General features: G+C 39.9%; 5 protein-coding genes and 1 long non-coding RNA gene across 14 annotated transcripts; 3 read left to right on the top strand and 3 right to left on the bottom strand.

Moving 5' to 3' along the window:
* Positions 1–760: 760 nt before the first annotated feature.
* Positions 761–31,006, top strand: LOC128142912 (zinc finger CCCH-type antiviral protein 1-like). 2 transcript variants are annotated; one of them, XM_052789600.1, is made up of 14 exons: positions 761–1,146; positions 5,430–5,562; positions 11,739–11,991; positions 12,101–12,217; positions 12,598–12,666; positions 14,472–14,573; positions 16,929–17,052; positions 18,285–18,450; positions 20,877–20,997; positions 21,556–21,652; positions 22,096–22,174; positions 26,771–26,901; positions 28,721–28,872; positions 29,507–31,006. In XM_052789600.1, the coding sequence occupies exons 1-14, from the start codon at positions 848–850 to the stop codon at positions 29,788–29,790; spliced, it is 2,127 nt and encodes a 708-aa protein (XP_052645560.1). In that variant the 5' UTR covers positions 761–847; the 3' UTR covers positions 29,791–31,006. The 2 variants fall into 2 exon arrangements, with proteins under 2 accessions (XP_052645560.1, XP_052645562.1); XM_052789602.1 differs by lacking the exons at positions 761–1,146; positions 5,430–5,562 and adding an exon at positions 10,270–11,142.
* Positions 31,007–35,430: 4,424 nt separating this feature from the next.
* TTC38 (tetratricopeptide repeat domain 38) lies at positions 35,431–57,324 on the bottom strand. 2 transcript variants are annotated; one of them, XM_052790097.1, is made up of 14 exons: positions 57,075–57,324; positions 53,449–53,526; positions 52,894–52,975; positions 52,371–52,542; positions 51,196–51,369; positions 49,166–49,241; positions 47,887–48,006; positions 44,823–44,882; positions 43,659–43,697; positions 42,724–42,805; positions 41,623–41,788; positions 38,656–38,815; positions 38,291–38,364; positions 35,431–37,477 (listed from the first exon to the last, which is right to left on the bottom strand). In XM_052790097.1, the coding sequence occupies exons 4-14, from the start codon at positions 52,538–52,540 to the stop codon at positions 37,384–37,386; spliced, it is 1,215 nt and encodes a 404-aa protein (XP_052646057.1). In that variant the 5' UTR covers positions 52,541–52,542; positions 52,894–52,975; positions 53,449–53,526; positions 57,075–57,324; the 3' UTR covers positions 35,431–37,383. The 2 variants fall into 2 exon arrangements, with proteins under 2 accessions (XP_052646057.1, XP_052646055.1); XM_052790095.1 differs by lacking the exon at positions 57,075–57,324 and adding an exon at positions 56,758–56,852.
* PKDREJ (polycystin family receptor for egg jelly) lies at positions 57,219–65,189 on the top strand. Its single transcript, XM_052790094.1, has one exon. The coding sequence runs from the start codon at positions 57,219–57,221 to the stop codon at positions 65,187–65,189; it is 7,971 nt and encodes a 2,656-aa protein (XP_052646054.1).
* Positions 65,190–66,180: 991 nt separating this feature from the next.
* On the top strand, positions 66,181–90,157 carry CDPF1 (cysteine rich DPF motif domain containing 1). 2 transcript variants are annotated; one of them, XM_052788770.1, is made up of 4 exons: positions 66,181–66,238; positions 77,037–77,156; positions 79,361–79,472; positions 85,422–90,157. In XM_052788770.1, the coding sequence occupies exons 2-4, from the start codon at positions 77,044–77,046 to the stop codon at positions 85,569–85,571; spliced, it is 375 nt and encodes a 124-aa protein (XP_052644730.1). In that variant the 5' UTR covers positions 66,181–66,238; positions 77,037–77,043; the 3' UTR covers positions 85,572–90,157. The 2 variants fall into 2 exon arrangements, with proteins under 2 accessions (XP_052644730.1, XP_052644729.1); XM_052788769.1 differs by lacking the exon at positions 66,181–66,238 and adding an exon at positions 66,600–66,786 and having other exon boundaries at positions 77,033–77,156.
* On the bottom strand, positions 89,305–133,268 carry PPARA (peroxisome proliferator activated receptor alpha). 5 transcript variants are annotated; one of them, XM_052788764.1, is made up of 9 exons: positions 133,201–133,268; positions 132,505–132,705; positions 129,963–130,089; positions 109,383–109,627; positions 106,533–106,693; positions 105,019–105,157; positions 102,245–102,447; positions 98,864–99,311; positions 89,305–97,142 (listed from the first exon to the last, which is right to left on the bottom strand). In XM_052788764.1, the coding sequence occupies exons 4-9, from the start codon at positions 109,588–109,590 to the stop codon at positions 96,895–96,897; spliced, it is 1,407 nt and encodes a 468-aa protein (XP_052644724.1). In that variant the 5' UTR covers positions 109,591–109,627; positions 129,963–130,089; positions 132,505–132,705; positions 133,201–133,268; the 3' UTR covers positions 89,305–96,894. The 5 variants fall into 5 exon arrangements, with proteins under 5 accessions (XP_052644724.1, XP_052644723.1, XP_052644725.1 ...); XM_052788763.1 differs by lacking the exon at positions 133,201–133,268 and adding an exon at positions 132,950–133,121; XM_052788765.1 differs by lacking the exon at positions 133,201–133,268 and adding an exon at positions 132,950–133,121 and having other exon boundaries at positions 129,963–130,085.
* A 31,582-nt stretch (positions 133,269–164,850) lies between these two features.
* LOC128143626 (uncharacterized) lies at positions 164,851–172,186 on the bottom strand. 2 transcript variants are annotated; one of them, XR_008235825.1, is made up of 3 exons: positions 171,395–172,186; positions 170,454–170,635; positions 164,851–165,316 (listed from the first exon to the last, which is right to left on the bottom strand). It is a non-coding gene; the product is annotated as an uncharacterized LOC128143626 (long non-coding RNA). The 2 variants fall into 2 exon arrangements; XR_008235824.1 differs by lacking the exon at positions 164,851–165,316 and having other exon boundaries at positions 166,823–170,635.
* Positions 172,187–243,793: the final 71,607 nt, after the last annotated feature.

Raw genomic sequence — 243,793 nt, 5'->3', positions numbered from 1 at the left:
AATATGGGGAAATATACCCAATGAAAAGATCCTTCCATAACCTTCCCTTCAACAAATAAAGAGCAAAACCACAGACTGCACCACCTTGGTCCCAGTCCTTGAGGCGGTTCTCTCTGTATGACCTGAGCAGTGATCACGACTGTGACCACGCAGTTTCACGTGCCTTTCAAATCAGGCATCAGCGCCAGGCGACGCAGGCTGGCATTCACTTTATTTTCGAGATTAACTTCCTGATCCAGAGGGAGCAGCTGATACTTAACTGTTCCTTAAGCTTGCATCGCCGAAGAGTTTGAGTGCGAAAGCTCATCTCAAATGGATTTAGCGCTCAGCCCTCTCCCCGTCTTCCCGCTCCAGTATTTGCCGTGCTTCCCCCCAGTCCCGCAGCCCCCCCCCAAGCCCTGCTTCACCACGAGCGGGAACGGGTCACTCCTCTGCTTCGCACCCCCTGACAGGGCGCCCGCCGCCGCAGCCAGCGTCGACCAGCGGCCGGCCGCCAACCTGGAAGAAAGACAAGTCGCGGCATTTCGACGCGAGGGCTAGAATCACTGGGGTACGCCGAGTTTTTCTCCTACGTCGTAGGCTTAACGCTCTGTACTACTACCTTTGCGTTCCGTACAGGCAGAGGGAGCAGAAGTCAGCGGCGAGGTGAGGAAACCCTTCGGCAGACGCCGGCGCCGCCGTTTTCCCGCCTCACCCCTCAGCGCTCCCTCAGCCGCAGGCCCCGCCCACCGCCTTCGGTTTCGATTCCTCCCGAGCCCGCCCGGGCGGCGGCCGCCGAGTCCCGCCCCGCTTCCCAGGCTCGGCTCGTCCCGTCCCGCCCGCGTCCGGCTGAGGCGAAGGGAGGACGATGAGCGACCCGGCGGTGTGCTGCTTCCTCACCAAGACCCTGTGCGCCCATGGCGGGCGGCTGGGGCTGCCGGAGCTCCGTGAGCGCATCGGTCTCTCGGCGCAGCAGCTGGAGGAGACGCTGTCGGCGGCGGGGCCCCAGCGGTTCCTGGTGCTGCGGGACGACGACGGCGGCGGGAGGGGCGCGGAGGTCCTGGCCGTGTCGGCCGTGCGGACTTGCGTCCGCAAGGAGTGCGGGGGCTGCGACCGGCTGCACCTCTGCAAGCTCCACCTCATGGGAAGGTGCAACCTGGGGCCCAGGTGAGAGCGCCGGGGGGGGCCGGGGCACCCCCACGCCCGAACCCCGCCGGGCCTCTCCCCGCAACCGGGCGCCGTCGGTTCTCCCGCTCACCGGGAAGCCCCTTCTGCCCCGGCTCCCCGCAGGAGGAGAGAGGCACGGTGTCGGTTCCCCCCCCCCCCCCCCCCCCGCCCCAGGTACAGCCCCGTACCGGCGAAGGACTCGTTCGCTGTTCTCGGTGTGTTTGGTAGGAGCCCCAAGCGAGCGCGGTCGGTTTCGGTTTTCGGAAGCCCGGTTTTCTTTGTGTCCTGGGTTGGGCTGGCATAAAGTTCGTTTTCGCAAGAGGGGACGCAAGCAGGATGGCTGACCCGAGGGGATATTCGATACCATGTGGCGTCATGCTCGGTATAAACTGCGGGGGGGGGGGAAGTGGGGGGGCTCGCAGCTCGGGAACGGGCTGAGCATCGGGTTCCGAGTGGTGAGCAATGGCGTTGTGCATCACTCGCTTCGTCTATTCTTTTATGGGTAGTATCGGTATCGCTTCTTCCCTCTGCGTTGCCCTATCGTACAGTCCTTATCTCAACCCGCAGGTTTTTACCTTTTTCTTCCTGTTCTCCTCCCTGTCCCACTGGGGCGGGGGGGAAGGAGCGAGTGAGCAGCCACATGGTGCTTAGTTGCCGGCTGGGCCTAAACCATGATGCTTTGTCAGTATGATTTTTTTTTTTTTTTTTTGGGTGTTAAAGCCCCTTGCCTACCAATATTTCTCTAGTAAGAAAAAAGCAAAGCGCTGGTGTTGTCCCAAAATGGGGTTCCTCACCCGCTGCGCAAAGAGCCTATTACACACAGAGCTGAGATGTTTATGTCATGTCTGCGCAGAGATGGGTGCCAGGTAGTGACTCCACAGATCTAGCACACCTTGCTGAACACGCAGCAGCGTTTAAACGTTCAGAGCAACAGTTACCAGTACTTTTACAGTTTCGCTTTGTCACCCTTGCTCCTGGTTCTCGAGAGCTTGGTCTCCACTTAAAAGCCACGGCATCCTCCTTTTTTACTGCTCGTGTTCCGTGAGTGTCCTGGTTTCAGCTGGGATAGAGTTAATTGTCTTCCTAGTAGCTGGTACAGTGCTATGTTTTTGAGTTTGGTATGAGAAGAATGTTGATAACACACTGATGTTTTCAGTTGTCGCTAAGTAATGTTTTGTCTGAAGTCAAGGATTTTTCAGCTTCTGATGCCCAGCCAGCAAGAAGGCTGGAGGGGCACAGAAGTTGGGAGGGGACACAGCCAGGACAGCTGACCCAAACTGGCCAAAGGGGTATTCCAGACCATGTGATGTCATGCCCAGTATATAAACTGGGGGGAGTGGGAGTGGGGGGAGTGCCGCTCAGGGACTAACTGGGTGTCAGTTGGCAGGTGGTGAGCAATTGCATTGTGCATTACTTGTATATTCCAATCCTTTTATTATTACTATTGTCATTTTATTAGTGTTACCATTATCATTATTAGTTTCCTTTTTTTCTGTTCTATTAAACTGTTCCTATCTCAACCCACGAGTTTTACTTTTTTTTTTTTTTTTTTCCCCCCCCCCGATTCTCTCCCCCATCCCGCTGGGTGGGGGGGAAGTGAGCGAGCTGCTCTGTGGTGCTTAGCTGCTGGCTCGGGTTAAACCACAACAGTGAGGAAGAAGGGGCTTCTGTTGGTAGGGGGCTTTCCCTACCCAAGGACGGGGGTTTTACTGTTAATTAGGATAGTTCACTCAAAGTTCAAGTAGCTGAACTTGATTTTATCAGTAGTAGAGTACCCCTTGTGCTTATCTGGGTGCTCCTGTATCTCAGGGCTCCTTTAATCCTTATAGAGGTGAGGTAGAATTCTTTTTTTATTTCTTGCATATCTCCAACACCATCATGCTGTCTGGTTTCATTCTAGAAAGTTATGAGCATTTAATTTTGCTGTAAGTCACTGCTCCACGTACAGCTGTTTCTCTGAGAAGCAGTGTTTAATTTCCCATGTACATCAGTCCTGTTCTCTGGACATCTAGAGAACTCGTAGGAAGGGTAGGCCCGGCAGCTCATCTAGGCACGGACTGGCCAAAGGTGGTACCTAGTTTAAAAAAATAACAATAAAGGAGGCAAAAAAACAAATGTAGAAGTGAAAACCAGAAGCTTTTCAGTGGCAATCAACAGCAGCAGTGAGCTCTGTTGGAAGAATTCGCAGTTTAAGCCCCGAAGCCGCAGGTCTTGCGCTGTTGCAGTGTTGGTAAAATGCTGATACCCCACCAGATTCTTCCTCTTCTGCCCCAGCAAAATAGCTCGCTCTGTGCTTGGGTCTGAAAAACATGGAGGGGAAAGGCCACATCTATCTCAGAATGGTCCTAGCAAAGTATTAGGATGCTAAGATTTTCTCACTGTTTCTCTCTTTACTGATGGTACGATAAGCTTCCATGTTATTCACTGTTAGAAATACCTCAAAATGCATGTAGGCACTTATGCTGGATGACTCCATGTGAACTAAAATGTGCAATGAGGTGATTCCCTTTATAATGATAAACCATTCTGTCCTCTCAATAGCACTAAGTATTTAAAATCACCTTTGTATAGGCTAATAATTAATAATTATTTTATAATAATTTTATAATTATATAATTGCTATATATTATATTATTGTTGTATTATAATATATAATATAATTATTATATAATTATTATATACTCAATGAGTATGCCTTTTGTGGGAGGGAGGTTAATTAAAATGAGGGGGCAGAAATACTGCTAGGTGGACCACATGAATCAAGACAATATTTTTTAACTGATAAGATAAAATCTACCCTTGCTTCCAGATCTTGCATCCTTTTTGTTTTAGAATCTCTGGAAAGATAAAGTGTCTGTGCAAGTTACTGGGGTCTTCCTATTTAGTGGAATCAGGATTTTAGTCCAGTTAAACCCGTTTTTAACTTGCGCCTGGCAAGTAACTTTTCACTGCTTTTTTTCTAAATGTGTTATTAAACTCAGCTGATTAGTTATCATTGTATTTGTGGACTCTTTCAACCTTTGACTTAGAAATACATGCTTAAGTGATGTAAATCACTGTGTGCCTGTTGGTGGAATCTGAAGTTAACTGTGGAGGAATGCTGGTGGTGGCTCCCACCTCAAATACTCTGTAGCTCGCCTACCTTCATAGCCATTAATCAAGTGCCTACAGAATCTAATATCCTTAGGATATTGTTTCTCAGGAGCAAAGATGGCACACTTCTGCCCTTCAGACTTTGCATTCTTGTTTATTTGCTTACAAAGCACTGTGTCCAACAGGTAGCAGGGTGTCAGGGCGAAATGACTGCACAAGGGCCCGTACAGAAGGATTGGATCAGACACAGCATGAGGTGAAAAAGCTTTCACAAGGGGAGTTTCAGGAGTTAACTAGAGGTGAAAGGGATAAGGGGAGCAGAGACCTGAGTCTGATAGATTAACAGGTACTTTTATTGGTTGAGTACGTCTAGTCTTAAGGCTGTATCAAATCATGCTTTTGAAGAGCAAGATGTAAGGAAGCTGTATTTTACTGCGTTGATTAATGCACAGGTTGACTATGTTTCTCCTCTTATTATTTATTTGCAGTATCTTTTCAAATAGGTGCAAAAAAAATTGCAATCTCTCTAGTTCATACTTGCTTCGGACATTTTTCTTAGGTTAGTGGCACCAGCATCTTTGCTATTGTCGTTTAATTGCTTCTTTATCCAAAACTCAGAAGTTAATGAACTTGGGTTTTTAGGTCTGGTTTGTTTAAACTTCCCTGCCAGTAAAGATAACAAATTGTGTTGTTTTCAGCTTCATTATCTCTTTGTTTTGTGCTCTCAGATTCTTGCATCTTTCTTTACATTCCATCTCTGGGACAAAAACCTTTTACATTCACAAAATCAAGGGTGTTGCAACTTTCACCGTTACTGATGTATTCCTCTAAAATTAACTTTCCCTCTAGCTGTTCTGGTTGTGTGACTTGACTTGCCTCTTACTGGAGGGGAAGGAAGTGTGGGGTAGTCAGACGTGGCTTCAAATCTGTGCTGCTAGCTTTCTTAAAAGTGGTCTGGCCACATCAATGTTTAAAATGGGGATAATAATGCTACTGTATTTCACAGAGTTATTATGCTGTTTGGTCCATTTTCTAGCTAATTACAGAGAGCATCTAAATGTTCACCGCGACTTTTGCCAAACTACCTTTCTCCCCGTGGCTTTTCTCAAGTTGCGTGTTATCTGAGGTACTTCTTTAAATCAGCTTGACAGAAGAAGTAAACATTGATATTTCTGTGTATTTTCTTGCAGATCTTGTAAGTACTTGCACGACATCATCAATGCTGAGAACAAAAAAGTTCTAAAGACCCATGAGTTGTCTGGCCTTAATGAGGATGAGCTGCGAGTCCTGCTTCTCCAGAATGACCCTTTCCTCCTCCCTGATGTGAGTTGTGCTGATTTCTTAAGAGAAGCTTTTGTTAATTAGGAATGGGAGAGGGCAAGTGAGAATATGGAGTTCTGATCTCAACTTCAAGCTGTTAAGATATGTAACAGTAGTCTGAAGTTTAGTCTGAATGAAGTATGAATGGGAATGGCTGTGTGTGAAAGCACCAGAAGAAACAATATAGAGCCAGAGTTGTGGAAGTGCTGTGTACTTATAACCAAAAAAATAACAGCAATAAAACTGTTAAACACTGAGGATTGAGTTGCTTACATAAATACCAGAAGGCTTGCACCTGGATAAGGCCATGTCATCTCTGACTTGTCAGCAGAAGACCTGCTGTCTGACAGCAGGCAATGGACAGCAAGGTTACAGCCTGTTTTGCATGCCATTCCTGTTATCCCAACAGGATAGCCATAAAGTTAGTCAAAACAAGCAAATAAAAAAAAGTCAGCAACTTCACCAGAGATTTACAGACGTTGAGGTAAGCCAGGCGGAGGTGAAAGACCACAGTAGTTGTACATGCTTACGGGATAAAAGGCCTGACCAAAAACCAGTTTGTTGGCTCTTCTCCAAGAGATGATGGAGACTTGGAAGCAGGGGCCCTTTCCTTTTCCAGCCTATGTAGGTGTCAGGGTTTAACCCCAGCCAGCAACTAAGCACCACGCAGCTGCTTGCTCACTCCTCCCTCCCCCTGGTGGTGTGGGAAAGAGAATCAGAAAAAAAAAAAAGTAAAACTCATAGATTGAGATAAGAACAGTTTAATAATTGAAATATAATAATAATAGTAATGAAAAGGAAGATAACAATAGGAGGGAGAAATAGAACCCAAGAAAGACAAGTGATGCACAATGCAATTGCTCGCCACCCGCTGACCGATGCCCAGCTAGCCCTCGAGCAGTGATGGGATCCCCCCAGCCAACTCCCTCCAGTTTATATGCTGAGCATGATGTTCTGTGGTATGGAATATCCCTTTGGCTAGTTAGAGTCAGCTGTCCAGGCTATGCTCCCTCCCAGCTTCTTGTCCGCCTCCTCCCTGGTTTGTGTCCTTGGCTTAGGATAAGCACTACTTAGCAACAACTAAAACATCAGTGTGTTATCAACATTGTTCTGGTGCTAATGCCAAAACACAGCACTGTACCAGCTACTAGGAAGAAAATTAACTCTATCCCTGCTGAAATCAGGACAGTAGGCCTGCACATTTTGGTTCTTGAGGGTAAGAAAAATCTGTAAGAAAATGACCAAGTGACTGCAGTCAGTTTTGTGTAAAATCTGCCCCTTCCAAAGTGCACTGAGTTTTTGCACACTAATTTTCTACGAGGCAGCCTTTGTCCTGTTTGTATGCAAGTCACTGATTTTGTTAAATTAGGCTGAACAATCCATTCTGGTTCTGCATGTGTGTATAAGGGCAATGATATCTTCAAGATACGGCTGTTTCAAAGCCAAGAATATCCTGTTCTGGCTACAGCTGGTTAAGAAATTACCAGAGTACTGCCTGTTACCCTTGTCTTTTGGAGTTTATAATCGCCACAGATCTGTTGGCATAACAATTCTATTGTTTTCGTATTCCCTGCTGCGACAGTGCTGGGCTTTGACAAAATAGATTTTTTTTTTTTTTTTAAGTGTTTTAAAATATGTTGTGCTGGCAGATTCAAGTAGTATGGTGGTGATGAGCGAGGAGGGTTAATAATATCTTTGTCCCACTCAGCTGTATCTAAAACTTAAGTGTTTCTTGTTTAATTACTCCCAATAATGAGCAGATAGCAACCGTCATTGACTGGTATTACTCTTAAGCTCTTATCTATAGATCTGTTCAGCCCTCACTGCTGGCAGGCATCATTAATTAGCTCTAATCAAGCACCGTAACTCCTATTATGGAGTAACATAGCAGAAACAACAGAAAACAGTGATTTATGCAGGCCATTTATAAACCTGAGCGCTGGGGAGACGGGTGTGAAAGCTGACTTGGCTGTTTCTTGCTTAGAAATGCCGACTGGCTGTGTGCTGACAAATAGCATGTATGAAGTTCTCAAGCAAGAGGAAACTTTGGTCTTTTGTGACCCGAACTGGGGTGCAGGGCAAGAAAAACACAACAGCACTCCCAAATCAGGGGTTTTTACACTTTCCCTCACCTTCTTTCTGCTCTCCTTTTTTTTTGTTTCTTGGCAAATGCAAGGGGCAGTGTGCTTTCTTGATGTAGCTAAACAGTGGATTCCCTATTTAGCTGAGGCAGCACTTTGTTCTGGTTTGGTAGTTTATTCTGATGCTCCCGTGTAAAAATTTCATCATGCATACTAATATTATCTTTTAATGCATCTTCCTCTAGATGCCCTATAAAATTGCTCTCAGCCAGATTCAGTGTCTAAATCTCTGGGAGCTTTACTTTGTAAATTAAGTGGCTGGTATCTCCACTACCCTAAAGTGACATTTTGTGTAATGGGTGTCCCAGACAAAACGTTTGTATTTTTAGTACCCTCTCAGCTTTTACCTGGTTCTGTATTTTAGTTTCTTTTTTTTTTTTTTTTTTTATACTCTCTTGAGCAGGAAAATGGAAGCACAAAAGCAATTCCTGTGCTCTGGCCGCCCAAACCAGTGTCTGACATAAGTCTTATGCTTTTTTTGGTATTTCTTAAACCAGCTTCAGGCTGTGTGACAAACTATGCTCTCTGCTTCTGGTTTTGATTAGCGGTGTTCCTGGAGGAGAAAGTTTCTAGAAAGGAGAGGATATTGAAGTTAAGGGGGAAAGTCTGGGTTGGGAAAGACCTATTAAGGAAGCAGTGATTTTAAGTTTTTCTAGAAACACCCAGAGAACTATATTATTCCTTCGAACCAAGGGACTACTGTACAATTTTGTATCACAGCCCTTAGTTTGTGCTTGATCGTCTGTCTCTGGTGGATGTTGGACTCACTGTTTGTTTCCAGCTCAGTAACTTGAACAGTTATCTCCACTTAGAGGGGTGGAAAAACAAATTGCATGTTTAAAGCCTTAACTCACTTTTTCTTGTTAGGTAGGCACTTAGATGAGCCATGTACATTTTAGATGAAGGTAGCACTTTGAGTGGTATCAGGCCCCCAAGACAGAGCAACATTCTTCAACTGAGGAAGACCCTCCCTTGGCAGTGGTGTAAGATTTGAGTTCTTTAGTGACTGAAGTTGCAAAACATCTCCCACAAGACTGTTTGTTATTACCTAGCACTTGCATATGGTCTTGATACATAGATCTTAGAGGGCTCTGTAGATGATAAGCCTTTCTGCATTCTCCTTGGACAAAGTTGGGACAATGAAGGAAAGAAAAATGAAGTGACTTACCCAAAATTCTGGAGTAGGTGAATAATTGCTTTGTGTTGGCAGGTGCAGGTACTTTTGAATCTCACTAGGAAAGGCACATGATGCTTAAGATAAATAGTTTGTTATTACTAAAGGTTATAATGAGAATAAATATTAGGTGTCCCTTCTGATGTCATGGGAACCCACGACAATACAGCATCAGACAGACCTCTCCGGTAGGACCATGGTTTGCTGTGCAGAATTCCCATCCATGTTGAGGTTCAGCACCCTTGCTGTTCTTCACATCTTTATAATATTTTTGGGGGGGGGGAGGGGGGAACAACCCCCCCCAAAGCTCCCCCCAAAAACTCCAAAGCTATCGGTCTTCTATCTGTATAAAACTGAATGTTCTAGATGGTACACTGAGGTTCACTGAGAGCATTATGCTCTTATGCATCTCTATAGGAACAAGCTCTTACAAACAGTACGTGCAGGTTGTATTGTTAAAGGCAGTTCATGCTAATGGCATGGTATGTGCTCTCATTATGTGGCTGTCACTAATGATAATGTATGGGCCCCTGCAACCAAGGCCTACAGGTAAACTGGAAGTCGCTGTCTTCTCATTATGTTTTTCACAGTGGCCTGCTACATGAGCTGAAAATAGGTCCAAAATCAATTTTCCAAAATTTATTTTCCTAATACAAAAGAGTGATGAAGCTACTGGAAGAGGAGTTCAGCAAAGTGCCAGTCAGATGATGAAGGGACTAGAGCATCTGTCACATGGGGACAGGCTGAGAGAGCTGGCTCTGTTTAGCCTGCAGAAGTGAAGGCTCGGGGATCTCATCAATGTTGACAAACACCTGAAGGGGAATGTGTAAAGAGGACAGAGCCAGGCTCTTCTCAATGATGCCCGGACTAGAGGTGATGGGCACAAACTGAAACACAGGACGTTCCCTCTGAACATCAGGAAATGCTTTTTTACTGTGAGGGTGACTGAGCAGTGGCACAGGTTGCCCAGAGAGGTTGTGGAGTCTCCGTCCCTTGGGAATATTCAAAAGCCGCCTGGACATGGTCCTGGGCAACCAACTGTAGGTGGGCCTGCAGGGGAATCTCTGCTCGGGCACCTGGAGCATCTCTTCCCCTTCCTTCTTGTCACCTTGGTGTCTGCAGGACTGTTTCTCACACTTCCCCCCCCCACACACACTGTGTAGCGTTTTTCCCTTTCCTAAATATGTTTTCCCAGAGGTGCCACCAGCTTGGCCGATGGGCTCAGCCGTGTCCTGCAGTGTGTTTGTTGGAGCCAGCCGTGTCTGGCATGAGGCAGCACCTGGCTTCTTATCACAGAGGCCACTCCTGTCTGCCAGCACCTTCCATGGGTACCCAACAGATTGTAACACCACTGATAGCATTTTGTGATGCAGTTAAGCTTAAATATATAAATAATAGTCATAATTGCAAGGGGTAAATGGAAAGTTGTGATACAGTTGCACAAACAGGGTGCAGGAAAACACGTAGAAGTAAAACCTGCAAGATATCTGATAGAACTAAAATCCTGCAGAGCACGCAGGAAGGCTATGTGATGGAAGCAGAATAATCCAGTAGAACAAGCAAAACTAGAACAAGTCCAGATCCCAAAAATAAGATGTCAAAAGCAAATGAGAGCATTCTTTGGGGTGTTAAGGGCAGAAAAGCAAGAAGCATCCACAATGAGAGAGGGAAGATGGGGAAGAAAGAAGACAACCCCCTTCGGTTTCTGCTTCTCTCAGAGGCTAAGAACCATCAAGGATAGTAGCCATCAGTGCTCACTGAAATTACATCAGTTCCATGGCTTTGTATGCTCCCACCTAATTTAGAGTAAGTTTGTGAAGGCTAATTGTTCTGTACATGATACTGACAGATAGCGACGATGAACTCACCTTTGGTGATGGGTATCGTTAGTGAATATGAATCCAGTAAAGAGTTGTTTTGCAATTGAAACTGGCCTGATGTTTCAGTCTTTTTAACCCTGCCATCCCAGCAATCTTTAATTCCCTAGTTGACACATAAATCTATATATGTTCAATAGCAACACAGCATAAAACCCGTTCCTGTTGCTTGGAACAGGGTTTGGGAGAGGATCTGTGACAGTTCTGGTGCGATGTTGAGGCTGTCTGCCAGGCGGCTGTGTGTCCTCCTCAAAGCAGGTTCCTTGTTACGGGCTGCTGCTCTGTGCTGCAGGAGCAGAAGTGTTGCTATGGTGCTTGGCGGGCAATATGAAGGAGTTTTTGGTGTGTGATTTGTTCCCTGGGTCCAATGCACTGCGTATCTCTTTTTTTGGTGAGTAGAGGAATAAAGAAGTGTGTTGCTTTTTCCGTATGTATTCTAATCTCAAAGCGTTCTTCTTACCATTTTTGGATGCCCAAATCTTCAATGCGGAATAAGCTTTACAAATAGGAAGTGCAAATGCAGTTTCAGCTCCATGAAATAATACCTTATTTGACACAATATATGTGTTTTTATGGAGACACTTGTTCTTTGCTCTTTGTTATGGTTTTGGTTTGGGTTGTTGTTGGGTTTGTTTCTGTTTTTCTCTTTTTTTAATAGAATAACTGTAAAACATTCGGTTGTTATGCAATTGTCTTGCTTAGGAGTGCCAAAAATGAATGCTTGTTAGATTGGCTTTTCTTTTTCTTGGAAAAAAAACTCTGCACAACTTCAAATTTGAAAATGCATGAGTCAGCTGAAAATGCTGGCTCTTTTGTGCAAGAAATTGGAATTAAAGAAGTCCAGATTAAAGAAGTCACAATGAACACCTGCCTTGTAGTCACTGTTTTGCTGCTGTTAAAGCTGCATGCCTATAGAACAAAGAAAAAAATTACTGATTTTAATGTGCTTTTCCATTTCGTGTTGTATCTATCCCTCCCCACTTCTAGGTCTGCCAGTTTTACAACAGAAAGGATAGCACCTGCAGCCAGCAAAACAACTGCAACAGGCTTCATATTTGTCGACACTTTCTCCAAGGGGAATGTAGATTTGTTCCATGCAAGAGGTCCCATAACCTCTTGGATACTCATGCGTTGAGAGTGTTGGAAACTGGAGGTGTCGATAGGAATATAGCTTCAAACATCCAAGCTATATGTGATCACAAGCATGTGGAATTCAACAAGGAACTCAAGAAGGGGAAGAGTAAGTTGTAAGAAACACTGTTTAAATAGGATTCTGAGTTTGGTAAGAGGTAGAGGCTGTTCTTGGCTTACCTCACAGCTAAACCCCATCATCCTTTCTGTGCTTTCAGTACACAACTACAAACCAAGAGAAAATGCATTGAAAAAAACGGCAGTTAGAAGTGTTAAAGATTCGATGATGCATTTGCAGACAGTGGACTCCACACTGCATGTGCCACCTTCAGAAGGTAAATATCTAGATAAGTACCAACTGCTTCCATGTGGAATCAGCTTTCCTATTTCCTCTCTTACAACATGTACATATTTTTTTCCCTTCTGCCATTGATCTGCTTTCAGGAATGGAGTAACTCATGGCTGAGTCATGTGGGAGGGAGAGCTGCATTACTGTTGTCTAAAATGCTGCATGCAGAATTGCTATTGAGTGTCTGCCGGTAACTGTGACTAGCTGGGATTTGTAACTGTTACTGCTGATCTTTTGTATCAGCAGTGGAGTACCAGTGGAAAATTAGATGTGTGATGGACGTAATCCTTAACACGCAAACTGGGATGTTGCCAACTAGCTGAAGTTTTGGTCTAGCAGTGCTGTTCATTCAGTCTTCTCATGCAGGTCCCAGTAGCAATGTACCCGGTCAGAGCCAACACCAGTTGCCAACAGGAGCTGGAAGTAAAGACAAAGGTATGGATTGTTTCTAACCCTCCAGTCTTGAGATCAGTGGTTGTCACTGGGATTTGGTTTCACACAGCCCTACAGCTCCCTGTGGTCGTTGGAGTGCAGCTTATGTGCTTACCCTACCATATGCTGAAAGCCATAGTACCAAACGGCCTGCAGAGGAATGTTGAGATTTCTGCCCAAGCATTGTGCAGCACAATGGGGAGTAGTCTGGGATTGATCTCTGTACTGTTCTGGGCACATTGCTTCCTTCCTGGGAAGGAGACAGAGTTGTATCCATGCATGTAATACCTCTCCTTGCCTTCTGTCCCCGGGGAATGGATATAGCTTTGTCAGTAGAGCAGTTGTCTTGATATAGTTCCAGTGAGTGAATAGCAACTCGTAAATCTCCTGTCCTCCTGGGCAGAAGGGCCTTAGCTTTAAAGCCTGTCAGAGTCCAATACTCTCTGAACAGGTTCTTTTAGATATTCCACGTATGGAGGGTATAATGTTTAATATCAAATTTACTTATTTGAAGATAGTTGATGTTACATGAGTATTGTGGGTTAACCACGGTGGGCAGCTAGGCACCACACAGCCACTTGCTCACTTCCCCTGACCCCCAGTGGGACAGGGGAAGAGGAGGGAAAGAATAAAAGCAAGAAAACTTGAGGGCCAAGATGGGTTGGGGGCGGGGGCGGGAAGCAAAGGGTAAGTGGAAGAAGAAAGAAGAAAACAAAGCAAAACAAGTGATGCAAAGGCAGTCATTCACCACCTCCCACGAACAGGCTGATGCCCAGCCAGTTCCTGAGCAAAAGGTAGCTAACCCTCCTAAACTTTTATCGCTGAGCATAATGTTATGTGGTATGGACTGTATCTTTGGTTAGTTTGGGTCCTCTGCCCGATTGTGTCCCCTCCCAAACTATTGTGCACCCCCAGTCTATTCACCGGAGGGGCAGAGAGAGAAACAGAGAAGGCCTTGAAGCTGTGCAAACACTGTTCAGCAAAAGCTAGGGCATCACTGTGTTATCAGCATTGTTTTGGTCAAAAATGTAAAACACAGCATCATATGAGCAGCTATGAAGAAAATTAACTCTATCCTAGCCAGGCCCAGTACAATGAGATTTCTGATGTAGCAGAGTGATGCAAAATACACTGGAAACAAAATAAAAATGTTAAGTTACTCTTACCAAAATATAGCAATTGCAATACACCGTTCAATCAGAATACCAATGTGATTCCCATTACAGGTCTGTGTAATATGCTCACTGCCACGATGCTGGGTGTCCCCAGTCCCCAGGAAGGAATATGTGTGTTGAAGCCAGCTCAAACCTGTTGCTCTCTTTGAAATTCTTTTGTTAGCTGTTTAGTTCTTACACCCCTGTGTTGAGCTGAGCCCTGTATTCACTGCCCCCATGCTGGTCTGTCTAACTGTGGAGAAATGTTTATACCACAGGTTGATCCACTCAGCTGACATAGCCAGTTATCTACAGCAAAGCCCACCCTCTGGTCCCCTTTGTGTTGAGACCAAGTCAGCTTCTTTGCAACAGCCATGGTCAGTCACACCCCGCATTACTCTCTGAGCTTCACGGGCACGTTGCCCTTGGCCATCTCCACTGAGCCTCCTTCCGTTGTAGGGGTTTATTGGTCAGTCACAAAGCCCTAACTCATGCAGTGGGCTGTACAGGGGATAGTCAGATCCTAAAAGTGCTTGACTTGGCTACTGCGGTCAACTCCTTGTTATTTCTGGGATGAAATACCAAATGCCATGTCTTTCTTTTAAAGTTGTATTTTGGTAGGGCCAATAAGGACTCATGTGTTCCTTCCCATAGATAAGAAAGACGATTCCTCTGCTAAAGCTTCAAAGGATAACAAACAAGATAAGTGTGATGACATATGCGTGTTCTATGTCTGGAAGTACTGCAGACATAAAGGTGAGCTTTACAAAAATTAATGTTATCTTCAGAGAGCAGTGTCTGCAGGGGCACTCCCTGCTCAATGGCTCAGGCTAGTGGTGGCATATGGAGTGGCAGTGGCGATTGTGCCTTTTCGCTCATTTGCTTTGTTTCCAAGTTACTAATAAACACGGTCAGAATTACAAACGTAATCAGAGGAAAGTCAAGTGGATACACTTAAACCCTTTCTCCTCTAGATGATCCATCTATGGCCTATTTCAACCCTGTTGATGGGGGCAAGCTTTGGGTATGTTTCTGTGGCAAAAACCCTTCAAGTGTTAAATGTTACGCTTTCTGTAACTATTAGATCAATTTAAGAGCTGGCCTTATGCTGTCATCATTGACAACTGGTAACAATATGTCATCCTTTGGTCTTGCTGTATCCTATGTACATCAGACAATTGCCATATTCTCCCCCATTTAGTCCTTTAAAAAGTGATCTGAGGTGTTGAAATGTCTTAAGAAAACAAAGCAGTTGTACCAGCTAAGCTAAAGATAAATCTAGTCCATCGTCTGTCTGGCAGTGGCCAATAACAGAGGTCTGGGGAAAAAAATCTAAGTATAAACAATTGTATTCGGGAGCTGTCCTTGAACGGTTGCTTAACCCCCAGGTTAGGCTTTTCCTTGGTTATGAGGAGGTACCATGAGATTTTTCTTTCAGTGAACTTGCCCAGTCACTTTCTAAAGGACTACTCCTTTTCTGACCACCTAGTCTTGGTAAAAGATCCACTTAAATTAGATCAGACAGTGTTTGCTTTTGCTTAGGATGTAGATAGTAAGTTGCCTGATAACGTTTCAGACCAAACAGTTTGTGTGTATTTAGCATTTCTGTAGTGGGTTTGTGTTCTGGTAAAGATGCAGTTCTCCAGTCAGAAGCTCCTTTTCTGAGAGGCAGATGAGTAAGTTACTTTAGGGCTTGATAATACCTCTTCTTAACCATTACTTTGAAGAGAGACAGTACTTTAAAAAAATAAATTATTTCTTTTATGGCTATTTTATGGATCACAGAAATGAAATCTGGCCAAGAAAGACCAAGTGTGGTTTTGTCTACAGCTTTTCACGTTAATTTAAGCACAGTGCTTTCAAGACAGGGTGCACTCCAGCCCTGTTAACAAAAAGAATGAAGAAAGGAGTGAATGATACTGTCTTCATAACTGGGGTTAGTTTCCATATGTTCTGTGGTCAGATACATCAGGGGGCAGGAATGGTGAAACTCCTTTTGGCTCTGTCTGTGCAGCAGCTACTCCAGCCTCGTGTCACATTTCTCAGACTCTCTGCTTCTTTAAGGCCAGGCTTGAGGCTTAAATTTATGAACTTTTGGACCTGCATAATATGAATGTTGTACCCGGCTGCTAACTATGGAGGTCAGGCTCAAAGCAGCTATCCTGTGACCACCAAATAGCCAAACTCAAATAATGGTTGGAGAGTTAGTGTGCTTTGCCATGCCATGTTTGGCTCAAAAGTTGTAAATAAGAGGTTTGGTCCATACTCGGGTGTGGAGTGTACATCAGCTTCCCCCAGCAGGGAGGCCTGGAGGTCAGCTTCTGCCTGTATCCAGCAGGATGCACACATGCAGGGGTGTTAAGCAGGTCTGGACTCAAACATGCAGACCTACATGCATTGAAAACATAGATGATGTAAAAAAAACCCCACGAGTCTTCCTCTTCCTGTGTGAAGCATATATAGCGCTGCTGCAGGTCTTGCACGCAAGGCAGTTAAAAGTTGCTTCTTCCCGTTGTCTGACAAGTGAAGCAACAATTCCAACAGTGCCAAGCAGTCTTGTTAGTAGGGCAGTGTGCTACCTGTTCAGGGGTGAGTGTAGGGTCCCTCTTGGGGGATGTTCTGTGGAGTATTGCAGTCCTTTATGCTGCCTCATTCGTTGGGCTGGACCTAAAAAAACCATTCAGGCCTTGGTAACCACCCCATAAAGACTAAAGGAAAGAGAGAACCAAATCTATCGGAGTGCTTGTGTGATGTGTAGACTAGACTTTTTACAGCTGAGAAACATGGTGGTGTGACACATAGGCACACACTTATCTGTGGCATGGCTCTCCCAGCTGCCAATGTTGTGTATCAGCAAAGGGAAGGTTGTGGTTTCTTTGAAATGTATTTGGCAGTATAAGAGCTTATGCTGCTTTTCTAGGTAAGGCTAGAGAAACACACACCCCTATTGTTCAAACATATTTCTATTTTCAGCACTCTGTCTTTATTGCTTATACCAATGCCCAAGAGATAAAGCCAGAGTGTAAAAAATGCTTGTTCCTTTTTTTTTTCCTTGTCTTGCTCTCTGTGTTATGATTGCAGAGCTCTTGATTATGTCTGATCTCATTACAGATAAATGCAGATTTGTTCATTACCATTTGCCATATCGATGGCAGGTATATAATGGGATCACCTGGAATGACCTTTCCATGACGGAGGAAATTGAAAAGGCCTATTGTGACCCAAAAAATAGCAGGTATGATGATGCTGGATTGCTTGCTTAGAGTACTTTGGTTGAGCCCCTGAGGGAAAAACTCTTGTTTTCTTCCTAAAGATGTTTGACTTCCATAACTTCTGATTACTGAGCTGCTCAGAATCTGGGAGGATGTACAAATGAGAATTTTTCTTTTGAAAAAAACCCCCAAAAGTAAAAGTGATTGCATGGAAATATCACCCCATTCTTGTCTTCTAAGAATAACACAGTATCTTGCATTTAAAACTCTATACAGCATAAAAAGAAATGGGTGGAATTTAGTGCTTAGAATATTAGTATTTCAGATAATGAATCATAACTTATAAATAATAATTAAGTTGGGCCTTTTAACAGCAGTTCAGAGCTGGTCCTTCTCTAGGCTATTCCTCTCCTAATACAGCTAGCATCTATAATAATACTATAATATAATAATATCTATAATGTGCCTAGGTAAATTTTATGAAATGCCCTTTGTGTAAGCAGCCCATCTTTTTTTTTTTCCTTGAGAGTGCATTTTCCCTTTAACTCCGTTCTGAAAGCCCCACTGTAAGTCATTGGATTTGTAGGGGAGCCCAAGTATGGCCTCAATAAAATGGCATAGCTGTTTTGGCCCATGCCTCTTCAGTCAGCAGGTGATTTTGATTTGCAGCTTGACTAGGCTGCTGGATGGTGCAAATCACAAGCAAGATTCCCAAGAGGAGGCTACTTTCAAAGTCTTTCTGCCTGAGAGTTAATTTTCTCAAGCCTCCCAGGAGTAAGAGCCCAGGTGGCTCCAGTGATGAATGCTATTTACAGAAGTCACAGCTGTGATTGCATCCTCTGTAACCACAGAAAAAGAACAAAGTTTATAAGCTGCAGGTGCTTGCTGGCAAACTCAGTCAGGTACTTACCAACTTTTATTTTTGTACTGAGAAAAACTGTAACCATGCTTATTTATTGCAGAAATACCTTTTGCCACATTGTACATGTAGCCCCAGACTGTCTGTAAAGCTGGCAGTGCAACATCTGGCTAGCGACTGAGATGGCATTCAGTGTCTCACAGGCCATAGTTCACTTCTGAAGACTGGAAACAGTTTTCAGAGCTGCCATGCATGCGGTGGGAAATACTCTTATTTTGGGCCTAATTAAGTTCAGACAGTCACATTATATTAAAGAAAATTGCACCATCTTAAACTGGGGATTAGAGGATAAAATATATACTGTTAAATATAATAAACCTGAATTTGTCCTTACAGCATAGCAGATAAGAACATTAATTTCCAGACAATGACATGCCGTTCTTCTTCGCTTCGACGCCTCTCTACACCGTCATCAGTCACAAAACCCACATTGTTATTGACTACACAGTGGATTTGGTATTGGAAGAATGACCAAGGCCAGTGGATTGAATATGGGCAACAGGTGAGTCCACATCCTGTGCTTTGAATCACTTCTGAAGAAATGCTTGGAGCCTCTTCCCCCCACACTCCCCTTTACTCAGCAAGGTTAATTAAGTGCGTGCTTGTGCCTGAGTTTTACAGTGTCAAGTAAGGCAGTGAAGCTACAGATGTTTGTAACAGATGTGATAAAATGTTGACAGGCTGGAGGGGAGGGAACACGCTTTATCTCCTTGCAGTGAGGTTCAGTACGAGTGATTGTCTGTCTTTGTGTCTGGGTGATTTGTTATAACTACTTTCCTGACAAAGATCTTGTTGGCAAATGCAGGAAAGCAAAATTCCTTTTTTTCAGCTTGTGTTGATCAGGCTGTTTTTGATGATGCATGCTGGCTTCTCTAGTCAGATTCCCTTCTGGAGTTGTCCATGGCTTCTACACAGATTTAACATGTATACACTGTCCTTGAGATATACTGCCTTTTAAATTATTCAGGAAGTAGCCTTGCCTCTCTTCTAAGCATTGTCCTGCTTCCTTGAACATGCAAGGATTGCTCTGCTCTCTCAGATCAAATGTTACCTTTCTCCCTGGGTGGCCAAATCCTCTTTGAGAGAGTGATCTATCTGAAAAATGCAGCAAAAGAAATAAATGAGGAATCTCTCCTTCCCCCAAGGCAGATGAGTCTTCCCCATGTGGTTTACAGTGTAGCGGCACAACTGGCAGAACACAAAGGTGATCCAGGGATGTGGAAAAGTACGCAGGGAAAGATGATGGATATAATGGCTCTAGCAATGGTGGGCTTTGATTTCAGTAGGCAGCTTAAATGGAAAGCATCTCCATCAACATACCCTCATATTTTACATTATTTTGTACATTAGAGAATTATACTTGCATCATGGTTTAACCCTGGTGTCGCAGAGCAAATTTAGAATCTGCTGACTATGGCAGTTTGTCACGGGGGAGGCTTTAGACCGTTTAAAGAACCACCACGAAAGGTAGCAGCAAAAGTAGTTTTATTGAAGTAGAATGTTGTAAAAGTGAGACTTAACAAAGTCCGATGGCAAGGTTCATTCTATTACTTATTGCACAGAGGATATAATAATAATTCAAAGTTACCAATACAAAATCTCGGTACACTATAATACAAGGTTATGCGTGATATCGATCACTTACCAAAGATCTGTGGTCAGTAAGGGGTGTCTCAGCCTCAAGGAGTAACGTTGAGAGGTGTCCCAGCTCAAGGGGAGGTCACTGCTGTGCAGCCCACTCCTTAGCAGGGATTGCTAAAAAAAAAGCTCACTCAGGCTGTCAGATTTATGGAATGAAGTGGTTGGCTCATAATCAAATTGCACACGATGAAAAAGGTAAGCATGAGACTCCTTGTACCCACAACTTTCTTTGTTCCTTGACAAATTAATCTTGGAAGAACCACTGGCTATTCATGTGTTAATCACATGACTGGTGTTCCGGTTTCCAAGCTTATGCATCAATGCTCACCGTGTCACCTTGTTCTTGTGGGGGTTTTCAGAGAACAGGTTGGAACTAGAGAAGTTCATGGCCTGGTCGTGGCCTAGGCCTTTACTTCCCTGGGAGCCTGAATCAGACTAACACTAGTTTGGTCAAGGAGTTGAGTGCATCCGTCACACCTGGCCGGCGACTAAGCCCCACGCAGCCACTCGCTCACTCCTCCACAGTGGGATGGGGGAGAGAATTGGAAGAGTAAAAGTAAGAAAACTCATGGGCTGAGATAAAGACAGTTTAATAGGTAAAGCAAAAGCAATGCATGTAAGCAAAGCAAAACAAGGAATCCATTCACGACTTCCCATGGGCAGGCAGGTGTTCAGCCATCTCCAGGACAGCAGGGCTCCGTCACATGTAGCGGTGACTTAGGAAGACAAACGTCATCACTCTGAACGTCCCCCACTTCCTCCTTCTTCCCCCAGTTTTATGTACTGAGCATGACATCATACGGTGTGGAATATCCCTTGGGTCAGTTGGGGTCAGCTGTCGGGGCTGTGTTCCCTCCCAACTCCTTGTGCCCCCCCCAGCCTCCTCACTGGTGGAGTGTGTTGAGAGAAGCAGAAGAGGCCTCGACTCTGTGTAAGCACTGCTTAGCAGTAACAAAAACATCCCTGTGTTATCAACACTGTTTTCAGCACAAATCCAAAACATAACCCCATACTAGCTACTATGAAGAAATTTAACTCTATACCAGCCCAAACCAGTACAACTTGTTACAGAAACTAAGGGGATACGTGTGTCCATCATTACTAATTATGTATGTGTGTGTATGTTATGTGTGTCTGGTAATCGCATTTTAGGCCATGATAGTTCTGGGTAGACTTCTTCTTCATCCTACTCTTTGCCTCTTCTTTCCCTCTACCCAAGCTAGTTATCCAGGGTTTAGTCCTGTTGTGTTTACTCATTACTCTTTTTTTCCTCTTACTCCCCCAAAGGGAGAAGGGAATAGTGTGAACTCGCCATCTTCTGCTATTATTGAGAATTTGTATCTAGCAGATCCAGATGCCACCATATCTTTCCAGGCTGGCTCACATCATTACCAGCTCAATTTTAAAGGTACTCATTTTAAAGGTTCTCATTTACAACTATGCAGTGCTTTACAAAGACTAACCTGCCAGCTATCCCAGCTTTTAGAAGCTATGACTTCTTTTACTAATACTACCAGATTTACTGATTGGAAGGGGAAGTGAGGTAGTGATGGCCCAGAGGAAATTCCTTACAAAAGTAACCTTCCCCCTTATTCCTTGACAATATCCAATACTTTGGACCAGAAGTAAAAAGACTTGTAGTCTTCACATAAAGTCATAGTAAACCTTAAGTAAAGTGAGTTAACCCTATGGATACTAAAAGTGAAAAATCAGGCATCTTCCTGTGCTGCTGGAGCAACATTTAAAGAGCATGAATGACTTAAGGGAGCAAGCAAGATAGGCACAGGATAAATACCAGAGTTACAGGAAGGGCAAGAATCTTACGTAGGCTTTGCTCAACTATTCTTCAGCAGATAGAATTGACAATGAATATGCACTTCTCATTAATGAATGACTCATTAATTAATGACCCCATCTTGTAGACTTATTCATGACTTTTTCTTTTGCATTCTCTTTTCTCCTCAAGAAATGACCCAGACAAACATCTCTTTTAAAACTCGAAGAAAGGTCTGTAGGCGACCGAAGTTTGTGTCTTCTGAAGATGTGCAGAAGATAAGGAAAGGGTAAATGATTCTCTCTAAGTTGTTGTGTTTTTGTATTTCAGAAGTAATTATAAGGCAAAATGGCTGCCAGTGCTGGCAGTAATTGTGCAAAGAATGCAGCTGTTGCTAGAAGAAAACATATCCATTTGACTGAACAGAAGCTATATCACGAACTGCCAGCTTGGTGCATCACCTGGTTTCTGTGGTACATGTTACTCCAGATACCACATCCACAGGACTGGTGATGGACAGTTGTTTCTTAAAAAAGCAAGTGAAAGAGGACCGTGGCAATTGAATGGCAGCATGGAAGGCCCAGCTCACAGGCTGAGGCTGTTTCCCAGTTTTTGTGGTTTATTTTGTTTATTTTTAAATGTAGGAATTAGCCAAAGGGGATGCTGCCAATTTGAATGTTCAGAGCAGTACTAGAATTGCTAACAGTTTGGTTTCTATCTGTTTGCAAACAGCCAGAGGGATTCTTCTATTCCAAATCAAGTCTGTCCTGTCCACTGGGATCAATCTGCACTGCCTGACTTGGGATACAAGGTATCTCCCCCCCCCCCGCCTTGTAATTCTGATGGAAAGGCACGATTCGAAGGAGGAGGATGCTTAACTGAAGCAATTGTAACTGGGTAGATGCTAAAAAGGGACAGGAGTGTTCTCTTGAGTGGCTGTGCTAAAGATCTAGGTGATCTCCCAAGAGCTCCTGAAAAAGGTGCTAAATTCCCATGAACTTCATCTGTATTTTAGGCATCTATTTACATGCAAAACCAAAACTCACCAAATTCAAGACAATTTTTTTTTTTTTTCTGTTAAAAATGAAAAAATGGCTTATTTTGGTGACTTAGTGGACCAGTTAAGCAAGGGGCTTCTATGAAGCGTGTATTTCTTCTGGGCTGAGACCAAACCCTTTCTGTGTAGGCTGTTAAAAAGACATCCAATAATAATACCATCATGGCTGTTGGTGGATAAAGTTTGGGCTGGAGATCTAGGAAAGGGAATCTCTATATGCTCTTTCAAGTCACCCAGTACTGTCACATACATCACAGATCTGAGCACAGACCATGGCCTCAAGGAATGGCAGAAATAAAGAGTTACAGCTAATAATATCAAAAAACATTTGCAGTGATCTCTTCAACAAAACAAAACAAACCCCTGTCAGCCCAAAGTTTATGTTCCTGTTTGGTCTACCAAGACCAAAATTGTGCAGGTGTTTTTTAAATTACTAGGTCTAATGGTATTAAGCAGCAGTCCTTCTGGAAGAGCAAAACAGACTGTGGAACTACTACAGTATGCTAGAAAAAAGGCTTTTGAGTGTTACACTTGTCTTTTTTTATAGTGGCTTTGACCCTGATTAAGGAACAGCACATAACGTGGAGCATAAGAGGTTTTCCTTGTTGACTGTGTCACAGAATCTTGTATGATGCTGACCAACTTGTATTGGCACAGATATCTTGATGGTTAGGGACAGGACAGAAGTAATATCATGTTTCCAGACTGGGAATTCTTTCTGGCTAGTTTCAGTTGAGAGAGAGCTCCATTGCTATTCTCACTCTTTGTATTTTATTTTCCCTGGTGTAATTACATTGGCAGTGGCAGGAGAACCAGAAGTATCATGTCTCTTAGCTTCCATAGGCTGGTTTCTGTTATTCTGCTTTGTGCTGAATGTTTCATTTTACCCTGACTACCCTCTTGTGTTGGATTATGCCTTACTCAGTGTAATGCCAGTATCTGGCCATGCATGTATATAGCAAATTCATCTACAGTTCTGAAGAAAAATCAATGGATAAAATTTAAGTCAACTGCTCTGTACATCAGCTCACTTCAAATAGCTGGTTTTCACAATTAGCAAAAAACCCTAGTTTTTCAAGTCTGTAAAAGTGTCAGGTATCCAGCACCTGCTGAATGACCTAATAACGAGTTTGTGTGGGAATCTGGTGGCCAGACCTTTTGAAGATTTGGGCCTGTGATATTTTGTGCTCTGTCAAAATAATAAAGGATATAGCTCATCAGCTCTTCCCTTGGCTTATCAGCAGCTTGACTGATTAACATAAGACTAGATTTTTCAAAAGAATGCCAGGAAGACAGGTAGCTCATTTCTCTTCAGGCCTTGGAGTTGCATGTACCTTAACTGCTTCCCTTATTTACTCCAAAGACTTCAGTCTGAATTTTAGTTGAGTCTGGTTTTTTGGGTGTTTCTGAAGTCACTGAGGTGATTGTAAGAGGCTTTGGAATGCGATGTGCAGATCCATGGTATCGCTGGTGGTACTTGTGGGGATGTGTGAAATAGAAGGATCATCTTGTTCCCCAGAGCTCAGTTTGCTTGCTGAGTTGGCACCTAAGAAAACCATCTCTTAATTTGTAAACTGACTGCCTTTCATAGGAAAGGAAAAGTTAATTCTGTACCTAAACAGTGACAAAGCCCATAGTACCTGTTGGTGCTAAAAGTGAAAGCCTGGTCTAGATTAAATATTTCTGTGGGGTCCTAAGCTCGGTTTTTTGCAGTAGGTAATATTGGGACTGGCTGGGATTCTGTATGTGTGTGGTGACCATTGTAAAATCTGACAATTACGACTTGATGAGTTCCCTTCTCTTTAGACATTGACAAATAATCATGGCAAAATTTGCTGTGCTGGAAGTGATCCATTTTAAAAAGGAACACCTATACGAGATAGGGAGAAAGTAATCTTTGCTTAAAAAGAGCAGCTCTGGTTTGGTAACATTGCTTGTTTTTTGAGCGTTGCAGTGTCTTAATCTGTAAGTCATTTAGAATCATGGTTCTATAGAAAGTAGAGTGTATGAAATGCACAATGGAAATTGGTAACACCAATTGGAAAGTTGGTGTGAATGTCTTCTGTCTTTATTTAACAGAAAAAGTGGAATTAGTAGTTGGTAAGCTTTTCAAAGGCAAAAAAAAAGAATCGATACTGTCTTGGAACTTCATGCTGGGTTTTAAATTGTATCTTTAATGTACGACAGAGAAATGTGTGCAACAAATGTGTGGTTTTATGTCAGAGGATTAGTCTTTGTGTGGCTGCTATGTTGCTGAATCCTGACACGCATGCCAAAGATTGCTGTTCTGTAACAGGAATGGGCACTGATGCAACGTGAAGAGTCTGTGTGCTTCATTAGTTCTGGCTGGGTCACTGTCACTAATACAAACTATGCTGCTTCCAAAACCTAAGTTAACCAGAGATCACAGTTTGATATCACAGAGCGCTGTTCTTGTACAGTCATGCGCTAACAGAAATTATTGTCAGGGCTGTGATTCTTTCTCTGCCTCAGAAACTCCACTCCTTGCTAGTGGGTTAGCAAATGCTTGTGCTCTCTAGGAATTTTCCTTTTTAGGTCTGAAGATGAAGAGCTAAAGAAGTTATGTTGTTACGAAGTATCAACCTGCAATAGCAATGTGGTGTTACCCTTTATTAGTAGGGGAAGCCTCCTTGGGGAAATAAGGACAATCCCACAAAGTTTTCATGCAAAAGAGAACTGGCTTTGTTGCTTGGGAGGCCATCATATGATAAAATAATTGAAGTACCTTTCTTACAGGATAAGGCCGTGTACCATGCAGCTGACCCTCTGTTTTACCCAGAAAAGTTACGGTTCCTCAGAAAATAGATGCAGCATAGCAAAAGCATAGTTGTAGTCCAAATAAGAATTGTTTATGTATAAATAAAAGATGTGGTACTGAAATACAGCGACATAATTTTAATCTTGTAGGTGATGGTGAGCAACTTGAGCTGTGGTGTCACAGAGTATGCAGATAATAAATACTTGCCCATCCAAATTGTTTTATGTGTTGTTAAGAAGCTTTGGAAAATACTCTTGTATTAACACATGGGAAACTTCATTCAACCTTGTAAAAGCTTTTTAATAAATTCAAAGAAATAATTCTTCCTTGTGCAGCTGACTTTATACTTAATCCCTAGAAGACTTTCCTACGATAGGCCTCTTCATCAGTAAGTACTTAACGCACAAGCCGGACATGGTATCCAGAAAAACACTTCTTTACTTATATGCAGCTGTGAAATATAAGTCCTATTTTATCTCCTTGCTAAACTCAGCCTTCTAAAACGTGGAGCTTTTGCCTGACAGGTTAAGATGTTGGCTTCATATTACCTCCTAGGATGACCGCAGCTTTCCTGCTTAAAACAGGTCTTTGATATGTGGAATGTTGAGTATTTCAATTTAAGTCATTTTGAGTCCCCACTAGGCTTAGGCAGCAGTAAAGTGGAAAGTATTACCAAGTGACCTCAGTCTGCCAGCATTATGCATTTTCAGTCAAGTTTATGGGAGATAAGTGTCTATTCTAGAAGATTAAAGACAGAGATTACTTTGGAGAAAAAAATAGAAAATTTATGCATGACATAAGCAAGTAGAAGAGCTCGAATCATGTTTTAATTATGTTTTGCCTTACCTTTTCTTTGGGGAAAAATGTGCATTTCTTGATGGATTTTTAAACACAATAAGTATGGATAAATAGACGTTGTTTCCTTTAGGAAAGGAGGAGATGTATTTGCTTAAGCAGGTATTTAGTATAACATTCCTATTAGAATCTTAATTGTTCTCTTATGTGTAGAAATGTAGCTTTTTTTTTCCTTAAGTCTGTATTTAAGTGCAACTTTCCAAGTTTTAATTTGGAAAGTTAAGGAGCTACGGTGCTGGGTGGTTGTATGTATTTTGTTTGTTTCATCTTTAATAGCTGAAGCTCCTTTAAATGTCTGGTTACAAATGATACTGTTATCGTAACGTCTTTTGTTCTTGATCAGCTTTATATATAACACTGATATTATCTGCAGTAATCAGTCAAGTTTTCTTTTTGAAATTGCCGTTTCATTGAGATTTAAAGTTACAAGTGTCAACTCTTACTTGGAGATGTAAAACATTTAATTGTTGCTTTCACTTTGAGCATCCTTCCTGAAGAGAGGTGAGGTGTCCTTGCAAAGCAGGAGTGACATACTGATTTACATATTAAGTGTCTGTCCTAATTATTCACATAGTCATGATCCAAAGCATTAAATTAACCTTCGTAAGTATAGTTTGGGGACCCTTCTGAAAGTGTATCTGCTGTAATTAGGCTTCTGCATGTTATGAGCTAACTGAAGGCTCATGTCTTCTTTTCCTTTTGTTTCTATTTTATAGGCAGTGGAGGTCAGTAATACAACCTCTGAATACAACAGAATAAAGCAACTGTTTCATCAGACTATGAAAAGCTACAAGGTCCTTAAAATACAGAGGATTCAGAATCCATCCCTCTGGAAAGTGTTTCAGTGGTTAGTATTTGTTTCCTCATCCTTATGGGGAGGGAGTCTCCAAGAGCTGGTGTCCTGTAGCTACTTCCTAGGAAAGAAAAGACTTTACCACCTCTGCTTTAACAGGACCAGTATTTCCTTCTTAGGAGCAGTTTCAGGAGTGAAATTAAGTGTCTAAGGCCTTGCAGAGAATGCGATGCTCCTGGGGGAGGTTCCCTTTGTATGGCTCCTTGGAAGATGGGGGGAGGGGTATGGACAGAAGGACATGAATGACGCAAAATTGGGATGAGGATACCCGCAGTAATGTGGAATAGTGTATTGGTTGACTCAGGGATTGAACAGTTAACTGCCTGCTGTGCATGTGTTCTGTCTGTTACAAATGTTTATCCATTAGAATATATGAAATACTTGCTAAAAAAGAAGTGGGCAAGGGTAAAGGGTGCTTGGGGGTCTCTCTTTTTTTTTTTTTTTTTTATTTTTTTTCCTTCCCTCAGTCAGATTTATTTAAGGCTTTCTCAAGAGTTTGAGTACCCTTGCTGAATTAAGTCAGTATTCACTGAGAAAGAGTCCTTGTGCTTTAACTTAATGGTCCCTGAGTTCCAGAGCTTCTTTCTGGTTTTCAACATCTGCATCAGTGATACTGAACTCCAGGTACTTACACCAAGCTAGATACCAACAGTTTTGAGCTGCTGCTAGTGACAGTAAATGACCATGTTCAAGTTAATTTGGTAGCAGATTAAGGTGTTGCATAGAACAGTTGTCTAGTTTAAAAAAAAAGCAGATACCTAATAGAAGTATTCAAGGAATGCATGGAATGGTAATGGAGAAAAATACTGCTCAAATAAGTACTTTCACCTGTGAAGTGACTGAACCCAGGAAGTTATCGCTAATAATTTCATAAAACCTCTTCATCTAGCAAAACTTAAGACACTTAAAAACATGTGGTAGTGCATACTCTTTATCCTCCTCCAAAGAGATAATTAAGCTAACCAGGCAGAGTTTAACACTGTCAAGTTTGCAATCAACAAGTTTCAGTCCATTGCTCTTAACTTTTCATTTATGCAGTTTACAAGTTGGAAGGATTCTCCCCTCTCCCTGGCTCTGTTTACTTGGTAGCCGATAACTTCCTGAAGAATATCACTGTCTTATCCACTTTGACAGCTTCTGAAAACCTGCGGGATGTCTGGATGCTGTGAAATAGTGATGGGAGATACTAATTGAGCCTTCCGTTACGATTCCTCTTTTGACACCGGTCGTAGCTCAGTCTGACTCTGGCCTAAATCAGTAAGGTCTTCAGTGGTGAAGGAAGGCTCAGCTTCTCTCCTGACTCTGTCTCCTCGGCTGCACTGATCTCACCGAGGGGCAGGAGCTCAGGGTGTATGGCAGTCTGGGTTCACTAGGGGAAGGAAGAACAAGCTGCCTCTAGTGCTTACCCACTGCTGGAGCGTGGAGGCTCTGCGGTTAGTACAACCTCCACTCCGCAGAGAGTTTGGGGCTGGGAAGGGACAAGAGACGTTAAAGCAGAACTAGTAGGACCCTACAGAAGAGCAAAAGGTTGGTACAGTGGGGGCTGTAATAGTGTCAATGCTTACTTAAATTCACTGAAGAAAGCCAGAATAACCTAGAATTGCTGGGCAGTGGTATCAATATATTGCTCATCGTGTAATTATTCATCATACTGCTAGTCTGTCTTGTCTTCCAAGCTGAGAGAGGAGAAAGGAGACTGGAAATCTCGTCCAGCTGATATTTACATGTACATTATATCAAATTTTTTTTAAAAAAACCCTTTCTCCCTTTTCTTCCATGGCTCACACTCTTCTCCCCTGCATTTTTCTTTTAGGCAAAAGGAGCAGATGAAAAGAGAAAATGGAGGGAAGGAAGTAAGTGAAAGGCTGCTGTTCCACGGAACCAAGATCTCCTTCGTGGAAGCCATCTGCGTTCACAACTTTGACTGGAGAATTTGTGGAAGCAATGGAACTAACTATGGAAAGGGTATGTAGGAAGTGACTCTGTGTGTTAGACGTCTACTTAGACTCCCCTGATACTAGAGCAATCAAAGTTTTGAAGTCTTTAACTATAGAGGGTGGGGAAAAACAAAAAAAGGTAGGAATTGGTATTATGATCTTCCTTCCCTCTGGAGAGGACAAGGATTTGTTTTGTGCAGGGGTAAGTCTTTTCGCAAGGTGTTAAGAGAATTAATGTAGGGATTTGAAAAGCCTCTGTTGCTGTAGGTGCGATCTTCTGAAGGCACAAGGTCATAATTTGAACTTGCCAGAGAAATGGCTGCTAGTCTTCATGGCAGGGAGCAAGAAGGGTGTGCATTCCGTCAGTATGGTCATGGAAGGTCCTCATGTTTTCTTGTCTATACCTCTCTCATCGTAACACACATACCTGTAGTGTTTTTATGTTTGGGTTTTTTAAAAATTATTCCTAAAATAGCAAATTCTGAATGGAAATTATGAGGCAAAATCTGTTCTCTTGTAAAAATTCCTATGGTATTATGTAAACTGAGTAAGAGGAGACCTGAAAGTTGGGTCAAATACCTCCTGAAAAACAAGGGGATGGTCAGTTTCTGCTGTCACTTTCTACATATTCCTTGTAACCATGTTTTCATATCATTTTCTAGGAAGTTACTTTGCTAGAGATGCTTCCTATTCCCATGCATACTGTCAGCCTGCGGTGAAGACAAACATCATGTTCGTGGCTCGTGTATTGGTTGGAGATTATGTTAAAGGCAATGCAGCCTATGTTCGCCCCCCGACAAAGTCTGTTGATGGGCTTCGGTTTTATGACAGCTGTGTGGACAATGAGTTAAATCCATCCATTTTTGTTGTGTTTGAAAAATACCAGATTTACCCAGAGTATACGATAGAGTACAAGGAGGAAGCAGAAAAATGTATTGTATCTTAGAGGGATCAGAGCTGTTTGTATCCCTCATCTTATTTTCCGTATTGCAGGTGTTGTCATACTTGGCGACTTCTTTCTTTTTAATGCAATCCTTTGGAATGTTAATCCAAAGAATTTCTGTATTGTGGAGGGTTGGTAAAACAGATGTTACATCTGTTTAGACTAATTGCCTTGTCTTCTCCTCTTCCTCTCTTAAATGAAGCATAGACATTTGGGTAACCATAGCAGAAAAATCAGAATCATGGGATGGGAAATTGAAAGTTATGACTTCTGTGGGCAAATAATTGTAAATGCATTTTCTTAGAAATAGAGTAGAGAGGATTTCTCTTTGCAAACAGTTCAGTTAAGAGAAAAATTAGCAGTACAGTAGTTTTTAATCAAACTCTCAAGTTTTTAGTAGTCAAAGATTCTTTTCAGTGCAGAATACAGCTGTTCTTGATCCTATCACAATTCTAAACAAGTCAGTGTATGTAAGAATGACTTGACTTAGTTTTCAAAGTTAACACTTTGCTTGTTAATGCTGATACTAGTTTCAAGTTTAAAATGGTAAAACAAAAAAATAAAAAGCTTATTTTAAATCCATGTTGTAAGTGCTCAAGTGGAGAAGTTTCATCTGTACAATGGCAGCTACCGTTTGGATCAGAAAATTGTTGGATCAGAAACTTTTTGCAGATCCACAGTAACTTGCTGTGTGACCTACACAAAAATAGAGCTCAAGTGAAACTGTAAAAGTCACAACGTATGAATAAGCAGGTACTAATATTTGGTGGTTTGGCTGCAACTAATGGCCGTAAGTATATAAAAACTGTGTCACAACGAGCCAGACTTTCAAGTGAATGTGGCCACGTATTTTCTCAATGTGAGCATTTGCTTAGCAAATGCTATAGGACAGGAGAAACATCTTAATCATTGATATTTTCTGTCCTAATTGTATACGTTAATTTTCCAGAAATTTTTCCAGAAATATGTCATGACTGGAAGAGACCAGTTATGTTCTCTCGAGGCCAGTGGTAGAACTGCTGTCCTAAGACACTTCGTATATGTGTTTTGTTGCCCACATTACATTGGGCAACTCTCTGAGAACTCACAAGTGCAGTTCCTCTTCGTGTTTTGACGTCGCTGTGGGTGATCCTGGATACTGCTTCCCTGGGTCTGTTTTTTTGATACACTTGCTTTGTCTTTGTCAGTGATGTACAAACCTACTAACAGTGGTTAAGTTCTTTTTTATTAACTTACATGCTTTTTGTTGTCCCAAAAAGAAAATATAGAAACTCTGTGAGAGTTTCTACCGGATTTTAATACGGAGTTTGTAAGTTAATCGAACTGAAGACCCTCTGTACAAAGATGTCTCATTCAGGCAGCCTAGCTGTTGAGGGAAACTGTTGCTGAGGACAGAGGAGCAGTTAACTTTTGCTTTCAGAAAAGCTTTACAGTAACACAAATAGCCTCCCAGTTATTTGCGTCTTCGATACAAATCTGTCAAACACTTATACTACTCAAAGTTTGCAAGTTACCAAGAAGATGGGGAAATGTATAAAACTAGGAAATCTTATTAAAATTACTGTCATAGAACTAAGTGAAAACATGAGTCAGTAATGCATTAAAAGGGGAAGATTTTACTTTTTAAGATCTCTCTCTTTTGCTTGCCTATAGAGTTCCTGAATCATTGAGTTTTGCCATATTTGCAAATAAAATGTGTTTTCACTCACTTTTTGTTTGTTAGTGTGCATTTTGTCTCCATACGTAAACTTATAGCACAACTAAACAGACCTAGTGAACTAACCACTTAATACATGTGCTGAGTGTCTTCCTGTCACACAGTGCTGCACTTCCCCCCACCCCCGTAAGCTACAAGACAGGCAAGTGTATGGAGAATGCCAGTGAGATGCTGACAACTTAAGATCAGTCCAAATCACAAAATCTAGAGGAAGAACAAGGGAAGAAATGGCAACTCCAGTAATGTGCTTCACACTGTCAAAACTGCACTTCCATAGGTCTGGCTAGGGGTACAACTCTCTCGTGCATGGGATATTGGCTATTTAATCGGTGGCTGGGTTGGACTGTAGATGAGAGCTGCTCTGGGGAAGGAAGACAAGAACTTCAGTCTGGGTGACTAAGCTGAAGAAGGAAGAAAGCTAGAAAAAACATACTGTGAATGCAGGAGGATGGAGCACAAAGGAAAAATGGTTCTCCCACCTACTGGCACCTCAGCCTCTTCCTAAGTGACGCCAAGAAAAACACCTTGCAAGAGAAATGCCACGGTTGCCACAGGCTGACAGTAATCCTTTGCCCTTTGAGCTTGGTAAAAGGCATAGTGTGTGAGAGGAAGGGAATAAATCCTTGTGTGGCAGCTGTGTAGCCACTGGGCTGAATTATGGTTCCAGCTGTTGCTGCAACAAGCCAGCTTCAAGGTAAGACCAAATCAAAGTGTGTTTTCATGATAACCAACAGAATTTTGGAAGTAATTTTTTTTCATTCCTAGTGACTGAGCAGAAACCATATTGGCTTTTTTCTGACAATCCTAGCACTGCATATTGAGACTGCCACTTGTGGGCCATGTTTTTGTCTGAAATAATATAGCCTATGTGTGATAATAGCACTTTGATTTGTCACTGCTGATGCTTTTCTTGGATTTCTGGGTTGGCTAAAAGCAGGCTATTGACTGCCCTGCTGTATCTGCCTCATTCACCAGCCTTATATTATAATCTGATTAATGGCTTTCAGGGAATTCAATAGATGCAGAACAAGCTTGTTCAGAAAAGGCTAAAAATGCATTTGCTAAGGGTACATTCTGTGTTTAATCCAGTAACTTCACCTTCTTCTAGGCATGGCATTATAGGGGCTATTCATGAGCACAGATACTGCTGCTCTTTGACTACTGGATGCCTTCTTTTTGTTCCTGTCTTTAAACTGAGGGAATAACTACTTGTCATGTTGCAAGACACAGAAAGAGTTTAGAGAACAGCACTACAGAAACAGAATGCGTTATGAGCAGCACCACTGTAAATTTTTCATTTAAAAAAAAAAAAATCTTAGCAAGTTTGTTGCATTTTTATCTCCGAATATAATTTTTTTTTCCAGTCTTCCCCTGTGAGCTGGTGTGCCAACCAGCTAGTTTGCTTACAATGAAGCATAGGCCAGATGCAATCCTAGCAGTCAGCTGGTTAGCATCTCTCTTAGTTGTGTCTCCTCCCCCCACCCTGCCCAAAACCCTTCAAGTATTAAGAGGGAGAGTGGTTTGAGGTATCTGTGAAATGGAATGGTGTGAGCAGAGTTTCCTAGCCCCTGCAAGGCTCTGAGGCTTTGTTTTGCTTCCTGGCACATTCAAGCCTCTGCAAAAAAAGATGCCACGTTGGCAACGGGTCTGAAGAAGCGAAAGCTGTGAATGCGCAGCCCTCTGGCACAGCTGCTCTTTGGGTTCTTGCATCTCAAAGACGAGGCAGCTGCGAGTGGGAGTCTGCAAGACAAATGCAACGCCATTTTTCAGGAAAAAGACTTGAGGCCTCAGAACAAGCCTGTTCCCTGCTGCCAAGTGTTGTCGTGGCCTGTGAGACTGCATGGTGGCTGTACACAGGTAAGCACAATATCCTCTTGAAAGGTCTTGGTCAGTAGCTGTGCACACAAAGAAGGTAAAGAAGCTATCACTTGCAGAGGTTCCTGCAGCTGACTGAGGCCTTTATTTTGTATTTATTTGAAAAGATCTGTACATATGCCTTTATCAGGAAAACATGGGTTGAAAACTTGTTGAAAAAAACATGCTTCGCCCCGGGTTAATAAATCTGGTCTTGATTTGCGAACAAAAAAAATTACTCAAAACCAACATACCTGCTATGGTAGCTGGTCATGATACCACTGATGCTGTGGTGTGCCTTCTTCACCAACAAAACTAAGAAGCTGTAGTACTGGAGGGCTTTGGGGTTGAGTGGCAGGAGCCTAGGCAAGGCCTTAGATGATGGGTGACAGCTGTGCTTTCACAGCAGCCTCCTATACCTACCACTAATCACCATGGTCGGTTTTAGTACAGCTTAAGAGCACTAACAGTCTAAACCAGACAGGTCTTTAAAAGAATTGTTAATGGGTCCTAAAAGCTAGACCCACTGTAGCAAAGACTTTCTAAAGAACTTTTTGGTTCAGCTTGCTTAATGTTAACAAACAGAACTGTTACAAATACTGCAGTACTAGGTCTGACAGTAGTGAAGTCCAACAGAACATCACCTGTTCTACTGCACTAAGCTACAAGAAACAGCTAATGCTGAAGAAGCTGTAGAGGTAACTGAGCTGATGGTGTCCATGGTCTCAGCACAGATGACTTACTTAAGAAAGCAGCTCAGAAAAGACTTGTAAAGTGGGGGTATTGCCCTTGCAGCCACGCTGGGGATCATGCTAAAATACCATTTGTCATGGTTTAACCCCAGCCAGCAACTAAACACCATGCAGCCGCTCACTCACTCCCCCCCACCCAGTGGGATGGGGGAGAAAATTGGGAAAAGAAGCAAAACCCGTGGGTTGAGATAAGAACAGTTTAATAGAACAGAAAAGAAGAAACTAATAATGATAACACTAATAAAATGAAAACAGTAATAATGAAAGGATTGGAATGTACAAATGATGTGCAGTGCAATTGCTCACCACCTGCTGACCGACACCCAGCTAGTCCCTGAGCGGCGATTCCCCTACTAAATGGGACGTCCCATGGTATGGAATACCCCGTTGGCCACTTTGGGTCAGGTGCCCTGGCTGTGTCCTGTGCCAACTTCTTGTGCCCCTCCAGCTTTCTTGCTGGCTGGGCATGAGAAGCTGAAAAATCCTTGACTTTAGTCTAAACACTACTTAGCAACAACTGAAAACATCGGTGTGTTATCAACATTCTTCGCATACTGAACTCAAAACATAGCACTGTACCAGCTACCAGGAAGACAGTTAACTCTATCCCAGCTGAAACCAGGACACCATTGAAGTTAAAAGTAGATGTTTTCTGATGTAACGCTGGCAGGGAGTTACTGCCCAGGCTCAAATTCTGATGCACAGCACAAAGGACTATTACCTACCTCTGCCCCTCTTAATCCAGAAAAAGAAGTGCCATAGAGGCTGGGAGGGATGGCCTGCTAACTTTAATGGGTGTGGCAAAGATAGAACAAAAGCAAGGATGGGCTGTGTTTGTATTTGCACAACCTGTGCAAAACCAGTATCTCTCTTGTAAGCAGCAGATGTTTGTACAAAGTTTGTATCAACTGCTTTTCAACTGCTCTGCTTAGATATAAAAAGGTGAGCTTTTAGGAGTCAGCATGATCCTTGGTCAAGTCTTCCTCTGCTTGTTCTTCTTCTATTGTTCTTCCCACTGAGCCACCTGCTTGTTAATTAGTTTCCATAATGGTAACTGAAAACGAGTCAGCATAGCATGGTGAAGCAAGACAGAATGGTTTCAGCATTCTGGATAAAAATAAGGGGAAGATACAGCAGAAAACTAGAAGTTCTCATTTATGGGCAAAATGTGTAGTACTAGTTGAATGAAAAAGCTTCTAGTCAACATTCATGGAAGCAAAGAGAATGTATACTGTTACGGGTTTATGAAATTAAGCTTTTATAAATAATCCATTTAAAAGCTTCATCCATACATGCAAAGAAGTCATACTTGCTCTCAACTGAGTACAGCTTTGAATTTATTGATGTAAAGCAGGCAAAATTCTAAATCACATTATATCAAAAGAAGTACTACCAAATGTCATTCTTAAATTTGTGTAGCAATGGATCACAAACTATGATGTGCTTCATTAACAGCCAGCAGATTTCTCAGGCTTTTCTCAGGTCCTAATAAGACTTGTTTATATTCCTGGAGTAAAAAGGTATCCCTCTAAAGTCATTGCTTGAAATGCACTGATTAAAAATAATAGTAAAAATCTAGTATAACTTTAGCACAGAGTGAGCCAATCAATCACAGTCATGGCTGGACAGATAAAGTAGGGATGAAGCTGAGGAACAGGGAACTCTGTCCGCAGGATTCAAAAGGCTGCAGGCAAGGATGCAATACCCTTATCTGGTTTCACAAATTATCGCTGATTTAAAAGTAAACTATTCTTTCCTCAAGTGGGGGCTAGGGGAAGAAGGGTGGCAGCAAGGCATGTCCATGTCTCATTCCTCTATGCAGGAACTCCAGGGGCAGTGCAGGGCCAGCTATGAAAGTGCTTTTTTAGGTCAAAAGGAAACTGTATGTGGGATGGGGCTGCTGTGGGACATGGGGAAGGGCCTGAGCTGGATGGGAAGGAGAGGCAGGCATGTGTGTGTCTAGGAGAGCTTGCAGATATGATACCAAAGCCAGAGCTTGGGCAGTTGAAGAGTGTGGTATTCCTCTTTGAGAAGAAGAGGAGGCATTAGTTCAGTTTTGGTTTGAAATATCATCTTTCCCTTCACTAGGGATTTCTGGATTACTGTTGCAAGACAATCCATTAGCTCAGCTATGCTGCAGGAATCCAGAGACACCAGAACTTCACAGAGGCACATGGCTCATATTGTGCCTCATTTGCAGCACCAAAGCTCGTCACATCACTTGTGCTGGCACAAAGCTTTGTGTCAGTTCCCCTTAGCTCTCTTTCTATGGTGGAAGCTCCCTTCCAGTCTTCACCTCCTCTGAGATACTTCTATAAAGTGTGTGCTTTAACATTGGTTTCAAACTCTACTTTGTTAGCATGCAGGGACTTGTGCTATTGAGATGGTAGTAAGGCCTGACCTCCCAAAAGCTCAGGTAACCACAAAGACACCAGTCCAAACTACCATTCAGAGATGGTACTGTTTTAGTTGAAATCCAGGCTGCTGCTTTTTTTCTGAAAGATTTATAGGTGCCAAGCAAGTACCTGTGTTAGAATAGTTGCTGTCAGCTATTATCCCTCGTCTGGTTTCATTCACATAGTAATTTCAGAAAGCTCTGAGTCGCTATACTGAAAAGAAAAAGTTTAACAATTTATGAGAGGGAGTTTAGAAACAAGTACCTGGAAAGAGATCCTGAATGCAGACAGATCTGTAATGCCAGAGTCTGTGACCCATGCCCGAATGGACTGGAAGCTTGATATGGAATTCAATTTATGCCTTGTGACCCATGCCTGAATGGACTGGAAGCTTGATATGGAATTCAATTTATGCCTGTATTGGCTCTGGCCCCATACTTTCCTGTTAGCTATGCTTAAAAGGCCCATTTGAATTACCAGAGCAGCTTACTGATTATTTAACATATTAACAAAGTAACAAATTGGGCCAATGAATGATTGAAACCCAGGCACTGTTACTGTACTGTATATAATCAGGGTCAGAGGGAACTTTCAGAAAAATATACCAGAAAAGCAGTGTCCCAGGATGCTTCAGAAAGCTGTGCATTATCAGCAGGTTATCTTCTTCCCTTGTGAAATCATCTAAGATACAACCTCCTGAAACGCAACAGCTGTATATTTTTTTTAAGGAAATTGTCATCAGATCTCTGACTCATAGGGTACTCTTACCTACTCTGAATCTCTAGCACAGTTTACAGCACAGCACCCCTCCACTCCCTGCACCCAGCCTTTGATTGGTAAGCTTATTGCTATTTCAGCTGAAGCACTGAGGAAAGACTTAGGCCACTGAATGAATGGCTGCTGCCTTCCTAATAAGTCGCTCCGTCATTGGTGAATTTGGTCTCATCACATCACGTTCTCTCAGGAGGCACCTGAGAAAGGAGAAGAGGTAGGAGAGAAATGGGAACATCATGAGTACATCATTTTTCCTGTGAGATCACCACCAGTATCCTTGTAAGAGGAGGAAAACAGTACGTAAAGACCTGCTTTTGAGGTGCAGATTTCCCTTATTGGAAACATTTGACCTTGGCAGTAAGTTTAGGCAGAACAGCGCTGTTATCAGTCCTGACAGGGACTGAAAATGAGCACCCAGAGATCAGAGTGCATAGAAGAATCATTTTGATGTTGTATCTAATTTTTATGTTTCAAAGAGGCCTCAGAGGGGAACAGGCAAGGCTTCATGCTGTCCTGAGGATCCATTCTTTTAAGTGCAGAGGCAATACATTTCAACAGAACTCAATATGGGTGAATAAGCAACATTTATCATTTCTACCGAACGAGGCTCATGTGATTTGTACTAAGGCAAGCTCACATATCAGACTCTGCAAATCTTATTTCCCAACAAAGCAGATGTCATCATTAGGACAAATTTGATTTTCAGAAGTTCACAGAAGTTTAGCAGTCCATCAAGTACACTGATCAACAGGCAGGAGGCCACATTTTAAGACAGAACCATTTGAAAATCAACTGCCCTTGAACAAATACAGATCATTCATCCAGACCACAAGAGTGTACTTTTGGAATTGGAAGCTATTGTACTTTTTATCCTAGTTAAATGTTGCTACATTTAACACAACTGCTTGCATATAATTTTAGCCATAACTTACTGGTTTTAGTATACTTGCTACTTCTTACTCTTAGTAACAGTACTACTTCCACAAATATTTATCAGGAAAAATACTCACCTTGCAAGATTTTGTTTGGCTTGTGATTTAGAATTTAAAGCAGCATGAATCAATAACTGGCTGAAAACATCTCTCTGAAAAAAGAAGTCAGCAAAAATACAAAGTAATAAGTAACTTATTAAGTATTGCTGGTTACAATGTCTTGTTTACCAAATTATTAAAACCATTGAGGAAGGAAACATATTGACAAGAAAAATTAAATAGCCAACACTGCTAATAAGTGTTTGCAAACAGGATTCAGTCAAAAGCACAGTTTAACTTTTCACTTTCTAAGAATGAAGGGTTGTTAATACTGTAAGTGCCTAATGGAGGCTACTGAGAGAGGATTAATTTGCATCAAAAAGTCTTTTATTGATCTCCTTTACCTGAGCATTACTGCCTCCTAGTTGGATTAGTTGATAACGGATCGGGTACAGGAGGTCTACAGCTTTGTCACAATTTCCATTTTCAAACTCTACAAAAGCCTGGCACAGTGGCAACCCCAAACTAGGAGCCAGGGAAAGCTCATGGTCTTCACAAGGTGCTCTGTAGAATGAGAAAGTGGTTAACTCCCATAAGTCATCAAATTATAAATACGCATATTTCAGTGCCAGTCTGTCACTGCCTGCAGACAGAATTTTGTTTTTTTTACCGTACAAAGCCTGATGTTTCAGGTACTTTATTTAGATAATATCTTTTGGTGTGGTTATGTTACTTTCACCTTTTTGTTACCCATCAGTCAATCAGTTTTCATTCTTCTGAACATATCCACAAAAGGCACAAGCCCAACCCCTCCTGCCTTTGCAATAAACAGTTTGGGCTAGAAAAGTGAGAAAACTGCACAGTTTCTTTTCTGATGATCTCACCAGAACATCCTACTGCTAGTTCTTTGACTGTCCTTATCTCTGCCAAAAGTGGCAATCAGTCTCTTGCAAACAGCTTCAAACAATAATCTTGCGAAACAGCTCGCCACACAGCACAGTGCCTCAACCATCTTTGTAATATAAACCGCGTTCCCAATGACAGCTCTGAAAGTCTGCTCTTTTATTCTAACTGTGATAGACTGCTTTTAAGCCCACAAACAGCAATGGATTTTAGCTAGCTCTTAAGTTATTTTTCTTTTCTTTTTTAGTGCTTGTATCCTAACCCATCTAAGAGTGGAAGAGGCTTATAGCATGACAATATGCCTGCAGAAGAACATATACATTCTAGCAGGCATCCTTGCCAATATTAAAAAAAAAAAAGTAAAAGTGCAAGTAACCAAACTGTAGCTCTTTGGTCTACAGGAAATACCTGCACAGGACAATGTGGAATTGTGTTTTTCCACTGCTACAGAAGCTGACAGTGATGGGGCCTTTGGGGTAGTGCCATTTCAGTGCCAAAAGGGTGGTTGGCAATAGCAGGAGAGGAAGGCTTTCTATCCCAAGTAATAAAAATTATTCCTGAGAATACAGAGCACAGTTCGATGCTATAAATTCCATCTGTATTTTTCTGTAAATTTTCCAATTAAATCTTTAACATTGAGGAACCTTAGTCACTGACTTCTGAGTGCTTGCAACAACAGCCAAGAGTCACACTCCCACACTAGTACCTTAAATTTACCAAAGACAGACCATATTCTGTGCTCTCCTTCTTGAGTCAGTATTACAAATTTCCCATTTCTTCCACTAGGTCAATGTTGATTTTTCAGTATACAGCGTTGCCCTATGTGTTTGTTTAAGGAATGATAAAATATGGCATCCTGGAGAATTAGAAGCGCACAACAGATGTGCATTTTAAGTAGTTTGAGATAGTTAATGATAAAAACAATGAAACAATTCTTCATTTAAACATTTGTTCCAGCTCTCTGAGATATTGCAGAGGTGGAAGACTGATTTTTTTTTTTCCCCTTTCTCTTGCAACTGATCTGAAGTACTGATTCATGCAGAACAATGTATCTTGTATCTCCTGCATTAACTAACATTTCTGTTCATGAAAATAAGCATGTGATACCAACCACCAGAGAGCGCCACGGAATACTTCACAAAAAAAATTCTTGTCAACTTCACATTGCAAAGGCTAGGGAAAAATATCAATGAAAAGCCAAGAATGACTATTGTTTGTGCCAAAGGTTTATGACTGCTTTTTTAACACATACAAAATGCATCTTGGGTATCATTTAGCTATTACATATTTGTGATACACATAAATGAAGCCATTAATCCAATAATTAATATAATCCCTTCATCTCACACTGTTTTCTCAAATAATAAAATTAAACTTTGTAATACTTCAAACTACAGCTAAAAATGTACAGCTGTATTACTACAAAAGGCTGAACACATAGGCAAAAGGAAGCACTGGGTGAAAGGATAAGTGCCATATGTTCATCAAAGCTTCCCTGAAGTGGTGTGCATGTGCAGTTTTATATACTTTATATATACTTACATATATTTACATACTTATGTAAAAGATATTTGCCTTTTCCTACTTTAGTCAAATCTGACATGCTTAGGCTTGACTTGACAGTTTTTTATTTTCTTAAGTATTCTTAAAAATTACATTTATTTTTCATTATTTTTGATTGATGGGTATTATAGTCAGGAACAGTGACAATTTCAGGTTCTCCTTCCTTCTCTTTTAAGGCAAGGGAAGCAATAGATGCTGGAACAGAGTTAAAACAGGGTGTGGGAGGGGAAGAAATTGCATTTAAAGCATCTATATATCAACGCCTTCAAAAAATCAAGGCAATTTACAGTCATTTAATACATAAGGGAACACCAAAAAACATTATTCAGATAAAATACTTAAATATTCAAATTTGTCAAATAATTTAATTTGAAAGCAAAATATTCTCTATTATTACTTTAGCAGTACTTGAAATTCAATTTCCTGCAGCGGTACTTCACAACACATCAAAGAGTAGCTGTTAGAATATCACTACCAACTAATGCTCTATTATTAAAGAACCTTTTAAAACAGAGCAAAAAAGAACTACCATAGATAGCTGACATATATTGTAGAATGCCCTCACTAATATACAGGTGAAGTACTTTATTCATTGTACGTAACATAGCTTAGCGTGAACCCATTAAAAGGAAATATACAGCAACTGTTCAGTTAGTGTCCATGACCTCAAACATAAGAGATTTCTGCTTAACAAGATCAGAAACCACTCTAGACATTAGCTCAAAAAATAAATAATTATAGAGATCTCCTAACTGGAGATTGGCCTACTTAAACCAGACACGTCCCAGTGACATGCTAAAGCAGAGGAGCGTGTTATAGTGCTTCGGCAAGCCAGAGACATTATCGCCTTGAAGTTCAGAGGACAAAATATTTATTGAATGCAATACTTTAATTCACTTGCTTACTTGGCAACTTCCTGAAGAGTTGTTAAAAGCTCATCAGTAGTTTTGTGGTCTTTGGCTCCAAGTGAAGACATCAAGATGTGTACATCATTGAACAGAAGAATGTGATCTTTGGTGTGCTGCTTTGTAAGCTTGAGAACATTGCTCCACCTGTCTCCAAGCTTTACACCTAAGAGTAAAAAATATTTTTCTCAATAAAAATAGCACATGCAAAAGCATGACTTTGCAATATACTTTCAGTCACCCAGCATAAACAGCATTCCTACTAAACTCAAGAAAACATTCCCTGATATGGCAAAATTTATACAGTAATGCACAGCTGCAGCCTGCCATATTTGGGCAAAGAGTTTATTGACTGTCAGTAATTCATCACCAACATTCTAGATTGCATTATGTGAGGTTCTGGCTTTATTATGAGATTGCTCATGTCTTCTGACATGATGCTCACAATGAGCCATCTGTAGCAATCAAAAAACAGAGTGATAAGATTGATTTCATAAACAAACAAAATGCATCATTAGTGTTTTAGCAGAATACTGTGAAAATAATGTCCATCCATCTTCCCCCCACTTCATGAACTCTAAACACTAGCTTAAAAAAGAGGAAAAATGCCACTGAGTTAGCAGAGTACACAAAAGCCAGAGGCTAATAGACGTGTACTAGCTATTTCAATCAGTATCAAAATAGAAAGTTAAGTATCTAACTTGAAATTTACTTCAAGGAAGCTCTACAGCTTTTTAGAGGCTTATGTACTTGATTGTTCAGCCTCACATCACCAGGGACAATAGAAGTGAATTTGTCAAAAAAGAAATATGTGACCCATGCAAGCTTGAGCTGAATGAAATACCATACTGGCATGGAAAAAAACAAAAGCCCTCGGGAAGAAGAAAGGTTATGGACTTTATTATGAATTGCACATTGAGGCTTTTCTCAAGAGCAGAATTTTCTTCTGTGACAGAAGATTTCTTCTGTAACACTGACCAAGCTTGCTCTGTAAGTATATTTAAATACTTCTCCAACATGCAAGGCAGGGGAAGGGGGGAGGCAAAAAGAAAACTGTTCCCTTTACAGTTTTAAAAAAAGAATGGCAGGTGGATATCCTACCTTCCAGATGAAGTCTGTACAGCATCGAACAGTTGTCTACTACATCCAGCATGCTTCCACTTGACAGACACCGGGGAGCAATCTGTAATCACACATATTCATAAGCTGCCCAACTGATGTGCTACTGGGAACTTATTCAGATAATCAAGCTTATTTTCACAGTACAGAATTAATTTTATCTCTTTTTTTCATTCAAAATACCTGTTTTGCAATAGCCCTAATTACATCTTTCCTCAATACAGCAATTTCCAATGACAAACACTTATATTGCTTCATTTGTGGTGTTTTTCCTGTTTTAAAGTTAAACTCAGTAAGTTATGGAGTCACCAAGGTTGTTTTTTTTTTTTTCCAAAACAGTGCCATAAATATTACTTAATTTTGCCAAGTTTAGTACATAGGAGTCTGCCCAGTAGCATCCTTAATGCTTGCATTATTTTTATAATCCTTACAAAGATATGTTATCCTATCTAATTTGATATTGCTTATTTACAGAGATTGTTTTGAAATCCAGACAGTAAAGAACTATAATAAATTAACTAGGAATGAAAAGACATGCTTCTGTTGATTTAGTACCTAACATGCAAAATCAGTTCTTTGTAAAGGTAACTTGACTTTATCAGAAAATTATTTTACATCCTTTTAAAAAGCTTGAATGAGAAACACAGACAGAATGGAAAACAGGACCAACAGTGCCATTGTAGCTCTTTCAAGCACATGTGTAAGAAACACTTGAACTATATAACACGCAAGTCTTTTGGGCATCTTACCCAAAACTGTTGAGAAACAGTTTCCCTAAAAAACTGTAACAACAGATGTAAACAATATATATACATATATGGCACACTGTGATAGGTTTCGATCTCATACAGAACGAAGAAAGCATGTATCATGGTCTTAAGCACATTCTCAGTAAAGAAAAAAAGGCCCCTACTCACATGATTGTCATAAATTGTCAAAGCAGCCTCATATTCACCCTGTAAAAGCAAACGAGGACTACATAATTAGCATTCAGATACAGTAACCAAAAGTGAATGGTAGTAACCGAAGATATACGTACAATTATTAGACATCATAATACTACTTCGCGATTGCTTCATGACTTAATCAAAACAAACCAAGTCAAAGAAACCTTGAGATATTAAAAGAAAGAATGGAGTCCAAGATAAACCAGGATTTTCTAGGCAAAATAATCAGTATGTTTAGGTTTCATTTAATAATAGGTACCAATACTGGTATAAGTTATGCATGAAGGAGAAAGACAAGGTATTACCTCTCATTCTAATGTTCCTTTCAGGGATTTTTGCAAAAATTAGTGCATCCCACGGTGTATGCAAAGAGGTAGGAAGAAAAATAATTTTAAGCAGGCTACAAAAGAGTTGTATAGATAGAAGGTGGCAAAATAAAGAAGCTGTTAAGACTACTATCGAGAATTACACTCATTCTATGTTAATAATACTGAAGACAAGCAAGTTACTCTGTTTTCTGACCAAAGTACCCTGCCTTCTCAATGATGTCACATTTGTCTCCCTATTGAACTGAACCCCACAAGGGCTAAGCATTATTAAATCCAAGGAGATTCTGCATTGCAACCTGACAGGTTGGGTAAAATTGCAACCATTTTTAAAGGGTTTCAATAATAAGAATTAGTACATTAATAATTAATAACATTGGCGACCAAATTTAGAGCTTACTGCCTTTTTCTTTTAGTCAGCAAATTTTTGGGCCAGCAAATTAGTATTGAATTTGAAGATAATTTTGTCTAATTTTCATCTGAAAATTAGAGATCCAAGTTTATCTTTCTATCAAATAACTGTGCCAAGTGTAATTAGTGAGACTATTTGATCTTCAGACATGCAATAATCTCACAGCAATTTTTCAACATTCTAACAGAGATACTATAACTTTGACCAATGTAATCAAATCTTCTCAAAATAACTGTAATACAGGACTAGCTTGTAAAAATGGCATTGTGCTATTTTATAAAAACATCCCTTTAAATAACTGAAAAAAACCCTACAAGTGTTAGGTCTGCCTTTTAAATAGCATTAGGTGAACGATCTATCTGCACCATAAAACACCTATATGAAAATATCTCATACCTTTTCAATGAAGTATAAAGCCCAGTGCCAGTAATTATGGCAAGCAAGCATATCACTGTTCTGGGGGGGGGGGGAGGGAAAAGAAAAAAAAAAGAAATAGAAAATATTATTTACAAAATAACTTCCCATTTAAACTTACATAGTTAGATTTCTGTTTCCTTTTTCAGCAAAACTGATTATTTCATGAGACAGAAGAGACAAGAACTTTAAATCGGCTGGCCAGGATACCTTCTCATTTGATACATTTGTCCTTGCAGCTATTCAGGGAGACACCTCAAAAACAAGGTTTCCCCCACATCATTTTCCAGAGAAGAATTTAACTTGGATGTCTCAGAATTCACCCTTCTGCAGCACTTCTTTTTTCTTAGGAAAATAACCCCACATCTATAAGAAGAGTAAGATTTGTCTCATCTGAAGTTTAGGCATCCTGCCTAAAGTAACCTGGATAGATCGTGGAGAGAGATACCCACCTTATGAGGGCCATTCATGCCACCCATCTAGACACCTGTCTCAGACAGAGAGGAATCACTTCTTAAACATATGTTTTACTACGGACTACAGAAGCTGCACTAGATACCAAACACACTGGCAGTTCATCAGATGAGATGAGTATTTGCTGGACTGTACCAACTTTGCACTGTCATTTTCAGCAGGCACCGGAACTTCAAATACTCTTCCCTAGCCTGCACTTCAAGACAATGTCATTGCGGTTCATTTCTGTGAGTGCATTGAGAATAGACAAACAGCAATATAATTCCATAATCCTTTGGTGAAAATTAAAATACCAGAAAGGTTCTCCCCTCTCCTCCCGTTCTCTCCCAGTGCTGTAGTTAAACTTAATGTTCTCACAAGTGGAAAAAGCATCTTCATTTTCATGGTGACAACAGTAACACCCACTTTCAGGAAGCACAAAGGTTCCCAGTGAATGTCAAAGCTTTATGGTGCTAAGATAAACATTCTGGTAATCTTTACTTTTTAATATTAAATCACAAACCAAACCTGAGCAACCGAAGTAGTTAAGTGCTTGGCATAAACCTGATAATACCAAGTTTAATATCATACTACCATTCCAAATGTCATACAAACAAGAACATGGGATTACCTCACTAAATAAAACAAAACCTTTTTACTGCTGCCGATTTTGAGATTAAATTGCTAAAGGAGAAGTGGGCTTCTAGGTAACTAAAATAATAAAAGCAGGCTATGGGAACTCACCACAACAGCTCAGGAGAAAAACCATTGCCATTTAATAACAAACAGCACTGCCAGAGAGGTCCCCTCTGGTAAGATAAATTTGCCCCTTTTATTTTGTGCTGAAATATACATAAAAACCAAAGGGCATCTGATTTTTTGGGGGGGTGGAGGAACAAACAAAATAAAGTACTCTGTAAAGAAAACCTGTACAAAATCTTTGCCCCGTCTATTGGGAGGGAGGAAGATGAATTAAAAGCAACAGAAGGAGCCTGAATACTGTGGCAGTACAAATAGAGATCCTGGTCATCAAAGGAAAATAAATAAAAATTTCAAATCACCAGGCCAAATACAAGTAATTTATTAAAGCCCTTAGAGAGACCTGCTTTTTTGGATGTGCTTACAGTTTAATGCTCTGTGTTCATGATGTTTAAGATGAAAAATATTGCACAAAAGAAGTGATTATACACATTATCATTATGACAATGTCAGCTGTTACAAATCTTAACTATACTGGATCAGGCTTGAAGGTACATTAGACAATTCTACTTACTGATCTAGCACTTTATTTGGATAAAGGGTACAAATCACAGAGGCATGCAACTATTTTAAGAAACAGAGTTAAAAAATCGATCCAAAAGTCACTGATGAGGGGTTTTTAAAGTGTCACCCAAACTGTAAGTCCCCTGCATCACTGTTTCATTAAAACTAATATATTAAAGGACAAAACGCTTTCTGGGAAATGACAGATATGAACCTCAAGCAAGGGTTTTCTGCCTGCACTTCCAAGCTTGATATCTAAATGCTTAACTTAGAAAGTGCAAAATAAACAGTCCTTCTAGTCTCATTATCCAGCCCTGGTCTTTGGGTGAGGTGGAATGGTCAGTCTAAAATAGACTCTTGTGGGTTCTAACAAATTCAAACCTCACAGCCTTCTGCTCTGAATATAACATACTTAATCATTGGGAAAACCCATGCTGTCCAACACAAATAAAAATTAAGTTCCACTTACAGCAAAGGACCATATAACAGACTAATTAACCTGTTCAATACTCTGAGAGATACTCGAATATGTTGGATATATGAAGTAACTTCAGTACACTAGAAAAGAGACAAAAGCATAATTTCTCTTTTCCTTACAGTTGACCTTTAAAAATCCTTCCCCAGCCAGAAGCAAACAAATATTTTATAAGTCTTCTAAAACATTTGATTTGACTGTGTCATTTCACACCTCATCTTAGGTTCCCATGAAGAGAATTAGCCAGGTTCATCAACTCTCAGTGCTCATCTCAGTCTAAGCAAAAAGCTTGTGAAACTATCAGCAGTCACTTTACTTTTACAACCACACAATAAATCACAGATATATATAAATCACATATCAATAAATCACAATTTTCGCATTTGACGTTTTGCCTGTCTGCAACGGCCATGTCTTTATGAGATGTAAAATACCTAATCAGCTCCACCAGGAAGAAGAAACTGCATGCACACGTACAAATCACACACTTGTTGAAAAGCAGTATTTATTACAATATTCCCAGCTAAAATAAGGCAGTGGGAGAGGACAGATTTTGTGTGAAGCCTGGCCTACTGACACCTTTGTAATCTCAGCTGTCGTAGTAACGATGACTTATGAGGGACACATACTGTGGACCACTTTCAATATCCAATTTTTTCCTGCCTCATGCTTCAAAAGTAGCATGGATAGTAACAGCACCTCAGGTGATGGTTTCTTCTAGTATGTAAACTCTGCATTGCTTGTAACATATCTGCAGATAGGAAGGAACTGCATGCAGAGGAATCAAGAACTTGGCTGAAGGAGATAAAGAGAACCTAGAAAGAGCTTTTTCAGAGATGCTACAATAATGTTTACCTTCCAGTTGGTTTCCGTTTCCTTCATAAATTCTAACCCTTTCTTCACCTCTGCTTTCATTTCATTTACGTGAGCTATAGTATGAACAGACCATGCATCTGTCTGATTTATAGCCAAAGCCTATGAGTGAAAAAAGGGAAAACGTGATGAAGCTTACAAACTTGCAAATAACAATATTTATCACTGCTGATATAGAAACAAAAGACTACTTTTTACTTGCTTATTGTTAAGTACATCCCTGTACCACTCCAACTAACCACAGCCAGGAAGTTTGATTTGGACAGAAAGGAAGAAAATGTTTATTGGCTGACATCACTTCCCACCTTCTACTGCATAAAGATGAACACCTGCAAAACACTTTAAAATGCAGGCTTTGACGAAGATTATCAATGACATTTTCTTTCACAGACATGCATCAATATCAGCAATGAAAGAATTGCATGCACAGGAACAATATATTCCAGGACATAGTGCCTTGCAGGTAATCATTTCTTCTTCAAGAACATGGTCAGCTCTTGAGTATTCAGTGAATTCCTCTTTCTTGCTCCAACAACTCTCTCTAGCTTTTAGGCATTTTGTGAGATTAGTCATTAACCTAGTAAATGTTAAACGTTAATGTTTAGTCTTTGTTGTCACTTTCAGCAATTTGATGTAACAGAAGTTTGGCAAAAACACCCATTAGAGATTAATTGTATCCAAGACTCCTGGAGGACAGGGATAATCCTAAGGGCTGAAGAAAGTCAAGTATAATTACTATCTTCATAAGAAGGAAACAGGCCAGCTAATATTGATCCCCAGGAACATTGTACAGTTAATTGTTCAATAATCCAGGAACAGGCTTCTGGGAACAAAGGGAGGAGGAAACTAAACAGGATGGATTGTCAAGAGCAGATTACATCACACCAATCCAACATTCTTTCGTAGCAGTAAACAGCCAATTATACATGGGGGAAACAGCAGACGGGATAATATATGGATTTTATAGGGGTGTTCTGAGACCATCTGACAAGGCAGGCTCATAAGCAATTGAAGGAAATACAGTCAAGATGAAACTGCCATGGTATGGCACAGATGTGGAAATCCTTCTAAGGAATAGCTATCAATAGTTTCTTATGAAACTCTGTGAACATTTCCATGCTGAGCTTTATGTCTTTGCTACTACTAACAACTGGGATGATGGAAAGAGTCAGTTCATGGCATTCGTGCAAACCACCCCCTACAGACAGGGACCATGTTTAAGAATTCTAAAACTTTTTAGCACCAGCAGCAGGCAGTTTACCTCACGGGCAAGCTCCTCAGCACGATCGAAAAAGTTTGTTTCCATGAGTCCAAAAGAGTAGTAGCCCTTCACGTAGCTAAGCAAAAGGGGAAAAAACAGCACGTCATCCATTTAGAACTAGATTTAATCTAGGACTGAAAAACATATTAGAAATAGCATTTAACTCAAAACAGTCCTTACAGTGCAAGTTACAATGAGGGTTCAAGCTTGCAGAATACAAGTTCTCAGAGGAAATGAGAGGCCCAGAGATGCCAGCATGGGAAACAGGAACAAGATGCACATCACCAGGGTTTTGAGAACTGACATTTACATCTTTGGGTAAGCTGGAACTAAGAGCTGCACAGAACAATCTGCTGATCTCCATTACAGTTGCAAGATGCAGAATCTGAAGGTTGGAAGCAAGACAGTGCTGTCACCAAAGCTATCTGAGCGTCTTGAAGGCAACACAAGTGTAGCCTTCTGCACTTTCTCCAGTGCCCACAAAACCACAGCAGAGTGCTTTTATATGAAGTGGCCCTTTAAAACTGGTTGTAAAGCATCCCCACTAAGACATAAAGACCCAAAGTAAAGGGAAATTAGGGATGTTATATGCTCTTACGCACATACTTGATGCAGTCATTTTAAGTGGTATTTAACTGCTATTGTACTTGCAGATTCGTAAATTACAAAATACCACAGGATATGTTTCTGCTTCTCAAAATATCTGCTGGGGTTTTGGTTTTAAACTCCTAAGGCAAAGGAACTACTAAAACATGTGGGGTATGTTGCAACTGATTTATTTCATGGATTGAGACGAATAAAAGTTGATTATTTTTTTTTGCCAACATATCAATTCAAGTGTAACTCTACACGCCTGTAAGTTTGAGGACAAGGGGTACTTGCCAGGTTTTTATACTTCAAGAAATGCTTGGCATACAGATGTTTACTGTTGCTTTAGAATTAAGTGGACAACAACCTGCACTTTTGTAGCATTGTGACTAGAAAAATTTATAAAAATCCAGTCAGAACTGCCAAGTTGTCTTACTTCCCCAACAAATGAAACCAGCATATTGTAGTTAAAAAGAACTAAGGGGTTTAGATTTTTCTGAGTTGAGGTAACACAGCTGGAAAAATGAGACTCCTGACACTACCCTCTGTGCCATGAGATTGTGGCGTACCTAAGTTAGCTTCACTATTATGTTAGCATTCAGTCTGTATTCTCTGCACTGTTTGTGGAAGAAAAAAGGAGACAAGGTTGTGCTGGATATGGAGGTACCGTGCACTGGTGTACAGCACCATTCATAAAATATTCAGAAAGTTATGGTTGCCTGCGGATTGTCTATTCACCTATCTCTAAATGTTAAATGTATGTCTTGACTTATAATTTAATGTTAATTTTTACATAAAGTTAAAAGATTTCAAATAATTTAACAGGTCTTATAAATAATTTTTTAAATTATCCCAAGTTAGTTTTTATTAACAATTCACTTGTCAATAGACTCAGACTATCCTGAATTAACTTTGGGAAACTGAAACTTTCAGGACTGAACTAAAGAAATTTTTAAAAATTCTACCTTCCTGTCAGTCTTTGCTGCACCAGCTGTTATGGTATATCCCAAAGTTTTATTTCAGAACTACACTTTGGCATTCCAAGTTACAACTCCTTTCTTCCTTCCACTGATGTGCTCTATCACCCACAATGTGAGCCCCAAGTAAAAAACTGGACCCATAAAAGCCTGAAGGAGTTTTGCCACCGTCCTCAGTGAGGGCATGATTTTATCTTGTGTGTTACATGCCATGTGCTATATTTTACAGCAAAATTTACTAACTGAGCCACAGCTCGCTCAAGAAAAAACCCTCAACAACAGGGTCAACAGGGATACAGGAGAGATGTTCTAGCTGTGGTCAGGTTTGACTCACTGCTAAGCCCTTGATTTTGTCTACATGTCTGTTTCCAACAGATCCTGTTATTCAGATGTGTCTGAACTTAAAAATCACAGAGTATGTGCACACCAGATAAAAAGCAATTTTCAAAATGAAGCATGACCCACCTGCTTAGTGGTATATCAGGTGTCCAGAAAGGATAAACCCGGGCAACAGAATCTCGCATCTGTATATGATATCCGAGGTAGAAATAAGTGTCCTGGGAAAATTTGAGGGCTAGCAAGTCAGTTGGGTAGCTCTGCAGAATCTGTTCCCATAGATCACAAGCTTTTGGAAGCTGGCTAGAAGTAGAAAATTATTTTGATTGCTGACAGAAGGCACACATACCTGCCTCTACTGTTAGTTCTAAACTCGTGCTATTCTGAAAAATAGAAAATTCAACATCAAATGATGTTTTTTCTTTTTCCTTGAAGGAATTTCTTAGTCTTTTTAAAAGTAATAATGGCATTATCTTCACTGAGCACCTTTTGGGAAATCTTTTGAAAGAAATGTCCTTGGGTTACAACAAGTCACTAACACACAAGGAAAATGAAACAAGCTTAAACCATAAATCTAAAGATTTTCCTACAGGGTTGAACAGTTTTTACAGAGACCTACCATAATTAATCTAACTTCACATGCGCAAAGACACCTTCCCTCTCCTCTAGTGGGAATCAAACCCATACTAAAAGGGCTTCAGTAGCTTCCTCTTTACTTTTGCTAAGAAGTATGTGAGGTAAATCCATGCTCACCTGTTTGTTTGACAAACAAATAACGGAAGTGAATCATTAGCCCATACTTTCTGCAGTGCACATAAATTCATCATATTGAATGGAACAGTGAGCCTCTACAGCACTTCTGACACCCTGCTATCTCCCTGTTTTACAGAGGAAATAAATAGGTTTTGACACAGGGAGACAACAGAGAAAAGAAAAGGCTGTTTGTAGCTTTGCTTCTGTGGATCCACGTCTGCATTATATTGGACCTCACTGTAGTCAAATACTTAGTTTCCTAGTTCTAAACCATATATTCCACTGATGGATCTATGACAGGTTTAAAACATGGAGTGCTTAATGATACAAAGCGGTGGCAATAGGGCACTTCCCCATCTATGGTGCTGCTCACTAACTAGTCATGGTGCTTCCAGTTTGGAGAGATAAATTCAAGAACAACCACTGAGATCTCACCCTGATCCTTTGCTAAATGTCAGCTAATGTCAGGCAACACTACCACCAACTATCGCTTCCACCTGTGGTAGCTAAAACTCTTCACAGTCCTTTAGATGGGATGACAGTGGACTCACCCACTGGCAAACATGTCCAACGCTGATACATGAAGCCTCTCCCGCTCAGTTAGTGGCTGTGACTTTGAAAGCATCATCATTGTTCTCATCGCACTGTCCAGCTCTTTGTTGAGCCGCACTGAACTTCCAGTGCCAATCAGCTCCAAACCATTAGCAATGACATGTCCCATTGCTACAGAAAACAGCACATTACAGGTTGAGCTGTACAGCATTACATTCATTACTATATAAACACAAGGGGGAGTTGTTTATTTTAAACAAGACTGACTTGTAGTCACAGGGGTCCAGAAAGTCTCATAAGCCTAAAGTTCTTAGAGGCTTTTCATGACAGCCAGTTAAAAAGACTTGAAAAGAGAAGAAAAAAAACCCCACAAAACCATCCCAGCCTGCTCTAGATTCTGAAAAAGTTTTACAGAATTCTATAAGCCACCACCTTCCCCTTGCATAAACAAAGTAAGTTAAACACCAAGACACCAAGTATTATCCAGCACTTTCCATGCTGAGAATTAAAGGTCATACTCACTGAAATTTGGATCTGCTGCTTTTAACTTGGAGAGACATCCCTCAATACCTCCAAGGCTCTCATCATTGGTCCAGGTTGCATACTGTAAGAGAGACAGAGAGGGAGAGGGTCAGAGGAATCCCCGATAATGTTGGGCTTCTTTTTGTTCTCCCAGGCATTTAAAATTCAAAAGTAAGCAAGGCAAATGACTAAAAGACAAACATTGCATTCAGATAGGATTAGCATAGTAGGAAAACAGAAAAACTGTTTCCTTTAAGATAGTTTAGCCTCCAGCAGAACTAATAACCCTGGGTTTCTATGTGGTTTATGTCAACTGGTTGATTCTCCAGTGTCAAGTAGGAGGAGCATGCTGTCTGAGGTCTTCCCCACAGCTGCAGCATCCGGCATAGCCCTCTGCTGCAGAGGTTTTCTGCTGCCTGCTAACAGCTGAACTCCTGTGGCAGCCTGATTTTGAGGCTCTCCCAGCTGATAAGAAATTTAAGTATCAACTACAGCAAAGACTGTTTCATGCACCAGTCCCTTCAAATCACATTTTCTTACACTTTTCAGTCATACCTGCGTCAGCGCAGCATCAAATAGCTTACAGGCTTCATTGCTAGTCGTAGACAGGACAAGTCCAGCATCCTGCCAGGCCTGCACAACAAACAAATACAAACCTGCTCATTTTACACACTCATTTTCCAGATTATGCCAACAGATTTTCAAATTGATAGTGTTCTGATATTTTTTTGTCAGCTATGCTTTTTTTTTTTTTAAAAAAAGGAAAAGCTGGAAGGACAATGTAAGCAGACACACAAACGTTTTGTTCAGTTGTAGTTACACCTGAAGACTCAATTAGTTGGGGCTAGCAGTGGGAATAAAGCGACAAATTATAAAGTGTAATAGAAGATCTTGATGGCTCACTCACCTCATAATGAGAGACCCATTCTTAATTCATTACAACTCAACTTTTGGCTAGTCCCTCTGCTGCAGACACACCTCATGTGAAGTAGAGACATGGTAAAATAAACCCCTGTCCATTTATAACTGAAATCAATACCTTAAGTAACTTGCAGGCTAAACAGCCTGGCAGAGCAAATCCACCAAGTTGCTGGAGTTAAACCAACAAAGAATTTGGACCACAGATTTGTACACAAGCCTTACAAAAAGGAAGAAAACGGGTATTTGATAAAGCTAAAATGCAAAACTTGATCAGGCTGCCATAGTTTCTTAACAAGCTATGTAACACTGACTGAGGTGCTACATCTCCTGCCTAGCTGCTGGAGAATGAAAAGAGTTCATTTGGCAGATATGCAGTTGACTCAATGGTAGAATTAAGCTGCAGCAGCTACAGCACCCTGGTTCATGGTTGTCTCCACGACTGCTCTCTTAAGTAACTCAGGCAACAAAATGAAAAATCCAATGCCTCTTTCAAAATGCTTAACTTATTCATGTGGGTGTCTACAGCAAACAGGCATGTAATCTCTAGTTGCTTGCACGGGATAGCCACACAACGACAAAGTCTGCCATCTCACAAGCTGAGGTGCTTCCCTTGGCAACCTATTCAGATATTTTTAGTAACGTTTGGGTTTATTTCTACTAATCACTCTCCATTCAGTGTTCCTATACTGCACCCATCATTGCCTCCAATATTGTAAGCTTCTCAAGCACAGACTTATCTTCAGCACAAAATATTCATTCCTGTTTAAGCATAAACACATTTGAGGAGCTGCCCCCATCACTTCAGCATCACTTTTATTCCAGTACACAGAACGTACAGGATAGACATAAAAAAAGACCTGGGGCAAAGCCAATTCAGACTCCTCCTAATGGGGGATTAGTCCTTGCGGATGCTGCAAGAATTCAGCTCGTCTCGTTTTACACTTCAACGTATTTCCTGATTCTAATGACCCAACTGTCAAAAATTTTAAGTAACCAGGCAAAGACATCTTTGTTAATATATCCTAAAGCTTTGCTACTGCGATTGGATTAAAGGCTCACATTCCAACAGCTCAGGCACTTGAATGTTCAAATTACAAGCCTGAAAGACTAGACCTGAATATAAAATTACAAATTTTCTTTACAATTCATACTATACCCAGAAACAGCGTAAAGAGAAAAGTTTAGAGGGTAGCAAGGTTAGGCCTGCTACTTACAGGCTACCTTTCAAGGTGCCCTGCAAAATAGGCCAGGAACCACTTTCATCACCAGTCATCAAAAACAAGCTCTGTTTGAAGCAGCTCTCTTTGCCACTGCCCGTTTTGCACAAAAGCCTGAGGTACTTGCCAAGTAGAAAATGTCATCCCATTTTGAGGACATTTGTTAATGCTATGATTCACAGGAATGAAAACATCTGTGTGTAAGCAGTAGAAAAAACAGCAGAACAAGGGTTAGTAAAAAAGGCCTGCATCCATCACTAAGGACACTGCTGATCTACTTGAAGTACATGCTATTTCTATCCATTCTAGAAAGCCTCTGCTCTGCTAAGGCTACAGCCTGCGTAACTCGCTCCTCACTGGAAGATTCCCACTCTGGCAACAGGAGGATGGCAGCAAGGCTGCATCACATCATGTATGCCACCACTCTTCCTGTTAGCACAGCAGGACAACGGGCTGCAGGGAAGAACCACCCCATAACAGCTGCTGACTCCTAAAAGACATAAAAGATCTGCTCCAAACCTAATCTGTTTCTGTCAAAGGAACCAAAGAGCAACTGGGAGCACAGAAGAGCCAGCACCCTTTGTCCTCTGGGTCGTACACAAGTGGCCCTGCCCAGACTACCTGGGACACTCAGGTCTCGGGGCTTGTCTGTACTTAGGTATCAGACTGTGACTGAGGAAATCCACAAGAGAGGGAGTACGATCAAGTAAAACTCAGGCTGGAGAGTTTGTAAAACAATTATCACCTCCCCTTCCCACAGAGGCTGCCTTTGAGTTCTGCTACACTAATTTCCCACAACCTTCCTCTCTAACTCCAGAAGAGACTCTTCTCTGCGATGCCTCTCAGAGGAGAGCGCCGTGGCCTTGGCTCTTCTTACTGGTTCTTGGCGAGACCAAAGCCTTGCCCTTTCTCCTGCTTTAAGATGAGAGTTTAGTCACGGGATCTGGTGACTGTTCATTTGTAATTTTTTTCCCTGCTAGAATCCCAGCTGGCTCTGAGAAACCTGCTCTTTGCGTGTCGCTGTTAGCACATCCTCTATTAGTCCCGTGGCAGCTCTCCAGAGCTCTGGCACTCATGAACCTACGACACTCACAAAATCTTCAAGAATTCATTTTTACCTCCCCCTGCCTAATTAACCAAAAAATAACAACAAAAGGAGTGACAGAGAGAATGAACTTCATTGGGAAGAAAGCACACAAATGACTAATCAGTAACTAGCTCCTGCAGACAGATTTTGAACCCTTGGACTTGAGGCTGTTTCAGAGTTAAGAGGAGGCCTGACCCACTTTTGAGGCCCACAGAAAGGGCAGGGCAGCGCCCGTGGGCCCAGTCTGCACTATGAACAAGACCCGCAGATATTCAGACACGGGTTTGCCTCCCTCGTGGGAGGGAAGGGTGCAGAGACTCGTCCCCATTTTCAGCCCCCGCCGAGCGTGAGGTTACGGGGGCGTTAAGGGAGGTGAGCCCCCAACAGAGGCCTCACCGCACCTCCCGGCCGCCTCAGCTCCCCTCCCGCCAGCAGCCCCCCTCCCAGCCCGGCTCTCGGCCTCCCCAAAGCCCGCACGGGAGGACACCGCCCGCCCGAAGGACGCACTCCCGCGGGCCCCGGGCGCCCGTCAGGAGCAGGGGCGGCGGGCAGAGCAGCCGCAGCACCCCGCGCTCGGGTCGCTGCGGCGGGGCCGGGCCGGGCGCCTCACGTCCCGCTCCGCCTCAGACCAGCCCTCACCTTGCAGTCCCTCAGCGGCGCCATGACCCCCGCCCGCAGCGGCTCCGCTGCCGCCGTCCTCCGGGTCCGCGCCTCCCGTCCCCGCCGGAGGAGGAGCCGGGGCCGGGCCAGCGGCGGGCGGGGCGGCAGGGAGGGCTGGGCGCGGGTCGGTCCGTTGGCAGCGGCTCCGTCACGAGCCGCGGGGCTATCGAACGTGACCGCGGTGCTGCCGACGGATGTGTTTCGTGTAGATTATCGGCCCCGAAATACTTGTTTCTTGCGGCAGCGGGCGCATCCACGCTCGATCCGCTGCTTCTGAAGTTCAACACCTTTCTGACCAGCTGTGCCGGGGAGGAGGACGGCGAGCAGGCTCCGGTCTCCTCGGAGCCCTTCTCCAGCAGCTGGGAGTCGCCAGCTGTCAGCCTCCGTCTTTGTTGCCCTACAATGGCTGCGCTCCCTCCGCTCCTTCAGCTCCTACGGCCATGACAGCGCTTCACCTCCTCCTCCTCCTCCTCCTCCAGCTGCTCGGCTGCTGCCCCCGAGGCTCGGGGGCCTCCTCTCCCCGTCTCCAGCCACCACCCCTGCTGGTCACCTGCTGGGGCCCTCACGGACAAGTGTCTCAACGGCAGGACAACGAGCGTTGGGTCTCATGCCTGTGGAACAGCACCATGAACCTGCATTACCAGCCCGCCCCAGGAGCAAGACCAGAGGCAGAGGGGAAAGAGGGGCGGCCACCACCCCCACCCCACTGCTTTTGGTACCTGAACTCGGCCTGGGTGAAGAACACCTCGCGCTGGTCAGGCCGGGTCACGCTGCAGACAGGTCTCCCACCAGGAAGCGCTCCTCCACCCATGGCCTCCAGCCTCCTTACAGTGCAATGCTCGTCTGCTTCATGCGCTGCACCTGAGTGCTTTCACCACAACATGAGCATCGAGGTGTCTGGGCAGGATATGCGCCTGTTCGTGCTTTGGCCACAGACGCACCTGATCCATGCACGGCAGTCAGTAGAGCTGGGCTGGTGCGCACGCCTCAAGAGTGCCAGCTGGCAGTACCGCTTCAGCAGCCAGGGAGGCAGCCCCTCTACCCTTCTCCTTCCCAGCAGTCAGCATCAAGACACGCCGCCGCTTGCTATCTACCCAACAGCCGAGCTGCAACAGACCTGTGCTACCTACTACAGCTACCGCGTGACTGTGCGCTACAGGCAACACGGCCTCCATGTCGCTTCGGTCAGCATCGAGCAGATGCCTCAGATAAGCCTCAGCCTCTCTCTCAAGGTAGAGCCTGACTTGCTGCATGTCCTCAGCGTCAGCTCCAAGCTCCTTAGTTTTCCTCAACAGCCCCTCAGCCTCTCCTGGAGGCTTCAGCCCCTTACCCCGAGGACACTGGCTTACAGACTGGTGGACATGCAGGCTATAGGAGGTTGGCTCCGTTCCTACAGTTCCTTTACTCTGCAGAGCAACTTCTGTGCCATTTCCACACCTCAGAGCCTGGGTGAGATGGTGGTGGCCAGCATTTACTTTCATGTTGATGGAAAGAGGTTCGAGGAATTGACAGGAGAACTACATCTACTCAACGGTACCCTGAGCCTAATTACAGGCAGAGAAACTCCCACCCATGTCAACCTTCACCCAGGGAAGACCAACAGTAGCACTTACATTTTCAGGTACAACCACGGAATGTTTTACACAACCAAAGAAAACAACAGCCCTATTTCCACAGATGGCCCTAACACACGCACGGTGTTCTACCAACACAAGGAGCTCTCCTACTTACTCTCCGTAGAGTTTGTGGCCTTCCAGTGGTACAGGTTCAATATGTACCTCTATATGAATCAGAAGAGAGCTTTGTTTAGGTCTCTGGCAGAAAGAGACCTTGAAGTCCACGTTTTCAGCAGCGGCCATCCTTCTTTTCTGCAGAGCTTTGCTTATTTACTGTGGTTTATCCCTGCTCAACATCCGATGCTACAATGTGAGTGGACCTTCCATCTGCAGCTTTTTGGAACACAAAAAGACCACCTTCTCCAGAATAGCACGTACACATACAACGATCACATAAGAAATGCCACACGTTTTGTCCGTCGCTCTGCTTTACCGTTTGATCCAGAGAAATACACAGGGTTTGTGGCAAAAGTGAACTGTACTAGAAGTACACTAACACCGGCTCTTTTAAGAGTCAGAGTCAACAACTATGCTGCAAAAACCATAGAAGCACCAGTGTCTTGCCAGAAAGAAGCCTGTTACATAGACACCGTGCAGATTCAGAAACCTGTTCTTCATACCTCTGTCCTGCGCCAGAAAAGGGGGACATCTTTTTACCTCTTTGTCAGATTACTAGTAGACTGCAACGTTGGTATATCTATCAACCCCTTGTGGCGAATCTACCCTGTTCGGGACACAACAACTATTCCGGACTGGACAAGACCAATAAACTCTTCTTTGATGTATGGCATAGAAATGATACACTTAACTGTTCCCAGTTTTACTTTAGATTATGGGTTGTATCTGTTTTATTTCACTGTTACGATAACCCCAATTAGGACCACAACAGTCCTCAGGGGCTCAGACAAAGTTTATGTTCAGATTGAGAGCACTGACCTAGTGGCAAATATTGCAGGAGGCACATTCCGCACAGTGGGTTTTTCTGATAATTGGACCCTTGACGGCTCTGCTTCCTATGACCCTGATTCACAGGAAGGACTAAAGGGAATCACATTTACTTGGTACTGCACTAAAGAGGTATCAGACTATAAAAACATGAAAGTCAGCCCAGGAAAGAGATGCCATCCGGCCCAGAGGGATTTGAAATGGTTAACATTCTCAGGTCCAGTTCAAGCAATGCCACCAGAATCCCTCCCAGGAAACGCCATATACTACTTTCGTCTAGCAATTCAAAAGGATAGAAGGAGGAGTTATGCTGACCAAACTGTAGATGTGCAGCCCGGCTCCCCACTCCTTCTGGACGTGACATGCCTTGAAAACTGTGGTAGTACTCTAATTCCAACAGAGAGATTTACCTTGTCTGGAAAATGCCTAAACTGTAGAACAAACAGCCAGCCCATCTACTACTGGTCCCTTTTTTCAGAAAACTCTACAGAAATTAGCTTTGACTGGTCTTCCAGAACCTCAACAGGGAGGTCTGGGTCATACCTGTCTATACATGCTCTGACTTTTACAAAGACTGCACATCGATCTTACATACTTCTGTTAAAAGTAACTACCTGGGATGGTAGGTCTTCAATCTACAGACACACATTTAAGGTAAATTCTCCTCCTCGGGCTGGTAAGTGTACCATCAACCCACACCGGGGTACAGCCTTTCTGACAAAATTTGTTGTTCAATGCAGTGGATTTTCTGACAGCAATTTACCTCTGACATATAAAGTGATAGTAGCTTCCAATGTACCCAAAACTACCAAAATAACTTCTGTGGAGGAAAATACATTTGGCACAATTCTGTACTTTGGCTATCAGCCTAAAACTCCTCCATCTTTTCTCCCAGTTGGAGTGCCCTCTCAGAAGTACACCTTGACACTTTACGTTCAAGTCCGTGATTCCCTTGGGGCGTTCACCCAAGTGAGTTTATATGTCCGTGTGTGGAACCCAGTTAACAGTCGACCACTAGCTGTTGTGTTTCATGAACTGCTGGCCTCAGTGAGCGGTTTGAGTGCACCGATGACGTCTTATCTCCAGACTGGAGATTATTTTAGCGCGGGTTATTTGGCTTATCTGGCAGCCTCAGTCTTAAACTATATTAAAGCCCCGCCAACTCTCCAGCTCCCTAAGGCTCAGTTTCGGGAAAGCCTGATTAAAGCAGCCCTGAATATTTCAGTTGAGAGCACAATGGAAATCAACCAGGTAGTTGCTTCTCTTTCTCAAGTCACAGAGGAAGTCGATGAAGTGAATGTTAGGTCACAAGACCTTGCCATTAAGAAACTGACAGAAGTAACTGGAGTGCTGAAGATACAGAGGAATGAGAGCCATTGGTCTGAGCAAGCAGAAATTCAGACCAGTGGAATACTAAGATGCTTGTCCAACATTCTGAGAGCTGCTCTTCTGCATCGCAGGAATGTCAATGTAAGTGGAGTTAAACAAGCCTTCTCCATCATGGAAAATTTAACGGAGATAGTTTTCCAGGGAAAAGTCCCTGGAGAAACAGAAACTCTAATGGAAACAAAACACTGGAATATCACTCTGAAGAAAGATGAAACCCGGAACATTGCAAATGCTTTCTCTACCAGAAACGCCTGCAGGAATTGCTTTTTTCCATCACTGAAAAAGGGAAATTATTCAGGATTGCCCCACGATGCCGTGATTTCCACTGCCCTTTTTGAGTTTGATGAGAACCCCTTCCCTTGGTTAGGTTACACATCAGAAATCGCAACAATGGTCTTGGGGTTTAAAATGGCAGAGACCAAGGCTAATGGGGATCTACTAGGGATCATGCCTGAAGGAGCAGAAATTACCATTGCTAGGAAAGATAAGGAATCTTCAACTTTTCAGTTAGCAATGGGACCCGACAAAACACAAGCTTACACAACTGGAGGATTTAGTTTTGAAGTCAGCAGAAATACCAAGAGCGTATACATCCAGATCCTGACAAAACTAAAAGTTACTTTCAAGTTGCTAGTGTTTACAGGTGCCAACGTCACTCATGCTCATCCCATAGCCTCATTTGCTGCTTTTCACAATATGCCAACAGTTGCAAGCAAAAATGAGACAGCTAGCACTGACTGTAACATTAAGGCTCCCTATATTATCTGTCTCCCAGAGTCACTGCTGACAGCCACAGCTCAGGGAAGCAGTACAGACACTCATAACATCTCCATTGTCTTGCTGACACCCTATGTTGTAAGGTATCAAACCCAGAGACTGGTAAGCATACACATTTTTAGTGATCAGTGCTTATTTCTGGATGGAGTTCAAAGTCTGTGGAGAGAAGACACATGCAGGCTTGGCTCCATGACCAACTGGCAGAGGGTACATTGTGTCTGCAATATGAAGCGGAGTCGCAGAAGCCTGTCAGTCCACACTGCGTCAAATGCATCCACGTTCAACATCAGGTTCCTGGCAGCCAAAGTAATAGTTACCCCCAACACAGTAGATCTAGGAAAAACCCTGATAGCAGACATACCTAAAAACCCAGTGACCCTCTTAACAGTGCTCTTTATTTTTGCCATCTACTTTCTTTTGTCCCTCTGGGCCATAAGGAAAGACAGGGCTGAGAGGTACAGCAAAGACAAGATTATAGTTCTGCCAGACAATGACCCCTTTGATAAAGTGAGCTTTTTGGTCACTTTATACACAGGCAGTCGCTGGGGAGCTGGAACCAAAGCAGATGTCTTTCTTCAGCTCATCGGCCAGAATGGCACGAGTGACGTCCATTGTTTACGGCACCCACATTTTCCATCTTTCCAACAAGGAAGCACTGATTGCTTTCTGTTAACTACTAAGAAAGACTTGGGAGACATTTGTTCCTTCAGGGTCTGGCACAATAACAAGGGCCCATCTCCAAGCTGGTTCTTAAGCAGAGCCAAAGTTGAGAATACGTCCACCAGGAAGACCTGGTTCTTTATGTGCAGGAAATGGCTTTCTCTTGACAAGGGCGATCACTTACTAGAAAGGACATTTGCTGTCACAAACCCGAAGACACCTCTGCCCAGAATCGACTATTTTTTGATTAAACTTGCCAACAGCCTGACAGAGGGCCATCTGTGGTTCTCGATTTTTGCTCACGTTCTAACTGGCACTTTCAGCAGGCTCCAAAGGTTGTCTTCATGTTTAGCAATATTATTATTAAACTTGCTTGTTAACATTATGTTCTTTAATGCTGGCAAGGAAGAAGAATCTCCAATACACTTGAGGTATTTGAGATCAATAACAGTAGGAATTGAATGTGCTTTGGTTACCATACCTGTGGAAATGATTATAATTGCCTTATTTAAGTACTCCCTGGAGGAACCTTCTCCTCATGGTGTGGCTCAGACGGACCAAAAGCTAAGTTCACCCCTCCTGTCTGGAAATCTTAAGAACTGGAAGGAGCCTTTGCAAAAATTGTACCTTTCAGAAACTTCAGCACAATCAAGGAATTTTAGTCCCTCAGAGAACCTTCCCGGTCCCAGCAAATCACAGAGCCCGCTATGTTCCAGAAAGACAAGAAGCAAGGGAGCTCCCCAAAACTGGAGTAATTGCACAGTTTCTGAAAGAGATGCAAATGTAATTGGAACAGAGGAGCAGATGATAACCGCGAATTCCCCTCCAATGGCCAAGGCTTGCCCGAGAAGACAACCATCAAATTTCAATTTTAGTAATAATCACGCAGAAGAAGGGGGCAACTTTCAGAAAGAAAGGAAACCAAGCATTGCCTCCATGTCCTTTCACAAGAGACCGCACGTAGTTTTTTGGTGGTGGTGCGTCTATCTCTCATGGGCACTAGTTATAGCTGTCACTGGGCTATCATCATTTTTCATTGTGTTATACGGTTTGTCTTACGGCTATCAGACTTCACTAGAGTGGCTTTTAGCATCTGCAACCTCCTTTATTGAGAATGTGTTTCTCCTTTCAATTCTAAAAATCAGTTTTTTCTCAGCTATGAGTACAATTCGTCCAAAGTACTGTGAAAACATCACATGGTTAACTCAGAAAAAGTATTCTGAGATTAAGCTGGCTAAAGAAACGATGAGTGCTGATGAGATGAGAGAGTTGCACTTGAAACTCGCTAAAGTCAGAGGCACCAAGCAGTATAAGCCTTTAGAAGCTGATGAAATTGCAAACATGCTGAAAAGGGCAAAAATTAAAGTCAAGGCATTTATTTTCACAAAAGGTTTCATCAGTCACCTTGTCTTTTTAACGCTGCTATTAAATTTTGCCTATTCCACTGAGAATGCCAACAGTTTCCACTACAACCGATTCATCCATAACCAATTCTCTCCACGACTCTCCACTGTAGATAAGCTAGAACATATCTACGTGTGGGTGAAAGACTTATTCTTGCCTTTGATCCACAATGACATTCAGCCAACCTTTTTTCCCGAGAGCTGGTCCAAAATCATTGGTTTGCCTAGAATGAGGCAAGTGCGGGCTAAAGGTACTGAGAAAAAATGCTTCCATCCTCACAGCTATGTAAATAACTTTGTGATCAGTAAAAGCCACTGTCTTCACAAATATGGCAGTGACATCCCAGAGAAAGGTGACTATGCTGGCGCTTGGACAAAGGTTGCCAACCAGTCCGTTTCCAAGGATGCCAGCAGTTATGGTGGGTTCACTTATGAGCAAAACAGGACTCTGTGGACGTACTATTCATATGGAGATTTGCACACATATGGACCAGCAGGATACACGTTTTACTTTTTCCCTGAAGAAGGAAGACGTAATTCAACGACAAGGCTGGATGCTCTACAACAGAGCAACTGGCTTGATGAAAAGACATGGGCTGTGATCATTGAACTAACTACATTCAACTCAGATGCAGCTCTCTTTTGCACCATCTCGGTCATATTTGAAATGTCTCATTTTGGGATCATAAAACCAAGTTTGTCAGTACACTCTTTTGCACTCCCCATTTTTCATCAGCAAACTAAAGCTCAGATGTTTGTGTTTGTAATTACTCTTGCCTTTCTGTTCATTTACATTGCAGATGAGCTTTACATCATAAGCCAAGAAAAAAAAGATTACATTAAAAACATTTCCAATATAATCAACTTTGGCTTAAAATCAGCATTCCTCCTTTTTGTTTTTTTAAAGGTCATAAAGTTTAAGGTGGGGGCAGATATAGTGAAGTTTTACTTACTTCATCCAAATGATTTCATTCATTTTCATGCAGTTTCTCATTTAGATAAGATTTTAAGGATTACTATGGGCTTTTTAGCATTTCTTGTAGTTTTGAAAACTCTAAAATATTCTCAATTCTTTTATGACGTACGCCTGGCACAAAGATCGATCTTGGCAGCCCTTCCTGGAATCTCCTCAATGGCCCTCTTAGTGGTGGTGTACTTCTTTGTATTTATGGCTTTTGGCTACCTTGTGTTTGGGCAACATGAATGGAATTACAATAACATGATCCACTCAGCTCAGACCATATTCTCTTACTGTGTCTCAGCTTTCAGAGATACCGCATTTTCATCCAACAGGTTGCTGGGTGGTCTTTTCCTAGCCTCTTTCATGCTGGTGATGATCTGTGTCTTGATCAATCTCTTCCAAGCTGTTATTATGTCTGCCTATGGAGATATGAAACAACCTGTATATGAAGAACCATCTGATGAAGCACAAGTGGTTACTTTTGTATTGCAAAGGCTCAGAAGTATATTTTATCTTCTGATCTGTAAAACATCCAAAACCAGCGAGCCTGATCTTTTTCACAGTGTACTCTACGGGCAGCCTGACAGAAGACATCAGCGACATTCAGGGCTCAAGAGCAGAAAAATAAATGGAAAAAAAATGGTTTATCTTGTCATATAAGCAAGGAAAGATTTTGTATTCAAGATCACCTTTACTCTATAATACCTGCATTTCAAAGAAGTGCTCATAAATAAATTAAGACTTTTAACGTTCAACCGCCTACTAGTGATTGTGTTCAGATTTCCTCCAGACTATTTTGCCTCAATTTCGGTGGTACTTGGCTGTCATGGTATGGTGGGTTGACCCCTGCTGGCAGGTAAGCCCCCACCTAGCTGCTGGCTCACTCCCCTCCCAGTACCATGAGGAGAGACTCCAAGGGCAAAAGTGAGAAAAAACACCCGAGGGTCGAGATAAGGGCAGTTTAAGAAGCGAAGGGGGGAAAAAAACCCCAAACCCACAAGCGATGCAAAAGCGGTCACTCACCACCTGCAGACGGATGGCTGCCCAGCCAGTCTCCGAGTAAAAGTTACTTTCAAAAAACTTTCCTCGGTCCAGTTTTCTTGCTAAGCACGACCTTCTAGCTGATGCCATTACTAACTCCATGCCAGCCAGAGCTGGTACACACAGGGACTGATGCCCGCTTCAGGGAGGCGATGCATAAGGAGTTACCTCAGGATTCTGAGCAGGACTCTCGCCTCTAGCTGACCGCGTGCTAATATAAGAGCAAAACCGGCCTGAGGTCTGAAAACGCTGGAAAATCCTTCCTACTCGGAGCACAAGGGATAAAAAAAGGGTGTCGCCCATCGGCCCTCAGTCCCTTGCTCCTCGCTGCACTGGGGCGCAGCGGCCAGGCACGACCTGACGTTTCCAAAGCCAAAACTCCATCCCTCCCCTCGAGCACCTTGACCTCCAGGGACTTTCGGGATCGGAGGAGGACGAGGAGGAGGAGGAGGAGGAGGAGGAGGAGGAGGAGGAGGAGGAGGAGGAGGAGGAGGAGGCGGCGGCGGGCGGGACGCCGCCGCGCAGGCGCACAGCGCCACCTGCCGCCAGCGCACGGCCCGGCGCGGCGCGTCCGTCGGCCGCCGGCGTCCCGGGGCGCTGGCCCTTTAAGGAGGGAGGAACGGCGCCGGGCCCTGACGCCGCAGCGGCGGGAAGCGGGAAGCGGCCTGGTGGGCGGGCCGGTGATGGCCGCGGCGGCCCCGGTGGGTGCCGCGCTGTTCGGGTGGGTGGAAAGCCGGGGTTCCGCGCCGTGGCGGCCTGTGGGTGGCTGTGGCTGAAGCTGAAGCGGGCGGCGGCCTTTGCCGCCCTCCCCCACGGGAGAGGAGCAGGCGGGCCCTCAGTGTAGAGGCTGCGCGGGAAACCCGAGCTCCCCGGGAAGGGTGGCCGCTAGTAGTTAATATTATTCAGAATAAAAGGAGTGAATCTTTAAGCTCTCCTCAGCAGACCGCCTGCCCTGGGATGTGAAAAAGGTTTTTCTTTTCTCCTGACCAGCCGGGATCCCTCTCTGGAAGCCGGTGGCCCTCCTGAGGACTGGCTCAACCGAAGGCGACGGGTTGACGAAGCCTGGCTGCAGAGGCGGGAGAGCAGAGTTCAGACCCCCACTTTGCTGGGAGCGGAAAAGGTTTAACACCTGCAAAACCTGTGCTTCCCGCCTCCGTAGTGCCTTTTAAGTTAAACTGAGTGGAGGGACCTTCCCCTTCAAACCGCAGAAGCAAAGGTGAGAAGAGTCCGGGTCACGACGGAGCGTGAGGGTGGCCTGCTGACCATGGGGGCTGCTTAACGGGAGACACTCGTCATTCTGGATCTAGAGCCAAAGCTTGGTTCTGATTTTGGGTTTTTTTTTTTCTGCGCAAGGGTTTTAATAGAAAGTATATTCTTTGTTTAATTGAATGTAGTGGCCACAGATTGCTTTTTCTGAGGAACTTTGTGAGTTGAGGTTGGAGCTACAGGATGCAGCCTCGAAGGGGACTGGGGAGAGGATTCCAGGGAAGCTCAGTGCTGTTTGAGGGAACTGCTTTTGGACGTACACAAAGAAGGAGCTTTAAGGAGCCTAGGGAACTTAAGGGAAACCCTTGTTTCCTGTCATATGTAGGCATTTCCAATATGAGGTTGCACTTGAACAAGGTGGTGTTGGGATCACAGCTTTGGACTCAGAGGACCGTAGAGCCACGGAAACAATCAAGAACTCAACTCCTCTTGAAAAACAAGGGGGAGGTGGGAAGTTTGCAAGATGTATGAGAGATGGGATACCACAGTTTCTCTCTGAATCTGCTCTGAGAACCCAAATAAATATCTCAGTGATGCTAGAAATGGCCTCTCTGCTTAAGGAGAGAGGTTGGTCGTGTGGCTTTTCTTCACACTTAATCCAGGCTTGCTCACTGACCTATTAGTTGTCCCTAAGGCACTTGGGTGGTAGGAGCCTCTATAAACACTGCAAAATGCCATCAAAATAAAGCCAGTTGTGCCTTGTGCATGATAAACTAAATAATCTCTTGAGCTGTCTTCCATGTCTAGGCATCTGTGACTCAAAGAATTGGATTTATGTACTAGCAGTTAGTTATACCAGTACTCATGTGTTTGTGCATTGGTTATGGTTTTTTCCAGTTAGGGTTGTTCCCCTGCTGTAATGTTATCAATATACCACCTTGAAGGGACCACTAGAAGTATATCAGTGCAAAGATACCATATGCTGATTAATTTCTCTTAATTGGTATGGTTTACAAGTTGTATTGGTATGAACCCCTTTTTGTCAGCATAACTAATTATAACTTGAAAATGGTACACTAATTGTATCCTTACAATTGAAATGGTATGTTTTATATAAACAAAATTTAAGAACTCATGCTTCTGGATCCCCTGCCAAAAAATGTTTTCCTCATGCCTTAATTTCCCACGTAAAGGGAGAAGCTTGCCAGGCAAAGTAGCAGTTATAATGAGAACATTACTTTATATCTTGTCTCACTTTTTGTCTTGCCTCAAATAGAGTCAAGATGTACATCTGTCATCTCTACAAATATGACAACGTTATATCAAGAACAGGGGAGGATCCCCTGAAAGGTTTATTCTGCACAGATGCAGCATTCTGGGATTCCCTGGAGGCGTACTGACCAAAGAAGGTTTTTATTTGATGGTAATGGTAGGAAAAGATTTGGATCCCTCTGTTAACCTGACTTGATATAGAGATTTACTCCCCGGGCTTGTTGAGATGATAAACTTTCTAGCCTGTACATTACCTTTGCACTGGCCTGTTTGCTAAAGCAGTGCTTTTACTGGCACAAAAATCAATAAACCAAAAAAGCTGTAAAGAGCCCCAAAACTCCCAACAGATAAGCACAAACCTGAGAGTTGGAGTAAGAAAGAAATTAGTTATCTGTGTGACTGCAACAGTTTGGGGTTCTTTGGTTTTTTTTCTCTAGGCCAGGATAAAGCAAGAGAGGGTCAGTGAGTGTTTTGTTATGTTCCTTTTCTCAATGCCTGGGGAAAGCATTTTTCACCTGCTCTTTCTGTTTTCTTTTTTACTGGCCAGCAAACACATGAGCAATGCTGCCTCCTATAAAGTCTCCTTCTGCCTACATGCATTTAAATCTGTAACAAACATCACAGCGTTCTTAAGCCTTGTCTATCTCTCTATAGCTATAGACAGTACTTTTAAAAAGTCTTAACATAAACATACAGCATATAAAATTTGTATCAAGACCCCATCAACTCTACTGCTTAATTAGCTCCACTCTGCAGTCCACAGTTTCCTGTTGGACGTCAGTGAAATCTTAGTCAGACCCATCTATGCTTGCTGAACAGACAGAGATCTGAAGCCAAAGGAAAGTTACTTAAATATCTGTGATGCATTGAGGATGCTGCTAATTCTCACTGGATTTTGAGCTTCTTGGGCAAAAAGGCAGAACTGCAAAGATTTTGCATGTCTGCCCTCCTAGCATATGACCCAGTAGGAGCAGTCCACACTGGTTATAGTGAATTCTAGGATCCACACATCTCCAGTCATGATTAAATTTGTCACATGTGAAAAACCCACCTTCCTCCTGTTTTACCCATGATAAACAGAGCAGTAAATTTGTCCAAAAGAACTTCTGGAAGGAAACAGCATAAGCACACATGCTCTGGAGAACAGGCTGTGCAGAGCATGAACAAAAGAAGTGGCCTGTCTGTCTATGGTAAAACATGTCTCCAACTGTCTAAGAACAAGTATCATTTCTCTGTGTCCTACAGAAAATTATGGAAGTGGTTCTTGTATATGTGCCTTGATACCTATTTGATGAGAGTATAAGGCGTTGAAAGAAGTAAAAGTGCAGCCTTAGTACCTGCATATTTTTTAGGCAAAGTAATCCAAGTACTGGTTGGGAAGCAAAGTCTTTCTGAGAGGAGCAAACAGACTAACCTGAAAATGTGCTAAGAATTCACAGCGTTTGTGCCTGGCTGAATTCACATTATTTCATATTGCTACATGGCTAGAAAACAGGAATTTACCATACGGGTAAGTCAGGAAGTCTTGAAGCTGCTAGCACCTGACTGAAAACTAATTTGCACTGTAAACTGTAATCAGAAGGGCAAAACTGAAATGACCTCTGTGTGAAAGTGTGAAACAAGGCACCTATTTGTAAATTCTTGTGATGGAACTCCCAGCAAGTGCCCTGGAAAAGAAAACATTCTAAGGGTTGAGTGACAGTGGACTTCTTTGCTTTATCAGCCATGCTGGAAATAACCTCTTTTTGGTGTTTTCTCGTGCTCGCTGTTCACAATAGCTGGGATAACTTGAGGAACATGTCTTTCAGAGGAAATGGGCATGCCTGTAAGAAGGTGTGTGGGGCTATGTGCATGAGAAAGTTATATCTATAGTTGGTACAGGTCTTTCTTTATTCTCAGGCTTTCTTGAAGGTGATGCTCTTTACCCCATACCCTCCACCCCTCCAGTAGTTTTGTGTTTTCTTTTCTTTTTTGAAGGTTTTGCTTTACTTATTATGCAGTCTTCAACTTGAGCTCATTCCTAACAAACTGAGAGCCTCAGTCACGCTTTACTGGAAAGAATTCTCTTCCCCAAGTATATTAATACTGAACATCTTGCTGGTCACAGGGGAAAGTAGGCACTGGCTGTCACAGCAAGGACATCGTAACATGCAAGCCCACGTAGTGGGGGCTGAGTATTTCCTTACAGTACCAACTTTGCTTTCTGTAAGGAGATAAATCACTGGAGCTGTATTTATTTCTTTAAGGATTATGTCAAGTTGCAGTGTCTTATTTCCCGAAACGCTGTTAGCCTCTCCTCGTATATTTCCACAAAATCTTGGTGTTCCTATTTTTAGACTCTGTTGGAAAGTGTTGGGCTAAGTTTAGATTGTGCTTAGCCAAGCTGATACTTTCAATGGTAGATGTGTGGCTCCCCATAACTTTTCTTAAAGGACAACTTAAAAGGAATCATCATCACTTATATATTAATAGAGCCTTACTGACTTATTCTTCCCCCCTATGGATATTAGTCTAACAAAGCTATTAATAGGGAGCTACAAATTGGAAGGAAGACAAAATCAGTTCAGAGCAGGGGGTAACCTATGGCCATACCATGCTTATTTATTGCAGCTATACCAGAACAGAGATTTAGTGAAATCAGACTTCAGGTCTGGTTTTCCCCGTTTTGGCAAAGAATAACTGTAATCCAGAACTGATGTTCACTTCAGCAAACACTTCAGCGTTACCTCCTCTCCAGTAAGTCCCTGTAACTGTGCTGTGAGAAGAGCAACAAGCTTGCATTGCCTTCCTTTAATTTCTAGGTCATTTTACGTATAGAATGTTAGAATGGCATCGTGGATGATGATGTGATAAGCTTTGTACTCTGCTTGGGAAAGCCTGTTGGAAGAGAAGGAGAAGAAAGAGCAATGAGGGGGATTGAGCAGAAAACCAGATATGAACATAGATACATTTGGGGGGGAAGGAAAGGAAGAACTAATGACACTGTAGTTCTCCCTCCTCTGTCAGGTTGTTTGTTCTGTTACACAGCAAAGACATCCACCATCGGCTGTGCCTCTGCAACCAGACATGGAGATGGCCTCTACTATGCATGCTTGGGCAGCTTGCTTTTACTTTCTTCTGTCATTCAGTCTTACTGTGTGATCCACTTAGCTGGGCTTTTACAACTGAGTCACTCTGAACAGCTGAGGTGCTGAAACAAGAATTCCCTGCAGCTAGTAAGCGATACTGCCAGTCACCGGGGCTGTACAGGTCCGATGTGTCCACTAGAGGACAGTGGTACACACCGGTTAATGCCTTCTTGCAGCATTCCTGTGTGAAGCTGTTAAATTTTCAACTAATTTGAGATTCTTCATTATGAAATGCTGTCATATCCAGAGCTGGCTGCCTGCCATATTCAAGTAAGGATTACTTGGGTTAGATTTTATTTTTAAGTGTTGGTTTCTCAGCTTTGTTAAATCATGCCTCTTATCAATAGATGCCTTTTAGAGGTTCATCTTGTGTTCATAAAGCCTTTTACCTAAGGAAGGATTTTGATTTGCTTGTCTGTATTACTCTTCTCTTTCTTCTGACACACCCTGTTCAAACATTCCCTACAACTGTTCAGAAAACACGCTTGCTCACATCTATGACCACCTAGGCTGTTTATCCTACTGCGGCAGGGAATCCACATAAGCTGTCGTTAAAAAGCAGGGCTTGGGGCCTGCTATATGACCCATAGCTAGAGGGAAGCCTGTGTGCTGCAGTGATCTCAGTTCCTTCAGAGCAGAGAGAGCATAGCAATACCAGCACAATCCCCCCAGCCTGAAGGGAGGAGCTGCTGCAACAAGTCAAGGTTTAATTCAATCAAGTGATCTTTGGGAGAGGTGAAGCAGGTAAAAGTTCCAAATGACCACGCTTGGTGAAATTGCGTTCCTGGGCTAATTTGTTATGCTGAACCCAAGGTAACCCACCTCAAAGGAAGAGCAGGGAGGCAGCCAACAGGTGACCTAAACATGCCTTCAGGGCAATAACATGAAGGAACTGGAGGGAGAGAGTTGTTCAGCTGGGGATTAACTAGCAAGTAAGAAGGTTCTGCTGTTTCATCTATTACCTGAGCAATTAAGCAACAGATAATTTTTCTGAAGGAGCTGAGTATATTCCTGGTGCTGTAATGTATTTAAATTTATATCACACTAAACCCTGCAAAATAACTTGGCATTTACCAGGCTATGAACTCAGTGGCTCCCACCCGTCTATTAGAGAGCACTCCTTCCCATAGAGGATCAAGCTGTGAATATTTTAATAGGTCATCGTCATCAACAGTGGATACTGCAGGAAAATCTTGGCAGGTAAAAGAAACAAGGGTTTAATTGGAGAGGATTAAAGGCGTGTCAATGTTGGTTTTATCTGACACCCTTTCAAATCAAAGTCTATGTCTGTTCTAGGCAGTTTGTTTCTTACATAGTTTCTCTAGTTTATCAGTGACTCAGAAATACATGAGTCTCCTGTGGAGTATTAAGAGGGGCTTAACCTATGCATTGTAAAGACTTGTGCTAATGAGGTTTGAAGCAAAGAAAATCAGATTACTTATCTGTGCCACTACTTTGCCACTGACCCTGACAATTTAATGGTGATTTATTATTTCTGGCATGCCTTCCAGGCCTGTTAGCAGAATGCTCCGAGCAGAACTGCCCTGGAGTTTTTAGGAGTCCCCAGAGAACTGCACTGAGAGCCATTTCCCCACATCCATATCATGTATCAGTCACAGGCAGCATGGAGAAACACTCTTAGAGCACTATCTAACCCGCGCCTTTCTTTTACTGCAATTATTTCCTTAGTATGGGATTCAAATCTGTGTGCTATACCTTTCGCCGTGACACGTGGGCCAACCTCACACACGTCCTGCAGCATTCTGGGCTTGACTTGGCAGGTTTCTGCTGAGCGTGCTAGTTCAGTGTTTGCTTCGTAATCAAGCATGTGTGGGTACCCGTGTTCTTTTCAGAAGGGTTATGCATGTGCTTAAAGTAAGTATGTGTTTTAAGTACCTTGCGGCTTCCAGCCAAAATGGCAAACACTTGGGCAGAATTCAGTTCTAAACAAGCTGTTCTAAAAGACTTCTTCAGTACATACCAGCCAGCCAGATATTTGACATGTTACTGGGACATGGTGCTGCTTCAAAGCTTTTCAAGGAAAAGAGAAAAAGCCAGTGGTAGCACTGGGGATGATTTGAGTCACTTGAGGTCACAAATTTGCCTGTCATTATTATGAAGGGATTAGTGCCCTAGACTTTTATATCCTCAAGAGATTCTTCATCCTGTTGTTGGTATGCTAGAAAGAAATGAGTTCTCACTCATGCTTCATATGTCTGCTTGGAGGCGAGGCAGACACCTTGTCATAGTTGTCATATCAGGCATCTTGCTAAGATGGTGTACAGGGCCAAACCAATGAGCTTACTTTGTGATAAAACCACAGTCGAGACAGACGTTGGTTTATCCCAGAATTGCTTCTGTGCATTTGCTATCTGACATAAAGATACAGTTCTTTTAATTGCCTACGAGCTTTCTGGAAGTACTAGAAGCTTTGTGAGAGGGTGCATCTTAGGACTTGTCTGCTTGGTGGTTTAGACTAAAGGTGTGAAGCACATGCATAAACTAAAAGCTTATAACATTTACCATTAACTTTCTTCAGAAGGAAAATGGCTTTACTTTGTTATATAGCAAACTTTAGTTCTCAGTGGGAGCATTCACTCTGAAATCTGTACGTTCATTAACTTCACACCTTGAGTTAGTGACCTTAACTTTCCCAAGTGCTGCTATGTAGACAAGCTCTCAGCACAAATGATGTTCCCAGTGAAATAAAACTTGGTACAGCTGATATCAGTGACTTGTAAGCTGGGAGTAAAATGGAAGGCATCATAAATTCATCCGTGCCTTGCAGGCGATATCATATGCTTTTCAACTGGCATAGCCAAAAACCTGTTTGTACATAGATATCATTCCTTCCCAGTGGTAGTCACTGAACAGATTCTGCTCTACATGCCAATGGTCTATAAGACAGCAGGTGTTTCTATATCTAACGTACTTCAGCTCTGAACCCAGGGCTGTTATTTTGACTTGGAATCAGGACACATTCATTCCAAAGTGTATGATCCTCACTGCCATAAATACTCTTTTTTTGTTGTTGTTGTTCTTAGTGTTTTGCATTATTTTAAAGAAAAGATCACCGTGATGGTCTTCTCTATTTGATTCAAGTGACTTTCCATACTCTACCTCTGTGGGGTTAATTATTTCCCCTTTTTAAAAAGGATTGATTACAAAAAATTGCATATAACGTTCTGGACTGAATCTCATTCAGACAGGTGGGTGTCTTGGTATTGCTACTGACTATCTACAGAAAAGATAAATTTAGGTATGTTTGGGGGACGTATCTGGTAATCCTAAAATGCAGGGTTCAAAAAGCAGACTTCTTAGTTGAGTTTGTATATAGTTTGAAGAATCCCAGTTGTAATAAACAGGGAGAAATAGGTAGCTTGTATATGCCTTATATCTAACTGAAAAATCTGAAAGCACTTTAGTTAATTAAATTCTCTCAAGCATCCCTGTGAGGTAGGGAAAATACGTGATATCTAAGGGTTACATCACTTTTGAAAAAATGTAGTTGCCTAAGGTATTCACGAGTTGGATTTATTTATTAAACCAGTATCCAGCCCCATTTGTGTTACATCTGAAGAACTCCCTGTACTACTGAAATGCCAGGAATGGCAGTGGAAAGGCTGATGGTGAAGGAATGATGGGGTAAGGGAGATTATTCCCAAAATTAAGTTTCAGGATTTAACAGGTTAGGGCTTTCTGAACTGGGTGTCTGTTATGAAGCCTCTGTAACCTCTGAGGATCTTGGGGCTCCCTGTTCTTCTGGAACATTAGATGACAAGTCATCACAACTCTGCTTCACCTTGCCCCTAATTCACCTTAGCAGCATATGTCTCTAAGGATTCAGTTTCACCACATAGGGTGAGCAGAAATAGCAGCTTACTGTCATTGAAAGAGGGAAATACAGGTCCCTCATCTCAGCCCTCCCTTTCTCCTGGCTGTGCAGTTTTGCCTCTTACCTTTTACTACTGTTAGCAGCTGTTGGATTCCTCTGCAAGCCAATTTAGTTCCCTAAAACAAGAGAAAAAAAGACATTGGAAGGAAAAAAAAAAAAAGGTAGTTATTTTATTTGTCACTACATTAGTAACTAGTGTGATGCAGTAAGAGTGAGACCACAGACCAAGGTGTTTGATGTTGGATACCAGCTGCCCACTCTCTGTTTTGGGATGTTTCAGCTTACCTCTGGTCCTAACCTGTAGACTGCGTGGCCATTAGTTGGGCGTTCAGGTTGGAGTGTATTAGGTGTGCTTCTGGAGCACACCTTTCAGTTTAGTTTCATCTGAAACTGTTGGGTTTGTGTGCTTTAAGACCGCTCCATGATGCAAACCAAGTGCGGTAAGCGGGGCCAGTCAGGCAATTTGTTCCCAAAGAAAACCCCTGAGCTGAGCTAAAACATAAATAGAGACATGGCCTTAGTGAACTGAATCAGCTCTGCCAGGGAAGGGTATGGCTGCAAAGCTAGAAGAGTGGGAATTACCTGCTGTCCTTTGGCAGGCTGTATATCTGTTCAGCTGTGAGCACACACAACCTAACAGCTGAGATATTGCCCAAATCCAAGTTCTTAGTGCTCACCTCCCTAACAGCTTGATGCCAGCTCTACTTCACTTAAAAAAGCTGACAGGTTTGCAGCAGAAAACTGCATGCCATGAAAAGTGTGAGGGCTTTTAGCTAAAAGCTTGAGTTTTCTTGCTAACTGCACAAGAAAATGCTGCAAGTGAGCAAAGATACTGAACTTGCAAACAAGCCATCACATTTCATTCATGGATGGGTGCAATTTTGAGGCATGTGTACGGTTAGCCGTGTTTGATCTGATCGTGCGTACATACCAAAATCAGTCCTAAAAGCATACTTGCCACACCATGCTTTTTGAAAAACTCAGGGTGTGACTCTCAACTAAAGTGGTATTATGAAGGGTAAGCTCCCAAATGTAAATCAATAGCCAAGATTTTAAACAAGTCATCTTGTAAGCACCAAAGCTGATGAATCATGGCTTCCTATGTTTTGTATCTCGTGACTGATGGCTACACCTTTGTAACGCGTGTCTGAAGTCTTTCAGACAGATGGACAGTAGCTTTCCTATGTGCAGATTCTCTGATTTATAGAAATATATGGGTATCTTCCATGAGGATAAAGCAGAGTCTCCCTGTTCAGCCTATTTTCATAAAAGTTATAGGACCTAAACTTTTTTAAAGGTACCTCTTCCTCTGTCCTGTGTGGCTCAAATGGGCCAACACTCTATCTAGGCACAGGGTGATTATGTCAGCCTCATTTCCATAGGAAGCCAGATAAGAACAGGGAGCCAGGGTTAAGCTTTCAAAACTCTATTCGAAGGTGAACCAGAAGCAAAGAAAAGGACGTAGTAAATCATTGCGACACATACCTTTCTGGTGCCTGCCTCCTGAGCGGGGTCCCAGACCCTTTCACGGCTCTGTAGTTTGCGGGAGGAGACGGGCATTGCAGAGCTGGATTGGGATTCTGCACAGCAGATAGGGAGTTGTTTCCTGGGAAGCGCTTGGGGAGCATAGGCCTCAATTGAGGACAGAGTTTGCTGTATCACAGCCATGTACTTCATTACCTAAATTATTTTAAGGATCAAGTTCCAAATTAATAGGTGAACTTTATAGTTAGGCTACCAGGCTGCAATTTCTAAATGTATCTAAGGAATTTGGAAATGTAACTGGGACATGGGAAACCAACTTGATTTGGGAGAAAAGATTTACTAATCAAGGTCTGCAGTAGTCAATTTTCCATTGGATTTTAGTTTGCATAGCCAGATATCCCACATCAGTTTAATCTTCTTGCAGGCATGTTCCCAGTATTGCATTTTGGAGCTGAAAGATTTTGTGTTTCTTGTAGGTAGCTTAAAGATGGATGCTGCCAAAGAAGTTCAGCCCACAGGAGAGTTCACATGTCAGCTATGTGGCTTAACAGCTCCATACACGTACTATGGGCAGAAGCCACCAAACACACACTCTATTGTGTAAGTACAGTCTTTCATATTACAGACTTCATTTATGCTATGAGCATTAGAAGCCTTGTATTGTGGAACGACATGCACTGCATGCACCCAGTAACATGCCATATTGCCTCTGAATATGAGGCTTGGTACTTAAAGTGACCTTCTTTTTCCAAAGGGGAGAAATGTTAAAAATTGTCAGCATTGATAGGAAAGAAAAAATCAACTTTCCCATCCCGCTTCAATACCATGCAAAGATTTCTACTTAACCTATTTCCTAATCCCACTATTTACCTATACCATTATTTTCTTACTAGAATACTGTTGACTGTCAGCCTAGCATTTCTGGGAATAGCCCTTTCCTCACAGCTGTGTCAGCTGGGCAGCATGTAAACACTGCATGAATTAAATACGTATGGTAAAACCAGTTTTTAAGAGCTGTTTGACATGACATGGAGTTTTGAACAGCAATGCTTTTTTGTATGAATTAGACAATTCTTTGGCAGATTGTATGCCATTGAAGTATGTGGAAATTTAGTACGTATTTACATTTTGGTAGACCGAAGCCTTTTTCATGTCTGTTAAGTAGGGATGGTTTGACCAGAAACTATGCAGTTACAACTTTGTCTGCAGACATTAAACTCCCCATAAAAGAAAGCACTTTTAGCTTTAAATCTGTAGCTCTGTTGAGGCCATCCTGGTCAATGAACCCATCAGGCAAACATGGTCAGGAACTCACTGAAACTGGAAGTCAGGCATGTACTCAGCATTTCACCCCACTAGGACTGCTCGGTTTCTTATAAAATGGAAACAGCTGTTGACCACCACACCTGCCTGGGCTGTTTTCCTTGGGCAGCTGTATTTTTATCATTCCAAATCCAATGGTGCTACTGGTTTTCCCTCTTCTACTCAGCAGAGCAATGGCCCACTTTTGATCAGGTCTATTCCTAAAGAGCCTGAATCAAAGCTGAACACGAACCTTAACTTTAGGTTATCCAAGCTCAGTGTTAACATCTCAGCTTTATTTGGATTGCTGGCACTCAAAAAGCAAAACAATAATGCTGAAGCACAACACTTCTGTACATGCATTTAAGAAATAGCTTTACACACTATCTTTATTGGCTTGCTTTCTGGCCTACTCACATGTCCTAAATGCAATGCTGCAGGAAACATATGCCAGACATGAAGGCTTGTACGGTGGCCCCGTCTCTACTCTGATGATGACTACATTAAGACTGTGAATCTTGCAAGGGAAACTTTGCAAAGGTAATCCAGTCTTTGTACACTAGCAGACTTGTTGACAAGGTGATCTGCCATGTTAAGATGCCTGATCTTTCCTAACAGTGGAAGCCTTGAGCCATATCGTTTTTTGGTTTGAGTGGAGAGGGAAAGGAAAAAGGAATACACTCACAGACGCACACATACGTGTGTGTGTGTGTGTATGTAGACAAGGAGAAGGCAGTATGAGTTAAGAGAGTACCTTTTAAATACATATTGTACTCCATATTACTACAGAATCCAAGTTTAAGTCCAAGAATAAGCCAGCCTTGCAGGGTGCCCTGTGCAGACACCCAGCTGACTTCTGTAATACTTTGCCTGGAGCTCCTTAGTCTTTCCCAAGCAGGTTGCCAAATTATTAATAAATGCACTCCCTTAATACCCTGGAGCAAACAGTACAGTCTGTGACATAAAGTAAGCATATTTCAGGTCATGGCAATGCTGTGCCAGTAGCTCCTGCTTTCAAGAGGTGGGAACCTTAGCTTTACAGCAGTGACATAACTAAGAGCAATAAAAACTTTTTATTTTATACTCACATGCACACAGCTTTGGAAAAGAACTTCTAATTAAAAGCTGTGCGACTGAAAAGATAACTTGACAAGGTACTGAAGCTGGCCATGCTAAGGAGTGCCTGTCATAAAAATGGAAGATAAAAAAAATACTTTAAGGTAGAGCACTCAGAAAAACCTAGTAAGATAACGTTGAGAGGATCACCCATTGCCGTAATTTTGGAAGATAGAAAGTGCAGTATAGGACTGAAGGCAGCCACAGTGTTGGTTTTGAAGAGGAAGGGAGCTGCATAGCTGCTACATTGCTTCCTGTACAACACCAGGCCAAGCAAATCAAGTAGAAAGGGCTGATGATACCTTTTCAGCCTCTACAATTTCCCCACTTCGACTCCCCCCTACTGTGAAATCTACCCTTAAAAGCCTGAAATTATTCTCTTATAGGCTTTTGGAAGAAAGCTATGTCATGAAGGATCCTTTCACCCCTGACAAGGACAAATTCCTCATCCTTGGGTCTCATTGCAGTTTGTGTAGAAGATCAGTATGCGTTGGTACAGTAAGTAACGAGCAAAACAAGCTTCTTGAATCATTTCTTTTTGTTCCAGTCCTGGTGACATGTTAGAGAAAGACCAAACAGCAAAACCCCAAACAGCCTATTTTTAAGGCAAGCTAATTGTATGTTCTCGTGGATTCCCCCAGATAAAGCTCTTTCTTTGTATTAAATGAAAATGATCAGCAACTTTAAGTGTTCTATTTACAGATAAGCACAGCCCAGCCTCACAAACACAATGGGTGCTCTTTTCCGCTTCCCTAGCACAAGGAAATGCAAGGGAGATCACATACCACTTCAAGACCTTTAAGGTTCAATAGATCATACTATACCAGCAGTAGGGTTTTTTTTTTTTCTGTAAAGGAAATATAAATGTCCATGGATTGTTAGGTTTGCATCCACAGCACAGGGCTGCCATCCTATTTGCAAAAGATAATGTAGAAAGTGAGCAGGGAAGAGAGTTGTCCAATGCCATGATAGCTCTCTGAAAAAGAATGAATTTGAGTAGCAGCTGGTGGGCAACCTTAAAACTGAAATCTGAGTGCAGTCTAGAAAGGTGGCATAAAATTACAGTTGTCTTAATTCCTTCTCCTCAGTGCAGAACTGGCCCCTTTGTTTGCTGTGAGTTCAAAGCAAAAATGAAGACAAGTTATTACACAATTATCAGTGTCCGGAGGCTGTACTGTGCTGCTTTGAGGCAGTACAATGAATTGAGGAAACTTAGGTTCCACTCCTTTCCCTCAGCAAGCCAGTTCTGTGGTTGAGAGAGACTCAGGACTCATGCAGCAGTCAGGACTCATGCATGACTCAACCCATGGGGAGATATCACCTGATTGATTGTTTACATGGACAATAGCATGTATTTGTTACACCAGACACCATTGCCCTAATATCAGCCAGATCCTGGCCTTCTCTTTCAAAGTGGTTGTTTGCTATCCTAGAGTAAAGTGCTTAAATCTAGAGTGCAGCTATTAGCAAGAGCACACCTTGGTCTTAAGTGTCAGCTTTAGCAGTTTTCAAATTCAACCTTTTCAGCCCGTTCTGTAATCACAGTGGTTCGGGGCCAGCTCCAGTGACATGATCCTTACTGCAAGTAGCTAGTAGAGGGAGTTTTAAAACAAACAGACCTGCTAAAGACTTGGTGAAGATGCAGAATTTTTTTTCATGTTTGGTGACCAGTTATAGTTCTGGTGGGACAAAGTAACACCTCTGACCTCCTCAGAGTATGAGGTGTGATAATCTGAGCAACTGAGACAGCTCATATGCCAATGCCAGACAGTTTCTGTGTGGGGACTTGAGGAAATTCTCTTGAGCAAAACAAAGGGTCAAATTACACTGACAAAATTTAGAGCGTTGGACAGACACAGCCAAAAGGAAAGTGGCACACTTGGACAAGTTTAGCTGCTATTCTGACTTGCAGGGAGTTAGGACCAAGGATGGATTTGGTCCAATGTCCTAAGAGGAGCGTGCAATAGCACCTTTCTCCTGATTAGGTTTGTTTCCTATTTCTGAAGTCTCTTCTGTCATTTAAATGAATGAAAATCACAAAAAGGTCAGACTAGGGCTTGCAACTGAGATTTTTTTTTTTCCTTTCTGGAACTACCTGAGGACTATGTGGGAGTCAGATGAAGTGCCAGTGCTCTCTGGTTACATCTTTGATAGCTGGGCTCAAGTTTCCAGAGCAAAGTAGCTCAAGGCAGTTGTGTGGAGACAAAGCTCATATGTGAGCAAGATCTTCCTAGTGACAATGGCCCTGCCTTGGCTGGTAGTTGACTAACTCCCACGCATAGCCAGAGGAAGAGGCAAGTGCAGCTAGTCAGATAGTTTGGACTTATGAGCTTGATTCCTGCCGTGACATGTCAGGTTTATCCCTCCTTTTTAACAGCAGAGGATTAGCAACTCAGACACCTTTTGGGCAAACTTGAGGACATTTAGCTATTTTCATTCCCAAATGAAGTGTCTTGAATTTATGAAGGATTCAACAGATATTTCCAAGTCTGGCAGTTACATCTGTCGGAAATACAGCATTTCAGCCTCTCAGTATCTTTCCACACAGTGTGCATTTCTGAATGAAGGTGGGGCTTTTTCTTCTAAAAGATTTATTAATTGTTTCAGTTTATCTAGGGCATGGCAATGTAAAGAGGATATTAGCAGTGAGCTAATAGAAGTCTCTTCTAATCTTTTTGACATTCCTGCCTATTGTGGAAATATGTCAATCATTTACTTCTTGTTATCTGAGTCTTCAAGATTCCCCTGATGGTATCACTCAAAGCAAAACCTTGATTGTAAATAATTAGAATAAATTTCTTACCAAACTGGCCAGGCCAGATAGTGAATCACACATATGACTATGGTTTCAAAATGTATTTAGCAATACTGCTTAGGTAACATTGAAAGAGATCTGCAGAAATGATAATTAGTACTTTAAACACCCACACCAGAAAGTAGGTAAACACATACTATTCCTCTTTCATGTAGGGAAAATTAAAAATCCAGAGGAGTAAAAACTTATCCAAGGCAGCAGAGAGCCGAAGTTAGGATAATATCTCTGTGGATTGGTTTTGGTTCGGGCTTGTGCTTGACCGAAGTAGATCAACTCAGCCCTGCACTGACTGTTTCCATAATGTTACAATATAAGAATTGAAGCTGAAGAAAATCATGCTTTCTCGGGCCTCTTTGGCAGTGAAGCTGGACCAATTTGCCGTGAAGTTTTCAGTGACTTCAGTGCTTTCATTTTTATGTTAATTGAAAATAGTACTAGACTAACCTGTGGCAAAATTAAGACTTTTCTGACCTTCGATTTGGCAAAGGGATTGGATTTAATTTGCTAGCTTTTGTATCTAAGGAGACTTAGATACAGATCAGATTTTAAGCTTTCATGAGACAACCCATGCTAGCTGAAGTGTCGTTCTTTTCAGTTGCTGTGCCAATAAGAGTCAGGACTTAGAAACTGTTTTGTATAATGCTCGTAAACTCACTTCTTCAAATATGCTCTTAAGTCGCACTCAGTTAATTTACTCCAGTCAGCTTGCAGCGTACATCACCCTACTGAACCAACCTTTAGTACAGTGTATTGGTAAGTGCCATTATTTCTGTTCCAGCTGGAAATAATTCTAATTATTGTCTGTAATATCTTAAAACATATCAAAACCTCACAAAAAGGAAGATAATAAAAATACTTTTTAGGAAGGTCAAGTGCCCTTCTTCCTGTTTCCCTTTCAGAAAAGGCGAAAGGAAATTATATAATCTGACCATATTAGTCATTTAAAACTGTTATTTCTTTTTTATTGCAACACTTGCTAAACATAGGAAAAGAAAAGAGGTGGGTTTTGGAGAAGAAAGGAGGAAAGGAAGCAAGTTTCATCCCTTACCGCTCACCTCAGTAGAAGGTGACTAAACACTGGCCTTGGACGTGATTGTGGGTATTAAGTGATAAACGTAGTACTACTTTCCACTCAACTTCCAGTCACGCGCGGCCAATCCTGGACATGGTTAGGCAGAACCTTTCCTTTACATAGTTTCCTTTACAAGTGTGATAAAGATACTATCCCTGTATATATTACTTTCAGACATGATCCGTGTCAAAACAAAAATAAATTCTGGCAGCATACTTTGGCCGCTCAGTTTTGCCTGAATTGGACTATTAAGTTTGAAATTGAAATGGCCCCCTCCTGCCTTGGTCACAGAAGGGGTGAAACATATTAAAGAATTATCCGATTAAACACAGAACCCTATCAGGATAATGGTCAAAGAAGGGCTTGACTGTATGTAATAAGTGTAATTTGTAGAGCTTTAAAACAACAACTAGGCTGAATAATCCCATGACAGGGAGGAGGACTAAGGGTACATGGAAACAGTGCCCAGGTGTGCAATGGTTCATATCCATGATTTGCCTAAGTCCCACTGGCCAAAATCAGCAAAAGCTGGCAACTCATTTCAGCTAAAAGAATGCAAGTTGAGCACCTGTGTATATCTGTGAGGAGCTGCATCTTAACGTCGGAGTTCCCCATCTGCAGAACAGGGGGAAAAGCCTCTCCCCTCCTTTGCCATTGCCCAGTGGTGCAGTGTCCATCACTGTGGAGGCGTGAACTTAACCTGGAGGCGGGGAGAGCTGTGTGCCGTTTTGCAATACAAACAAGAATAGCAGGGCCAACTTAAACTCTAATCTTCCCTTTTTAATTGGCAGCTTAAAGTATTAAGGATACCAAGAGACAAAAAACAATAGGCTCTGGAGGTTGTGCAACTGAAATCCAGTTTCAGGGCTTTTCAGATACCGAGGCCTCACACTAGCTCTGACTATGAAGGTGCCTAGCAGTTAGTGCAGAGAAGGACAATAGATGAAGAGAAGCTGTTCCTCAGGCTTGAAAGTCGCACAGAAGTAGGCTGATTATATCAAAATCACAATCATCTGCTGAATCTACTGCTGAAGTCCAGATAGGGACGTGGGAAACAAAAGCAAGAACAGAAACACACAAATATCCAAGCCAACCCCCAGAGAAAGGCCAGCCACAAATGACAATGGCAAGAGGAAAACTTTGCTATTTTTAGTTAAAATGCATGGAATCCATTACTCCCCAAAAGATGTCCTGATCCATCTAAACTAATGTCTTTATTCATGCTTAAATCCCCAAGAATAATCCATCAGCAATACCAGCTCCAGCTTACCCATTAAATCCTATTTGGAATTTAGTGATCAGCATGCCAGGATAACCATGGACTTCAGTCTCACTGCAGGGCAAAGGAATAATGCATTAATAAGCTTCTCTTCCAGTTGTCCAAACTCTACTGCAAATAGATTAAAGCATTCCATCAGTTTTGCTTCTTTCTATTCAATAATTAGTATCTGGTTAGAGCTAACTGGTTGAAAAATAAATATTGGGTCTGCTAACCAAACCAACTGTGAACGAAACATGTCAGATCGTGTCATTCCATTTCAAGGGCAGGGAAAATACCTTCTTTGTGCACACAGCTTTTGTATTTTGCCATCATGAATTCAGAGAAGAGACATCAGCTCAAACTTTAGTACCATGTGTGTTTTTAGGTTTTAATCAGCAAGTACATTTATTCAAGGTAAAGGTGGGTAATGGATGAAATCTCAGTTGAATTGTCTCAGCTGAATAAAATTCATTTAGCTATTCTGGTTATTGGACACCTCTCTGATATTGATAGTATATTTATACTTTTCAGTATTCTCCTAGGGCAATAGAAGCACACAGAATAATAGAAAAAAGAGTAGGTTTGGGGGGAGTTAGAGAAGAAAATGCAGCTAAAGTCTGTGACAGCCCCTTGCCTACATTCTTTGTACTTGTGTTGGCCTTTAGGCCATTTTTGTGGAGGTTGGCGAGGAAAAGCGTTCTGACACTTCAAGTCTCACATACCAGTGCAGGAACTTGGAAGATCCTCCCAGGAGGGAGAAATCTTTGTAAGCTAAGACTTAGCTTTAGAGGAAAACTTCACTATTTAGGTAAAACCCATGGAATCCATTACTCCCAGAAGGATGTCCTGATCCATCTGTACTGATGCCTTTCTTCATGTTTAACTCTCCAAGAATAATCCATCAGCAACACCAGCTCCAGCTTACCCATTAAATCCTGTTTGGAGTTTAGTGATCACGCCAGAAGAACCATGAATGGTGCTCGAAGGAGAAGCCAGTTGTAAGGAAATGTGTTCCTGTTCTCTGTAGCAGTGAGCTGATGAAGGTCAATTCTTTAAAAGGAGCAACATGACTGTTGATCTGGTTAGTGATTGTTACAGACCCAGTTTTTATTTTTCACCCAGTTAGTTCTAACCAGATGTTAGAATTACTGAACAGGAAGAAGCAAAATTCCTGAAATATTTCAACCTAGAAGAAGAATTTAATTGAGAAGAATTCTAAATATAAATGTGGTGTAATGAGACTAGAACTTAAACAGTTCCATTTTGTGTATCCCACTAATAATGTTATTTTCTTTACAGGAATGTAGTCTGTTCTACTCCAAAAGGTTCTGCCTCCCCTGTGTGAATGAAAACCTAAAGGCCTTTCCTTTGGAAATACAAGAAGATATGGATAAAAGGAAGCCCCAACAAAAATCCTTCCCCTGTAAAAAAAAGGATTCAAGAACATAAATACTTGAAGGACCAAGAGAGACAGTTCTTTGGCTGGGGTTTCTCCTCTCTCCTTTTGGAGACTATCATGTTGCTCCTTTTAAAGACGTGACCTTCATCAGCTCACTACTACAGAACACAGTAGCACATTTCCTTACAATTGGCTTGGCTTCAAACATCATCATGCAGTGATTGCAGGGCCAGCAGTATGGCCTTAAGGTGTTGAAGAGCCAGAAAGGCAGGCAGACAAATCTCTTGTCACCATGTAAAACACATGTAGTAAAAAACTAAACAGCGTATAGCATAGGAACCATGTCCAAATTTTCACATTTGTTATTTTAATGTTTTGTGTTGTTCTTGACACTCCTACAGTGTTATGAAAATCCAAGACAGATTTATCTGGCTTAATTTAGTATACATCCAAGAAAGCCAGTATACACCAATTGTTAACCTGACAGTGCTGTCCTGATAAAGATTACAGTAGGCAAGGAATTCAAAGCTTTATTTTTAAGTCTAAAATAAGAATGTTATGAGAAAATGTCACAGATAGCCATAGAAATATCTAGATTCTTCAAGGTGATAATCTCAATACTATCACAGCATTAAGACTTCTGAAGGTAGGTGTTCTTATAGTAAAATACCAATATAATAAAAAACAAAACAAAATGCTTACCAGTCACTCGCACTTGCAGTCACTTTCCACTCAATCTTCCAGCCCATGTCAATACAGCAACAGGAGAGGACCCTTAATATATATAGTTTATGCTTTAAGAGTAAAGATTATTTCCGTTTCACTTTCACATCAGTTAATCTGGAAATAGAAAAGTTCAGTTAATAAGCTCAATTCTTTGCAGAACTGGGCAGTTAAACTGTAGCTAGAATAGGGATTTCAGAAACATAGTTTCAGTCAAAAAAGGGTAAAAAATTGTTAGAGAAAGAGCAGTTTGTTTAGCTCAAAAATTAGCTTCACAATTATCTGTGTTGACTTTGTCTTAATTACAAGGAAGATTTAGGTGGCATTTGTGTAAAACCACTTAGTCACACACCTTAAGGATATGTCTAGAATGATCCCTAATCACCAAATCATGTTATTTACTCAAGCTTTTGTTGGTCGTTGGTTCAGAACCTGTTAATGCCTTGATTAACATCTCCTCTTTTCTCAACTCTTCCATCCATATAATTTGTCATATGTCAACATCTAAACTTGATCATTTTAATAGAATGAACCATGTGTCTGTTAAAAGAAATCAACATTATTTCAATGAGTTATATTTATTTCTTTAAGACATTTGAGTGTCCTAAAATTGATCTTTTTTTTTTTTTTTTCCTGAACATAGTATACTGGTGTCCTCTGTTGAGGACTGGAATTTCTTGCAGTTACTAGAGGAGCAATAATGGACCCATTAGTATCCTTTTCAAGCTCTAGGTGCTTTACAACATAAAATACATATACATCTTTAATTGTGGGGAAAAAAGATATGTGTTAGAAGTCAACATTTCAGATTCCTTTTTGCAGTAAGGAGACTATGCTTTGAAAGAATGTGATATTAAACTTATTTAAAATGGGTGGTATTAAATTTCAGTTTCATGTTAGACACACCAACTTTAAAAGCTCTAGTGTATCTATCTATCTGCTCTGTACAAACAACAGAGGCATATCCTGTGCTAAAACCACAACTGTAAAGAAAATGAGAGATGCTAGAAAGAGAATCACAGCACTTTTCCATCTTAAAATTGTAGTCTTATAATCAAGCTGAGAAAAAGCAACATAGTTATGTGAGATCACATATTATGTTTATACCAGTAAATGTCTTTCTAAAAACATTTTATTTCCTGTATTTCACAATGTTTGCAACAGATTTTAAAAGCCTGGCTAGCGCAGTGCCCATCTAAATGAGAATGTGCTTTTCAGTTTTATGATAGGCAAGTCTGTCTTGGGACTGGGAGATGCACCCACTAACATGCTGGGAAGGATGTAGTGTCTCTGAGCTGTTTTCCCTCCTGTTCGACCTCCTCTGTGCCCTTTAAGAAAAATGCAGTTAACTAACTCATTTATTCATAATCATTATCTTTGCCAACATGCCATGATAGAAGAATCATTTAAAGCCCTCAGAAATGACCCTACTTTTAAGTACTTCTTAAGCTGAGCCAGAGGGGGAGTAGACTCAGTATTAAAAGGGAGCAGGATTTGTAACTACAGAATTTTTAATCTGGCCCAGTACAGCTCATTTATTTATCTTGAGTACAACAGAAAAAGCCAAGTTAAGAATACTCTGCTTCACAGTTACCTGGTTGTGCACACCTTGCAGGTGAAGAAAAGCATACTTCCAGCAAGTACCACAAAGTGGTTTAGTAGCCCAGGGCCATTGGATGTGTTCCGTCATCTCTGGTCCACGCTTTAGAGAAAGGAGGCTGACCTCTGTGCGATTTGGTATTTCCTGGAATGACGAAGGATTATTACCTGTGCCCAGCTGTTAAAACTTACGTATTCCATATTCTCATATTCCCACTGAACATAAGCATTATGGTCTCTGTACCACAATGTTTTGGTATATATATGTTTCACAGACCAAATGCCATCATGCCCAAACCTACCAGCCATCAGGCCTACCCTTCAAGATATGCACAGGCTTTACAGCTTGGCTTCATCAGGTGCTCCGATTGCTTTCTGCTGCTCAAAAACAGGCCTTTGGTGCTCCCGAGCACAGCTGATGCAAAAATGCGATTCTTTATCCTCTGCTGTAATTTTCACTTCAGCACTCTTTTACCAGCTTAATAAATCCCCGGATTCTTGAAACAAAACAATTATCGGTGACATACCCTCCCAACCAATTTAATTGCAGCCACGCTCATTGAATGAGTTAGTATGCTACACTTCACGTAGAAGTGCATTCAATGTTTGTTGAATTCAACACATGTCTCAAGCTGGTCGTACAGTCAGTGAGAATGGAAGGACACAGCAGGATGGTGGGTCAGCAGACAAACTGATGAAATATATATATAAAAATAGATATTATATATGCAATGTATATATGTACGTTACACATTCCTAATTTAGACGGTGCGTCTAACAGTAAATCTATAAGCATCATCACTTTAAAGATGCTTCATATATCATTCCACCTTCAAAATGTCCTTGCAAGACACACATCCTATTATGCAGTAAATGTAATACAATTTGTTAACAGATTATTTGATGCTAACCCCCAGAAAATCTGGGCACCAATCCCACCAAAGGTTGCTTGTCCACTCTTGTTCACTACTAAAAATCAGCATGAGTACTCCCTGGTATAAAGTTAAGCAGCTAAGTGTTTTCTGGAGCAGGGCTTTGTATACCAAATTAAGGCAAATCAGGTTAAGGCAAAATCATTCAAGTTCTTAATTACAGTAGAGCAGCACAAAACACACATTCATGGCACCGGTACTATCGCGGAAGGAGCAATGGGTGTCCCCATTCCCAGGTGCGCCACCACCCTGCACCCCCCAGGTCCTGGTTCTGCAAACATTTATACAAGCTATCAGTTGAGATCATTAAGTGGTTGTACAAGAGCGCAGAACAGAACTACTTTCATGTACATAAAAGTTACTCGTGCGTGCGTGGTCATTGAATGAGGGACTCGGTTAAGACTTGGCAGCTGCTTTGGATAACGTACAAGAGGCAGCCAGCAGAGGGTAACAAGTATGTTTGTCTCAAAACCGTGACATTACAGTGAATTACCTTCCTGGAAATAAAAGATCAGCAGAAGTCATTAAATTCACTTTTAAAAATACTTTATTTTTTTAAAACCATTAAGGCAAACCCATATTTCAAATTAACTGTGTTTACATTCAGTCTTAAAGGATTACTTTTTTTTTTTTAAAGCACATAGGTTCCTACCAGTCTCTATACAAACACTATGAATTCAACCTCTGATTTTTAAAGGAGACGGAAAAAAAATCAGAATGTAAAAAAGAAGAAAAATGTTTAGTTCAAGTTTTTTCATCCTAGATCAGTAGGCTGGTAATGTGAGAACGCATCGTTATGTTTGGCTATATGTAATTTTTACATTCACAAGTGCAAGAGACTTTGTCTTTCCTATAAATCCCTGTGAGACCAGGGCTTCCGTTCTTCCTTGAAAATGTCATTTGCATTGTTCTGACAGAAAGAAACTTGGGAACTTGGCTTGAATTAGTGGTATTTTGCTGGGAAACAAGCATTCCATGAGAATTAGGTTTGACTACTCTCTGCAAGAAATGTTTGCTCTTTGTAAGTTCTGTATTTACTGTAATAAAACATACCCAAAACCTCCTAAAAACATAGGTGACTGGAAATAATGATCTGGGTTTTTTTTTCCTCCTTAATATTGCTATCTTGATTTAATTAAACACTTGTTAGCTCTAGTGATTAGGGTTTGGCAATGTTAACAAAAATGTGCTTTTTTGTTTCATATCAGATAACAGTTTAAGATGTGACAAAGGGTTTTAACATCATGATGTAATTAAACTGTTGTGTTACATTCCTAAAGAAAATTCAGCGCAATTGTTTGTAAAAGCTGTGAAATAGCAGGAACAATATGAAATGCAGCTCATCCGAGAAGCTGATAAAACAGACTTTGTCAAACAGTTAAGATGGGTGTTCTTGTTAAAAATCCATAATATTAAAACGTTGATTAGATTTGTTATCACTAAAGAAATAACTAAAACTATAAATGTTCTTCTACTTCTGAAACCAGAGGAAAGTATTTGTGGCTACTGAGATGGAGCCATGCTTTCGCGTATCCCCCTATCCCACAGGATTCATTTCCCGTGGGAGAGGGATGAACGATTCGATTCGAAGCAGCTCCCTCCCACTACCTGCACAAAGGCCACCGGCAGAAGAGCCACAGCAGTCTGCTCAGGAACCATCTGCCGAACGGCGCTGCGGGCGAGTGCCCGAAGATGCCCGTCTGAATACGCAGGCGGCTCGGCGAACAGCGCTCTTCCTAACAGGAGGGCAAAGGCACCGTGTCTCCACGAAGGCTACCCGACCCTACCGTGTGGCAAAATAGACCTAGAGTATCTGAATGGGCGAGAGGTAACCAAGTGTGGATTTGAGTAGCATTCTATGTGCTTATTTGTATACGAGTCATCCACCAGAAGTTTTCCTAACCTTCCTACAGTTCCTGTTGCACATCACAAACAGATTTTGAATGATTTTATACTGTGCTCCTACACAGTAGGAGTAGAATGCAGTACTTGTCAATATTTCAGTTGGTTAGTATTTTCCCATACCACCAATTTTTTTTTTTTTTCTTTCAAGTGTAAAGAATGCCTTGAAACTTCCTGCATTGATCATAAGGCTGGTGTCTTTTCCACAATAGGGATTACTGTACCTGCATATCCAACCTGAGAAAATGCACCAAAATACTTAAAAACAACTTTAAGTACCTTATGCTTGATCTTGCAGTCCTTATTTAAGGCCCAACCTGTAATCAGATTAATCTCGTTTGTGCATGCAGCCTATTCCCTGGGCAGACACAACTCATCTGAAATTGAGGGCCTTGCAATAGGAATTCTGTTTTGAAACATCCTTGCAATGGAATCTGACAAGATCGACTAACACAATAAAGGAGTTCGAGAACAAAAAAACCCCAAACCAGCTTCAGAAGCCAAAAAAGATTTAAAAAAACCTGTCAGCACGTTAGAGGAAACAAAAGAAGAAACACCCTTGCCCTAGGATGGGTTTAGTTAACAATGAATTTGTATCACGTATTTACAGTGTAAAGCAACGTACCTGTTAGTACCTTTTACAGGGTTTTTTCATTGCCGCCTATGAAACTGAGAAAAGAAGTAGCTGTAGGTTATCACAAGAAAGTCCAGTAGAGCTTTTACAAATAGGACACAAACGTCTTAGCAGACAATAACACCTGTGTGGTGATACTGATCAAGTGAAAATTTCAAGTTGCAGCGATTTGGGGAAATAAAATTTTAGCTATTACAAATAAAATGCAGTAAGTATAAATCATTGCTGGAACATTTGTAATATACTGTGCTTGTACTAGATGCTGTGTTTTGACTACAGCAAAATAAAAGGTACACCTTTAAAAGGTAACTTTGTTCCTGTATCAGGATTAGTTAGCAGGAATGCTGTAAGCACAGATTTTCACACCTTAATCGCAGGACACAGAATCCCTATGAACAGATTCTGAATTCATCTCTACTTAAAATCATAAAGGGAACACTCCTATAGAAAAGCCAATAATGGCATTTCAACATTTTGTTTTGCACTGCCAAATTATGTATTTTAAAATACATCTAAAAACTGCAGATCGACCTCAGTGCAGGTAGCAGGGAATAATCCTGAATACACATTGTTATTTCTAGTAAGCCACAAGTCAGTTCCTCAGCAAATATGAGTAATGGAGTACTAACAGAATGTAGCTCTTTTTAGCTCTCTTTTCAGACTTTTAAGGAAAATGAACTACCATGCTGTAAAGCAAGGATGAACTTAGTTCTATAAACTATCTTTCAAATTGATGAACTTGAGTTAAAACGTTACAAATACTAACTCAATTTTGGGATTACGGCTCTTCCTCACCTAGACTTACTTTTATTAAAATTAAATAAAAGGAAGTCTATGTTCTGTGTGAAAATATATTTTAAAATTTTGTTACAGTTGTCAATACAAAACAGTGAGAAGTTGCAGAATTTGTGATACTTCTTCACAAATGATACAGTAATAAAGACCAGACTGGAATAAATAGCAGTTTGTCTTTGACTTCAGGCCCATCATCCTTACCCCATAAAAGTAAATCTTTCCTCACTGTACAAAAGGGTTCACAAGATAAAGTATGAAACAAATAATTAAATTAAATAATTTACATATTTTTCGTAAAGCACCTCTGTAATATAATTTAGTGAAAGTTTATACCTTGCAATCATAGTCTTGTATTTTACAAATTGAAACATGAAGAAATGGCATTACATTAAGTTAAAAAAATCCCACAATACATTACAACATCAATAATCTTAGATCAAACCCACATATAATTTAAATCTCTAGTAAAAGAAGGATAACAAAGCTGATTAAACCTAGATAAAAAAAATAATTATATGCAACTGATTATCAAGAAAGCACTTGAGATATAAGCAAGCAGCAGATACCACATTACCCCTTACATTTCAACACTTACTAAAGGATTGGGGTTTTCAGGGAAGGACCATTACTTGTAAGAACTTATGCTTAAGCAATATCACAACAGCTGCAAATGCATTTGTTAAATGTAGTTGCAGATTTTCAACTAAATAACAGGGATGCTTTTAAGGAGAGACAGAGCTGAAATTGTTCCTCTTCAGACACAGTATGGGCAGCTACGGTGTAATCTTCTCCAACTGCTTTGTCTGAGATGGTGCATGTTGTCCCAGCTTTCCATTAGAAATAAGGAGGAAATTCAAATTTAATAGTATGTGATCCAGCTCTCGTGATGAAAAAATCTCCCCAAGTTTTAGCAGTTTGAATAAACAAACAAATGTTTAGATGCTTATTATAAGCTCTTTGATTTGCAAACTTGTGCTAGCTCTCTCATGAGAACGGACTTAGTGCAACTGCTGGTATTTCCTAAATCTGTGCGGGCCAGAAATAATGCAAAAAATATGCTCTTTGGCAACACTTCAGCTTTCTAGCAGCTGGCTAGAACCAAAGCACAAAGGCACATGGAAATGGCAATTAAATAAAAAAGAAGATTTCTTTAAATGTGGAGAAAGATTCAATTTCTGTAAGTGGAAATATTCCTATCTATTGTCTGTCAATTTGTTTTTAAAAGTGGCATTCTGAAATTTAAAAAGGTACAAAGTAACTGATTTTTTTTTTTAAATGGCAGTTCTGTGCTGTTACACTGAAGACATTTTCTTTAAAGAAAATATTTAAGAAGGAGATAAAAATCAACATCAGATTTCCCTAACACTTGGCACAAAACCTTCCTTTTTTTTTCTTCCCCTTTGTCAAAGTACCTAGGGCATCCCGATAAATAAATAAAAAACCCCAAACAACCCTCAAAAAAAATGAGTAAGCTGTAGGTTTGTTGAAAACTTAAGTCATACCATTGTTTCCTAGGATTCTTCTCTATCCATCTGTTGTCTCTTGTCTTAACCTGTTTGTGGGTACCTCGTAGCTAACCAGAGTTGTTCAGTGCTATGACAATAAAATAAGTTATGTTGATAGAATCAGATCAAAATTATACCTAACAAGCCAGTAAATCTTTAATAAATTTTTAAACCTAAAATCTGATCACTTTATTTCCCTCCATAGAATGGGTATTGTAAAATATTAGGTGATCTGTACAAGGTGGAGATGCTGAAGGCTCCTCAGTAATAGATCTCAAACTAGTTCAGATTCCAAACTTCTAAAAAAATGAACACAAATTGAGTCATTTTGAAATCTTAGTTGGCAAAAGCCTGCTGCAGTCACCTACCGAAGTAGCGAATATACTTCATTAAAAGTGTGATGTAGAAATTAAGAACTTCTTTTGCCCATTAACACTCGGGAAGTGAATTGTCTGCCCTGTGTCGTTCTTTGAAGAGACTGTGGGTATGTGCACAGTGCAGCAGTGTGGGCAGTGGAATCTATCCAGAATTTTAGGCTATGTTAACATCTTGTTCATGTTTCTGTAATTCAGAGATGTATTCTTTCCATTTTTTTTTTTTCATTAAAGGTCTGCAATTTAATTTAAAACAGAAATCAAACTTCAGTGTCCAAGGAGCTAGTAAAAAAAATGCTTGCTGGTGTTCAAATAACAAAACAAAATGGATCTGGAACAGGAAAAATGCAAATTATGCACTTTCCTAATGCCGATAATAGGAACATGTTACAAGCAGCTGTTAATATAGCTAAACATTATGCCTTCTACTGAATGATGCTGGTTTCAATTCTTTATAGTTTTGCTGAGAATTTAAGTATTTATTATTAAATTTTCCGTGTTTTTTAAAAGTTTCAGTAAAGTCTTTTACCCACTTTTGAGAGCAAGAGCAGGAAAAATAGTTCTTGTCCGCACCAACTGTCTGATTTTCCTGAGAAACTTCAGTACACCCAAACCTTGAAATTTACCCTTTGCATAAATCTGAGCTTTGGGGGAAAAAAATTTCAGCTTATACTTTCTTTAGAAGATAAACTTAAAACAGTTGGCTATTAGAGTTTCAGTATGCCATCAGAGAATGGCCGATACTCTGACAATTTTTTTGAGTAAGCAGTATATTGCGTATCAATTATTTCAATGCTCAGTGTCTTATGCCTAAACCCCACAGTTCCTTAGTGAGACATGGCTGACCTCAAGAATAAAGCAGTATCATTGCTAAAATCCTCTTGTTATTTCTGAGGGCATACTACGTACTGCTGTAAGACACAAAAGACAACCTCATCGCATCTGCTGTTTCCTGCTAAGACCAACGATCTTCTCTTAATGAAGCGTTAGAAGTAGCTGTAACGTAAGGCTTATTCTTCCTGTTGCCGACTGGCGACAGGGATGGGGAGAGTTTTGTGCACATGCATTTATTGTTTCTATCCTGCCCCAGCTGGTCACCAAATTTGAGGCCCATGCTTCAATAGTTTACACTAAATATATCTGACACTAAAACCTCTGCTAATGACCATTGCCTGGATAAATACCGAATTGCTTTTAAACCTGTAATTTATCCAGTGTCTAGCCGTGCCAGCGGGCCTGTAAAGAAACAAGCGTTGTGACTAAAGTAAGAATCATAGTGCGATGCTCTCACTTTATCAGTCTTACTTAATTCTTGCAGTGAAGGTTTAAGATTCTGAAGTCTTCAAACATGCTACAATAAAACAAGTACAAAGTGTCCTCCTGTGCCACTGAAGCTTAACTATTGTGAAAATGCTAAGACTGGCTCCCGAGATCTTTGTGTTATGAAACAAATAGTGAAATAAAGAAATAATAATGTAAAGTTACCATATTAAAAAAACTAAAGGAACACAAAATAGCACAGTGTCTTGCATGCAACTGACACTTTTGTGTAGTACTCTCTGATAAAAGATCCTGTAAAATGGCAAAGTCAAGCAGTTTCCTTATGGCTTATTTTGCATCAGGAATAAGTACTGTTGTAAAATCAGAGTTTGCTCTCAGGAACGTGATAAACTTACTGTCAACTGTGCTCTCTTTCACAGTATTACACAACTGACATCTACAAACCCTGTTCTTGGTAATACTGTCACCTTATCCACTATGGCTGTATGGACAAGGACAAAATTTGGTGAAATAATCTAGCTAATACTTCTATTGACAAGGCTGAAGAAGGAATAGAAATAAATATATCCAAGTGGATAATTGGAAAAAATGAAACAGTGTATTAATCAGAAAAGTAACAGGTCCAAACAACTCCATACCACCAAGATACTTGTCAAGAAAGAAGGTGCCTTTCCTATACAATCATTTCTTCAGAGTAAGCTATCACTGCACTAGAATGCTGTGCAGTTGAAATTCTTTTTTCTGGGCTAGGGTCAGATTTTTCAGTCTCTCCAAAACTCTCGCTAATTCAAAACAGTATTTTTAAGTCTAAGCTGCATCTTGAGCTATTACAAATTCTCCAAAATACACATGGTATGATATATTTTTCCTCAGGGACATTTTCGTATTTCCTTAAAACACTTTTGAAAAAAGGGTTCCATTGCTTTATCACATTTACTCTTCAACAAACACCTGAATAGCGCATCTCTGCTGTATTTTAGATAACTCTTCGGATTTTACTTTGTTTCATAAAAGAACCATCTTTTAAATGTGCTAATCCCAAGGTATACCAATGTAATACTGTATGAAGCTGTACTGCATTTCATGGAATTAAAGCAGCAGTGGATCAGAGGTCTTTCAAATCTTTTAGAAGTGTATGTACAGTAATATCCAACCATTTGATACACCTAGACTGAAAAGGTGTTAGCTGGTTCTCAGCAACTACCATTAGCCAAAAGTGCATAATCTTTATGATTGTGCATAGACCTGGAAAGAATTTGCTGAATTTGTTATATTAATTCTATAATGACTAAGCCAAGAGGAAATACAATTTTGTTCATTTCTGTTACTTAACATTCTGATTTATTACACAAATATGTATTCCTTACCAATCTTCAAATTTCCAAATAAAAGAACCATTATAAGACACTTCATGAGCACTATGATCAGTATTTTTCTGTAGAACTCTTTCAAAAGAAGACAAAAGATCCCAAACCAAAAGAAGTGTAACACTCCAGTTACCCAGCTTTTAGATTTTTCATGCTCTGGGCTGAGTGAACAGCAGATAACTGTGCAAGTAGTTTTGCTCCCATCTGTTATTAGTATTGCTCTTGTCTTTAAATATTGTGGAAAAAAAACCCTAAAAGTCCTTAATACATATCCCTGTAGATTTCCTGTAGTAAAGGGTGTAAATGTGCATCAGATTCAGTCTTCTTAATTATCTGAACAAGCTGAGCATGCTCTGTGACAAGTTGTCGGAGGTCAGCCATTTTTTGGAGAAGTTTGGGGAAGAGGAAGATGTCATCAGGATGGTTGGTTTGCAAGTGAAGTTTCAGTACATGCACAATGCTCTCCTGCATTTTTTCAATGTGTCCTACATTTACAAGACCAGGACGATCTGTTCTCAAAACAAACAAAAGAATACATGTCATAATTTTATAATTATTCTTTAAAGTAGGCTACTTTATAGATTCTATATTGTAGGCTACAGTGTATATTTACATTATACACTGAGGGAAATGAGGCTCAAAATGAATCTTAAAAAGAGAAAAGAAGAAAAAAAAAAAAGTAGTCTTCCTTATCCCTTGGCCAAAGTTTTGTCAATGCCCACAGTTATCTGAGGAGAGATTTCATACTGCTAAATACAACCCGTGCTACAAAAGAAAAAAACCCACACCACCCTCTCACCCCCAAAACCAGCAGAAGTATCCAGCCTAGGAATCCAGTTCTATATTCTGTATGTCCTGATAATAGAATCCAAACAGTAAGGACAGAAGAAAAAGCCTGTGGCTATTTCTAGAGTTCCTGAAGTTTGGTAGCAATACAGCAAGACATGAATAACAGGCTTTCACTCTTGGTTCCCATATGTATATTTCCATAACACAAGTTCTTGACAGGACATAGAGAAGCACCTATTAAGGATGTTTCACTCTTTCTAGTATATGATCTCATTTTCATGTAATACCTTCAAAGACTCTCCAGACCAAACTTCTCTGTAAGAAGTCTGGGACAACAGACTAAATATGTTTCTTGAAAACTTAAGCTAGTTCCATGGAAAAGGATGGGGGGGCAGGGACGGGACCAAACCCCGAAACATTTTGCCTGCAAAGAACTCTCTTGACTTTTGGAAACATCAAAATACCAACTTACTGTGCAAAAGTAATTCAAGCTTTGATGGGAACTTACTGTCTAAACTAGCACATGAAGCTTTTGACAGTCTACAGATTGTATCTCTCTTCTTGTAATTGCTGAGGATGCAGCCAGAGCAGTGAAACATCCTATAAGTTTGGCAGAATGCAAAAAGGCAAGCGGGAGCAGTTGTTGGAACTTTCTTGATCTTTTATTTCCCTTTCTCAAAATGCTTATGGATAGTTTTGAATTTAACCTTAAATATGAATGTCCTTACTTTCTGGGTGAAAGAAAGGATTATAAATTTTTATTATATTTGTGTTCCTTTACTCAAAGAGTTCAAACAACGGGCATTTAAAAAAACCAAACAAAAATCCCCATATCCTTAGGTACTATGAAATATTTTTTAAAAATACCATCAGCTGATATTTTTTTAATTAGCTAAGTAAGCTGTTTTTTTAAAACAGCCTGTGATATTAAAATCAGAACACATCAACAGAGCTGTGCATTTGTGCAGAACTCATTACATGATGCAATCAGCAAGTGTCAAAGATAAGCAAAGCTATAATCTGCACCTGCCTCCAGTCTCATTACATACTATTTTTCTGCCCATTTGGCAGATACAAGTACTGTTTCCAACCCAGCGTTAAACATAAAAAAAAAAAAAAAAAGAATCCTCCAAACCCCAAACAAAAAAACCACCAACACTCTTCACATCCCACTTTTAAAAACAGAGTAACTCGCCCTCTCTCTAAGGGAGGCTAAACAGTGATTCCAAGCAAGTCTACAATTCTGCAAAGCAAAATACAGGATTAAGACTGTTAACAGTTACACAGTATCTTCCATGAAACATGCTAAAAGGGCAAATGACATTGTTAGTGGTAGAACTGAATCTTCAAGAAATATATAAGCTTCTCCATTAAAATTATTAATTCACATGAAGAAAATTTTAAAATTTACTACCTTAAAGAACAAATATGTAATGCTTACCTCCACAGCAAATGATGGCAGCAACAAAAAGGGATATATCGCTATCATCCAATTCTAGTGCATTGAATTTCATTGCAAAATCAAATTTCGGCTCCATTATATCACAGAATGGCTTTCTCAGGCTTTTTAGGAACTCCCGGGTTATAAAACCGTTTCCATAGGCTACCAGCATCCCGTCCTTGTTCATCACAGATGCTAACATGGCAAATATGGCTTCATAAACTCCGTATTTTAAAAGTGTCACTTGATCATTCAAGTCAAGATTGGAGAAGCCAGGAATAGATTTGGCAAATTCGGTAAGTTCTGTGACGGTCTCTACAGATGTACACTGGCAGCAGTGGAAGATTCGAACTTCTGCTTCTTTGTTCTGAATTCCATTGGCTACCAATTTTGCCACCAGGGTCTTCTCTGCCATACACAAGGTATCCATATCATGTATAACAAATGGCTACAGAGAAAACAAATACTAATTCAGTTACAAAATAATGGTTATTAATCATTGGTTTCCTAAAGAATAGGAATTTTGATAAAACTTTAACTTTGACGCTAATCAGTCTTCAACTATCAATAAACCTTGAGTTCTTTCACATTTCTGCATAAAGAGAAGCCACGTATTACAGAACTACAAACTGCAATATCTAAGAACAAGTCCGCTCTGCAAACAACAATGCAAATAGTAAAATGTAAATATGTATGACATATCTTTAATCTAGTTTTATGTAGTAGTTATAGTGAAGATCCAGAAGTACTGTGCTTAGTATGCATATATCCATCTCAGAGCAAGTCCCAGAAGGTTCACAAAAGACTTGTATTACCTTCTCCAGAAGTCCAGGTTATTCTGCCTACACTCCTATCGATTCCTAAACTAACTACACTTGATGCACATCATGATGCTTTCCTGAAGTATCCTAGGGGGAATACAGACAGTCATTTAATTATAGGACAGCATATTTGCACAAGAATGTGAACCCTGTACTACTCTTGCGTTTTATTATAATATTATTCATAGACTATGTCCCAGCCGATCTACCGCAGAAATTCAGCTCTTCTTTCTAGCTACAGTTAGTTCTAAGTCATCTCTAAACCCAGAATCCCACTAGAATGTCAGACAATACAAAATTTCAGTCTTGATCATGGTCTTTTCCATAACCCCCTTAGTTTAAAAAGGTATGTGCATTACAAACTGAGGAGTCGATCTCTTAAAACATCATATAAAAAAAAAGCATTCAGACCTTCTTAAGAACAATCAGAACTCAAAAATATTTTGATACATATCTGAAGAGCAGTAAACAAAAGAGAGGACAATCCACTAAAGAAAAACAACAAAACCCAATGCTTCCCAGCCTACCAAAGTCATGGCAATTGACCTTGAACATAAATCTAGTTCCATAAATGCTAAGCAAAGCACCTTCCCTGTGCTGTTTTGCTCATCTCAGATTAAATATCATGAGGAACACTTGGTGTTCTGTTAGAAACTCAGAGAATTCACGCATTTCACATAGAAAACATGCTGTTTTCCCACAGTTGTCCACTTTTTAAATGCTTATGGCAACTACATATTCCATCTCACTTCAGTACTCAGAGTTATACAGAACAGAACTTTCTATGTGCATATGGATACGGGCAGAAAGTGGCAAAGCAATAAACCCACCACATTTCTAAACCCTTTAAAAGATGTAGACTATCTTGTAAAACTTTTTGAAATTTATCATCATTTCACTATGCAGAAAATAGGTATGGCCAAGGACATAGGAGCTAAATTTAAAAATGATACCTTGTCATCATGAAAAATGCTAGTTCATTCTGAAGTGAATTATAATCGTGACAAGAATTAGGATTCGCTGAAATCAGCTATTAACACGGTGTTCAGAAACAGATGGATTACTAATTACCACCAACAAACCCCTCTTTTTTTTTATTTTCTGTTAAAAAGTCAAAAGAAAATTCAAATGTTTGTTTTCCCAAGAGATGATGAAATATCTTGAAAAACTTCTCCTCTCCCCTGCATATTGAAGAATGAGGAAGCAGCCTGTTTATAATGTACTAGGTCTGATTCCTCATTAATTTTTACTCGTAAATTCACCAAGATACGTGCAAGCCACTATTAGTTAGTCAATTGGATGACTATAATCTGAGAGCTTTGATCGCATAAAGGCAAACACGAAAATTAGGATGCAGTGATCTAGAATCCCTGCATGTATGATACATATTGTAACTTATGATTCTGACATGTGGTAACAAGCTTGAAAAGGACGTTATGCAGATACCTACTTGGTGAGGTGTTAAAGCATGGTATTTACTGTAGGCTTATGTCAGCTTGGACCCCAGAAAAAGTTTAAGCCTGTGCTTAATTTTAAGCATCTCTTTAATCCAGTGAAAAAGACTGGGATTATTCATATGTCTCTCTTTTAATGTAGAAGTCTCCATGCTTGGCTAGACTAGACTATAATATGCCAAATTCCATAATTTAGAAGACAGCTTGGTTACAATTTTTATAACACTCATCCCCACACTCACATGGTTTTTATTATGGCACATGTAAAACCTCTTCCCTGCAAATTTTTACAAATTAAAATTGTTGGTAAAATAAGATACTTATCTTCTACATATAATTAACATAAATCACAACAGAATTTTAAAAAATGTGCATAAAGTGAAACAAGTCAGTCCTTACAATGGTTATACAATCTCATGTGCTATAAAACAAAAAGCAGTTGATAGCATTAGGTAGACCTTGGCTAAATTATCCTGAAAGAAAAATAACCTCTACAGCATACGTGTCTTCACAACCTTGCTTGCTTCTCCCTTTCAAAGTAACCATACAGTAAAGACCAGGAAGGCTGGGTGAGGAAATGGCCAGAACTGTAAACAAAGAATTACAAATTCAAGTTTTCTTTCCCCTCCTGCCATTAATATTGTTGTGATTAAAACAAAAGTCATACAAAGCTCCTGTACACCCTAAAAGACAACAGTATTTATCCTGGCATTTGTGGCAGAAAAACATTATAATTTTTTTTTCACTGTCATAATAGGAAATTAATTTTGAACCATTTTCCCCACCCATACCAAGAGGTATTCACATTCAGATGTCACTTTTTTTTTTTTTTTAAGAACTAATTTTCTTTCCCTTGTGTGTCTACTATAATTTAAGGTTATGAGCTACCATTTACAAGTTAATCACCTGGTTTTCCTAAAACTTCCTATTATTCTGATAGTGGCTAAAAGCAACCATATTTACTACAGGTATTCTTCTTACGTATTTCATGTCTGTATTAGCATGATATTTATTTTCTAAAATATTTGCTTAAGAGTTTAACAAATTATTATAATCCCCTTATGTACTTGCCAGCTTTACCTTAAAGTTACAGCAAAAGTACTTACTGGGTTGTTATTAGTTTTCCCTGCAAGGATGATTCTGGCTTTAACCTTGTTCATATTGAAGTTTTTCAGGTAAGCATCATGAATTCTTTTGGCAAGTGATTTAAGATCTGCCATTTCTGAATCTTCTACATAATTTTCACCTGTTAGAATTTCTGCTTTCAACTTGGCCTTCTCAGACCTTGGCATTCGTCCAAAACGTATTGCTGATGGGAAGACATAATTGTAAAACAAAAGTAAGTTATACAAAAACCTATGCCTTTTACCGTTGCTGATTAGGGCAGTAAGACTTCCTGTCTAGAAGAACTGAGGTACAGGTAGCATCTTTATTATGATAAATGCATGAGTGAAAAAGTCTCATCCTTTCCAACATAGTGACTAATTATCAAGACAATATGCTAAACTGAAGGTAATCGGATGTTGCAAAACACAAACTGGTATTTGCAATGAGCTAGAACACATGCCTTTTTCCTTCTACATTACCTAAGTAGTTGTATTTTGTTTTCTCCTTATTGTGCTTTGCAACTCCCAATGTGAAACTCAAAGTCCACCTTGGGAATTCTAAAAAACTGAGTAAACTCATGTCAGGAGCTTGGCAGAGAGCACACGCACCAGCTGGAGAGCTGCCTGGGGAGTTCTTCCACAGGGAACGCTGCAACGGAGTTGCGCCTGAATCCCATTGCTGATTCTGAACCTGCTGGGGCATTCACTTGTTTATGTGCTGAATGTTCAGTTCAACACATCTGTACTGTCTAGTGAGAACAAAACAGACCAGAGACCTGGATTTATGCTCAAAGGCTATAGTCAACAAAACCTCCTCCTAGGCCCAGCATTTTTTGCTTCTTTTTTCATTAGATTAGCCCTTCAAGACTGGAAAGGATGAGAATAGATTTTGAGTATCCAATCTAGGCATAGGATATTCTTTTGAGAGGCAGGAGATGCGAGTTCGAAACACCACTGGGTATGGAGGTCTCCCAGTTCTTGGGCAAGTGATCTTGCCATTTAGCAATAAAATAGGCATGTCCACATCCTTCTCCAGTTTCAGTTTAAAACTAAACCAGCTCCATTTTAAAAGCAGCCTTACCCTCTGATGGTGTGCAAGGTTTTGAGATGGCTGATACAGCTGGTTACTTTTACTGCATTTCAGCATCTAACCAGTGAGAGGACAGAACCTCACTGCTTAGACTAAGCAATTCAGAGCATGTGCAGAATTAGCCCTTCAACATGCCCAAGGAATTTTCTCATGACATAAGGATGTGTCTCATGACATAATGAGGGGACTCTAGGTTTGATCTGAAATACAGTTTTGGACTTCAATGGAAGTCCAACATGGAAGGCCTGTTTGGAATCTGGTCATGGGTCTACTGGAAAAGTGGAAGAATATCTGCTCTAAACTGAAACTTACAGTTTTAAGGTCATGGCTCTAAATCTTCTAGTTCTAGCTCTTTTCCTGAGAAGTATCACCTGCAAGTTAGCAGTCATCTCCTTCTCCCACTGCCTTCCAAGTTTTTGCTGCAGTAAAACTGCTACTAATCCCTTCAGCTGGAGCACAGGTGTACACAGCATTTTAGTAGGATGAAACAGCTTCAAGTGAATGTTAATTCCTGACAACCAGCACAGCTCCCTGCTCAACGTCCTGCCCCCGAGATGTTACTTTGTTGGCTGGCACACTCTTCCAAAGTCTGCCGCTTCAGGAAGGTTATCACCAGTCTTGCAGAGACTATCAACCTTCTCCCAATGGACCTTAATCTCAGTCAAGGCTCACCACAAGGGAGCCAGACTTCCCCAGAATCAGAAAGTCAACTCTCCCATAGTCTCTTGCTAGGACTCTAGACAACAATGTCATAAGCAGCTTCCCCAACCACGTCCCCAAGCCAGCTATCTTGACTGCATAGTTTCCTTAGGAAGTTCTTCTCCTAACCCACTGCTTTTCACCTAGCCCAGCATTTTCGCCTACTTTTCACCTAATCGCAAATTGCACCTGCTCCCAAGTTTAGCCTTGACACTATCAGACCTACACAGGGAAAGCAAACTACTGTCACCTGACCAACCAAAATGTGCTTTCTCGTGGCTTGGCCTCTCCCTCTTTACCGAAGTTGCTTAGCAAGCTACATACTGTGCATAAAACTGCCTTGTGGGTTGAAATTGGCCTGTAAGCCACAGGCCTACCAGCCTTATCTTAAATCTTTAACACAAACAATAACATAATTTTTAAACTGGATATCTAAACGCTCTGAGTTTTTACCATTCCATTTAACGAGCAACCTACCAGATTCCTGTTCCACAGTCAGCACGGATCTTTGCCCTCCCCTCACACTCCCTGAACCATCTGCCCAAGAGCTGTTGCACTGTAATCTGAAAAATAATGAAGTCTGGTTTCCTACCAATTTCTGTCCTACATCATTCCCTTCCACAATGAGCTAGTTGTTCTCCTCCTACTCCTCTACAATCCCCTTGATCAGAATTCATCCAGTACTGAAACTTGTTTCAATGGGAGTAATGGTGCCAAAGTTCTGGGTGAAGAAAGCAACTTAAATGAACATTCATATGGACAGACATCCAGCACAATTGTGTAGAGCTCATAACAGTACATTTGGCAGCTGTGTATCAACTACATTAACTACTCATTAGGGAAACTGGTGTCCCCTGCCACAATCTATACTGTAAAAATCTGAGGTTCAACCCGTATGTATAAGCAAAAACGCTATCCAAGTGCCTGCTTCCAGAAGCAGGCTCTGGGTAGGAACAAACATATTATTAAGGGCACTCTTACCTACCATTATGTGACATTCCAACTGAAAGGCACTTTTGAAAACGACAGTATTGGCACTTATTACGATTTTTTTTCTGAATTTTGCAGTTGCGATCACATTTATCATAGATGAGTTTTAACCGAATTGTTCTTCTAAAAAAACCCTATAAAAAGTTTGAGAAAACAATATATAATGTTAAAGAATATTGACTACAAAACTTCAATCATATAGGTAATTTTTTTTCTTTTATTGTTTATTGATGTCGCTAGCAAAACAATACATGAAATATAACCTGTCCAAAGGTAAGAATCTATGCAGTGAAGTGGTGTGTATGAAGGCATGTATAGAATGGAAAACATGAAAGGAGAGAGTAGCTCTCAGCACCTCTTTCTTGGGAGAGGACCAAGAGCCCAGAGTACCTGAGCAGATTTGCTCTTAAGGATTAAGCCAAACAGTCACATATTGCTTTTGTACGCATTCTCTCAGTGTCCTCTGTCAGAAATAACCTTCATCTTTCATATATGTAAGTCACACAAACACACAGATTTAACACACCTTTTCTTCAGCAAATATGAGGGGTATGACAACACAGCACAGTGTATAGAAAAAGCCAAGGGCACAAAAATGAGCATTACAGAAAAGCCTGTAACTCAACAGATCTTACCATGATGTTTCAATAATGCAATATAAGGTTAGTCTCATACTACGAAATCATAGGATTAGCAAATTTAGAGACATGGCAACATTTTGCTTGACATGACATAACAACAGGTCGTTTAAGACTGTGGGACACAACTGACTATGAACTGGCTCCCCATCTCTAATAGATATTCTAGCATTATTCCATAAGATTTATATTGGAATTATCATATTCTGACATTGTGCATGAAAGAAAAATGTATACGTATACAATTATTTCTCTCACCTTACATTATAATGTAGAAAAAAATGGAAAACTAAAACATTAGAAGGAAAAAGAAAAGAATCTTATAATTCATGGGCCATATCATCCCAAAAATTATACATTAATGATAACATTAATTTGCTCCAGAGACGTGCACTGGCCCCAAAACTACAAGAGGTACAATAATAAGTGATTCAGGCAAAATGTGGTGGAGATGAGAAATTCAGGATTTGTTAGTGTTATAATGGAAATATAGCAAACTCTCATGCTTCTCACAGCCATACTCCCAACACAAATAAAACACTAGTGGAGCAAGTAGGCTTGGCTTTTAGTCACAGTTTAGTGTTTTAAGTTGTTTTAGTGTTTAAGTAACTATATCCAGAAAAGCAGCATTAAAATTATCATTGTGAATTGCCCCTGCTTGATGAAGGTCTGGTATTGAGTTATGGTATCCAGTTATGGTACCTGAATGATTTATTTCGGAAAAAAGATCACAGATATGTTTATTATTTAAATAATTGTAACAGCTAGAATTATATTAATTAAACATTTATATAACAAATGTTTATCTTCATATAACCCTGTAAATAAAGCAACATGATTTAGGTTCTTAAAAAGAAAATTACAACTGTACCTTACAACCTTCACAAGCATGTACTCCGTAATGGTAGCCTGAGGCTTTATCCCCACAAATTCTACATTCAATGTTTAATGCTCCACTGGGTGATTCATCTATGCTACCTGGAGCTGTGGCAAAATTAATGGATGAAGGACTGGATGCTGGTGAAAGGGTGTCTAAAAGAAAAAGGAACACTTCATAAATACTATACTATCAAGATTGATACCATTTCTATACTAAATCCACAGAAAAATGAACTTATTCTAAAAAATAATCATGAGTTAATAGTCATTAAATGAACTAATAATTTGGCCATACGAGTTTGAAAAATAAGTAATATTTACATTAACAGTGCAAACACACACAACATACAGGGTGTACCCTGCTAATTTTGATGAGACATATAATGTCAACAAACAAAAAGCCTTACCAAAGTAACTCTGATAACAAGAACTAGAAGGGTGATAATGGTTCTTGAGGATTCAATAAATATGCCACACAAAATAAGAGAAAACCAAGCTTTTGGGGATTTTCCTGTGTTCCATTTTTCACTTTGATTTTTTGCAAATCTTTCTCAATTTGATGTGAACATGAAATTATTTTATCCCACAACTTAAAATAAGTAACTAAGAAGTACTGAATTAGTATTTCTTTTAAATCAAGGAAATTTTCTTAACCATAAAAATGCACATACACCATCTTCACAAAGGACATAAATTTTAAACTCAAAAGCAGTATTCAACATATATCTACTGCTCAAGACAAATAGTACAAAATATAAAAAGAAAAAAAAACCACCACAATGACATGGAACCCCCCCATGACTTCAGTTGTGTATCACAACATCCGTTCAACCTGTCACTCACTCTTTCCAGAAAGGTTACTAACAGCTCATCTTGCTGTTATATCTTCCATCTCTTGTGCTGTAGTGTCGAGCATCATAGCATCTATTGCTATGATATGACAAGAGACGTATTCCTAGCTCATGCTGAGTTACAGTTAAGATACACTTCAAGTCCCCTTGACTTTTGAAAAGCTACTCATAGTTTTAAATGATGATCTAAACTGAGGCCTAAAAAGCAGTTAAACAACTTCTGTCTCTAAAGAATTTTCTCAAAGTGAAAGCATGCTCCTGCACACCGGTAGAAAGGTAAAACAGGTATTAAAAGGAAGGTAACACAAATGCCTGCTTCTAAGATAATCCAGCAATAGAAGCCTTGCTTGGATATTTTACCTTTTCATTATAATGGGAAAAGCATTTCTGAATTGTTGTACAATGAAATAAACTCTCCAGACATTTTACTACTAGATGAACACATTACAAAATTAACACATTCCAACTGTAATTATTTCAATTAATATTTCCACCTTATTTGAGGAAAATATTTTCTGAGGCCAGAATTTCTTTTATCTTCCATCTTGCAACTTGCACCACAAGACTTCAGCAAATTGATGGGTGTGTTATTTTAACAGAAAGATTAAGAAACACTCATGAATGTAGGTCAGCAAGTATTATGTTGGAAAAAGCCTTGGCATAGAACTCAGTCTGCATTGCCAGCACTGCCAAGCCCACAGGCATCAGAGTCATCAAGAACAGCCTAACACCCAGGATTTTTTTGAAGTGTGATTCTCATTTCTTTTTACTTGCCTTATGGAATTTGAGCCTTAAAAGTTTACAGTTTCCATCTTCTCTAACAGTAAAACTAGAATGTTTTGCAATGAACACTCAGTACTCAAATTAGAATTTGATGGTAGAAGCTGATCTAGATTACTGTAGGACTTGTACACACACACACACACACGCACACAATTAAAAAACCTCATGTCTTAGAAGGACTACGTTATAAACCCAGCACATAATAACTTTTCCTGTAGAAGGCCTCTCTCTAATGTGAAGGTCTGCAACCAAAAGTGACCCAAATCGTATTTCTACAAACATTCCTTTGGGCAATAGTACCAAGAGGCAGGTCTCCCTTCTCCCTTCAAAACTCACACTATTGATTTCAACCACTTCAGCACAGAGGCACACCTCAGTTGTATTACTGCAGTTTTTGTAAGGTAAAATAGTGATCACAGCCTGTGAATCAATTTAAAGTAAGAAACCCCCAAAACAAAACATAATGTAAAACAACCAGAAAGTTAATCATAAACTGCTTAAAATGTCTCTACTGCTATAAGATTTGTAAACCCGTGGTTTCAAAAGGAATACCTTACTGACATTATTGCAGCGTCCCATACTACTGCAGTTATTTCCATTTTGATCTCTGAAACAAAGCCTCTTAGAAAGATCTTTTGACTAAAGACTGTGTAATGTATTAGCACTCTGAGACTGTTACTTTAACCAGGGTAGGAGTCATTACCTGAACAATGCTAGTCTTGAGAAGGGGGAGAAAACAGCATGTTCAAAACATCAGTACAATAAAATATACTGGAATTCTAGGTGAGTTTTTAAGGGTTGGATTATAAACTTTTGGCAAACATTTCACAGTACTTTTCAAATATACGTGATTTGAAGAAACTTTAAAAAATGGGGAATACCTTTAGTGCAATATTGTGACTTCCTATATGACTACAATACACAGTAACTTCTTTGCTAGTAATAGCAATTTTTAAAAGTTATTTTGAAAAAGGTGTTGATACTAATGATAATTTAAAACAGCAACTTTACATTACAGTAATTTTTCAGTGACATTTTTCTACTAAATTAACTTTGGCCTTAAATATTTTAAGACCATGCTATGATCAGCTTATATATTTCTAGTGTCACTTAGTCATAAACAACAATTATCACATTTTAAAAGTTTTTAATTTCTATCACTATGTATTTATAAACAAAAGTTTTATGGTAAACTAAAACTCTCTTACCTGTTATAACTGATCCATCAGATGCTGGACCATTTCCCAGTGACTGGAACTCTGTTAAACTTAAAGCTCCAGAGCTATCATCACCTAGAGACCGAGAGAGGTCTTGAATGTTCTCCATATCTTGGAGGAACTCTCCAGATAAAGGGCTGCCTATATCATCCTCTTCCAAAGGAGTAAGGGGATAGAGCTGGTTTTCAGTGTCCACCATTTTGATCAAGTAGAGCAGTCACTTAAACTTCTTTACACTGGTGAAAGAATAATTAAAAAAACCCCTGTATTTACAGTATCAGAATATTACTTTTTTTAAAAATACTTCAATCAGTTACAGCACACTGAATACATGAATTATAATCCAATAGTGAAATTATACAACATTCTGTTCCTCCGGAAGCTTTAGGCAACATGAATCATCAACAGGACATGGAAAAAAAAAAAAATCCCCAAAATACTTCAATATGAATTAAAGTTATGACAAGATCAATCTGTAGATTGTTGTTTTCTCTCCTTTGCTGATAAAAGTTACATATTGTGTTTCTACAGCAGGCATTATGCACTTCCCACCAAAATTTATAGAAAAATAACAAATATCAATATGCACACATACTATGTTTGAGCAGTCTTTGCTCACCTTATCTAACAAACAGCTTTAGATATGCTGATTTGGTCCTCTGTTCTCATCTCTTTTAAATTTGTTCGATAGGTCTTATGACACTGCAGAGAACAAAATACTGTCTTATACTGAAATCTTTGTAGAAGTGGGCCAAACTAATACTTTTTGACCTACTTCAGTCAAAGAACACCTTCAGCAAACGTACTCCAGCATATATAATCCAAAATATCTGTAATTCTTAGAGTTTGTTTTATTTCCTATAGTGAAATAAGTTTTTAAAGTTGCCTTCAAAACGAGTCACTAGAGTCATCAACTTTGAGTAACAGCACAGATTCCTAAGAAAACGTCGCAAATTTTAATTCTTCTTTTATTGACTTGTCAGGTAAGGAATTAGTAAATGTACTGCAGAATGTTACTACTGCTGCACAGATATACTTCTGCTAAAAGAAACTCATCTTCTACACTGAGTAACTAATACTTGTGTTGCGCTCAGTATGCGTACAAACACATACTGCTGCAGTCTTGTCCATGCAATGAATATGCACGGGCAGTTAGAGAAGCTCTGACTGTTACTGTGGTTACCGCTCAACACTGGCCTTTGCAAAGAACATGTGTTCACTGCAGTTTATTGTGAAGCTTGAAACTGCCAATAATTGGCTATTTGGGGATATACAATTGCTGATTTTACAATAGAATTGCTATGTTATGATTAAAAAAAAAACCAACTTCCTTGATGTTATTTAAAGTTTCAAATACCAACTACTTTGATTCCTATAACACTAAACATTTTATATTAAGAAATCAATCCTTTTCTTTGATTATCTGTGACAGATTCATCCTATGAAAATCAGGCATTTATTCTAGAGAAAAAAAAAATATTTTTTTTACTATGTAATTGACCAAAAGGGTACAGTTAAAAGTAATACAAAGTGCTGACTACTGCTTTACATACTAATGGCAAAAGACAGCCATCACTTGTATTCAGTTATATAAAAAAAAAAAAAAAAAAAAAAAAATCAAAATGTTTTGAAGCAAGGTATCTACAATCAAGCCTTTTATTCCCAGGCTGATGGCAAAAGTCTGCCTTCAATTACATTTGCATAACTTTACAAGGTATTACACAGATGTAACTGAGGGCAGAATGAACTGCTCTAAAGACTAAAAGTTATGCTTATAACAACCTGCAATGCACACACAGTTTTAAAATTATTTATTTTTCAGGTGCACTTATCAGGGCACACTCCTTTCTGTTATTTCATGGAAACCAATGATGCATATATATCACTCCTATAGTGTTTTCCAATGTGTTCATTACATGACTGTAAGGCAAAACAAACAATTTTAAAAATAAAAAATCTGTATTGCATAAGGCTTGCTATTCCACAATTTGCATCCTTCCAGCCAATCAATGTTATTTAATGTATATACATTAGACTTGGCAAAACTTTCCTTTGATTTTCAGAGTATCCGCATTTTTTAATTGTGATACCAAATGGCTGTAGTGGTACATCCTATGTACCCATTATTCAGTTTTAGCCAAGTGAATAGACATAAAAATGTTAAACCCTCAGGTACAAGGAGAGATTGAAATTGTGTAATCATAAACTCTGATGATTAGAACAAAACAGTATGTTTTATATATCCTTGGGCAATTCATTACAGCTCTGTGCATCATTGTACCTGTTTTTGAAAGAAACTATTTTGAGGCTAAAAAAAGAGGTTACTTAAACAGTGTCTAGTTAGATTCTTTTTCCTGCAATTCGTGAAAAGAATAGTTACAGTATTTAGCTTGTGACACATTTTTTCCAACTCAAATACCATTGTAGAGCAAAGATACAGATTCCCCCCCCCCCCCCAGTGCTATACTTTACCAGATACCTGGAAGGATAGAACTAAAGGAGTAGCAGACACAAACACACAGCAAAATCCAGAGCTTCTACTCATTTTACTCAGTTCACACACTAAAATGGAGTTCTTTATGAAGGTAAACACTGAAGATTTCAGGATCTGTCCAGCATAACTGAGATGGTAAAGTTTTCAGAAGGTTCATTGTATTTCGACTATTAAAACCAAGCCAAATACAATAGTCAGTTCTGAAGGCTGAAGACTGAAAGGAATCACAAATTATAAGAATCATCTCTCTAAATTTCTGATGTTATAAACCAAATGAGATAGAATTCTACTCTCCCTTCCCGAGCAGGAAAAAAAACAGACAAGGACATTCGTAATGATCCATTTGCCCAATTTCTTCAAAACAGGATAGTTTTAACTAGAAAAGGAAAATATGTTCTATATCACAAATAAGAATATCCAGGAGACTAAGAATGGGAATTTATCCACAATTTCTAACACCAGTTACAAGACAACAGGTATGTTACTGTTGATTTTACTTGGACGTGTCACATTGCTACTCTATCACTATGCACAGCTTGGCTGTATTTAAAAATAACTGTCAAATTAAGTTATCCAATTTGATACATTAAATACTCATTAGGACATTGCACCAGATTGCCAGCACTGTAATAGAATATTTATAAGCAATACAAGAGTTTTCATCCACATCTCAACTTCTTTCTGAAGGGATCAGTTGAAGGGCTGGCACAGCTTTTATTTTAAGAGCATCCAAGCAATCTGATTGTGATCCCTAATTATGTTACAATGTAACAGAACATTATATTGGAAAACTGAAACAAAATAACTCCTTTGCCATAGAGGACTGAAGTGTAATTGCTATCAGTTATAGTCCCTGCCAAATTTCCATAATCTGAAACTCTTTAGTAAAACAAATTCCAATTGTCACTTTCTTTTAAAGCTCAACAGTTGTCCTGTCTCCAAGAACCACCTTTGTTTCTCTTATAAATGCTACCGGCTTGTAACCTGACCAAATATTAAGAAATGTGATACTCATAAGCCTGTCAGAAGACATAAAATAGAGATTAAAATGATTGTGACATACATGACCATAGTCACTGAAGAAAAAAAAAATCAGAAATTATATGAATGAGGACTCTAAATAAAAGACTACTTAAAAAAAAATATTAAAAAATTACCCTAATGCTTTAGGAATCTATGGTCACCTACTACAGGAAAACAGCACAGATCATTGTAGATTATCTGACAAAGATTTTATTGCTAAACCACCTGGATGTATTCAGAACAACACTTCCAGCCTCATGAAGACTCAAGATGCAGAGTAATTTTGCAGATGCAGTGCCTTACAAAACATTACTTTCACAAAATATGAAAGACAAAGAATCAACTGAAAACATTTTTGGTTAACATCATGGGTTATTCTCTGCCAATACCTTCAATCTTGAATATCTTTGCACAGTTTCTCTGTTGAGGCAGCATGAACCAGCTCAGTAACACCTGGAGCTAGTTATCCAACAGAGTCCAAAACATTACACTATGCACCTGATATCCCTGATATAACTGGAAGATAATATACTCCAGTTGAGAAATGAGAAATCGCTTTATTTTATTTCTGAAAACAATGTTAAATTGCTATCCCTGTGACATGGCTATTTTGTGGTGAGGCAAAAGAGTAAAGAAACCTTGATGTACATTGTGTTTGTAATGATAGCCAAGAATAATAACAACTGTTCTCCGGCAATCCAAAGGCAGCTACCAAATTTGTCTCCATAAGGAACCATCAACAAAAAAGGAAGAAAGGAATGGCAGAGCATATGATCAGCACTGCTCCTCCAGTGTGCTCTTCATGAAGTTCTCCCAGGCTAAAACAGTTTTCACGGCACAGAAACATTATATTCCTCTGCAGATAGGTAGCACAAGTACCCTGCCCCAGGATAGCTGGGGAAGTTCCAGGAGGCACTAGGCTCCATATACCCAGCATTACTTCAAGTTCACTACTGAATCACGTACATCTCTCCAAGCATCACTTCTTTGTCCAGCACAAGTATTTTTAAAAGATTAAGTGAACACTGAAGTCTACCTTGAAACAAAATAGGCGTTGTTTCACAGGAAAGCAAAGGAAAGGCTTGATAGCTGAACTCTGAACATGGCAACAGCTCTTTCAGCAGCATGCCTGCTATTGCCCAAGTTGCACCATACTTTTCCACTTTTACAGTAAGTATTTAAAAATCAGCAGCCTTTTTAGCTGAATTTATATAAGAACAGCCTAACAGCTAGTGAAACATAAATGAAGCGCTTATTGTTTTAACTATTAAATTACATACCCTTTTGTACTTTCAAACACTACTAGTAAATTATAGCTGCTTAATAATTACGGCTCTTGTCAGTGATTAACTAGCTACCTTAGCAAGCATAGCCATTACATAACCATTTCTGAACACTGTCAAAATATACTAATATTTTCATTACTGGAAAAGTTATCTTTAATTTTTTTTTTCATAAGCACAGAAAACCTTGAAGTAAAATGTCTAAGTATTCATGCAATAAACCATTTGCCTTCTGTCTTCTCTGTATTTTGTGCGTGTATACACATGCATATGCTTTCACTGGCAGGTTTCACTTAATATGCATTGATCCTTGCTTCTATGAATATAAAGCTTCTAAAATAGAAAGGGTAATAAGTATGAAGTTCCTTTAAGTAATATTCACAGAGAGTATTTTGCTTTACAAAAAAGCTGTACATGTTACAACAGTAGATGTGGTAGCTGCAGCATGATGATTCCACTCAAGCATCTGCATAAGCCAACATTTCTTCTTACTTTTAAGGCTTTAGAAAAATTCTGTGCCACAAAGACATTGGCAGAGGATTTTCTCAGTTTCCCATACAATATTTTAGTCTCCATGCCCCCTTTCCTACACCTACATGCAAACACACGCAAAGTAAACTGAAAACAAGAGAGTATGACATAGAAAAATAAGAACACAATTTCATGTAATTATGGTTTTAGGGATAAACAGGTTTTACTGGTGCTCTCTCACAGCCTGTTATCTCTAAAATATGCCTATTTTCAGAAGTCCTCTTTTCCCTCCACCACACTGCAAATGCCCAATGAGTAACTTACCTATAAACTTGAACAGGTCTTAAAGAAATCGCAGTCAGATTATCAAAGAAAAATACCTAAGCACGCCACAATTGGTTATTTGCCTCATTTTTGGAATGGGATGGTGGGAGACTAAACCCCTGGCCCTTCCACATTTCATACTGGCCACACTAGGGATAATCCCTGTAAGGAAACAGGTCTCAGATGCAAAGGTCTCTGAGAAGCAGTACCAAAGTCTGGATTTACTGCATAAACAAATTGATCGTGTAAAGGGCTTGCTTGCAAATATCAAGGTTAAAGTTGAAACAATCATTACCTCTAGGTCACTTTGAGAACATTGTGGCTGAACACAGCACATTTAAAACTACCAGGTGCAGTAGATTCTTTTAGAAAACTTGGGTGTATAGGAAGAACCTGAAATATGTAAGCTACAGGATATCTCCAATACCCTGACTCAACACATAAACAACTGAAAATACAACTAACTGAAAATAAAATTTGGCACCTAAAATATGAAGTCCAGTCTCCTATCTCGGAAAGGATGCATGTTGTCTCCTCTATCCTGTGACATTTGATTCAGTTTTCATACTTTTTAACCTTACATACTAGTAATATTTTGTATTTTACAAAGTATTAAGAACCTAAGACAAAGAGAATTTACTACGCATGAGTTGAAAAATTTTCATGAGCCACCTCTTCAACAAGACTGCCAGTTGCACCCCCCCAAAAAAAAACCAAAACAGAAAAACTCTATTTTTTCCCTCTACACAGTTGTACTCCAAGATATCATATGCAACTTATAAGCATACTTGCCTTTTAAACAAATCAAAATTCACATACCCTAATTTTGAAGAATGATACTAAAATTGCAAAGTTAAACTCTTAAAAGTTATGTAATGAAAAATTCTATGCAACCTTGATTATGCTACCTTATTTTTTTATGCACTGTGGTGGAATGTACCTATATACTGCTCGATGTTCTTCTTTCCCCAAATCACTCCCATTATAATTAGGCAGTGCATTAAACAGAAGTGGAATTACACAGCTTGTAAGGCAACTTTGCTTGTATTAGTCTGCAGCAGGAAAAAAGCTGTTAATTTATTGGTTCGTCAAAAAGGAAGAACATTCTTTGTCTAAGCAAAAAGGGAGAAAAGACAATCCTGTTTCTCTGATCTGTAAGTACTTGCAGCACTGGAGGAACACTAGAGAATTTCCTGAAGGAAGAATAAAGGCCACAGAGGCAAGTCCACTGGCTTCAGAAAGTGGGGACCATGATGAGTTTTACATTCCTTCCCTGAACACAGTTCTCTAATTGCATCAGAAGATGCAGAGATAACACACTTCTGATCTCACACGGGAAGAGTTGATAAAGCTTTGAAACACTGCAAATATTTTGCTGGTTGCTATTAAAAGTGGTGAAAACAATATGGGAATATTTTTTTGGTTTTGCATTACTCAGCCAAACCCAAGCAGAACTTACTGAGCCAGGCAACAGCATTTCTTTGGTCCCAGGACTTTCTCTCCTGTTGGATTTTAAAATACATGATCCAAAAAGAGAGAGGAAAGGCAAGATTTTCATATTGAAAATTAACAATTTTTATCAACTTTTCCATACAAGTAATTAGCCAACACCATAAGCAAGTACTTTCAAAGACAGGACTAAACCAGATGAATTAACATGCTGTCAGCAGTAAGAAGATGCACACAAGAGCAGTGCTGATTAATGACAGGTCAGGCAGGAACAGTACCACACAAGCAATGGACTATATGTACATTAACACTAAGCAGAACTATTCTTCAACTAGATGTACTCTGTCAGACTGTCAGGAGCATATACGATTCTTCTATGTTGCAGCACCAACTCCTATTAGCCCACCACGAGTCTAAGAAAATGTAATGATAATGCCAATGTGGCTTATTTAGGCAAAGTGTCGAGATTTTAAAATTAAGTTTATTTTGTGGCATATGCAGAACAGATATTTTCCAGATGCATAGAAAGGTATGGTGATGTTGCCAGAAACTCTTGTATCCTGCAATATACATGATATTTGGCATGCAGGTTCCCACTAGTTTAACAAAAATCGCAGTTCTTAGAATGTCACTGTTTTGTTAGTTGTTCAGTTATTTTTACTTCGAAAAAATAAGGAAATGACTTAATAAAATTTAAAAAAATGTAATTTACAAGTCAGTGTTACAAATCCACACTTTTCCTGGTGCAAATCACTTTTAAAAGTAAAAACATATGTAAGGAGATACAAACATAAGCAACACCTGTAATGTGGCAAGAAGAGTATTACCAACAGAAAAGCATAAAATCAGGATACAAATTCTGTAGAGAAAACAAACAAGGGTTGTCAAAGAGGAGGTAGCCATACTAAACATGAAAGGTTCCTTACATATTATTCAAGTGCCAAGCAGCCATAATGCAGAATCTGCATTAATAGAAATTTAAGGCTCTATGAACATCTGTTTAACATTTATGTCCCTCCCAAGCAAAAATCTAAAACCTCAATCTGTATGATTATAAAAACACTCAGTTAAAGGCAAGACTTACAAAGTCATCTTGGATTGCTAGACAAAATGCTACCATATCTCCTTATGAAAGAGAACTTTGAATTGCTTATAATTGCAGTATATACAAAGACACAGTTAAAAATTGAGCATTTCCACCAATATCACAACCTACAAAGACCAAAAAGCCCAAAATATTTATTGAAGTGATTGCTTAACACTGCTCAGCTATGAAAATTTGGGCAGACCCTACAGAGAAACAAAGACAGCAAAAAAGCAACTTATCACCCAAGGAAGTGGGGGAAAGCAGAGACTGAAAAAATACAGAGAACAATGACATAATCGCTAACAGTCATTATTCAACTACTTTGCAGTTACTGAGCCAGCTTCAATCCCTGTTGGCATCTCCCTCTAGCTTCTTTCCAAGATTTAATGGCACAGGGTAGAAGCTACTTCATGGGTCCTGACTCGCTGAAGTGGAGTCTCATTGCCTAGAATATATTAAAGAAAGATAAATGTCTCTGAATGGGGCCCCTCATCCCCCTTTTAAATGCAACATTTCTGCTTTAAAGCTATGCAGCTGCTTTCTATACCTTCATGATTATATATTCACGATTTCCTCCAATGTTTTCTTTCAATTACGTAACACATTCATTATACTCTAAATAGTTCTAAAAATTGTTTTGCCAAGATTACTGTTTAAGAAGTAACTAATAACAGGACAGCAACAAAACTATTCAAGAGGTAATTAAACTATTCATCCCAAATACCATACCCTCTCACTTTCACACAACAGATGCAATTACTAATGGAGAAAAAAATTACAAAGCAGAAATTAATTTTCACCAAACAGACATAAGAGGGGTATTCATCTAACCTAATGTCAAGCACCTCACTTACGTGTTTGGGTTGAGCAGAAATCAATGGGACTTTCCAGAGCCATGACTCATCTTTGAGGCCACGATTACAAATTAAAAAGCGGTACTTTTCGATCAGATCATTTCCCTGATCCAGTTCACTGCAAAGCCTTACAAATATTTGTGCTTGCTCAATGGAGGGAGCAGAAATAAGTGGTTGGGGAGAGGGATACACATGCTGCCCAGCCAACAAATACATGTGTTATGTGCAGCCTGAATTCCCTCTGAAGAATCCAGTGATTATATCAACAGGCTGGGCCTTTAAACCAGGCACTTGCATTGCCTGAAGTAAAGCAGCCATGGCTCGTAAGTCTCTGATGAGAGCTGAAAACTGCTCTGCAGATCAGACAGCATCTCTATTAGATTAAGCAGTATCATCTTTTGACAGGGCCATGGAACTGTCATATAGGCTGGGGAGATCATGCAGATCCCACAGTTATTCATCATCCTTCCAGCAGTAAAACTCCCACAGAAATCCAGTAAATGGAAGATACAGGCATTTACTCTGAGTTGAAACAACATGCTCCAATAAATAAATTAAATAAATAAAATCATAATTCCAAAGTTGGAAACTCAAGCTGAGAGTAGAATCTAACTCAAAGAAAGACTTCGGCTGCTTGTGAAGAATAAAACAACATTCTAGCATCAAAAGGCTTTCTAATGGGAAATTTTAAATTCAACAAGCTCCTCAAGAACTTGGTAACTAGGAACTCAGTTGAGAATACTTTACATTTACATACATGACTTTTACACTGACTTTATATTAGACCAGAAAATATATTTCATCATATTTGATCCACAACATTAGACTACTCAACCTTTAGCAGACAGAGCTCAACTTAAGATGTAACCACAGTTCTAGGTTATCAGTACAATGAGATCTGAAGCCTGTCTTTAAATTAGCCAGTGCTAACCCCTTTAACAACAGGAGCCAGATTTGACTTCATCAGCAATGGGACATAAAGGTTTTGCAACCTTTGCCTTCAGGCTCTAGAGACAAGACTTACAGGCCTATCACCTCAAGTTTACATCTATCTGAAGTCATGCTTGCTTTCTTCCACACAAATGGACATCAGATGCATCAAATGTGACATTACTCAAATTTGCAGCAAGGTCCTGGTAATAAAAGAAAAATCTATTTTTCCTACCTCATTTCAGTAAAAAGAGTGCAGATTGGGTTGTTGGCTTGAACTGATGTCAAGCTCAAATAGATTCAAGTCTGCATAGAATACCAATATGACATTGAGATTTTTTGGTTTGTTTTTTTCTCCTCTAAATGTGAGTTTTCATATCCAAAAAGTGGATACTTTGGTGGTTTCTGTAATTGGGAATAGGAAGACCGGCATTTCTTTCTAATGAAAGCTGAACTGAAGCAAAAGTCAGAAGTACCTATATGTCAAAGTAAAGCTTTCAAATCCCTCTTTTAAATCTATGTCTGCTGAATCCTTTAAATTCTTGTAAGAGTTGACCAGTCAGAACTTCAGTATCAGTCAACAGTAATATTAGTTAACAAACTATATAATATTATATTAGGTTTATTGGTAACCTACAATGTTCTCCTTCACTTTACTATTTTCTTCAAGTGTTTTCGGTGGGGTCTTTTCTTTGTTGGGTTTGGGGGGTTTTTTTGTTTGTTTTTTTTTGTGGTTCTGGGTTTGTTTGTGTTTTTTTTTTTTTTTTAACTACATTATAATCCAGTCTGATGTCTAGATGACTCCTGACTCTAAACCAAGCAAGCACTGTCAAAGACTTACGTGGAAAACTTTGTGTTAAAGTCTTCAGTCTTGCTTCAACTTTTATTGTCAAGATGCCTAGAAATCCTGAAAAACTGGCAATTTGTAATTTTTTTTTTCTTTCTCTATGTATCCTGCCTCTGTTTCCACTTTTGTAGTAAATAATGAGCTCTGACACATGGTTGAGAATAGACTACAAGCTTAACCTATAGAATAAGCATACTATTATTAACATGACATTTAAAAAAAAAAAATCAGCCTGGACAACAGTATGAGAGAGGTTTATTCAATTTATTACATTAGTTATTAATGCATGCAAAGCAAATATTCAGACTGGAGTTAATAATATCCAGTATTTTTGAGCCATGATCAATAAAGCAAGTATATTTTATTAACAAGAGATTCAAAAGAACAATAGGATTTTTTTTTCTGCAAGAAACTAAGCCGTGGCAACATCTTAGCAACCACTATGTTATAGAGTACTCTGGGTTCTCTGATACGTGCCCTCTTTCAAGTTCAAATACAGTTCCACAAGTACTACTTACAGTTCACCACAGCTTCTAATAAAAACCCCACTTCACTGTTATATATACCTTTATGCTTGCGACACGCTCTCCCTTTTTCTTTTCCTCTCTCCAAAGCATCTCCACATTTTGCTCTTTATCCAGTGTGTTTCAATGTCAATATCTCTTCAAGTCACTGTCATATTCCACTGAAATTATTCCATACTTGAGCAACATTCAAATGATTACACATGTTAATCATAGCAGCCATAGCAATTTGTGCTTCAAACTTTTAGAGATTCTAAATCATTCATGACAGTATCTTGTAGGCAATGAAGCTAAAACAATATAGTGTATAGCACACAGATGCTCTGTGTGTTTGCTGAACACTTAGATGTGAAGACCACAACTACTGAGAAAGAAAGATTTGATGCATCATTTAAGAGGATGTTTTCTTTATATGTAAATTAAAAGCTAGGATTTGATTTATAATTGATATTTGAACCAATGCAAGGTCACATTCGGACAAACATGACAGTATTTGCTATTTGATCCAAGGTCACGTTCACACAAATGTGTCATCTGAGTATTTGCTATATTTTTATTACTGTGTAATGAACTCAAAGCTCTCTTACTTTCCCCATGTGTCCCAAAACTCCTTACCCATTTATTTGGAAGTCACCTGTTTTTTCTAAGTTTTGCAATACTCTACAAATGTCTGACAAGCTAATTACATAAGCCAAGATTTTGAAGTGATTAACAGTTAGGGATACCTTGACTTCAGAAATCAGTGACCAGTTTGAGGCTAAATCTAGTTGCACAGTATGCCCAGAATGAAGAGAATTTTTAAAAAAGGAACAAACCAAAAACCCCACAAAACCTATGTCTTATGAACTGCATGCACATATTTCAGATGTCTTAAACCATTATCCATTTCTTTTCTAAAAATAACATGTAAAAATAAGTTTGAGTGGTGAAGTCAAAGTTGATTCTGATGTGTACAGCATTTACAAACAGCCTACACATCTGTCCTAACATGCTGCTCACTGGAAACCAGATCCTCAAGACCAAATTGGAATGTTGTGATTGTTTCCTTACACATGTGATCACGGCGTCTCAGATTATGCAAAGTGGCTTCTCAACAATTTTCCAACTATACCCTGATAGTCTACAGAGACTTCATTTGTTGAAGAATAAAAATATCTGAGGGTAAAAGGCAAATACAAATTGCATTTTAGTGTGGTGACTAAATGATTATCTCCAATATAATCAATTTTTGAAGTAAATAAAATGTAAGCCCCTTGCTAAGTCTCCTGCAGAGTACATTTTCACTACATATGGTAAAAATAAACTTCAGAGGGTAACAAATTAAAGACATCTGTGCAACTAAAATTGTCAATTAAAATTATAATCTAATACATACAGAGGCAGTGCCAGGCAAAATTTTTGGCCATTTTCCATTAAACATATTGACTGTGCTATTACATAAACCTCTCTAACCCAGAAGTTTTACTTGCTCACATGCTTGTTAAAAAAAAAACAAAAAACAAACAAAAAACCCTCCTAAAACAAAAGCAAAAAAACCCCACACCACAACATATATGTTCTATTCTATCCAGAAAGACATAAATTTACAAGCAAAGCTGTCCAGTAACTCTTACTAACAAATGTGAAATTTTAGACACACTATATTTATGAAAAGGAAGGAAAACGAATTGTCACTAACTTATAGAGTCAAGCAAAGACTTTGATGCGCTTTCTAAAACCCTGATAATATTTCAACAATCTTTAGGGTTCATGTATATCTATGGATACCTTAAAATGTGTTCTTATAAACCAGGATATAAGAATCTCTTTTGTTTTATAGCCACAGATCTTTATGTGTGATAGCAATTGGTATTTATTGTCGATAATTCCTTATTGGCAGGACTGGTAGTAACATAATACTCTTTAGAACTTAGACTCCTTGCTGTGTTATAAATAAAAATACCTGCCTTAAGTTTATATTTATAGTAAAATGAAGGATAAAAACCAATTAACTAATCTTTTGTTCTGTGAGCATATTTATTATTCCCGTATGATTTCAATCTTGCTTACTCTTCGACAGAAGAGCAAAGAAATGTTCCTGTGACAAATACTTCAACAGAATACAGCCTAAGTCAAGGCCACATATTATATATAATAATAATATATTATTATTCTGCCAGATAATCTAGTATTTTACAGATACCAAGTAGTTTTGAGTTTGTTGACTGGTAATGAAATTTTTGAAGTTGTATATAATTTTGTGAGTTTAAATAACATAAAAGTTTGACAGCATTAAGTTGTGACAGTACTCAGATTTGAAAGATAGAATTCATATCGGTTTTTACTATTACCAGCATTAAAACACTGGGAAAAGGGCAACTTTGGGGAAAAGAAATAAAAAAAGCTTTGACTTCTATTGATTTGCTCCCAAAGACATAAATTTTTCATACCATTGTCACCCCACATTGTCCTATCATGTCACCCTGCTCTTTCCTCTTGTCACTACACTTACAGCTCCCCCTCCCCACACAGCGTCCCTGAACTACTGACTATGCAAACAGCAAACACGCTGTAGCTGGTTCAGAGCTACATGTTGCAACTGGCTCACTAGTGCTCCTATGCTGATTGGGAATTGACAGGCCAAACAGAACAGATAATTGTTGAATTCGTATTGCATCATTTCCTCAGTAGGGTCAATAATGTGTTTTCTTCTTTCTTGTTACCAATTTTCATAAAAATTACAGAACTTTAATGCCTTTGCAACCACTACTCCTCTGTCAAATTTGACAAGACTTGCAGTTTCAAAGTTAATGGGTAGAGGAAGAGGACAGCATACCATACTGCATATACCTGACTTTCTCAGGTAACTAGACTAAAAGAGATGAGAATACAATCCTGAAAATGGTTTTCAGTATAGCAATTTTGGAGCATAACTCTCTTCCGAGATAGATCTGGACTTTTGCCCCCCCCTTTTGGGGGGGGTGGGGGATGTTCGCTTTCAATATTTGCTTTATATTTACTAAGGTGTGTAGAACACAAAAACAGTACAATGGGTGCCTGAAGTTATGTCAGTACTTGGAGTATTCTACAGTTTTCCAGAGTCCCTCACTTTGACTCCTAATCACATACTTTATTAAGAAAAAGATAATTGGCTGTCCTTGAAATAGTGGTTAAATATTCACTTTGGCTGAGGATTTCTGAGCTGTGGGCAAAAATACTAGCTCTTACAAACATCTTAATGGCAACATTCTTCCTGAATAAAGAGCTATTGTTTTGGAACAATACTTTTAATCTAAAAAGAGAGAGAAAAAAGAAAAAGATATCTTAAATTAAAATTACTTAATGCAAAAAGTTGAAAGATGGTTTGGACTTTTTAGCATATTGATTTAAGATCATTAAAATCTTCACTTGAATCTTACCTGCCCTTCAACCGTAACCTAGGCCTTGCAATCCCCCTTTTTTAGAACACCTAGTCAGACACAGCTTCTCTACCTGGCCAACCCCTAAATTTTGCCACCCCGGTTCCATTACACAGGTCCTGCTCAGAACAATTGAAATAAAATCCCCACAACTTTGCATCTGTATCTGTTACTACAATAGCTCTCCTACTTATGACCAGCATTCCTTTAAAAGGAACATGAAGCCTTTTAGTTTTCTCTTTTCATTTACAGCTTAAACTTCCACGTGTAAGCTTGGTGTCCTTCTTGTTTTGGCTTGGGACAAAAGTCCAGTTACTTTGGTATCTGATGCTGCAACTTTTGCTTCAAAGATCAACAACAAGCAAAAAAATCTTTCTGCCTCAAGTATACCTCCTTTTCAGTCTCTATCGTTCTCCCCATCCCCAAATCTCCCGTTTCAGTTTTGGCTTTACCCTGGCACACTCAGCTTCCATACTCTTTCAGCTGTCCTACCCTTCTCTTTCATAAGCCATGTCAACCCATCCTCAAATCACCTCCTTCATCCCCTCGGGTCCTCTAGTCTTCTATCTCCGCCCCTCTAGTATCTGCACAGCTGCACTCTTCTCACCATCTGCAACCCCTTGCATGATTCATCACCAAACATAACAGACCATGATTATTCACTATTTGAAAAGCTACAGTGGAATTTACATCTGTTTCTGGAAGAGATTCAAGAAGCCTGAATTCGCCTTCTTAGCAGAGAACACCACCACTGTGTATTTTTGGTGGGTTTATTTCACTGATAAACTTTATCCCCTTGCCTAGACATAATAACAAGACATATTTGATAACCTAAATTCAGCTTAACAGAAGGGTTTATATCCTATAAAAGAAAATGACCCTCAAACAAGATACTACAGATTTAGGCCCCTTCTGCTTGTAAGTATTTTTTTTGAAAATTAATTGAGTAATACCAATGGGCTAGCTTTCATACTCTTCTACCAGTAGACAAAATCTAATGTCTTCTATAAACAGCACCTGGATTTGTGTAGTTTACTTATTCTTCAGTGTATTTTTTTTTTTAACAGGCTCTTGTTGCTCAGCCATTACATTTAAATAAATAAAAACTGCTAAAAATAAACTAACTTTGATTTAATGGCATGCCACAACTCAGAGTACCCAGAGTGGAATGTGAAACAGAATTCTTTCACTTTTTGTTGTTGGTTTGTTTGTTTGTTTTTTTAAGAAAAAGGCCTTCAGTTCTGTTCTGGTAATTTAGAAATTCCTACCTTAAAAAGTTTTTCTTTGTGATAAATGTATCACAAAAACAAAGTTTACACTGAATTAGCATTGCTGACGGGAGTCTTGGCAACAGGTATGAATGCAATGAATCCACATTTTTTGGCAAATGGACATCAAGTACTTGTACTTCCAAGCTACTGACATGTCAGATAGAGGATATACTCGGGACACATGACTTCACAGTTCTAAATCAAGTCACTTGCTACAGTATAGAGATCACAAGCCTCATACTCCTGCATGATCAAAAAATGTCAAAATATAACCAATTATTTTCCTGACATCTAAGCTCTCTGCTCATCCTTCATATGACATGAAGGGTGTCTACTTACCTGTTTAACAGCCCCATATTAACAATAGTATTACCATTGCTGCCTGCTTGGCACCCCACTTCTCCTCCCCACTTCTTTTAACTAAGGAAGCACCTGAATTACAGAAAGGTGGAAGAAAAACAACAGCCCAATGAAACAGCCAGGATAAGAAAACCTGTTTAAAAAGTCACATAGGTACTTTCATATGCCAGTTTTAATTCACTTTGTAAGGCATTTTAGCTGACTGAATCAGACTTTTGAGAAAGCAATTATAGGGGGACAGCACTCGCAGCCCTCTGCTGAGCCAAACTGAAGTTGTTGGTTGCAAAATAACATAACTTGTTAAGGGTACAGTTAGGCAAGCCAGCTTAAGTAATGTAATAGCTCCCTGACATCAAAAGGATATCCCTTCCGTAGCTCCCTGACATTGTCAGCCCTGCACCTTCCCTCTCCCTTCTTCATTTCCAGCCACACAGCTCCATCCCGCCTGTGCTGGCTCTCGCACTTGTCTGACCTCTCTGGCCACATCTGTAATAGTAAATAAAACAGGGCCAGAGCACAGGCTTGAGCCATGCTGTTAGCGTCCTCTCTGACACCATTTTGGCCCATACCAACTTGGCACTCTCCCAGACAAATGCACAGGCACAGTTAAGGGCACAGCACACGCAGAGCAGCAAATTGCTCTCCACTGGCAGTCTGGATGCGACCATGCTGTTTCAGGGGGAAGACTGTTAGGTGTGTGCAATCTTGCCACTTTGTTCCGGGTCCAGAGAACAGTCCCCGGTGTATTTTATTCCCTAGTGTAGACATAGCCTCAGTGAAACAATTCAGCTTATTAAGCCAGTAGAAATGTAATGCAGGAAAAACATAGCTAGAGATAGCTGAACAGACTCACTAAAGGGGCAGCAAAAAGTAAGGGTAGAAACACATGGATGATAGCAAAGGAAAGAAGCATGAAGAGGGAGCCTGACCGATCTTTTAACAACAGTTGCTAGATCAGGTCAGGCCATGCTGAGTAACCACACCTCTCGCTGTAAGCCTTATATTTGCAGGGCTATCACGAACAACACGGAGAGGGGACACCCTATTCTATTTTTTTTTTTTTTTTCATATTTGTGTGTTCACTCATATATATATCTCTATACACGCACACGCATGCCACGTAGAAGAGAAATAAAACACAATAGCTGCAAACTGAACAATTCTATATGCTTAAAGGATAATCACTATTACATTTCCATGGGATTTATTACAGGATTTATCATCTTGAGAAAACGCAACTCCTTGTAAATTTAGTTAGAATTATGGCAGCTCAGTATGCTGAAGATCAGGTGCCCAAAACACACATTTAAGTTGAACGTTTGACAGCTGTTTGAAAATATTAGCCTATTTATGTACAGTTACTTCTCTATGGAAGCACAGTACACAAAATGTACAGCTGCTGCTTTTTTCAAAAGCAGTATCCTGTGCTGTTTGTCTCTTAGTTACATATATACTGAAGCTGCCACCTGATTTGATTCTAATCAGACTAGACTGCTTAACTGCATACAGCACTCTTTTGTCCTGAGGTGGATAAGGATAAATAAATTTTATATAAAAGAATTAATTTCAGAGGTAAAAAACCAGTCCAGATTTCTTATGTGCTCTTCTCTGTGGGCAGCTATGTGGAATATGAATAAACACATTACACCATTTTTAAATTTCACATATATACAGCATAACAACCTAAGTCTACCTTATGCTCACAGAGCAAATTTTCCAACAACCAACTGGTCAGAAACGACCACAGACAGAACATTCTCCTGTTTACATAGCTCTCTCATAGTGAAACTACATCCATACAGCATCTTACACTGACAAAAAACCCACTCAAAACTCCCTCACAATGCAGCACACTTACTCCAAACTGAACATTTACCTACAGACTAAGAAAAAAGATTTGAAAACCCACACTTAACCATTTTCAACTTTGCTGAATAAACTTCAGTGTCCAATATTCTGTGCATACTTGCATTGGCTACTTTTTAAAATTATTCTTAGGACTCCTAACCTTCATCAAGAATCTAATTCCAGCCTCTATTAGAAACATAATTTTTATGCTAGCAATGCATAGTTCTTGTAATCTTCCCCTGCAAATTGCCAATAAGCCAACAATATTCACTATAACCTGCTGGCTGCAATTAATTTTATTTTATTTTAACATCAGAGTGGGTGAATTTATCGACCAGTGTAATAGAGTATTCATCAGCCCTACTGTAAAGAATGCCATCAAGCACTGCCTGCTAATAAATCCAGGAGTCTCCAAAGCAGCCTGTTGACGCAACACCCACCTTCTCCCTATTCCTCGCCTTCAAATCCAAATGGTTCTGTATTATATTCTTCAGCCTTACTACTCCAGGGAACATTTTCCATACATGTTGAATAAAGATGCAAGAAGGTTTGGTTTTGTTTAATATGAACCTGCACTATGACTCCAATGCCATGTACTTTATAACTTCCTTGCTGAAGCAGTAACACTAACAGGAGGCTAGGAAATGTCAACAGTAATTCAAGTCTTCATTTTCAAATAAACAAAAGTTTTTCTTACCATCTGAACATTCATATTCTGGTTTAAATGCAGTGCTTTCTTCTGTGAATTGTTGTATTGAGCATTTCCAGTAAATAATTATTTAAAACAAAACAGGCATGTAGCACTCTTATTTGTGTAACAAAAAATGAATGGTAATACAAGTCTATATGCAGATAACAGAACTTACTCAGACAGCATACCTGTGCTGGATGCATGGATACATACAATAAGACAGTAAGCCCTGCCTCCAAAACTTAATCATAGGCTGTATAATAGTTTCAAATGATCCATGTTTTTGTTAAATCTAAGTAAGATTAGGATGGATTGTGGTACCATTTTTCCATGCAAAACACATCAAACTCTGAATTATTCACAACAATAAATGCTCTCAGCTCCAGGATATTATACACTCATAGATGAGTAAGAAGTTACTCAACCAGCAGTTAATTTGCACACCGAACAGCAGCTCTGGTTTCCTTTTACATACTTATCAACAAACTGAATATAGACTAATGAGATACGAAAATATGAAACACAAAAATATTGGACTAACTCACTTTCACATGTATTTCAGCTGCCTGGAAACAAATGCCAAAGAACCTTACAACTGCAGTAGCTGCTAACTACTCTGAGTTCCTCAAGGCAGACACATCTTTGAACAAGTTTCTTTTACTATTTGGAAAGATTAAATGAATAATTTCTTAGTTTATACATTTTTTAAAAGCCATGATAGTATATCAGCATTTCTAGAAAGGGATAGGTAATTTGCCAAATGCTTGCGAATCTATCTCGTACTGTTAGTGTTTCCACAGGCATGAGACAACTTAACTTAAAACAATAAATTTAGATTAATATAGTACCACAGAACAAACTATGCCTGTTTGGTAGTTCTCATCTTTCAATCTGCAAAGTAAAAAAAATTTCTACAGTGTATGCTTACAGCATTTTAAAACACAGCAAACAACCACATAAACCAGTCATATAACAACTCAAGCCTCAGTCAGGATTAGAATACCAATGAATTGTATTTTATAATTTGTATTAATCTGTACACAAGAAGCCCTTCACTGGACACAGAAATTATACTTCCTAGATACTTAAAAGACACATGCAATGCACTTATAAATAAATATTGTTTCATAAGCAGAAACTATGAGAACTGGTATGAGGAAGTGGAATCAGATTTGGCAACATCTCAATTCCACATGCAATCTGGTCACACAACAATCTCCTCATATCAGTTTAATGTTTTTAAAACATGCCACATATCACACTCTTTAAGATTGAGAGATTTTAGTTTTACGCTGAGGATAGGGATGATTTAGAGCCTAACCTTACTGGATAAGTACTTTTTCATTCGGTGAATATTCAGCATTCTACTTCGTAAGAAGTCATTCAATATTTAATGTGAAATGCTGAGCACTCCTAAAATATTAAGAATTCAGAATTCTGCTGAATAACATCTTTATACAACTTTTACGCAAAAGTCTAACGCAGCAGTAGATATCAGAACATGAGGAAATTTTACTTACTCTGTTCTCCTGACTGTGCTAGTATTTTCAATTTATCAACTATTTGTTGGCACTACTTGCTCAGATTTCTTTCCTTGCCAGATATACATTCCTATACATTAATCACTCTTTACAGAAATTCTGCTTCAAATGTTTTTTTCTTATCTAGTTGTTCAAAAATGATGCCAAGATAGCTCCCAGTCCATGCATATACTCACCACTTCGTGCTGCATCTTGCAATGTTGAAACAGAAGTTGTTTTCTGGAATCTGTTTCCTTTCCATTTCATGTGCACATTGGCCATAACAAGTAGTGCTTCATTAATAAAAAGCTGCTGACATTCTTTCTTTAAAAAAAAAAAAAAAAAAAAATCAACAAATTTCCCAAAGCTTACTATTCTAATTTTATATTGATATCATGTAATACAATGCTTTTTCATATTTCTTTAAGCTTCTTCAGAAAAAAACACTGTCATTTCACTTGGGCTATAATTATTTTTTTAATGACTGAGGCTTTTAATACAACACCCAGTTTTACAGCAGGACTACACTGACATCTAGCTAACTAGGGTATGTAACTGGTACACCCCAGTATCATTCTGATCTTTTTTCTTCATACTAGAAAAATTCAAGAGCACTCAACTAAGACCACTACAGTGAAAGCCTTGTGCTATTTTAATTATCTCTTATAAAGCAAAATATTTTTACTCATAAAGAGCATTCTCCCAAATGTCCGAGTCTTTATGTGGACAAACTGTTAGAGTAGTTACAGTTTGCAAGGTGCATACACACATGCGCCACAAGATGTCTTTGCAATTGGCCTTTTAAGTACCATTTATACCCCAAAGGTAGAGATTTTACTTTTATATACTTTATAAGGCTTGTTAAAAAAAAAAAAAAGCATACATAGCTAATGGTTTGATTAAATTGACTCCCCTGTCCACTCAACTAAAAACCAAACAAGTTAAAGATTCAGAGAGATTTTGCAAAAGCTGTCAGATTAAATTAAAAATGTTAAAATTCAAAAATGCTGTAAGAAAATATGTTTGTATTTATAATAAATATGAATTCAACTTCATTTATTTTCCAAGACAAGTATGGTGTTCTCTTTTTTCCGCCTTGCAATAAATATGCCACGTGCAAAAGAAACAGAACTCAGAACTCAAATCTTAGAAGGTAAGCTAATGCAAAGTAAAGAGAAAAATAGTGCTATTTGCAATTTTGAAGTAAGAGCTGCTTCTAAAAAAAAAACTAAGAAAATTTACATTGCCCTCCTTGACCACTTTGGGTCAACAGTGAGCACTATAATCTATTTTCTAGAACAAGATTAATATCCTAGGCCATGTAACCTACTCTCCTGTAGGTCATTATCTTCTCTAATATTTTTATAACACTCAACACATATTAAAAGCATAACAGCACAAAATCACAACTGAAATGCAACCCTTTCTCCACGGTTTAAAATTCATAATGCCCTTTAAGAAGACTACAGTATTGCGGGGTATGAATAGAAAATGAAGACATTAAAGAATGACTGAAAAGCAAGTAAGAAAACCACAAGGTTTTCAGGACGTACAGGTTTGTAATAGGTAGCCAAAACTCCCTATGCCACCTGATTGTAGAGGATGACAGTCAATATAAGGCATCAGCAGATTGATAAGAACTTTTTTTTGGACTATGCCAAATGTTCCTTCCAAACATGGGAAAAGAAAGGGAGCGTGCTGGCTACGCAGTTCTACAAACCTCTGATAAGGTCTGCGCACACTCTCATCCTTCTGAAACACTACATTGCCCTACTTAAAATCCCAAAAAGTTGCCACTACAAGTAACTAAGAGCCAATGGCTGCTTGATAGCTCACGCCAAATAACAAAGGTTATGATACTGGTTTAGCTTTGAGTAGACTTGTGACCACATCACATGCACCACAACTGCCGTCAGTTTCAGCATGAGACCAGGTAGCCTCAATATTGAGCCAGTGATTCTGAATTTATGAAGGAAACACTTTTTACAGCGTATCAGTTTTGCTATCTGCAAAGACCACGCGGATTTCAACCCAGTAATCAGTGCTAGATGCCAACAAGAAAGTCTGTGCATGTTCTATAATACACGTACAGTTTGATTAAAACTTTCCTTCCCAACAAAACTTATGCAACGTCTTTATTTGTGCAGTACTACTAAGGCTTCCAATGCCACCAAAGTGCCAAACACCATTATTGCAGATAATCCTGTCTGACGAATCCTGTACTCACGCTTCTTCCACCAGAGAGCTTAGGAACAGCTACTTGTGTCAGTGAGGCTACGCTGATCTTAAGAGGAATACAAGGCAGTACCTTTTAGCACTCCTTCCCATTACTTTTTGAATGCTCTCTTTTTCACTTGCTTTTGGACAGCCCAGTAGGGACAATCAAGAACATGTTTTTCTCATCAAACCACAAAAGCAAACACAGGGGGAGCTCCCACTGACCCACTCCTCACTCCAAGGATACAGGACTCTCCTCTGACCAACCGACTGGTAAAAGCACAACCTGCCTGACCAAGCCAAGCCAATAAAGATAACCTCCAAGCACGTACTTTCTGCCTAGCGCCCAGGTTCCTTTCTCAAACCAGGTTAAGGACAATTCACATGTGCTGTGTTTAAGAGACACGACAGCTGCAAAACAGCACCTTACCTCACAGGACATCGTCTTCTCCTCTGTTCCCCCCCCCCCCCCCCCCCAGCACCCTGAGGTCTCCCCACAAGGTTTCCAAGATCGCTTTTTACCTACAAACGCCAGCCTCTGCCAGGGCCGGCTCTCGCTCGTCCTTTAGCCCCTCTGACCCCGGGCTGCCGCACACCGCGGTCCCCGGACGGCGGGGCAGCTGGCGCGAAGCCCGAGGGCAGCAGCAGGAACAGCTACAGCATCTCCCCAGGCCAGCTAACTCCTTCTCCTCGCCTTTGCCACCGCCGGAGTTTCGCAGAGGGCTTCAAAACGCGGCGACGAGATAAATAGATAAATAAATAATAAAAATAAATAGAAAGAGAGGGGGAGGAGAGGAAGAAAGAGGACAGGTCGTTAGGAAAACCGCCACCGCGTTAGCGAGGCGGGGGCGTCACCCGGCCGCGCTCCCACCGCCTCCCCCCCCCCATCGGTCCCCGGAGCCCCAGCCGGGACACAGGCAGCCTCCGCACCGCAGGGGACGGGGTCGGGTCGCCCCTGAGGCAATACCGTGCATTACTGCCGGCCCGCGGGCAGGCGAAGAGGCCGCTCGGCGCCCGTGGGCGCAGCGGGTCCGGGTCCGGGTCCGGGTCGGGCAAGCACCGCCGCGTCCCCGGCTGCGCTCCGCCGTCGGCCCCGCGGGGCGCCGAGCTCTACTCGCCGCCAGCCTCGGCCACGGGGGGCAACAGCCGCCCGGCGCTGTCAGGCCGGCGGGGCGGGGGCCGGTGAGGGGCGGGCAGGGGAGGGGAGGGGAGAAGTACCCCGGTCCTGCGCCTGACTGACTCCGGGCGGCAGGGTGACAGGTACCGGAAGTGAGCTCGTGGCACACACCTCCCGCCACGGCCGCGCGCCATTGGCTGGGGAAGGGGAGAGACCGGCGCGGGCCGGGCGCAAGCGCGGGGGCGCGCGCTCCCTCTCCACACACCACACCCCCCCCCCCCTCCCTGCCGTTACCGGCGGCGCGCGCGGAGGCAGCCCGGTGCCGGCCGTTGGACTGAGGCGGCGAGGCTTTCCGTTTCAAGGGTGAATAAAGCCCCGCCGGGCGTGAGGGGACGGGACGGGGGAGCAAAGCCCCGGGTCCTGAGGGGATGGTGCGGAGGAGCCGTGGCGGACCCTGTGAGCGGGGGTTTCTCCTGGAGTGCGGCCGGCTGAGAAAAGCTGTTCGGGATGTTACTGCGGGTCACGTCTACAGAGCAAAGCCCGAAATCCTGAATAAAACCCAGCAAAACCCCTGAAGAAGGCTTTGTAACGGACCTTTGGCTTCCCGAGGCTTTTAAATCTTGGAAAGGTAACCAGAAGCATAAATACAGTAGTTTTAAAAGGGGGTCAGCTTCTCCCCTACCTCCATTTCTGCTCTTTGGCTGCTTCGTGTATATTACATTTCTTGATGATCCCCGTGGTTCGTGTATATTACATTTCTTGATGATCCCCATGGTTGTGGTCATCGCTGTACAAAAAAATATCACCAGCCTCTTTTAATCGTATAATTGCATTTCCACTTTCACGCTCCCACTCCATTTGGGGGGGGGAAACCCTACAAACAAACACTTTATTACTGACCCGAGTAGTCAATAACACGGGTGACAGGAAGAGAAACCACCACGACCTATTTCAGATGTTATTTTATATGTACCAAGCACAAACACATGTGCAGCTTCTGCTTATTTTTACTCAATGGAAACCTAGTTTGTGGCAGTTCAGAAAGACAGGCCCGGAAGGGAAGGAAGGAGAAGGCTGTCCTGGAGGGTCAGCCCCTACTGCTGTGAGCACCATATTTAACGCCATACGTTTCTCAACCTTTGGGTTAAGCATGTGGACCTGGACACCACAGCACTCCATACAGGAACAACAGCAACAGTAGAGGCTGAAAAACCACCAGAAAGCGTGCCTCAATGTGAACCAATAAAAAGCAGTATTAACGGCAGAAAACAGAAGCTAGTGAAAGCCCTCACGTTCACAGTAATTTAAGGCTTTTTCAGACTATTTCAAGCCAGTTCCGGTCACAGCCCGACTTTTCAATAGGTAGTGCTGCTTCAAGGTCTGACCCGAGCCAGGCCAACACCCAGTGCTGCAAGAATCGGCTGATTTAGAAAGTTAATTCCCAATTTTAATACCTACCTATTTCCTCACAGCCTGTGTATAACAGAGCTCAGCTGACAACAAAGATCAGGGACTATTTCCATAAAAGATGTTATCTGAGCAGATGAGCTTTTCATTCAGTTTGGTTTTCTTTCTTTCTTTCTCCCCCCACCCCAAACATACCCAAACAGAATAAGCTTCTGTGCAGTGACAAATACATATTGGTTTTCTCTGGGGATGTGATCAGCAATTAAACCTGTTTTGCCTCTTGTTTGTCAAGGAAGCTGTGGAGAGTGAGGACACTTGTGTTTGAGTTTCCATATTGAACTTTCAGACTGGATTTAGGAAGTCTCTTTGCACATGTGCTTGTATTGCTTGTCCCGGAGGTCACATTATACAAGCGCTGCAGTACAATTCTCAAAAGTAAGATATTGGTACGCTTGCAGGCTTTTGCCTTGGGAATTCACACATTTTGAGGGATTCACCACATCAGGGCTTCGTTGTTGCCAGTGACAGGCATGCCAGGCTGTCTAGGCTTTATCCTAGCAGTCGAGCTCGGCTAGCTTTTCTGAGGGGCAAATAGATGTTTCATACATCTTGTCCTGGCTCGCACACTAACACTGTCCCAAAGGCAGTAAAAACACAAAATATTTATTGGAATTTAAAATGAGTTGTGGGCTGTTTCCTGTTTATGAGCTGTGGGCTCCCCATCCCACACTTCCTGATAACCAAACTCCTAGCAACCTCCGTCTACAGTGTGGTCAGTGAAGACGACTGTGTTATCCCAGACATGGAGAAGAGCTGCGTACATTTTGTCCATAAAAATGGCTGGTGTTGCAGAAGACATCTGTAGTGAAGGAGGAGAATGTACCCCGCATTTATAATATTTACCCAGGAGACCGTACTGATTTCTTTTGTACCGAAAGTGCTTTTTAAGTGTAGATTACTGACTGGATTGCGTAAATTTGTATCGCAGTTCAAATCTTAATAACATACTAAATATCATAAACATCCATTAGCTATTTAAATGTGCAAGCTTTTAGAATCAGAAATTAGATTATTTACTAGGCTTTTAGCTGGAATAAGCTTTAATTAGTGTTATATTCTATTAATATGCAATAACCATATTACTATTGCCTAACAGCTCGACGGTTGTGAAACAAGCAGCCAGACTTGTGCAGTCGTTGATTTTCCATCTTTCCAGTAGCCAGCTGGCTTTGTCAGAGGTCTCCACAGTCATGCGCAGCATTTCTGTCACAAAATGTTTTCATTTGCAAAACAAAATTGCCTTTCTGTTTATTTAAAGGCCAGATATAGAGTCTCTCGTAACACTTCCGTGGAAGCAGATGAGCCAATCCAAGCCAGCACAGACTCATTCAGAAGTCTGGGAAATGGACTATACCAGCAAAAATTGGCAGTGCCTTCGCCACCTCCTACAACTATGGGTAAAATGCAGGAAGTGGGCTGACCCCGTGCTCAAATATTTGCTGTGGTTTCTCTTGCTGATCTGATGATAGAAATTTTAACAGACAATGTGCCTCATTTTTGCTGGGTCATCATGAAAGACTTCCCTAACAAAGTCGATATAATAAGTAAAATACAGCCTTCCCATTTAGCTATTTATTTGAACAGGAACTGCAGAGACCAAGCACCGTAGCCAGCATTTTATAAGCTGAAATAGTATACATATGGTTCTGTTTCTCTTTGTGTGACTACTGAAGTTCTACTGAACTAACATATACTAAATGAAAATTATTTTAATATTATCGATTTACTCTTCTTAAAAGAATAGAAGTGGCCAGACTGTCAAAAGACAACAAGTTTTATGAACAGAGGTCACTAACAGAAGTATAGAAAATTATTCGAGAGTAATTTAAGACTTTTGCTTATAATTTTGTGCATGCTGAATCCTGCCCTTTTGTGCCTGGTCAAAATAAGTCAAAGCCAACAGTCCCATGTGATAATGAACAGGAGATGATTACATCTGATTTATTTAAGTTAATACGTGGGTTACGTGCATACACTATGCAAGCTATTGTTAAAAGAGCAGTTCTCTCACCAAATCAACTCCCTTAAAAAAAAAAAAAAACAAAACGAAGCAAACTGGTGAAACAGAGGAGACCGGTGAGATTTATCTGTCCTGACCTTTCATTATGAAGCTCTATCCCAGCATAGCAGTCTTGGTGCAGAAACATCCATGCTACTTTGCTTTGTTGTTGGTTTTAGGGCAGGTTCATTTTGAGGGTTGGTTGTTTTTAGATGCACGTCTCTCTCCTGGATTAGAATGAAGCTGTAAGACTAAAGGTGATAAATGAAAACATTTTAAGATAAATCACATGAGGCTCATCTGCCTCATTTTAATATGACAGGTTTTGGATGGAACCAGGATGCAAGTTACAGGTTTACACAAGTCTAATGTTCCACAAAACTATTTAGACATCACTGGATATATTTTTTTTTTTTAAATCTAAGCTGATATTATATTGCCCAACAAAACAAGCAATTAAAGTTGTTATTTATATTTAATTTTTGTTAGAGATCTTTACCATGCCACCCCATCAATGTAAGGTATGGACTCAGTTATTCAGATAATTTCTATCCATATTTGAAAGTTACTTTGCTCATTACTCTTTACTTACTAGTGAAATAATTCATTATTTGTCAGAGTGTCAAGATCAAACATTCCAGATGTCCGTATATTTCTTCCTGTGTCAAAAAGACTAAGAACAGTTGTATGTAAGATGATGGTGCTTTAAACTTATCAATTAACCCTTAACCCAGAATATTTAGAATTTCTCTAATAACTGATACTCTTTTTATGCTGGTGTTGTCATCATCGCTATGGGTAGCTATAGGATTGGCAGCAATGTTGAGAATTGTTGAATTAACATTTTGTTAATGTGACAGTTGTCCCCCCCCCCCCATTATTACTGTCAGTCTGCTTCATTTCTCCATTTTAGTACAAAAGTTCTTTAAAGGAAGACTATTAGCAGTGAGCAAGCACCTTTCTTACAGTAATGCAGGATGCATGCATTAAGGGTGAACTGAAAGAGAGGGGGAAAACAGTACTCCCCCCAAGCTTTTTCTGAGGGGAAGCCCACACTTGAGCCTTCTGCAGGATGTGAAGGAACCATAGGGGAAACTAACAACTTGAAAACAGTTTATGGGAATAAAACTCAACTGTGCTGTTCTTTTCCAACACGCCCCCCCCCCCCCCCTTATCTGAATCGTTTCTTCCTCCAGTGTAAAATTCCCTTTCCATACATTTCTTTTTTGTACTGGACACTGTATTACCAGATTCAGCAGGATTTAGCAGATTTATTTATGGTTTTATTGTCCCTGAGAACTGCTAAAAAATCAGTTAGACTTAGTGTAATAAAGTTACACAATTTCAGAAAACAAATCACTGCTCGGGATCTTGAATTAGGGAGAAGATTTGTTATTCTGTTACTTGGTTTTTTTGCTCCTCCCTTTGATGCTCATGGTACTTGCTATGATGTGTCACTGAAGGGATAACAGTTTCCTCCCATGTGGAAATTTTTTTCCTATTATTCTTGGAAATAGAGGTACTCCTAATTTAATTAATTCTTCATTTAATTGCTTAATGTATTTTAATTTATCAATCCCTGTATTTCTATTGAAATACTATTTCTACTGAAATACTATTTCTACTGAGTGCTCTCTGAATGTTTCCTATTTCAAAGAAAGAGTTCCTTTTCTTATCCAGGCTTCTCAGTTCTTCCTACTTTTGCTCTGTTGGCTCAATGAAGTCTTTGTTGCCCCTTTTTCCCCAATCTCAGTTTCACATTAGGTGTTTTATCTGTCTCACTGAGATTCTCTTCCTGGGCGACATCTTTAAAATCTCTCCCTGTCATCACCACCGTAACTGTGATTCATATCTTATTCATTAGCTGACTATTGCAACACCTTTTCTGGCCTCCATTCTTCCCCCTCTCCAGCAAATCTATCTTTTACAGTTCCTCTCAAGTCTCTTTACTATTTACGTCAACTCTGTAACTCTCTCTGACGTCTGCTTCCAATTCCCAAACCTTCTTTCCTGTAATCCCCTGTGCTTTCCCTACTGTCCTTTAACAATCATACAGAAAATCTGCCCTTTCCCTGAAGAGCTTGTATATTACCAAGACATACTAGAACAAAAAAAGCAAGAAAGAATGTATGGTGGTACCTGTTTCTTAACACAATTATTAGCAACTTCTGCTTGGTTTTCTTTAAAATGTGTCCTTCTATACACTTCTGCAGCATGTATGTGCTCCCTTGCATGCCTAGATTAGCTTACGCTGTAACTGGTAAATTCTCCCTGCATACTTCGATCAATACTTATTTATTCTTGTCTGGCTTCAGTTGTAGCCTTAATCTAAGCGTCAGTAGTTTCTGTGACTTTGCTCATGTTTTATGCAGATTTCAAGAAGGAATTACCATGTAAATGTCAGCTTGCCGTGATCTCATCTCTTTGTAAATAATTCAGTCCAAGTGCAGAAATTAAAACTGAAGCTGGAACTTATGTTTGCCTCCATACTAGGTATGTACACTTCAGACCAAGTTCTTCATGCACCAAAGGCGTATGCATGCTTATTTAGCGAGCAGATGCAGTGATTTTAAAAGTTGTGTTATTGCCAGAGCACCCAAGGAGAGTCAGTGTGATTCACGTGTATGTATATTTGTTTTGGTGCAAAGTCCAGTGGCTTTTGAAGGTGAGTTAAAAGCTAAGCTGTTTTGTTTTTTTTTTACTGAGGCAATTAAAGGGAAAGTACAGGTTGCATGCTGCTTTCAGAGTGGTAGCACGTGGTGAGCAGGTAGGATACCCATGGGGCAGCAATGGTACTTTGTATCCATGCCAATACATTTCCCAGAGCTCATCTAATCACAATTTTGCAGTCCTCCAAGATCGTTAATGCAAGCAGTTTCTTTTCCTGTTGGCTTGTACTACTGCAAATGCAGATTTATAAAGCCCCTAAGATTTTTTTTTTCCCCCCTTGGAGAAAGGACAAGTATTTGTCTCATACTATCAAGTAAAAATTTTGAGTTTGGGTTCTAGGGTGTGTAAATCTGAGACTTACTCAAAGCAATTAGCTGAGTAACTATTCAGCTTAAATTGTTTTCCTACCCTGTTTCCAGGCCATGACTAACACTCACCATGCTACACCCAGTCTTTTTCAGCCTTCACTGCCGATATACTGAGTGTATGCTAGAACTGCCTTGTATGAAGAACAGTCATATATTTCATTTCTGGGCTCTTTGATCAATCATTGCATATCTACAAGTCAGATTTTTAAACAAAAGCAACACACATATAGCTGGCTGATGCTTTGCAGGTACCAATTTTTCCTTCACACTTCAGCTGTCCATGTTCTTGTCCAAGTATTTCTCGCTATTCCTTACACCGGTTGGCTTTGCTGTGTGAACAGGAACAGCTCATAACTAAGTCCTACACAGATTTTTTTTAAAGCAAGACTGTACTTCTGAAATTGTTTAAAGTGTTTGATAAAATAATTTGCAAACAAGACGTTAAATAACACAGAAGAGGGAGGTCAGATGGGATTTGAAAACTCATGCGGATTTACTGTGCTGTGATATGTTAACAAGCCTGTTACTTGCCAGAAATTGGGGGAAGACTCATCTCAGGCCGGTAGCAGAAAGGCCACAGTTTTCTGATCCTGTGGCCTCAGAAACATCACAACAACCAGTTCCACCTTTTTTGTCCTCATGCAATACTGCACCACTCCTCAATTCTCTCAACTCCACCTCTTCACAGGGCCATGCTGTGAACCAGATCAGGGGACCTGTTCCACTGAAAATAAATAAAATAATAAAAGTAATAAAAAAGAGCAGCAGGAAATAAAAATTATTTCCTCATCTAATTCACAGCACACCCCCCATGTCCTGGAGAGGTGGCGTGCTGTGACGAAGGAGCGTTGGCTGAATTCCTTCCATCTGCATTACCTCTGATATCAGCCTGGCATCAAACCACAGTCAAGCCTGACCAAAGAAACAGAGATGACTGTAGCGGGTGATCTGAGGGATAAGGAAAGAGAGTAAAGGGCTTATTTTAGTTAGAAGGTGGCTATAGGAATATAGGGAATCCTGGAAAAGGGGGTGATTTTCAACTGGATCATGAGAAGCAAAGCCAGAAGATGTCTGTAGGACTGGAGCATGGGCAAGTCCCGGTTGTTTGGACATGAGGAATGTAAGCAACAGCAGGAGCTGTAACATTGAAAGCCTTCTGAGCTTGGAGAAATGAGGAAGGACGTAATTTCAGCAACATGAAAGCATCAACTACTAACACTGTATTTATCCAAACCGTAAAGAACAATTTTAAATAAGAAGAGGTTTCGGAGCTGTGTTTAGCTGGAAGATCTGTGTGGGAGAGGGGTGGATACCTTTGGACTTTGTTAATAATTAAGTGGAGGAGTGTGTTAAAGCCTATGGAATGGATAGCATGGTAGTAAAAATACCGTGACTCACTGAAGTTGGAGGTTAGCAAACAGGCAGAAGTAAACAAAATTGCACATGACAGATCCTTGTGCAGCTAGACCTGTCTCTCTTTAGGGAAACTGTGCCTGAAATGCTTCATTCACTTCTTGAAACCTCATGGAAATAATTTGATACCGAACCTGCAAGAAATAAAAAATTGTTGCGTTCAGAGCTGGATGCAAATCCAGCATGTTTTCCAAAGCTTTCCTATAATACTTGCAATATTCAGTGTATTTTCCAAACAGTTTTTTTTTCTCATAATAATCCCTGAGCTAATGTCTTGCCAGTTAAAAAAAAAAAATACACAAAGAAACCTTCTTTTCTCAGATCATTTCACTCACTCCAAATGCAGCGAGAGCCAGAATAAAAATCTGGATATATGTTTTAAAAATGGCAACAGCAAGGACTTCTGAGCAGCAGGCCTTTGAAGTCTGCTTTTCTGTATAATAGTGTCACCAGATGTTTAGTTTTTAACTGAGTTATTTTAACGGGCTTCTCCCATTTTTTAAAAATTATTATTAATTTTGCATGTATTAATTCCCTTCCTTCTTCCCTTTTTACCTCCTGTTTATGGCTTGAGGTAACATTCAGCCTGCTGCTACATTTGGCTCTAGAAACTGGCAGACAAAATTCATAATGTTTGGAAGTAAAGCAGCAAATACTCCAAAGCTGGTCTCCTGCCAGCTGCCTACCTCTCAGGATTTGCATACTCTTGTTGTCTGCGTTCCCTGCTTCGACAGCCATAGCTGGAGACCCCAAAGGTTCCCAAACAGGACCAAGTGGATCACTAATGCAGGTCCTCAAGAAGCATCACACAAGAGTGTTTAATTAGAGCTATATCATAGAGTTTTTGCATCCATTTTGAGTCATGCTACCTGATTCCAGTTTCTTTGATTACCTAAATCATCTGTGTGTAAACTCTGCAAATATTTGACAAAGAACACAAAATATTTGCTGTTTATCCTGGAGTTCAGCATACAAATGGTTGTTTAATGTCCAGACTGGGATTTTCAAATGTATCCAATAGCTCAGCATGCCTCTAATTTATTTCTATTTAATCTAGAAAGGAAAAAATTTTGACTGTATACCTACCCTGTATGTCTCATCTTGAAATGTTTACATTCTGGGAGTTTACTTGTTGAAGCTATGTAAAAGATAAAGCGCCCTGCACTCTCCCACATGTCAGCAGGTTTGTACACACGCACACAGATGCACGCATATGTGCGCACACACACACAGCAACTTTAATGCAACATACATCGAGCAAGCTACCTGCGCCACTGAAAAAATGGGGTGAAGGCAAGGCACTGTTATGTTATTATGGGGTAAATGAGGCTAGATTAACCAAGGGTGTGAGTCTGCTGACATCACCTAATTATTTGGTAGTAGAATTACAAGTGCTGTCTCTCCACTTCAGATTTTACAGTTAGATTAACTATTACATATTATTGTGCTCTAAGACAAGTGCTTTGGTGTAAGTAAAAACGAACCCAAGCCTTTTTATTTTGACACAGTAAAGCTCTGATAACAACACAAAGTAAAAATGCATCTTTTTTTCTTATAAAGGGTAATGCCATAGCCTACTTTTAAGACTGTAAACTGAGTCAGGAAGAAATCCTCAAACCAAGGTGTTGCAGGCTACAGAACTGTATCCTGTAGGATAACGTCAATGTAGCTGCTCAGCATTGCTGAAAACAGAAAATTCCATTCTCTCCTCCTACGTCTTCCTTCAGGCCGTGCTCTACCATTTACCTTCTTTGGGCTTTGGTATTTTTCAGACCCCTTAGTGAGACTCACTAACCTGCCAGAAAAGACTGGATAGTTTTCTGTAGGTTAGTGAGTTGAGTTGACTCAGCCGGGAGCGACCAAACATCAGAGCAGGCACAAGGGTGAGGAGAGGACCTCAGAAGAGGGCAGGAGGAAGTGAGATCTCCCCCCTTGCAGCTGTAAGGTGTTACATCAGTTTGTTAAACTACACCTTGGAAGAAGGTGGTAAAGGCCATTCACTTTGGATATTTAAAGGTAGATCAAGGAGTGGTTGAAATCACCATTGGGTTGTTTGGTTTCCCATAGTACCAATATTAGTTTTATTCCTCTTTTCTTCCCCCCTATCTTCAAACCCCTTGACTGGGGCAATGTCCCTCTTCATAAGCACCCACTGTCCTTTCCTGCCATCTTTATATCAGTCCTTAAACCCCTATTTGTTTCGCAAACTTTTTTTTTTTTTAATTTGTCAACTCTTCATTGACTGCTATCAACATAATTATACTAGAATTCTTGCTCCCGTTTACCTGAGTATTCAGTTCTTTGGGGCAAAATCTTATCATTTCACTTAATTTTGTAGAGTGCTCTTTGCCTATATGTAGCTAAAGATCCTAAGACAATTTAACAACTTTCATTTGCTCTTAGAGAAAAGACAAAGACTTGAATCAGTCATTATCCCACTATCAATCCCATGAACTATATACAGGGAAATATGTATTATTAAGAAAACTGTGAAGGTGAACTACACATTTTAAGAAATCAGACTGGAATACGGGAATAAAAATGTACTTAATCCAAACACAATTAATCTCTGATTAAAAACAAAAAATTAATACGATGCTGATATTTTTTTTAAACTCTCTAATTCCTAGAAGAGTCCGGTTGGAACAACTAACCTTTTTCATTATTTTTTCTCTTTCTAGCTCTTACATTGGCTTTTTCACTCCAGAAACAGAAACTTTACAGATGGTATGTATATATATTACACTACTGATGCTTTGATTTAGAAATATACCTAGAGATGTTAAATTAATATAGTCAGATTTTAGTTACCTTTGAGACCTAGCTACAGTGTTTTCTTCTGGAAGGTATTCACATTTTATTTGTCCCCATGCTTCATGAAAGTCAGGCTGTCTTTGGATAAATTATGGCTGATTTCTTGTTTTTCTCAGATATCCACTCATGTCCATAAATTTGAAATATGTGTGTTTTACTACCAGACAATGTACTTTGAAATCAGTTTTAGATTTGGTTGCTAATCTGGTGGCCCTGCTTTTCTTTTCTGTAAACAATGTTCAATAGTGTCCAATGGGCCTGAGTCCAGCAAGGCTGTTCACTAAATAGCCTCCAGGTAGAGTTACTCCATAGTGAAGGGACAAACCCTGCATTAAAAGAGAAGTTTGATAATACAAACGTATGAAAATCTACACTGAATGCTTCTTGCAATATACATCTGTTTGCAGCTTTCTGAATTTGGGTAGCTGAACTGGGTATCGTTCCAGTGAGAAACAGGCTGTACCCAGAGCAGCCTGTAGCTGATATGAGGTTTCTGATAAGCTCCTGGATACCAAAAATATTATTGAGCAAATATGTTTGATACAGTAGTCTACTATTTTATATTGGTTTTCCATTCCCGATCAGAACTCATCATAGGGCTCATAAAAATTAGGTAATTCAACTCTAAGGCTTTGTTGCTCCAGCAGAATTAAAACTTACTTTTAAAAATTATTCATGGGCCTTAGGAAAAAAACACCATCTTTATTCGCTGGATTAATCACTTGGAGCAATGTGCTAAATACACTGAGCCGTTCTTTTTGTGGAACGCGAGGATCAAGCCTTCATTCTTGGCAGCCACGTCTTTCATGCCGTGCATACTGTAACCCACCGTTGTTAGTTATTTTTTATTCATCACAGGAGAGCAGAGTGCTTTACAGCAAATAAAGGGATAGCTCCTCCTGGAGGAGCTTATGCTACAGCAGGAGATAATGTCCAGCAAGAGTGGGGGAACACAGGGGTCCACAATAAAGGTCACGATAAAAGCTTGATGTGGCACATATGTTTTGTTAACAGTACTTTGGACTTAGCATGCTTCATCAATTTTTATGGGTGGTATTCAGATTGAGGCTCAGGAGTGGGAAGCTGGTATAAGAAAAAGGAAAAATAATGTACCAGATGCAGAGATATCATGGAGGAAGGAAACGGAGACCTTCAAATTGTACTTTGCTGACAGTGAAGAACTTTCAGGCAGGATGGCTATCGACACTTCTACCCTTTAGTCTGTATTAGTGTCATGCAACCTGTCCATCCCATACCCTGTGAGCACTTGAGCAAAATGACTAGGTTTTATCTCTTTCTTCAGGCGTTCTGTGAGATAAAAGCGTTGTGTTTATTTTTGCCTTGCCAGATGCACCAGTGTAGAAGAGAGACAAACCCAGAAAGTTATTTTAAAAAAACCTAACAAACAGCAAAGTTACGTTCTCGTCTTCCTCTCATGTCATTACTAAAAAGTATCAGTGGTCAACACAGCAAAACTACAGCCTATAAGACAGCTGATGGGAGGTCAGTTCTCATGCAGACTGCATAACAAAGACAGTTATAATTCCTCTCTCAGGGGTAACATATATGGATGCGTATATTTCTTATATATATTCACCTTTTAATGACATGCCTCCAAAAAACTGTGCCAGAACTTATAGAGAGATGAAGGCAGAAGCATAGAACACATTGCTTTATACTAACCTTTCTAGTATTAAATGGATTAAAAAAGCATTGCTTTTCACAATAAAAACAAAAAAAAGCAACCCAAAACCACTATCTGCAGTGGCTCAGCTTTACAAAGTGCAGTCATCTAGTGTTAGCAAATTTATTCTTCCTGTTTGCCAGTATGCACTGAAACCTTGCACTGCTCATACTCAGAAGTGTATCATCAGGGTATAGTCATCATCATAAAATCACTTTTAAGAATTCAGTCCTGCAGAAAACAGCAAAGCTTGCCAAGAACACTGACAGGTCGTACTCAAGAGTTTTTCAAGCCATACCTCTAAATATTAGTCAAAGTGAATTTAGCTACTGCAGGTTTTACAACTACTGCATGTATGGAATAATTAAAAAAAAATGAAAAAACTTTTGTGTTTACCTCAGGCAAAACACATCCTCAGACCCCACATGAGACAGTGCACAGTGAAGCCCGGATGGATCCATAAGCACATCTTTTTCAGCCCTACAACATGGATGGAAATTACATCCATGGAGCACCAAAAGAAACTGTATTGTAACATACTGCTATAAGGACATTGCCATACTATCCACAGCACCTAGCAGCTGCACAATACAGGAGCTATGAATGCTCTAATAATTAGGATATATAGCTTCTCTTTACCTGATATTCCCTAGGCTTTACCTTCTGCTGCTTTTCAGAAACTCACAACTTTGCCTCTTTCCAGTTGAATTTGTCGTGCTTATCTATCGCATGCACTGGGTTTAACTGCGGTGTAACAACTGCAGTTCTTTCATAATGTTCTCTGTATTGTTACTATTTTCCTTGTCCTGGCACCATAAATGAGGTGGCTTTTTGCCATTTTCTCTTTCTTAACTGCTCTTCTGCTTGGATACAGAGAAGATGTTGGTACTGTTAAGAAGCAAACGGAAAAGTTGTCCACGAGGATAAGCATTTCTTGCTATAACAGTTCAGGGCATACCAAGGTGCTTCAGAAGCTAGGAAAATTTGCTATTTAAAAAAAATAATTAAAAACCATGCACAATATATATTGAAGAGATTTCAGGCCTGATGACAAATTAATGGGAGTATGATGTAACAGGTGTTATTTTAGAATGACTTTTTAACATTCAGCATATTTACATGACTTTTCCACAAGCACCATCTGCACAAAATGAAGATGAGTGCCTACCTACTGAAATTATATTCAGACTTGCTGGAAAGCACACAATGACTTTCAGATTTAATAGAACCAGTTTTCTCTCATTTAAAAATATTTCTCCTTGCATTTGTCTTACAGCATTACAAGAACACAAATAGGTGATTTCCTGTAAACTAATTTTTTTTTTTTTAATCCTAATAAAATTTTTGCTGTACAAATAACAAAGAATACCCCCCTGGAAATTATTTAAACCTAAATATGAAATATTTTCTGTTTAAATTATTCTCTGGTTGCAACAAAATGTTGCAGTCCCTCTTCCGAGGATGTTCTCAGAAGCAGACAAAGCTTTATGGCACAGACAGCAGAATCCGAGCAACTTAGTCATCAAAACCAGTTTTAGCAAACCATAAAGTAGTATTCTACAGTACTCTGTGAATAGTTTCATATTACCAGCAGCTGGTTTAAAATAGTAACATGACAATTGTGCCATCCTCTGAAATAATTATTCCATCATAACAAAAATATTTGCATGAAGTAAACGGACATTGAGTAACTGTGGACTTTTGTACCAGTGATTACGTTGCACCAAGCCATGTTGAAAACAAGGTGGAGAGACTAGAAAAAACTGGACATAAACCAACTTGCACCCTTTTTCTATTCTGCTGCTTATAGGAATATCCATTTGTCCTTTGAACAAGGATGAAAAGACTTCTACCAAAAAAACACCCCAAACCGAACCCCTCAAAACCCCAATTAAACACAGTTCTTCCCCACTCCTAATCCATCTGACTGATACTCCAAGCTTTGTGATTTTTTTTCTTTCTTCCAAAATCATCAAAGAGACTTTTGTAGCAGAAAAAGCAACAATCCATCTCTGATATTGTTTGCAGTTTGTCATATTGGGCGAGATCCTGAAAGATGTTCTGAGCCTACAGTGTACTTACTTTCCTGAATCATAACCCCTAGAAGAAAAATTGAGCATATCTGTCTCTTGAAGAGAGGGGAGACTAACATGCCCCAACACAAAGACATTTAGGATACAGTCTCCCCGTGTTCAGACTCTGCATTTGGAGCCATGTGGATTTGATGTCTTGATTCAGTTTCTGCAATTTAAAAATCACTCTTACATTCCTTTCTGGGACTGTAACTCCAGGAAATGACCATCTCCAGGTGGGGTTTTTTTGGGGGGTGGTGGTGGTTTTTTTGTTTGTTTGTTTGTTTTTTTTAATGAAAAAGGCTTAAAATCTCTAACAAAATTCACAATTCACCTGTGAATATGGTTGATTTTAGCGCTGTCTCTAAAGCTCACTGATTGCAGAGATTTGGTGAATATAAAGGCTGTCTGAATATTCACTGTATTGTTCCTTTTAAGAGTGCAGTTCCATGTAAAGTTAAAAAAGAAAAGCCAGACTTTCAGACAGATGCACTATTGAATCAAATAGTCACGGTGGGCCTTATCTTATGGCAGAGCCATGCTCTTATAACACTTTTTTCCTCTCTGTAAAACACTAGTGCAGTTACAGGAATCCTTTTACCAAGTGAAAAGAAAATTTAAAATATAATCAGGTAACTTAGAAGGATCTTGAGCCATCAAGGGAAATGGACTTCTGCTTCTGTATGTTCCCTTGTGTCACAGCGGCTAACAGCAGGATTACGGGTTTACCTTTTAACTACTGGTAATCTGCATGATGTATCACAGAGCTCCCCTAAGCTCTAGAGCAGCCCTGAGGTTAGTCAGGTGCTGTGATGAATGTTTTTAAATATATATATATATATATATATAATGGGTTTGCAAATAGATTCTGAAGTGGCCTACATTTCTGAGGGGAAAAGTGCAATTTTTGGAATTATCGTCTTGAAAATGATAAAGGTTTGTTTTAATTTCTGGTCTGTGGCTTTCCATGGTAATTTCAATATGTCTTCCATTGTTCTGGAGCTTGATTATTAATCAAAATGAACACAAATCAGGAGAAAGTCTAGGAAGGAGAAGAGGGTAACTGCCTTGAGAAGAGAGTAAGGCCCTTTAAAAGCTGGCTGTTTAATCAATTATTGTGTTTGTTTAATTGATAATAAAGTTGCATCTCTCCAAAATTCGGAGTCAACACTGAGTTTTTCAGTGATGAAATTTATACCACCCCTCAACCCATCTGGGTTCTAACACATTGCACTGAAGGTCCCCTGCAATTTTGCATGGAGGTAGAGATTAAATCACAAATTCAAATTAGGTATTTCAAACACACCTGGAAATATTTTTAAAACATAATGATGACAATGAATAAAAGACTGTGCTCTGGGACATATATAATGATTGCTGTTCCCATCACAGAAATCTTTGTAAGAGAATTTACTGCATTCTGAAAGAGGTAGTGAAGGAAAAAGTAAGCTTTGAAGATGATATCTGTGCAGTTTACACAAGATATTCTGCATATCAGGTGGAATACATTTTAAAGAGAAGCTGGATTCCCTCCAGATTTTCCTGGGGAAAAATGTCTCCAGTGAAAAGCTAGCAAAACCAGAAGTTTAAAGTGCTGGACTGGCAGTGATGCTTGGCTGATTAGCACACATCCAAAGGGCTGCATCCAGATAGCCTAGAGCTCTTTTTTTACTACTGAATGGTTTCTGACAAAATATTGAATCCAACTGTTTTATTTAACAAAGGAAGGATAGCAAAGGTGATTTTTTTACCTCTTCCATAAAAAGCAAAAAACCCTGCTCTTGCTTAGATCTGTGGAACAGGGGCATGTCATGAGAATAGTTTCATGAAAGAGAAGGCTACGTGGGGAGTTTCTTTCCTTTTCCTGAGCTGTTTTGGTCCTTTAAGAAACACCATTAATCAGTTGGATGTAGTCTGCGTGTGTTTCCAAGAGACTGTAAAGCTGCTTACTAAATACCTGTTGCACAGGCTATCGCATGCCATTGGCCTATAGATGGCATCACCATAAGATCTTTTAATGAGTATCGCTATGGAGACCTGGTGTTGGGAATGCAATAGCATAGGTGGAGTTCTGCAGAGCTAGATACAACTGCAGTGATGTCACTGCCTTGTGCTGTTCTAGTTAATTGATTTAAAGAGCATCTTATTTTAACAAATTAAATTCTTGATTTTTCTTAGGCACTTCTGAGCAATTGATATGCTCAGCAAATCATTATATTAAGATCCTGTATAAAAATATATATATGTTCATGATATGTGAAAAGATTATATATTTGGACCTGGAATGACTGTTCCATTCGTGATAGTCTGTATGAATATTCACAGCATTCATTGGGAAAGACCAAACCCAATAAACTTTTTACATTCTTTGTATTTTTATACAAGGTAGTATTACCGATTGTATAGTTAATAAAGAGCTTGGGAGCAAGCTGGAAAACTTAAGGACTTAGTTTAGTAGAACTATTTCTATATATACATTCATTGTATGCATGCCAGAAAACAAAGTTTGATTTCCCATGCATTTGTGTGATGGTAACAACAGCTGGTCACCTCCTCTCCCCTAGTTCCTTTAGCTCCACGTCCTTTGTTTTCAGCCCTATGCTGAACGGTACTTCTCCAGCATCCTTCATTTGGGGGCAAAGTAGCTGATTTGTTCCTATGCTTGTGCTGCCTGCCCAGCTGGCTACTCGCTTTTGCGGTGGTAAGAGACCAGATCACTAGGCAAACGCTAATCTGTGTTGCTTTTGACTATTTGGTTGCCAATTTTTAGGTAATTTGTGAGGACTTGATTTCTTTGAATCTAATAGCCCTCTGGCAATTTTGGTTTAAGTCAGACTGTGGGGTCTACGTTGCTAGGTCCACATCATCTCTCTGTTCACCTACCAGAACTCAGTCTAAATGCAAGGGACAGGAGCATCCATCACCAAAAGCAAAGCATATTCATCTACTTTGGGCTGGTACAAATTACTGTAAAAATCTGCTGTACATGATTCAAAAAGTGCAAATACTGCATCTAACAATTATTTTCATCACCACTACTAATGTGCAAACTATAGCTTCTCTATTATTTTTGTACAGCAAGAACTCAAATCAATGAATGTTTCTTTGCATGTTGGGAAATTTCATCTTTGTACATAGCACACTAAAACCTACAAATTTCTTACACGAAATTCTAACAATTTTAAGTACTCTGATTTCTAAGGAACACAAACTTAGTGTAAATTCACAATTCATCTTTGGTCTGATTTCTCTTTTGTATTTATATCTGCATATAAATGACTAAGAGAATAATTTTAGGCAGTTTGCAGTGATGTTATTTTCAAACTCTACAGCAGTAATGGTTATTAATGACACTAAAGAGAATGATAAACATCTGACCTCTAGTGGCAGCTATCTCACGAATAACTGTAAAGCATACTTGATGTGGAAGAAGTGAGGGAGTTGGAAAGGGGAAAAAAAGTGGTTATAGAGTAAGCTGGAATTGTGGAGTGGAGCCTGAATTTTCATTAGTTGCTTTGTTAGTTTTTGTTTAATTTTCTTTTCTATCGAGATCCCAGTTCAGATTCCAGGATATTTTTGCTTCTGAAACTTTTATTCTTGAATCTTCAGAGTTTATTACAATGTTTAAGAAGTGTATGCATGTTCTTCCAAAAAGAGGTTTTCCAAAAGAAATACAGCAATACTCTAACAGGTTTTATATCTTCACATAGGTAGTTTTTGGTAAGTTTGTCACTTTGGTTGTTTCCCCTCCATGCACATACGGTTATTAACCAGCACATTTGGATCCTCATTAGACTTCATTCCTTCTCCTTGACTGACACATAACATTTCCCCAGTGAAAATACATACTTCACTATCAGCACTCTGTACATCAAAGCTTTCATTCCTATGGGCTAAAAATACATAAGCTATTCCATAAACAAAGGTCATAACCTTTCTAATCAAGTGGTTAATCCAAATAGTAAATCCCCTCCATGAGAAACAACAGTCTTGTTTTTAACCTCCCATAAGATTAAATTTCAAAGCAGTAGTTTATGCAAACTTTCTCCTAAACTGAAGACATTATCTGCAAGCTACGGTTAAACCTACTTTTCATTACAGCTTTGTGAAGCCTTCAGACCACTGATACAGTCTTTTTAATGTGATGGTGACAAATCTGCAGGAGGCCTGGAGAAATATCAGTTTCAAAGGGTCATTATTTTTTGAGTTGGAGTTAGAATAACTTATGCTTATTTCCTGAAGCCAGAATGAAAATGAAGTTATGTACGACTCAAATAATTTTGTACGTTAAAAACAGTCGGTACAACCATATGAAGATACGATTTCTGTAAAAACAGGCATGATAGCAAATATTTTAGCCCATTTAAATGATCAGATTAATTGGGACATAATAGGGGTAAATTTGTGTTTTCTTTATGGCTGACAAGCGCTGATTTGAGAAGGGTATAGACCAAGTACTATATTGTTTAATTTTAATGTTTCTCATAAAAAAAGTTAAATTATCACAGTTATATTTAAACATCCTTTTATGTTTGAGCCATTTATATGTTTTCTTTTTGATACAAAAATTTCTGTAATCTAGAAGCCTCTGAGAATCAGATTTTTTCTTCTGTCTGTTGAGACTAGTTCAAAATCTCCTTCCTTATCTTCAAGGTGCTTTGGCACGAGCCTAAGATACCCAACGGCTTGTCCTACACAAGATGTCAAAGTGAATTAACAAAAAAAAGATGCGAATTTAATGTGAATGTAACTCGAGCATATATAATTTCTCTATGGACACTCATCTATGAGTCAGCTGGCCGTAATTACCTTAACTTAATTCACGCTCAGAGTGAATTAAACTGAAGTGAACTAATGGTTTATCAACATGGAGAGACACTGTACAATAAGCTCAGTGTAACTTCACAATTCATCAGCTACTTTGCTCTGACTTCCCTTGTGGAAATACAGCATGCCCTCAAGGTGCCTTTGTATGAGGTAACTTAATTTTTTTAAGGGAAAAAAAAGCTGTATATGGAAGTGTAGGCTGATTGATAGCAGGTGCAGAAGTGATTGTATTTCAGTGGTGCTACATGTAGAAAGAAGGTCAGCGTATATCATCTGTGCAGTTGAAGTTTCTCTACTGTTTTGTGACCATAATGGCACTTTCTATGCTATAGGTTCTATTTTGAACTGGAGAAAGCCAAATAGCACTTTTGGTGTTTCCATAGCAGGGAAACAGGCAGCAGATTAGTACTGAGTACCTGGTGTACCATCAATTCATATTTTTATTCACTGTTCAGTAACTTCATTCATGTAGGAGTGTAGAGAAGCCTTAACCATTTCTGAATGAAAACATCCAAAAGCAGTTATATACTTTAAATTTACACTGTTAGCCAGCTTGGTTTAACTTTACTGAGTATCTTGGTATTAATTTTCCCCTAAATGATTTCCCACATTTCTTTATTCATTAGATTTAACGGTATTTTCTGTTAGCGTAAACAAAGCGATGCAATAAGGAATAGAGAGAAATATCCCTACTCGCAGTACTCCCTTTAAATTTAATCAGCATCGTCAGGCAGTCTCTGACATTACTATCCAGTTATGAAAACATCCCCAGCCCTATTCATTCAGCCATTTCTGCTCATTTTTCCAGGCGCAGAAAGTTTGCGCCATAGCATGCCTTGTCAGATTTGGAGCCCTTCCAGTACCTGATGAGCATATTAACAGTGCTCCCATTCATAGACGAGAGCCTGCCAGTTCTATCTAATTTTAGTTAAGTTGCTATTTATAGTTAGATCACTGCGTTTTCTCTTGTGAAAGCCTTGCAACGGCTAGGCGCGGAGGGAATATATTTTTGTGCTGTTTTAGTTGGCGCACAAGAAGTTCACGGTTGTAATTTACCTAAGTCCAAAATACTCTGCAGTCCTCCCAAAGTAACAGCAATGCTCCACAATAACAGTTTACACCAAAAATATTTGGCTATTTCTTTCTCAGTCTACTAAGATGCTTACTGTGTCAATAGCATAGGTGACACAGAAGTTAGATGATAGTACAAAATCATAGTCTTTGCTAAATATTACTCTATGCAGAAAGGTTTCAAGTTCCAAAGGATGGGGGAGGGGGAAAGAATTTGGGGTCAGATCTCTCTATGCTCTAACACCTGCAATACAGGTCAATTGAACTGAATTCTTTCTGCCTTGTTTCACTGTATAAGAAAGAGCATATTAATAACAGTAGCAATAATATCTACCTTTTCACCACAGTATTTTGTGAGAATTTATTCACTAACTTTGCAAGTAGTATTAAATGCCAAGAAATGTTATGGGGAAGGGATTCTCCGCTGTAGACTTGGTGGTCAAATTTACATATACAGGTTGTTACAACTTAGGCATTTCATTAATGTACCAAGAATTTATGCTCCACTATGTATATATGTACATATGTATGTGTGTATATATATATATATATGGGAAATTGAGAGACAGCTGAGAGGAAATCAACATTACAGTTCATTTTATCTTGCAGCAAAACATGCATATGAAAAGTGAGCCCTTCAAAACTATTTCAGTTAGAAATACAGTGCTCAAATCATATGTAGTCCAGTGCCGCAAAGTTGTATAATGAACCTTGGGCAAACACAAGTTGGCCTCTTCAAGTTAAAAAGGCATGTCATTATGTGCTTTAGCAGTTGATAATTTGTTCCCAGTTTTGTTGAGATGACAGGATGGTGGTTGAAAAATTAAATTTATTTTTTGTAAGTTGAAATTGGGGTTCATCTCATCTTGGAATTTCAAAATGAATTCTGACCTCGGTAGAGGGAAGTTGGGGTCACAGAGTTTCTGTCCAGATTGGAGTGTTTTGGCTTCAAAACACAGGAAGTTGATAGTGTCTACTCTTGTTTTGTCTCTCTATAGGCCTCTGATATTGGTAATATATGTCTCCCTTATTTGTATATGGTGCTTGCAGGGGATGTTTATTGTCTTTCTGATGTCGTATCTTGCTTACGTAGAATACATACTCTGATCATCCCTCATTCTTGCTCCAATAGCCACGAAGACTTAGAGGTTGGAATAGATACAACTATGAGAGTCACAAAAAGCCAGAAAATAATCTTCATACTCATCAATCTTAATTGCATTCTGATTCCTAGATAATACATGTATCACAACAAGAAAGGGGCATTGAACCAGCAGAGATTTTGGTTCAGCTGAAATTCGTATTCAACCTGGCTGAGCTTATGCTGAGGCGGAGTTGAACTGGAACTGAACCAGAAAAGTAGTTGAAGAAAAAAAATAATGGCATAATGCTGTGGCTAATGTGGTTCACAGGACAAAAAAAAATTTTTTCTCTATTAATTTGTAGCTGCTGACTGCCCCACATGATAAAGTCTATACCCACCAATCCAGAGGTCATGGGCTGACAAGGGACTGTCAAAGTTTCAGAGGCACAAATGTGTTTTAGCTGCATGGTTATATCAGTAAGACTGTACATCTGCCTCCCTCTTCCTCCAGCTAAACACAGATGTTCCAGATAAATGACCGGTTTAGATGTTATTGCAGATAAAAGCTGCAGTGTTGCCTAATGAGAATTGCAGGTAAAGCTGTAACACAGCTTTAAAGGGGCCCTAGATTAACAAATATTTATGTTAGTTTGAGCATGATTTATTGTGGATGAGGATGCTCCCTGTGTGTTACTGGCAGGATAACATTGAGAAACCCGTGCAGCTGCAGGCGTATTTGGTTCTTTTTTTTAGGGGATGTGGAAAGAGAGGTGACACAGCACGCAGTAAGTAGAGGTGACAGCATCGGCCGAGGGCTGGGAGTGCAGAGGGTTTCGAGCTCTCGTGTCACTGACAGACCCGAACATCTGTGTGGTGTGTAAAGCACATACACATGTGCTTGGCAAGCCTGTGGCTGGCGTCATACCTATGTCTCACTGAAGTCCTCAAAATCTTAAATGGGGCCAAGAGGTAAGCAGCCCTTCTGCCACATGCCCACACCACACATTTCCATTTGTGCGGTCTGGCAAAGCAGCCATGCCCTCGTGCCTCAGTCAGACCATGGCTATAGCTCCTCCGGCAGAAATGCACCCCTCCTTGCAGCCTGTATCCTCTTTTGGCCAATACCTGGGCACAGACATTGCTTTTCCCCGCCTCTACCTCATTGTAATAGATTACTAACCCTGTTCTATAATCACAAATCCAGATTTTTTTTTAAACGGACTTATTTCCTAATGCTTTGATTTAGTCACTTCTGAGAACCTCCTTCAAGCATAGCTTTTCAGAAAAAAAACTCACCACAGTTTGAGAGATTCATTCTTACTTCACAGGCTGCCAAATCTCCCTCCTTGCACCACATCAAGCTACGTTGTTTGCTCATCTTGTGTTGCTTTGTGGTGTCTATTAGGCAAATTAATTATACTGTCCTTGTTTGCATTACTGTACTTTATGTGTCTTTGCAGCCTTCCCAGAGAAAGCTGACACATTATTGCTACTCCCATAAATTGTACTTTCTTCCATGTTCTCTTGCAACTCATTGAGACATTATGCAATTTTTCATCATTAGATTCAGGCCCAATGTGATTTCTCTTCATAAATGCCTCTAAAGAAACCTAATACATCATCACCTGTGGCTCTACACCCTATAAGAGAGAGTAAAAAACCAGCATGTGGTGACCAGCCATGGAAGTTTCTCCTGCCACTACCTAGTGGGTTGGGGCTGGGTATTGCAAGCATGGAAATGCAATGTCTCCATCCTTCTTCTTGGATTTTTATCCAACGTTCGTACTCCTGCTCATCCCAGGCATTTAGAGCATTGATAACCTTAATTACAGTGACTTTATGGGATGATTTTTAAATAATAACCCAATATAAAATTGGTTACATTTTTCATATGCCAGCAGTACTTGAACTGCTGGCAAGTTTTCCTTTATGGAGAAGATCTGGCTGATAGCAAGGCAGGGATAATAACTTTAGGGAACGTTTTTACCTACATGCTAAAATAAGACATCTTCCTCTATAGCTAATATTTGCCTTAACTAGTTATTTTAAGGTAAAGCAATCGCTTCAATCCTTCCTATCCCCACTCCAACTCTTTATGTTTTGGGTCTATTCTAGTTTAGTGTTCCCAAACCAAGAGCAGCAGAATCATTCTACAGAGTCTTGACTGATGCTGTGTCCCTAGAAAATTTAGACTTTTATAGTAATAACCTTCCACTCTCTCTTATGGCACTCATTTTTGGGTCTATAAATGCTAGCATCTGTATCCAAAGTAAAGCAAAATTTGAAATACTGGAAGGACCCAGGGCTCCACATGAAGGAATCTTGACAGCTTTTAATTTCTTGACAATCTTTTCATTTCCTTTTGCAAGTTCCTTGCTGCTGCAGTTTCTCTCTGCGTTATGAGCCAAAGCAGTCAAGTTTTTTTGTTCTTCCATACTTCTTAGGACATTTTCTGATCAGTGGCAGCTGCCTGGTGGCTTTATCTATCCATTTTGTCTTTCTGAACTGGCAGCATTGCAGCTGGGCTTCCTAACTACCCAGACACTGTGTAGCTGCCCCAAAGGTTTTATCTCTTCAATTCTATGTCACCTGTAAGCTCATCTTGGGAAGCTACCTGCTGTTACTTTAAATATTTTTAGAAAAAGTCTAGCTCTTATTTAAGATTATTTTGATCTTTTTGATTTTTGTAAGACTGTCAGAGTTTATTCTCTTTAGCCCCAGCAGTTAATCAGCTTTCAAAATCTTGCATGTTATTTCCATTGGGAAGACTAACTGATAAAGATACCACCTGTACTTAATTTTTTTGTATATATATAATCCTATTTATGTACAACGAATGTACTCAAAGTTCTGTTTTCCCAAAAACACCTCCGTGCTTGCATTTCTGCTTCTGGCTTTTATCTTGGACACACTCAACTCCACCAAAACAAGGACCTGGCTCCCACATCTGCTCTCAGAGTCAGGAGGTCTATTTTTGAGGCTTCAGATCACAACCTACCCCAGTATTGCCACGCTGATTTGCGACTGTCATGGTAGCATCTACTACTTCAGCTTTCAATAAATGAAATGGATGAAAGGAGCTGTGATGTCTACAAGTTTCAGTGAGGTTTGTGGCTTCCTAAGGATCAAAGACACACTACTTGTAGGAGCTAGCCAGCCTCGAGCATAACAATTTATTACTGCTCTAAAATATGATGCATGCTCTTGGTACTAAACAAATGACCACAGAGCATTAGAAGATATGACAAAAATTAACTGTAATACTTACAAGGTATTCAGTATCATGCTACCATGAAGAGCATTGCTAAACATCCCAAAAGCAAGGTGGCCAGTTCAGCGGACTACGTTCTGGACATGCTATTTGGAAGTCAGGAATTTTTGTTCTCCCTGTGCAGCGTTTCTAATTCCAGTCTGCACATGTAGTTCACCTAACAGGCGCACCAAATGACACTCTGCAGCCCCTTCCTTGTCGATGTCGAAGCCTGTCTTTTTCATCTTGCCCACTCTGTTTTCATGAAAGCACATTGTCTTTTTAGATGAGAACATCAGTTCTGTAACATTTTTCCCAACGAAACTCGTTATGCATTTTTTCCATGAGCATCTAACTACAGCTTTTAGATTTCATGCTGTGTAATTCATTTGTGAATAAACTCTTCCCCTGAAAAGTTAAAATTAAACTAAGCAGCTTACTGCTTACATCAAAGCCAATACAAATAGGCCTCCACCGGGGACTGAAGGAAGCAGCTCTGCAACTCAGATCTTGGGGGGAAAGGAGCACAAAGTTGAAACAGAAATATTTAGAAGTGCCAAAAGGGAAAGTAACTCTTCTTTCAAAGAGCAGCTTTATGTTAAGTCAGTAACACTTGCTGCAAAAGAGTTGAAACTTTGTATAAAGGCACTATTGTACATGGAAAACATGTTAAATAAGTAGGAAGCGAGGAAGGAAGATGTTAAGACAGATTCATATTGGGGGTTTGTAAACCGTAACTAAAGTTTCAGTGCTTTTCTTCATAATTTCTACTGCTTCTTTATGGATTTTCTTAAATAAAATTTCCTAGTATTCTGGGTGTCTCAGTTTCTCTCTTTTGCCAGGGAGCTTCATGTGCATATCCCAGAATCTCAGATGAGTCTAGCAGCTGAAGCCCTAACTCAGATTCCCAATGTTTGGAAGTCGAAGTCCTCATTTTATATTTCTGATGCATCTGTAAATATAATATTTCCACACCCCTGCTGTGATCACTGATGCCCCAGACTGATCTTTCTCCAGCCTCTCTTCAGATCCAGTTTATTTCATCTTGATGTGTTATTTTAATCCAGGATTTCATTTTTTCATCCTTGCCATCTTTAATACACATACTGACAATTTTGATAGTGTTGAAACATTATCTTTCTCAGCAGCTTCCATGTTCCTCTCCAAGTCCTCTCTGCCAGTTCCCCCCTACTTACTTCAGTCTTCAGCGGACATTTACACCTGCGAGTCAATAACAGTCCTTCTAAAATCTCTTGTCCCCTGACTCTTTTTTCCATGACTCCCTCTTGCACATTAGGAACTTAAAAGCTTCAACAGCTGCTGAATATTGAATTGCAGGAGATCCTTCTGGCTCTTGCTTGGCTTGCAGAATCTCACACACTTGAGAGTTCAGATATTGTTTGAGACAAACTCTCAGTTTGAAGACCAAATCAAATGGAGTTATTTTAATCTAATGTACACTCCATTCACTAGATGATGTCCTTTTGAGCAGGAAGAATTTGCATTTTGAAAAACTCAAATCAGATTGATCAGGCTCAGCTTCAGACTCTCTCCAGCATCAGATTTCTCTCTCCTGACTAAGCCAACTTCTTCCACTACAGGTTCATTTTGCCTTCCTCCCAGCTCAACTAATTATTTTTCCAACCTGATCATGTTGCACATACACAATCTCAGTTGCATTTTCGTCACCTGTTGAGTCACTCCCTACATCCTCCCTTCCTCCTGCTTCTAGTTTTCCATTTTCAGGATTCCCTCCTCCTTTAGGAGAAAATGGCAAGTATCATCATATTGGCTTTCAACCTTTTCTTGGCTTGCAGTACTTTTAGCCCACTAAACATTTGATTTAGCATCAGGCTGGACACATTTCAGGGCATTAATTACAAACAAAAATCCATTAGTGCATATCCAGACCTTATTCTGCTTTTCAGGAACTCCTGTAATGTAGTTAGTCTATGTTAGGTAATGCAAACATAAATAAATAAATAAATAAATAAAAGACTTCAGTACATTGACCTATTGTTCAATCAGAAGGAATGTAAGAAGAGACAGGTAGCATTTTCTCCCAAAGATTTCTATTAAATGTTGTATTCTACAGCATATTACTATGCTTTGAATATTAGGATTTCTTACTATATGATTTGAACTCATTTACCCTGCTTTAGTCTCGATGTCACCCTGCTCATGGTAGGACAAATGCCATGAATAAGATGAAATAGGCAAAACAAGTAAGATGAAAAGGGCAAAAATTGCTTTAAGGCCTATGTTTTGATGAAATAATTGCTATTCTTTTGTTGTTGTTGAGGTCTCATTTTTGTATTAGTATCTTGCAATAAAAGTGAGTTAATCTATGATTCTGAACTTGTTTTACTACAGGAAGAAATTAATTCTGTATTTCCAAGCTGAGTTTTAGATGTTTTAAGTTGAAGTCTTTTATTTATTCCCCACATTTGGAATTTTACTAATCCATATGAAAACAAGCTTGAAGCACAGGTGAAGATAAATCTTTTAACTGTAGGCTGTATCTTTGGTTGCTTTGATTTGTGTGATCACTACTGCAGTAAACAGAGCTTTCGTTAATGAACAGATATTCTAGTGGTTTTGTTTTGTGATGGTTTTTTTTTGTTTTTGTTTTAAAAGCCTCCCCTTAATACAAAAGGCAGTTGTCTCTTTTGGTTTAACAATAGCTGATTAGCATATCCCCAACTCAGTAATCTTTTGGAGGTCTCCTAATACATCTATGAATGCACGATTTATCTTTACTGATCTAGCCAGGTACACATGGGCAACAGATACATTCCTGTGTTTCTTCAAGAATGCAAGAAAAGTTTTAGCTATGAGGACTCCATTGTTCACTCTCCTTTAGCAATGCATCAAGAGAGTGCATAACAGTCAAAACACTATATGGATGTAAATCAACAAAGACCACTATAAATAAAATGAGATGAATAGATTAATTTTTGCTCAAAGATATAAGGCATTGTGATTTGGTCCCTGATATACATGACCTCTAATTTTTGAGAGCAAGTTAGAACTATTTATTTCATATTGTGTCAGAAGCTGTTTTGCCTCTCGAATACATTTTATGCTGAATTCATTAGCATCACATATACTTTTTACACATTTTTATTTTCCAAGAAAGCAAAACCAACCAAGACTTGTATTATTCCCAAGTCCCATAACAGTTGTCATCCTGCTCCTTTTCCAGGTTCAGAAAAATCAGCATCAAAATATTGTTGGTCCAAAGTCCCACAAACTGCCAGTGTCTGCATGACCATACTAATTAGGCCAGCCAATGTATATGTAACTCTGCTCAGGACTTGTTAGGCTACACCTGGAATGTAATGTCCACTTTTGGCCCCTAAGCTCAAGACACTGAAAGACATTGAAAAACTGGAGAGGGTCCATTGGAGGGCCACCATGATGATTAGAGGGTTGGAGAACCTGGCATATGAAGAAGGGCTAAAGGAAGTTGGATTTGTTCAGCCTAGAGAAGAAAAGGCTCAGGGTGGATCTAGTCAGTGTCTCTAACACCCAAAGAAGGTAGTTGTAGAGAAGGTGGAGATACTGTCTTCGAAAGGATTCCTGATGGCAGGACAAGAGGCCAGGGGCACAAGTTGCTTTAGGGCAAATTCCTTCTGCACATAAGAAAAAATTAATTCTTCAGCCAGAGAACAACTGAGCATTGTAATAGGCTTCCCAGAGAAGTGGTGGGACCTTTCTTGATAGAAATATTCAAGACTTTGCTTGACAATGCCCTGGATAACCTAATCTAAAGTGCTGCTTTCAACAGCAGTTTGGACCAGATGACCTCCAGAGGTACCATCTAACCCAGACTTCCCTGTGAATTAACTACGGGGCTTACAGCATCATGTCCAGCAAACAGCTACAGTGCATGGGGGTACGGAGGGAGAAGGGGTGAGTTCAGGCTGAAGAGCATAGTGCTAGGTTAGACTTCGGACACAAATCAAGAAGAAACTGCATTTCATTAAATGTTTATAGAACAGCTTGTCAAACATTGCTAACATGAGCAGAGCTTGTCTGGTGCTAAAGCATCAGCGAGACATTTCCTCAAAGTTGCCAAGCTTACTTAAAGCAAAATATAATCTATTGCACTAGTGCTGTCATACCCATTAACTGCCAAATGTAGTTCCTCCTAAAAGTTCAGTGATGCCTGGCTATTTAGAGCACAGGAAAACGTTGCTGAGTCTCTTAAATTGGGCAAATAACTCAACAGCTGATAGGCTAGGCATGTAAAGCAATGGGAGATCAATGCATTTAGTTAACACAAAGTCTTTATGTAGTATGTGCACAGACACTTGCTGGATAGCATTAGTTGAGAGGCTTCTTAAGTGAAATTGAAGTCTAAATCATCCACTGTCTCCAGGAAGAGGCCTATATATATAATTTCAGATGCAAGAGTGAGAGATTGCGTCAGCAGATTTATATATATCAGTTTGCTTTTAATTAAACTTTTTGCTTGGCTCTGGAGTCTGCAGCATTTATTGCAGCTGGGGAATTGTGGTTTACTACAGCCCCTGGTTGAGATTAAGTACACTATAGAGCCAGAAGAGTGTTTACAGGCCTTCGTTATTGATTCATGGGTATTTTCTTCTTGTAGCTATGATGTAGAAAACTAAAGCTATATTTAGGAGTTTTTGGTTTTTCCACATATAGAAGCTGGATCTAGATTTGCCACCAAAAGAAGAATGAGCATTTTCAAAGTTTAGAACTGATCAGTAATTTCTGTTATTACTTTATCAGCAATACAGTCTATATTTGAGTCTTTGATTGCATAGTACACAAGAAGCTGTGTTCACCTGAAACTGTTAAGCAACAGTAACTGTAAATGGCTCAGTCCCCTCCACTACTCTCTGAGAATTAACTACTATCTGACAGTTGTTACAACATAGCCTAGCCATGCTAAATAAAATCTTCAGGTTTTGTGCCCTTAAACTTGCAGTAAGTCTCAGTATATAAGCATACAGTATTATCCCTGTTCTACAGATAAAGACATCATGTGCCCCTTTCTATGGTGGTGCAGTATTTTGACCTTTCTTTATTTAAATATGCATAACACAGCCCAGCAAGAAGTGCAATACAGTTTAAGCTATGACTTTATACTTTCGTTCTATCATAAAATCCGAGTTATCTGTCCCTCTGGAATGGTTATAATTGAGCACACAAATCAGGTGCAAGGGCAAGAGGCTCCTGACAGGAAGAACAGAATCTGAGGAACATCTTCATGGCTCTTGCATAAGCCAAGTACATCATATTATAAAGGTAGTGAAACATAATGCAAAAATTATTAACTAGCAAACTAACTAATTACCCCTCGCAAAGCCTGCTATCAACTCGAGACTGCTTTCAGCTGGAAGTCTACCCCTGGCCAAAGTGGGGGACTCACACAAATACAGCAGCTTTGAGATTTATCTTAACCATGTTTATCTCCACAATGTTCTTTTCAAGCCAAGTCACTACTGCAAAGCAAACATATCAAAGAGAAAACCATCTAAATGAAAGCAAGTTTAGTACAGTGGCAGCTTCTTGCCAAATCTCTTTGGAGCCAGTGCTCCTACCATAAGAAAAGCCTTTCACAACTTTTAAACTTAAGTGAAAAAGTTCCTTCATTAAATTAGACTCTGTCCTTCCAAGGATCCATCCTTAGCTGAGACAGGAGTGCTACAGCTGCTGTGGTCATCCACATACACCTCTCACTCTTACTGCTCTTTGAGCTGCACCATGGTGCTCTCAACAGAAAAGATCTCCACTGTTTAACAGCTTGGGGAAAAGCATCTCTTTTTGATCATTTTGCATGTGCCATTCCCTAGGTCTCTTACTGCATGAGGCAGGACACAGTTGTTCCCTGCTCACCTTTCCCACATCATCAATAATCAAAGACTAAGCTGAGGACAGCAACTTAGCAAATACATGGGATCTTCTGATGAGTAAAGTCATCAAAACATTGAAGAAAAAAATAGAAAGGAGGTAGCATGTTCATATTGTATGAGGTCTTGCCATATGTCACGTTATTAGTGATATAGTATATTCAAAATACACAAGAACTGACTGATCTAGGTATTACATTTAGGCACATACTGCAACGTTAACATTTCCAATACATATTGGTTTTGATGTCATGATAAACAGCACATATTGTGAGCACATAGGCATGAGAAATTCAGTAGTCAGTTGAAAAAGAGAGAGCTGGGGAACATGAGGATCCCAAGGTTAGTGGGAAGGCACATATCTCCCCTTCCAGCAAAGTTACATCACTCACCCTGCTTTGGATGCCACTTTGGAGGAGGCCCACAGCTGTGACCTTCTAGGGCAAAGCCTCAGGCTTTGAGGCACTACACCTGGGGAAGAAATGGCAGCCGTGGTGGGTAACCGAGCACTGTAATAAACCTCATGCAAATTATTTCCGATAACTGGTTTACTTGTCTTTAAAGATATTCTGTGTTGAAAACTAAAGAGGTGCTGCTAACTTTATAAGCTTGAGTCACCTCTGGACTCAGGTAAACAAATTTGTCTGCAGAGGACCCCAGGCAGGCAGTTTTGTGTTGACCATCGGTTCTGATGTCCATCTTGCATCTTATGAGAGTCCAGGCTTCCAAAGAAAAGGTGTTTCAGATGTGGCCTAGTGGCCTGTGGCATTACCAAAGGGCATCTAGGGCCCAGCCTGTTTTAACTTTCCTTACTTTAGAAAGGGCTCACAGCGTGACCAGCATTAAGCAGCTGGAGAATTGGAGAGTATGTTGCTCTGGAAGCTTAGAGCAGGTGGACTATTATTTGGACTGTTGGGTACCTTTCAAAAAAAAGAAACAAACTAACAAAAAGCCCACCAAAAACCACATACCATGGGAACCTTGCTATAGCCCTGGGCTGTATCCAGAAGGGAAACAGATTTCTTTCCTCAGATCAAGAAATAATGATAATACATCCGAGTGAAACGGAGCACACCAGAGCTTGTCTTATTAATGAAGGGAATGATACTATAGCTGGAGGGGATTACAGTACTCACCTGGAGGGGAAAAAAGCTCCTGTTCCTGGCTTCTGTTTCAAGAGCAGGGCCTCAACAGTAGGTGTTGGCTCAGGAGTCATTTGTTGGCTGTAATTACAGCTTTCTTCCCTCTTGCCAGCTGTTTTGCTTTGCATCTTGACGTAGAGTGTTTAATGCGGGCTGTGGTCCCACAGGTGATTCCATGCAGCTCTGCCCTTGTCCTCGTGTCATCCTGCATGTGCTGTAAGGTCTCACATTATCCATCTGCAGGGTAAGGGCAGTGCCTGAATTTTTCCTATGAGCTACAGTTTTGGAATAATTGATGAATATCTGTAAATAATGCTATAAAGTAGAATTACTTACAGCATTACTTTCCTCATCACACCATCACATTGATGAAATCAGGCATGGCTTTTGCTCCACTTCTCTATGAAAGACTATCACAAATTATTCTCCTTCAGCACCAAAAGCAGAGGAGCTCTGCAGGACATAATTAACCTAGAAAAGCACAGGTCAGTGCCACGGTAAGAGATGGCACAAGATAAAAAGCCTTTTGAGATAAATGTGGGATTCCTACCTACCCTGATGCTATGCGTCTTTCTGGCATTCTGTCTAAACTTTATTTAATTCACCAATGGTATTTTGGGATTTCCTACATGTGCTAAATCGTAATAAAAGATATCCGCTGATGGCGAAGTGTCTCGGCTCAGTGGATTACAGACTCCTCCCCAGCCATTGGGTAGGGCCACTTGAGACAGCCAAAATCCACTTGAGATTGAAAAGGTGCGAGCAGTAAATAAAAGGAAATCCTGGATCACCGTATAGTGTTCAGCTTCCACACTTTGACCTCCTTTGGTCCCTTCTATATTTTGTTAAGATCATATTTCTTTACTTGCTGCCTGGCTTAAAAGCCATCATAAATCTGTGGCGTGCAGTAAGAATAACAGAGAAGGCACCGTGTAATACAAGGGGCTATAACTCCATCCCAGGCACTCAGAGGGAGTCGTAAATCAGCGCGGCGAAGCTTCAGCCGGGAGAAGCGGGGGCTGAGGCTGGGAAAGCAGCAGCAGCCTGGCCCCTGCCCGCCGCACAGCAGCCACCGGACCCCAGCCTCCCGTGGGCTGAGGTGAGCCCACCTGCCTCGGTGCTCCCTTACCGGGGTGAGGGGAAAGCAGCCGAGCACACAAAAAATGAGTTCCTAGGGTTCTCCAGGCTTGGACAGCGATAACAATGCTTTAAATGTTTCGGGGGGGAAAGCGCACCTTACTACCTTTGGGGGAAATAACCTGCCGGATGCGACATACAGCTGCAGGTTTGTGCATCGGCAGGTTGAAGCAAACCCCAGACACCGCTCACGTCGTGCGCGCTGAGGTGTTTACCTCCACTTGGCATCATCTGTAAGAACCAAGTCACCACGTGTTTGGGCTCACATACGGTCAAACCGCATCTTGTCTTCCAGCTGCAGGCTCTGAGCGTGGTTCAAGTAGCTGCAGGCAGGAATACGCCAGCAGCAGCTGAGGGCGGTTTCCTTTTGTTTGTGTTTTAGCTTTAGGTGAACAATGACCATTTCTTATTGTGTGTTCATGTACTCATCCAACTAAGGGAGATGTAGCTCCTCCGTTAGAAATTTGGAAATAGCTTGAGCTACGGGTATAGTACCATATACCGGATAATACAATTCTTTTTCTTTGCTCCTAGTGTGAAAAAATCTTCTTTCAAGTGTGGACATGTTCTAAGGGAGATTTTCCTAATTCTCATTTTGCTCAAATTTTAATAAAATTTGGGAATGATTACTTTTTTCCATCAGATAGTACAACATGATGAATGTCTGAAATATATTTATAACGTTTCTTTTTGCTATGGTTAAGGTTTTAAAACTTCTTAAGCTTTGGAAAAGCTACTGAATTGCAAAGGGGAATGAAGTGGAAACTACTCTGCCCATTCAAACTTCCAAAGCGACTCTGAGTTTTGGTAAGATGGGGAAATAAATGGTAAATCATTAAATCCTGGGCCATCAATAATTTTATTTTACCCATGGTAAACAGCAAAGAAAGGAAGAGAAAAAGAAAATATAACCAAAGTTTTGGACATGTTGAAAGTTTAGAGGGGAAAAAAAAAAAGGTTTTATATTGTAACCATGCACATCACATGCCTAACCTCAGCGGAGGTCACTGAAATGAGCCAGCAAGCCAAGCCTAAATAAAAATAGGACCTATGGGATTCCCCATCTGATTTTCCAATAGTCACTGCTCCAACACCATTTGTCAAGCTTGCAGGGTAGCTTTTTAACAGATGTGAGGCAGTACCAAATTCAGGTTAAATCCAGAGAGAAGAGCGTGTATGTGTCCTCATGGGAACAATGTACTCAGGAAGGACTGTAAAGACTGAGATTAGGTTGAAACCTCCCAGACCCTGCAGCGCTGCACACTGTGTTTTAGTCTGAACAGTTCCACACAAAGTGAGATGTTTTCATCACCGAAAACGAGATGGTCAAAAGACCTGTCTTGCTGTGTAAAGGAAGGATTAAACTGCCATTTTTCACAAAAGGTAAATGCCAATTTACCTTATCAGGAATTATTTTATTTTCAGTTTAGATGTTTACATGCAGAGGCACTTTTGTTTGTGTTGGTTCTAAGTGCATCAAGTGTTTCTTGCTCTCTTCCAAGTGTTAACTAAACCCATATACTAATATGTAAACAGCTGCACACTTTCAGCTGATTGAGAGACCTTTTTAACACACTAATGCCTTTGTTTACATTATAAAATCTCACTTGGGCTCCTCGAGGATGGAAATATTATTGTTCACATTTGCATATGCAAGCTGGACAGGGAAAAATCTCGAGTAAGAGCCTCAGGCCCTGGCTGGAATACAAACATAAGCCACATCAGGGAACTTAGTTACAGCTTGGTTGTCTCTTAACCTGGTTACTCATATGGTTTTGATTTGTGTTGGAGACCAGGCATGAACTGTATTCCACAACCAGACAAAAGCCTTTATACCATCAAATGCTTAGCCTGACTGGTAATCATTACTGTTAATTGTAAAACAATTAAAAATGGCAAAGTGACTTAGGAACACAGACCTATTTGAAAATCAGTGGGTATTTTGGCCTAGGTTTTTTGATGTCTTTGTCTTGCTCTGTTAAGCAGTGCTGGCACTGATTCTTTTGGTGAGATCTGGGCATCCAAGTCACTGAATCCCAGATCCTTGTAGACATCTTCAAAGGCTCCCATCTCCCACAGTTTTTGTAATGGAAGTTGATACCTGGATATCTTCATGGATGATTTTGAGTCACATGGATCAGAGCCATGCCAATATAGCTTTAAAATGTTTTGTTAATACTCCTGTCATTCAAGTTCGGTGTGCTGCTCTTAGGACTGGGCTAAGTTTTACTTTTTCCCACTGATTCCACTTCTCGCATCTGCATTGCAGCAACAAAGATGTCTGCAGCTCAGCTGCTCGCAGCTCTCCCAGTTCTGCAAAGCCCACAGTGCTGGAGGCTTTCCAGCAGGAGCCCAGATTTGCTTCCTTGATGTTGCCTCAGTGAGACTCCAGCAAGGCACAAGGAGAGTAAGCCAGGCAGACATGACTCTATGCTTCAGCACTGCTGCAGGCAGGTGTAGCCAGGAGCCTGTAATAAAGGAGATGGGCTGTGCTACAGCGCAAACCTGAGCACAACTTTGGTTGGGTTCAAGCACTATGGAAGACAGCTGAGGTTGTATTTAATCAGGGCTAAAGGCTGTGCTTGAAGGCCCTGGAGCATATCCTGGGTGGTCTTAGGGGAAACCCCTCTCTGCCAAGAAGAGACATACCCATCTTGATATCAGGGCAATTGTACCAAAGGTCTGGCTGGGCTGGGGGCTCTAAGAGAGGGGATGCAAGCAGACACGCTCCTTAAGCTGATCTTACTTGTAGTTAAACAGCCTTTTTCAGTGTGAACTACATCACCCCCCCCAAGTTACACCTGTGTAAAATCAATGGCATCAGCAGGATTTCCTAGGTGCAGCCAGATAGGTTGTTGCCACCTTAGAGCTAACAACCTTGTGAAATCTCTGAATATCAAGAGCATGTTGTTTGGATTTTTTTCTACTAAATTTTTCTAAAGTTGATGTAATTCTTTTTGCTTCAAAAACCTTCCAAGCGTTACCAGCGAGTGGGGTACAATTTGGTGCATCCCGTTATTGACTGGCCCCTGTACACGCCTAGGTGGGCTTCAGCTCTCGCACTTCACATAGTAATTCACACCAACGCAGAGAACTACAGGGGAAAAGCCCAGCAGAGCAAACACCTCTCATGCAGAGATATTTGAAAATACAAACACTACTTGGTGTCTGTAATGCTTGCAGTGCTTTGACGTCGCTCCACTCCGCCTGCAGTGACGCAGCGTGTGCGCAGAGCTGCTTCCTGCACTCCCGCCATGCAAAAGCACTTGGCGGACTCACAGCTGGACTGCTTCTTTCCATCTGTCTGCCTGGTGGAAAAGTCAATTCAGTGCAAGAGGCAGCATCTTCCTGCTTGCATGATCATTTGTTGGTATTCCTGGGGTTTTTTTCCTAAGCATTTGTAGTTTAACCATGAAGTCCTGCTCAAATTCCAGTTTGTATAACTACCACCCTGCTTCTACCAGTCCCTTTTGCAGTTTTAATCCAATTCTGTACTCTTGCTCCCTTCCCACCTTCTACTTGCTGTTGTATTTCATGACAGAAATGACTTTATTTCATCGGTAATCCTGATAACCGTTATTCCCATAACTGGTATGCATTCATATTGTGAGAACTGCATTGCGTTAGTTACAGCCCACTCCCCCCCCGCCCCAAGCCCAAAGAGGTTTTAGCTACACCATCTCTAGGTAACTGCTGTGCACAATCACATTCATGGCAATTAGCAATATGCTCAGACCTCCGATTCTCTGAATGGTGCATGTTGGTTTACCACAGACGACTTCTGCTAACATTTTATTTTGTTCTCATTTAATAGCTGTCTCCCAGTATGAGCACAATCCTGGGACCAGGCCCTGTGTGGGGAACCTTTCCGAGCACAAGGGAAGGCAGGCATCTTTTCTTTCCTGATGAGCACCAGCTCTCTGCAACCACAAGTGCCGCTCCTGTTTAGCAATATGCGGTGTGTCATGTTGCATCTGTACCAGCACGGACTGCCATGCCAGCTATGGTCTTAACTGCATTTTTGGATTCTCTCCAGTATGGATCCCCCTTTGTAATTTGCCCTTTCAGCGGAGTGCCCAGGAACCACTTCTGGTGTTCAAGGTCTTTGCTCTCTCAAGAGCAGCTGCGGAGAAACAGCCCCAGCAGCTGGCACTTCATGGTACCTACGTACAGTCGCAATGCTGGATTTTCACAAGTGGGGCTGGTAGCACAGCCTGTTATTAGGATTGTCTAAAAACATTTGCCTTTGCTTTAGTGTTTTGCCAAATGAGGTAAAAATTTTCATGCTGGGCATCTGGTTTTAGAGAACATGGAGGTTTGCTCACGTTAAAAAAAACCAACAAAAACATAACAGCCTTGAACAGGACCACAGAAGAAAAGGTATAATGCTTCAAGCATCCATGCAGCAGAGATCTAAAATTCAGCAACAGTGGCTTTAATGTCAGGGATCTGCTTGATGTCTTTTTCGTACCTTGTCTCAAAACACCACATACTTTCTCCAGGGCACAGAGGGGAAACCAACAACTGAAATCCTGGCCTCGGAGAAAATCCCGCGCCCACCGATTTTCACCTGGTCTGTTATAAGCAAATGTACAGGCTTTGTTCCAGCAAGATGTATTAAGCTTCTGCTCATTGATTGATACTGCTGTTACACTAAAAAAAAAAAAAAAGTTTAAGCAGACACAGATTATAAAAGCGTATGTTATGATATACACTTATCATATGTTATGATATACACTTATCATATGTTGTGTTATGCGTACTCATGATTATGCCTCTTCCTCACACCTAACATGTGCAACACAACAGCGCATGACCTCAAGAAGTAATGCTGATTTGAGTTTTAAAAAAACAGCTTGTTTTTCATCATAATTCCAGCAGACCAAGCTACTACTTACATTTTGATACAAACATTTGCAGTATACAGTTCTGGAAAATATTTGGTACCACAGAGTTGTGCTTTAAAGTTTCTATTGGAGTTCCCATTAGCTCTAATGACACCTACTGCTAAGGACAGACCTGATTAACTGCAGGCTTGCACGCTGCTAAATATAGGCACAAGTTTTTGCATTTACTGTAGATCCTAGTGAAGTAAACGCTATGCATTTTTTTGGCCCTTTGTTTTAATGGGATTGCCAGAATGACTAGAATCTGAAAACTCACAGCTCATTACCAAGAACAAAATGCTGACCGAGGCAGAGCCTAAAGATTTTAAGACGACTTCAGAGATGAGATCTAACAGGCTGTTGTAGAATGTAGAGAGCGTTTTCCCTCTGTTCACCCCTTTCTCCCATACAGAACGTTTGCTATGTATTTACTGAATGTAAGACTAAGCTAGAAATTTCCAGCCAATTTTGTATCCTGGAGAGAAGCAGCATCTTTTAAGCTACACACAGTGCAATCACTACTCACACTCATCCAAGATGTTTACACTGCAGCTCTGAGTCTGCATTTTCAGCAGAAGAAAGAGAGTTCAGAATCTGCAATGCATGTCCCACAGCCCTTGAACATGGCCAGCATGGTAAGTATCCTTACAGCAGTTTTAAATTAAGAGATCCTCTTTAAACAGCAAGAAGAAAAGAGAAGATTAAAACCAGCCACAGTATCGCCTATTGTCCTGTTTTTCAGACATGCAGCAATTTTTCCTCTTGTACCAATGGCCTTTATCCCTATGAACACGAGTCAAATAACGTTCCTAACCTTTCATTAAAGGTAGTAACAAAAGGCCCAGTTTTGAGGTGTTGAATGACCTCAAATACCATCTGAGTCCAGATACGTGTGATATTTTTGGACCAGAGAAGCAATTAAATACCCAGTTTTGCTGTCGAATATAACATCAGTTTTTTCATACCTACAGATATGAGGGTAATGCTTTTTACATGAGCAAGGCTTTCTTTTGTGTAGCATTTGAGACAGGAATAGAGGATTACGACTAACTTCAATTTTCACTCCAGTCTACAGTAATGAGATGCTGTATAATCAAAATATATACAAATGGTTATACATAACCAGGCTGATACCTTTGGTCTTAAGGTAACCTTAAGGTTTGCAGGATTCCTATTTCCTGCTATATTTTGCACATGGGAGAACAAATTCTATGTCTACAACCAAATCCAGCACCTTGTTGTTATAGTCCCTTTCTTCCACAGTTTTATGGTGTAAGATTCTATAGTTTGTATTCTCAAAATGTCTTTAATGGACCTAACATTTGTGCCTTTTAGATAGCAGAGAATTCTCTTCTGGGGGCATTTAAATGTCATGAAATGAGCCTGGTAGGGGAAAATGAGGGACCAAATCAGTGCCTGTTTTTGCTTTTATAATCTGGTCCTTGATTTTCATTGTTGCAGCTTTTTATTTATAATAAAAAGCTGACCTGCTGAAGAATGTTGTGTGACTTAATCTGGTATTATTAGTAAAACACTGGAAGATTCCTGAGGGGGAGGTAAGGTTGAACAAAAACAGTGCATTGCTAGTAAAATTTGTTGCACTCAAAACTTAGATGTCAAGGAAATATGAACATCTCGAATGCAAGTTCACAGCATTTTTGGAATCATTTCCCATGATAACTTCATTCCACTCAAATGAACCAGAAACAAAACAGATCAAGAACAGACAAACTTTGAAATAAGCAAAACTTCTTTAATTCAATTTTTCATGATAAAGACTTTGAAAAAGATAATTGTTTTGCAGGCAGTTATTAAAAATAATGCGAGACACTAAATTTAGAGGTATTAGGGACAGGATAACAACAATTGTATCTAGACTTACTTTGCTGGTCTCAGAAGTACGTTTTAGCTTTTGTTTCTCTGTGAATTAAGACACTGATGTTGCTATGCTGCTTATCAGGGAAGGCAGTAGGTTGTATAGTTATCTCCTGATTGGGGCAAAATCACTACCCTGAAACCACACAACCTACTACCTCATCCTGTTAGAGCATGAAGGCGCATCTTCTGAAGGAAACTAACATTTCATCATTTGCAAGTAAGATTCCCTTAGCACTTTCTAGCCCACACGTTTCTTAGCCTTAAAAAGACCGTAATTATGTCCTGTCGGCCCTTCCTCACAATTCCACCTGGAAGTCACTCAGAATTGGTGGGGTGACTCCAGAGATGTAAGAACCATAGTGGCAAGCACCGTTCCTCCCAAATTAGCATTATGTAATAAAAAAGCAAGTTAAATCAGCATACAAAAACTGCTTAAAGAAACCTCTTTATTTAGGGCTCAAGCATTTACCCATTCCAGGGCAGAACACGAGCAACTGGATGACATCCTCTTTGTTTTTTGTCCAACTCATCACTTCATAGTTTCTCAAACAGCCTATGCAAAGTGGATTTAAATAGCTGCTGAATCAAAAGTGGCAGTTTCCGGTGAATATGAACACAAATGCCACAAAGTAATGGAGAAATGGGTCAGCTGTTTCCAAACGGCCACTCTCATGGCAGTCCGAGAAAGCTGAGTGTGAGCAAGCCCATTGCAGACCGGGTGGTACCTCTGTGCCCTGTCACTTACACCCCACCCTCTCCGAGAAAATGACAAAAAGGAAATTGCTTTTGAACCTGAATGGGAAATACAGGAATCTAAACACTATAATGGCATTTGTGTACTTTCATAACCCTGCTACAAGAACCAAATCCAACATGTAGACAGAGCCAGAGAATGTTACAGTTGAAAAATATTTGCTTTGTCTTTTGAAGACACATCCAGCGATGATATCACAGCCACTTCAGGAAAGACAGTAGATTGTATAGTTATCTGACAGGCAGGGCATAACCCTAAAACTATACAACCTACTACCTCACCCCAAAGGACAGTCAGACTCTGATCAGATGAAACACAAGCTGTATTCCCAGACAGCTGGATTGCTTTGTGACAACCTAGAAGACAAAAAACTCTGGAGACAAATATTAACACTCTTGAGTCTGAAACAGTTTGCTATATACCAGTTGACATTTTGCTTAATGAGCTCTAGTTTCATGTTTGAAACGTTTAATAGATTTGCAACTTGTGAAGTCATGTCAGTGACAAGATACACGAGGGGAAAGAGGATACAGCATTCATTTTTAATAAATGCACTTTTGTACTTCCAGCTCTGACATGACTGCATCTTATCAAACCAGTTTTGTCACTTCAAGAAAGGCATCGCTATGACTTAGAGAGTGGATGCTGACTTAGAGGGACTGTTTAACATGCTTCTAGATATTCTTCTATTATCCTAACAGGGAAGAGCCAAGTTTCTCAAACTGAATTTCCCAAGTTCTGCATGGGAAAATCTGTAAGACTGAACAAAGAATTTGTCAAGACTGTGAGGAAATGTTATGCCCTACTTAAACAATATGCTACTCCTCAATGAACAGTAACCCAGCTCTGAATCAATGGCCAAACTAAACATACCCTACCGTACTACACAGACTTTGGTTAATATGACTGACAAAATTGCCACTACTATAGTCTACTCTAACCTCACACTTATGCTAGAGTTTGAGGGGATTGTTATTCCCCAGCACCTGGTTTGATGGACCACAACACTTCTCATTTAGGGCAGATCTAAAGAAGTGGAAATAACTGAGATACCAGTCCATACTGTAATATAAATACTGCTTTAATAAATAAGAAACTTTTAAAGCAAATACCTCAACTTAATCAGCTCACTTCCTTTTTTTTAACTGTTAACTAAAGAAAACAATAAATGATACATACATCAGCCACACACAGATAAACTGAAGCGATGTTCCACTATAAAGCAGATGTCACCCCAAAGGCAGTAGGTCACATTTCAGGGTAACTGAAGTGATGTGCCACTGTTTTCAGCATAATTGATATGGGGACCTAAAAAGAGAGGAGCAGGAGAAAACACATACAGATCAATTTCATTTCACTGCATACCAAAACAATTATAAGGTGAGTGAGAGCACACGCAAAAGCAGAGCAGCTTCTCTGTACATTTTCTCAAGGAGAACCATGCACAGCACCAGCTTTCTCATTCCGTTGTTACTACCACAATTACACCATGGCCCGTGGAGACCCCCAATTTGAAAGAGACAGGCAAGAGACAAAGCATAATGAAAAAAAGAAAAGGTATTTTTTGAGATTTACTTAAATGTTAAGAGCATTGCAGAGACAGGCAGAGAGAGGTGTCAGCTACTTCACCTTCAAGTAGCAAACACGCTTTTAAAGGAAGCAGAAAAGGAAGGAGAATGCAAATGTCTGACCAAATTAGATATCAATGTGTTAATCTATAAAAGGCAATGTTATACCATCAGCTTCAAAGATAATTTCACTGTACTGGACTGGGACCACATGTAGAAAGAGGTTACCGGTTGCTGTGAGCTGTACATAGTGAATATTTGTTGCACAAAACAGAAATGGTGCAACTCTGTCCATTCTGAGACCACTGTATTGGAGGAAATACTGTACAGATTTCACGTCTTGTAACATCAATGCCCTTGTAGGCCAAAAAGGATATACATTAAAATATTCTTTGTATACTATACAGAAGGAACAGCATGAGAGATTTCAACATCTCATTAACGTAAAGTGGTAAAAACTGGTAGCAGAAGCTGCTCTCTAACCACCATCAAAGAAACCCATTTGGAAAGCTCTGCAGAAGAAAGCATGATAGTTTTCTCTATGTACTTAAGGGTTTTAAATATCTGCATTTTCTGAGTGCCAGCTTTTTGGCAAGGCCAATTACTGTCTGAATAATCCTCTGAAAAATACCCTATCCTGTACCTCTGCTTTTTAGACAAAAAATTTAAAAACAAACATCTTCTTTATGCGTGTGGTCAGAGATCTCAGTATTTTTCCTAAGAGCCAAGAATTTGTATTGGAGCTTTGGCTAAAATTCTGTGCAGATGTCAGTGAATTTTAATAACACTGGGTGGGTACCTGTGTCTTGTGCAGTCACCTCACAGAAAGTGCCTTCAGTGTAAAATAAACCCTATGCTTATATAAATATAACAGCGTTACATAACATAATTGGAGGAAAGCTGGGTATTGTGTGATTTACTTCAAAGTGAGACTTTTGTACAAGCATTTGCTTTATAGTGGAAGAATAAAAACAATATAACCTTTCAGTGTAGCAACTCCTTATGCTGGATGGTCCAGTGAAAACAGTTAAAAGGACCGGTGTGGCATTAAAAGGATGCTCTCACAGTAGTGAAAAGCCCAAATTACCCCACAGACCCAAACACCTCCAACAACTGGAAATTTTGGCTGAAGAACCTACACTTACAGCTGATTCCAGTGACTCTAAGAGACAGAAGTGAAAATACAGATCTAAATAATGGCAACATTTTGGAAAGCCTGAATATGTTCTAGGGATTTACATTGCCTGCCTATCTTTAACACATCTTAACTTCACTTCCACTTTTAGGTGCGACGCTAGGTGGGAGACTGGAAAATGTTCACCCTTGTTGAAAAAATGGTAAGCTTTTATTAACCATTTCAAAAGGATTCTCTTACTTTCTACAATGATAACAACGTTAAAGCTTCTTTTCTCTATGTGCAGTTCTGATATAATGTTACCTTAATGTACATTTTCCCACAAAAGTAGGAGTAGTTTGTTAATTCACAAAGATATTGAGATGATTATTTGTAAAGGACCATAAACTTTGCGCAATACTATTTTCTATAAGATCTGTTATTATGTGTATTAGCAGTACTCATTAGCAGACAAAAATGGAAAAGAATGGGCTTTATCCAATACCTAAAATTAATTAATCTTCTGCTCTCACAAGCTGCTCATAAACTTACATTAATTGACTAGATCACCAAACAAGGATGAACTTTAAAATACTTCATGAAAGAAAAATGCATGTTCGTTTTCTTTCTATGAAGAAGACATGTATACAAAATAACTATCTGGCAAGAGTTATGTTTCTAGTTTAACAACTGTTTAATACTAGGAAAAATATGACATTTCCATATTCCAACTCTCACTGCTCACTGAAAAGTGTCTTGGAACTGATGTTAATAAATACCTCAGCGTCACTTTTAAAAAGGCACAGGGCCAAGTCTGCTATTTTTATGATGTAACAGGAAAGAGGACAGTCTTAAAGTAGGGTTGTTATACCTTACTAATTAACAGACTCCAGGACAACACAGAACAAGCATTTTGCAATTTCAGAGCACCTTCCACCCAAAACCTCAGGATGATTTACAAATGCAAAACCTCACCGGGTTCTCAGGAGGAAGGTAAATGCCCCGTGGGTGGGCTCTAGGTATTGCACCATGATTAGGGATACTCCGCAGCAAGGTGGAGGATCTGGATGCAGGCTAGATCAGCGGTTTCCAACATCTCTCCATATCATGATTATCTCCTGGCTTCCAAAGTGGTGCACAGTCACCGCTCCGCTCCTACAGACTACTGACTCACTATTAAAAATGTCACAAAAGTTTGCTGGCAAGAGTGTTTGTAGAGTAAGTGACTGAGGATCTGCTACGGCTGCAGCCAAAGGAGGCTTTCTGACTGAATTCAACAGGACCTGGATCAGGCCCTGGGCAGGAAATTGAACTGCCACATCATTCTTTCAGGGCAGGGCTGTGACAGAGCAGTACCACAGCAAGAAACTTTCCTAGAGATTTCAGATAGAAACTATTTGGTGGAGGGAAGGATTCAGTTTCCTGGGTTCTATGGATGACAAACTTCACACGCAATATTTTAAAATACATTTTTAACTAAATATAACAACGACACGCTGCCTTCGTATAGCTTGCATCCTTCAAGAATTAAAAAGTATTCTATAAACACAGATTTCGTGACTCCTGTTAAGTATGACGTATATCGTGATTTTACCCATCACTTAAATACAGCTGTTTCTAAAATGGCAAACAACAGCTCTTTCCCAAGTCGTGAAACTTTACTGTATTTAATAATACAGGACAGATTCTCCCGGAACTTCAGGCAGGCACAATGCAAAATACTCACGGGACCGAGCCTCCACAGCCTCCTACATTCAATGGAGATGCACAGGTTTTTCTAAAATCTGATTCAGTTAGCTCCTGCTCTAGACAGTTCTCTGTAAAAGTGTTTGTCTTTCTCAGCTGGCTACAGAAGAACATTAGCTTGTGTAAACTAATTTTTTAGTATCTTTAACTAGGCATTAGTATAGCCAGGCTGTAACTAGGAGATCAAATTTATCATTCTCTACCTTTGTGATAATGTCCAAACGGGTGATCAACTTTGGTCGTGATGTTTGCTCATCAGTGAGGTTACTTGGTGCTATAATTATAGTTCAGGTGTGCTGTTCTGGTTTCTAAAAACCCTATTCACAGTTTTGCATGTAAACATTTTCCTCAAAGTCATCAGGAGACTTTAAGAAGGGGAGCAATTCACACCCTATTGAAATCAACAGTACACCTTCACTTGGCCTCAGCGGCTTTGAAGAAAGTCCTAGTGATCCAATACAGCACAAACTACGAGGCACGGTAGTTAAAGGCATCTTCTGGATCCTTAGTAAGCTTACACATCAGAAAAGAATTTAGGAGCCAATAACTATTTGCATTGAGCAGTAATTTTATTAAAATCGGTTATATAATTTTTGTTCACCTCTGTCTACTTTCTTTATTACACAGAACATCATAGGTACTGTGACATGATTCTATTTAATAAATAATTTTACATATTCACTGAAACCATTGTCATTATCTAGCTGTTTGCAAATATTTGGGAAAAAGGAGCAGCTGTGAAATGAGTCAGAACTCTGGCTAAATGTCTCTGAGCTCTGCAATAATTTATGTATGTTCCTAAAACCTCAACGTTTTATGTACGGGGCGGGGTGGGGGGGAAGGCAACAGACAAATACGTTAGCTTAAATAATTCCATCACACATACTGTAGCCTGACTACCAGCCCAGACCTGCACAGGAGGTTCCTTACTCATGTGGACTCATGCTGAAGTCAAAGAAATTCCTCCATAGAAATGACTGCTCACATAGCCTGTTTCAGAAAAGGTTTACAATGGTATCAAAAAATAGGACATGCTTAATGATAGCTGCTTTAACCTACTGAATGGGTGCATAGAGATCTGACTAGTAGTAAAGACAAGGAGCAGGGGATACATGAAAGGCGTTCTGCACCTTCACAGACACGTTCTATACATACATCAGGCATTTCATAGCCTTACTGTTGTGAAATACTTTGAATGTTAAACAGATGCTTCAAAATGGAATGTATTAGGAAAAAGACAGTTCCCCATCAAAAGAACACCTGATTTTTCTTGGATGTGGGATCACGTCTTCTGCTTAAGCAAACTGCAGTACCTACACTGACAAAATTTTTATTTTTGTATTGCATTTATTTCTGAGTTTTGCTTATGTGATACTCTGAACGCTGAAAACCCTGAAAGCTAGTATTCAAGAGAATGATGAAAACACTCAGAATCTCTCAAAGCTTCCACAAAAAGAGAAATTAAACCCGTGTTAATCACTGGCTGCTCTGGATGTTGCACTTGTATTCTTAAGCAAATAAATATTTAAGGAGATACATTTTTTTAAAATAAACTCCAAAAGGAATGCAGAACTGTTCAGCGTATTACGAGGTATTTGTTTTGTAGGACTTAAATATTTATCTTCCGTGTTTTTCTAGCATAATCTTTCCGTCTACTTACTTCCCGGCCGAGTTGCTGTGTTCACCCCGATGGGCTTTCTGCCCAGGTCTAAGATGGCTGCCAGGCATGACACGGATGGCTGCGAGAGCAGCAGCAGCAGCAGCAGCAAGGGACTCACGCTGGGCTGCGTTTCTGAGCTCTCCGTGGCAGAAATGACGATTACCAGATCCAAATGCCCAGAAATCAGGGTGAGGCCAGCGTCCAGGGGAGATGAAACCTGTGTGAAGATGGCAAAGCCACCGGGGGCAAGTGAGGTACGTCTTACGAAAAACAAATGTTACAGGTACTCTTGGTATCTTACCATGCCTAAAAGCAAAAAAGTAACGGCTGGATTATCTGGGAGGTGAGTGTCTGCAGTAAAAGGAGATGAAGCTGTGACAAATTAGAGATTGTTTCTTGTTAAGAAAAGAGCTAAGAAAATGTGTCAGTTTTATTTTCTCCTGTCAGAGATAGCTAAGAATAAAAGGGGCATGTAACACCTTTCTTACAATAAGTATTTCCTAAACATTCATAATTTATCTCCACGCTCTAATGCAGATTGTATTCATGCAGATGACACAAAAATGAAATATTAATGACTCCCCCCTTAACATTTGCTTATTTTAGGATGTTGAACATTGGACCTTATTTTTGGAAGAGCTGAACTTGCGTAACTCAGCTGACATTACCTGGATTTGCTTAACAACTTTGAACACAAAATTGGACACTTAAATTGAGCACCTGTATCTTTGACTGGATATGTGATGTCCAAATCTTCAAAACTGTGTCTTTCCCACTTCCCCTCAAGCCCCGTGAAAATAAAAAATGCAACTCGGCACACTCACTGATGCAGAGAACAGTCAGGATCTCAGTCTTCCAGTCTCTCTAGCTAAATACTCAGCAGTCCCACAAACAATTATTTGAGTAATGTTTTTTAAGCAATTTTGGATGGAAAAACCCCTTACTACACAGAGAATCTTAAATAAGCCATTTGACTTTTAAGTCAACCAGATTTGGCTTTTTAATATGTGCAATTCATACAGTGTCACACCTACCCTATGTGATACGACTGATAGAAAGTATTATTTACTTCAGTTCCTTATGTAAGCTAGGAAAATAACATTAACCAGAGTTACAAGATCATGAAAACAATATTCATCTGACACCTTTTTAAAACCCGCCATCTCCTATCTCAACCCACAAACTCCTTTTTTGGAAAATGGAATTTTCGCTCTGAAACGGATTTAAATCCTTGGAAATAATTTTCCTTTTTAAAAGACATGCATGTATGTGCAAGTCCTAACTTAATTAAGCACCAAGAGGGAATGTCTGTCAGGGTATGTTCTAAGCCTCAACAAGAAACTAAAATTCATTTTGCAGAAATGCAGCTGTGCCAATAATTCTAGTTGGTAGAATAATGTCTTCTGCCCTTTGCCCCATAAGGCTTTCATTTTAAATTTTAGCCTTTAGTGAGACCAAGCAGCTGACAAGTAGGAGCGAGGAAATGAGTAGTCTGGGATCCAGAATTAGACCAAGCGTCTGAATAACCCAGCGTTACATGGATTCAGCCTAAAATTCTGTATTTATATCAACGCACACTTAGATTTGCAATCACCACAAACAGGACAAAGTTACTCAAGTGCTAATGAAGAATAAGCTTTGTATTACGGCAGACAAGTGAAACCCGTCCTTTACAAACTTACATTCGTCACGATCACTTTAGACCTGTAGCATTCAAAATCGTTCATAGCATTATATGAAAAGCCAGCATAAAATCACCAACCTACGTAGGACGCTTGTTTTAAAATATTGTTAAAAGCTTAAAATTCATTTCCATTTTAGAACGGCGTTCTGAGGTCTGGACTGTATTTTGGCTCAAGCCACCAGGCTTGGTTCAACCTGACGTCAGGTCAAGAAGCAGAAGCCTGGGAGTTTACATACATTAACAGGGGGAAAATACTCGCACAGGCCTTGCAAACCAAAACTGCAGCGGGCTGTTTATTTCTGGTTACCCTGGGGGGGCAAGGGGGAGCGGCAGCGAGGGAGCCTACAGGCCTGCTCGAAGAAGCCCTTTTGCAAGAGCAAGCGCTGTCGCCGACCCCGTCGGAGGTTCTCAGGTCCCTGCCAGGACATGGCTGCCCCAGGCCTCGGCCCACCAGCTGGCAGCCAGGGGCCTCCTCCCGCCAAGGGACGCCCCGCAGCAGAGGCCTCTGCCCCGCGCGGCCGGGGGTGCCCTGCCTCCCCGCTTCACCCCCCGCCTTCCGTCCCCTGACTCCCAGGGACTAACGACACGGCTAATTACTGAGATCCCTTTTTCCTTTTGGTTATTGGGGTTGGTTTGGTGGTTTTTTTTTTTTTTTGGTTACCAGCAGATGATCTCTGTGCACAGCAACAGCTTTGTTACCGCCCTTCGATACTGTCTCAAGCTGTGTTATGATTAGAAAATATATACACATGTGCTTTTGTCACGATTGCTTTGCCTCTGCTCTGATCGGTTATTTTCCGTTCGGAGTACTCCGTGCTGCGGGCACAACAAAGACACCGAAAAGAAGGCTTATATACACACTCGCTGCATGAGCTAATGAGATTACCAGCCTCATTAGCCATCCAACGCAAAGCCCAGTCCGAGTCCCAGACCGGGTTTACACAATACAAGCCTAAAAAAAGCGAGGGGGGCAACCACTGAAAATTGCCGTTTTCACCACCAGGGCCCAATCTGACCATTTGCACCCGTGCGCCGAGGAGGCCGAAGGCTTTTGGAGTGCCGGGGGCGAGCGGGGGGTGACAGGGAGCGTTCCTCGTGAGTTACAGGCGACGAGCTCGGGCGGGCAGACACACCGTGCGGCCTGTTTCAGCTCCCTCTGTGCGATCTTTTGTTTTCGCAGGTGACCGGGGCTTCTCCATCGATTTACTCTAGTGTAAGTCTTTTTACCTGAGACTAAAGCTTTCACTGGTTAAACGTTCATTCACGGACTTAAAGCGGGGCTTCAGGTGGTAGGGAGTGAGCGGATCTTTGCCTGAGCTGGATGGTGTCTTAGACTCTTTGTGTCCATTATTCATGATGCTGTTGCTACAGGCCCTAATTTTACATAAATGAAAGTCACAAGAGAACTGTTAGGATGAGCGACTAGGAAGAGCACAGGAAAAGAGCGCCTCGTCAGTCGGTATTAAAGACACAGTTTCGTATTACATTTGCTGATTCTGAAGCCTCTTGGGAGTGGAAATATGCAACACATTTTCTCTGAAGAGTGACAAGCTGAAACCTAAAATCTTGAAGACGGTCTTTAAAATCAATTTCTTTATGTCCTCTGCACAACTCCATTCCAATTCCCCACATATGAAAAATACATAACCTCTTATCTCCAAATTCATGTGCCTTACAGTTCCTTTTAGCTCCTATTTAAAAACTACTAAAATCTTATCTTAGCTATCATGTAAACTATTGTTCTGCGCCTGCTCTGGGATGATGGAAGATTTCAGAAATTAAAATCTGTCGGGCAAGGAGCATATTATACTTTCTCTGAAGATAGAAACACGCACACTAATAGTATCAGCCCAGCAATACAGCAAACAGACTTGGTGCAACTGAAATAATTAATTCCCCTCCCCTTATCAACATTAAAAAATAGAGTCATATAAAAACACCTACTTTTCTGTCTCACAGCATTTACAGCAAACATACTGGACAGTATTTCAACATTTTCCTGTAGGAGAAATGACTTTGAATTGAGCTTTAGGCACAGAATCCATGACATGTAAATTAAGATATACTTCACAAGATATATCTTAGTTGTGAAAGTAGGTCATGCATTTAAGGCATTTCTAGACTCTGTTTCTTGATGTAAATATTCTGAAAACATTCTTGTGTGTATAGAATAATATTTTAATTATTTATCAGATTTCACTCTCTAAGAACAGTAAAGGAACGGGAATGTCTAAGATTCCTCATAGGATAATAAGTATAAGTACTTTTTTGAAACCTTTTATAACTTTATGTAGTGTATAGTCAATCCCTAAGGGAATTGCATGTTTGAAGCACACCACAGAAAAGTTGATACAGTAGAAAAACTTGACATGTGAAGATCACATGCTCCACATGTAGGGAACCTGACTAAACAATACAATGAAATTTTCAAATGTTTACTACCTTGTATTATTTTGAGACTCTTGGAATTTCCTCAAGACTGGTGTTGGGTATTTGTTCACCTGGCTATGAGCAAGTTATTCCATTAGCAAAGCTAAAGAGAAAAAAAAAGGAGAGAGAGAGAAACTAAGAAAGCAAGAGGGTAGGTGTTTGTTATGTGAATTGAGTTTCCAGGCCAGAAAGTCCATCAAGAGAATCTAAAAAAATGAGGAAATTCAAATCGGCACTACTATCAATTTATCCACTAGGTGTCACAAAATAATCATACAACCAGATGAAAAGCAATTATACGTAAAATGTGTCAGTGTACTACATCAATGAAGTGCTGTTTTGAAACGAAATTTGTTATAAGAGCAGATGCAGGAAAATGTCATGAATCTCATGAATATACATACTGTCAGGAGTGTATGGGAACCTGAGCCATGATACACAAAAGCTGTTGCTAACCACGGTGTATGTCATGTAATGGATTCACATACAAGCATATAAATGTTCCATTAAAAAAAAATCTTACTAAACCCTAAAAGCGGTATTACCAGTTCTCAGAATCGCAAGTCTGATGTTTCTTGCTTTTTAATGCTCCAGCTACTGGACTAATGTATTACGTCAGATTCTGTACAAGTATGTAAAAATTCCTCATGACTACAGGGAAAATGCTGCAAAGAAAACAAGTTCTGAAGGCTAAAATGTATGAGGAAAAGAAACAAAAAATATTATTAATATTACTATAAAATCACAAGAAATGCCAAACATTGGAATTGGCAATAACATGCTGATAGACACTCCTTAGATCCAGACTGTTCTTATGGAAGGGTATATTATGAACGTGAGGGTAGATAATCATCAAATTGTTCTGTAGCTGTTATTCACATGAAATTAACCTCTACATTTGAAGTATTTTTGTTCTTAAATATTCCTGGACCATTCTAAATTCATAATTACATGTACACCTGCACTCATCCAAAACACTGACTACATTAAAGGATCAAGGCTGGGCTGTTAAAACAGGCACTTTTTGTTTCCAAAATGGTTCTTTAATAAGAGTAACTTTTCCTCAGAGTTGCATAAAATTTTTACGGGCCAAGTAGACTCCAGTGTGAATTTATCATTATCTGTACTCACACATAATCCACATAATTAAAAATACTGTAATCAATAGTATATGCAACATTATAAAGTAGAATAGGCCGGTTAGATAAGAGGAGGAAACATACCCTGGACATTTTTTATCACAGAAATGTAACAGTAGTAACAGGGCTATATACACTCTGCTGACAAGTGCCATTTCATAAAGCCAGCCTAAGCAATGTTAAAAACCCTTCCCCCTTTTCAGAAATGCAGTGAAGGAACATATGACCTAATACTGCACTGTATGTTTATACTGCATTTTATATGTTTTATCATGGTTGTAAAAAGCAAGCATTTTCAGAGTGTAATTAAGCTCACATGATAAGGTTTGGACTTTTTACACAGTCTTTCTAAGATGTACTTTCTAAATGTCAGAGCTGGCCAACAGTTTCCAAAGCTTTGAAATACTTTCTAACTTGGGGATCACAGGAAGGAAGCTTTCCTTCCCTCCAATTTTCCCTCCTTTTTTGAGCAATTCATTTAAATACTTGTGCTTACAGGAACACAGGTACAAAGCTGAGAGAGAAGTACTGGTTTTCTGCTTCCAATACTAGCATAACTTTATCTGTATATGCTAAAGGAATCTGGTGGTTGCGAAACATACTTTCAGAAAAACAAAACTATTCTCTGAAGTTCTCCCCACATTAAAACTGTTATCTGACTGTAAAGAACCCTCCTACGATCTCCATTTAAGCTGACAGAATTCAGAGCCTCATGAAGTCAATGAGAATTTTATCTGACATCAGTGAAGCTGTGATTTCATTTTAGGCAGAACCATACAGAAGAAATGCTGAGGTAACTATTCATTACATAAACCCCTGACTCTTTTGATGCCAGAAGGTGAATTGATCAGAGGTACAATATTATTAATTCCACTGATTTTCAATAAGTTGTTCCTTTTTGATCTTCCCGTGGTCCAAGTCTGCAATATCGTTCTTGTTTTAGTCCTTGTTATGATAGCATCAAAGAACCACAGAGTAATTCAGGTTGGAAGGGACCTCTGGAAGCATCTAGTCCAACCTCCTGCTCAAAGCAGGTCTAATTAGATCAGGTTGCTCAGGCACATATCCAGCTGAATCTTGGACACCTCCAAGGACAGAGAACCCACAACCTCTCTGGGCACCTGTCCCAGTGTTTGACCATTCTTTGGTAAAAAGATTTTCCTTGTATCTGACTGGAATTTCTCATGTTCCAACTTGTGGCTGTTGGCTCGCGTTCTATTGCTGTGCACCTGCGAGCAGAGTCAAGCTCCATCTTCTCCTTACCCTGCAATCCGGTAGTTGCAGACAGCAATAAGGTCTCCCTTTTGCCTTTCTTTTTCCAGCCTGGACAGACCCAGCTCTCTCAGCTTCTCCTCACTTACCATGTGCTCCAGCCCTGACTAGACTGGTGGCCCTCCACTGGGCTCAAGCCGGTACAGCAGTATCTTTCTTGTACTAGGGTGCCCAAAACTGGACACAATGCTCTAAACGCAGTCTCACAAGTGCTATAAAGAGGGGAGGATCGCTCCCCTAGAGCTGCTGGCTGTAGTTTTGCTAATGCAGCCCTGGATGCAGTTGGCTCTTTGGTGGAAGGGCACGTGGCTGGCTGACGTCAGCTTGTGCACCAGGACCCCCAGATCCTTTTCTACAGAGCTGCTGCCTACCCAGTTGGCCCCCAGCCTGTTTCATTAGCATCTCACTGATGGCAGTATATACACCATTTCTCAAATTATCAGTATTAAAACTTTTTTTTTTTCCTTTTTTTTTTTAATTTGAAAGCTCATCTATCCTAGGCCTCACTTGGCCTTGAAGTGCCATGAGTAAAACTGCTTAGGAATGTGAATGTAGAGCAAATGCGCTTCCCATTAGCTCTTAATGCCATAAATCTAAAATCCTTGATACTACTGCTAGAGCAGTGCTTCCACTCAAATCTTAAAGAAGCTTTAGACAAGATAGTAAGTCTCAACAGCAGCATACAAAGACACTTACTTTCGCGCAGGACAGGCTTGTAAATGCACGTAGTTCAGAGGTCCTGCCCTTCTGCATCAGTATTTCACTTACAATGGAATAATTTTAAATTACATTAAGAACTATAATCATATTCTACTATCATTTACTTTTTTATATCCTCTGCCACTAGAAATAAGCTCAAAGAAAGACATCCAGCCCCAAGTGTGCTATTCTGGGAAAGTTTAGATTTAGATGAGAATATTTATGCTCATAACTACGTGATTTTTTTTTTAAGCTTAATTCAATACAAATAACTAGTTCAACTTGGTTTCTGCTCATTAGTGAGCAGTTGGAAGGAACTGGTTAATCATTGTTTGCCATCTGCTTTAGAGAATCAACACTGTACAGAACCTTTTCTGCACCCGATGTAAAACCACAATGCACAAAGAGCACTAAAGGAAAATCCTGTTTTCAGCTATGTTTTTTTTTTTCAGTGCACACTAAAAGGGTAAATATTTTGTGGTTAACCCCCGCTCACTCTTTGCAGCACTTTCCTGTGGACAGTGGTCTCTGTGGTACATACCACATCATTTAGCTGTCCCTATAAAGGTACAGCCATAGTGCTGTGGAGAAGCATTAGTGGTCTGCTCAATAACAACTTACTGATGGAGAGCACAACCTATCAAACCAAAAGGTCACCTTTCAGAAGGAGGTCAGAAGGCTGCAGCCCACATACAAGATGCCACTTGTGGACTTTGCTGTAATTTGCATTGTTATAACACAAACCTAAAGAAATATTAGCGACATTATTCGTTTCAGCTTCCCCTGCTCCCATCTTTCTTCACATATGAACAGTAAACTGCTCCTGTGCACTCCCCATCAGATTTCCTGGCCAAAAATGAAGACAGCCGCTTTCAGATATTTGCAGTTCTCTCAGGAAGGCTCTGAATTCTCTAAACCTCTCCAGGCTATTTTATTAAAACCAACTCTAAGTTCTTCTAAACATACAGGCCAGGACTTAAAATGCCATATTGAGTCAAAAGATGCATTTGCCTCCTCACAAAAAAAGTGAAAATGAAGGAACAAAATTGGTTGACTATCCATGCTACTTTCTGCCTCATCTTCCCCATCTGGTGGGACTGACAAGAGCAATGTCATAATTAGAGAGGGAAGGAAGGTTCCATTTTCAGATTAGGTTTGGAATCCAGAATCTTCCTCAAAAGATGCATTTTCTTCAAAATGAGGAAAAATATATGTGAATGAGGTAAAAACGTTCCACTTAAACATAGAAAGATTGCTGGGAAAAGGCACTTCATAAATCAACGTTTTATTAAAATATACATTGCTAACAAGTGGCAAAAATATCTGAAGAAATGCTGAGCATGAGAAAATCAATACTGCCAGGCTCACTCTCCTATCAAAGATCTAGCACTGGGGGCCATAATTCAGGTTATTAAAGTCTTTTTTCAAGATTGATTAAAGTTCATTTTAGTAACATCAGCAGGGAACCCTGACTCCAATGATCTTAATATTGAGAGTGCTAAAGACTGCAGTCTTCCAGCAGAAAATAAAAGTGTGTTCCTCTAGGCCTTCTTGCAAATACAGAACTCACAGTGTATTCAATCATTAGAAAGGCCTGTCAGTGAAAAATATTTTTCCTTTAAAAAACCTCATAAAAAGAACACTGGGAAATGGTCCCTCTGACTTCTTCTTACTCAAGCCATAAACTTTAATCATCCTTCTTTTCTTTGCAGATTTCCTGGGATATGTAACAACTGGGGAGACCTACTCTTGCAGACTTCTGAGCCCTGCCAATGGTTTGTAATTTCAGGTAACTGGTACCAACAGAAGTCTTAGAAGGAGATCATCCAGTAAGCCTCTGGAGATTTTAGGGTTCAGGACCCAGTATTGTCTAATGCGCACTATGGGACTTTCTGAGAGTACTGTTGGGAGTCCCCCTCTACTACAGCTTGCAGCAAGAGAAAGAAAGATTTGATGAGAACAGTTCACAAAAGAGCTGCATTGTCTTCCAAAAACTCAGCAAAATAAGTCTTTGGAACAGAGACGAGAATAAGGTGGAGGGAGGAAGGTCCTTTGGGTATGCAGAAATTGGAGAGAGCTGGATTAATTTCACAACGGTACCACATATTTCCTTCATGATCTCGGGCAAATACTTTGGTCAGGTTTTCAGAAAAATAAGTTCAGTTCTCCTGGCTTCTTTAGATGCTCAAGTAACTAGTCAGACTTTCAAAGGCAAACTGCAAGCCGGCTGTTGGTCTCCCTGAAAACGCTACAAGATGAGCTGACCCATGCTGAATGCTTTTAAATATCCGGCCTCAACTGTTGAGGCTATACATCTGAAAGTATTCACATCTGTGCTTCACTTCCATACCTGTAAAATATTATGTTCCTACCTCTATGAGCTGAGAAGAACAAATTTGTAATGTCCATGAACCAGCTTTGAGAATCTTCAGTGATAAGATTATATAAAGTACGTAGACTGATACAGGGAATCTCTTTCCTGGGGACCCATCTCCTACTTCTGGCTTTGACAAGAAGAGAACTGTGATCCTACAAACCCCAAACTCATGATCATGAGATGCCGCAGATGCCAGGGTAGGTTGCTCTAAACTCTGCAGGGAGTCTGGCCTTCAGGCCAGGCACAGGAACGAGGAGGGCACTTTTCACTCCTTTTTTTAACCAAGACAAGTGTCCCCTCTACATTGAGTTCAACTGTTCACTGTGCAGGTTATTATTACACAGTATCTCATTTTAAAGCAGAGATACTTAGATCAAGATCTGACTTCCCTTCCTTAACTCAGCAATGTTCTTTGACAGCAACAGGATACTTCACCAAACAATTCAGATCCTGGTTTTGAGACATTAAGACTACATCAATACAGACATCTTCATATACCTTCAAACTCCTGAAGGTGTCTTAAAATACCCTGCATTTACCATAAAGGTCTCTAGCTTGCTTAAAATTTAACTAAAACATTTGGACTTGGATGCGTTAGGATTAACGGACCCACTCTCAAGACCAAAATCCTGGCATTCCAGATCACCCCTGTAAGCGTTCCCTTAGAAGGAACACAGTGTTTCTTGAACTTACTTCTCCAGAGCAATTTGGAAATACTTTAATTCACTGCTCATTAGGATAAGACTGGCACAGGCAGTGTCCTGAAATACCTGCAAAAGTTCTTTCTTTCATCCCTCAGCTGGGTCCAGCAGAAGCTGCAAGTCAAACGCCTTGTCAGCAGGAATTTCACACCAACTGACTCCACATTCTGCAGCCATTTTTTCTAAGAAATTGTTACATTTGATAAGTTTGATTTAAAAGACCCATCAGAAGACATAACAATAGTTTTCTCCAGACATGTAAGAGTAGAGGGAAAGCAGATTATTAATGCTAAAGTATCACCCTTAAGCTGGGCAGGTATTACGCACAATAAAACATAAGGTGTGGGCAAGTACTTTCAGTCTTTATCTATGCCAAGACACAGCTATATAGGGCTGCACTCTTGTAGACACAACCCAAGACAGACATAAGAAGTCTATGCTCTGATTTTTTCCTATGGATATATATGCACATGAACGTCTTTGATTGAGGATCATGTATTTTTTATATACATTTTCCATAAAAATCAACAGCCTTTCTCTAGCATTCAACTCATTATCCACACTCCCCACATCACCACATCAACATTTTATTTAAGTATCAGTGATAGCATCCCATCAAAATTTAATAGCCACTTTCTGTAATTGAAGCGTATTAACTCTTGGTTTCACCTATGCTAAGGTTTATCCTCCTTCTTTTAAAATTCTAATGATATTAAAAATAAAATACCTTTCTATGGCATGACTCAGAAATGCATAATATTCCTTTTTTCAACTCATGGTAAAGGAAACAGAAACAAGCAAAGGCAAAAGAATTCTCTATTCCAGTCTATAGCTTTATACTGCATCTTGAGTGTCAAACGAACAGGGCTTTTAAGGAAAATGTCAACAACTGTAACAGTTACATAAGATATAGTTAGAAAAATATTTTGCAAGGAAAAATGACAGTTTCTGTCACTTGAGAAGATGATTTATACTTCAGTTTTAGAATGCAAGCAGCCAACATGTGACCTGACATTTACTAAAGAAAATCAGAGAGACGTTCAGCAAGATTACAAAAGGAAAAGCATTAATCGTCCTATACCAGCAGTTCTTCTCTGTAGTACAGAAAGACCTCCATAGTCTTCCTCTCAACACTATGCAAAAAAATAGAAAGAGAGGTCACAATAACAGATCTCCCTTTTGGCATTTTGTGCTAACTTGCTCCATTTACGAAGGCCATCTGGTGCTGTTTATGCTGGCCTTTTTGCATTGTGTCTCATGTTGTTCTTTATGGACAAGCATGATTCACGGTTCACATTAACTGTGTGTTTTAAGTTACTTTGCAAGAGAATTAGATGGTTAAAGCTGTGCATAAAGAATGTATAGCTGTTGATGTACACATTCCACACATGACAGAACATAATGAAAAGGATACCAAATGCAGGGATGTTCAAATAGGAAGGATGGCAGGTCAGGTGAGCAGGCTTTCATTGCTGGCTCTATTATATACTTCCTGTATGACTTGAAATGATTACACGAGCCCTTTGAGGCCCAGTTTTATCACTTGTTAAATGGAGATCATAATTCCCTATCTCACAGTGATACTGCAAGGCTTATTCATTAATGGGTTCAATTCAATGCTGGGCAGATGGTCAATACAAATTTTATGCATCACTGCAGTAACATTTAACCTCAGAACTTAAGTGGCATATAGCCTTGTGCCAGTCTCTTAGCAGTCACTGTATAAATATTATACATTCACATTACTGAAAATATTTGAGAGACGTGAGTTGTTAGTAGTGCTGATTTTGCATTCCTCGAGTTACAAATCTACAGGATAACAAATGTAAAAGAACATATTCTTTAAATGCAAGGTGAAACAGGTACTAGCACATCTCCTTCTAATGATTATAAATGGCAAAGAAAAGAGAAAATGGTACAACAACTACACTGAGTGTACAGTGATTTAAATGAATCCATGAAACAATTATTTTAAAGTCTCAAGAATGACCACTGACAGTGTCCGGAGGAATTTCAGTTTGGTGTTGGGAGAAGGGTTGTTTTTACTGGCCTCTGCCAAAAAACCAATTCATGCACGCGACTGCCATTTACCTGTTGAAATACAGCTACAATTCAGCATAGTAACAAGTTCAAAGGTGTATCTTAAAGATATTTATACAGATATAAATACTTGCTTTCCTTACCCTGGCAGTCAAACAGAAGAAAAAAGTTCTTTTCAAAACATCTTTTTCAAGGTTTCTGAGGACTATTTTTAAACTTTATTGCCAGAAGTAATCTACCATGAAGACCTAAGCACCAGCACGAAATGAATCTCCAGTGTGATTGCTATGCATACCTTGTCATTTCCTCTGCGTAGATGACCAATCTTCACTTCTTTCATCTTCTAACTTGGTTCCCCAGTAAGTCATTCTTTCGGTTTCAAAAAAGAAAGAAGAAAAAAAATAATAAAATTTATATGTTATCATTATGAGGGGAAAAAAAGTGAGAAACAGACATACAGATATTAAATGCAGGCCTTCCAAAGTCTTTCCTGCAGGTGAGGAATGTGCTTCAGTAGAAGGCCAGTGTCCCACTTCAAACTTATTTTGAAAGCCTTAATCGAGGGTAAGTGGGGCATGAAAGGCACTTTGTAGAGGGATGACTTTACCCTCAGGGAAGCACTATGACTTCAGATTTCTGAGACTATTCAATTTAGCTGCCACAAACCTTGAAAGCTTCAAGTAAAAAAGTCTCCTCTACTTTTACAGCCAAACAATTTTAAAGAAAAGTTACCAGATAAAAATATTTCAACCTTTACTCCTGAACATCAGCCTTGTTTTCAGTCCTTTAAAATTACTATTTGTAGTATTACTGATTGGTAGTAGCAAGATTAACTGTGCTTAGACTAATCAACCAAGCATGGACATCAATACATCAGGTGTAAGTTATTCATAAAATGTAGTATTCAGCAGTTTAGTCTCAGTAGCCAGTGACAGTGACCACCATAATATGCAAGTGCTTCACAGCTCCTGTTGAATGCTACCCTCCCAACCTCTCAGTAGAAAAATTATTGCCTTCGTTTATAGAATAGGAAGATAAAGAGACAGAGAAAGGATGCAGCTCACTTTAACTGTCTAAATTAAGATGACGGAATCATATATAGTGTCAGTAGATACAGGGTCCTTCAGAGAGAAATCTGTAGTACATATCTAACATAGGTACCCTGAACTAACCCCTTAGGAGCCTCTCTCTTTTTCTCTCTCCACAGCAGCAGCTTAGAAATAACAATTACCTATACATGCACAGAAATTAAATGCAAGTGAATATTCTCTTTGCTGCCAAGTCTAAGAGCAAAGTCCTATAAAGACTTAAGCATCCTAAAAATTAGGTTTGGGTTACCCACTGTGAGATACCTGGCCTTGGAATGAAATACAGCAAGGCATCAGAGTTCCCCACACAATCTACAAGGAGAGCTAAAGACTTCAGACTGATATTCCCATGCTTGGATATCAGACAGGTCTCCATACCAATGCCTATTCACTCCTCATTCCAATCCTCTCTTTCTGTGAAGATATCAATCATGTTAATGTTATGGCTTTTGTAAGCCTGGGGTTTTTTTTCCCTTTTTTGTTTTATGTCCCAAACTGATTTTCTATTTTTTTCACCACCTGTTTCAGTATTGTTCTTTCACTCCACAGTATACCTTTACACTTTCCCCATATTTTTCCATTGGTAAGATTTTTCTCTCTTTTGTTGCTGCTTCCATAGTTCACCTAAGTACTAGAACAGTCTGGCTTATTTTTCTGAAAGCCACCGTCTTAGCTCTGCTTTATTTTGCTTTAGTGGTCAGAGACCAGCTCCTCTTCTTCTGCTCCTTTGGTGACATAATACTTCGCTCTCTATTTAACTTACTCTGAAATGTGCCAGTACATCTGTGTACCATTCTGAACAGCTGAAAGAATTTATTTTAAATTGTCACTCAGTTTATTAATAAAGAAGAAAAATGCATGTGTATATTTTCCCTTAAAATAGAATATAGGTACTGTACAAAAATGTACACGAAAATAATCTTTAGCCTCAGTCAGACATGTGGCCAATGGGAACCCACAGGCAGAAAAAAGTCCAGACACAAGATGGGATAGAAATGCTACAGATAAAGAAACTCTTCAAACCTGACTGCCTTAAAGCTGTATAAAGAATATGTGTTGATACAGTGCCATATTGAGATTTTATAGACATGGTTTTCAGACTATTCCATTATTACAGTAGGCTACAATCCTGCAGATGTTTAGACATGAAAAACTTTACTCAGTCATGTCAATGTTTTCATGACTGGGTCTTAAATTCCTTCTCCAGAGAGTTAATAAGAAAACCCTCACTCCTAGATTTATCATAGAAGAGCAGGAGTTGCCAGATATATTTCTGTTGAAACATGAGAATGTACAACAAAGAGCACCATATTAAACTTGCATCCGTTTTCTGAAATGCAGTATGCCTATGCTTCAAGGACTTCAAGGACTTACTTAAATCTGGAATTCAAGTTAAAGATGTGTTTATGTATTGTTCTGAATTGGGACATTACTGAACGTCAGATATATTGTTCCCCAAGCAACAAATATGACCTTCTTTAGCAAGAACTGTATTTTAACATTGTGAGTAAAAGCAAAAAGAGAAGGCAGGCAGCAGGAGCGTGTTAACTACAGTATTTGAGACAGCAGTGATACAGCCTGAGAGCCAGAGAACTAATGATAATGCATTTCTAGGACAGAGAGTAAAATTGTCCTTTGTACTTAATATCTACACACTGAGATAGTTAAGCAAGTCTACATCTAGTTTTAGCCAAAGTCACAGAGCTGGTGGTTCCTCACTAATCCAACGCACCAAAAAAGGGTGCTAAAGATAACCTCAAGGATTAATGGCTGACAGTGGAAATCAATGTACCTGTTTTAGCTTACCCTGAGTATGTATTTTTGAAGGCCAACGGGATAAGCCACCCTCTTACCATGGCAGGTTTCAATACAACAGGATTGCTGTTTTAACTCATGATTTTTAAAATGTAATTCTTACGCATAATGACAGTAGTGCAACGCAAAATGCCAAACGTTGTATAACTGACACGTTAATGTCCACTAAAATGGAAAAGCCACAGTTCACTGTATAGCAATGCAAGATGTTTACTTTATGGAAAGAAAGGAGAAACTATCCTTCTAATTGATTCAACCCCCCCAAAACAACATGACTGACTGGAACACCATTGCTGGGGTTTTTTTGATCACTTGAACAATAGCATGCAAGTATTTTTTTGAGGACTTGCCACCAAGAGCAGTAGGTTTGAATCTACATTACCTCTTATCTGACTTCCAGAAAGTGGAATGCCACTGCTTCACTTCTACATGATTTATTTTCCTCCGTGCAGCAAAACATTAGTGAGCTGTAATTTACAGTAAGCCTTTAACTAGACTATTGTGCTAATTTTCAACAACTTATACAGGTTCTCCTTCCCTCCTCCTCCTCCCAGTACTGGTCAGACTGCTGACTGATCTTTCTTGAGGAGTTTTAACATTTTTCGTCTCCGACATTCAAAGAATCCTGTGTATGCCACCTGATTCACGGGCTGAAAATATTTGCTTTTCTTAATTGGAAAATCTGAGATCTGAAACTAGCAGCAAATTCCTATGAAGAATTAAAGGCACTTGCTCTGACTGGTTCTCTTTAGGGACATGTTTCCTTTCAGAAACATACTCACAATACTAACATAGCTTATAGCAACTAGGTTTCAATAATCTAATATATCACATGAAATTTTCAAAGAGTCACTTCCTTGTTGATTGTCTTCCCATAGCAAAGTCTTCCTCCAACTAACTACTACTAAGGATACTAAAAAAATTCCTGAACTTACCCAACTAATAGCACTCATGTAAAAGAATCAAATGCTCATTTCTGTTTCACGTGGACTAAAGCATTTGTTCACTGAGACATACTGTTAAAAAGCAACCTTATCACGACTGGAAGTACAGGCCTATGCTGCCCATTATGGAGATATCACCTCTATCATCATGAGCAGACTAGAGATTTATTCCTTTAAAATGGTTAACTAATACTTGCTATCTTGAAACAGGAATCCGATGTAACAAAAACTGATTTGAGCTCTAAATGGTCCTTGAACAATCTAGTGTCCTCAGTGTTAGCTTGCTGGGTCTGATACTTTTATTTTTGAACTTTATGGAACTTTATTCAACTTTCAAGAAAAGAAGCGAGTATCTCCTAAATATATCTTGGAAAACTGTAACTCATTTATGCTTCCCCTGTTCAAGATAATCTTGGTGGAAGTAAGAGAACATATGAAAAGTATAAAATAGCATTTGTGGTCAAATGCAGTTACATGACTGACATTTCAGAGGTGAACCCTACTAAAACGCAACGGATAAGGCTGAAGCAGGATCTCCATGAAGTGGCACCACTAATCCCATTTTAGGACAGTGTTGGCTATGAATCTTTTTATGAATAATTACATCTTTGCCAAAAGACATCCTAGGTGTGGTAACTACAGCTTTTTCCTATGCTCATAAGCTCCATGGCCTGACTGTGCAACTTTACTAAAACACTTCTACGCAGAATGCAAATTTCTGTGACATGATGCCACTTCAACCAACAACAGAAAATTGCTTCTACAGTCGAAGTCCTCAAAACACCTGCAAAGACTAAAAGAATGGGGTTTATGCTGAAGTAATAGGGAAACAATCAAGGCAAATCAAAACCATTATGTAAAGAAGCAGGTTACTAAAAATAATTAAGAGAAAGTTAGTTATTGGTTGTATTTGAACGATCTTGTATTTACTGTCATTGAAGATGAATGCTCATACAATTAGATCATTTGCAAATGGCTGGAATATGTGGACTTAACCCCAAACTTGTCTGGTGTTTGACAAGATGCACTGTGCAGGCCCATATGCTAAAATATGTTATTGTGAATCCAATCATACAAACTGCAGGTTTTAGCATAAGAATGCTCCGGACTACAGCAACTATAGTCCAGGGTGATTTTCCACATGCAGTGTGACTAACTCGAATAACCACAGCATTTCTGCCTATTTATTCTATATACATACCACTTCTATTTTTTCCATAACGACAGTCTACTAACCACTGCTGGAAACAAGACAGTAGGCTGGCCAGACCCTTGGTCTGGTCCAGACTGTTAATTCTTAAGTTCTTAGGATTTTTAACTGAGGAGACTGTGTTTCTCAAAGTTTTGTTTAATATACATGCATGTTGAAACTGCCACATACTTCTCAGGCTATAATAATTCACAATCAAATGCTGCAACATAATATGAGCAGGAAGAACATCACTGCAGATGGAGAAGCGCTGAAACTCAAGTATAGCTAATTCAGTTCTCCAGTGTGTCTCTCTGCTTTACTGCAGCACATCTCACAGTAGAACTGCTGGCTACTGTTAGCCATCAATATCTACCGCTACGATTCATACCTTACTGAAAATTTCCATGGAAAAAGCTTTGGAAACAAAAATAAAACACAGACATTATCAACTGTGCATTGTGAAAACAATTATGAAAACTGTGAATGCAATAGCAGATATGCCTGCTTACAGAAATTTTGCTCCACTCATGATGTAGCAGGAGCCACACACCTACCAGAAGTGTGTCCCCCAGGACCGACCTGTGTGCAGCTAAGAGCGTGTTGCTGGCTTCTGGGCGAGAGCCTCAGAACATCACCGCTTTGGACCTGCTTGGGGGAATGATATACTTTCCTTGAGAACTATGCGAAGCAAACTTACTGCTCTTTTATGCAAAATATGGCAAGGGCCTAGATGAAGTACTGACACACGTGATATCCAATGCATTGGTCAGGAAAACCAAGCTAAGTAGCCAGAAAATACACAGCTCAGTGGGTATGCTAAGGTTTTGTTCCTGTGCTGAATCAGCAGTTGTATCTGATACTGCTTTTGATCCTTTTTTTGTCTTTAACAAAGAAGATATGTAACTTTTGAGGTAAACCCATATTCTGGAATGTGCTGAACAAATATTTCATAAAAGGGGAAAAGTTTATCTTAGAGTCATTTTGTTGTCAAATGATTTATTAGAACTCAGAGCCAAAACAGGTAAACGCCCTAAGGAAGTGCTGTATCTTTCAAATAATTCAACTCTAAGAGGAGTTAAACCTTATACACGAACAGGAGGGTTGGTGTTTGGGAGGAAGGTGAGGAGCAGAGTTTTGCCAATCAAATAAAGATTTCCCACGCATATGTCAATGCAATTCTCTGCATCAATACCTGAAAAAGGAGCATGCATTGAAGAAATGCACACTTAAAGAGGCTACTAATGAGGTTACTTCTGTATCACAAAGTCTGGATTAGCCAATGAATCTTTCAAACTATCTAACTTGAAAAATAGCATTTGGCAAAGTCCACTGACATCTGCCACAACTTTATTTAGCCTTCTACATTCCCTGGAGGTACTGCATACGAGTTGCTCTGCAGTACCACACTAGAGCAACTGCAGACAGAAGGGAATGTAGACAGACATGCAAAGTGTTTAAAATAGGAAACACAGGCTCTGTGCTGGGGGCTAGTATAACAGGTGTATATATATTGGGAGCTTATATTAATGAGGCTTCTGTTACAGATGTACGAGGCTGCCTGCAGCCTTTTCAGAAGTGGATGGGTATTTTGGTTAAAGTCAGACAGAGTAACCTCGTAGTAACCTCTAGTCTGGCTCACAGCCACCAGGGAGGACTCTGAAGGACTGTCCCTTGGTGCTGCATTGATTAGATTTCTTCCCATAATACATCCAGTGTTTTTGCTCAGTAAACCTTACTAACAATTGAATCAAGAATAAAGAGTGAGAAGGGAAATAAAAGCTGATCTCCATGTGAAAATGGGCTATAAAATTAACAAGGTTCTCAACATCAAGTAATTCTGTCTGCTCTGTTGTGGCCAGAAAATCAGAGCCTGTAAAATACGTAAGCAAGCAAGGAGAAAAAAACAAAACAAAAAAATTCCAGAATTTATACAACATCAAAGTCGAATATTTAAACACACAACACCTAAGAAATCTAAAAGCTTAACTTTCCCTACTAACATTTAAATATTTCCTTGTCCATATATTGTACACACATCATTTTTGGATACTAGTTATGTTGGCAAACACACATTTTCCACAATGTTTTATGGAGCTGTGGAAATGTTAATATACATGTTTCCTAATTTCCATGTCTTGCAGCATCAGCAGTGCATAGAAAGCACCTTTACAAAAACAAACAAAAAAGCCACACACTCTTAAATAAAACGTGGATGATGAACTGGGACATAACAAGTCTACTTCTAGGAACATTAGCATCAGTGCACTGAGGTAGTATAATCCCAGAGTATATCTAATCCAGTTGCTGGATACTGAAAGTGCACCCTTGTCAGCTGGACTGTGGAGCTGATTTATTTCAATGAAGGCAGACTGAGCCTGTCCAGTAGGAGACATTTTGAATGTACCACACTTTAATTACAATTGTAAACAAGCTTTCACAGAAAATTTTCACGTGAATGAGAATTTGCAAATGCAAAGATTCAGCACAAAACTTTCTCAGTTTTGCTGAATTCTTTAATGACACTTCAGTCTTTTGCCTTTTGCGGCATGTTAAATCTGCCTCCTCCAAAGGTAGAGGATGTTGTTTATACAAAAGTTGGGGCTGGTAGAAAACCAGGAACCTGCAAAATTTGGTGGTGGATTGCCAATATATTTTACTAGAATGATCCTTAGCTGCTAAAAAAGAAACCAAACCCCAAATTATCATCACTGGAAAGACAACTGTAACACTGAACATTCCAAATAAACAGCCCATTCATTTAAGAAAGGAATACCACTTTCTATCAATAATGAATCATCTAAGCTCTGAATAGTAATTATAACACTCACCTACTTAGTAATTCATGTAAGAAAAACTATGATCTTTCTAACGTAAACATAACCTACTACCAAGTATTAAAATAGAAAGGATGAATAGGATTGTCATGACTTCAACTATCCACACTGCATGATAAATGATAAACTACACATTTGGCATTATCTAGAGTAAGATGGGAACTTAATACATAGGATTGCTTTAATAAGGCATGTAAGAATACACAAATAATTCACTTATACCTTCTCTAATAACACAAGTGCTCTCAGCACGGTCTGTTGTCCAAAAATGATCAATACAGATAGGAAAACTGGTATAGCATGCAATGTAATTTTTAAAGGTTTATAGCTGTATCTGGATACCAGACTAGACCTTTAGTGTATCTACTCAAGCTACACATGTTATCATAACTGGGACCTGAAAAAGCAGCAGAAAAAAAAAAGCTTCTTGCTACATGAAAACAGGTGTCTAATATCACAGGGAAACAATGGTAATGACCTTTAAATACTGGCATTTGTTTGAGGTCTTCTCCCTGAAATCTTTTAAATGAATGACTCTGGTAAAGTAATGTCAAAAAGCAATAATCAGACAAAAAATAGCCAAGTAAAAAGTCATCACCACAAGAAGCCTAACACAGCTGATGCTGAATGTTAGCAAGCGTTTTTGCTTCTGGAAACATGGGCACTGCAATTTTTACAATTTTGTTTAAAAACCTGATCTGATCATTTCTGACCCTTTGACATTAACTACAGGAAAGGAATGAAAGCTGGCCATTCACCTGGCACTAGCTTACATTCTTAGCCACTGCTAGTCCTTTTGAGTGTCCAAACACTGTGCAAACTAATTGCTTGCAAACTACTTGCAAAAACTTGCAATCTACATTCAGAGGAGAAAGGTCTTACTTAAAAATAAAGTAAAAAAAATCAATTATAAAATAAGCCCAAGCATCTTCATGAAAGACAATGAGATTTTTCATGGAAGTTCTTTAAGTGTTTTGGAGCTTAAAACAATTACGTGGTAAATACATGACACATTTTGCACAAATGGCACTTCAAATATTGAAATACAACTTAAGTTTCTGAGTGCCATGCCCTTCCTATATCCAATATCTCCTTTTTAGAAAAGGCTCAGAAAAGAATCAGACGCTTGATATACTCCACCGTGATAGTCTGTCCTCTACCATTCAAACAAGCAACACAGGGAGCTGTAGGATGAATTCCAAAACATACACTAACAACGTACCCTGCTAAGAGGCTTATTAAGTCTCTCATTTATGCCATAGGTATTTAAGTACGATGAACTAAACCCATATATACCTATAACCTTATCTGACATATAAATGTGCAGTAAGTTACAAAAGCACGAGTTATCAACATCACTAAAAACAAGCTGCTTCTGCAAACCTCTGAGAAAGGCAGTTCTGTACAGAAATGGAGACTGCAAAACGTTGCAGGGAATCTACGCAGTTTTTCATCCTCTCCACTACCCTAGTGTTTAGGAAAACTCTAGGCCTTTCCCTGGCTTTGGGCAGAGCAACAGTCATCAGCTCTTCTTAGAATTACTGGAAAGCTGCAGACCTCAGCTGAGAGATCCCAAAAGAGAGTTATTAATCTATTCAGTTGTAGGATGCATTGTTCCTATGTGTGCTCTGCTGGGGGAGTACATCATGTCTGCTATTTTAGAACTGGAATATTCTGCCCAGCATTGTCCTCCAAAGTTCATTACATGCTCCCATGTGCCATGAGGATAACAGAAAGGACAGTGCAAGCCCCACTTTCCTTTCATTTTCTTTGTCCACTCTGAATAGAGTTTGTGGCATTATACTAATGAGATGGAGGCAGGTCGCAGAAGGTACCTGCACATAACTCACCCCCAAGCACTTTCATTACTGCACAGAAAAGTCTTCCTTTCTTCTTGGAGTGTCTGTCTACAAGCCGCACTCCTGTGGCTCACACAAGGTAATCTGATGGACAAGAGTTCAACTAAAAATAGACGGCAATAAAGTTCTGCAAAAAAGAGGTGTCTGCTCTGGAGCATTCCACCAGCAAATGGTGTTTCCAAAAACTACGTGTGGAACCCCGTATGGCTGCTTTCCAGATGTCAGCATCTCAAGGAAGCAGCGGAACATTCTTGCTGCCTGTTAAAATGAAACATGTAATGGGAAGGGACCTAGCGGACCAAACACAAATTACAAACCCTCGTTATTGCTACTTTAAAAAAAATCCTTTGAGATATTGTCTAAGATATGGCTTATCAAACCCGTAAACATTTTAAAGAAGTCTTGGCATGAATGCTTGTATTCTGCTTGCTGAGGCAGCTGTCCCTAGGAAGGATGTATTTACATGTAAAAATCACAAAAATATGCTATTACAGTTATGAATGCATAAGGCTAGGAAGTACTATCATAAGCTGCCTTGTAGTTCCAAGGTGTTTATTTTGAATTACTAGAAAAACTCTTACTAATCCCCCAAGGAACCTGGATTTCAGACACTGAGTAAAAAATACTCTTCTGTAAGAGGAAAGCAAACCTTATTAACTCCTAGTTACACCTTCAGAGAATTGACTGGAAATCCAGATGTCTTATCTCTGTAACCTATGATCTGAGCCCAGATCATCTGCGCCTTTGTCTCCAATTTCACCTCAACTAAACTTGCTCTGCATCGACTTATTTTTTGTTACATAAATACCTATTTGTGGAGGCTACTGTTAACTGAAACCGAAAATCTCTTTCAAGACTTCCCCCTTTATTTATTGTTGGGGCAACAAGAATATTTGAAATTAATTCATAATTCACGTGAAATGATTTGGGGCATTTTTGGTCCAATGCGATGGTCCTACCAGTTTGATGACTGAAAACATCACTGTTTCTTGCTGATCCTTTAAAAAAAAGCAAAGCCTTTGATCAATACAATGGGTGAGGATCAGTCTCAGAAAATGAGCGACCCGAGAAAAAGCTCACTCATGAGAAAATCCACGTGGAAATGAAAATATAGGTAATATAGAATTATGCTCTCACCATAGTCGGTTATTTGCTGGAATATGGTGCTGACACTTACATATTCAAGCCGTCTTAATACACCATTAACGTGACTGAGTCACGTAGTTCACATTTTTATCACTAAGAACAGTGATAGGTATATTTGCAGCGTATTGGAGGAACTCCGAAGTAATTTATAAGCAGTAATGATAAGGAACGATTAATCCTTATTTTGCAGGTGAAGAACATATGTACGAGACAATTCTGTGCTTTTGTGTGAATCACTGTGGCAAGAGGCAGAAACTGAACTTGAATTACCTACAACCTCTATTACATCTATATGAACAGCTTTCTGAAAGAACATGGTAGACATAGGAAACTGTCTTGAGAACAAGACAGGAAGAAGCAATTTTCAGTGTAATCCTCTTAAAAGAAAGTCTAGCACCGGTATGCAACTCCCGCCTCAAAAGCCAAAAGCGAAACCCAACAAAACCCAAGAACAAGACAGCACATGCTGTATTTCTAGAGAGAACTTTAGTCAGGTGCAGCAATTTCTCTGTCCCTCCTCGCTCAGTCCGTAACAGCAATCCCCACCTGGCAATCGGTCTTGTTTGGAGGACGTACTCCCCGTTATGTAATTCCAGATTTTTCTTGCAGCTTTGAGATTTCGCTGTACATGTATGGGTGAGAAAGAAAGGAAGAACGACTCTACAGAAGGATTTTCAGATGCTTTATTTTTACTGCCGTACACACCGTTTTCTGAGGTGTTTGGCACTAAGGGCGCAATGTATTAAAATGATTGATTGATTGCATTTTAAAAATAGAAGTACTGTTCTGATACTGGGATTAACTATTATCATTAAGATATGGCAGAATTTTAAACAGCTTTGAAGCTGCACCCTACTGTGAATGTAAAGCGTCCTTCCCCATCCCCCCTTGCCCACGTTATACACACAAAACAGTTTTTCATAAAGGAAGCAAGTAAATGCCACTAACATCACTCCTCACACAGCGAGTACTATATCCATAGGACCACAGTAACAACTCCATAGTGTCCTTTCAATTCCTGTCATGCATTTTTAGTTTGCTTTCAGCAAACTTGTAGCCTCCCCCCCTTTTTTTCTGAACAACATTTTGTGTAGCTCTATGGGAGAAGCTTAATCATAGCTATTTTGAAGGTTCTTATTTTTAAATATCCTATATATTCTAGATCAAATCTTAGTTATTGAAGGGGCTGCAAATAATATTTGGAATCCATGGCATAATTTGGTGGCCCAGTACAGTGTAAGCAGGTTCTGATTCAGAGCTGGGTGAGCGACTGCAGCTACAGGGAGACCCTGCCAGCAGCACGTTCGTGCCAATAGAAAAGAACAGTTGATGGCATCTACCCAAGGTCAGCTCCTCAAATTCGGGAGCTGGTTTTCTTCCAGACACTGTAAAGTCACTTGTTTAAATGCAGCCAGTCGGCAACAATTAAGCGTCTAAATAAAACATGCAGATTTTGTACTCCTTTTGAAATCTCCTCCATGCCACGCTGTTTATTTTCTATTTCTCACAGTCTTCATTATCCAACAATCAGGCTACAAAATGGCGGTCAGAGTGAGGCAGACATTTTGTAACTGTCTCATTAAAAGCCTAACAGAACAATGAAAATGCGCTGAATGAAAAGAAGCAATCGGAGGAGCCAAAAGGAGCGTGTAGCACTACGACGACCGAGCTTCTAAGCAAACCCTTTATCTTATATTGTAGCGAAGTTAAAACAAAGCCGCACTGAGAAGCAACCTGACAGTATTTTACCCCTGTGCAGGCAAAATATAGTCTAGGGTGGCCCTTTTCAAACACTTTCACTTCGGCGAGTGCAGCTTGTCACCTATCTGAGCAAAGACTCTTCTGTGCCCCTGTCTACTGTGTGCCATATGGACTCAAGACCACCCATTGACAGTGACTCAGTTGCTATAATCTTAACCACATTCTTCCCTTGAAAGTCCAGACACTAATGTTTTCTATTACAGCTCCAGGAACTTCACAGTCTTCAGCACAGCTTTTAAAGCACTTGCAGCAAAATCAGCAAACGAACATTTAAAGAATGGAGCCTACCTCCATCTCTGCAGATAGCTTTTCATTCAAATTTAACTATCCAATGTGTAATAAGCTAGGGACAGCAATAGCAGAACAAAGTAATACCATAGCCGAAAAAAGCAAAAAGTCCCAAGAATTAATAAGCACGTTCCTTTTTTTTAATTGTGTGCCCACCAGACTGCTCATAGAAGTATTAGCAACTGATGTATCCTAAGAAGCAAATATGCGAATCTTTAGGAAAAACTGCAAGGCACATGCTACTCATTAAAGATTTAGGTACCTGCCAAATTTCAGGTTTAGAGATTCAGACATTTTTACACTGTTCCCTGAGGACAAAAAAACCCCCAAACCAAAAAACAAACCTACAACAACTTTTAACACAGAAAAACTATGTTTTTGTCACCCTCCTATAAATAAAAAATGGCTGAGGGGATTTTGCTTACATTTTTTAATGATAAAATGAGCAAAGTGGCTGGGCTAATGTTACATTTGAAAAGGGGGATACGGGTTTAAAAAAAAAACCCTGGAATTATATAATGAATAAAAAAATCATTATTAATTTTAATGCAGCTCTGATTTTCAGGGACTTGTAATACAGAACTTAAACCAACAAAACAGGCAAGGACCAATTACACAGGCATGCTGAAAACACAGGCATTATACAGCTACATTGACATTAGAAGAGATTAGGCTAAAGCAATGCATCTCTGTTGCCTCTCTTCTTATGAAGACTCACACTGCAGCGTGATGCTGCTACTTGATATTCAATGAACCAGGTCATGAAACTGGCAACTGAAAGAGAAGAAATGGCTGGCCCTCCGAAGCCAAAGTTAGATAACACTTCCCAGAGTGCAGGTGGCAGAGTGAACCAGCTACCTGGAAAAACAGCCTGGAGAAGCTTATTTTGAAGTTTTATCTCTTGTTGGTAAATGGAAGAATGCTGGTGTGCCTGACTGTGTTGAAAGAAAACTACTCGGACCTCCCAGAGAGAACAGGTTAAAATGTTCTCGAAAAAGGGAAGAATTTAGCCTATAGTTTACGTACGACTGTGACGCATTTGCCAGTAACTCTGTGCTTTTACATGTGGGAAATTTCCAAGCTACACACTGACCCTTCCCTTACAAGCAAGAAAGAGATACAACAAGTGAAAGGTGATTTGTTTGGGCCACCTAGACCTGTAGTCGATATAAAAGGACAGGAGGAGAATTATCACCACAGCCTGTACCCTCAGCGGAGCCAGAGCTGCCCAGGACAGGCACACGTGCGACGCTGTTAACACATGCTGGAGGTCCCGCTCCAGACCGTGCTAGAGCAAGCCCTGAGAGAGACGCGTCTGAAGGGCCCGGCTGCTGAACGACCCCCTCGAGCGCTCGCGTGAAGGCTGTCTCTTACAACACAACATAGCCCTCTGTGTTTTATGGGAGATGTTATTTCTTGAGACATGTTTTGCAGCGTCCCGTATCTTTGCGGTGGGGCTAGCAATCTGCCGCACTGCTGTGACAACAGGTGGGGCAGCTCTTTCAAAACTTGAGCAAACCTGCCAAAATCCGGATGCCTGCCAAGTCTACTACACAGACACTATGTTCAAAGGTTACGACCCATCTCTAAAACCACTGATTTAAAAGTAATGTCGATTACAGTTGTCCTTTGCCTTTGTTACAAACCCCCAAAATCGTGGAAAGAATTCTGAGTTTTGTTACAAACTTGAAAACAGGCCAAAGTTCATGAAGAAGTTCCCTAAGGGTCATGATCCTTCAGAGTTAAGCTAACTCCAGTCCGAGCTGGGAGAAAAAAGCTCGGAGTTAACACAAGGTTTCACACACTGGAAGTGTGGGAAACTCGCGGTTTGACAAGATTTCCTTGCAAAGCCAGGTGAAGTTCAGTGGTTTCTGTGATATTTCACAAAGAATGTCTGGGTGCCTTTGAACTTGAAACTCAAAGCAGAATCCAGCAGCTGCAAACTTAAACTCGGCAAGACAAAGATTAAGAAAAAAATGTTTGCATGAGCTCCTGGGAAGAATATACTGAGTTTCACCTTCTGACACTTGAAAAAGCAAAAGTCTACACACCCTACTGTTCAATTTAAATAAAAACATTAGGGAGATATGGTAGAGGCACAGTTGCATTACACTTTTGACTTACCTAAGTCAGGTACCTGGGGGTGGACTGCAGAGTCCCTGTTAACGTTGCTGCCCACTGCTGTTCTTGCAGCTACTCGCACTGATTTCTAGAAGTTAGGCAGTGCCATCCCCACAGGCTGTATCACAGCCCCTCTTCTAGAACCACCAAAGCTACCAAGGCTTACTTTCAACGATCAGGAGGGAATGAAAGAGAAGTTGGTTCTAGCCCTTAAATTTGGAGAACGGGAATTAAAAAGACGAAACAATCACATGGGTTTAAGCTTTGAAGCAGTATTTTTCTTCAAACAGCACTTTTCAGTCATCTCCTCTACATCTGCAAGCTTTCAAGGCTGATGAAACAAATGGCTTGGAGTCACTTCCATGAAGGGTATTATTTTAGTTCAAGACAGTGTGAATCTCTGTGCTATTTGGCATCTGTTAGCTAGCTGATGCAGAATACTTTGAGCATCCCCAGTCTTCTGGTCACAATAAAGAGCAGCTTGTATGCAAGAGAGGGAAACCAGTGTGGAAGAATACCATTTGCATGGGCACCAGTGGTCTACAGCCATACAACTTACCGGCTTTGGTTTGCTGTACGTTAGAATAGGAATAATCGTATCCTGTAGGGAATTTATAATATATTATATTTTGAAAGGGCTTTTCTTAATACCACTGAAAACAGGAGAATCTACACGCAGCACATACAGTTGTAAGGGAAAAAGTGAAAACTAATTTAGGCATGCAGGAAACAAAAGAAGAGTAAAGGACTGTAAGCAGAAAAAAGAGAAAGGTAAAACAGGAAAGGAAAAGCAAGATGATTACAGACAGATGAGAATAAAGATTAAAAACCAACCAGCAAAAATTGGGAGAAAGGTTTAGAAATCATAGTGAAAATCAGGTAACAGGGATAAAAAGACTAAGCATGTTAATTATGGCACATTTCTTTGACACATTTTTTTCTTAAGTGTAGTAAACTTTTTGAGCAGTAAAGAAATATTAGCATTGTTTAATTTTGATTCTATTGTTAAATCACTAGAGAAAGAGAAAAAATCCTAAATTTTGTCAGCACAGTTTTGGTCTTTAAGGTTCCACTTCTTTGGTGAACTATTCCTTAACCACATTTGGCTTTTTATTACATAGCTCTGCGTCCATTTTTGACAAATCTATTTCCTAATGGAGGATCTTAATAGTTATAAAGGCAGGAGAGAGTCAAATTGATACAGCTGTGAGCGTACAAGTGTTGTAGTTTTTGACTGTGAAAATACTAGATAATTTCTGGATAATACTAAAGTTGTAAAAATCATCTGTAATAAAATGAACTACAGCAACAACAAACCCCAGGGTGCTTTCTTGTTAGTTTAAAAAGCACTGGATTTACCATTATGACCTAATGTATCTCTTTATATACATTCCTCTTCTCTTCATCATTTATGTAAGACCAGTTGCCGTGACAACTAAAAGAATTGTTTTAATAAAGCAATGTCCCCCTATATTTTACATACTGCAGGTTCCCGAGACAAAGAAATCCACCCCACAACTCCAAAGACACAAAATAATACAACACAAAAAGAAGCCGGGGAAAAAAAAGGAGAACCCTGCATACCAAACGAATTTTGCATGGAAGTGGTATTTCTGGTCCACAACTCCAAGCACAAGCTTACTGCTTATTATAAGCTTTATTACCGATACCTCCTACATCCATAACTTCCTTCTGTGTCCCCATGGCAAACCAATCAAAACTTGTGTCTCTTAATTGGACTCCAACAAAATAAGTGTAACACAATGCACAATGCAAGTATTGCGAGGATACAATCTTAAATGCTAAGAGCTCTATACCTACTGAGACCAAGGCATCAGTTAAAATCTGATGTGAGGTAGTGATGAAAGGCTCGTGAAGTGCCAAGGGAGAGCAGATCCCATACATCTGAGCAAGCAGTCTTCAAAGACGACTACACAGATGGCTGAAAGGAGGTATGTCTTTGCAGGATCAGGTCATTGCAGTGTAAGCAGCAATCCTAAAGTCTACCCTTAATTACAGAGACATGGAAGTGTATTGGTCAGTACAAATGACCAGAGCCTGGTGGGAAATTCTGGGAAGGAGAATGTGAACATCTCGGTTCACTGGAGTGAAATGCTAACTCTCCAAATTCTCCCTGCACGTTGGCATTCTTCAGATAGGGACTTCTCTGTGCTTTGTGCTGGCCTGGAGTGACTTCTACCTATTCCGCAAAGTTATCCAGACCACTAATAGTTAACATAAAATGTACAAAAGAGAACAATCACACATTGTCAAGGGAGATGAAATTAAATATCCCAACAGACATTCCTGTTCATATGACATTCTGGCCAACAGGCTTCCTCAGATACTACAGTGATAACAATGCAATTAGTTTCATTATTAATGCTAATTCAATGGGAATTTAATGAAATAAATAGTTCAAATTAGCAATTTCTTTCAGGAATACTGGGCAGGCAACAGTAACATCTGTCTCTATGTAAAGCGACAACAGACAGCTTAAACTTCAGGTTTGCCTCCTCTGCAACATTAGGCATCACATTACTAACCCGGAGCTAGGTAATCATTCTCCTGCCAACCTTAATGAGTTTTCAGCTACCTTATCGGGCTTCAAACTAACGAGCACAGGTAGTATTAGCAGCAGCGTACCCACTGCAGCATGGTGTTCGCAAGGGACTGGTTTATCTGCCTTAGAAGCTGATGTCTTGTACTGCCACATCCAGACAGCACCTGGGACCCAGACCGGCCAGCCAGAAGCTGGTTCGGGTACGTTCTGCTAAGATGCAGCTCTGACATGGGCTTCAACCTAGTTCTTACTTGTGTGACAGTGACTGCACCGAAAAACAGCACTTGGACTACCAGGATGATTTGATTAGCGGCACAGCATGACTGGATTAGCAGCTGATGCACTGTGTTAACTCAAGTTTGAAGTCTCTCGCCACTTCTCTATTGCATTACCAATTTAAACATCGGTAGCACTTGTTCTTCAAAACAGACTCCCGAAGGACTAGCTGACTCAAGTGAAAAGCACCACTCCACAAAACTAAAGGTTTTTGTGGGTGAACGAAGTTAAGGTCCCAGTAACATTTGAGTTGGGTATGTAGTTAACACTTCAGGGAAGACAGATCCTTATTTTACACATGCACACTCAGAGTTTATAAGATTTTTATGCTCTTTTTTTTTTTCCCCCATAAAGTATTTGTTTTCTGAAATACTTTTAGAACTGTGTAATTAACACCATGTTTCTGATTTTACATGGGAGGCTGCTTTTTAAAGATACTTTGAAGCATAAATTCTGCACAAACTGTTCCATATATGTTTTTTACTTTTAAAAGCTTCCCTCGGCCACGTTAGGTATTTCTGAGTAGGAATCACAGATTACCTAGTTTAGAATCATTGTTTACAGGAGTTTTACGTTCAAAGTTTCCATCTTTTATTCCTTCGCAACTGTGAAAGAGTTAATCTCACATCTTAATGGGAGTTTGCCCTTAATAAGAAAGCATTAAAGCAAGCCAACAATAATAAGCTAAATGAAGGCTATTCTTTTGCCTTTTGTCAATATTTTCATAGCAACAAATAGATCAAACACAAGATATTTTTTAAGGCTTTTATTTTTTCCCTCTTTGTAAATCATAAATGCTGTGGTATATTTAATTTCAAAATGAGTTCCCTGTGGATTAGGCTAACACGACAGATTAAAAAAACCTTCCCAAACCCTGCTATATCTTAGATGGAAAAGTACACAAAATGTTCTTTTGCTATTTCCCCTTGCTCATTTTCTAGCTGTTCCTCTTCCCCTACGCCTAAAGACCAAGCTGTCTGCATTAACTGAAAAAGTTTCGTAGTCCTACTCTGAGACTTCAAAACACTGCAACATATTTTTCTAACTATATGAAGGATTTTAGACTATATTCAGAGGAAAATACTCAGGTGCCTAAATATTTGCTACACCACACAGACAGACCTGGCATATTTATGTGGGAAGAGATAGAAAACTTCCCCCTGCAACACGAACTCAGCCCTTGAAAAGCAGAGGGAATACCTGCGTTTTGTGAAAATCTGCACAGGCACTACTTGCTGTCTGGTTGTGGGAGAAGGGTTTGAAATGTGTTTAAAGACCCAATGGACTGTTACTCTTGAATCTGTACCAGTTTTAAACCTTCCTAAGTAAGGTCAGAAGACAATTCTGCCCAGTGAGAGGTATTGGTAAGACCTGACTAACTTTTCCATGCAAGGGCATTGGCCAGATTCTGAAAATATTCCTCTGCAATACTTGCTTGTCAGAGGGGATTTAATTTGCAGACTTGAATGTCCTTTCTCCTGTCCTTCTGTCCTTACTGATTATATATGACCAAGGGCTCCTCAATGAAATGTAGAGTACAGCTGTTAACAACTGCTTTAACATATGGACAGAAGCCTTCTGTTAATGTAATAGGTTGGGGCTTGGTTCCCTGCCCCCATTAAATCTGTTTGATGGTAAGTCTTTTTCCTTCAAAAAGCTTTTGTAGAAACTGTGAACTCTGGTCCAGCTGCGGACAGACGTGTGAAGGCAGCAGCAGCACTGGTGACAATGAGACAGCCTATGGATGGGCTTATACCATGGCCTCAACGCAGAGGAGAGGTCCAGGCTGGACGGCCTCCTCCTTCATGCAGCTGAATCTGAGAACGGAGTCTTAAAATTAGAAGCAAAAGTGACCGAACAAGCTTTCTGTTTGATAAATCATCGACTCTTCCAGCTGGTCCCAGGCAGCGGTGATGTCTACCAGCACAAAAATTGCCCATCAGGAGAACGCCATGAAAACCACCTGGCATCACCACTTCCTCAGGTGTCTGGTGCCCTGCCTGGCCCTTGTCCCCTCTAAAAATTTTGCAAGAGTGGTAAAAGTAGTGACAAATTACTTACAAATGGCATCCTAAGTTTTAACAAATTTCTTTGGAGAGAGAGGCAGGCATGCAGCGTGAACACAAAATAATGAATGCTAACTCTCAGAGAAACAAAAGTCCCAGTTGCAGCTCCAAAAGACTATGAATTTCAGCTTTAGCATGGACGCAGTTTTGGTTACTTACCACGTATTTGAAACAATTGAAGTGGGTTTTTTCTGTGTTTATTTTGGAGCCAGCTATTTTTAAGGTCACAGTCCCTGCTAAGGGAGGAAACTGTCTCTCTAGGGTATTGGGAATTAAACAGAGGAAAGAAAAAGGCACAGAGAAAGTAGCTGCCTTACAGAGAGAACTCAAATGTTTTGTTTCCTTCCTTGTTCAGTCTGCAGTCAAAAAAGAACTTTACAGTAAACATTAACTCATGGTTTTTTTAAAAAACGAATGCAATTCTGAATGTCACAGGAGTTCTTTTTTAACTTTTCCGCTCCTGGAATCCCTTCTGATAAACTGCAATACAAAGGGACATTACCACTTGTCAATCAGCTTTTACAACTTCAGAGTTAGGCTTACCACTCTCTCGTCTGTGGTGAATTATGTAACAGCACCTACGTCAAGCCAAATATTTTGTGCAGGCAGTGTTCTGACTTGGAGATACAAATGGGGAGGTGCAGGGAAGGCAGCAAATGTTCTGAGAGCCTTGGAAAAGCCAATCAAGACAGAAATCAGCTACTGCAGAGGGCACATATTGCACTGAGACCACAGCAGACTTCTGTGCCAGGAACCAGAGGAAACCAGTGCTGACGGAATGGTGCAGGAAAGGACGGGAGCGAGCAAACAGAGAGGCTGCGAAGACAACGAAGGCAATTCCACCGTAGAGAAGTGCAGAACCTACGGCTATCAGCCTGCAGTCTGCTCTGTCCCTGCTCGACGTCACGCGAGATGTTACCATAGCAAAGCTACACTCCATGTCTGACAAAAGGAATTCACTCCGGAGTCTTAGGTGTTAAATAATGCAAAGAAGGATCAAAGCCAGCAGCTATATGAAAAGAGGCTTCTTTCATAACTTAATTGCTCATTTGCAAAATACCAATGTTATTTATTTAAGCAACTATGACCTTTTTCGATGCACTGGTAATGTAAATGCTCATGTGTGGGTGTCAGAAGAACATCATGATAATAAAATACTAATACCTTAGGTCAGGAGTCGCCCAATTTATTTTGCTGGGATAGCATCCCTATAGAAATAGAGCTGTATTGTACCTCATTGAGGCAGGGGTTACAGCTGTTTCCAATTCTGTCCCAGGCTCTGCATTTGCAGAAGAGAAATGCATTTGGACACATTTTTCAGATGTCTTTTTCTCATGTGCATACCATGAGAAATACACCAAGATTTTGGGAATCCCCCCTTTTAGCTAGCCTCTGCTCTTCTTGTCGTATGGTAGATGTCAGGTATGTTCCTCCAACTGTAGTGCCAAGAAGCATTATTTTGAGGTGCACAAGATGTCTTCCATGGCTCTAATTAAACAGGTAAAGCATGTACAGGCAGGGAATGGCATGTGCACACCAGTCCAGAGGACATGTAATGTCAACCAGAATTGGTTAGGGAACAGTGTGACTAGAACAACACCAAGAAGGCTAGAAAGGAAGGAAGGACACTCCCATGTCTTAACAGTGGTACAACACTAGACATAATCTGTTTCTTACTTACAAAGATGTCAGCAGTCAGATATAATGATTAAGGGAAAGTCTCTAGTCTCCAGTTATTACTTGGGCCCAACCGGGATAAAGAACGCTAAGAAAGTGCAGCAGTTATTGAAACAGCAGATTATAAGAAACTCTGGGGAAAAAAAAGAGGGGGAGGTAGATACAAGAGTTCTAAGAGTGGAAGAATAAGGAAGAATTTATCTAAATTATTCTTAGACTCTTATTTTGCTTCAGAAAGGGTGCGCTCTGTCTCACGCCCAGGCATTATGGTAAGAAACTACCTTTTGTTTCAGTTAGGATTCTCAAATTTGGGACATTAATAAAAATTGGACAGGAGTCCATGATAATATAAAATAATTTTCTCTTCAGATATTGTCTTGTAGATGTATATGCAATTTATCTTTAGGTGATATCTATGTGATCATAGGCAGCCTGACCTGAGTAGGGTACATACCTGTACCCTACTTTCCAGTGACACGAAAGAGCTACACAGCTTTTTCTTTTAATCACCTGCATAGATATTCTGTAATATACATTAATGTAAGTATGTAAAAAACCAGATCAGAACTGACTGCTACTGGTATGAAGGGAAACTGTGTGACCTCTCAATCCCATTTAAATGCATTAGTAAGCTTTAATAAAGTCAAGCAATATTGTTAGCTACATTAGCACAACTAAACAGCCCTTGAGGTATAAAAGAACTGTACGTGCTAGAATGAGAGTATCGATAAATTTAAGAACTAATAGTATTAAAGCCATATGGTTACTGCATTAAAAACCAAGCTTTTAAGTTCAGGAAGGAGATTAAAAGCCTGTGAAGCATACTTAGATAGTGAATACACAAGAATTAGGTGTGTGCTTTGGGACTTGTTTTATTTAAATTCTGCTGTAATCAATACGTATTTTGGAAGCCAGTGAGAAACTCCTCAAGCAGATGATATTTTTCAATGCAGTTTGAATATGAGAATATTCCTTCTGACATGCTGAGGGAAAGCAGGCTTACCAAGAAAGATGTTCTAACTGAAACATGTGAATAATTAACTCTGAAAGAATGTGAAAGCTGCATAGATAGGAAGAGCACTGTGTTACACTTGACTAAAACCAGAATGCAATGCTGAGGGACTGCAAAGCTTTCCAGAGTTTAGGCTGTGGCAGGATGTTCTAACTAAGCATACCTTGCAAGAAGGTACTGGTTTTGATTTCCTAACCGTCTGAAAGAGCAAACACTTTCCAAAATGTGAACAGCCTACTGTGTTTTTAGCAATGTTTCTTAAAAGCATATTTTAACTACAAAGGAGCAGAAAAAAATCTGTTCAAGTGAAAGATCACTTTCTCAACTTCTAAATGCACATTAGGTGACTTACCAAAATACTTCTTTTTTGAGTCGCACTACTTCTAAGTCTCCCTCGTTGTCTTTGACATTGTATCTGGAACAGACAACGGTAAGCAGACTCTGGTTTGCATGTTATCAGTGAATCTGAAATAAAGAAAATAATTTTGTTCAGAATGACTTCTATTCTCCATGCCTCAAGGAACACAAGCACCATCAAACTTCAGTACCGACTTATCTGAAAATCCCACTGAGCTGTCAAAGACAACGTCCCAACTCATTAGAAGCCAGCACCAAATGATTCCATACAAGACGGATCTAAGTGAAGGCAATTTTAAATTTAAGGTCTCATCTACAAAATCTTCTTACCCATAATGCTTATTGTTCAGCTGATGTCCGAGAGTAAGTCTGAAGCACACTTAATTTTTTCTTGTTAGGTCTGTTTTCAGTGGCATGCTGTTCAAAATATGACCATTGCTTAAACAAACTGGAAAATTTTCTATTTTGGAGTCTCAGATTTTCACTGCGACCATTTAAAAAACTCTGCCTTATGAAAGAATGCCACATTGATATTTATGAACGGCATGGCTCATGCACTTTCATACTGATTGGGGTACCTTAATAAAAGCAAAAAACTTTAGCTTTTTGCAGTTGAATCTCATGAGCATGCAACGCAGCAACCCGAAGTATCAATCTAATTAAGCTCCATGGCCTTGATTTTATATATTAATAATCTGATCACTATTTTTATCAAAATAAAGAAAAAGTCCGATAATAGAATAATGAATCTCTGTCACTGCATGGCAACGTCAGACTGCATAGAAAGAATACAGTATTCTGATGATCTCTGCAACAATGACGTAACTTACACCTTCTGGTTTTCATCATTGACTCTTTCTCAGTTGCCGTAAGATCCAGCAAAAGTATGTGAAGCAAAGAAATCCTGTTGCATTGAATGCAAGAAAGTAACTGATGGAAAAAAATCATCTACCTTTTACACTGTTTTGTTACCTAGGAACAATCCCAAATTGCCCCTCAGGACTGGTCAAAGGTTGTACCAGAGCTGTTCAGTGCATTTAACATTACATCACTGAGCTGCAAAATCCAGTCATGGAGATAATAATGTTCACTATGTTTGTAATTACTCCAAGCATCCCCGTACCAAAAGCAAAAATACACCATCTTCCTTTGTTAGAAAGATGTTGAGAAGGTAGTTTTAGCTTCAGGAAACTAGGACCACTCCTGTTAAGCAGGACGCATTATAATCATGGTCTTTTCTGTCATCCTCAGATCTGTAAACTTGTTAGGAAAAAACCCTCCACAAACCTTGCTTTAAAGAAGACCTGGTGCCAAAATCTATACTGAAAAATTCTAACCATCTTCTGTACAGATTAAGTTATATTCAGGACATGATGCGTTCCTTTTTCAGTGGCTGAACTCTCACTTGATACCTCTTCAGAGCGTTATGCAGAAATATGTTTCCCCATTCTTCCTATGCAAGAGCTGTGCAAAAATCTACTGCTGACACAAGCAGCAGCATATCCAACAGTGAAAAAGCCAGTAAATGTCATTGGCTAATATCTTAGATATTAGATATAAAAAAAAAAAAGATATTTTGCCAATCTAAGCCAATATCTAAGAAGGAATGCACATCCACGATGGAATCTGATTTGTGTCTTACTGCTTTTTAAACTTCACAGCTTACTAATTCCAAGTAGTGATGTGCCTACCATTTTGGTAAGAAGCACCAACTTTTTAACATACCATCAGCCAGCAGTAGTTGCTGTATTATTCACATGTTCTTTCACCTTTCCCAAGGTATAGCTCATTAAAAAGAAGTTTTGATGGGGCTTGCTATCTTGAAGAAAAAGGTTTAAATAACACTACAGCAACAAAATATAACTTCTCTCATATTTCTGAATTTTAAAGACATAAAGTAGTATTAATAAAATACTCCTAATAGTAGCTGCTGTAATTATTCACCAAAACACCAGAAGGAAAAAAAAAATGTTCTGATACAGCTTAAAATGTATTAAAACCATTCACAGTTAGCCTGGTTGGGTAAACCAGGAAGCTGAGTTCTAAGGTATAATTCATTATAGTTTTCATTAAGCACCTGCTGCCGCAGGTTCTGAATAGGCACAACATTTGTTATTCTTCAAAGTACTGCACTGAAAATACACATACAAATTAAAGACTCATACAAAGTTGTGAGTGTGCCTAACATGCAGAGAGATATTACTCTTCCTCACCTGGCCTCTGACAGTTGCCTATGGACAGTTACAGTCTGGCTACAAAAAGCAAAACTCTCTGCAGGGTACTTTACTGTGATTTTATTTTTAAAGGAAGAGCAAAACTCTCTGCAGGGTACTTTACTGTGATTTTATTTTTAAAGGAGGAGCAGTATTTAGTCTTGCTAATGACATTTTCCAGAAACCGCTTTGGATACCTTCTTTCCCTCCCCAAAATTATTTTTATGATCATCAGTACAAATTAGGCTCCCAAGAATAGACTGTCTTCTTACACATACAATGTCAAATTGAACTGATCAAAATCTAATCTATTTTCTTTTCTTCATAGATTTTTTTCTACAATGGATATATATGTATTTGTGTAAATCTGTATTCCAAACATTACTCTATTATTTTAAATAATAAATACTATTTTTAAAAGATAATGTAAAATAAAATAAAATAAATAATAACAACTTCTTAAATTATAAATAATAAATTAAAAAGAAAACCAATACTCAGCTTCCACCATCAAATCTATCACTTCAAACTGCTCTGCTTCTATAAGGAAATTAAAGTTTTATGCTGCCAGTACTGAGAATCCAATATGAGCCTGATCCTTTGCACATAAGATGCTTTGCCTTAGCTCTAAACTCTCACAGCCAGCTACGTTCTGGTTATCTCCTTCACATCCCATATGTGGCCCACAGCACGTTAAGTACCACAACTTCTTGCCTCCCTGAGAAAAGGCGGTGCCAGCCGTATTTTGCATGCCTACACACTGCAAGTGCTAATTTCACAGATTAAATAGGTTTTCACTAACTGTAACCACAATCTGTGTATTGCAATGCCACTAGGGATTTCCTTCTGCCTTACTCGATCCAGAGCTTTACTGTATCGCTAACCATTATAACTGATGTACATTTATTATGCACTTACATATCCATAAAATAAGATGATACGTTCTATGTTTTTATCCTCTGAAATATGAATTAAGGAATTGTCTTTGGTGACAGTCTGCGCTTTTGTCTGTGCGTTACCAGCAAAAGAATAACAATGCTCAATGGATTGCAATCAAGAATTAACAAGAAGAACGAAAAATATTTTATGTAGTTCCCTTTCTTCATATGCACAACTAAATCAGGCGTGTCTTCTCAGTATTCGTGCAGATAGACACTGTTTTCATACAGTTATAAATAATCACTGAGATTATCATCACAGAAAGAAGTTAGTGGGGAACAAACACATAAAAAGGCTTTCTGGTTTTGTTTATTTATACACTGCATTTCACAGCACTTTTTCCTATCATAAGTCAACCAGTCAGACATTGCTGAAAGAAACCTTGCCCAACAACAGCAGGAAAAGAACAGAAGCCTTGGAATTATTTTCTCAAAGAAACTAAAAGCAAACCAAAACAGGGCACAATATTCAAATGACATTATGTAAGATACACCGGATTTTACCAGCTGGGGGAAAAACGGCAAGCTAAGCATATCCCTTTAGCTCTCCCATTTTGTTAATTCTTCACTAGTGCATGTACCTACAAAAGACTTCAGCTGAATTCCAGTTTAATCTCTCCCTAGACTATCCTGGAGACATTCTATTTAAATATGTTCTCATTTTCTTCATGTCATGTTATGTGTTTCTTCCCTGGAAGTGCAGTGTACTGTCCTGAGAGGGTAATACAGGTAACATTTAATATATAATTGCGAAATAATAGTAGCATTTATCAAGTCTGAATTCCACCGGCGCTGTTAATTCTCACCGAATATACCCACATAACTGAGGCCACAAGCTCTGGGACTCCAAAACGCTGCAAACCATTTCTAGCTCCTTCCCTGGAAGGAGGAAAGTCAAGAGAAGTCAATTTGCACAAAGACCAGTGACTAAACCAAGCCTCTGTCCTGGTTCTGACAGTTGCCCTTAGAACTTTCTCTCACTCTCCCCAAAATATACAGTGTTTGTGTAATCACAAAGCAGCAAGAAAAACAAACTATCCATAAAACATACTTGAGTCTCCCTTTCAATGGCATCTAATTTTTCAGTTGCAGTTTTGCACTGAGCATTCATTAATTCAACAGCAAAACAGTGGAATAACCACAAAGGCTAAGAGGAAGTCTTTCATTTCAATTTACTTTATCTAATCATTGATAAATATATCCTCAGAGTAGACACTTATTAGACACTAACAGATCTGTATCTAGCTCCACGGATGTAGATGAAATATGTGAACTAAATGGTGTACCACTAATACAGGTATAACCTTAAAACCCACAAATTCTGTCTAAAATCCAGGAAAATTCAGTTTACAGAAAGATCACCACCTTTGCTTTTTACTAGCTAGTGGTATACAGTGCTTTCACCTGAAATATTGCTGCATTTTCCAGAATCCTACATTGAATTAAGTGGCTGCTTTACCACACCCACTCTTAACTAACACTGTTTCAGCAAGTGTCACTGGAGTAGCGCAATGCAAATAGAACTTGTATTCTCATCTCTACTTCTAAATTGCACTCCTGGCCTGAAAAAGTAGAATGCATGTGACAAACGCAATGCACTTTGTACTTTTCAGCAGTAACACAATTCAGGAATGACCTGTGAAGGTTAGGCATATGACTGAAATTATGCATGTGAGTGGTTCTCCACATGTCAGAGAAGCGTACACTGACCAGTCACCAAAAAACCACCGAAGCCTAGTTAAAAGAAAAACAAACGTCCTTGTGATGAGCGTATCCGTTGCCCAAATCCAGTTTCCACTTCCATCACCAAGAAAAGCCAGCTGTGGTGGTCTACATGCTGGTCTGTATGTAAGTGCCTAGAAAACCACGTCCTCTTTGCCTCTGTTTCTCTCAAAGGCTGTGGATTATCAGCACGCTGCTTAAAAAGCTGGGTAGCGGGAGATCTGCGGCTCCCAACCTGCGCCGGGTGGCCCAAGGAGGACACAGAAATGAGATCTATGGCAGGCGGCTCAGCGGGCAAGTTCACGCGTGCCAGACAGAAACCCAGCCTTTCTAAAGACCTAAGAGGATCTAAATACCTACTCTTCTTTTGGAATTTGTTTAGCAGTCACAAACTTTAAAAGTCTGAAAAACACTCCTTTACACAAAAGCTAATCAACTAGCACATGCGATAGGACGCTTGGTTTTGTCACTTCATACTCCCAGGTTAAACAGCTTAGTTGAGCCCTGACAAAAAGACTTAAGAAAGCCTTCCTGTAGTTGGATGCGTATTTTCTTCCAATATTAATAAGTCACTCCAGAGCAGTGCAACATGGATGAACATCTGAAAACAGCATGGCTATGTGAAAACGGTATGCCTGCATTTCACACATTTTTATTTTATTTTTTTTCATTTTAATTGTCAAAGCAGAAAGAAGTTTAAGTATTGAAGGTTATAAGTTTAAATTCATTAAACTTCTAAGTTTATTTATCTAAGCAGAGAAAAATCAGCAAACTGAAGAATGACTGAACAATATTTTCAGTAATCGGAATGAAGTAACTGACATTAAGTAGGGAAGGGAAATTTGTATTTTGTTTTAATATGCAATTTTAATGTAACACCTACTTAGGATAGTATTTGAGAGTTCACATAAATATTTTAACACTCTAAATTGCATCTTTACTGAGCTGTACATAATCACATTTATTATTTTTATCATTTTCACTGAAACAGAAACCTAGTAAACATACATTTAATTTCAGTACCTTAAAGCAACAACAGAGCTGTACCTTTGCCTGCATTCTATGTCCCTCTTCGCTGTGCCCAGGACTGTTTTCAACTGCAAACGATTCCTTAAGCTATAAATGCACAGTAAGATAAATAACTGGCTTCATGATTAAAATGGTCTCCGGAAGGAGGATGCAAAATCTGAACTGTCACCTCCAACTCTGTTTCTCAGTGACACCAAGGCAGAGTTCCACAAATAGCTGGGAAGTTATATTAAGAGGTTGTGTGATGTCCTGCCAGGGTCTTTACTAGACTTCTAGAGTACAAAGGTCATATATTATTTATTTATAGAGAAGGAGGATACTGTACAAACCATATGAGGTTTTAGGAAGCTTGCACTTCTAACCTAAAGGATTCTGTGATTCTGTGAAATAATACAAGGTACATCACATTTTGAGAAACGGCATTAAAGTATGCCTATAATTGAAAGGTGTCCTCTTTAACTAATATACGGTCTTGCTTCAAGAAGAAAATCAAGACACGTGCTTAAATCTTGCTCAGCTGGGACAGAGCTTACCTTGTTTTATGGTTTAAAAGAAATTTACAGGAGACTTCTGTCTCTTGTAGATAGTTAAGACTGAGCAGTGTTGAGATGAGGATTCCTCTTATTATGTGTTTGTAGAGCATTTAGCACAGCTGTATCTTTTTTCTCTACACATAAAATGACTTTCTCTTCTGCATTTGCATAGCACACTGTATGAGATGTTGTAAGTACAACCACTGTGAGTCCATCCTCCTCAGCCATAACATACATCACTTTATAATAAAGGGGTTGGTAAGATTTGATTCTCACCCCAGTTCTGCCATCTAGTAACTGCAGTCGCTTGGTGAAATCACTCCTGCCTTGCCTCTGCTCTCCTGGGACCAGGTAGTAGAGCACTAATGTTTGCCAGACAGCTGTTGTGTGGCTTAATTATCTCTACAAAGGAAAAACAGAATTACTGCAAATTGTTGTTCAATGACTTGAAATGCATGTCATGTCTGTCAATAATATCAGCAAATCAATCAGTATTTTGAGTACATACAAATACAGGCTGTTCTCTAAAAAATAAACACCTTTTTCCTCTCTTCAATTAAAGAAGCAACTAAAGTAGCCTTCAGTCCTGTGGTGAACCCTGCTTTCCCTCCCACTCTTCACTTATTAACAGGCTGGAAAACCAAAGCATATTGTGCCTCTCTCTCCAGACACTGTTTTTATTTTAACATTACTGACTTTCAAACTTGACAGAACCTTTAATAAGACATAATAGGAAAGCTGAATTCAGTCCCAAGAGTCAGAAAAACACTCCATTTTAACCTGTCTGAAATGCAGCAAACAGCTTCAAGAAAGAAAATGAACAGACAGAATTACTTAAGTATTCTGTGTTGAGATACTTCTATTGTATCAGTATGAACCTTGAGTATACACAAGTCATATGCCCTCTGGAAGATGTATAAAGTCACTGATTTTAGAAGTTCATATTTGAGATTTTTTGCTTAGGCTGCACTCATTTTGATTATAAACAATATTCTGTCAATTCAAATTAGAAATACACTGGTTTCCTACCTTATCTGAAAAATACAGTTATTAGTGAACTTCCTAATACAGCGAAGCTGGTCATTGCCAGCCCACACCAATCTCATAATGGTGGGTTTTACGCTGTGCTTTTATTATGTCTTGATGGGCAGTACCGTTTTCTGAATGTATTGATCCTCACAGTTTCCTTCTGATTCCTGCTCAACAGGAACACTTTGCAGGAATAGTAATTCCCACTTTTTACCTCTTCTGGCATCTCAAGATACTTTTGACATTTCTTTTGATGGGTTCCACCTTTCACTGACAGCAATGTACTGTCCATGGCATTTCCTTACACCTTCTCTCCTGTTGTCTTTATTCCACTCCTTCGTTGTGAAGGCTTTTTGTTCCTTCTGTTTCCTGCCCTTTACCATCTGCCTCTTAAAAAAACCTACCAAAACCCAGAAACTTGTTTTGTTTAAAATACTGGACTAAGCTTGATCTTCCAGGTTTATTTCCTGCACTGAAACAGATTTTCAAAACAGCTTCTCTATTTTCCAGTGCTAAAAGCCCACCACTGATGTCAGATTTTCAAGTGAGCTCAGCATCAGCTAGTTTCTGCTTCAATTCTTATGATCAGATATTTGGACTAGCTCAGGGCCAATAGAGCTGAGCATTTTTGGAAGTCCAGCTTTTTGTTCTGCTGTCTAAATAGGACTTCACAATTTTGGACATTCTGGTCCTAATCTTTCACTGCCCCAGTATGTCATATGAGTCACACCTTGTGACTTCTGGCAACATCCTAACTCATTAACCACAGGTGTGTTTATAAAACACTTGTTCTACCAGGAGAGAAAAGGTACCATCGAACTCTTAGAAGGCGTAAAATTTGACAATTTAACTCTTGAAGTCTTTCTGATCTCCTTTGCTATTTAAGTAGTATTTAAGCATTTATTAGCCCATTCTATGCAGATCTTGTGTCTCAATATATAACAGACTAATGATTTCTTCCTATCTTCTTTAAATGGCAGGGCTCCTCATGCACCTTTCCATTCCTCTTCCTACTTCTCTCTACCATTCATCTCTTATCACTGGAAAGCTGAAAATCACTGAACACGTTGATCTCAGTAACTTCTCAATTAGGATCAGTGCTCTACACAAAATGAAGGATATCCAACACATATCACATGATAGCAAAGTCAAAAGCATATGGTGTTTATCAAGAAAATATTTTAAATATATATATATATATGTGTTCCAGCAACATTAAATTTTAGAAATAGAGAGGTACCTCAAGAATAACACCCAGACTCAGTAAAGTACCCTAGCATATACTTAGTCTGAAACATGGCAGTGGAGTTAAAACATATGCTTAAATGCTTCCTTTAACTGGAACTTCTCATGAGTTTTTCTGCTGTTACCAAATATGCGCATGCTTATAATTGATATTGCTGCTAAGACACAATTCCTCTTGAAATACAGACCTTTTAGGTTAGTAGTTATTTCATTTACAAGGCTACAATCCTGTCCTGGATTACTTAACTGTGTTCTATCTACCACACTAATCTAACTTCTAAAAACAAATCATGTTTCAAAAATATAATCTCAATAATCCTTTACCAGCTTTGCTGTCAGATTCCATAAAGCATCCTTCCATCTTGACCTAGCAGGAGGTAGTTTCAAAACAAACAAAAAGAAGTGGCTCTTCATAACAGGCACGTTAAGCTGTGGGACTCCTTGCTACAGAGTAATGTGGATGCTCGGAGTTTGCAGGGCTCAGAGGGAGACTGCGCAAGTTTATAGAATAGAAATCCACTGCGGTTACTAAATAGAAAGAAACTATGCCTGGCTGCGTACATCTCTGGGATGGCCGAACACCAAGAGATTACTTAGTCGAAACGTGATACGCAATTTCCTTGTTCTTACACACTTCCTTACGCATTCGGTTGTGGCCAGTGCTGAGGACAGGTGACGGTCTGAGCGGCTGGACAATTCACCCGCGGCTGGACGAGCCCCGGGACCAAGCTCACGTGCTCATTCTTACGCTCAGATGTTCCAGCCCTTCCTAAAGGGAACTCCTCCTCCTGCTTGCACACTGCTGTTGAGTGAATGATCAACAGTAGGTAAACAAAATGTAAAACATTACAGACTGAGACTTAACCAAATCCTGTTTCAGCCTACTGGCTCGAATTGAGCAAAAACGTTTCAGCATTTTTCAATTTTCCTGTTATAAGGATAAAAAACTATCAATTTTTTTCAGCTCCACCCAAAACTAAATAGCTCCAGGTACAGTTTTAGGATAACAGAGGTTTCATGAATTTTTAATGTAGTTCACTTTTATGTTCAAAATTAAATTTCAAACAAAAAGTTAATGACATTCAACACACTCAAAACTGCTTTATAGATTACCTCAAGTTCTACCCATCAGTTACCAAGTTTAATGACTTTTAATTCAATCTGACCAGCAGCACGGATGTCCCCTAGTATTGTTGGCTAAGACACAGAGCAAAAATGATTGAATCTGTGAGAAACACTCTTTTGCCTCTTCCCAGTTCCTATCTATTCCTATCAGAATCAGATGTAAGAAGAAATTCCACCAGAAAAGTTTTTCTCATGAGACTGCCAACTGATTCTGCAGATTCAGCTAACTAACAGACTTCTGTGCACTTCTCTGAATAGATCCTCCTAATCACTCTTTACAGGATATGAGAACAAAATTAGAAAAGGGGCGGGGGACACGACTAAAGTAACACAGAAACTTCACAGATCTGTATGTGCCATTTAATACTTTGTGAGCAGCCAAGTATTTATTTTCATCTTTTAGGTGGAAATTTTAAGATGCTGAATCTTGAAATGGATTATAATTGTGCCAACTGAAATTTCATTCAGATAGACTTGGCAATCAATTCCACCACTTATAATCCATAAGAAATGCTTTGGCTGCAGCGTAGCACAAAGGACATAGTTACTTGGAAACATCCTTTCAGTTTCAGGAATGAAAAGGCAAATTTTAACGCTTTAAGAAAACTACTGCATTGTTTAGATTGAAGGCGAGAATTTTGCCTCCTGTCTTTATTCTAAGCAATGCAGCAGTTTCCTTAAAATGCTGAAAATTGCCTTGCATTACCAAAATTGAAAGCATGTTTATGTGATTTTAGCTAGGTGGGATTACCATCAAGGTGCATAGTCTCCACATACTGTTGCAGGCGCAGAGTCATCCTAACTGTCGTTTCTTTGTTTTTTCAAGTGTAGTGAGAGAAGAATCAAGCCCCTCTGAGGTTTGGGATCTAACCCATCATTATATCATTTTTAATACTAATTTTCCTGTGGCTTAAATCAAGCCTCCCACTATCCACAAGAGGCCAATGGGATCTGTCCTGTGAACCCCCTCCTTTTCCCCTAGCATATTTCTTCATGATGATCTCATTCTCCACTCATATATCTTCACATTCCATCTGTAGGCCGATAACTCATAAATCTGCCCCTTCTTTCATGGCTTGTCTCATTTCATCTCATCCTGTCTCATGTCTCTTCTTGGGTGTTTTGTTGTCAGTTATGACTCATTATAACACAGGCTTAATTCACATCTGAAACCCTCTTCCCTCCCCACATTACTGTTCAATATATGCTACTTAGGTCCAATGAATGCCCTGCCTCCATTAAAAAAAAAAAAGAAAAATGAAAAAATCAATGTATGTTTTTGAACATTATCAAGGAAACCAAACTTTTAGACAACAAGTTCAGGAACTTCCAACGTGAAGGCTGTCAACTAAATCATCATGTCTTAACTTTTTTTCTTTTCTTCCTCCCCAGTGTCTTTGTTTCATTTAGATTTTACAGCTGACATTCACCTAACCACTGCTACCTAGTCTTCATTTTGCAGTAGGAGCTGCTCATGCCTGGGCTGCATAATAGGTGCAAAGCTGTCATTCTGAAACAAAGGCATCCAAACATCACCATCAGCTTAACGGCACCCAGACATCACTGTCACCATTCAACGCAGAATCAATGTTCAAAAAAAGTAACCGATACTCCTGCACTTTCTGAAACCATTGCCTTGGTTACAAGAAGCAGCAAACAGGAATGAAAGAAGTGGTTAACACAATTAACTGGAATAATCCTGTATCACATTCTCTATTAGTATTTTGACACTGATTCTTCCTATACTCAATGCAGAGTGTTTTGGAATGAGAAGGGCTAGGGTTTTGAGAGTTTTGCAAAAAAGTTTTCCAATTAGAAAAAAGTTCCTTTTTAAAATGCCATTATCTTCTAGAAGTACTGTGATAACACACCGATTTCAAGTTTTTCAAGTCGCCAAATTACACAAAATTTGTGAAATAGAAGTACTCCTTCTGTGAAAACCAAAACGAATTAAAATCTCCATCTCTTGAATACAGCTACACTTGTAAGTAGCTTTGTTATATTATAATTGTGATTTATTTAGAAAATAGTGTATTGGAATAGTGTTAGAAACATGAAAGGTTTGCAATGAGTATTAAGTGTAATTTTTTCCCCCAAAGAAGGAAAAAAATGTTCCTTTCTAAAGTAGCTTGTTACTTACAGTTATTCAAATCATATATAGTTTGAAATTTCTAAGATGAAAATCTGACTTTTAGATTTTTCTTATTTTGAGGGAATTAGAAGTACTGGGATGATCACAACCTGAAATTCTAAGTTAAGCCTATTTTCCCCATAACTATGAGTTTTTAGAACATTAAGTAAGGTCAGTAATTCATATCTAAATTACTGGATGTTTGATTTGACCTCCACATTTGGGTACAGAATTAGTGCTTAATTTCGGGTTATAGAATGTTCTCAGGCACTACTCTTCCTATTTATTGTCAATAAAATTTTTGTAAGGCTCCTTTCTCCTGTCTTAGAGTGTTGACTCTTCCACAGGAACTGCATAACTGAGTAGTTAAACACTTTTTAATCTCCAGTGTACTTATTTTCAAAAGGCTTAAAAGTTAAAATTATTTAGATACCATTAATCTTCTTACAGTAAAATAGTACCACTCTTCAAAGTTGAAGAGAAACCTTTCCTAAATCTACATTAGGAGATTTTGACAGCAGTTTCCTCTTCTTACAGAGAAAACTGTAGCTCCAAAGAGAGACTGAGGGTGTTTCTGAAGGCAAATCATCTGACTCAAGGTTCAAAAACACTTGGAAGAAAACCAAGAGTTTTCACCACTGACCTTACCTTTTGCAATGCCACTGCTGGCAACTACTTGTATCAGAGGGCCAACGTTACAAAAAACCAGCCAGTGAAGATAAAATACTGAAATGAAAGGTACTAACAATGCTACACCATCATTCGCTGGTCCCATGTGTTACATCTGTATTATGTGTAGCAAAACCTGGTGCTCTGGGAATTAATATCAATTTTGCATATGAGTTATCTAAGGTTCACTCAGATGAGGCAAACTGCACGAAGCCAAAGCAGCAGTTTAGTAGCAAAATCTGAAAGAGTACATCAATACTGTCTACGAACACACTGCCAAAGCCACGGGAATGCACACATAATAAAATACGAACTTGAATAAATATCTGGAAGCTGATACAGTGTGTAGTTTAGGAATTAAAATAATATTCAGAGTGCCTTTGCTGTTTACTCATATTTGATTTTCAGACAGTCACATATGGTATAACATTTAACAAGACTGGTTTTTCATATATTAGTGACATAACTGTTAAATATATACCCTTAGGAAGTATCTCTGCTTTTGTGCTTTTGTTTAAAATACTTAATTATGAACAATAGTTTGCAATGTTTATCATAACAATTTAATGATTGTAATGAGATAACATAAGATTGTAATGACTATACAAGTAAAACATTTTCTCCAAATGCACTTTGTATTGATGCATTCTGCAAACACAATTCTTACCTTTACGCCTGTTAGCAATCCCATTTGCTTCACTGAATTAATCAGCTACAAAGGGACCTAGCTGTGTACACTCAATATCTCCACACTATTATCACAATACAAAAATGTATGTAATTACTTGTTGCTATTAAGTTATCAGTTTGCACATCTATAGCTCGTCTGTCATCACCTGCTCACAAGGAGCTTTGAAAAGTAATCACACAATTGTTCTCCTTGCTTCACAGACACATAACATAGACTAAACAGACCTGTACTACTTTTCCCTGTATGTACTTGTAAAACAAAAATCTATTTTCCTATAATCTAGAAATTCACAATCTTTCTCTAGATCGCCCTTGTTATCAAACTAGAAAGTCCCATTTCTGCACTGGAAAGAACTGCAAATGCCTTATTTCCTTTCAGCTGCATACAGGACATACACATGATTTAAATCTCACAAAAATCCTTGAGGACTGGCAAGAGGTACACAGGACCTTCCGTCATCTCTGGGAACCAAAATGAATTTCACCTTCCCTGTAGGCCTAACCCAGGGCATACACAGTTCCCAGGATCTAATTCCTGAGGTCACTGCGAGTTCTATAGTGCCTTAGCCCATCAGCAGAGGAGAGCATGTTCACTTTGTTCCAGTGAATGTCAGAGAAGAATCCTCTTTCTCCACTGTTCCTCGGATGGCCATCAATGCTCTGAGTAGTAATAGATGGTAAAATCTGACTTAGCTAACAGATGTGATGGAACATCCAGAAGTGTCAATGTGTGTTGAACTTTGAGCTGCAACTCTTGACACACTACCTTTTCAACCCTGGCTTCATCTTTAAATTGCATGGTGCCATTCTGACTAAACAGCTTTAATCCTTCTTGCGACTTTTTCATTTATTTGATGTTATTTTCTCACCACTTTGTGTAAGTTAATAAGAACATTTTCCTTCAAGTGCATGAGCTGCAGAGTATCCCACATTTTGTACCAATTACTGGTATACATAACGAAAGCACAAATACCTGAACAACTTGCAGATTAGTCTTGAATGTCTTCTCTTCGTGTGTTTGGAGTTCATTTTGCCAGATTACTGCTTCATCTTTTTAGGGTCAGCCTGAGACAGATACACTGTAACAGCACAAGAAGCAGCTATCTGAGTATGAATTTCATCAGAAAATGCAGAACACAGTGAAAGCCAAAACATCATAAACATTTAAGTACTGTTACCCCCTACAGTCTGTTTTACTGATAAATGTGACATATCATGCAGAGCAGATAAACAAGAAACAGTAAACAAACCATGTCATTTCATAGAAAAGGATGGAAAATATTTGCACTGTTCCTTTAAGCAGTGGTTCTGAACTTTTTTAACTGAGCCGCACTCAAGACTACTGGCAGTGCTCGATGCTTTGCTGGATTTAGTGGCTTCTTTGCCAACCCCTCTCCTTTTCCTCTTCTTCAGTTGAACCAGAAAAGCGTATTAGCTCAAGGACAACATATCCGTTACAATACACAGACACCTCACTGGCTTGGGACTACTCACCCAGAGTACACACATTAGAGCAAAACTACACTCAAAACCTAATGAAAACTTTCCCTCTGTTGGTTACTCAGGAATTGGGAGAATGAGAAACAAACCATTTGTTGTACACCGAGGCCAAATCATCTGCCACGCAAACTGGCATAAGCTTGCATTGAGTAGAATGATGCTGTGCCAGTTCATACAAGCAGAGAATTCGGTCGCTGCATGTGTAAAAAACTCTGTGAACATCTTTAAATTCATCAATCAGAATAAACACCAGAGAACCCTCTTCTCTCCAGGCCAGTAGGAAAATGTTCGCTCTATTTTTGTGAAAGAGTCACTTCACTGACATTAACATAAAGATAAATCAACATACACACACAAATACTGCGGCTTCAAATAGATCTGGATGAGAATGAAAATGTTACAGAATGTCCAAAGTATACCTCAGTTCTTCTTCTGTGTTTTCCTTGCGTCCGCTCATCTTTCAAAAACCCAAACAAAAACCTGCCTTCCCCTCTAACATCCTTAGACCTCAGGCCACTGTGAGCCTCTCCCTCACTGAAGCAACTTGGATATGGCCTCCTCAAAACAAAATTTTGAACATCAGATAAAATGCATTCTCCTTCTTACTGCTTCTTCCAAAGATACGGAGTACATAGTAGACATACATGGTGCAGGCTGAAACACTGTCACTTGAGGTCATCTGGCTAGTCCAGTTATCACATGTGTATCACAACTGCTTCTAGTCTGGTTGTGTCAATTTACCTATATCAGCAGTTAATTGCTGACACGCTGTCTCCATGTAAGGTTCACCTTTATGGTAAAAAACAACAATTGGTATGATCTGAATTTTAACACTTCTTACTCTTGTATCTACTGCAAGTGATTGCATCATTTCAAAAAATACATATTCTGAATTACAATTAGTAGTTGTGTACAATACTTAGTTTCTTCTACCTTCAGAAAACATCTGGATGGAAGTTAGTGGTCACAGACGATAAGCAGCCCTACCAACCAGATGCTACCATGGGCCTGTAACAGGCACAAGTCCAAGCCTCCACTATCCCCTGCTTCTTCAGGTCTTTACCTCTCCTTATCATTAGATACTAATTACAGGACATGGCAGACAGATGTGTTACGTGGTCAAAGGTCACACAGCAGCATATAAATCTAATTCAAATCCAGTTCCAGTAGCAGAAGACTGACATGTTAGTTCCCAGTTTCAAATGCTTCTGTTTGCTAAGTTTTGCCTTTCTGGTAACATCAGAATCTACACATACATTTCAAATGGGTTCTAACATGCATCTACTGCGCATGTAAAGTACTTTCCATAAAGGTATTCTTTCATTAAATATCGCTGAGCTTGGATCTCTCATGAATATTGATGCAACCCTGAAATTTTCAAAACTTGGGGCAATGTGATTTTAGAAGATGCAATCTTCCCTAACAGCAATTTCTGAAGATTTTGAGTCCCTTTGAAGATTCCTGAAGCTGACCACCCAAAATCACTAATTATTTTCCAATCTTAAGGCAAGGTATATTCTGAAAAAGTGATAGAGTGGCCACTATTTGGCAGAGATCAGATGATTTACACATCAGTAACATCCCACGGAGTTCAAAACCACGTCCTTTCCTGGTAGCCAAATTCTGCCATTAGCAGCAAGTATATAATCTCACTAAAGTAAACTGTAAGGCTAGAGTGGAAAAGGACAGATAAAGAAAACTCTGTGCACTGAGTAACTGCAGGGAGTCTAAAGCTGAGGATCTAATAATTAGTCTTATCTCTATCAAGGTGCAACAGAATAAGCTGAGAAGTGCAAGAATGCCCGACAAAGCCCTAGGGCTCTTCACAGCTGCAGAGAAGCCTCATTGTCCTGGAGAATTTTAAGGACAATCTCACGTGGAGAGAACATGAGGAATTTCTTTTTCCTGCCATGCTGCTGATGCAGGTATCTGGAAGGTACATTTATCTACACACTCCTCCCTTCGTACAAGCCACAGCGATGCCAAAGGTTCACACGTCTGCTCAGGCACCGTGAGCAGTAGGTGCACAAAGAACAGCCTCTGGGGCAGCCAAACTTCTGCTGTCTTGGGGCGGGGAAGCCCAAGGGAAAACTCACTTTAAAGAGAGAGATGTCTGCCTTGAAGTTCTTACATTTCAATCTTTGCTTTGCACAAGACGTATTCAGGATACTTTAGTTCTTCGATTCAAATATTTAGAATTAGAGATTTATTGGTGATTATTACACATACAAACAGTAGCTGACACTTCACCTTCCAAACCATTTGCAAAGGAAATACCCAGGAAAAGAAGGTGGTCCCTCCTTCCCTATGCTCTACTACAAACTCAAACAAAATACTAGCAGGTAGGAATGCAGTCACACACTTCACGTCTTTTTCATGATGTGTAAGCGCCTGAGTAACAGGTTTAGGGGACTCTTCCTCCAAAACCAGAGCGGTTTCTCTCTGAGACGGGCAAATGATACGGCACCAAATTGATAGGGATCATATATCTCTATCTGTAAGATTTAAGTTTCATTGTCCTTCCGTTTTAAGGCATGGTGGTAACTAGAACAGGCACGATATGATTGTTTCTTCCCAATGTTCACAGTTGCTCCCCTTTTCCATCAATGTTTTGCTGAATAAGCAGGGCAAACGCTTTAACAAGTGAGTCCTGACTGCAACGTCCTACACAGCCATTGGGCTAATTTTCTACAAACAGCAAATTCTTGTTTTATGGGCCATCCCTTCAACTGTCTGGAGGAAGAGCAGTGTTTCAGCAGTCCTTGTTACAGCTATTTTCTGTGACCAACCACTTCCATATTCTCTGAATAAAATAATCAAAGAATTAGTTATACTAAAACCAAAAGGGAATGTATGCATTTTACATTTGCATGGTACTATGGACTCACAGCTTTATTCTACTCTGACAGAAACTGCATCGTGGGTCTTTTGCAAATTCCCATTGAAAGCAAGTGGAATTTTGCCACTGGCTTCAAGGAGAGCTGGAACAGCTTTTGTGTTATTTTAAAGTGCAGCAAACAATATCCTTATCCTTGGGCAGCATAAAATACTGCACTTGGGATATAAAAACTTGTTTGACTATGAAAAAGGACCCATAGCTTCTATTTTTAATGCCCCAGCCCTTTCAGTGCCTACAGCCCTCCAGCCAGCTGCACTACTTTAACAGAACAGCGGTGGAAGAGAAACTGGAAAAAACACCGTAACTGAAATATAAGCAAATGACCTAATCTACAACATGGATCTGTAGCAAGCCTGATTCCACTGCCAGTGAAGTCCAAGACAAGTTTCATCTTCAAAGAAAGCTGCAGAAGATCTTTACTCAGTATAATAAAGCATGAGCAGTTTGCAATTTCATATAGTTAAAACACGTTGACCATAGCTGGGTCAAGAGAGTGGTTACACCACATGGGTTATTCTCAAGTTTCCTAATGCTCCCACAAGGTCCAGAGCCTTCTTTTTGCATTTTCTGCGAGAAACAAAAAAGAAACAGAGCCAGAGAGGAAGTAAATGGGAGGTTTGGGTTACCCAACACCTTCCTTTCTCAAGCGGACGACAAATTTTATCATTCTTACTTCATGATTAAGTTTTATTACCTGGGATATTGTTGAGGCTTTCAAGTCCAACTTAATTCACCCCAACATCAACTGACAAAGCAAAATCAGACCTTTATTTACATAGCCTGCAAAAAAGTATTACTGGCAGGCTGAAGTACACAGACAAAAGCCAATACCTTTATTTGTTTCATGATTTGTCCAAACACACCCTCTGCAGCCTCTGGTGCACACCTAGCAATTCTGAAAATCCAACAGCTTCATGGTACCACTGATATTTATACTAGACTGGGTGATGAAGTCCACAAGGAATACCATTTAAATAGAAATTCTGACCCATAAAGTGACTATCATACTCCGTAGATCTGTTCTCTGCCAAACGCAAGTGATCCAAGTCTGCCATCATGCGTCCCATCTGCCTTTCCAGTGATCCTGTACCGGCAACCTCATGCAGATAAATCACCCGAGGAGCTTGTTCCAGGAAGGGCCTCTAACACTGCATGTGGAGAGGGCAGATGGGATTTGCAGCAAGCCACAGCTTGATCATCCTGAGAAAATGCCACTCCTTCGCCAGCCCCTTGCCTGTAATACAACACATACAAGGGACCTAACCGTAGCCATTTGACTCCAGTCCGTAAGACAGAATAACAGTACTGCTCTACCTCACAGGGTACTTTCAATGGCTTTAAAGGCTGTGAAAAACTCAAATGCTACATGAATAACAACCAAGAGCCATAGGCACAGTCTTCATTAGCGCTGAATGCAATTATGATGATGATTTGAAAAAGCCAAACTTAGCATTTACAATCAGATGGAAGGGATTCGGACCTGACTGGAGAGTTTAAGTTAGAAGATGTACCTTACAATAACCCCATCTAGTTCAATGAGAATGTCTATATCAAATCCGTATTGCTATTTTTATTTCCACAGTGGAACTGCACTACCAAAAATACTGTCTTGAGATGGCCACGAAGAAAACATGCTAGCAAAAACTATTCAGAAATAATTTTAGCCACATAAAATGCCTATGCTGCTCTGGCATGTTCCATCAAGAAACAGTTCACAAGATTCTGCCTTGAAGGTTACACTTAGTTACTCACATGTACGGAAAACAGGACTTAGGACAAACTGTCTGTATTTTAAATACAGGGGACTGAGGCATGGCAGAAGAAGAATGTTCATTCTCTCCTAAGAAATAGTGCAAAAGACTATCCAAAGTAAATAAATAATTTGTGAACTATTATACATAGGATTTTTTTTTTTTCCTGTTAAACATTTCTTTCCTAATCCTTTTAGGACTAGAATATCATTAGTCTAACTCAAGACTACGTGCCTTATTTCCTCCTTCCTCCTCAGAACAAGGCCGTACCAATCAGTGTGTGTTAATCTTGCAAATCAGTTTCTCCGAACGGCTTGCTTTTCTCAGCAGCTGTATGCTGGCTTCATCACGGAGCTGAAGTCAGCTGCTCTGGTACTTGCCACTAAAATGCAGAATGTCAACCACTTACACTACTCATGAGAACTAGCACAACACAAGTCTAATGAGAAACTAAACACTGTGTTATCTGCAATGATTCGGAGATGGAGTAAGTTGATGCACGTTTTAGGAACCTTTCTTGCTGCACAGTAGTTCATGATAACACCCACCTCACAGCTCATTAGCGAATCAAAATATTATACTGTATAAATACTACTTTGCTCTTTTACATTTTACAGAAGCCCCAGGTCTCAGAAGCCTCCATTACAGAGTATATGTGATTTAGTTATATTGGAACATTGTAGGAAATGGAAAGCAGCCCTGACTGTCCAAAAACAGCAAAATGGAAGCCAATATACTGTATACTTTGGTCCTCTCTCTATAGAAATAGTCCCAACCAGCCTCAAGACATTTTAAACCGAAATACATATTGGCAGAACACAAAGAAACTATATACTGTATGACACTGTACATGAATTCTCAGTACTTCTGTGCTGGATTTCTTTCTTTCTCTCGCTCTTTTCTGCAGAAAACAATGTAACCCACTATAAATCTAGACGGCACTACTGCAAGTTTCAACCAGAAATCCAAACGCAACGAGGGGGAAAGCTGGCAAAGAACTGAAATCGAAGATGTAAATGTTTAACAGCAAAAGAAGGCCATGAAAGGATATGCAGCTGTTTTGCTGCATGGTTTCTCAAAATGGGAATTGGAGAGCACAAACGTAGACCACGTTCTCACTTCTACTTGAGATAAACATTTACAAGCTATTCATTTTAAACAGGAAGACATAACATTAGGACACGACCTTTAATTTCACTGAGTCTGTGAAGGCAAACCACCACAGCTCTACTGCAATGCAGTTAAACATCCAGGAAGAGATGCATACTATTCCACTGCTTTGTTATTACAGGTGTACTTGATTTTATATTCAACGAGGAAGGTGCAATTTTATGGCTGTGTGGAAAAATCTTTAAAATGCTTGCGGGTGGATGTCTAATGATGCCAGACTGGTGTTGCAAAACATAATATGAAGATAAAGCATCAAAGAAATTGTCTTCATGCCAATGAACGAGCATTTAGGTAAATAATACTAAACCATACATGCACAGATTTGGTGTCATTACACTATTATTACAGATGTGTACCCTGCTTTTGTTCTTTTAAAAGGGTGCAATTCTGATGCACTATCATTAGCTTTCTAGCTGGAAGCTGATAGAAGTTGAAAGACACCAACAAAAGATAGTGGAAGATTAATTTACAGAGAAAAGCTGCAGATTTTGAAAAGCCACTCTCTACTTGTAGCTTGAAAGATGAAAACACATTTCTTGTTTGTATGACATTCCCCATGTTTCCCATACAGAGATACGTGCAGGCAATTTTTTACTGTGGGAAACTACTAAATATGTAAGACACCACTTTGTATTAACGGGCAAGTATATATTTATAGCATTTTCTTATAAAAATGAAAGTAGGTCAAAGGCTGAAAGGTGACAAGTTTGGACTTTTGTACCCCAACCTGAGACACCTTATAGGTGGATCTCCTGTGCAGAGCTGAATGCTCTGAAACCTTTGGAAGGGGTATCAGCAGGGTCTCAAGTTTGGTTCTCCAACACTGACATTTCCAGAATTACTAGTAATTTTTAAACCTTGGCTCACAAGCTTTAAAAAAAAGTTTTGTAATATCCATACAATCCATTATAGAATCTGGTAATTCTGTAGGGAAAAAAATACTGTACACTATATTAAGGGCAAAATTCTTCCCCATTGTATAACTGGCTTCTCATCATTAAAGTCCTTAAATAGACCCTCTGCTTTAGCTTACTATTACTTTCCATCAGGAGAAGACTGCAGATCCCTTCAAGAGGTTTATTTCAGGCTTAGAAAACAGTTAGTTCCAACACAGGCTGCCACAGAGTACCAAAGCTCCGGAACATGCAATTGTGAAAGCTTGAGAAATTTTATTTTTAAAAAAGCACTAAACACAACCATGGCTTGGAAATATGAACTAACTGTACCGAACTAGAAAAAGTCTTTTGCATTATTTAATAACCTGGCAAAATGCTAATGCTGTATTTTATTTTTAAAAATTATAAATACTATTTATTGAAAGGCAAGTATACTATTTCCTATGAGACAAATATACAGTGCTTTGTGATGTTCTATAATTTTCAGATAGGTTACTCATATAAACATGATTTTTACTAGAAAGTTTTTTTTCATTCTAGAATACTTTTATTGCCATTAGTTTTCCTCAATAACAACATGTGCAAAACAAACACGTCCTGTGACTCTAGAGACTGTTTTGGACATTGAGACCGGGACTGCAGTCCACATCCATAACACACTGGACCGAAATCTCTGATCCTAAAGCATACATTAACTTGACGAAAATCAAAACCAGTGCTACTGTCTCACCAGACAAAATGCCAACGGCCTTCTCGCACATGATTTCCCAATGCATCGTGGGCAGCAAAGCACATTTAGGAGTGGTATTTTATATTTCTATCGTCTTCCACCTGAAACGCCTGCGTGCAAGACAAACATTAACAAAGAGGCCTTTCACACGGTGGCAGTGTATTATGTGATGGCGAAAGGAAGGTACGGAGAGACAGGCGACGTGCCGAGGCCGTGCAGGAAGGCTGCGGCGTAGCCGGGAGCAGAGCCCTCACCGCCCCGGCGCCAGCCCTCTGCTTTAAGCCCAAGGTCAGTCTCCCCGGTTGGAGAAGCACGTAGGAGGTGTGACAGAGAAGTCTTCTACCCCACCTTTTAGGTACGACAACTGTTTGACATCTTACGAAGAGAGAAAACCATGTTCAGCTCTTACCAGGTTTGGTTGCCAATCTAGAACTTGACGAGACAGTTGGGAATTAGGAACGTGTTTTAGAGTACCTGGGCGGCACCTCACTGAAAGCTGGGGTGCAGATTTCTAACTTCAAATAAAACTCAGTTTTACACAATTCTAAGCAGGCACAGGAATTACCTGAAAGCTTCTGCTAGTTTTCAGTTGAATTCCAACTGAGAACATGGAATAACTGAAATTACCGAGCTTGCCATATCCTACCTATGAACATTTGAAGAGAGCATGTTTCTTTGACCCGGGTCTATTAAGGGACAAAAATGAAGACAAGAATCCAAATTTAAAGCAACACTCAAGTGCAGGGAAACTATTTGTAAGCATTATGACAGCTAATACATCAGCTTTAATTTATGGTTAAAAATTCAGGAAAAAAGAAGGAAAAAAAAGACTTTGGGAAACACATAAAAGTCACCACATTTGCCTTATTCTAGTTAAAGAATGGTCCTGGCTGGCATTTCCAGGCTCTGTAATGGCACTGGCTTGTCTGATTTTGCTGTAAAATTCTGATTTTATTTTTGTTTCATGAAATTTGCTGCCCTTGGTTAAAAGGGTTTTTTTCATTAGAGATTCACCTTCTATTTATATGCAGATGAAAATGATCTAATTTGAGATGGATTAGTCTTATGAATAGGGCCCAGAGACATTAAAAAAACAGGCATCTGTTTTGTGCAGAAAAACTAGTACAGTCCATTTGCAGCTTAACAAAACACTAGGATCTCATTGCAAGGTGTATAAAGCTAGATTATGTTCTTTTAGTTCTAGGACTGCTTTCAGGTTATAAACATTATGAGCTGTTTTTTCTGAAAATTAATTGCTATAGATCCAGGCCAGTGTAGTCAGGTGAAAAGCAGTACAGGGCAAGACTGAGTAATAAGAATTTCAGTTAAGCCTCGAAACACATTAATAAAGGCAACATCTTAAAAAATATGTACATGCATACATACATAATTGTATACATGTATGTTTTAGATAGTTCTGTATTTCTGGTAATAACTGTGGTTATTGCACAGAGAACAGTAATTTGTCCAAACCAAACCATAAATAATTAAGGCCAGGATTTCGAAATCGGATCTGCGTGGGTGGATTTTTGCACCCCCGCGGATTCAATGGCAGGATCAAAGATTAGGAAAGCCAGAAATACACTCAGAATCTGAATATTGCTGAAGTACAGCACCTGGCATTTCCAGTGCGGGGAAGGGTCTGTTTTCACTGCCACCCTCCCACCCGAATGCCTGACAAACAAACACTTTCAAAGCAGCAAACAATCATATTCTTGTCCCACCCTCCCCACAGTAGCCAATTCCTACAGCATCCATTTCTCTGAGTTATGAGTTAGAGCTAAGGAAACAACAGAGCTGACATTCTGAGTTTCACTTATTATTCTAATTAAAATAAGTTTAGCTTCAACCCCTCTTCCCAAGCTATGTATCAAGCACTGATTTTTTTTTTTTTTTGGACTTTCTAAAAAATAAAGTGTTTATTTTTATTTCAGCTGTTCTGGAAGTCATCAGAGAAAAACTACACCCATTACTAGTGGTGATACTAGGGAGCAGGGGCAGATCTGCTGGCTCCTGCTAAGGAAGTTGTTGACAGCTGTTGCGCAAGAAGTCACTTGACGCTGACAACTGGACCATAACTGCCCACAGACTGAACTTCCACTTTTGGACAAAATTACTGAGAATGTGGTCAGGTTCAAGCGTATGAAAAGAGTAGCTCTATTTGCCCAAGCTGATCAAAGGACAGACGCGGAGAGATCAGAGCGCTCTGTTATTACCCTGGTATCCTCCCGAGAACTTGCGATGGTCACGTATTAAGTGATTACAGCACATCTATGAGCTTTTAACACTGGTCATCAGGAGGCACTGCAGACACTGTCCTCTCCTCTACAAATCTTAAGTGTTGCTGACTTGCTTTTTCTCTTCCAGAAATCTGGAAAAAAACCCACTGCTATTCTCTTCGACAAGTCTTGTCACATGTTGCTTTTCCTCCTGCTCGGTATGTCTGGGAGGTAACGAAGGAGGTTTACATCCAGCGGGCATTTATGTGGATGATGGTCAGTCCCTTTCAACTCAAATATGTCTGTCAAAAACCCTAGCAGTAACTGGAAGAGAAACAGGCTATGAATGAAGGTTATACAGCTACAACTCAATCTCACTACAGATGAGGTGGGTTGGTTGTGGAAACTTAAAAGGTAATCGTGACGATGACTGCAGCTGTCCCTGGGGTTTTTTTGAGCGTGTGTATGTTGCCAGAGTGTCAAGCATGTGTGTACATGTCATACTATTTTTTTTGCATTTTTGGTAAATTTGTTACGGTTACATTTGGGAATCCTGACTTAAATCATCACTGGAATACAGTTCCCATTCATATGGGATAAAAGGGAAAATACTGTGGCCAACATTATGGACAGAATCAGCCTAGATGATGTCCCCCAGTTGCCTTCATTTGTGGGAGAAATTCAAAGCTGATCAACAATTCAGCTGATTCCATGGAAACAGGATTTCAACTCATGAATCAAAATCGCATGAGGGCCAAAAATGCCAAACACAGATTATAAAAATATTTTTCCACACTGGGATTCTCAAAATAAAAGGCAAATAGTCAAGCAGAACAGGAATAATAAATTCACGAGGGACTAGTTTGTCATCATCCACACTATCTTTGTTTTGTATAGTGCATATCTACCTTGTATCTACACATACATCAACACATGTTCATGATTTTAATATCTTTAATGACTTAAAAGCTGAAAGTACCTATATGTGGAGAAGACACATCAGCATTAAGTTTAGATCAGCACCTCACCACAGGCCACCAAGATCTGGACTTAAACTTTGCTTAAACTTTGTTTAGAGGAATAAATACGTTTTTAGTGTGTTTCCCAGTGGAAACATTATCAATAGCATTCCTTGCTTCAGAATTATCACTTTTCTTGAATACCCCCTAAAAATACATGATTATTCCTCTGGAACACATTTTGAGTATATAACTTCTTTAAGCAAACAGAGCTTACTGTTATACTTTTGTCTCAGTAGTAACAGGGGCTCTTGCAATAAATACTTGCAGTAATATTTAACACTGACAGTGACAAAGCTATGTAGGAAATAGCTTATTTCATAATTTTCAGTATTGCACTGAGGAGGTTTTACAGTCCTCTTTCAGTTTACATCATTTCTCATAATCTACAGAATAAAACCAAATCTGCAAATATCCAGTTCAGCTCCAAGGATACAGAACAGCATGGGGTATTCTGCATTATACCAAAACTGCTTAATTTGTTAACATCTTACTGTCCAGGAAGAACTTTTCCAGATCACGTAACATGGAGAAATTTTTAAATCTCTATAAAGATTAAGTAGTGTTAAGGACATGACACAGCTCAGATTTTAAATACATGAAAATAAAGAGAAAAAGGTTAGCAACTTTTTTTTCCCAGCTCTTAAAATAATGAACAGATTCCCTTCCAAATTGAAGAGTAGGGAAAAAAAAAAAATTCATTCAATAGCTTTGACTGAAATTACTGGGAGTTCTTCCATTCCATTCAATGAAAATTTTGTCTGGCACAAAGCTGGTGGTTTGTTCATTTGTTTTTTCTTGAAAACATCTTTATTATTTGGTCAGATCTTTAAGATGGTTGAATATTTTTCCATTAACTTTTCGGTTTTGTGCCCAATTTTCTTTTCGAATAAACCACATGTACTGCAGATATATAATGAAACATAGCAGAATACTTCAGAACTGTGTATTTGTTCTGCTATGGTTTATTTATTCTTTCTACATATTCCTGGGTTTTAGAAACCTTCAACGCACTACCCAAAATAAAACAGCAATGTTATACGTAACACTTTAACTCAAGGATTCAGTTTCCTAAAGATAGCTTCTAATGAAAGTCAGGGTTGGTTGTTGTTTCTTTTTTTACATCACCTTTACTGATGCAGTTATATTTAATCACTGTTAACAGTCAAGATTTTTAGCAGCTGGGTGAAGTATACCGTATTAGCTTAATAGCCATATCTTTCTCAGACTTTTTAAAACCTGTTTTTCTTTTCTATTGGAGCAGAGCGCTAGGGGATTGGAAACTTCCAGTGATTCTTCTGTAGAGTGTAGTGGTTTAACTGTGTCTGCTCATATAAGACAACTCTAATTCTCATGGGTCAAGAAAGAGAACAAACAAAAACTACATTACCTTTCTACATTAGCCTGAAGCACATATTCTCAGAAAGGAAACGGGACAGAAAACATTAGCTGCTGTACCAAAGATATACAGGCATAAAATAAAATAATTCAGGAAATTTGAGACCCAAATCTCTTCAAAGTTTTTTGAAAAAGAAAGCCCATGAATTTAGAGCTAAACTGGATGAATCCATCACTTGACTCAATACCCCAAAGAAAATGTGGCACATAGTATATTAAGTTAATAAAAGACAAACAAACGTACAGCTAATAAGTCTGAAAATTCAAACCTTAAGTTCCTCATTATAAAAGCCACAAGCGACTTTCTAAGCAGAACTACCCAAACCACTATGCTGTGTCCCTTGGGACAATCAGTTTTCCTTCTCATCTTCTTTGCTGCTTTTGTACTGATGCATAAAAGTTTAGTTGTCTGGGGCCCAACCATTTTCAGGCAGCTTTGAGCAGTCACCAGTCTAGTGATGAGATGATCATACGTGATGAAAGGACAAGGTTAACTCACAATTTCTGAGTTAGTGTCAGTGTTTCATGTACCACATGATGAATAACAACATGAGAGGCCCCTATTCTTCTAAAATATAATTGGCTTTTCTTTAGAGAACAGTCTACAGAAACACAAAAAATGGGGGTAACGTTCAGGTCATGCTCAGATCGATTAACCTCCTGGTGCCTCTTTCAAATATTATCTTCCTACTTCTCCTCTCTCTGAACCACAGACGGGTCACCACGACTTTCCTTTTGACAGCTGTTGTGCTTTTCACGCAAACATTTGGTGACTAACTAGAGGTTGCTAACCCAAAGACACCTCCAAGGCTGGCCTTCACTGCCAGCCCACTTGGACCAGTTTGATTTCACATTCCTTCATACACGTTGAGCTCCAGAACAGCCTCTTCTTTCCTGTTCTGCTGAAACAGGACTTGCTTTCACCTTGCCGAAGCCCCGTCGTACTGCCTGTTGGTCTGCTTCTGCCGCCTCTATCTCTGGCGGAGGACGGGAGAGCCCACGAGGCGTCAGCCGGACGCACACTGTGCAGTCCTGCTGCTCGCGACCGATTTAGACTCTTCTGACTCTGTTCCTACCAGCCCCTGACGTTACTTTGCTTTCGTGCATTGCTCACAGTCTTCATGTCACCACTGGTCCATGACGGCTGCCCCTCCACAACTCCATCGCACTCATCCTGCCCTCTGCTTCCCAGCGGCTGCCGATCCACCAGTGTAGCGCAAATACAGTTGCTGCAATCAGTAGCTGAAAACATACGTGGTGACCGCTTTCTGCAGTGGACACGTGCTACAAGATGTTGAATTTGCTTAAGTCTGGCTGTAAATTTCCTCCCGTACCTTGGAAATTTCTCCGCAACTTGAAGTGCAGCTGCTTTTTCACAAAAGAGGCTGCATGCAGCACTGAGACCTCAGGAATGATGACTTCCACACCCCTTCCAGCATGCGTTCAGAGGAGCGTACCAGCACACTGCCACAGGGGCATCCCTCGTGAGCCTCTCTGCCCTGTTTCCTGGATTTATTTTAAGCGTAGCCTGTGCGTTGCAAGAGTGGCCGTCGTTTTTGCTCCTTTCCCTGGACAGTTCAGCTGCTCTTGTTCTTTGATTCATTCGTTTAGGGTTAGATGTCTTTTTCTCAGCAATTCCTCCTATAAACTGGAATCACATGTCCCACAAATGATCCTGTCTCTAATTAGGAGATCTTTTATGTCTCTAAAGTACATGTGCATGCCAGAATTCTCAGCAACATGATGCAAGCAGCTATCCTCTTCTCTGCTTCTTGCTTTTGGGATTTAGAGAAAAGTATCCCTCTGCTACCTCATGTATATTTCCTCAAATATTTTCCTCAGCTGTTCCAGGGTTTGTGTATTCATTCCTGGCAATTTTATTTCACTCCTTCATTTTTTCCTGTGAAAATGTAAAAAAGCTGCACCTTCATTTTGTCATTTTTATTCCCTTTGTCAGG

The sequence above is a fragment of the Harpia harpyja genome, chromosome 6 (assembly GCF_026419915.1).
Source record: "Harpia harpyja isolate bHarHar1 chromosome 6, bHarHar1 primary haplotype, whole genome shotgun sequence".
NCBI classification, from domain to species: domain Eukaryota; kingdom Metazoa; phylum Chordata; class Aves; order Accipitriformes; family Accipitridae; genus Harpia; species Harpia harpyja.
Note: the sequence above shows the minus strand (reverse complement) of the source record. Positions and strands in the feature narration are given on the sequence as shown.

Excerpts from the sequence above, each read along its gene's own strand:
- LOC128142912 (XM_052789600.1), top strand. The coding sequence starts at position 848 with ATGAGCGACCCGGCGGTGTGCTGCTTCCTCACCAAGACCCTGTGCGCC. Across the intron at positions 22,175-26,770 it reads TGCCTGACTTGGGATACAAG|GCAGTGGAGGTCAGTAATAC; the intron begins GTATCTCCCCCC and ends TCTATTTTATAG. Across the intron at positions 26,902-28,720 it reads CTCTGGAAAGTGTTTCAGTG|GCAAAAGGAGCAGATGAAAA; the intron begins GTTAGTATTTGT and ends TTTTTCTTTTAG.
- PPARA (XM_052788764.1), bottom strand. The coding sequence starts at position 109,590 with ATGGTGGACACTGAAAACCAGCTCTATCCCCTTACTCCTTTGGAAGAG. Across the intron at positions 106,694-109,382 it reads TGATGGATCAGTTATAACAG|ACACCCTTTCACCAGCATCC; the intron begins GTAAGAGAGTTT and ends TTTTTCTTTTAG. Across the intron at positions 99,312-102,244 it reads GGAAAACTAATAACAACCCA|CCATTTGTTATACATGATAT; the intron begins GTAAGTACTTTT and ends TTTTCTCTGTAG.
- PKDREJ (XM_052790094.1), top strand. The coding sequence starts at position 57,219 with ATGACAGCGCTTCACCTCCTCCTCCTCCTCCTCCTCCAGCTGCTCGGC.
- TTC38 (XM_052790095.1), bottom strand. The coding sequence starts at position 56,781 with ATGGCGCCGCTGAGGGACTGCAAG. Across the intron at positions 51,370-52,370 it reads TTGGACATGTTTGCCAGTGG|CCAGCTTCCAAAAGCTTGTG; the intron begins GTGAGTCCACTG and ends TTCTACTTCTAG. Across the intron at positions 37,478-38,290 it reads GCCAAACAAAATCTTGCAAG|GTGCCTCCTGAGAGAACGTG; the intron begins GTGAGTATTTTT and ends CTCCTTTCTCAG.
- CDPF1 (XM_052788770.1), top strand. The coding sequence starts at position 77,044 with ATGGATGCTGCCAAAGAAGTTCAGCCCACAGGAGAGTTCACATGTCAG. Across the intron at positions 77,157-79,360 it reads CCAAACACACACTCTATTGT|GCTTTTGGAAGAAAGCTATG; the intron begins GTAAGTACAGTC and ends ATTCTCTTATAG. Across the intron at positions 79,473-85,421 it reads GATCAGTATGCGTTGGTACA|GAATGTAGTCTGTTCTACTC; the intron begins GTAAGTAACGAG and ends TTTTCTTTACAG.